The following is a 288,358-nucleotide window of genomic DNA, read 5'->3' on the forward strand; positions in this document are numbered from 1 at the left end:
GTAATTTCCTCCTCTAGGGTACCCTCTTCCCAACTTGATGCATTGGCATACTTTTCAATCTCAGGTTGTCTCTTGTGTGCATAGCTACCCAATTTATATTTTATCCTCCTGAGGGAGACAAAATGATTGGGGTCATAGGGTATCCATTCAAAGCTGGTTTGCAGTTTGAGGCCCTCCAGGATACTGTCTGCCTCTTTCCACCCCTCCTCTTTTCTGTTATATAGGAAAGGACCCAGCTGGCTTCTTACCTTTAACTGTGACTTCTTGTTCTTGCTCTGAAAATGGAGGTAGTCTGAGTTCCCAAACTGTCTGAAATATTCCAAGGCAAAAAGCCTCATGGGGACATACCTTGGCAACCTAAAAGGGTTCAACTCACAGCCATATATCCTGATGACTGTGTGGTTTTGGTAGAAGTACCAATTACCAATGCTGTAGGACTTATTCAAATGGAGAATTCTCCTCATGTCATCAGTTAGTCTAGGAGGTGGAGTACCATGCAATACTGTCATGGCTGGATAAATGAATAAATCAATGAACTCATTGTATGTGTAAGGTGACACAGATGAACAGTGAAAAACAGAGGTCCAGAACACAACTGACCTTGGACTTCCCTGGGCATTGAGTGGCTTCAAAGGAAAAGAGAAGGTGGCTGGCTGATAGAACAAGAATAGGTGGTATATATATGAGGTATACCTGAATAGTCTTTCCCTCTTCAAGTTCATAAACTGCTCATGGATTTTATCTGCAATGTATGTAGCATAGTCATAATGTACAGCTGGGGGTTTACCAGGAGAGAATATAGACAGCATTGCCATTAGGCTATCATCCACATCCTCCATCCCCCTGAATCCTAGGACATAACTGATTAAATCCACTAACATCCTGCCCAATTCATTCAAATATTGATATCCAATAGGAGGAGTTCTGATGGTGTCAGAGCCTGGTCTTACAAACAGCTGATTAATCTTAATGATTTGGTCACCTGACAGCTTGCTCCCTTTGTTTATCAAATTCTGCATATAGAGGGGGGTCAATTGCTTGGCAGTATGGAAGTGCAGCATTCCATTTATACTCTCTGGGGTAATCTGGAACAGGACTGAGCCTGTGGGGCTGATGACAGCTCTTTGGTTTGGGTCATAGCATTCCTGGCAGCTGTAGACCAACTCTGGCATAGGATTTACTTGGGGGAGGTTGTAGATGGGCAAGTTTGAGTCCCAAATTCCCAGGATGTCTGCCCCACTCAGGTGCTGGGCTTTCAACTCATTCATCATCTGGATATTGTATTTGGAGCCCATAAGGAACCAGTCCAGCATTTGATAATCCATGTCTCCCAGGGCTTTCCATGCTAATTCCTGGTGAGGAGCATTGAGGGGCTTGATATTCAGAGCAATAGGAGTCTCCATGGCCTTCTTCAAAGTTCAACAATTGTAGGAGGAGGGTCTAATGGAAGCAACACAGAATAGAAGTGATTTTCTGTAAAAACAGTTTGTATCTCAGATACTAGAGGAGGAATTTACACAACAGCAGTTGAAATACTGTTTGTTTCAGGAGCAGGGCTTCTCTATGGTCTCACTATGTCCTCTTTCAGCGGGTGAATTGAGTTTAATAAGAAATTCGCCGGGAATACGCAGTGAATGTTGTTTTTGAGCGAAATTACAGGTATTAAGGCTCGGCTGGTGTTTCTGGACTTCACAGTTGCAAATGTGGACGTGCAGAGGGAAATGGCCGGTGAAAATATAATTTTTAAGGTCTCCTTAGCCCTCTGAGTAACTTTAATTTCAATAACAGGCGTATGGAGGGCAGCAAACGGTAAATACCTGTTAATTGACGAACAGAGGTCGCATAGGCATGCACGGTTGATGCTGTGGAGGTCGCCTTGGTCAATTGAGCAGGTTGGCAGAGTTTATAGGACGTAAATGCTCATGCAGAGAAAACAGTAGAGAAATGCGCAAACAATGGAAAAATAGACGTTTTTTGGCTTAATATGGGCTTTTTTATGATTTTGGCGCTTTTTAGTGATGACGTCAGCATGACGTCATTGGTGGGTCAAGGTCAAGTGACGTCAGCTGACGTCATCGGGTGACGTGTCAGTACACTGTTGGTCCATGGGGGCGATGAGGTGGCAGCCATGTCATCAGAGAGGTGGGCCAATCAACGGCAAAAGGATGAGCAGAAATGACGTGGCGACACGACATAGGAGGGCAGCTGGCGGTCTGGACCGTAGCGGTTATGGTTGAGGCTAACCGCTACGGTCTCTCGGGGCGGTTTGGGTACGGCGCTGAAGGTGTCAGGCCTGGCTCCGAGAGGCCTTATCATTTGACGCGTGGCCTGCCCGTGACGTGACGCAACGTCACTTTCTCGGGCGGTAAAGGACCACCATGGGAGCCCCTCCGATATCATCGTGGATCGTCGGATCCTGGGTACTTGATCCGACGGTGGGCGGAGCAACAACATGCTCGGGTTATATGCGCGGGCGGAAACTTTGGGTTGTGGGTTTTTTAATGGTTTTTCAATGTTTTCCATTTGAAACAAACTGCGCGCTAACCTTTGGAAATGTGCCAGAGGCGGGCCTTTTAGACTTTGGGTAATTTTTGCAAAGGTTTTAAGGGTAAAAGAGGGTTTACAAGGGTTTTTTCAATGCAAATGGTGGTTTGAGGAGCAAGTTGGCTTGTAGCAAGGGGGAATGGGATGTGATAGGTTCACCAAGGTGACCAGAGGTCACTTTGGTTCCTTTTGAAGAACATATGGCTATAATGCCAAGGGGAGGAGTATTTATAAGATTTTGGGGCTTTATACACCATAGTGTTAGTATTATTAGGGGAAGGGTAAGATAAGGGAGCTATATAGTAGAATTAGAAGTTAATATGAATGAGGGGAGCAAATGAAGGGGATTTTACTGAGTTTATCTGAAATTGATTTAGTTTTGAGAGTAGATCAAAATGAAAAGATCTTAGACAAGAAATGTGGCTTCTGAATGAACAAGAACCACCATAAAACCATGATCTCTCTCCATAAATCTCAGCTAAAAGAAAGGGAGTGTTAGTAATGGAATGAAGGGGGAGAGGGAGGTTAGTCATGCTCCTTGCTGTAATTTGATGGAATTAACCACTTTGTGCATTGGTAGATTTTTGCCTTGGCAAAACACCTCTTGACATGTGTATAATGGTGAAAATACCCTTTCTGCAACCACAACTGCTTACCCAGCTATTTTCCTAGCATTTTTTGTTTCTCCTTAGAGGGTGCATTTGGACTTGCAAACCCTTACTTGCCTTTTCTTTTCTTTGGCTTTTTCTTTACTCTTTTCTATCTACTTCTAGCCTTATCTCTTCCAAGGTCCCAGATTAAACTGTTGGGAACCTTTACTTCTCTACCTAAACTACTTGTCTGCCAAGATTAAGCAGTTTGGACAGACTTCTTTCTCTATTCTATAACTCAAAATTGAAACATGGCATGATCCAGGTTAAACTGTTGAATCATCCATCCAAATTGGAATAAGGTCATCAACATTTGAAACACTTTACACACCTCTTGTTCTCTAGGAAATATGGGATCTTTGTGATACCAAAGTAGAGCATATTTGGACTTTCCTTGGCCAATCATGAAATATGAAACCTATTGGTATAGGTGTCCAACAGTTGGTTAGGCAGTATGAGATCTACGAGCTACAAGAATGGAGTCGTTGTCTCAGGAATCTCCAGATGATAGTGATTAGGCATAGGGACATGTGGGTTCATGTTTTTGTTTTATGATAACATTCTAGTGAGCATGTCGGATGTATTAGAGTAGTGGACTCAAAACATTGTATGACGATACATATTTATGATTATGCATCTTTTTTATGTGAAGATTGTGGTTCGCCATTTGTTTTATGGATGTCTTCTTACATGTGATAAATGTCAATTTAGAATGTTATTAGCAATGGTATCTACGTAGTGATTTTGGGCTCTAGGCACATGATTGAATATAATGGATTCGAATTCACGCACCAAAAGCTTCACTCGTAGATATGTTCTAAATAAGACAAGATTATGCACATGGTAAACACCATTCAATTGCATGACAAGTAGCAAGGAATATAGAAAAACATGAAGGTGAAGGATGTGATGGTCAAGGATATTTACCTTCAAACCTATCAAAGCATCATATTTAGCCTAGTTATTGGTGGCAGATCCAATGCAAACGCCATTGGAGTGGACTAACGAATGCAATGGGGTAAAAAAGGCCCATGCTGCCGAGGCAAGATTCTTAGTGAAGCGACTCATACCATCGACAAAATTGGTATAAGGTGTGGATGATGGATCCATTTGAAAGATGCAAGAAGACAATGTTTAAGAATGAGGGGTATGCAAACTACCAAAATGCAAGAAGAAAGAAATATATACATGCATTTCTATGGGAAATGCTACGGGTAAAATTTCTTGAGGTAGAGTGCATTTTGAGGATTGGGAAGGATTTCTCCTTCTGGATCCTCTAATAGGTATGCCCCCTTGCCTAAACACTTATGAATGATATAAGGCCCTAACCATAATGGTTCAAAATTTCCCCGCCCCAGGACATCATGAGCTTGGTCATGGGTTTGTTGTGGAAGGAAGTGTGCACGATGGTGCATATCATCCCAAGGATAATCATAGGTGTTCATAGTTTCCATAATGTCTTCATCAGAATGGAAGATGGGCGGACTAGAGGAAGAAGGACCACATGATGGCAAAGATCTATATGAATCCTCTTAATGAGAGACAAGGTTCACATACACATTGTCAAAAGTGGGAGACATATGACTAGTAGATGGAATATATACTGATGTTGAGACCGATGTGTTTGATGAATAAGGTTCAACAAAATCACGAAAGGAAATGTATGGGGTGTTTTCAGGTAACAATCTCATGAAGGACGACACGTAGATAATAGGAGCAGAACTATCCATCATCTCGACACCAGTGGGACGGATCAAAATGGGTGTTGTAGGTACCTCCTGTTTTGGTGTATAAGTGGGACCAGAATCCACAGGTAAAGGAGAAGTGGACTCATTATGAGCGGCCTCTAATTCATGAAGCACTTCAAGTGTATCACAAAAATCTTCGAGATGAGGATAGTGATGGGAATATTTGCCACATTTATCACACAAATCGCAAGGGTGTTGTTGGGTTGGGTTATATTCTTTCCACGACTAGCCCTAGTAGTTAAACTTGGGGGTGGAGCCCCCCTTTTGTTGCACTGGGTGCAGCAGGGGGGTCACAAGGGGGGAAATTCCCCCCTGTTGGGGGGTTTGAGGGGGGCAGTATCCCCCCTCTATAGGGTTCGGGGTAGTTCCCCGAGGAAATTTGTTTAGACCCTATATTAGGTGGGCGGACCTACCTATGGTTTTGTGCATGGATTTCGCACATGGTTTTGGCCGCGATGGTTTTTGGTCTATGGTATTTTGTAGATCCAGACAAGGGAACTACGATTATGTCCTAATCTAGGGTTAATGAATTGGGGTTTATGGATGCTTCGACATGTATATATATGTATTGTAACATTGAAAGGAACATAATGAAAGATCAATCTGGTAGTCCCGGTTTTGGGATCCAGGGGAAATATCTATGTATATTTGTTTTATGTGTTATGCTCTCGCCATTGTTTATTTTTGGTTTTTAGAATTAGAATTCATATGTAGGTAATTTATGTACAAGGTTAAAATCTACAAATGGTTTGTGCGTAACGATCGAAGATTCTTAGCTGACTTAGGTAAGGTAACATGGACCTAAGGAATGTTAGAATTAGGGAAGGTATTAGTGACCACATCCTTAACATGAGGGAGTTCAGGACAGTTATTGGTGGTTTGATCGACAACATCACACAAAGCATAAGGAGGAAGAGGCTTTGGTGGCTTAAGAGGTCCTAGAGTTGTAAGGGGAGCCTTGTCTCGAGTTCCCTTCTTTTAGGATTTTTCCCCATCGCTAGATGATTTCACAACGGGAGTAGGCTCTTGTTGAGGTTTTTGAGGAACTTAAGCAAGAGTAGGGGTAGGAAAAACCAATTGGATTGGGGTTAAAGTAGTGCAAGGTTTTATTTGATTAGGTGGAGTGTTTGTGGGGGGATCAATGTACTAGACTGGGATCCCTAAGGTAATGTTGGGTATACTGAATATAGCCATAACATGTGTAGAGTAGACTCTAGGAGGTTGGAATAAGAAGTGTATATGACCAAAAGGATAGTGTCCTGGAGGAACTACTCCATAATGGTTAAGACCTGGGGGAATGGTTCCGGGGGGGAATGGGTTAGGAGGGATACTAGGAGAAGGAAGTGATGCTTGAGGAATGTACCAGTAGTCAGGGTTGATTCAGACATAAGAGGTTGTGAAGGTGCAGACTATTGTGAAGACATAACAGATTGTTTGTGAGTGGTCTGCGATACTTGGAGCATGCAAAACTCGATGAGGTGGGATCAGAAGGAGTAGGCAGTGGGCCATAATAAGAACCAAGGAAAGAGGAATCTTTATAGACTCTAGAAGAGACAGATGAGACAATGTTACTGCCATCCATGGAAGAAATGTTGGACCAAGTTGAAGTCTAGGCTTTTGGATCATAGTACGTTAATTGATCTATTGTGAAGATCTTTCCATCATGGGGAAAGAACATCTTACGATGAATTGTAGATGTGAAAATTGACATGGTGTAAGTATAAATACAACCCAAAACGATGTTATTGTCTAAGGGAGCATCAATGACATCAATATCAATACAAATGGTCTTTCCATCAACTATGAATGGGAAGTTGCGATATAAGCTAAGGGGTTGTGAAGGATGATCGTCCCATGCACACAGAGTGATGGTGGACGGGGACAAGTTAGGGGATCCAAGTTGTTTCAAATACTGGTGGCCATCAAACAGGTGGATGCACCTTCATCAATGATACATCACTGAATAATGGCATTTTGAATGGAGACTAGAATTTGAAAAGCAATGGATGAAGGTAAGGGAGGATTTTCCGACATGTCAACATGAAAGACAATCATTTAATTACCTTGAGGATATAAGGCACCCAAAGAATATAGTATATATTTTCATTGTGACGGGCACGTATGGAGGACTTGCAACGTTGACATGGTGGCAGGGGACTGCACCAAGTCATCTACTATGTTATATGTGAGGGCGGCTTTGACGGAAGCAACATTTCGACGTAATGGACCTTTGGGGAGCTTAGGTATGACTTCAACATTAGGTTGAGGGATCTGTAAGGTACTTTTGGGTGGCAATAGAGGCTTAGTAGACACTTTGGGTTGGGACTCAGTCACAGACTTAGCAGGTGCCTTGTCATATTGGCGCGATCAACTCTGGAGATTGACTTTCTTGTTATTTACCTCACAAGAATTCATCATAAGAATCTGATAATCATGTTGGCTAGATGGTGGAGTTGGTTGAGCTATTTAACCTTGTGTAGGTTGGGAAACTATGTGTCCTTGTTGAGAAATAGGGTTAGTATGCATGAATGGTTGAGATGAAGTAGGAGGAGGAGGAGGAGTGGTGGGTTGCGATCCTCGAGAAGCTGCTTGAGCTTCCCATGCTTGTTGAGGACACTTATGGATATAAAGAACATAGGATTCATAAAAGGCACAAGGTTTATTTGTATGAAAATTCTTGTTATTCTTGGGTTGATTGCCCTGTTGCTCGGTTATGGGATTAGGTTTAGTACCCTGAGGGACATTGGGTGCAGGACTCTAACTGCCTTCATTACCTTGCATCTATTGGTTCCTATTACCCTTCCCCTTGTTCCTTTTCTTGTGGTTAGGTGGATTGGGTCCACTGTGCTAAGCATACACTTTTCCTTACGGAGGAGGTGGTTGCTGTAATGGGGGGAGAGCGAGCATGGGGGGCTGGGGCACTGGTGCCAAAGAGGCTAGAGTGTTAGGATATGCATACTAATAATAAGGATATGGGGAAACATTGGTATAAGAAGGAAGAGAAACAATTAGCCCTGGAATCTATTGATACAGATGGGGATATGCATATGGCATGGTAGGACCTGAATAAGGATTGCCCTCATGAGGATTGGGGGAGGGAAAATTGTTCATGGAACTAGTCCCTCCCTAAGGGTGGCCATAAATCATATGAGGTGGAGCATATCACTGAGGGTGAGATATCGTTCCAACTATTCCATCTGCAGAATGAGATTCCCCCAATGTGTTAGTAACACCAGGGCAAGGCAGATTGGGGATGATAATGTAAACATAACTTGATTAGGCATAAATCAAATCAAATTTGAGAGCAATTTAGAGTGCTTCTTCCTCATATTGAGGAAATTGTGATGCAACATATTTTGCAATTGGGGAAAACACCGATCTAAGTAACAAAGTCATATAGACTTGGTCTTTGAAGTCAGGAGCTCTGCAGATGCTCATCCTTCTATGCCATTCTTGAACATGGTTGGAAAGGTGGGTGACAAGATGGAAAGAGTCAACAGTTCAGTGACAGTATCATAATAGAGAGGTAACTGGGAATATGAAAGAAAGGTTGTTGCAAGAGTCACTAAAGTGGAATGGGTTGCTCTAGGTTGGTCGACATACCACTTAGCAGCAACTTTAGTGAGTGTGTGTTGGAACAACTGAAGATGAATGGAGTCTTTAGTGATAGAATTGCATGAACACCATATATGGAAGGAGTGAACATGATTAGTTGGATCTTCTCTAGGATTACCTTAAAACTTTGGGACATCTGAAGGGAGTTTAGTAGGAATTTTTGGCCATGTGGGATCGTGGAGAAGAGGATCATTGATAAGGTGGTTAAAATATGGGAGACTTAAACTAGCTACAAAAAGAAGTAAGGGAGTAGGAGTGACCACATTGTTTGTGGTTTCGCTAGTGGGGGCACCCTGGTTAGCACCTGGGTTCCTTCACCCACATTAGTGCCTAACTTGATGGCGATATGGGGTTGAGAAGACGTGGAATCAGAGGATGAAGGGGATGAATCAATAGAATCAAAATCAAAATCAGAATGATGACATTAAGGAGGACTGGGATGATGAACTTTAACTCGACGGGTAAGAGTTCTATGTCCTAGTGGGAATTGAGGGTGAAGCCCTCAAAATTCAATGCGAAAAATGCCTTAGAGGAGCTATGGTGTCTAGACTAAAGAGAAATGATAGGAATAAAAGAGAAACAAACAACAAGCGAACACCTAGTGCAATGGTGCCAAGTGTAAACTAACTATTTTAATGATGTTACTCTAATACAAGAAAATGTGTCCTATCAAAGAAAGAGACCTCTAGCCTATAGGTGATCTAAATCCTCAAACAATCTTACATATACTATTTCATATGGCCTTCCAACTTCTGGCATTTCTTAAAAGGTGCAGAGAGGATATTCTGCCCGATCTATTTATATTGCATAGCAAGATCTGCTCATTCAACTTGTCCTGACGATGAACCACACTGGTTGGTTCGAAACGCGTCGACAAAAATTATCTCTATGTGATTTTCGCTGAAGATTCTTCTCTAAACCTCTTACTTGACAAAATCTCATCCCCACAAGCAGAGTTGTCCAGAGAAAGGTCGGGTAGAGGACCAACTGCTTCCCACATCTATTCCTATAAGGTGTTTTCCTAATATTGGTGTTGGACCAATTTACTAGGTAAATTAACACAAGTATTTAATTATCAATTCAGGCTTGTAAGCTTGGAAGCATGTCCCAAATATATGGATTTCAGTTGTAGCCAATTTTAGAAGATGAAATATAAATATTGAAAGAAATGCATATTAAAAATATAAAGTTTAACTAAATAATTTCTAATTCAATATTTAATAAGCAAGAGAAGTGGCTCCTAACTTAGGAGAACCAGATTGACCTTCTTCTACAATACTACTTCATGAATATAGATCAAAATCACTAATGAAAAACAACTCAAGATGCATAAAAAATAATAGAAGAGGTTCCTAAATAAGGAGGTCCTTGTTGTTCTTCATTATAAATTCATTCATCATTAATGCCATTGTTAGAAAACTGGAAATTCAGAAAATCACTTAAAAGCAAGAAAGATGAATTCTAGTACTAATCTCTGATCAGATAGAAGGAGAGTTTAAATTAAACACTGGTTTGACCATTCATATGGAGATTAGAGTTAATATTAAGATTCATTATCAATCATAACATATCATCATACATCTAATTAATTGATTAAAAATGAAATAAAACCAGTTCAGGAAATTGCAACTTAAATTAACTAGAAAGTGCACTTAGCTCGGTATGGGGGTTGTCCACCCTTGCCTTGAACACTGAAAGTATTTCTCATCTACTGAAACTCAATCAAACATTCACCATATAGAACAACAGAAAAATAAGATGGAATTGGTCTCTTTGATTAACTCACAAAGTTCAAAAATCTCAAAATGAAGTTATACAAATTCTACATGTTCATGCCTTCAATATTCTTGGCTTAAATAGAGAAATATGAAACAAAATTAACTAAAATGTCTCTAATATCTATGTCTATCCTAATCCTATCTATTCAGGTTGATCTCATCCATCCAATCACTCAAAATTTAGAAAATCCCATAAAATCCTAAATTTGGCTTATTTCCTAGGGATTTCCTGAATGACTAGTCCTGTTTGAGCAGCTTTGACCGGGCATGTATAAGCTCAGTTTGACCAAACCAATAGGAACACGTCCATTCTTAGTTCCCAATATTTCTAGAAATTTTCTCAGTTCGTGCCTAGGTTTCCTGCAAGTATGACCTCAATGAAACCATTACAGGAATTTTTAGTCCTGTCCAAAAATACTTAAAACCCAATTTTTGCAAAAATGTCTAAAAATTGAAAAACATAGTTTATTTGCCTAAATATGAATAATAATGTCAAAATAGGTCATACTTGGATGGTATAAAGTGGAAAATGATGGAAGTTAGGTGGATTTTAATAAGAAATATTTGAACAAAATCGAGGGCCAACATCTCCCCCTTGTTGATTTTCAAGCATGTCCTCCTGTTTGCCTCTATCTCTTTGATCTTCTATCCCTATATGTTGACTGGCCTGCTGATGTACCTATGGCTCTGACCCTTGAAGATGAAGCTTCCTGTTGAGCTACCTGTAAAAGGATATCTATGCCTTCATGTATTTTTGTCTCCTTCCTTGTAGATGGAATTCTTTACTTTTTCTCCTTTCTTTTCTTTGTTTTTCTAAAAAGAACTTCCATCTTTTCTCTTTAAAGTGTTGCTCTTTGTAGTATTCTTCACCTATCAGTGGCAAATTTTTGGCCACTGAAAATAAGGAAAAATTCTTGAACTTGTAATGTCAAATTTCTGAGCTGAGACACTACCTCTGTTTTTGCTACTTGTGGAGAGAAGGCTTTGTTTTAATGCTTTGAAAACACCTTTTTGGAAAATACCCTGATTCTTCAGTACCTCAAATTTTTTTTTTTTTTTTTAAATAATCTTCCTCAGAAATCATTTTTTAAATAATCTTTTTCAGAAATCATTTTCTGGAAAAATACCTCAGAAAATAATCTTCTGGTCACTACCCTTCTCAAAAATCAAATTCTGGAAACATAAATCAACCTACAGATATTCTGTCCTTGGGCAATTCAATTTTTTTTTTTCCTCAAGCTTGAACTTTCTATTAGTAAGCAAAACCATATATCAATTTTAAATTATACAAAATACATAGCATCAAAGAAAAGAGAAGACCTCATAGTTTCTTCCCCCATGAAATAATTTCGATCTTCACAACTAGCCCAATAGTTGACTTAAATGAAATTACATTTTATCTTGATTTCCCCTTTTGTCACTGCTTGGTGAACTCGATTTCTCATTATTACTAGATGAGTCACCAAAGGGGCCTAGACTATCAATTCCTCTAGGAGCTTTACCTAGAAATTTTACTCCACTGAGAGCACAAAAAGAAAAACGTGACTGAAAACATAGGCAACAAATAAAAATCTTCACGTGTCACACCAGCTTTGTAGACAAACCACAAAATGACCAAAGGTCCAAAAGAACTAAAAGTGGCAGGCCCAAGAACACAAGTAATAGTTCTAGCAAGACATAAATAGCTTCCAATAATTAAACCCAGTTCAAAAGTTGTATTGTTTTTCCCTTTATCTTTTATGCTTGTCATAATGCCGTCTAGCAATGATTCCAAATCAGGTAGGCCAATTGGTTCATCCTTAGAAACAATAGCCTCCAACATGGAGAAGAGAGAACCTGGGTACAGAAACACCTTCACAATTGCATTATCGACTCCTTTAGAGATCATATGGATAGCAACAAGCTCCATGGGGTTTGAACATTCATGTTTTGGGTAAGGAGCACTGAACAAGGGGAAACCAAACAGAATGAGAAGCATATAAAATTGGGAAGCTCATTGTCTCCATCCCCTAAAAGGCTCGTGTTGTTGGTTGTTATTCTCAGGAATCTCGTCTTCTTTAGAGGATAATTGCCTCGCCTTCTTCACAGGATAATTTAAAACAACAATAATTATTTGGATCTATAACAAGAAATTGCTTAAATGTAAACATGAAATAACTCTCTGTTCTACTGTAAGATGAATGATTTATTTTGTGAAAACAAATTCTTCTTATACAAAGATCATAAAAATATTTTAACAAAATTTTTTATTGCTCTCCAATCCCTGTGTTTGATCTTTTTTTTTTTCAAAATCATTCTTTGTTTTGAAGAAAAACAAGTTCCCTATCTTAAAAAAAACAAGTTCTTTATCTCCTTTAAAAAAAAAACTCATTGTGTAAAATAATTCATGAATTCATACTCTGTTTTTTTCATAATTTCCTCCAATAGGTTCATTATGCATTTCTTAAAAAAATCACTCTGTAAAATAGTTCAACAATTCATGAATTCATACTCTGTCTCCTCCATAATGTACTCCAACAGGTCCATTATGCATTTCTTGCAAAACGTTTCCATCTTCAACCTTATCTAGACATCTATGCTACACATAATCATAATTTTTTCTGACAAGAATTCCATTAACAAGTAGGTATTGATTTTCTTTCAGCCTTAGCACTCTTTTTCAATTTGGATCTAATTCAGTAGGAGCATGACCATGATTCAAAAAATAAATTGAGTCTACATATTGTGAATCAAAGGTCATGGAACATACCTATTGTATGTATTCTTGTTCATCTAAGACTTTTTCTGATAAAGAGCCAATAGAACTAGTAACCAATTTACACAAACCGTGCCCTTGCACAATCTTTGCATAATTTATTTCTAAGTCATACTCTTGGAGACCAATGACCCAATTTTCTCTTTTCTCACCAATATCTCTTTATATTAATAAATTACTCATTGTTGAATATGGTACAATTACTGTGTATGTGATTTCAACATAAAGGGTCTGAAATGTCTGACTAACTTGAAGACTGCATAGGCCTACTTCTCGACTTTAGAATACTTCATCTCTTCCGATTGTAATTCTTCACTATTAAAAGCTATTGGTTTTTATGCTCCTTCATCATTCTTTTATGTTCCTTCATCATTCTTTTGCATTAAAACTGCAACATAAGACTTGTTAGAAGCAAAAGTATATAAGATGAATTATTTAGAATAATCATGAGAAGATAGGGACAAAGCTTGTATGATTTCTTGTTTAATAAAATCAAACGCATTTTTCTTGATTTTCCCCCATTTGAATATTGCATTCTTTTTTATCATGTTTTGTGAGGGTAAAATTATTCATGAAAAATATCGAATAAAATGTTTTATGAAATTGATTTGACCTAGAAAAGACTACATAGATCTCCTATTATGGGGAAGAGCTACTTCAGAAATTGCCTTTACCCTATTATGATCAATTGTTATTCCCCCCTTTGAAACATCATATCCTAATAGTTTTCCTTTAGTTAGAGCAAAGAAATATTTCTTCGAGTTCAAAGAGATACCATACTTTCTACATCATTCAAAGATATATTTTAGGTCATGCAAATGATTACCTCATTCCCTAGAATATAGAGTAATATCATCAAGGTAAATTACTATTAATTTATTAATGAGTCCTCTAAATGAAATGTCCATGGCTCTTTAGAATGTTTCACCTGCATTGATCAAACTAAATGTAATTTTTTGATATGCATAAGTTCTCCACTTGGTCCGAAAAGAGGTCTTCAATCTGTCACTAGGATGCACCAATATTTGATTATAACATGAAAAACAAATTCTAAGAAAGACATTAATTCTAATCCAATAACTGATTGTAAAATATAATCCATTGGTGGAAGAGGAAAGTTATCTTTCTCATAAACTTTATTCATATTTCTAAAATCGATACAAATTCTAATATCACTATTTTTCTTTCTTACATGAACTAGATTAGAAAACCATTTAGAATGTCAAACAGGAAAAATTATCTTGGCCCTTAACAATTTATTTAGTTCGGTTTTAATTTGTGGCTCAAGATTAGGGTGAATCTTTCTAAGCCTTTTATAAATTGGCTTCACATTTGGTAGCGTTGAAATTGTATGTTGTATAATTGAAGTGTCGTGTGTTTTGACATCATAATAACTCCAAGAAAACACATATTTGTGCCTTGTAAGTAGATGAAAGCCAAGTCTTTCATAACGAGAAAGATCAAGACCTAGATTGATATTCTGAGGTTTCTCTTCAGTTCCCATCTTAATGACTTCAAACCTTAATGATGAGCTTTGAATCTTTTAGTTGATTGGATGCTTGAATATATCTTTAAGGTCATAAATATATTCCAATTTAACCATCGATTTACACAATGTGTTTTCAGTCTTATTTTCCTCTAAGGATTTGTTCAACTCCTTTTCATGTTAGTCTTCATTAATAATTTGACCATCATAGGTCCGTTCTAAGCTAAGAAATCTAATGATGTCCACATCATCATTAAAAAATCACTAGTTGGTGATGTTATTAGGGATTGATGGACGAAAAATAAATTTAATAGAAAAAATTTCAAGACTAAAGTATTCAGGGGGAATTAATTTAGAAGTGACATTAGCACATAGGTCTACACTTTAATTCTGCAGTCTACGAATAGGGAAAATATTTAATGTAATAAAATGATATTTCAAGTCCTAAAATAATTGTTGATAGTACTTCAGATGATTAGAAACAAAGTGGATAGTGTTTCTTACCTATTTGATCACAATTTATGAATCTCCAAAGACCTTCAAATATTTAACATCTAAATTGATGGCTTTCTGCAAACCCTGCATACATGCCTCATATTTGGCCACATTATTTGTACAATCAAATTCCAACCTATTGGTAAGCATGGTATATTCATTTTCAAGGCTAACAAGGACACAACCTAAACCTACACCATCATTGGACTTTGATCCATCAAAGTAAAGAGTCCAAAACAAATTATCTATAGGATTATTTATAGGATCATTTATACGAAATTCTACAATATTTACACATCGAGATGTATCTATTTGTGAAATTTTTTGAATTTGTGATGAGAAAGAATAAAGAGGATAAGGAGATGATTGGGCAAGGAAATTTCTGAAGAAAGATTCAACAAAATAATTCCATAAAATTTTATTTGTGAAGGCAATTCGTTCATTTTTTTCCTCCAAATTAGTCGTCGTATACTTCATGTGTTTTTCCCTACTAATTCTAATTTGGTTAGGATTACCATTATAAGATAACCAAAGGTGTGACCAATTGGTAGTAAAGTATCCCTTCAATTTCTCCAAGCAATCTCTACGAAGTATCAGACCATAAAATTCAGGAATATCAGTAACTAAAATATCAATGATTTGGAAAACCGTAGCATTAGATAACAATCTAATTAAAACATCATTCATCTCACCCAAGACCTTAATTTTTTTTTCTAATTCAATTTTTTAAGTAGTTGATTTATGAGGCTTAAAATTTAATTTTAAACATACTAAATAAGGCATAATATTCGATGAAGCACCATAATCAACTAGGCAATTATGAACATTTTTATTAAAGACTTCAAAAGTTAAAAGGAAGGGTGGTGTATGCAAATTTGATCAGTCCCCAATGAGAATGGCATATATTGGACTGATTTTATCTGAAGAGGTTTCCACTTAGTTTTATTCTTACAAGTGTTAGTTGTGACAATAGTTGATGACAAAGGAGAATTTGAAAATGCATTTAAAGCTTTCAATAACAATTTTTGTTGTTGTTTCAACTTACGAACTTCATAGATAGATATATTTTCCTTTTTCTTCTACTTGTCTTCAACAATGTTATCTTCGATATTATCATATACTATCATGGTTTTAGATGAGGAAGGATCTGATGAAGCTTTAGGAAAATTAGATGAAGGACTAGAAGTCTGATTAGAAGCTTTCTTAAATGTACTTTTTTCTAGAGAGGAACCATTTCTAGCCTTTTGACTTGTGGAAGGTTTATTTGCAAAACTTTAACTTATAGTTGTGATAGGAAGAGCTTCTTCCTCTTCTTCATCATATTTGGGAAGAATATCATCCCAATGAGCAATAGCTTCAGATATTTCCTCCTCTTCTATTTCTTTGAATGATTGAACTTATTATTCTTCTTCATCATCTCATCATCATCATCATCAATAACTAATATTTGAGTTGGAGACTGTGTAGGAGGGGAAGCCTATTGTGTCCCAATAGGTCTAAAGGATCGTTTATAAGAGGAACTTTCAACTAACCGTTTCTTCAATTCAACCATTTCATTAGATAATCTGTTGAGAACCTTTTTTAGTCCTTCCATTTCGAATGGATCCTTATTGATTTTCTTCTTCGGTTCATCTTTGAATTTAATTACCTTGGAAGGTTTCTTTTTCTTAGCAAGAGTTTTCCTTTCGAGTGCAAACATCCTCTTTTCAACTGCCAAAGCTTCATTCATATTATCTATAAGTGTGTTATTTTGTGTTATATCTACAAACATATCTATTTAAGAAGAAAGAGCATTTATGTACCAATCAACACGTACCTCTTCACCTGGCCTAGTGGTACCAGAGATCTTATCAATTTTTTCTAAAATGGAGTTAAAATATTCGATCTTTTCATTAGGTACAATCTTAATATTAGACAAATCATTTAAAGAAGCACGGGATTTGTCATCTACAAATTTTTTAAGAAATAATTCTTGAAAAGTACCCCAGCCATTAATTAACTTAGGAGGAAAAGATAAGTATTATGATCTAGGTACACCTTCGAATTTATAAGGAAAGAGCCTACATACAACATCTTCTTCAGAAACATTGTTAAGATTGATTGATAACATGAAATTGTTAATGTACTATTTTGTTGGAAGGTTGTCATTAAGATTATACTTAGGTAAGGTCATCTCTCTAGATGTTGAGGAAGAGTATGTAAAGGAGGGGAAATAACTACAACTCTTGGGGTCTTCCCAGGTTTGTTTTCCCTTTTCGTAGGAACAGTGGAAGTAACTATAGTGATGTTATCATAAATAGTGAAGGAAGTAACAATAGATGATGATGGAACTAAATAACAAGTAGTTATTGGGTGAATAAGGTTAGAAGGAGTGGTTGAAGTATAATATGGAGGGGTTTGTGATTATTGAGTGAATGAGGGACAAGTAGGTGTGGGAGGAGGAGAAGTGGAAGGGATATTCTCAATCACATATGAACTAGTGGATGAAATATGTTTCTTCCTGCAGCGAGTATCTAAAGGTAATTCGAGTGGTTTAACTCATAGTTTTTCACTTTGAGCTCTTGTTAATATTTGTGAACCTTTGAATGAAGAGGTCACACTTCCTTCTAAAGCTTATGGTTCTTCTAACTGTTCACTAGAAATGGAAAATCAATCAATAATTTGTATGATACTTTGAATTTCTGGAGACTCAGGGGATTCGATAGGTAAATTTGTGGTTGTAGATGGTTCACTAAATGATCTTCTCATAAGGGTAGGAGATGTATGAAAGGGCTCAACAACTTTAGATCTAGAAGGTGGGGAATGAGAATGAGATCTATAAGTTGGAGGAAAGACTAACGGCAATGACTTACCCTTAGAATGACTAACAAATTTTCTTTGAGATATTTTTTTCCATTCACTATCAAATGACTGTCCTTTTAGCGCAAAAAGTGTTGATGGCCAAAAATGACATCATAAACATTTGGGATACCACCAGGTCATATTCCCAAGTTAGACTCTTTTCATTGCGAATGTTGGTTATGACTGGTTTAGATGAGACTAGTTACCTATAAGGTAAGGATTATGTGAAAGCGGAAAAGGAATAAATGAAAGTGGGTTTGTCTCTACAACAAAGGAAAAACCAATATAAACTAATATACCATCTAACTTATAATCTATTCTACCCAGGTATTATAATGCATATGTCAAAAAAAGATAATGATATAAGAATGAAAATAAGTATTCTCAAGGTACAAAGGATATTAATTTGATTAAATATTTAATCAACTTAATGTTGAACACAATCACATATGAGATAATGCTAAAACGTTCAATGTACTTAGAAACAAATAGATCCTCACACATCAATAGTGACTATGATTGAATCGATGAAAACAATGTAAAATTGAAAATATTTCACTTCATATCTATATATATATATATATATATCTATATATATATATATATATATATATATATATATATATATATATATATATATATATCGATTCCCTTAGGAATGAACAGAAAACAAAGGAGATAAAAGTACCAAATCTACTCTCTATCTTTGCATGCTGAAATCAAGGTGGTTTAGGTATGTTAGTAAAAGGAATTGATTAAAATAGTGCAACATATCCCCTTTTCCAAAATTCAGAACCCTTTGCATAAGTTCGAGAATGTTATATATAGTTTTTACAAAATGAAGGGAGAAACTAAGTCTCTGATAATCTCTCAACTAAACCAAAACAAAGTTTGCATAAAATAGTAAAATAATTACATATGGAAAAATATACATCAAATCAAATGAATTAAAGATAATGTCAATCCAATAGCTTTCTTTCCATTATTGATAGCTCTGTAGAATAGGTGCCAACTCTTGAGAACGAAGTCTTATATTTAATTGGCAGTTGAAAACATAAGCTTGAAGAAGTGGTAACATTTGAGTAGTCAAATAAGTTAGTCTTAATAACTCTCCAATGGTCATGAGGTTTAATTAAAATTGCCATCTCAACTCAATATTTACCTTTTATAATTGTTCAACCCTCTTAACAAAATTTGTTCTTTCATCTATCCAAGTTTTCAATAATTCCTTGACCTATGGTAGTGTATCCTCTTCAAAATTTGAAATTAAACTTTCCTCCAAAAGAGGTTAGGTGATTTATTGAGAAATAAATCATGGAAAATATAGAGATATATAAAGGGAACCAATAAAATATGCCAACAGGTAAATCGGCAGCACACTATAAACAATATTTTCTGACCGGAAATAAAGAATATGAATAGCCATGTTATCTGATAAAATTTGAGCCTAGTCAAAGACATAGCCCTGAGGAGCATCCTCAATAAGAGGGATCCAATCCTTTGGGAACTGTGAAGTATTTTATTTGGCATGTAAAGAAAAAAGCATAGAAGCAATGTAAAAAAAGGGGGACAGAAGGGAAGCAATTGAATATTTCCCTTAATATTATTCTTTAAACTTATTGGAGTTATGCATCTGAACTCTAATCATTCGGGGTAACTTTTCCTTACTTACCTCACATCATTTCTTAACAAATTGCTCCATAAACTTTGCATTATATTCAAATTGGGGTTTTGATAGATGAACAATACCACAAATGCTCTTGGGGCGGAAGGAGCCAACTATAATTCCTTTTCAAGTAACAAATAGTCACTTGTTAATATCGTCTTCTTCAACAACCCAATGTATCATATCCATGTACGGGAGTAACCTTGGTTGTGCTGCAATCTTATGAATTTGAGATCTCATGGTGTCACTTATTGTTGTTGTATAAGAATTCAAACCATCCTGGTCAATTGTTGTGACTGTTGGTGCATCTTCCATATTATATGGTAGTTCCTCTTTGAAAAGCTCATAGATGGTATACCAAGATTTAGAACCAAAATATGTTGTGTAAATTGTATCAGATAAGAGAAATGTGTCTAGAAAGTTATTTTTTATTTCCTCTCTGAAGGGACTAGCTAACTCCTGAGCAAAAGATTTCTTTTTGCCTTTCGCTATAGAATCATGTTGATAGGTGTTGTTTATTCAATTTAGTGTCCTAAATTGCTTGCATGAATTATCATTCGAGGTTCGTAGACTGATGAAGTGTGATGCAATATATGTTCTTAGTTAACTTTTCTCTTACTTCGTTGTTTTGTATTTTTGTGTTTGTTTTGGGGGTTTTTGTTCTTTGATGTCTAATAATATAAAATCTATGAGAAATTTACATGGATCTAATGAGTTTTTAAAGGAAGGATAGTTTCCTAAGTTAGTCTAATCTCCTAAAAATGGACCAAGAATCATTTTAACTAGTTAGGACCTAATAAGAGAAACATAGTATTTATCTTGTCTACCATTTAGTCCTAATCCATGGATATAATTCTTACAACCAAAAGTAATACTGATGCAGAAGGTAATTCAATAATTGCATTCATTTAGCCATTCAACCATTCAATTTTGGAACATGATAGAATCAATCTCCTTGAAATGATTTTTTGGAATGTCAAGTGATGCAACTAAATAATGACCTGAAAACAGAAAAGAAAAGATGACAGATTGTAAAAATGACAGTATGCTGAGTAAGCTCAATCATTGCATGAATTAGATATTCAACCAATTAAGTTAGAATTTTCATTATTTCGAAATGGTTTTGAGAACATCTATTAATACAGATAATTGACAGTTCTATGCTAAGAAAATGAGTAATCGAAATAGTAAGAAGTTAAGCAACTATGTATTCTCATTTCTTCATTTTTCATTCAGTCATTTCTCATACAATATCTCAGAAGAATAAGACTTGCACAGTTGTGATTTTTATCCTCACACTATTGGTTACAAACTGAAATGAAACAAAACTAGAGAAAATGGACTTGCAGAAAACATAGTAGAAATTAAAATGAAAACAACAAGTGAAAAACCTCCTTCAATGTTGGGGCCCTATGCAACTGATGTGGCTAGATGACAGCTAATTAAAGATGCACTTTTAAACCACCATTGACAAAACAAAGTTTGTATTATCAACAAAATGAAGTCTGAACAGAGTTTTTAACAAAAAGCCTGTAATCCCTTCTAGCTTCTAACTACTTCTCGGTCTCATTTAACCAATATTTATAGAAAAACAACATAACTATCTAAGATAAAATCTTGTTACAGGTGGCTTGATCCGAATCTATCATGATTGTTTATAGAAATACATGCTACAAATGGCTTAATTCGAATTGTAATGACACTGTCAAACTTCTTGAACAACTACAGGTGGCCTAATCTGCATTAACTGTTCAACTTCTGATCAGCTACAAGTGGCTTAATCCGCATTAAATCTTCAACATAACTATTAGACTCCTGATTAAATACGAAATATCTAGAGTCCTATTGCTACTAGATAACGTATTTGACTCCATCTTTGACCATGACTTTAGGCATGCTTTTCTGTTGATCTGGACCAAGTGAGTAGGATAGAATCCATGTTGAGATGATTCTGGAGATGCCCATGTGGCCTAGTTCTTCATTTGACATCTGTAACCTGCCAAACCATGAGAGTAGCTACGGAACCCATAGTTAGCTATAGAATAGGCTGTGTTATGTAGCTAATTTTCAAAAAATCTATTAAAATAGCAGGAACATGAAAATATAATATGGTGATCATTTTAATGCTTTCCTAAGACAAAATATAGCATTTATCATTGATTGGATATGTAGTCTTGTGAGAAATCAAGAGAAAAAGGTGAGAACAAATGTCAAGAGGAAGGTAATTCTGAGTTTCAACATACCCCCACTTCAAAATCATTACATTTCCTCATGCAATTTCCAAAAAATGTGAGTTCTTCTTTCCTAATGCATTTTCTCAAACACTTCTGCTAGTACATCTAATTTCCTTATTTTGCTCTTCTTTGAAGTGATTTTCATTCTTGGTTTCCTCATAAGAAGCCCGTGTTTGAGGCTGGTGACTGTTATGTTCAGACTTCTATTCTTTCTTTTCAACATCCTATTTTTCTTATACCACAGTCCTAAATGCAGAATGGTATTATCATGAATAGCCTTGTCCAATTTACTTTGTTACCTCAAGGTTTCATTCTCCTTTTTGATATGTTTGTTCAATATCTCTAATTCATAAATTTCCTATTTGAGAGAGTCAATTAGAGGTTCTTGTGGATTGACAGAGGGTTCTAGATTCATTGAGGCACTTTTCTTCTCCATTGATTCTATATAATCATATATTTGTTGTTGTATTGGGTCTATGCCTGGAGATCTTCTACTTGGGCTACCTTCAAAATGATGGTCAACAGAATTTTGAGGATTGTGTGCAGAAGAGATGTTTAAAAGAGAAGTTTATGGGGTTTCCTCTTCTAATTTTATGAACTTTGTCCCTTTTGACAGTGTTTTCTTTGCCAATCCTTGGAGTCTAGAGCTCATTCTAAGTTGTGGATGACTTACATTCTCTTTCTCTGTGATATTTTCCTCTTGCTATGATTTGTTTCCTAATTTCTATCAGTTCTTCAGATATTAATTTTTCATCATCTTTCTGTGATGAAGACTCAGGTTTGTCTTTAATGGTTATACCAATCTTCTTTCTTCTACTTTTTCTAACATTATCTTCTTTGGGTGACTCTGGTGCTTCTTGAAAATGATTTCTAATGAGGAAATCCTCCCAGGTATCTCCTATGCCTTTTAAATGAAACTCAATCAGTATATTTATCAACCCATGATGGTACATGGTTGTGTCTATCAACTCCATTTTCTTCTGCACATTTGATGCCATCCTTCTTAAACTATTTAGCAAGAATAAAGGAAGATTGATTTCTCCATTTTATAGGAAATTCATTAGTAAATGTATATGGTAGACATACATGCACCTGAATCTCCCCTCACAGGTGATAAATTTCTGTAATATCAAAAGCATGCTCCTCCATTTACTTTTAAGAGTTGAAATGGGAATTCCTTTTCTAAAAACAGAGACATCCATACCTGGGTTCCTGAGGATTACTTTCCATGATTCACTGTGGAATTCCTTCTTTTCGAACCATATTTCAACATGTCTTGGAAGTTCTGTAGCCTCTATTATGAACGATTCTATTACTACAAAATTAATATCTCCAATTTCTACCTCTGTACCATCAAAAGATCTAGCAAAAGATTTTGTGATCTCTTTATGAAAACCATCAATTTTTTCAATGAATTTGAGCCATCCAGCCTTCTGTAGCATTTCCTTGAGTTGTGGGTATCCTTCCATATATTTTTCTCCTCCCGGTTCTGACCTGACAATGAGTCCCATGTCTTCTGCTTCACAAAATTCCTTAACCTTTAGAATTACCCTTCCTGGTTTATGAAATGGATTGACTGCGAGTATGGTGAAAAGAACTGCGGGTTTGCATGAAATAAGTATATGGTAAGGGTTTTGGAGAGATGTCGACAAATATGTCATGTCGTAGTCATGACCGTTAAAAATAATGAGGAAGTTAATTATGGACCGTTATGTGACAGAAGACGGATGGTGTGGCGGATATGCAGTACGATAGAGATGGGAATCAAATCAAATGATGATTTGTCATGGAGACATATGAATGCCCATATTATACATATTCTATGTTCTAACCTTGCTATTTTAAAATAATTTTTTGCACTTTTACCTCTTGGAACTTAACCTTCTTGTTTGTTGGCTTTTCTTTGATGTTGATCTGCAGATACCCTTCTTACCATATCAGTCTTAAAAAAAAAAGATTCTTCAATTCCCTGCAATCAACATTTATTTGGAACAGAGCTACAGAATGGAATTATGGCTGCAGAATCAAACTGGCTCCAGAATGGAGTTAGTTGTAGAACATGACAAAGATGAAATATGGCTATGGAACAGGGATGTGAAATAAAATGAAAATGGAGTGTAATGAAAGGAAAATGGAATATGATAGTGAAAGGGAATGAAAGTGAAATGAGATGAAATGAAATGTAATGAATTTGCAGATTATGCGCTGCAAATGAATGTGGCTTTATGTCACTACTTATTACAAAAAGAAAATAGGAAATATAGGATGTCAGAAATATCTGATTTTCACCTTGTATTTCCTATATAAGTAAGCCAATGAACAATTGGTTTTCAGACTTATACATTTTATTTATATATCTTTTTTTATTTTTTTTTTTTTATATCTATATATATGTACAGGAAAACTAAGTTTGTGGAGAAGAATAATTCTTCTTCACCAACTTCATCTTAGTGTTATCTTGGAAAATTCTGGCAAAATCCTCCCTTGAAATTGGCTTATGATATATCTTTAACCGATGACCATTTACAAGAAGAGGTAACTTTTTCTCATCTATTGTCCTTATTCTCACTGCTCCATTATTAAATACTTCTTCAATCTCATATGGCCTAAGCCATGTGTCTGAAATTTCCCTTGAAAATATTTCAATTTTGAATTGAACAAAAGTGCCCAATATCCTGCTTGAAACTTCTTCTCCTTGATATAATTATCATGCCATTTAGCCCTTTGCTGTTGGACTAAACTGGTTCTTTGAACTGCATCTTGCCTGATTTCATCAAGCTCATTGAGTTGCTCCAATCTATGTTTCTGTGCTTCTGATAAATGCAGTCCCAATTGGATTGCCATCTTGAAGGTTCTAATTTGAAACTCTATAGGGAACAGGACTTGCTTCCCATAAACAAGCTCACAGGGAGTATGTCCTATTGTGTTAGGCCCCTATACTACTAGCATAACCCCTTATTGTTATTAGTAAAACCCCCTTATTATATTGATGTACTCATGTAGTGCTCATATTGTTACTATTGTTCCCCATAGAAGCCCATTATTGTTATTATTGTGCCCTTACATTATTATTGTTATGTCGGCTCTGATTATATTATGATCCCTTAGACTCCTATATATAGAAAGGAGGTCTTATCATTTGTATCATCAAAGAATCATTCATTTTTGTAATGTGAAGGAGGTTGCCCCCTCGAAGAGGCTGAGTTCTAAGGCATTGATCTATCTTTTCTATCTTTTTGTGAGCTAGTTCCATAACATTTGGTATCAGAGCTTTGGATTCTAGGGTTTCGCTGCTCCAAATACGTCATCGTGGCATTTTCGCTATAAATTTCTTCTTGCAATGTTTCAAAAGCGAAAAAAAACCCATTTGAGACGAAATCGTACCAAACCTTGGGTCCGAATTTCAAATCTTTTCGCGCTATATTTGCAGATATATGGTCTCAGGAAGTTGGTCTTTTTGTAGACTGCTGAATTACATTCCAAACAGGTGACCTGGGGAAACTTGTCATAACTTTCTCTGAGAATCGGATTGAAATTTCGTAAGAAGTTATAGAAAGAAGATGGATTGTAGTTTCTTGTATATATTTTTCAGAGCCAAAGGTCGAAATAGTGACACGTGGGATGTCGTACAAATTTGCTCTACTGAATTAGTCTATAATCAGGTCACTGTGGGAGATTTGGCATAACTCTTCCTTGGAGAATCCAATTTGGATCAGACTGGTGGCATTGGAAAGAGGACGCATAGGGCTACTGTAGGTCATAATTTCAGAACTGGAAGAACTGAAATTACAGAGTTATAGTCATTTCAAGATCGAGCTCCTAAAATCAAGAAAAGGCGATATGAGGAAGTTTGATGGCAAGGATCCAGTAAATTGGATACTTCAGATGGAGCAATATTTTGATCTACATGGTGTACCACTGTTACAAAAGGTATGTATTGCATCTTCATATTTAGAACCAAATCAATTTTTATGGTATAAAGAGCTTTGTTCTCATAAACAACTTGTTACATGGTCAATTCTCACAGAGGAAATGGTAGTACATTATGAGGATACAAAGAACAACACCTTCTTTAGAGCAACATCACAACAATTGGAAAGAGTAAAAAGGCTTTATGACATAGTGAAAAGTAAAATTATGGCAACAAGGAAGCCTACCCCTCACAACTATAAATATGGAAGTGTTGTTTCTCCTAGCCTTCCACAACCTACAAGGGTTACACCACAACAATTGGAAGAAAAAAGAGAAAAAGGGCTTTGTTACAATTGTGATAGCAAATGCACTAAAGGTCATAAGTGTGCTGAGAAGAAATTATTTTACATAGAGTATGAAGAGGAGGAAGAAAAGGATCAAGAAACATCAAAAGAAGAGGATATGCGCCAGGACCCAACCATAGAGAAAGAAGAAATGAATCAGACCAAATCTTGTAAAGCATTGGCAAGAATTACCATTCCTCAAACTCTCAAGATAGAAGGAAATATCAAGAAGAAAAAGGTGCAATAAGTGAAAGATCACATCGAGAAAGAAGAAATGAATCCAACCATATCTTGTAATTCATTGGCCAGAATTACCACTCCTCAAACTATCAAGATAGAAGGACATATCAAGAAGAAAAATGTTCAAGAAGTGAAAGATCACATCGAGCATCAAGAAATGAATCCGACCATATCTTGTAAAGGATTGGAAGAAATTACCACTCCTCAAACTCTAAAGATAGAAGGGAATATCAAGAAGAAAAAGGTTCAAGCAGTGAAATATCACATCAAGCATCAATAACAAGTTCTCCAACTTTTAAAGGATAATGCCACTTTGGTGCAAAATCGAATGAAACAATAGGTAGATCAACATTGTAGTGAAAAATGTTTTGATGTAGGTGATTGGGTATTTTTACTGCTACATCTCAAGCAAGCTATTTATGAGAAGGAAATGTTGGCAATACTATATGCACTTAAGAAATGGCGACCTTACCGAATGGGAAGACACCTCAAGGTAAAAATGGATCATGATAGTCTTAAATACTTTTTAGAACAAATATTATCTTTAGAAGAACAAAAAAAATGGGTCACAAATATGTTGGGTTATGACTTTGACATCATCTATAGAAAAGGGAAGCAAAATTTTGTTGCAGATGCACTCTCAAGAAAGGATGAGGATGTGGAAGCATTGTTTTGTGCTATTTATATTATCCATCCAGATTGGATAAACGAAGCAAGGGGTGAATGGAAGAAGGAGAAAGAAGTATGGCCACTCATTCAAAAGTTGCAAAAGATCCCTATTCAAACAATATTGCCAGAACTTGAAGAGGAAGGAAAAATCATATTGGAACCTGGAGCAGTCACGAAAACAAGAACCCGACAGCTACGAAATCGATCAATTTTAGAGTATCTCATCAAGTGGAAGAACTTACCCGCTGAAGATTCCACATGGGAGGACAATAATTTTATACGGCAGCATCAAGAACTACTCAAGCATTGAGGAAAACACTTTTTGAAGGAGAGGGGCATGTTAGGCCCCTATACTAATAGCGTAACGCCTTATTGTTATTAGTACAACCCCCTTATTATATTGATGTACCCGTGTAGTGCCCATATTGTTTCCATAAATGCTGTAGAAATTGTACTGGCTTTAAATGGATGCGATAATGCACAAAAGTGTGCATACTTGGTAAGTTTGTCAACTATCACCATGATGACACTCTTTCCCTCAGACTTGGGTAAACTTGTGATAAAATCCATTGAAACCTCCTCCCAAAGGGAAGACTTCATCTGATACATTATGATAAGAAGATGTGTTCGAGAAGATGAAATGCCTGAAATTCTTAAGGCATGCCATGATGAACCTTGTGGCAGACACTTTGCTGACAAAAGGATAGCCTATAAAATCCTTCATTTAGGATATTATTGGCCCTCCATGTTCACAGATTCTAAAGAGTATGTCAAAAGGTGTGACAATTGTCAAAATATAGGGAAACTTGCTCCCTCAAATGAAATGCCACTACAAACTCAGGTACTCATTGAACCTTTTGAAAAATGGGCCTTGGATTTTGTTGGACCAATTAATCCTCCATCTAAACAAAAGAAGTATATTTTGGTATGCACTGATTATGTCACTAAATGGGTAGAAGCTAAAGCATTACCTTTTTCTAATGAGAAATTTGTAGTTAATTTTCTTTTTGAGGACATCTTCACTTTTTTCAGTGTTCCAAGAGAAATAGTGACATATCAAGGATCTCAATTTACATCTAAAATGGTGGAAAGAATTGTAGAAGAATACAAGATAAAACATAGGAAGTCTACTACTTACCATCCACAAGCAAACAATCAAGCTGAATCTACCAATAAGGTGATTGAAGGAATTCTCACTATGATTGTACATCTACATAGAAGAGATTGGGCAGAAAGGATTCATGAAGCCTTATGGGCCTATAGAACTACATGGAGGAATTGATAATTTAGAGACGACTTCAACTTTAGATTTATCAACCTTAATTCCATCTCCTGTAATGTGATGTCCTAAAACAATACCTTCTGTAAACATCACAAAACATTTTTCATGGCTTAGTTAAATGTTTTCTTCCTTACATATTTTAAGAAAATTTTCCAAATTTTCTAATGCTTCCTCAAATGTATTCCCATAAACTGTAAAGTCATCCATATATACCTCTACACAATCATGTATCAGATCAGAAAAAATTCCTAGTACTGCTCTTTGAAATGTTGCAGGTGCATTGCATAATCCAAAAGGGAGTACTTGGTAGGCATAAGTTCCCCATGGGTAGGTGAATGTGGTTTTATCTTGATCTTCAGGTGCTACCTGAATCTGATTGTAACCACTAAAACCATCCAAGAATGAGAAGTACTTTTTACCTGCTAATGTATCTAACACTTGATCTATAAAGGGCAAAGGAAAATGATCTTTCAGGGTAGCTTTATTCAATTCTCGATAATCAATACATACCCTCCATTTACCATTCTTTTTAGGCACAATCACTAGAGGAGAAACCCATTGGCTATCTGAAATTGGGTAGATAAAATTTACATTCAGCAATTTTTGCAACTCTTCTTTCACAATTTCCCTAAGATTTGGATTCATCCTTCTTTGAGATTGTCTGATAGGTTTACAATTTTCCTCAATGTAGATGTGATGTATGCAAGTATTAGGACTAATTCCTTTCATTTCAGTGTATTCCCATGCATATGCAGATGAATGTTGTTGTAAAGTTTTGATTAACTGTTCCTGTTGTAATTTTTCCAAGTTATTGTACATGTTCAATGTTTTCCCTAGAAATATTTCAACTATAGAGCTACCAAATTCTTCCATTGAATAAAGAGACATCTTCCTAGACGAAAAATATTAAATATTATATTTTTCTTGAAACTAGTCATGTTCATATTCTGGAGATGATTCAAAATTTTCCATCGTATTAAAGATTTCACTATCTTCACTAATGGTTGAAATAGTAAAGAGAGGTTGAATATCATTTTCATCATCAATCCATTCTTTTTCATCTATCTCTATGATTTTTCTTGCTAGAGGATATAAAGTGAGTTTCTTAGTTGAATTACCATCAAAGATATACATATCACCAGATCTACAGTTAATGAAAGCATCAGCTGTAGCCAGCCAAGGTCTTCCTAATATAAGTGGATGTCCTCCTAGATTTCTCTTTGGGGTTAGGATCATAAAATCAACAGGGTACTCCCAAGAGTCTAAGGACATTGAAATATCTTCTAACACACCATCTAGTTTGATTATAGATCTATCTGCCAATTGCAGTAATGTAGGTGTATAAAGAAGATTGGGAAGTTGGAGTTGTTCCATGGTTTGTTTGCTCATGACTTTTATTGTTGCTCCTAATTCAATCAGTGTATTTGGGATTTCAACTCCATTGATATGTGTTTTTACAACTTGACTTCCTGGATCTACATATTTTTGTATGGCAATTTTTCCCATCATTATGTCTGTTATTTTTCCCGCTAGATGAATTTGTTTTACTTATTTTGTTTTGCTTCCTGGTTTCTTCATGCACAACTCTTTTATTGTTTTAACTAGAATTGGAATCTCCTTAATGGCTTGTAACAAAGGGATTTTGATACAAACATTTTCAATTCATCTAGAAAATCACAATTAGGCAACATAATATGCTTTTCTTATTGGAAATAATACTGAGAGGGGGGGTGAATCAGTATTTTTAAATCAATAATATTTCATTTCCATAAGCAGATTTGTATATGCTACTTTAGCTAAGTGAACCAGCGTGTACATGTGACTGTTCTTAAAGCAACCAGCGTATATGCAGATAAATTTTGATTTACCCAATTTATCATGCATTGAACTTTAACCAGTATGTCAGAGATTAATTAGACAGTGCAGTAAAAGAAGAATAAAGCATTACACGTAAGCATCACACATAAACACAAAGATATAAGGTGGAAACCCAATATGGGTAAAAACCACCTGCTACTGTCGTCTCTGTCTTCTTTTAATAATAAGAAAAATCTGTTTAAAATTTTGTACTGGTGCAGACTTATACCAGTACGCAGGCTTCTACCTGCAGAAGGCTGCAACCTTCTCTTGTTTTCCAGCTTCTACTGGAAGGGAGATACAACCCCCTAGCTCTTGTACTAGCCAATATGTTTACTAGTACGTAGGTGCCATCCTATAGGAAACTTCACTCTTCTACCAGGGACCACGTTAGACTGGATACTCCTGGAACACAACACCATAATCTGAAGGCCACGTTTCATCCAATTTTCATACTGGACCCATCAACAACATCATAGCTGCAATACAATCATCAAGTACATAAACCAATCACTAAAACTCCTGAATCTGATCATTCAGAATACTATCACCAGAATACAGTCACCAGAATAGAACCCAAAACTCTGTAACAACAAATAGAAACAACTAAAACATTCTTCATAAGGTATACACTACTTCCCTGTGTCGAACCAGCGTGTGTACTCGCTTTTGTCAAAGCCAACCAGTGTACACATCTGTAAATGTTAATTCTAATTTTATAGCTATTCTAGACGTCATATATACCCAGATCATAACATTTACATGCATCAGTATTCAAATCTAGAATATACATGAGAAAAACCACATAATGATAGTTCATTTTACGCCTTAGGATCTCGATCCGTCATTAGATCTAATCTTTCATCATCCAATAAGGTTCATCCTTGGTTCAGATCTAGCAATGCACCATAACCCAATAACCTGCATACTAGATCTCACACTTCATCAGATATTCAACACTTCCACCCTTTGGCCTAATGATCTTCTCCTCCTTTTATAGTTTTAGGCCTTTCTCAATACCATGGACCAAAACTACTTAGGACCAATACCTTGGACCAAATACCTAGGATCAATACCTCGGACCAAATTCCTTGGACCAATACCATGGCTCAAAATACCTTGGACTAAATACCATGGACCAAAATCTTAGTTTTCCAACATATACGTGCTTTTTCTTCTGTGAAAGTGTGTGTGTACGTATACACAACTTGTATACAGTGAACCTGCATGTATACACAACTTGGTTAAGGTGAACCTACATATACCTCTCTTTCTTCATTCTGTGTAGTTTGATCTACAATCCTTTGATGTTAATATGTTGTACTGTGATCTTTCATCTGAGTGAGTTGCCATCAAGGACAACACCTGTATCATAATGCCAATAATCTCCCCCTTTGGACTTGATGGCAACAACAACACCAAGTCACTCTCCCCCTTTGACATCAAGGGAAAAAGGTCACACTCCCCCTTTGACATACATTATGCTAGTCATGCTCCTGCTGAATACATGCTGAATTAAGAGAACCTGTCAGATTCGGGTTCTATTTCTCCTACTACACGTCCATGCGTGAACCCTGATCAGTCCATTGATGATCTGTATTCTTTGAAGACAGTTCCTTTGCCTGGGAACGCACTCGATTCCGATCAGATTGATGGTTTATCGTAGCTAGCTGTTAATAACCCAGGCTCCAGCGCTGGTCTTGGTAACTATACATTGGGATCTTCCTGTAGTTGTTCATCTCCTGAGGATTCGTTGAACCTAATGACTATTTCGACGGAGCCTATTGGTCCCTTGGTTCCTTTCGCCAGTATAACTAGACCCTTTTGTAGTAAAAATGAGGAGTCAAACCTCGTTCATTGCATTGGACTTTCAAATCTGAGTTCAATAGATGATGATGATAATAATAATAATAATAATATTAACTATTGATAATAAGATCAAAGATATAGCTAATCATAATAATGATAAAAATCATAATAATAAGAGTATCAATAATAACATAGCATTAATTACTGAAAACGAAATTATTAATGTAGCTAGCATTAATAATAACAATAGTAATGTTCTAGCCCCAAGGGTTAGTTGAATCGGTCAAGTCGGGGCCTCGTCAGATGGGAGGTCACAGGGTCAATTCCTGAAAGCTCTTGGCGTCAGGTCTTGCAGTAGACCGATGGGCGTCAGCCCAGATTTTTCCTGTGGACATAGCGCCACCTGATGACCAAGGTGTCCATGAACCAAAAAAAAAAAAAAAAACAATAGTAATGTTCTTAAGGATAATAATATGACCCATATTAAAAATTTACCTCTTAATTACAACAATGAGATTATGAAGAGTAACAAATTTGATAGGAATAATAATTTTATATCTAATAAATGTGATAATAATAATAATGTTAATCTACCCTCTTCCTCTCATAATAATAAAGTCATTAATTTATCTAGTTTCTCCTTTCCCCCTTCTGTTTTTAGGCTTCTCAGTAAAGGTTTAAATTTTGCCCTAGCCCCTAGGAAGATCCCGGTTGATGACATTATTTGTGACATAGAATTCGGGATCAGGGGTTTGCCTGATAATATTAAGGACACTATTAGACAAGATTGCGTTGTGATCCTTAGGAAAGCAAAGCCCCCTTCAGAGTAACCTTAGCAAGGATGAATTTATGGCCCTCAGATCCTTAAACCAGAACAAGGACATCGTTGTTCTGAAAGCTGATAAAGGAGGGGTTGTTGTCATTCTTAACAAGGAGGACTACCACAAGAAGATGTTAGATCATCTTCATAATAGTGGTAGTTATAAAAAGCTTCCCAAAACCCGCTTAAGAAGATTTCTAGGACGGTGGCTCTTGCCATCAAATCCAGTAGCTCTGTGAGTTCCCTTTGCCATAAACTCATTGAGAGCAATCCTATTACTCCTAGGATCTATGGGCTCCCTAAGATTCACAAAGAAGGGGCTCCCCTTAGACCCATTGTCAACACCATTGGTGGTCCGACCTACCTTCTAGCTAAGTTCCTTGCCTTTAAGCTTAAACCCTTAGTTGGTCATACAGAGTCTTTCGTCAAAGACTCTGCTTCCTTTGTTGATGAGCTCAAGGATTTTAAGCTTGACCCTGGGGACATTCTTGTTAGTTTTGATGTAGTCTCCCTCTATACTTTCATCCCTATAAATGAGGCTTTGGATGTTATCAAGCACCTAACAGATCCCGATACTGCTCGGTTAGTTGAGATCTGTCTCACTTCCACCTTTTTCAGTTTTGAAGGTGAGTTCTTCGAACAAACTTGTGGTGTTGCCATGGGCTCACCCCTATCCCCTGTCGTTGCTAATCTTTTTATGGAAGATTTTGAATCCAAAGCTCTGGCCTCGGCTCGCCTCTTACCTAAGCTTTGGAAAATATTCGTAGATGACACTAATGTCATCTAGCCGCATGGCCAAGAGGAGTTAGATCTCTTCTTCCATCATCTTAACAGTCAGTCCGCCACCATTAAATTCACCATGGAACATGAAGTTGATGGTTGCCTCCCTTTCCTTGATATTCTTATTTCTAAGAATATGGATGGTTCCCTATCCCACCAAGTGTTTTGGAAGAAAACACATACTGAGAAATATATCCATGCCAATTCCCATCACTTCCCTGCTCAAAAGTTGGGCGTTCTCGACACTCTCACTACTGGTGCCCTAAGGATCTCTGATGAAAAGATCTTCGAGAAAGAAAAATCCCATCTTCTCAAGGTCTTTGTCGAGAATGGTTATAGTAAGTACATGGGTCAGAAGGCTTTCCTCAAAGCTTCCAAGAATTTGTTGGTTAAAAAAGAACCTAAAGAACGTATCCCAGGGGTCCATCTACCTTTTGTTCAAGGGACCACTAATAGGATTGCGAGGGTTCTAAGGAAGCATAATGTACCCTCGACCTTTAGACCCCTTAACACCATTCGTAAGTCCCTCCGATCGGTGAAGGATCCTATCGACCCTAAGGACATGAAAGGGGTCTATATTATTCCTTGTTCCTGTGGGACCCCCTATATTGGTGAGATTGGGTGCTCCATTAATCAAAGAATCAATGAGCATGCAACTGATCTTAAGCATGGAAGAACTAAGTCCTCCACACTAGCTGAGTATGTGGAGAATACCAAACATCATGTTTGTATTGAGGAGGCCAATGTCATTGTTAGAATTTTGCAGTTCCACCACCGTAAATTTATGGAAGCCAATGAGATCGAAAGGAGGCCAAGAAATCCCAATAGAGATGATGGGTGGAAGATCAACAGATGCTAGATCTTGGCCCTCAACTCCTAGTCGTTTCCTCCCCCTCCCTCTTTTTATTACTGGTTCGATGTTTTTTTTCCCTTGATTCCTTCCTTCTTTAACCTTCTTCCTTGTTTGATTTATCCTTTTCTTTCCTTCAGGGTTAATTTCTAGATATTTAAATAACCAATTTATATTCTAATGATTTTATGTAAATTAGTCACCCTTCCCTTAAATTAATTCTAAAACTAGAATAGATGCATTTCATTGACTAATTCCATAAATCGAGTAACTGAGGTTCCTAGAAGATTACTTAGATATTAATACCCTATACAATTAATAGTGATAGCGTTAATATAATAATCTTAGTAGGGATCTAGTATAAAACCATATTAATAATATCCTTGAATTTATTTAAAATGAGGTAACACATTAACTTCATTAGATTAATAATATATTAGTTATCAAGTATGTCCCTTAATAGATTATTTCTAGCTTGTGAATTACATAAAATAAGTAATAGTACAACTAACTATTTATATAATAATTCAACTTAATTAATATAAGGAAAAATATTTTTCTTAGATCATGGTTTATTATAAAAGTATTTTTATTAAACAATTAAATTAAAATATTATTTAATTATTTTAATATTATTATAATCTAAGATGAGAAATTAATCCTTAGTAGTTATATGTATTGTATAAATTTACTTGTAATTTAATAAATTAACTAACTATTAATTTAATAAAAACCTCAAATTAAGTTACAAATTGGTCTTTCGCCCCCTTTTTCCTATGTCTGGTCAAACTAGTCGTTTCCTTGTCCAATATAGCCATTACTTAGTCAATTTAGCCATTACCTGGTCAATAATTATAGCTGTTGGAAGTTTTGCTCTGTCTATTTAACATGCATTCTAGATTTGATTCTTCAACTTGTCCTGATGATGAACCACATTGGTTGGTTCGAAACGCGTCGACAAATATTCTATCATGTGATTTTAGTAAAGAATTCTCTTAATCTTGACATGGATTACGTAAGCCTCAATTCAACTACATGTTGAATTCTTTGATATGCTGAAATGCACCAATTGAGCTCCCATGATGGAGTCCATGCTCCCCCTGAGCACAAGCAAAGTCTGCAAAAGGATTTTATAAAATAATAACATGACTCTTTACATACATTACCAATGACCTTCCTATCACCAATGACTCATACATACATCCATCTCCCAACCAAGTGGGGATATACCAAATTTGACTCATCCACCCAACCAAGTGGGGATATACCAATTGTTTATACATGACAAAAACAAGAAATATTACATCATCCATCCCATGCATAGTGGGGTTACACATTGGGTCTTTTCATGACCTTTACATGACATTTATAATAAGGACAATCGATCTAAACGAGACCATGATAGTCATCAACAACTATCATACACCATATATGATCTACACCATTAGCAACATTAGGATCAATAGCTAGTATGCTTCCATCATCAAAAGAGTCACTTGAATCAAAACATTTATGTGGATCTGTACCAAGATCTTCTAAGATAATTCCAATAATCAATTATTAGAAGCATATGCTCCCCCTGAACCCATGCCAGATGTTCACTGTTAGATATGATTATTACATATATTAGTAAGAAATATAAGGGCATCATCATCAATGAGATATACATCAAGTTATCAACAACTTATGAGGATCAACATATTTCCACATGTTATCAGTGGTTTGTAACCATCATCAAACAAAGCAGATAATTGATAGAACCATACTAGACCCATTTTTCTGAGTCTGGCCCACTGCTTTTCCTCAAACCAACATATACGCCACTGTGCCCACAGAAACCCACGTATGTACGCGACTACACTTCATAAAACTCGCATATAACAGCCTTTCTCTGAAAAATAGGATTTAATAGCAGGATGATGCAGCAACTACTCCTAGATTTTGTCTGAGATATTCAAATGTCTCTCTTGGTAGTGGTTTAGTGAATATATCAGTAACCTGTTCTTTGGAGGGAACATACTCCAATTTGACCTTTTGTTCAAGCACTTGTTCACGTAAAAAATGATATTTGATGGGTATGTGCTTGGTCTTGGAGTGCATGACTAGATTCTTTGAAATACTAATGGTACTTGTATTATCACATAGAATGGAAGTGGGTGGAGTAAATGTGATCTGAATGTCTTGCAAGGTTTGCATCATCCAAAATAGTTGTGTGTAGCAAGATGCAAAAACCACATATTTTGCTTCAGCTGTAGACAATGCAATTGAACTTTGTTTCTTGCTAAACCAAGACACTAACCTGGAACCCATATAGAATGCACCACCACTAGTGCTTTTTCTATCATCAACACTTCCTGCCCAATATGCATCTGTATATGCATGAAGAGTGAGATTTTTATCTCTAAGATACCAGAAACCAAAGTTTTGTGTTCCTTGAAGATATCTAAAAATCCTTTTGACTGCCTGAAGGTGTGATTCCTTTGGATTTGCTTGGAATATTCCAACTATTCCTACTGCATGCATGATGTCAGGTCGGGTACCTGTTAGATAAAGCAGTTTTCCAATCATGGATCTGTAAGTTGGTTGATGTATTGTTGCTGATTCATCATTTGAGCTGAGACTGCATCCTGTTACCATTGGGATACACACTGGTTTAGAATCTTCGATGTCGTACTTGTTCAAGTTCTGTTTGAGATATTTGGTTTGTGAAAAAAAATACCATCTTTATTTTGTTGAACTTGTAGACCAAGAAGATAGGTAAGCTCACCAAGCAAGGACATTTCAAATTCTTGTTGCATTACTGATGCAAAATTCTAACTCATGGATTCTTCATTGCTACCAAATATGATATCATCAACATAAACCACAATTATTAGCAATTTATCAGTGTCAATCTTTATATATAGATTGTTATCTATGGACCCCTTTGAAAAACCTTGTTGGTGGAGATATTTATCAAGATGGTAATACCAGACCCTTGGAGCCTGTTTTAGACCATAGAGAGCCTTTCTGAGTCTGCATACAAGTTTTGCATTATTTCCAAGAATAAATCCTTATGGTTGTTCAATATAGACTTCTTCTTCTATGTCTCCATTAAGAAAGCTAGATTTTACATCCATTTGGTATACCTTGAATTTCTGAAAACTAGAAAGAGAGAGAAACATCCTTATGGCTTCAAGTCTAGCAATAGGTGCAAAAGTTTCTTCAAAATCTATACCTTCTTTTTGAGCATATCCTTTACAAACAAGTCTGGCCTTGTTTCTAATGACTTCTCCATTTTCATTCAGCTTGTTTTTGAATATCCATTTAGTTCCTATAATATTTTTATCATGAGGTCTAAGAACTAATTCCCAAGTATTATTCTTTTCAATTTGCTCAAGTTCCTCATTCATGGCCTTGACCCGAAATTCATCTTTGCATGCTTCACTTATATTTTGAGGTTCGGTGGAGGATAGTAATGCTAGATAGCTTGAGGATTTTGTAATAGTTCTTCTTATCTGTACACCTACCTCTTTTTCCCCTAAAATTTGAGTTTCTGGATGATTTTTCTAAACATACCTGGATGGAGTCTTTTCTTCTACCGTTATCTCTTCTTCTAGAGCTTCATTGGTTTCTTCTTCAATATCATCATGATTTGATGTGGGAAAATACTCCCCATCTTCTTCATTGTCATATTCTTTTGTTTTTGTTTGTTTTGTATTTTTGCATGCTTCATCAATTACAACATCAATACTTTCAATAATTTTCCCAAGTATTTTATTATAACATTTATATCCTTTACTTCGGGAAGAGTAACCAAGAAGAATACCTTCATCTGCTCTGGGCTCAAACTTACCAAGTTTTTTATCAGTCCTTTTGATATAGCATTTGCTTCTAGAAACTTTAAATTAATTTACCGTAGGAGTCTTACCATACCAAAGTTCATGTGGAGTTTGAGTGTTGTTTACCCGAACATTTTCTTGGTTGAGAATAGTTACGGGGGTGAATGCAACTTCACCCCAGAAGGTTGCAGGAGTTCCAGATTCATCTAGCATAGCTCGAGCCATTTGTTGAATAGTTCTATTCATTCTTTCTATCACTCCATTTTGCTAAGGAGTCCTTGCAGTGGAGAACTACCTTTTTATTCCATGTTGTTCACAAAAGTCAAAGAATTCATCCAAGATAAATTCCCCTCCTCGATCAGATCTGAGGCAGTTGATTTTGTGATCTAATTCATTTTCAAACAAGGCTTTGAAGGATTTGAACTTTTCAAATGCTTCATCTTTATGCTTAAGAATACCTATCTAACACATTTTGAAAAAATCATCAATGGAAAATGTAAAGTATTCTTCTCTGCGAGGTGACTTTTTCCTTGATGATCCACATAGGTCTGTATGAACAAGTTCAAGAGGCTTACTAGCTGACCCTTATTTTTCAATGAAGTGAGATCTAGTTTCCTTATCGAATTGACATGGTTTGCATATTGTATTTTCAGGAATACTGATATCTAGAAGATTACGAACAACCTAGAATATGCATGCTTTTCTTATTTGAGAAAAGCTTAGATGTCCCAATCTTTTGTGCCATGGCCAGTTTTCATCATTTTTTGTTAGATAGCATTGTTGTTGTCCTCCCTTGAGTATGTATAAGTTGTTTGGAGTTCTTGTACCTTTGATAATAGTTTCTCTTGTATCAAGCTCATGAACCACACATCTGTTTGATCGAAATCCCACTTCATTTCCTTGATCACACATTTGACTGATGCTCAATAGGTTATGCTTAGACCATCTACATACATAACATTTCTAGCTTTAACCTTTTCTTTCAAGAAAACAGAGCCTTTACCTTTTATAACAGTATGAGTGTCGTTTCCAAATGAGACATTCTTTTCCTTTTCTAAGGCATTATATGAATGAAGTTTTTCTTTGTCACCAGTGATGTGTTTTTAGCATCCACTGTCGATGTAGCATTGATTTTCTTGTCCTTTTGCATACAAGGCTATACCACATCTTTCTACTTGAGGTTCTTTCTTTCTCCATATTTTGTGATTTAATGGAGTTTGCTCCTTTTGAGATATTGGCCGAAATTTACTCTTGCATTCAAATTCTTCATGACCAAATTTGTTACAGATTGAGCATTCTATTTCATTTTCAAGAAGAGAAAAGTTATTATAGGAACTTCTCTTGATCCCCGTCACATTCCTTTGATTTCATGATTCTCTAGTCATGATGGTTTTGTAAGCAACACATGATTGTAGTTTCTATTCATATTTGAAGAAAATTGAGTATGATTTACCTTAGGTGTGTTGTGACTTTTGTTCATCCTTGAAGCAAATTGAGCCTGATTTACTTGGTGATCTGCTTTATGCCTTTGCTGACGATTGTCATACTACTCATTATTCTTTGTTGCATCAAGATAATTTTTAGTGGAGGTTGATGGCTTCTGTGATTGAGATGCTTCTTCAGTATATCCGAGACATGTCTTTATCAGAGGAGAACGTTGCACTTTGATAATTTCATTTAAGGTTTCTGATCCTTTAGCAAATCTAAGATTGAGAGATTTTTTTTCTCAAGATCCTTTCTTAGACCCACAATTTCACATTCTTGTTTTTCATTGTGTTTTTTTCTTTCAACAAGTTGATATGTCAAGGTATCTATAATCATATTCTTTTCTTTTAAATGCATTTTGAGTTTAGAGATTTCTTCATGAAGGTCATCTTCTTCTAAAGCATCCCAAAAATTATCATCTTCATAAGCCATTAGAAGTCTATAGTCATTAATATTTTCATCTTCATCACTATAAACCATCGCTATCTTCATGAGTATAGTAACTCTTTTTACTTACACTTTTTTTTCTATTCCATTTTGTAGATTCCTTCCCTTTATCATATTTATCTTTATGAGGAACCCCGTTGAAGCTTCTTGACAAAGTTTACTTCATCTTCTTCTTCTGAAATATGTCCCGATTCATTGAGTTCTTCTTTTCCTTTTGTTAAAGCTTTAAATGCGGCTTCTCTCATATCTGACGGGCCTCCTTTTCTCATCTCAAAGGCAGTTAAGATTCTGTGAAGCTGTGTTATAGTAATAGTCTATAGATCTTGTTTTTGTTCTATGGCAGATACTTTTGATTCAAATTTAGTAGACAAGGATCTTAAAACTTTCTCAACTAAGGTAACTTCCTTTATCTCTTCACCCAGATTCTTCATGCAATTAACAACCTCATCTATACGTAAGAAGTAACTAGCTATACTTTCATCATTATGCATTTTAAGAGTTTCATATTGCATTCTGAGAGTTTGCAGTTTAACACGTTTTACCTGAGAGTCTCCTTCGTAGCTTAGAACGATTTTGTCCCATATTTCTTTGGCTGATTTGAGCTGCATAACTTTGACAAACTCTGATTGTGACAGACTTCCCAATAATGTATTGATAGCATTGGCATTGGTTTCATATTTCTTTTTACCTGCCGTATCTGCAGGAATTGCTGATGGAAATGTATATCCTCCTTCTACAATTTCCTAGACATCTGTTCCAAGTGATTGAATATAGCTTGTGGTTCTTATCTTCCAATAAACAAAGTTTCTCCCATCAAAGATTGGTGGTCTGATGTATCCCACGCTTTCTTGATTACTCATGATGATGGATCTCCCTTCAAGCAATCAAGCTTCTTCTGAAGGACCTGCTCTAATACCAATTGTTGGAAATAATACTGAGAGGGGGGGTGAATCAGTATTTGTAAATCAATAATATTTCATTTCCATAAGAATATTTGTATACGCTACTTTAGCTAAGTGAACCGGCATGTACACTTAACTGTTCTTAAAGCAACTGGCGTATATGCAGATAACTTTTGATTTACCCAATTTATCATGAATTGAACTTTAACCAGTATGTCAGAGATTAATTAGAAAGTGTAGTAAAAGAAAAATAAATCATTACACATAAGCATCACATATGAACATCGAGATATAAGGTGGAAACCCAATGTGGGTAAAAACCACCTGGTACTGTCATCTCTATCTTCTTTTAATAATAAGAAAAATCTATTTACAATTTTGTATTGGTGCAGACTTATACTAGTACGCAGGCTTCTACCTGCAGAAGGCTGCAACCTTCTCTCATTTTCTAGCTTCTATTGGAAGGGAAATACAACCCCCCTACCTCTTGTACTAGCCAATATGTTTACTAGTACGTAGGTGCCATCCTACAGGAAACTCCACTCTTCTACCACGGACCACGTTTCATAAATTTCTAGACTAGATACTCCTGGAACACAACACCATAATCTGAAGGCCACGTTTCATCTAGTTTTCATACTAGAACCATCAACAACATCATAGCTGCAATACAATCATCAAGTACATAAACTAATCACTGAAACTCCTGAATCTGATCATTCAGAATACACTCACCAGAATACAATCACAAGAACAGAACCCAGAACTATATAACATCAAATAGAAACAACTGAAACATTCTTCATAAGGTATACGCTACTTCCCTGTGTCAAACTAGTGTGTATACGCACTTTTGTCAAAGCCAACCAGCATATACATCTGTAAATGTTAATTCATAATTTTAAAACTATTCCAGACTTCAGATATACCCAGATCATAACATTTACATGCGTCAGTATTTAGATCTAGAATATACATGAGCAAAACCACATAATGATATTTCATTTTACACCTTAAGATCCCGCTCCATCATCAGATTTAATCCCTCATCATCCGCTAAGGTTCATTCTTGGTTTAGATCCAACAATGCACCATAACCCAATAACCTGAATACTAGATCTCACACTTCATTAGATATTCAATACTTCCACCCTTTGGCCTAATGATCTTCTCCTCCTTTTATAGTTTTAGGCCTTTCTCAATACCATGGACCAAAACCACTTAGGACCAATACCTTGGACGAAATACCTAGGGTCAATACCTCGGACCAAATACCTTGGACCAATACCATGGGTCAAAATACCTTGTACCAAAATTCCACGGACCAAAAGATTAGTTTTCCAACATATATGTGCTTTTGCTTCTGCAAAAGTGCGTGTGTACGTATATGCCACTTGTATACAGTGAAACTGCATGTATACGCAGCTTAGTCAAGGTGAACCTGAATATACCTATCTTTCTTCATTCTGTGTAGTCTGATATGCAATTCTTTGTTGTTAACCTGTTGTACTATGATATTTCATCTGAGTGAGTTTCCATAAAGGACAACACCTGTATCATAATGCACACATTTCTACCCGTCTATCAACTTGTAATCTTTCTGGAAAGGGAGGTGTAGAAGTAGATACTAGTTGTTACACTATGATAGGAGTTGAGTTTATTGGTTCTTTTTGTTTTTCATTTTCAGTGTTCTGGTTTTGACGAGATGTTCCTTCAAAACTTTTACTTTGTTGTAGAGAATCTTCTTTAGAATTGTCTTGTTCTTGAATAACAACAGAAGATTTTTTCTTTTCTAATATCCTACCAGATCTCAATTGGACATCATTGAGATATATGGAGTGATCATGTAAGTTGGAAATGTTGTCCTTCCACCATATACGTATTCTGAGGATTTTTATTGTGCAGGTTAGGTAATGGTTGGGCAGGTAACTAATTTGGTCTTTGTGGAAATGGTAGTGAAAGTTGAGGGTTTTGGTTTTGAAGTTGGGGTTGGGGTTGTTGATTTTGTTGAGAAATTTGTTGGGGAGGATAGTTTGGATATGATGGAGGATATTGATAGTATGGAGAGAATCTTCCATAAGGATTCTGCATTCCTTGAGCCCAAGGTTGAGTTTGAGATTGAGATTGAGGCTAAGGTTGTTGCCAAGAATTCCAATTTGGAGGGGGATGAATATACATTTGGTTGTTAAAACACTGATTTTTTTGCCCTTGCTAAGGTCTTCTAGAAACAAAGCAAAGAGACTCTGTTGGATTTGAAACAGTTTCTTCTTGAAAAATAGCCTAAAGACCAGGGATTGAAGGACAACTTTTGGTCTCATGGTTTTCTGAACAAATCACACAAGTCTCTATGACTTTTGCATCTAAAGGGCATTCTCTTAAAGCGTGCTTCTTTCTCCATTTGGGACAGAAAATAGCCAAAGCATCAATCTCGGTTTTCTGCTTGTTTTGTAACTTAAGGGTGTCTATCTATTCACTAAGGCTCCCTAGAATATATATTTTAAATTCATCAAGCATGTTTCCAATTTCTGCCCTACTCATTGATCCAGTTGCAGATTTATTCACCCTAACAAGAGAAGGATCTCTTGGACCTCTCCCAGTTTTGGATTTTCCTCTTGAGAGTTGAACACATAATTCTCCTATGTCACTTAATGGGAGTTGAGAGATATCTCCCTTCCCCATCATGTTAAGGATATCTATCCACTCATCTCTAATGGCTTTTAATAGAAGAGCTTTTAAAGTATCTTGATCTAAGTTATCCATTTTTTCTCTTTTTAAGTTATAGTTGAATCTCTCAATTAAATCCTCTAAATTTTCATCCTCTCTTTGCATCATTTTGAACACTTCATCCTTGTGATTGATAGGCATGAAATAATCCAAATACCTGTCCAAAAACACTTTCTTCATGTCATTCCATGTTCTAATGGACTAAGTGACCAACCCCATGAACCATTTTAAAGCAGCTCCTTTCAATGTTGAAGGGAACAATTTGAGTTTTTGAGAGTCTTGTAAATAATCATAAGTTCTGCACAAGACTTCAAATTCAAATAAGAAGGTTTCAGGGTCTTCACTTTTTAATCCATGAAATTTTGGGAGGAAAAAAGGTGAGATATTTTTCATTGTGGCATCTGTTTCTTCATCAACTATAGGGAATCCAAAAGAATTATCAACTTCCCTATTTCCTCTACCTCCTCCATTATTTCCTCTGCCTTCTCCATTATTTCCTCTACCTCTTCCTCTACCTCCTCCTCCTCCAAACAGTGAGAATTCTCCATCCTCTCCTTCTTCTGCCATTATAGTTTCTTCAGAGTCAATATAAGATTCAACCTGCAAGGTTAATTTCTCTTCCTCTGGTTCCTCTATTAATGGTATGTGGAAGAGAGGTTCTACTTCTTCTTCTCCACTAGGTATTCTTAATTCTTCAACTAAAATATGTTCCCCTGTGGAGGTGAAAAAGGCTACTCCTTCTGTTGGAGATCCAAGATTTTCCTCCTCTAGGACTACCTCAGTAGATGAAGTAGGAGATCCTCTAGATTGAATTTCTGACCTTAGAACTTCAGGAGGTCTATGGCTAGGAATATGAGCTTGATATGGAGGTGTATCTCTTCTTAGTCTTGGTGGAGTAGGTGGTGTTGTAGGAATTGAACTCCTACCTCTAGCTATAAATCTACCCCTAGAGTCTCTTTCTCTACACATATCAATTTTTATTTTATTTTTGAATGTAAGAGATAAGGTTACCTAATTACACTTCCCCAGAAACAACACCAAAATGTTTAGTCATTTAGTGTCCTGAATTGCTTGCATGAATTATCAACCGAGGTTTGTAGACTGATGAAGTGTGATGCACTATATGTGCTTAATTAACTTTTCTTTTACTTCGTTGTTTTATAATTTTGTATTTGTTTTGAGGATTTCTGTTCTTTGATGTCTAAGAATATACAATCTATGAGAAATTTACATGGATCTAATGAGTTTTTAAAGGAAGGATAGGTTCCCAAGTTAGTCTAATCTCCTAAAAATGGACCAAGAATCATTTTTAAATAGTTAGGACCTAATAAGAGAAACATAGTATCTATCTTGTCTACCATTTAGTACTAATCCATGGATCTAATTCTTACAACCAAAAGTAATACTGATGCAGAAGGTAATTTAATAATTGCATTCATTTAGCCATTTAATCATTCAATTTTGGAACATTATAGAATCAATCTCCTTGAAATGATTTTTTGGAATGTCAAGTGATGCAACTAAATAATGACCTGAAAACAGAAAATAAAAGATGACAGATTGTAAAACTGATAGTATGTTGAGTAAGCCCAATCACTGCATGAATTATATATTCAACCAACTAAGTTAGAATTGTCATTATTTCGAAATGGTTTTGAGAACATCTATTAAGACAGATAATTGATAGTCCTATGCTAAGAAAATGAGTAATCGAAATAGTAAGAAGTTAAGAAACTATGTATTCTCATTTCTTCATTTTTCATTCAATCATTTCTCATACAATATCTCAAAAGAATAAGACTTGCACAGTTGTGATTTTTATCCTCACACTATTGGTTACAAACTGAAATGAAACAGAGCTAGAGAAAATGGACTTGCAAAAAATAGAGTAGTAGAAATTGAAATGAAAACAACAAGTGAAAAACCTCCTTTAGTGCAGGGGCCCTCTGCAATTGATGTGGATGGATGACAGCTAATTAAAGATTCACTTTTAAACCACCATTGACAAAACAGAGTTTGTATTATCAACAAAATGAAGTCTGAACAGAGTTTTTAACAAAAATCTTGTAATCCCTTCTAGCTTCTAACTACTTCTCGGTCTCATTTAACTGATATTTATAGAAAAAAACATAACTGTCTAAGAGAAAATCTTGTTACAGGTGGCTTGATCCGAATCTATCATGACTATTTATAGAAAGACATGCTACAAATGGCTTAATTTGAATTGTAATGAGACTGTTAAACTTCTTGAATAGCTACAGGTGGCCTGATTTGCATTAACTCCTCAACTTCTGATCAGCTACAAGTGGCTTAATTCGCATTAACTCTTCAACAGAATTGTTAGACTCCTGATTAACTACGAAATATCAAGAGTCCTACTGCTACTAGATAACGTATTTGACTCCATCTTTGACCATGACTTTAGGCATGCTTTTCTGTCGATCTGGACCGAGTGAGTAGGATAGAATCCATGTAGAGATGATTCTAGAGATGCCCATGTGGCCTAGTTCTTCATTTGACACCTGTAACCTGCCAAACCATGAGAGTAGATATGGAACCCACAGTTAGTTGCAGAATATGCTGCGTTCTATAGCTAATTTGCAAAAAATCTATTAAAATAGCAAGAACATGAAAATATAATATGGTGATCATTTTAATGCTTTCCTAAGACAAAATCTAGCATTTATCATTGATTGGATATGTAGTCTTGTGAGAAATCAAGAGAAAAAGGTGAGAAAAAATGTCAAGGGGAAGGTAATCCTGAGGTTCAACAAGTGTCACATTTGGAATTCAGTTGTAACAAAAAATGAGAAGGGTGAAAGAAGTTACCATAAACAGGGAATAAAAAGGTCTAAAAATGGTTAAATCAATCTCAAAAGTGATTAATATGCATTAAATGCAGTTATTATTTTGATAATGTTGGAAAACATGCAAATTAAGCTTAGAGGGGCAACTTTAAAATTAATAATTCATAACAACAACGATCAACTGAGATAGATGGCACATATGTACTAGTATGTTTTATGACTTGAGAGATGACGTGTTATCATACGCCATGCCAAAACGTTGGGGTAGATAAGATAAAGCTAAGTGTTAGTGAGAACAAGAGGGTTGACTAGGAGTGGGTCTATATGGCATGTGTGTCAGTGCACACCAATAAGGGTTGATTATATTGCAAGGTTGGTCTGGTGAGTCAACCTAAAATCAAAATTCAGGTTGAAATGCCTATATTGCACATAAAATGGAGTGGGCTGATGTAATGAAAGGATGGCCTATCACAACTGGAATAGATGGGACCAATCACTGTTGAGTTGTCCTGCTAGCTTGAGCTTGAAAATTTGAAAAGTGACATAAAGGAAATGATTTTGGGTGTTAGCAATATGTTTTCATTGATGGAAAATGCAAAGTTAAAGGAAATGGAAAATATTTTGGCCAAGGAAAAGCATGAAACTTCAAAGCATTGATAATGGTGTTGTCATTGGTGGAAAAGGAAATTGATGGCAAAGGAAAACATTGTTGTAAAAGGTAAAGTCCATGGAAGATATTGTTGGCAAAGGCAAGCATAAAAATAATTGTTGGTAAAGTAAAAAGTAATAAACGTGGAAAAGGTAAGCATGGAAATTACAAAGCACTATAAATGGTGTTGTCATTATTGGCAAAGGAAAAGGCACAGGAAATGGAAAATAGTGGCAAGGGTAATTAAATGGTGCAAACTTTGGAAAAATTTCTTGTGTAGCAGATCATTTTAGATGTAGGTGAAACCCACTTAGAAGGATATAGCTTTGAAAGAGATTTCTAGTGGTATGTGGAAGTTTGAAAATGGCCTCGTGGTGTTGAAGATAGAGCCAATCAAAGTTACTTGACTCAAAGTCAAACTATTATAGAGTTAAAGGTGTTTGGTTGAGACTTTGGCATGTAGCCAAAGTTAGCTTGAGTACCAAACTTAGTGAAAAGGTTGGAGGAGCCTCTACATGAAGCTTCAGGCAAATGTGGTCAATAGCAAAGCAGAGTGAGGCATTCTATTGGACACAAGTGGAGCCCACCCTACAGGCTTACCTCGATAGAGTTACCCTGGTGGTATGTAAATAGCGAATAGAGTAAAGCACCTAGATGCAATAGAGTGAGTGTAGCCCACCTGACAGTGATAGCTCGATGGTATAACCCTATCATAACCCTTTAAGTGTACAAGAGGAACAGACCAAGAGATGGGCATCGGGACATGGTAGTAGATATCTGAACAATGAGATTTGAGCAGAGGAGCCCACTAAGACACCTTAGATCGCTGAGGGCTAGCTCGGAGGTTTAATAGAGTTGTAGTGTAGTAGAGTGCCAACCCGACATAAGAACAAGAGGGAAAAGCACCAGGCCATGTGGCGGCTTTCCAACAACAACTTAGATGAACCTTTAAACAGGCTTGGCGGTCACGGAAGGTGGTTTCCCACACCACTGATCATGTAGATCAATGACGGAGGTTCACCTTAGGACCTCTCCTCCAAAAACCAAAAACCACATAGGAGTGGCATCGAGACCGGTTTCTTGGACCTGGTGGTTTTTAATAAACAAAGGAAATTTCTCGTAGAAGAGGCCTCCAAGACCTTTTCTCTCTCCTCCAGCAAGACACATGCCAACATCTTATTGGATCTTAGAGACGGCATGGATGATGCCATCACCGTGATGTGGTCCACTAGTAGAGGATACGTGGCATCAAAATTCAACATTTTTCAGGCACCCAAAGGTCCCATATTTGATTGACACGTGGATCAATCTTTGGTCAACAAGTGGTGCATGTGACATCATCATGACATCATCCCAGTGGATATAGCCCAACATACTTTAAATTGTGTGCAAGTGGAAGAGTTGGGTAGTAGGCACCAGGACACATCGACACTAATGACAGAGCAATAACAAATGATGATTATGTTGGGCGGTCCCCGGATGACTAGTTGACTTGACGACATCACCTCGACAAGTGAATAAAGGGGCACACAAACAAAGCACTGGGATAGAGGGGGCTACGAGATCAGCACACACAAGGCCCATGCAACAAACGAGAACTGTGGGCACATAGGTTATAAAGAGTCGTGGAGACTCTTAGAGCATCTAAGCGCCATCTCTTGGTCTTTTCACATATAAATGAAACCAATTGCACAAAGACGTTAACAAAGGAGTTTGACCCGTGAAGGGCTTAAGAGGGCTTAGAGCCTAAAAGCCTAAGTCGAGGTCACAGAGACCTCGTAAGGGAGCCGAGAAAAGGTGCTAAAGGAAAAAAGTGGTGGAACTATCAGTTTGGAAGTGGATTTAGCATATTAGACAGAGATAATTGTGGATAAAAATAGTAGAAGCCTAGCTAAACCCTGTTAAAAAGCCAAAACTGCTAAAATCAACAGTTTAACTCAAAAATTGAGCCCATAACTACAGATCATACATTGAGAAGTTAAGAGAAGAATTAAAAGACTAAATGTAACAGGACAAAGGAAAAAAATAAAGAAATCCATGCAACAGATTAGAGAACAAGTTAACTAAATATCAATCCAAAAATATCAATTGGGAAATCTATATAAGCATAATTTGAGTCACAAAATTGTGTGAGGGTAGAGCAGAGTGTGTGGATTAGAAGTTGTCGGTGCAATATGATGCATAATAGTCTGTATATGCATATTTTATAGCATCATTCATCACTCATGTAGACTTGATTCTCTTTTCTGTCCATGGGTAGTTCCTTTTCCCATGCAGACTTGAATTTATACTAAAAACGAATATCTGAAAATCTATATGTGACATTGCCCATACTAAATCACATACATAAGCGGGTACCATAAAAACATACTCCCGTTTACCTTTTAAAATATGAAAACAAAAAATAATATGCTATTTTTCGAGTGGGGTTTATAGGTTTTATCGAGGACCCACCTGTTGGGCAATTTAATTGACTGTTAAATTACTTTTCATTAATTGTGAAACCCGAGGTTCGTGAACTTACGAAGTATACATGCACTATATGTGCTAGGATATATACTTTCAATTCAAATAAACTAATTTAATTGCAAATGAGGATTTAAACCTATTTATGACTAAGTTTTGATAAGCATATGCACATGTTCTTTCTTAAAAGACCAATGAATTCAAAATCAAAATTTTGAAATTTAAATGAACTTTTAAAGCAAACTATACTATGAAAACATCAAAATCTATTCTCCTAGACAAGAAATTAAAATCTATTCTACTGAACATAATTTAAAATATATTATATAAAACAATGAAAGGAAATCTAACTAGCTGACTTCAAAAAGGAAATTTATTCTATGAACTGTGAAACAATTCTACTCTAATTTTAATCTATGAGATTTGAAATAAATTTAATCTAAACTACTTAAATGAAATATAACTATTAAATTGAAAGAACAACTATTCTAAAAACTTGGAATTAAAAACTATTATAGAAAGCAGTAAAGAAAAATGATATGTTGACAAAATTTCAAGTGCAAGAGCCTCCAATGATTACTAATGCACGTATTCTATCGATAATCAACCATATCTATGAAAATGATGACTAGAACAAGCATGAAAAATGAAAGCAAATACTAAAAGGAAAGTGTTTTTGGATTTTAAATTTTATATTGAGCACTCAACCTGTAACAGACAAAAAGAAAGTAAGTAAACTATATTGAAAACATATAATTCAAACATCTAAAGAGATTGAAAACTAAATCAGAGAAAATACTGAAGAAAATGAAATTAAAATGACACCTATACTATCTCACAACTCCACAAGGGGCCCTCTTGGTGAGTGTGAGGAATTATAAACTCATATCACTTGATTTAAATCACCAATTTCATTTAGATCTACGCCATATCAGAGATTATATTGGCTAGAAAAAAATAGAGTTCTTTTTCTTCAATTAGCAGCTACAATTACAAGTTAACAGTCATCATTGACATTTGATCTCCCCTCTTATCAAAGAAACTACAATTTATAGAGTTTCGAGGCAATTAACAAACTCAAAATTTTATTGCTTGATTTTTGGTCATGAGATTAGATTTGAAAATAAAATCCAATCTTATTTGATGGATCCTTGGATCAAAGATCAGCCCAGATATGATAATAATCATCTCCTTGCTGCGAATTTTCTAAATAACAACTCATTTCAATCTTTTTGGTGACTAGGCGTTAACTATGAAATTACAAAACCGTTTTCTCATGCAATATACAAAATGGGGCTCCAAATAACCCCAAAAATATTTAAAATGGTAACGTATTTGAGGAAATTGATTAACACGAACCTAATTGAACTCGTTCAAAAAAAAACCCATGCTTTGTTTTCAAAAATTCATCTTCATTTTCTCCGAAAACACGTTTGAAGTTGACTGGTCAAAATTGTTGCATTTTTATTTTGATTTCTTGTTGGAGGTTCATACGTGTAAGCTGGGTAGACTTTGACCAACCCAAGTCCATATTGGATCTTCAAGGAACCAATTCCATGTGTTGTATTTCCTTCTAGAGTGGTGCTACTACCTTAACCATGGAGATAGCTATGGAAACTTTTCTGAGCTGCAAAAACTTCAATTAGCCAAATCTCATTAGTAAACCATGCATAATTATTCATAATCTATTAAAAATAAAGGAAAACTATGTTAATTAACCACTTAGAAATATATAGGCACATCATCAATAATTATGGTAAAAATGGTGCAAGTGAGTGAAATGGTGCAATAGATGGTTGGAAGTAATGTCTTAATGAATGACAAAGACAAGTGAGAATGATGACAAATTAGTTACCCGACACCACCTACAAGAACCAGTGGCCTAACTCAAATAACCAATTTGAGGTGGTATATATACACCCCTTTGGTAAGCCTAATGGATACTAAGAAGAAGGATATCGACATTATACTTGATTTCTTTGAGATCAAGTATGCTTTGACCGTGTGTCTTGCATTCCCAGTCTCTAGGAAACCCTAGTTTCCTTTGCGGAGATGCTCATCATCCTTATATAGCATCTACTTTCACTTATTAGAGAGGTTGTCTTTGTGGCTCAAGCTAGACAGATCTAGAGGAAGGCTTCATCAGTGCCTTTGGCTTGGATCAAGTTGTATCTTTCCTGCACTTATTGCTATTAATCAATAAAGAAGTTCATGTCTTGGTCCTGATACATGTTATTATATCATGAATTATAGTTTATATGTTTATGCATGATGATATAACATATTTTTATATATTCAAATTGAGTTATCTATTATGTATATGCTTATGTGGTTGATTTGCAAGTTTTCCTATCTTGGAGGAAGTAGAGAGTCTAGACCCTATGGGAACATCATCAAATGTAGGACCTTTGGTATGCCTCCAAATCCAACTTTGAAAATTTGTATGTTTGGCATGCTTGCTTGAGTGGTCTTTGTTGATTATATTATTCTTCTCTATTGAGGATTTCAACCCTTGCCTTAGGGAACTTCTCCTGCCAACAAAATTGGCAACTCCACTCGAGAATACCATCACGTATTTCCTAGAAGGGTTGTTTTTCTTTGATATAGGTTGAGTTTGTTGTTTCTCAATTTTTTCTAGCCTTCTTGAATCTTAAGTAATTTGGTCATTCAACTTGATCTTTTGGAGTTGGGCTTTCATTTTATTTTTCCCTAGTTTTCAATTCAGACATGCTTTTGCTTGTAAACACTCATGTATATACGTTGTTCTTGCAAAGAAACCCGCATATATGTGTGTTTTGTCTATTGATTTGTGTAGCTTGGGAGGTTCTCCAAGCCCTATGGTTCGAGGTTTGGAGGACAAAGAGCCAACTGAGTCAATAGTTGGCTTGGAACCCAAGGTAGGGGTTTTGCACCCATCAGGATTGGGGCCAAAATCGTGAGCACATTTCAACATGTGATGGATGAGGATGATAGAGCTCAGTGAGATGAATCTAACGCAATGATAATCATCTGATTCCGAGTTTTAGAAATGGAGATATGAATATTTTGAAGTCAAAGTGTGGGTTTTCACAAGAAGTGTCAAGGTCGGCCTAATGTTATTTAGGATTGTGACAACTTGTCAAGCCCTAGAATGATGTTGTAGGAGCCATTATATTGGTGTATAAATATAAGGTGACAGAGGAGTCATTTCCTCATCCATTGGTGCATCAAAACATAAGAATAAGAGCTCGTTGAGGAGGAGGCTCATATGATCTAGCCGCAACAAGGAGAAATAATGTTGTGTGGGAGGAGGAGGACTATTTTAGGGTCTATTTTAGGGTGAAAGAGAGTCAAGGCCCCTTGCTAGAAGAGCCACAACCATAGGATAGTTTTGAGGGCATTTTGGAGGGGTGCAAATCCATGGAAAGGAAACCGCAACCTTACACAATATTCTTGTAGGGTGCCACGGAAAATTATAGGTAGGACGTGGCGTAAACATGGTTGAGGGTAGCCCAAAAATGAAGCAACCACCCTCGGCTCCTCAAGGAATCATAAATGCACCTCTTGGGAGTGTTTGGGCATAAAAAGAAGGTTGGTTAAGGAATGTTGTGTGCCGTAACCAGGCCTAGTTTGTTGTAACCAAATAGGCCTCAAAATTGTGATCTAGTACATGCTTATTGGAGCAATGTTTGGTGTTTTTTAGATCAAGGAAGTGACCAATTTGGATCAGAGTTGTTGTAGCTTTTTGGTTTCATGTGGAGGACCTTCCATGGTGGTGAAGAGTCCATCCTAGGAGCATAACTGACAATGTAGTATTGGGTGCCATTGATCTGGTGGAGGGAAGTGTGTTGGCTACCCAGAGCAGCCTTAGACGAGCTATCTTGAAGTGATGAAGAGTAGTTAAAGGTTGGGTGAATATTGGTGCTGAAGTACAGAACCTTGATGGCCTAAGGTGACTACTAGCTTGGCAGTTTGAAGTTCAGGAATTGGCCAACCTAGAGAGCAGATTGGATCAACCCGTGTACATGCTACAGAAGTAACTTGCAACAGTGTTAGGTGGAAACCCTCCTGGAGTCTTGGTGTGTTGTCCTTTGAAGGACTAAGGGGCATCTAGTGAGAAGTATGAAGGCGAAGTACCGATAGGATAATATACAATCTCAAATTTGTGCAACATGTTTGTCATTATATCTTGTATACCATAGACTATTGTATTATTGATCTTTGGTTTAATATAACAAAGATTGGGGTTGTAAATTATTGTACAATTTGTTAAAAATTGTGTATACTTGTGTACATGTGATTTTCTGATTTATATTTTCCACTCTTCAAAGTAGTTCTTGTTGAGATTCTTGGTTTGATAGCATTAGAGATTTTAAGACTCTAACCTAGACCCAAGATCGTGGAAATTCAACATGGTATCAGAGTGTGTTTGATCTACTTTGGAAGTAAGTAAATCAGAGTTGTGGGCAGTGAAGTACAACATGAGAGGTAGTTGGTCACATTGTAAGTAAAGGGCTCACTACAATGTCGAAGTTGCAAGTAGGTCTCCGGTATGAGGATAGGTTGGAGGGATTTTCCAACTATAGTCCATGGAAGGAAAGGATTGAGTTGGTCTTGTAGGTCAACAGGATCTGTGAGTTCGATGAGAAATCCATCAAGAAGCCAATTGACCCAAAGGAGTTGGATGTGTACGAGGATTTGGATATGAGGGCGAAATTTATCATCCTAGATGGTGTGAAGGATGCCCTAATACCTCATTTGTCTGGAAAGAGCACGACACATGAGATGTGGATGGCTCTTCAGAATTTGTTATAGAATAAGAACGAGAACTAGGTATTGGTGTTGGAGGATAAGTTGAATTCCACCAAGATGATAAAGGGTGAAGGCGTGACTTTGTATCTGATGAGATTGTCTTAGGTCAAAGATGAGCTTACTGCCATCTGTGTGACTATTTTAGATGGAGATATGGTGAGGATTTCTTTGAAAGGGTTCACCAAGGAATGGAACCCCTTCATCAAAGGGATTATTTCTCTATAGAAGTTGCAAGACTGGAATAGGTTGTGGGATGACTTAATTCAGGAAGAGTTGTGAGATGAGGATCTTCATCGAAAGCAAAATACTTTTGATGATGATATGGCACTTGTAGCACGAATGAAGGGTAAGATCAAAAAGGATTTGATTAAGGTCAAGTGTTTCAACTGTGGTGAGATGGGTCACTGTTCATCGAGATGTCCAACGAATAATAAGGGAGATGGCGAAATAAGAAAGGAATGGTGGTTGTTGGTGTTGCCACTTCTATTAAGATATATGATCTTACCAAGGGATTGGAGGAGGAGGACTTTTCTATGATCTCTCATTTATTGTAGGGTACTATCAATAAGGATGGACAGTACGTGGATAGTGGTGCGATGAAACATATGTGAGGGTCATAGGAGATTTTTGAGACTCTAGTTGAATGGGACTCATGGTGTTTTGGAACAAGAGTCATTTGGAGATCCGCTGATCGGGTCTTGTTCCATTCAGGATGGAGACAGGACGTGTGATGCAAGTTTAGGATGTACTGTTTGTACCAGGACTCAGATATAACATGATTTCCATCTCGATGATTAAGAGGAAGGGGTTTGAAGTATTGTTCCAGGATGGGAAGGCAAGACTTAAGCTTAGAGGCTTTAAGCTAAATGGGATTGTACTCAACATTAGAGAGCATGGTCTCTACAGGTTGGCAGGCAAGCCTGTGAATCGTGGAAAGAAGTAGGTGGAGTAGGTACGGGTTCCAGAGAAGAAGGAGCAAGCGCAGGTGTAGGTGCATGCTTCATAGGAGCACGTACAAGTTCCCAAGAAGAAGGTACACTTCCAAAGAAGAAGGTCTAGGTTTTATATATTCAAAGGGATTCGAGTTCGAGAGGGAGCTTATAGGTTCAAAGGGAGTCTTTGTAGCCCAAGAAGAGCGCATGGTTAGTGGGGAGCAAGGGTACTCCTACAACTATCAAGAAAGAATCATGGAGAGGTTGGAAAGTGATACAGGAGAATAAGAATAAGCACTGTGCTTCCAGCAGTGATAGCGACACTTTCGAGAAGGGCCATAGTTCACCATACATAGATTACAGCGATTGTGAGCACCAGGAGTTGGGAAAGTGTTGTGAGCAGTGATGATGATGATGAGTTACCCTAGTCTTGGAGTTACCTCCCTTGCTAAGAGGGAGTGTTTATTTTCTTAGCTTGGGAGGTACTCAAAGCCATAGGGTTTTGGGTTTAGAAGACAAAGCACCATAAGATTCACTTGTGGGCTTGGAACCCAAGGTAGGGGTTTTGCACCCATTGGGATTTGGGCCAAAACCGTGAGCACATTTTGACGGATGATGGATGAGGATGATAGTTCTCGATGAGACGAATCTAATGCAATGAGAATCATCCGATTCTGATTTGTAGAAATGGAGATATGAATTTTTTGAAGTCAAAGTGTGGGTTTGCACAACAAGTGTCAAGGTTGGTGTTACATTATTTGGGTTTATGAAAGCTTTTCAAGCCCTAGAATGATGTTGGATAATCCCTTCTATTGGTGTATAAATAGAAGGTGATGGAGGAGTAATTTCCTCATCCATTAGTGAAACAAAACACAAGAAGAAAAGCTCGTTGAGGAGGAGGCTCATCTGATCTAGCTGCAGCAAGGAGAGATAGTCTTGTGTGGGAGGAGGACTATTTTAGGGCCTATTTCAGGGTAAAGGAGAGCCAAGTCCCCTTGCTGGAAGAGCCACATCCATAGGACCATTTTGAGGGCATTTTGGAGGGCTACATATCCATGGAAATGAAGCTAGATCCCTACAAAGTCTTGTTGTAGGGTGTCGTAGCAAATTATAGGCATATTGAAGGATAGATAATGGCTAGGGAAACCTAGAACTAAAGTAGCCACATCCATCCCCTGAAGGAAGAGTAGCCTCACTTCTTGGGAATGTTTTTGGGCACAAAAAGAAGTTTGTTTAAGGACTTTTGTGTGCCCTAACTAGGACTAGTTTTTTGCAACCAAACATACCTCAAAACTGTGATCTAGTACATGCTTATTAGAGTAGAATTTGGTGTTTGTTGGGTCAAGGAAGTGACCAATTTGGATCAAATTTGTTGCATCACTTTGGTACCATGTGGAGGACTTTTTGTGGTGGTGAAGAGTCCATCGTAAGAGTAGAACCAAAAGTTTAGTATTGGGTTCCATTGATCTGGTGGAGGGTAGTATGTTGGCTACCCAAAGTAGCCCTAGACAATCTATCTTGAAGTGACGAAGAGGAGTTGAAGGTTGGGTGAATATTGGTGCTGAAGTGTAGTACCTTGATGGAATAAGGTGACTGCTAGCCTGACAGTTTGGAGCTCAGGAATTGGACAACCTAGAGAGTAGATTCGATCATCTGGTGTACATGCTACAAAAGTGATTTGCAATAGTCTTAGGTGGCAACCCTTCTGGAGTTTCGATGTGTTGTCCTTTGAAGGACTAAGGGGTAGCTAGTGAGAAGTATAGAAGTGAAGGATCGATAGGACAAGATACGACATCGAGTCTGCGCAACATGTTTGTCATTGTATCTTGTATACCATAGACTATTGTATTATTCAGATTTGGTTTAATAGAACAAAGATTGGGGTTGTACATTATTGTACAATTTGTTAAAAATTGTGTATACATGTGTACATGTGATTTACTACTTTATATTTTCCATTGGGCAAAGTAGTTCTTGTTGAGATTCTTGGTTTGGTAGTGTCAGATATTTTAATATTATAACTTAGACCCAAGATCTTGGAAATTCAACATCTTCAAACATAGTCGCTTATACACGTGGGACTGTATTTAAACATTCATGTACATATCTAAAAAAATAAAATTTTTCATTTCTGGCTTTTGTTGAGGTCTTGACCAAGTTTCTTTATAATTTCTTGATGTTTATAAGGCCTAGAATCACCTTGATGTCTATTGTTGTTGGTGTCTTTCATCTTGTTTGATAAATTCCTATGTCAACCTAGGGTTTGTAGTATTTGAAGCTTTTTGTGTTTGAAGTTGGGTTCCATGTTTTCTTTGTGAAGTGTCTATTTGTTATGTGCTTTTGGAATAGTTCTTGTTGCTTGCTAATAACCCAGTCCTTGAGTTTCTTCTTTTGCAACCTACAAATTGGCTTCTTTTTTCTTTCTCTTCCCTTTTTTCGAAAAGGGATTGTGATTCTTGGATGAATGAGAGATTTCAGATCTTTGGAATCTTTCTGATTTTCAAAGTATTTGGTATCTTTCTTGCCAAATCATTTGAAGTGGTTAAGTCTCTTATTTTTCTCTTGTCTTTAATATTTGTGATCAATGGTAACTAATGGGATTTGAGTCTTTTTCATGTTTTTGGTTTTGATATTATTGCTTGTTTTCCCTTTCTGAACTTTTTGGTTCTTTAAAACTTTAAAAGAAAAAGAAAAACATTTGTTTATGTGTTTCTTTTCTTTCATTTTTGGCTTTGTAGTCTTTTGAGTTTTTGGCAAATGTGTGAATCCTTCCTTACAAGGTTAAGAGCCTTTTTTATCTAGTGTTTTTTCTTTTGGGATTTTCTTCTCATTGTTTTTTGAATTGTCCTTTCCTTTGTGATCACATTTTTTCATATTTGAGCCCTTCCTTGAGTCTTGCATTTTCATTCTAGTGTGCATTAGGGTAGATGCATTTTAGACATCATTTAGTCCTTTTTGTTAGGTGTTGAATGTGTGAGTGCTTAATTGAAAATAAAATAGTTTTTTTCTTTCTTGGGTTTCTCATAGAACTTTTTGAAGAAATCTCTTTCATTGAAGAAAAAAGTGTTGCATTCTCATGTAGCCTAGGTTTTCTATTGATTTATTTTGCATCAAAAATTCATGAGTTTCAATTTTGCTTCCCTTGTCTTAAATAACAACCAACTAAAATGAGCTCTTAAAATTAAAATGAGCTAGACTTTTTATTTTTTTAATCATAGTAACATAAGATAATATAGGGCATTTAGGGCCTTGGAATAGGTGTGTGGAGACTAAACTCTCCAAGGCCACTTAAAATGAAAGTATAAAATTTTATTAAAGAGTGGAAATCAAGTATTGTTAAGTTCTCTGGGAAAACTTCTCTAACACAGGAGTCAATCATGAGGACAGGTGAAAATAAAGAAAGAGAGATACCCTGTCTCCTACTTAATGGATTGTGTGCCCATAATTATTTTGCCTGACTTATGATCATGAGTTGGTGAACTTAGTTTCCTTTCCTAGGGACCACATAGGTGATTGTAGGTGGGAATGCCCATGGTACCTGAGGCAGACATTGTATCACTTTCATAGTACTTCTGGATGGTGCCCTTGTGAAGCTTGGGTACTTGCATCGACAAAGGCTATTGTCTGGAGGTCAATATAACTTCTTCTGATACCTTTGTTGGTAGGCTTGGGTCCTCATCATCTCGAACTACCTTCAAGGGGTCCTTATTTTCACTTTCTTGTACTTTGGTGTCCAGTCATAATCACTGGGAGCAGAAATACTTGGAAGTAGTTTTATTGGTTGTATCTTTAGGACCTTTTTAGAGAGTTCTCTATGCTCCTAAATTACCATTGGTCATTTGAGCCTTCAATTTTTCTCTATATATAAAGGTGGTTGATTGACCAGTTCTTTAATATAAAAGGATTCATAAAAGAGGACACTCATGGGTATAATGAACATATATGATGTAATAGGGATAAGGTTTGTTCATACAAAGACCCTTTTTTTGCTTGGGTTGACTACCCTGTCGTTGGGTTGCAAGAGTAGGTTGACCCTGAGAGGCATTGGGTGGAGGACCTTGGTTGCCTTGATTACCTTGAGACTGTTGGTTCTGATTACCCTTCCCCTTATTCATTTTCTTGGATTTGGGGGGATTGGGTCATTTGTGTTGAGCATACACTTGACCTTGTGGAGGAGATGGTTGTTGTGGTAGAGGGGAAGCAGGCATGGGGGGTTGGGATGTTGATACCAGAGGGGATGGAGCATTAGGCGGTGCATACTGATAATAAGGAGAAAGGGAAACATTGGGATAAATAGGTGGTGCAACAGCTGGCCCTAGCATCTGTTGATGCGGATGGGGATATGCATATGGCATGTTGGGACCTAGATAAGAGTTTCCATGTGGAGGATTGGGGGAGGGATAATTGTAGGAGGAACTAGTCCCTCCTGAGCCGAACCATAAATCATCAGAGGTGGACCATATGGTTGAGGGTGTGAAATGTTTCCACTATGCCATCTATGGCATGAGATGCCCCTGGTGCATTAGCAACATTAGGACGAGGTAGATCAGGGATGACAGTGTAGACATAACCTGACTGGGAGTAAATCAGATCAAACTTTAACGCTACTTGGAGCTCATCTTCCTTAGATTGGAGGAAGTGTGATGCGACATCTTTAAAATGGGGGCCAAAAGTGATCTAAGGAAACAATCCATATAGATGTGGTCATCAAATTTAGGAGCTCTACATATTCTCTTCCTTCTTCACCATTCTTGAACATGGTCAGATAGGCGAGTGGAAGAAGTTTGACGAAATATGTCAATAGTTCGGTACCAGTGTCATAATAGAGAGGTAGTTGGAAATATGAAACAAAATCTATGGTAAGAGTTGCAAAAGTGGAATTAGTATCTCTAGGTTGATCGACATACCACTTAGCAACAACTCTAGTGATCGTGCATTGGAATAGATGAAGACAAATGGAGTCTTCAGTAATGGAATTTGATGAACATCACATGCCGAATGAGTGAACATGGTTAGTTGGATATTCTCTAGGATTACCTTCAATATTTCAGATGTCTGAAGGGAGTTTAGTAGGCATAGATGGCCAAGTGGGATCATGGAGAAGAAGAACATTGATAAGATGGTTGAAATAGGGGAGACTCAAACCAGCCATAAAAGGAACCAAGAGAGTAAGAGTGACCACACCAGTGGGGTTTCTGCTAGTGGGGGTACCTTGGTTGGTACGTATGTTACCACACTAGTTTCCTACACCCATGTTGGTGCCTGATATGGTGGAAATATAGGGTTTATGATACATAGAATTGAAGGATGAACTAGATGAATCAATAGAACTAGAATCAAAATGATGACTTGATGAAGGACTGGGAGGATGTACTCTAACTCAACTGGGAGGAGTGATATATCCTAAAGGGAACTGAGGATGAAGACCTCAAATTCAACGCGATAAATTCCTAGGGGGCACAATGATGTGAAGAAAATAATGATCTAAGAACTAAAGGGTGATGATAGGTATAAAAGAGTAACAAACAACAAGTAAACACCTAGTGCAGTGGTGCCAAGTGTAAACTAACTATTTTAATGATGTGACTCTAATATGAGCAAACACATCTTATCAAAGAAAAATACCTCTAGCCTATAGGTGATCTAAATCCTCAAACAATCCTAGATCTACTATTTCAGATGGCCTTCCAAAGAACTTCTTACTTGAACCAACTGTTTAGAGAAAGGTGGGGTAGAGAACTAACTACTTACCACAACTGGTCTTATAGGGTGTTTTCTTAAGATTGGTCACTACGGTTACCTTCATCCCATGGGGTGGTCGAGTCTTGAGCTTCTTGGTAGTAAGCTAATGTATGAGATTCCCTGTCATGGGTTGGGTAGCCCCGAGGAGAACCGCCCGCACAATGACCTAGACTAACCCCCTCTAAATTGAGTTTCTGACGCACTCTGGCTTTGGATTGTGGGATGGTGGAGGATTTTAAGTTCTCTAATATGTCAAATTATATGTCTCAATGAAAGCAATCAATGGGTGTTATTGGAAGCTTATCAAGTTGATCCTACACCTACACTACAAAGATTGTTTGGCCATGGTGCCCAATTGGGCTTAATCTATGTGTGTTGGTTTATTAAGGTGTAGTGTTGCGAGTCTTGGCTTGGCGGTTTTAATCAAGCTCACGTTCACTCGGTGTGTGAGTGTGTGAAAATAATGTGTCAAGTGGATGAGTTAATTAAGCATGTTTCATGATGCCATGTGTTGTTGAAAGTAAAGTGATGAAATATTGTAAATAAATATGAAAATGACAGAAAATAAATAGCCAATTAGGCACACAAAACCCCACCCACAAGGGTTACTAAGAAGCTAATCAAGAGAGGAAAAAAAATCTTCTGAAAGACACATAAAAAGGCATAACTGATCTAATGTCAAGGGACTGATATCAAGAGGTGCTAATTTGTTGTAAATAATGTAGACAAATGACAAAAATCAGAGGTGAAAAATGTTGCAAAGGGTAAGAGTGAATCTCTAAAACCTAGGATGATCAAGGGGATCCTAAGGGGGAAAAGGAAAACCCAATCTATAAAGGGAGAGAAGGTAAAAGAAACATATCCAAAAGATCTGAAAAGTAATGGATGAGTCTTTGAAAATCAGTGGCTAAAAATGTTGAAATCCCTAGACTCCTTACTCAGCAAATATCTTCCTAACAATGTGGAGGTGTACTCTAAACCCTAGAGGGATTTTTCCTTCCTCAAAGAGACAAGTCAAGCGAATCTAGGCCTAAGGGAGACTTGAAAAAGAGGTGAAGTACCCAACCTAGTCTATAGATAACACTCTCAACAATTCTGGAAATTTTCTGAAAAAAATTCCAAAATGCAAATATTGACCTGGAAGAGGGGAAAACATAGTTTTTGGGCCAAATAGTGCAATCTGGAACATAAATTAGGGGCTAAAAAGTGTGTTTTTGTCCTAGGACTCTTGGTTGGAAGATATCACACTAATTTTTCCATCTCTTACTCGGCTGGTACTTGTGACTGGTGAAAAGAACCAAAAACCCACCAGAATCAGTAAATTTGAGAAAAAAATGAAATAATCCTATAAATAGAAATTGAGAGGCTAAAAATAGTTGTAGAAAACCCTAAACGAATTTGAAACTTATGTCACCCAAGGCATAGGAGTATTTTCTTTGGTTCTTTTTAACCAGTGTCAGCTAATACAACAGAGACATATCCTTCTCCGAGGGCTCTTATTTCATGGGATGAACATTTTATATTCTATAGTCTAGGTTGAAATGCTCCAGTGCTTGCTATATTACTCTTCTAATCAGAAGACAAAGTACAAATTGAAGATGTTTTCGAGTCCCCTATGACTCCTATGGAACCTATCCTTCTGATATTCCTTACACTATATCATATGTGGGTACTCTAAATCATAGGCTAGCTAGACCTATTCACTCTCCATCTTTCTTCTTAATGGCCAATGTTATTGGCACAAGTATGGTTGATGATATGGCTAGTGTACATACTCCTTCAGCTATAGGAGGAGGTACTATTGCTATATCTACTATTACACTTACTATGGTTGTTGTTAGCTTTACTTCCATCCTGGGTTCGAGTGGGGGCACCCAAACTTCTTCTCCTTTCACTAGTGCTTATCCTTTTTTAATGCCATCAAGGGGGATTCCCTTAGTCTCATCAACCTCACCTTCTTTTGCTTCCTTATCTATGACTTCGATGGCTAGTGGTTCAACATCTTTACAAGGTTTTCCATTTCGAGGTGGACATGTTCCTCCTTCCAATCCATCGTTAAATGTAGGATCAATGCCTTTCTCTAGCCATGCTTAAAACATTAATCATTTTTAAGGGATCCAAGGTTTGGTATATCCTTTTTTTGTGGTTTTGGGTCTAGGAATCTTTCTTATTTATTTGGTTAGCAGGGTAGTATGCCCTTCCCTAATGCTAATACTTCACAGGTTTTTCCTCCTTTGGTTAGTGCTTGGAATCATTATCAAGGGCTCTCCTCTTCATATAATATCCCACTGGGAGGAATTTTTCCTACAAATAGTAATCCTACAGTTGGGGGTGGATACCCTCCGTATACCTCTAGACTACAAGGTTTTCCTTATAGTTCAGTTTCTTCTATGAGTAATCCTTGGAATCTTGGTGCCTCCCAAAATCCAAGATACTATTTTTGAAATGTTAGGGATTCCACTCTTGGAGCTTGGAATTATCCAGTACCTCTACAATTACTATTCTTGGAAACTCTTAATTTGGAAGATCTTTCAAAATTGACTAATGATCTGATTTGTTACAACCTGTCTTTGCCTCTGGTCCCTACTAAAATTCCATCTCATATACCAAAATATGAAGGGAATTCTGGTGAGGATCCAACATGCCATATAACCACTTTCCACTTATGGTGCTCATCAAACTCCTTGATTGAAGATTCAATTACGTTGAGACTATTTTAATGCACCTTAACTGGAAATGTGGTGAAATGGTATATCGAGTTAAGAGAGGGGACTTTTTCTACATTTGGTGAGTTAGATACAATGTTTCTCAACTATTTTCAGTTTCCTATCAGTTATGATGTCGGGACTGAGCTTCTGGCCAATTTTGAGCAGGACAAAGCTACCCATATTTTTCACCACATTCAATAGTGGCACAGAAGGAAGAGATTGATCAAGGCTTATATCCTTGATTATTTTCTTCTAGAATGGTTTTTGAAATCATTACAAATGTAGATATATAAGGATGTGTCACTTTAAGGAGTATTCTTTGAAGAACATGACATATTTAGATTCCAATAATTAGAGCTTATTTATCCCTAGTCGGGAGTCCTCTATAATATTTTTCTTGATGCTCCTAGATCAAAAATTGATCTCACAAAAATGAAACCTATCCCCCATGCTGATGAAGTGTCTTAAATTAATTACAACAATTGTCATTGAAATATGCTTCTGCGACACATACTACGCGATCAATGTCTCCTCCTTATTAACCTTTTCTTGTTAATGTTGTTCAGTCCTGAAATCCCAAAGGAAATCAATAATCTGATGGGAAGAAGAAAAGGCATGGGAAGAAAAATGATGAGGGAGGGAAGGTGAATGTGAATAAACCTAGTAATGGCATTGGTGAGGGAAATAAGGAATCTAAAAAGAAGATTAAATTACCATGCAAGTTATGCAGTGGCGATAATATTACTTATATTTTCCCCAAGATTCAAGATGATCAATGCTTGTTAGCCCAACAAGGTTATTCTAGTTCCCAGGTTGTGCTTACTAACCCTTTTCCACAAGGAAATAATTACTTAATGACATGAATGCTAGTACTGGAACCCCTACATGGGGAAACCAAGAAGGGGAATCTACATAGAATGTATATGGGGTTAAGTCTCATGTTGATATTTCAACTAGAGCTCATTATTATAGAGAGATAAAACCTTTTAAGGCTAAAACTACTTATGATACTCAAGAACCTCTTCATATAGAGAGGCCAACGGTTAAGCCTATACTTCGGATGTTGAAAGTCTCCTTAAAGCAATCGACTTATAGTCCCAATGCTAGGCCTGCTCAAAACTATTCCATTGTTGAATATTTAGCTCAGAGCTCCTATTCTATGTCCGAGTTAGAGGTACTCCAATCGTATCCTGCATAAAGGAGGGAGTTTCTCACTACGATTGAATTAGTTGACTTGAAAAACTCTCTAGTAATTACATTTGACATGTAAAAAGTTAAAACTAGACTCCCTCATCATATGAAATTTCAGATTAAATCTTTGTATCATAAGAATACCATCTTTTGAACCGTAGTTAATGAAGGGGATTCCACATGTGTCATGTATATGTCATGCTGGAAAGCTATCGGGTCCCCTAAAGTTGTTCCCTCTCTTACTCTCTTAACCGTATTCAGTGGTCATTCTCATAGGCCTCATGGGATTCTGCCCACCTTCCCTATTTATGTAGGGGAAATGTTATTCACATGGAAGTAGAGATAGTCGATGCCAATCTCGATTATAATATTTTTTTTGGTCAGAATTAGGTTTATACAATGGATGCAATAGTCTCATATTTATTCCACATCCTATATTTTCCTCATGAAGGAATATTGTTACGATTGATTAGTTAGCCTATTCTCCCAATGACCCTAATGCATATACTAACTCCACTGTCCCCTTAGAAAAGAATACCAAGAAGCCTATTCAAAATTTAGGAGTTGGAATGTATTATTCTTTGATGGGTACTTTTTATCTTTCATCTCATGTTACTCATGCTAATTCCATTTCATCATCTAGGATTGTTCCTCAAAAATGTTATTTTAGAACTCATTATTTTTCAGATCCTTGGCCCTCGCCCCCTCCTACAACCACATTAGCATAAGAGAAATTGGGTGGAATGGCTTATTCTATATCTATAGCAGAAATTGCGTATCAATCTATTGTTAATTCTACAAATTCTGATCCTATACCTCTCCCATCAGATTCCACTTCAGCTATGGAATTCCTTGATATTGTTTTACCATCCAAGGAGGCAATTATAGATGCAATCCATGGTGTATAACGATTGTGGGAAAATTTTCATTATTGATCCTATTTCTCCTTCACTTGTGTAGAGTTTAATCAAATATATCAAGTCCTATTTATAATGGAAGCATTCATAGAATTTTAAACCCTTCGGCTCCATCATATATTTTTGCCGAAGATAACATGGATAATATTTTAGAAATTATTCTGGTGAAAATTTCCAAGAATCCCAACATTATCAAGAATATCTTCATTGGAGCTGAGTGTTCCCCTGAAGAAATCAAAATTTACACCGATCTCTTTAAAGATTTCAGAGATGTATTCGCTTGGTCTTATGAGGAAATGCCTGGGATTTATCCTATCATTGTTCAGCATGAGGTTAAGACTTATGAAAACATAAATCCTTTGCATCAAAAGCTTCAACCGGTCTATCCTAGGAAAGTTGCGGCTATCAAGGTTGAAGTAGAGAAGTTGCTTGAGGTAGGTTTCATCTACCCTGTTCCTTTAACTGAATGGATTTCAAATCTATCCCCCGTTGACAAAAAATAAGGAACAATCTGGGTATGCATCGATTTTAGGGATTTGAATAAATCCTATCTGAAAGAAAATTTCCCCACTTTGTTTATAGATCAAATTATTGATGACTATGTTGGGAGTTAAATATTTTCCTTCATGGATGGAATTTCTGGATACAATCAAAAAACAATTCATCCTGAAGATCAACATAAGACGATAATTATTTTCCCCCACAATATCTTTGCATATAGCAAAATTCCTTTTGTATTTAAAACTATCAAGGCTACCTTTCAGCAGTCTATTTCATATGCTTTCCATGACATTAAATATATAATTGAAACTTATTTGGATGATTTATCTACTCGCTCTCATAAGATAATGGATCATCCAAAACACCTTCGTTTAGTTTTTGAGAGATGTCTTTATTATTAGATTTGGTTGAACCCTAATAAGTGAATTTTCATGGTTACATCTAGTCGATTGCTAGGATTCATCATTTCTTACCAAGGTATTTTTGTATATCCTTTCAAGGTTAGGCAATACTTCAGATTCCTCCCTCGTCAAATATTCGCCAACTTCAATCTCTCCAAGGAAAAGCCAATTTTTTAAGGAGATTTATCGTAGACTAAGTTGAGATCACGAAAATATTTATGAATTTAATTAAGAAAGGAGTTCTATTTGTTTGGGATGATTTCACTCAACGTTCATTCAATGCTTTGAAAAAAGCGTTGACCTCTGCTCCTCTTATGAGTCCACCTGATTATAGCAGAGATGTCCTTTTGTACCTCGCGGAAACAGAATCAGGTATTCTAATGGTTATGGTTAAGGAAGATGATGCCCTTAGAGAGAATGTGATTTATTATATAAGTCATTTTTTAGCTAGTCTTGAACTCTAGTATTATCATATTGAGAAATTAGATTTAGCAATATTTCATGTTGTCCAATGACTCTGTCATTACATTTTTCTTAGAAAAACCTTTGTATTGGCTTATGTCAATAATTTCAATTTTTCCTCATTAGGTGATTGATTGGGGGAAAATAAAATAAATGGATTGTAATTTTGCAAGATTTTTATCTCGAGTTTATGTAAGCTAAATCAAAGAAATATTTGGTTTTCACAAAATTAATTTCAGAATTGTTTTGTGAAGGAGATGTTACTTATAAAGAATCATTTCCAGATGAATATATTTTTCTCATCTCCTCACAAGATCCTTTGTATGGAGACATCATTATATATCTCCATACTTCGAAAATTCTTTAGTATTTTTCTTAGGATGAACATAGAAAATTATGTCCCCTGGCTAAGAATTATGTAATCATTGGTGACACTTTATACATTCGCGAGGTTGATTCAATCCTTAGACATTTTTTGACCTTAGAAGAAGTTGAATCAATTTTAAATGACTCCCATCGTGGGGCTTGTGGAGGTCATTTATTTGGGATTACTACAGCCCAAAAAATCTTGCGTGAAGGTTATTTTTGGCCCTCAATTTTTAAAGATTGTGTTAAGGTGGTAAGAAATGTCATCCTTGTCAAGTTTATACTCAAAAAATGCATGTTCATCTAGTTCTTCTTTTTCCTGTCATCACTATCGATCCATTTGCTAAGTGGGGAATTGGTTTTAATACTTGTAACCTAGTTTTGGCTAAGGTACACAATTATATTATCATAGCGGTATTCTACTTGAAAAAGTGGGTCGAAGCTATGCCTACTTTTAATAATGATCGTGAGACAATATCCCTTTTCCTTTTCAATCAAATCCTTTCAAATTTTGGTATTCTTAAAGATATTTTCATTGATCATGGCAGTCACTTTCAGAATAATATGATGTTTGAGTTAGCTTTGAAACTAGGATTTCAATTGGAGCATTTGTCTCCTTATTATCCTCAAGATAATGGACAAGTTGAAGCCATCAATAAATCCCTTAAGACTATCATGCAAAGGAAAATTAATCCAGCTAATTCCAACTTCCTACACTTTCGGCAGATTGAATATTTGTAAAGACTGTTATGGGATTCACTCATTTTCAGTTGGTTTATTGTTTGGAATCGATATTTCCTATAGAATTTGAGATTCCATATCTTAAATTGGCAGTTCATCATCTTGCAGACACCTCAAGTCTCGAAGAGCGCCTTGTTAATTCAGAACATCTTGATGAGTAGCGCCGGGATGCTGCCACAATGAACGAGGCCCGTAAGAAAAGAGTCAAAGTTCAATATGACAAGTCTATACGACCTAGGGCTTTCTCTGAAGGTGATCTTTTGTTGGTCTATGACCAAGATAAAGACACCTTGGGGGTAGGAATATTCAAACCTATGTGGTACAGTCCTTTCATTGTTAAAAGGGTCTTGAAGAAGGGTGCTTATGAATTGATTGATTTTGAAGGAAATCTCTTATTGAAGGCTAGAAATGGGATCTATCTCAAGAAGTATTATGCCTAAGCTCTTGCTTGGAATTTGCTTTGTTTTTAAATATTTTATATAAATTTGGTTTTTGTCTGTAGTTTTTGTGGTGATGATTGTGTTTTTGATATGCTTTGGCAGGTTTTGATGGGTGATTCGGTGTACTTTGGATTCACAGATGGCTTTAGTAGACATACTCAAAATTTAGCTTCCACTGCTTAGGTAATACATTATCCATCTAGTTAGTTGTTGGTTGCAAGAGGCATATGTATCGGTCCTGCTTCTAATAATATGGTTGAGTACAATGTCGTTATTAATTTAACGTTTGAAGAAATATCTTATGGTATTGAATCATTAGTGGTTTACTTGGACTCGTAATTGGTTGTCTCTAAATTTAATAATGTTTATCATGTGATGGATCCTTTATTACATCGTCAATTTCTGAGAGTGATATTAGTCCAAACATCATTTAAATTTATTACTTTCATTCACATTCCATGATCAAATAATGCATTTGTTGATTCTATAGCTAACCAAGCATTGGATTGGCATATCAATCATTCATCACATTAAATCAAAACATCAAAAAACATTTGTATATATGATCAAATCATCACGAAATATTTGTATATAGATATATAAGTGTGTCAAAATATTACGAAATGTGGAAAAATGTCCTACAAAATTAAGTCTTAAGCCTAATCATGTCCATATTTAAAAAAAAAAAAGTCATTTTAAAACTAAGTTTGTGGGCCTTGCCCTGGATGAGAATCTCAATAGAAGACGATGTCATTTTCCACTCATCCAAAGAGTCACACCCATTCTCGTCGTACTCCAAGCACTCGTATTTGTACAGCCTCAGGAAGATCCTCTGCTACTGCCATTGGAACCTGGTGATTCAAGCTCTCCAAGTTCCTTTATACAATATGGAGGAATCTCTTAGACTGAGTTGTTACTCTCTTTGCATCTCTTCCATGATGCCTATGTCTCGGTAGATCCTCAGGGCTCACTGGTTCTACATCTATATCATGATCATTTAATCTTGTAAGAATTTTGTTTCATGGATTTTTTTTTTTAATTTCTTGATATTATATTCAAAAATCTAACAAATCAAATCTTTTAAAAATAAAAAAGCTTACCAATGTTTTCCCATGCATCTCCTTCAGGAATAATAACTCTGGGTCTGCTTGGAAGTGTGGTCTTGAATACGAGTAATTCTCTCTGGCCACAACTTGTTGATCCCACCAGTAGAAGAAATCGTCATCAAAGGATTCTTGTGTGACTTCACCTTTGCTACATATCTTGATCAGATCTACCCATATGGCTATCCTTGGATTTCTTGGACTACTATTGGAAGCTACTACTTCGGGTTGTAGCATAGGAATCCATTGAAATAAAAATGAGCAGAGGATGATGCCATAGCCGAAGTTCTTTGTCCTCCCCTATCTCACTGATGATAATTATGTTTTCATGTTGGATAAGAGAGTTGTGCACCAACCATATATTATTGGTTTTAGGCATTCTCCTTCCATAAACATATATGGCCGTGAGGCTTGATGCAACGAAACCGAACTTGATCTCTCGACAATAGTGAAAAGGATTATATTGATAAGTAGGCTTGTGATTTGTTTTATCGAGACTTGTGAACCGACTTTGTTAGTCTCTGGTGCACAATACAAAACAATTTAATCAACAACATTAAGAACTCCATGGGCCTTCCCTTTCAGGTCTATTGTTTCTCCCCGTAGGGAGAGTCCTATAATAAAGTAGATATCTTCTATTTCAATCTACAAAGGAATTTGATCAATGATGAATTGTTCTTTCTCTTGGTCCCACTAATGAATCGAAATCTCCAATAATCAAGTTTGAGCTCTCATATTAGGCATCATGAAGAACTTGAGCAATCCACAATTTGTTATCCCATCCAATGATTCTTGATCATCTAATACCTCATTATCCACATCATTGTGCTCTCTTTCCCTCTAAATGAACGACATTCTAAAAAATTGAGAGATTTCATCTGTTGGAATTTGTTTCTTCATCTTTACTCTGTGCATACGCAATTTATGTAATATAAAATTGGGTACATACATGATTTTCCCTTTATTAAATCATGTATAGGGATTTCTATACGTGACTTTAAAAGCCTGGACTTGTGTACACACATAGTGATTTTAGAAATTTTAAAAATTCTCTCAAAATTTTGATCTAATCTATAAATTTTTCGATCAAATGGACGAGTTTAAGGTCATGATTGACCTGGAGTTCATGTTTGCTAGATTTGTTGATGGAAGTGGCCAGATTGGCTTGCCCAGATTTGATCAAAAGCCCTATTCTCAACACTTGAATGGTGAAAATGAAATGAGGTGAGTTCAAAACTCATTTTTATAGTTAAATTTAAAGCCCACTTTTCTAAAGTTCAATTTTTAACTTTATTATTTTATTTTATGAACTTTTGACCTTCGCTTAAAGTGTTAGGAAAGGTCCCTTCCAGGGCGATGAAGACTTTTTATGATATTTTTTCTGTTGCTTCGACTCCACGATTGTTGACCTATCATGGAAAATATCATATTCTAAACTGGCATATAGGTTAAGACATATCACTTTTCCATTGCATTATACATCTTGACCTCATACTACAATATTTAGCCATAGAGTAGACCCCATTATGTTGTGATTTTTTAACCTCTCTCACTCGCTATCTTGTAAAATTGTAACATAGTGGTAGAGCCTTTTCATCCATGGGCTTCCTAGTTAGAATATTGCTAGCATATGTTTCCCATGCTGCAAGTATTGAGTAGGCTCGAGAGTGCTCTTTAGTGTAACAACCATGGTAAAAAATCCATGTAAAAATTAATAAATGTAAAATAAGACCTTGTTCATGGGACACGTATTCCAAGTTGAATATTGGGAAGAAACATAGCAATGGGGTTCACCTGTGATTAATAAATGGTTATGGAAATGAGAAAAGGTAATGGCTAAGGATTTGGAAAGGAAAAGAGCCATTATTTGGCATTTTATTTATGAAAATAATGGGAATTAGGAGAAAAGGAAGGTGAAAGGTCATAGGTTGCATGTGTGGAGGAAAATGAAGGCAAATAATGGAAAATTGAATGAAATAGAGGCATCATTAATAAAAATGATTTTGAGGATAGTTCATGGCTTTTGATCAATTAAATTTTGGAGCTCTCATTTCTCTCTCTCTCTCTCTCTCTCTCTCTCTCTCTCTCTCTCTCTCTCTCTCTCTCTCTCTCATACTCTTGGAAACTTAGAGTTTTCTTGGAGGTTTCTTGGAGGAGTGTGGAACACTTGGGATTTTTAGCAATAATGCAAAGGAAAAGAAGGAAAGCGCAAGAGGAAATCAGGATCAACAATTACAATGGATTTTTCTTGCAGGGATTGAGTTGCATGTATGATTTCCTTGCTATTTTTGGCATGCATGGCATATGCATGTGGTTATTTGGTTATGATATGTCATTGGCATGGTGGATTGCCTAGATTGATAATGGTTTTGTAGAGACAACTTTGGTAGAGGCCACTCTGGTGATGGTTAGTGATGTCCAACTGTGAGGTGGAATCATTGGTTGAGGGTTGAGGTGGTTTGGCCTCTGGAAGCCCTAGATGGTTTTGATTGAATTATTTTATGAGATCTCACATTGATGCTTGGAATATGGAACAGGGGTGACTGAAAAAAAAAAAAAAATATTTGGTTCAACTTAGTTTATGGTCGGGTGGTTCATGGAAGTCCCATACCTGGCCAACTTATGTAATCATCAATAAGAGCTCTCTTCCTCCTTGGTATTTTATGGGTAAATATACTTGTTTATATGTGGCTTATATGTTTGTTATATCCTTGATATTTCTATTGGTTATATGCTGGTTATGAGTGAGTTTTATGATAGTGAAAATTTACATCTCTCATCATGTTTTGGTTAATCACTGAATGTACGATGAATATATGGATTAATAGATGGTAATGCAGTTATTTTGGTGAGGCAAAAATGATTCTTAGTGATTCTCAGATAAGTGTGAGACCCCTATGCTCAAATATGTTGTTTAAACCTATAGAATGCATATTTGTGACATGTTTGGTGAAATGCTTGTCATGGCTAGTAGGGGTTCAGTCAAGTACTCATTTAATTATCTGCATTTGTATAATTTTTTTGATGTCACTTATCAATTTTGGAAGTTTCATGGATTTATGGGTAGTGGCCTGAGTCCCAACCCTAAAAAATTAGCCTAGAATGTGGAGTTACGAGCACAGAACTACCTGGAAAATTCTCTAGTTGCAGACATGCCTTTCTATGGGATATATTGGAGTTTGCTAGTCACATGCATGCCCATGTCTCAAAGGCTAGTCACATGGATGGGTTGGATGGCTCTTGGGGGTTTTGTTGCAAGTGTAGAAGGTCAGGTTGTCTATGTTTTATTGGCTCCACTTCCTTAAATGATACATAAGGAGTTGAATCATATCATAGTAACTCTTTATCACATGCTCACCCTCATTAGTCGATTACTTAGGAATATGTGGGAGGAGGGTTTTACAGAGTGGTATCAGGGCATAGTTCACCCCTTGGATTGGATGGGCAGTGTGTTGGTCATGAATCCATGTCAGTTTCATAAATGTGTTCCTTATGATCATGGACTATTTCTTGTTGCATATGCATGGTGTTGGTCATGGTTGCAGTGATGTCGCCATGTGGAAGTTGATGGTGTTGTTGTTGTATGTGGTCGTCATGAGTGTATGTTGGTTATGAATTGGTTATGCATGTCATTGCTTATATATCATTATGAATATATTGATGTGTTTATATTTGTGATGCATGAGGTCATGACATGTGGTTGGTGTGGTCATGCATTGATGACTGGATAATGATTTAAGAGATGAATAAATTTTTATATGATTATGTTTATATGTGTGTGTGTGTGTGTGTGTGTGTATGTTGCATTAATCTAGTTGGTCTTGTAGATGAGATATGCGTCCGTCAACTACACTGAAGTACATTGGTTTATTTATATTTTGGTTTTGCTGACATGATATACCTTGCAAGAAGAGAAACAACAAAAATGAATAGTAAGATGGTAGACTACAATTCATGATACTCTCCCTATGGATCAAATGAGCAATGTGGTGTTGGGTACTCTTTTGAATTAGTGTACACACTAAGGAGTTTGACGGAAGAGATAAGAAGTTGTAAAGCAGATAATGCGAGAATCATGCAGGAACAAGAGAAACAAGAAGATGTTAATGTTGTAATCCGTTAGAGTTTGTCAGAACTACCTAGACAAGGACCACTTCGGATCAATCATGGACAGGAGGATAGAACTAATGGGGCATATGGCAGTAGATATCATGGTGGTTATACGTCAAATAAAGATGACACAATCAGAGATGGAAAGTTCTTGGATACTCCAAATAGGAGGGGTGATAGACACATGTACTATTCTAGTTCTGGTTCTAATAGGTATCATGGTCATCATTGTTATCATCCTTACAGGAGGAGTGATAGGGGATATTTGTCAGATGAGTTCAAGAAAGGAAAGACTCCTACATTCGATGGGGAATGAAGAAAATATAGGATGAAGAAGCATGGTTTCTTGGAATGAATAATTTCTTCATATTGCATGATTATTTAGAGAACATGAAGGCCAGAATATCTACATTGAATATTAAAGGTAAAGAAGGTATCTGGTGGGAATATGTAAAGAATGTCAAAGATATTTATGAGGAGTTGACTTGGAGTGAATTTGAGAGACTATTCAGGAAGAAATATCTACTGTAGAGGTACTATGACGATAGGGAAAAAGAGTTTTATGAGCTAAAGATGGGCTCTATGACAAATGAGTACACTGGAATATTTCTAGAGTTTTTGAGATATGTGCCTTGCCTCAAGGAGGAGAAGGCCAAGATTTAGATATTCACTAGTGGATTTCTGATAGAATTCAAAGTCAGGATTGATTTTGATTAGCCTAGATCATTGGAGGAGGCCATCCAGAAGCTAAAGCATTATTATGAGAAATAAAAGCATATATCTGAGACTAAGCAGGACTGGAAACATAATGATAAGAATAAAGGGAAAAGGGATAATAAGTGAGTAAAGCCTTAGGACACAGGTAACAAAGAGAATTCAACGTTGCATAAGAAGTTCAATGCATCTCACAGAGGGAAGGGATTTCAGTTTGAGGAGAAAAATAAGGGTGCGGGTTGGAATCATATACAATGTTGAACTTGTGGGAAATATCATCATAAGAGAGTTTGTCCACATCATCAGGGTGGTAGACCACTAATCTATAGTGCTAGGGAAGCACAAAAAGTGGGTGATGTTGGACAGAGTGTTCCTCGTATATATGCGACATTTTATAATAGGTAGGCAGATCACCATACATCTATTATTGATATCGATAATAAGCTTTGTGATCATGTTGTTTCTATTTTTATTGAACCTAAATATAAGTATATTTATGTTAATCCTGACCTGGTGGATAAGTGTGGTTTGAATAAAGAAGTGCATGCATAATATTGGCTAGTACAATTAGATATAGGCAAAAATAAGTGAGTTCATCATTGGGTAAGAGCTTATGCAATTGAGTTGAATGGTATGTCTACATCTGCATATTTGAATGTATTTCCATTGGGTTCATATAGCATGATTTTGGGTATGGACTGGTTGTATCTTCATAGGACCAAGTGTTGAGCTATGGAAAAGGTATGAATTTGAATTTATTTCATTATCTTTTTCCTTAAATCATATCTCCTTTATATTCTAAGATGGTAATATATCAAAGAATTGTAGAAAAAACAAGGGAGTTATTGATTATTGTAATTTAGTTAATTATTGTCTTTTCTCATGCAGTAAAGAGAAGAAATGGAAAATTACCATTTTGAGGGAAAAGAAAAATGGGAGTAACTGTTGTTCCTTCGCCAGGAAGTGGTATCCAGACAGCAGGTCGACATTAGAGCACGCAGTTAAGGATAAGGACAGGGAGGATTACAGCATCAGCATATAAGACAAAGAGTTAAATGAAGTTAGAAGATTGAGCAGATCCCTTAGGATCTCTTGATCCTGAGGGATCACTGTGACTAGTCTATCTGTTATTCCTGTTTTATCTGCCTGGCCATTATAAAAGGGACAACGATTGTAAAGAATGGAGATTCATCATTATTCAGAAATTACTGTTGTATTTTTACTTTGATCATCGACTCTCGTTGTTAAAATAGAGTATGACTGGCTGTAACCATTTTTGCATATGATTAATACATAATCCAGTTGTTGTTCTTTCTTCTATATTGAAGTAGTATGGCGGTGCTTCCCTAGCAGCTAAGGGCCCGACCCTGGTGGATTCACTTGTTGTTCTGTACCATTCCTTTATGATCTCTGTTGTGTGATGGTTTGGTTTGATCTTTGTTTATTGGAATCGCATTGCTTTACTGTTTCTTGTTTCTAGATTTAATGAATTGCTCCATTATATATGTTGTAAGTGAATTGCATTGCCATCATAATAAGATTACTATTTTCTGCAACTATATTGTTATGTTGTTCATTTTAATTACAGAGCTTCGTTGTTCATTCCAGTAACTTAACTTTGTTGTTCATTACAGTTTCATAAGTTCTGCTGTTCATTTCTACTAAATAGCATTGTTGTTCATTTACTTTCTGCAATCATTTGGTTTTGCCTTTTCAACATTATTACAGTTAGCATAATTATCTCATTTCTATCAGCAGCATTATTGATTTAATTCATTGTCATTTCCAATTGGTTATTTAGTGTGGTGTGTGAGGTCAACAACTATAAAGGACATTGGCTATTACTATCAGAGTTCTCAGATTGAGGATCTTATTTATGTTTGATTTCATTTACATCAGTTAAAAGAGGAAAGAGTTATTGCTACTGTATCCTTGACTGATAATTGTTGTTAATTTCCTGAGTGAATGATTTAGTTTCAGAGCATTTAGTTTCCTTTAATTGCAAGCAATTTTTATTTGAAGCATTCATTTACTCTTGTATCTAAAAACACTGTACTGCAATTTAGAAACATTACTCTTGAGTAAATTGCTACCACATACTATGTACACTCTTGCAATAACAAAGCTTGCCTAGGTTGATAATTAATGTGGAAATAATTAGGAGTTAAAAAGACACCTTTTATACACCAACACCAAGGTGGACTATTATGAAAAATCTATTGAGTGCTTGGATGAAAATGGAGAACAAAGAGTATGGCAGAGTAAGAAGAAGGAAACATCAGTTAGAATGGTTATAGTTATGCAGGTGAAGTGTAGTCACAAGAAAGGGTGTGTGTTATTTGCAATGCATACTTCTAGTGATAAAGGTAAGGAAGTTGAGTGTTAGAAATGGCAACAAGAAATTCCAGTTAAATTTGTCCTTGAATTAAATTGAGAATTAAAATCTAATTCTATTCTCATATAAACTTGTAAATAGTTAATTAAGTTTAATTGACTTAATTATCTTAGGAATTTTGAGTTGGAAGTCTTTCTGTATTCATGTATATGTTCTCCCTAAATTTTAGGGGTCCAAAATGAGTTTATTTGAGTTACATAACTCAGTTTGAGTGAATTATGGTTAGTCAAACTAGTTCTAACTGTTTTTAGAACTCATAGTGGTCTAGTAGTGGATTAGTGCTCCGGTGCATCAACCAATGCTACTCCAGTTAGTTGAAGATTTGTTGATGAGAAACTCATGCATGTCAATTCAGAGAAAGACCTAGTTGAGACTAGAGTACAGGGACATTGTACTATAAGTTGTATGATTTTCTAAGTTGTACAGATCATGCATGCAATTAGAGAAGGACTTGAGTTTGGATTGTGTAGTTTTGGAAGCATGATTTCCCAATTAATATGGGTTGATCCTCCAAGTAATTTTGCAAGGAAATAGGGGCTTTGAAGGTAGCTGAATTGGCTAAGTGTTGGCTAGTGTGGGCTTGTGAGGTAGAGAATGATCATACTTGTGCTAAGATTGTTCCTGAGAGAAAAAGCTTTGTATTATCACTCAGATTTCTGGTTAATGCAATATAGATAGTCGAGGTTTTGAGTAGTAAGATTTCCCGAGATAAATATTGTGTTATGAGCCATTAATTATCTTCCTCTTGTTGATTATTGTTTTCGATCTATTGATTTCTGTTGTTGAGGAAGTAGAGTAGATTTTGTGTTATGTTTTAGTACATTACATGAGTTGAGAATATACAGGAAAATCTACATGGTATCAGAGTTGAAGAGAATATACTAGAGGAGATTTTGAAGTTTTGATTTTGGTTTACAGGTGAAATTCAAATTTGAAATACATACTTCAGGATTGGAAATGGCTTTCTATGGTTTGAGGCTCGAGTATGCCTTGGAAGAAAACTTGAATTATATAGCCTAGAAGGATAGGATGGAGGTAGTGTTGGAGGATAATGGCCTCAAGGAATTGATTGATTAAGACATTCCTAAGCCATGAGCATCGGATGCAAAATATCTTGCAAATGGAAGAAGTGTATGGAGAAGGCGAGGTAGATAATCCTTGAGGGAGTTTAGACCACATTTTCTTGAGTCTCCATGGAAAGGAAACACTGTATACTATGTGGAAAGCATTGAATGATATGTTATAGAACAACAGTGACCATATAAAATTGGCACTCAAAGACAAAATTTGAAAACTCAAAATGGGGAAAGGTGAGACCATTCCAAAATACTTGACTAAGTTCACTCACTTCTGTGGTGAACTTGGAAGTGTTGGAATAATTGTCGCCAAGGATGATATGGTTAGCATCGCTCTCCTAAGACTTCCCAAGAGTTGGAATAGCTATTAGGAGTCTGTCAATGGGAGGAGAAGTTTCCAGATTAGGAATGACTATGGTCAGATTTGATGCAAGAGGAGATTAGAAGGAACACCAGAGATGGTTCCTCATCAAAGACTGATGATGAGGAAAATTAGTCCTTAGAAAGTAAAGCAAGGAAAGGGAAAGGGAATTCATCCCATTCCAAATCAGATTCTTGAAATACATGTCGAAAGTTAAGTGATTTCATTGTCACGAGTTGGGCCATTTTGCTACAAATTGTCCACTCAAGAAGTCCAAGAAGAAGTCCTCAGGAGGAGAAAGAGGTGAGGCTTTGACCTCTCAATTTGAATCGGAATTTATCCTCAGTGCATGCATGGTGTCATGAATGATGTGTATTGTATGATACCTTGATAGTGGAGCTTCATTCCACATGATTGGTGACAAGTAGTTGTTCAGTGACTTGGAGGAGAAGGATCTCCAGATGCATATCGAAATGGGTGATGATGGGAGGTATAGTGCTATTGGATTGGGCATGGTTATTTTTTATAGGGAGCAGGGTGCTCTCACATTGAGAGATGTGATGTATGTGTGAGGGTTGAAGAAGAAATTAGTATCAGTCTCTATGTTGGAGGATAGAGGCTATGATGTGGTCATTAGCAAAGGAAAGGTGTTCATTCAACACATAGCTACGGGTCAAGTAAAGAATATTGGGAATTGAGTTAAGAATCCCTATAAGTTGGAGGTAGATTATTGTGCTTCTTTGAGCACAAAAGAAGAAAGGGTGCAGAGCCAAGATGTCGGCGAGTTGTGGCACGAGCGATTATGTCACTTGCATCATGGGTCTTTGAAAATCATGCAGCAGATCTCTATAGGTAAAGGTATGCTAGAGCAAGTTGATACATGAAAAGGGTGCACTTTCATGGCAGAGACAGTTGAGCAGAGGTGATTCTAAAGAAATTCCATTCAAATGTGTGTAGAAACTTCTCGATAGCATCCATGGCCAAACACAGGTAATATGTTATATTTGTTGACAACTTTTCTCGTAAATGTTGGATATTTTTCATGCAAAAGAAGGATCAAACTTTCACAAAGTTTTGTGAATTTAAAGCATTGATCAAGAAAGAGTATAGCAAGAAGGTTAAAGCTCTGAGGGGTGATAATGGTGGTCAGTATGTCTGGAAAGAAGAATAAAGCTCTGAGGATTGATAATGGTGTTGATTTTAAGAACTTTTGTGTAGCAGAAGGGATTAAAGGGGAGTTGACGACACCCCATAACCCACAGCAAAATGGGGTGGCCGAGAGGAAGAAAAAATGCATGTGTTGAGATACCTTAGGGGCACTACTCAGTATGGATTGTGGTATAAACATGCAGAAGGAGTGAAGATTCAAGGGTTCACCAATGTAGATTGGGTTGGGTGTCTATCCGATAGGAAGAGCACATCAGGATGGATCTTCAGTATTAGGTCAACAATTGTTTCTTGGTACAATAGGAAACGAGGATGAGTTGCACTCAGTTCGGCAGAGGTAGAGTACATGGAAACTAGTCAAGTGATCTGGATGAGGAAGATCCTAGTTGGCTTGTTTAGTTAGTAGATGGATCCAACTATGATTTACTGTAATAATCAGAGTTGTATCAAACTCTTTAAAATGCAATTTTTCATGATCAGTCCAAGCATATTGATATATGATATCATGATCTTGAAGATTGTGTATTGGGGTGGATTATGTTGTTGGAGTACATTCCCACAGAGGAGCAAGATGCTGACATTTTGACATAGGCATTGTCAAGATGTAAATTCAAGCTTCACAGAGATAGGATCAAGGTAGTTGATAATCCCTTTCTTGTTGAGAGGGAGTGTTGAGAAATGGAAACAAGAAATTCTAGTTAATTTGTCCTTGAATTAAACTGAGAATTAAAATCGAATTCTATTCTCATAGCAACTTGTAAATAGTTAATTAAGTTTAATTGACTTAATTAGCTTAGGAATTTCAAGTTGGAAGTATTTTTGTAGTCATGTATATGTTCTCCCTAAATTTTTGGGGTCCGAGATGAGTTTATTTGAGTTGTAATTAGATAACTCAGTTTGACTGAGTTATGGTCAGCTAAACTAGTTCTAATTGTTCTTAGAACTAATAGTGGTCTAGTAGTGGATTAGTGCACCAGTGCATCAACTAGTGCTACTCTAGTTAACTGAACATTCCTTATGAGAAACTCATGCATGTCAGTTCATAAAAAGACCCTGTTGAGATTAGAGTGTAGGGACAATGTACTATCAGTTTTATGATTTTCCGAGTTGTACAAATCATGCATGCAATCAAATAAGGACCTAAGTTTGGATTGCGCAGTTTTGGAAGCATGATTTCCCAATTAAGATGGGTTGATCCTCCAAGGAATTGGGTAAGAAAATAAGGGATTGGGAGGTAGCATAATTGGCTAAATGTTAGCTAGATCGGGCTTGTGAGATAGAGAGTTTATCATACTTGTGCTAGGATAGTTCTTGTGAGAACAAGCTTTGTATTTTCACTCAGATATTTTATTAACGCAATATAGATAGTCAAGTTTTTGAGCAGTAAGATTTCCCCAAAGAAATATTGTGTTATGATCCATTGATTAGCTTCCTCTTGTTGATTATTTTTTTCGAACTGTTGATTTCTGTTTTTTAATAAGTATATTAGATTTTGTATTTTGTTTAGTACATTACATGAGCTAAGAATCTACAGGAAAATCTACATTGAGGACGAAAATATTTTGAGTAGGTACCCGATTTTACAGCAGTTTCGGGATGTATTTCCCACAAATATTTTAGAGTTTCTGCCTCACAGGGAAGTGGACTTTTTTTATTGAGTTGGCACTAGGGGTAGAACCAACATTAAAAACACCATATAGGATGAGAACTCAAGAGTTGGTATAGCTGAAGTTGCAGTTGAAGGAAATTCTTAACAAGGGATATATTAAGCCAAGTGTATCACCTTGGGGTGCACCAGTGCTTTTTGTAAATAAGAAGGATGGTACTCTCATGTTATGAATTTATTACAGGTATTTGAACAAAGTTACCATCAAGAACATGTATCTATTTCCCGAGGATTAATGACTTGTTTGATCAACTTAAGGGAGCATCAATGTTATCAAAGATTGATCTAAGATGAGGATATCATCAGGTACACATTAAAGAAGAGGACATCTAAATGACTGCATTCAGGACCATGTATGGACATTATGAGTTTGTTTTAGTTCCATTTGGTTTGACTAATGCTCCAACTACTTTTATGTGATTGATGACTAGTGTGTTGCGTCCTAATCTGGACAAGTTTTGTTATTGTGTTCATTGATGACATCTTGATATATTCTAAAAATGAGGAAGAACATGTCGAACATTTAGCAACCATGTTGACATTGCTAATAGAGAATTAGTTGTATGTTAAGCTTATCAAATGTAGTTTATTTTAGACAGAGGTACATTATGTGGGACATGTTGTTTCCAAGGAAGGCATATCATTGGATCCAGGGAATATAAGGGCTATCATGGAGTGGGAAGCTCCTAGAAATGTGGATGAGGTAAGACCATTCATGGGACTATTAAGTTACTATATGAGGTTGATCAAGAACTTCTCTCGGATTTCATATCCTATCACATCATTCGAGAGGAAAGGTAAGAAATTTGAATGGACAAAGGAATGTATAGCACGTTTTGAATAGTTGAAGCAGCTGTTGATGAATTTTCTAGTGTTAAAGTTTGCATATCCGGACAAACAATTTGTGGTATGCACACATGCTTTCAAAATAGGACTTGGTGGAGTTCTTAAGCAGGAGGGGTAGGTAGTATGCTATGAATCAGGAAAACTGAATGAGCATGAGTAGAGTTATCTGACACATGATCTTAATGTGGAAACAATCATCCATGCATTGAAGATGTGGAGGCACTATCTTCTTGGCAGGAGGTCTATATTGATGAGAAATCATAGTGGATTGAGGTATCTATTTGACCAAGTGAATTTGAACACTAGGAAAGCTAGATGGTTGGCCAAAATCAGCGAGTTTGACTTTGAGGTTAAGTACATTAAAGGTAAAGAGAATAAGGTTGCAAATTCTCTTAGCATGTAGATAGAGGTGAACCACATAGTAGCTACAAGTTCTTATGGGACAAATTTATAGGCTTGGATCTTACATGAAGTTCAACAAAATAAAAGGTACATGGAGCTCAGGCACATGTTATAGCAGAGAACAGGTACATGCATAGGTACAGGTACAGGTGTAGGTTCAAGTGCATAAGATGTGACTATCATCTCACAGAAGATGGCTTAGTTAGATGAAAATGTGTTCAAGAATCTTATCTTAAGAGAGTTACATGTGAAACCATATTCAGGTCACTCGGGATACTAGAAGACATTGAAAGTGGTGAAGAAGTTCTACTACTAGCCAAAATTAAAGAAATAAGTGGTAGAGTTTGTGGCTAGATGTTTGGATTTTCAATAGGTAAAGGTAGAGTGTAAGAATCCATGTGGGTTACTACAACTGATATCGATTCCAAAGTGGAAATGGGATGTCATTTCCATGGACTTCATTACAAGTTTTTCGAGGATAGTTATAAAAAATGATTCTATCATGGTTGTTGTGGAAAGGTTGACTAAGGTAGAACACTTCCTTCCAGTGAAGTCTACTTATTCAACTAATGATGTTGCATAGGTATTCATCAAGGATGTAGTGAGGTTGCATGGTGTACCAAAGAAGATCATATCAGATAGGGATGCCATGTTCACTTCCAGGTTATAGAAAGGGTTATTTATAGGTTTTTGTACAAAGTTGGCCTTCAACATAACCTACCATCCACAGATAGATGGATAGACAGAGATGGTCAATAGGATATGTTGAGGATGTATGTGATTCATCAACAACGAAAGTGGGATGATTATCTTCTACTGATTGAGTTCGCTTACAATAATGGGTATCAAGAATATTTGAGGATGAGTCTGTTTGAGGTATTATATGGGCGGAGTAGTAATACTCCCATTAGTTGGAGTAATCCAGTGAATATGGTGTTGATCGAACCAGACATGTTGGTAGAAATGGAATAGGAAATGTAGGTAATCAATAAGAATCTAAAGATAGCACATGATAGAAAAAAGAGTTATGCAGATCATAACAGGTTATTTAAGGATTTTTAGGTTGGGGAACAAGTTTACTTGCGCATCAAGCCCAAGAAGAGCTCCTTTAGGATTGGATCATGTGCCAAATTAGTTCCTATGTTTTTTACCTTTCAGGATTATTGAAAGGATTGGACCAATAGCCTATTGACTTGCAATGCCTCTGATAGTGAAATTCCATGATGTTTTCCATGTGTCATTGCTTAAAATATATGTTAAATATGTTGATCATATAATTGATTGGTTTGTATTGTAGGTGGAGTCCAAAGGAGAATTCCATCTGAAGCCTCATTGCATTTTGCTGAGAAAGATGCTCATGCTCTCTAATTGAGCAATCAAGCAGGTTAAAGTGTAGTGGAAGCACTTTGGGCCTGATGAAACAACATGGGAGATGGAAGCTCAGATGTGGGCTATGTATCCTTGTCTATTCGTTGTTCGAGAGAACTTTTTGGTATATGTGTTTGATCGATGTTTTGGTTTATGTACATATGGATGTAAATACCACCAGAGTTGTGTTATAAATATCCAATAAGTGGTATGGGTGTCATGTCATTATGGTTGTCATGTTTTTATGTTGTCGTGGTGGTTTTCTTCTCAGCAAGTTGATCATTGTAAATACTGCAATGAGATAAGTTATAAAGATCCATGGGAAGTATGTTTTTCTTTCAGCGGTCTTGTTGGTTGTAGGTATCATTGAAAACCGAGGATGGTATTCCCCCGAGTGGGAGGATTCCATAACAGCCTTGGTAAAAAATCCATGTAAAAATTAATAAAGGTAAAATAAGACCTTGGTCATGGGACATGTATTCCAAGCTGAATGTTGGGAAGAAACATAGTGATGGGGATCACTTGTGATTAATTAATGGCTATGAAAATTGGCAAAGGCCATGGCTAAGGCTTTGGAAAGGCAAAGAGGCATTATTTGGCATTTTATTTATAAAAATAATGGAAATTAGGAGAAAATGGAGGTGAAATGTCACAAGTTTCATGTGAGGAGGAAAATGAAGGAAAATAATGGAAAATTGAAGAAAATAGAGGCCTCATTGATGAGCCCCAATTTTTGGTAACAATTTGGGCTCATTTGGCCTACTTACCTTTCTCAACTCTTCATCTTTTATCACTTATGCATTCATTTCTTAGTATATTCGTGTTATTTGTAGGAAGAAGGGCAGGCATTATATCTATGTGGCTAATACATGATGATTTCAGGTTTTTTGGCATTAATGGGAGCAAAGACCACGCAGAAGGAGACAAGGAGATAGCAAAGGTGGCATTGCAGGTTTATAGGGAGGTTTTCTACAGCCTTAAATGACCTCCCTCGTGATCTCCACCCTAACTCCGAGCTCCAACAGCTTTCCCCACCGAGCTTAGAGGCAGCCAACGGATTCTACAGGAACAGCAGTTTACAGCAGTCTACTTTTAGTTGGACAGCCGAGCTCCACTAATTGAGGAAACCAGCGTGGTCCTCATCATGTATAAATATGAAGGTCGTAGCCTTTGATAGAAGCTTTTTGAATCTTTGAACTACTGTTGCAATTTCTGAGTACGAGCTACAGCTCGGTGTTTTTGCTTTTTGTAAGCCAGTTTTGGCATGATGTTAGACTCATGATTATTATTTAATAAAGGCAGGCAGCTTTGGATCTAATTCTGAGTTATTAAGGGAGCTATAGCTCTCAGGTTAGGGCCCAACCTGAGAGCAATAGACCTCCCTTTCCTTGTATTGTTATTTCTTTTTCCTTTCAGCACTTCGTTTCTCTATTTTGTCATGCATTTGGAAATTACAGTCTTTTGATTCGATTTCTTTTATGTGATTGAGTAGGATTAGTTTATGGTTCAAGTGCTTTTAGCTGCTTAGATTAGAGTAAGAGGAGTAGTATTCATTAGAGCTCCAAGAAAAGGTTGACAGTGCACTCACTGCCATCTCTGTTTAGAGATTGGGGGTGTAGACCGTACCAACCACCAAAAAACGCAGTCTTATACTTTCTGCAACACAATCATTTCAATTGTAGATCCATCTATGCATTCTGATCTTGAAAAGTACTTCTTCATTCCAACTCCATGCATGATTTTTCTCTGAGGTTTACACTGTTGTTCGTTGATTTAATCACACAGTTAGAATAAGTTGATGGAATTCTCAGTTTTGTGCAGGACATAGAAGATTTGTTTCCTTTACACTGCATTGCATCACTCTGTTATCTTCTTCTACTTCTCAACCGCGCCTAAAGCCACCTGCTCAACCTCTGTTCAGCTCGTTTGCCTTCCAACACCTCTAACTGTTCACGTAGCTCCACCTCTTTGGCTTTTCATTGCTTCCACCCTTCTATCCACCAACCAACTCTACCCACTCTTTCCTCATCTCATATCTCTGTCCCTGAGCCATCATAAGCTCCCTTTCCATCCTACCTATCCACCCATACAACTCCTCCACTCCTCCATCACCCAAAACTCCAACCACAGACCATCCTGTAGAAGTTAGCAGACTTCCTGTAGAAATCCCGAGCTTCCTGTAGTATCCCCTGCAGACATCCTGTAGAAGCCTGCAAACTCGGTTCCTGAGCATCTGAACGTTGTGGACTTCTGTGGAATGATGCTAGAGGTCCCCTGGAACCTCTCCTAGCCTCCCTGACCTTTCCCAAGATTTCTTTCCCTTCACACTACCCCTGCACAGTCAAACCCTAATAAGAAACAAAGTCATAATAACTCCAACCACTTAAGAAAAAACATAAAAACAATGTTCTTTTCAATGGAAGTAGTTTAAATTCATGCATTTCATATCACTAGAAGTAATGGCATCATTTTTAGAGAGTTACATTCCCATCGTTGCATTGTAGGGATTAAGCTAGTCAGATTAGGGTTTACTAGGGTTTCCATGTTTGGTTGGCTTTCAGTTCATTCTTGCAACGTAGATTAATTTCCTTTCAGATAGTCTTCGTTCATCATTTAGAAAGCTTCTTCTGAGAACATATAGAAGTTGGCTTGAGCCCTAGCGGACTTGTGCCAGCTGACCAAGTGACAGCTGCGACAAGAGCTAGTACTTGTGCATACAGCACCGTCGCTTCCAAGTTTGTTACGAACTACCGGGTTGATAAAATTAGAGAAGGAAGCTCCAGGAGTTGTAGCATTATTGCTACAATACTGGAGCCCACCATATTTTTGGCGCCGTTGCCGGGGAAGCGTCAGAGTATTAGTAATTGTTGCTTTTCTTCTACTTTCCTACTCTTGCTTTCTGCTAAGTAGTTTATTTCATTTCCATTCTGCAAAAGTAGCATAGACATTTCCTGCTTTCATAGATTAGCCTTTCAATTCCGCAATTTCAATTTTGCAAGCGTAGATTAGTATTTCAATTCTGCAAGCGTAGATTAGTATTTCAATTCTGCAAGCGTAGATTAGTATTTCAATTTTGCAAGCGTAGACTAGCCTTTCCATTCCTGCAATTTCATTTGAGCAAAGTAGATTAGTTCTTTCCTGCTTTCAATTCAATTCTGCATCTTTATTTCAGTAAGATAGTTAGTTGTAGATCAATCTGTTTCAGTTTTGCAGGTACCAAAGAAAAAACAAAAGCAATCAAAAAATTCTTTCCATTTCATGCCTCGTAGGAATCGAGATAAAACAGGCAAATTCTTACCCAACACCCCCACCACATCACTAAGTCACCCTTCTCTCTTCTTCGGTGACAGTGATCCAGAAGAACCTATAGGTGAACCTCCTGAGATATACGAAGATCCTATAACAGAAGAAGAATTAGAGACCATCCCATCTGAAGCTATGGCTGACAATGGAGGAGAAGATGAGAGAATAGAAGGTGCCTTCCCCATCCGAGAGACCAATGGAGAGATGAAAATGAAGAACATTAGCCCCTCCGCTTTACCTCACTTCCATGGACTGACTACTGAAGATCCTGATACCTTCCTGTTTGAGATTGTTGTCCTTTGTACAACCTATGACTATACTGAAGATGAGCAGAAGCTGAAACTCTTCCCTTCAACTCTTAAGGATGCAGCATTACGCTGGTTCATGGGCTTACCTGGGAATAGTATCACTACTTGGGCTCAGATGCAGCAAGCTTTCAATACCAAGTACCGGGATTACTGTAGGTCCAAGGAAACCAAGGGAGAAATCTTTCAGATGACCATGGGAAATGATGAGTCCTTAGAGGATTACGAGGATAGGTTCCAACTTAGCTATAAGTGGGCCAGGTGCACACTTGACCCTGAATCCCTCAAGTTGGTCCTGCTCCGAGGAGTCCCTGAAGACCTCTTAGATACCCTTCACATGTTAGCTGGGGGGGGATATTTACCAACTACCTTATGAGGACATCAAGACTGTATTTAGAAACCACTCCAGGGCAGCTCGAAAACGAGGTAGAGGAAACCTCCTCTCAGCTGGTGTCCCTTTCTCCAAACATGAGTTTGCAAATCAATTAGAAGATCTTAAGAGTGAGGTGAGACAGACCATTGCCATGCAGCTGGACACATTCAGGATCCAACAGAAGAAGGAAGAAGCTAAGAGACCCTTAGCTATCTTCTGCCCTAGATGTACAAGGAGACACCCTAAGAACGAATGTCCATTGCATTCGGTTGAAGTGTGTTTCGTTTGTGAGGAGGACCATCCCACAAACCAATGTCCAACCTTACCTGGATTTAAAGCCATGTACCAAGGGACAGAAGCTCCCACTGAACCTCTCTATTTCCTCAACCAAAGAAGGCCACAAGGACCTAGACCTTACCAGCAGGGGATGCAAGGGGCACCCCAAGCTTATTACAGCCCCAACCAATCGACTCCTATGCCTTCCTAGGGTCCCCCTGCTCATCCTTCTTGGTCCATGCCTCCTCCATGGTCTTACCCACCTCAGTATCCTACTCAACCCACTACTCATTCATATCACTCTCATGCCCAGCCTTAGCCTCAGTGGAATGCACCTCAGTCGGGGTGGAGGCCCCAGTACAACACTCCTCCTGCCATTTTGCCTCCACCACCAGTTCAACCTCAACCATTACCTCCTGCTCCTCCAAGGCAACCTCAAATACCTGCTCAACCGAACCCGAACCCCAACAATAGACAGGCCCAGCAAGTATACACTGGGGAAACATCATGCCCTACTTATGCTATGGAGATCCAGGAGATCAATCTTCGATCTGGAAAGACTCTTCCGGATCGCCAACCTCCTCCCCCAGAGGACGAGGAAGATAAATAGGAAAGTGAACCAAAGGCTATTCCACCCTTTCCTGAGAGACTAACAGCCACCACACAACCCAACCCAGAGGAGGATGAGCTTCTGGGTGAGCTCAAGCAGTTGTGTGTGAAAATACCACTTCTCCAAGCCATCAAGGATGTGCCAATATACAACAAACTGGTTAATGAAAAGTGTTTCAAACACCCAGCCAGGCGAAAGAGAGATGCTTCAACCATCAATGTCTTAGGACAACTGTCTGACCTTATGTTAGGACAAGTCATCTGCCCAAAGTATCTAGATCCTGGGAGTCCTGTAATAGATGTCCACATCAATGGCACCATCATACCTCACACCTTGATTGATTTGGGGGCTGCCATTAATGTGATGACCAGGGATACCATGCTCAAACTCAATCTTCAAGGTTCCTTGAGGAAGACCTCGATAGTTCTGAAACTTGCAGATCGCTCCACTGTGACTCCCGCAAGGATTGTGGAGGATGTCTTGGTCTCTGTTGACTCTTGGGAATACCCTGCAGACTTCTTGGTTCTGCAACCCAAGGCAAAGCTTACTGGATATCCTCTTATTTTGGGAAGGCCTTGGTTAGCCACTGCAGATGCTTACATAAGTTGCCGTGCAGGAAACATGACCATCAAAAATGGTCCTATGTCCAAGCAGCTAGTCCTATACCCTCCTGCCCAACCTTCCTTAGAGCATGACTTACCACTTTGGTTGGAGGAAGGAGAAGAGGATGAAGTATACTCAGCACCTTTGTGCACCCTAGATACCACTAGAAGAGACCCCCCAACCGAGGATGACTTGATTGAGACCTTGATCCAGAATCCACCTCCCAGTGCACTATCCCTAGAGAAATTGGTGGAGGATGCCCAAGCCAGCACCTTAGTGGATCTTTGTACAGCCAACCCTGTCACTCCCAGAGTCAAAAATGTGGAGTTCGACCCTGAGAGAACGTTAAGGATCATCTCCTCCCTATCTCCTTCCCAGGAAAAGGAGCTGTGTAGCGTGTTGGCCAACCATCTAGATGCTTTTGCTTGGAGCTATAAGGAAATGAAAGGAGTCCATCCTTCGGTCTGTACTCATCACATATACATCAAAGAGGATTGTAAACCGGTTAGACAGCCTCAGAGGAGAATGAATCCAGCCCTTAAGGACATTGTCAAGGAAGAATTGCAAAAACTGTTGGATGCCGGATTCATTTACCCCATCTCAGATAGTGAATGGGTGTCCCCTCTGGTGTTGGTTCCCAAGAAAAATGGGAAATGGAGAATCTGTGTGGACTACCAAGAACTGAACAAAGCTACCAAGAAAGACCATTTCCCTCTACCTTTCATAGATCAAGTGTTGGATGGACTGGCAGGAAAGAAGTTCTTCTCTTTCCTGGATGGGTTTAGCGGGTACAACCAGATCCAAATCAGCCCAGAAGACCAAGATAAGACCACCTTCACTTGTCCTTGGGGTACCTTTGCTTACCGAGTTCTTCCCTTTGGGCTATGCAATGCTTCTGCTACCTTCCAGAGAACTGTCTTAAGCATCTTCTCGGAGCTGGTCCATGATGGAGTGGAAATCTACATGGATGACTTCACTCCTTATGGGGCCAACTTCCAGGAAGCATTGTCCAATCTGGGAAAAGTCCTCACCAAATGCATTGAGATGAACCTGTCCCTTAGTCCTAAAAAATGTGAGTTCCTGATGACTGAAGGGACCGTGCTAGGCCATACCATTTCTTGCCAAGGATTACAGGTGGATCCTAACAAAATTGCTCTCATCAAGAAGGTTCCACCTCCTCAAAAGGTAAGGGATGTTCGGAATTTCTTAGGATTAGCAGGGTATTACAGGAGATTCATTAAGGACTTCAGCAAGCTAGCCTCGCCATTGTTTGGCCTCTTGGCAAAAGATGTGGAGTTTAAATGGACTGACGATTGTCAGAGGGCTTTGAATGAATTAAAGGACAAGTTGGTGTCAGCCCCAATCTTGAGAGGTCCAAATTGGGCCCTACCTTTCCACATACACACTGATGCCTCGAACAAAGCCATAGGTGCAGCTTTAGGACAAGTTGAACAAAAACTTCCATATGCCATTTACTTTGTTAGTAAAAACTTGTCCAAAGCTGAACTGAATTACACTGTAACCGAGAAAGAGTTTTTGGCTGTGGTCCATGCACTGAACAAGTTCCGACATTATATCACTGGCTATCAAACATTTGTACATACAGACCATGTTGCAATTAGATATTTAATGAATAAACCAGATGTGAATGCTCGTATTATTAGATGGTTACTTTTGTTGCAGCAGTTTGATTTGACCATTGTTGACAAACCAGGTAAAGAAAATGGTGTTGCTGACTTTTTATCTAGATTGGATTTGTCTGCAGATGAGGATGGAACAGCGGATGACCAGATGCCCGATGAACATCTGTTTGCTATCTCAGCACTCTCTCCATGGTTTGCTGATATAGCAAACTACCTTGTTTCAGCATAGTTCCCTCCGCACCTATCTTCAAGAGAGAAGAGCAGAATCATCAGAAAAAGTGCCTCATTTACTTGGATCGGGGGCAATCTGTTCAAGCTTGGCCCCGATCAGATCTTAAGGCGTTGTGTAAGGGAGGAGGAAGTCTTTGATATCCTCCTCACCTGTCATGATGGGCCTTGTGGAGGACGTTTTGCAGCAAAGAGAACTGCCTTCAAAATCCTGCAGGCAGGCTACTATTGGCCCACACTTCATCAAGATGTCAGAAGATATATCAGCCAGTGTGACCAATGCCAAAGAATGGGGAAACCGACCCAAAGGGATGAGATGCCTCTCCAACCTCAAGTGACTCTTGAGCCATTTGAGAAGTGGGGTATGGACTTTGTGGGTCCAATCAACCCTCCTTCGAGGCAAAGGTCTTACATCATTGTGTGTACTGACTACCTGACAAAGTGGGCAGAGACTAAAGCAATCAAAGCAGCAACAGAAGAAAAGGTGGCCGAGTTCTTAAGAGAAAACATCTTCTACAAGTTTGGCTACCCAAGAGAGCTAGTCACTGATCAAGGGAGCCAGTTCACATCCAACCTAGTTGAAGATCTACTAGCTCATCACAAGATCAAGCATAGGACTTCCACCCCCTATCACCCTCAAGCAAATGGGCAGGTGGAAGTCACCAATAGAGCATTGGAAGGGATCTTGACTAAGGTGGTGAGCAGCAGCAGAAAGGACTGGGCAGATCGCCTGGTTGAGCCCACATGGGCTTACAACACCACCTGGAAGACCACCACCGGCTTCACACCTTATGAGCTAGTCTATGGGAAGAAAGCTTTGCTGTCCATTGAATTTGAATACAACACTTTGAGGATGGCAGCTCAGCTGGACCTAGATCTCAGCCATGCACAACAAGAAAGGCTATTGCAGCTGAATGGACTGGACGAGCACCGAATGCAGGCCCTCCTTCACTCGGAAGTGGTTCAACTTCAGAGAAAGGTGTGGCATGACCAACACCTCAATGACAAGCAATTCCAGCCAGGAGATTGGGCATTGTTGTATGATTCCAGATACAAAGATTTCAAGGGAAAGCTGAGAACCAGATGGCTGGGACCATATGCAGTAGAGAAATGTCATGACAATGGATCTGTTCTTATTCGGACCATTGATGAGGAAGCCATCCCCATGCTTGTCAATGGGCATCGATTGAATATCTATAGGAAACCTCTCTCCAGACAAGAGTTCATCAAAACTATGGAGAAATCAGTGTTGGTCATAGAGAAGGGTTCTGCCTCTCCTTTGGGCATACCCTGAAAGATCTAAAAAAAATAAAAATAATAATAATAATAAATAATAAAGATCCTTGGGTGAAAACCTTTCTGAGGCGCCCAAGGCAGGTGGTAGGGGTGAAAACCTCATTGAGGCGCCCCTATTGTCTTTCAAAAAAAAAAAGAGAAAAAAGAGATTTGAAAAAGATCCTTGAGTGAAAACCTCTCTGAGGCGCTTAAGGCAGATGGCAAAGGGTGAAAACCTCATTGAGGCGCCCCTGTTATCTTTCAAGAAAAAAGAAAAAAGAAAAAATACAATAAGAAAAACCAGGTTAGCAAGTTCATAGTGTGAAAATTGCATGCAGGTTGCAGGTGTTCTATGGAGGAGAGGAAGCCTCTCAACTCAAAGCCAAGGATCCCTATCATGCTATCTGGAGACCTCACCAGCACCTCCTCCAAGAATACTCCTTTTCTCCAAGGTATGTGCACAATTTCATCATGGTTGGAGATTTCTACAGGAAGATGCAGATTTTCTACAGGAAGATGCAGATTTCTACAGGAAGGCGCAGACCTTCTACAGGAAGCGCAACCTTTCTACAGGAAGCTCTGTATTTCTACAGGAAACTCCCTGTAGAAGTTCGGGATGGCCCAGAATCCATTTTAAGAGGATATCTAACGACTAAGGATCGGTTTGGACGCATGCAAGCTATTGTTATCTCCCTTGCACATTGTTGTCACCTCGTCCTACCATCCTTGTCGACATGCAACGAAGTTACCTGCACCAGCAACGCAGATCGATGAGTTATCAAGAAAAAGCAATTTTTAAATGAAAAAACGCTGAGATCTCATACCATATCCATCCCAGTCGTCCAGAAGCTCTGGGAGCGTGATCGTGAGGCCAGATCCTTCGTCGTGCAGCATGCACCCAAGGAGGAAGAACTGTTACAAGACATCCCGCGGGAGTCCTGTAACAGTTAAGCCCGCTAGAGTGTATACTATTCACAGCGCTGGCCATATGCAATGAGAACGCGGACGCATGCAGCCAAGCATCAACTCCATCATCGGCAGCCTGTAAACATGAATCTCCGGGCCTGTGCAAATCCACCAGCAGCAGACAGATCCATTCATCATCGTCCAAAACCCGAAAAATCGTGTTGCAGCCGCGCAGGTAAGTGTCTCGACCCTTCCTTCCATCAGATTGCATGAATTTTACTTTGAATTGTTTGCAAAGTGTGAGGTGAATGGGTTGAGCGGCTGTATGGCCAGTTGACTGGCCACGTCGACCGGTTAATGGTCCAGTCGGATGTTTGGGTGGCGGCCGTGACAAAAGGAATGGGCAGCACACACGTGAGAGCAATCCCCGTCGGGAAAAACGGATTTAGCAGGAGAAACGGCGGCGGATCTGCTGGGGGATGATGCGGCAGTAAGTGAACTCGCAGACAAATGATGGGACGACGTCATCCAACGGTCCGGCGGGGACAGCTCACCCCCGCGCCATGGATTCCGCTGATTCAAATCTAATCGGCTAGATTGCCCGCATGCATTTATCATCCACCGTTTGAAACTCAAGTGAACATCCGGATCCCTCTGCAGTTCGAAACTCCGAGCCTTCGGCCATCAGAACGCCTGTGAAGCCACACCGAGAGCGCAGACCAACTGCAGTCCTTCCCAGAAATCACGCGCTGCTCCTACAGGAAAGCTGTTTCTACAGGAAGGCGGGTTCCTCACGTCAAAAGGTGGCAGATTAAAAAGGTAACCCTGAACTCTCCATGCAATTGGTTTTTAAAGGTGGCAGAATCGTCGTCCACAGTCTGGTCGTAGAAAGTTGTTGCAAGTGTTGTCTGCTGTGCATAGACTGTCATTCTACAGGATGGCAATGTAATTAAACTGTGTTAAGGTCCTCAGGGATAAGTTTCATGGGTTATGTGCATAACAGAAGTGTAATTCTACGCTCTGTCTCAGTAGACCAAATTTCTTCCGCATTTTCCACCTCTAGTTAAAGCAACAATTTTTATCATGTCGGGTGGGTTTATTAGACGGGAACCCACTGATTCATCAAAGTTAAGGGAAAACCAGGAGGTGGTGGAGCTCTTTACACGGGCGCAATGGATATCCTTTTGTGACAAGTTGCAGGGTTATGACGACGAAGTGGCAGAAGAATTTTTACAAACTTTGAGGCCGAAATCCAAAACATTGGCCACCGTGAATTTCAGGGGCCTAAGCCTCAAGCTCACCCAGCAATATATCAGTCGAATTACTGAACTTCCAATGGGTTTGCCATGGGATAAGGAAGAAAGGAAGTTGAGCCAGCAGGCAAAGAAGGAATTCTTTCCACATGAGGAGGAATTCTCGGAGGACAAAAATGGGGTGCGTAGAACCAGTTTGCTGCCACCATGGAATGAAGTTAGCCTGCAAATCATGAAGTATATAACCTGTGAAGGCCGTTTTAGCATTGTGTATGGGTATCACTTTAGGCTGCTCACTGAATTAAGGCACCAGATTGATCTTCCTATAGAAAATAAACTGAGCATCCCTTATTTCCTGCTACAGTCTCTAATTGAGTGTGCCACAAAGTTAAAAGAAGGCATACCAGATCAGGTAGCCCACCATGGATTGATCAAACTTCTCGTGGAGGATGCGCTTCATTCATATAAGGTTCCCCTCTCATGGGAAGCATTCAGAAATTTGACAAGAGATGGAGACATAAGGATGTTGACTGAAGAAAGTGGCTCCTCCAGCAGTGAGGAAAAAGAATCAGTGGCCGCGGGAAAGAAAGAAACAGGCCAGAAGACCCCGACCATAGTGCAGAAGAAAAAGCAGGAGGAGAAACAAAAGAAAAAGGATGCTAAGGAGAAAGATGACACACCCATCTTGTCAGCAAGGGAGAAAAGGTTGCAGAGCAGAACGGAAAAAGCTGAGAAGGTCCACATCAGCCCAAGTACCTCATCAGCACCCGCAACCAAATCAAAAGGCAAAACCCATGCAGCAAAGAAAGCCAAGGTGGTGACACCTGTGGCTACAGGAAAGCAGAAACAGGCTTCTACAGGAAGCCCGAAAATAGAAAAAGGGTCTTCTACAGGAAGCCCCGCAAAAGTGAAACCCAAGGAGAAGAAGGCAGACATTCTAGCAAGGGAGGTAGCAGCTGAGCTGGCCGCCCTCAGCACGCCACCTAAGCCAAAAGAGAAGAGAAAGAGGGAGACCCCTCTATACTTTAAAGCCTGAAGAAGTGACAGAATAAAGACGGGCCAACCACAGCCTCCATCCAGCAGCCAAGTCACTACAGGGGATGCCCCTACTCCACCCAGTGAGAAGTCCCCCTCGAAGATATCGGTCACCTATGAGAGGGGGAGCCCAAAAACAACTACTGAGAAAGGAAGGTTAGACCAATCGACTTCAAAAGCCCAGCCCAAGGTCAAGAAAACAGAGAAGAAGGAAGGAACGGCACCCTCATCACCACCAAGGGCAGAACAGGCAGAGCCACCAAAAGTAGGAAAGAAAGAGCGTGTTCCGAAGCCTAGTTCTCTGCCAGCGATAAGGAGCTGGAGCAAAATTTTTCAAGGATGAGCAAATACTTTAGCTGGGGGGTGATGATGAGCCCCAATTTTTGGTAACAATTTGGGCTCATTTGGCCTACTTACCTTGCTCAACCCTTCATCTTTTATCACTTATGCATTCATTTCTTAGTATATTCGTGTTATTTGTAGGAAGAAGGGCAGGCATTATATCTATGTGGCTAATACATGATGATTTCAGGTTTTTTGGCATTAAAGGGAGCAAAGACCACGCAGAAGGAGACAAGGAGACAGCAAAGGTGGCATTGCAGGTTTATAGGGAGGTTGTCTACAGCCTTAAATAACCTCCCTCGTGATCTCCACCGTACCTCCGAGCTCCAACAGCTTTCCCCACCGAGCTTAGAGGCAACCAACGGATTCTACAGGAACAGCAGTTTACAGCAGTCTACTTTTAGTTGGACAGCCGAGCTCCACTAATTGAGGAAACCAACGTGGTCCTCATCATGTATAAATATGAAGGCCGTAGCCTTTGATAGAATCTTTTTGAATCTTTGAACTACGGTTGCAATTTCTGAGTACGAGCTACAGCTCGATGTTTTTGCTTTTTGTAAGCCAGTTTTGGCATGATGTTAGACTCATGATTATTATTTAATAAAGGTAGGAAGCTTTGGATCTAATTCTGAGTTATTAAGGGAGCTATAGCTCTCAGGTTAGGGCCCAACCTGAGAGCAATAGACCTCCTTTTCCTTGTATTGTTATTTCTTTTTCCTTTCAGCACTTCGTTTCTCTGTTTTGTCATGCATTTGGAAATTACAGTCTTCTGATTTGATTTCTTTTATGTGATTGAGTAGGATTAGTTTATGGTTCAAGTGCTTTTAGTTGCTTAGATTAGAGTAGGAGGATTAGTATTCATTAGAGCTCCAAGAAAAGGTTGACAGTGCACTCACTGCCATCTCTGTTTAGAGATTGGGGGTGTAGACCGTACCAACCACCAAAAAACGCAGTCTTATACTTTCTGCAACACAGTCATTTCAATTGTAGATCCATCTATGGATTCTGATCTTGAACAGTACTTCTTCATTCCAACTCCATGCACGATTTTTCTCTGAGGTTTACACTGTTGTTCGTTGATTTAATCACACAGTTAGAATAAGTTGATGGAATTCTCAGTTTTGTGCAGGACATAGCAGATTTGTTTCCTTTACACTGCATTGCATCACTCTGTTATCTTCTTCTACTTCTCCACCGCGCCTAAAGCCACCTGCTCAACCTCTGTTCAACTCGTTTGCATTCCAACACCTCTAACTGTTCACGTAGCTCCACCTCTTTGGCTTTTCATTGCTTCCACCCTTCTATCCACCAACCAACTGTACCCACTCTTTCCTCATCTCATATCTCTGTCCCTGAGCCATCATAAGCTCCCTTTCCATCCTACCTATCCACCCATACAACTCCTCCATTCCTCCAACACCCAAAACTCCAACCACAGACCATCCTGTAGAAGTTAGCAGACTTCCTGTAGAAATCCCGAGCTTCCTGTAGGATCCCCTGTAGACATCCTGTAGAAGCCTGCAAACTCGGTTGCTGAGCATCTGAACGTTGTGGACTTCTGTGGAATGATGTTAGAGGTCCCCTGGAACCTCTCCTAGCCTCCCTGACCTTTCCCAAGCTTTCTTTCCCTTCACACTACCCCTGCACAGTCAAACCCTAATAAGAAACAAAGTCATAATAACTCCAACCACTTAAGCAAAAACATAAAAACAATGTTCTTTTCAATGGAAGTAGTTTAAATTCATGCATTTCATATCACTAGAAGTAATGGCATCATTTTTAGAGAGTTACATTCCCATCGTTGCATTGTAGGGATTAAGCTAGTCAGATTAGGGTTTACTAGGGTTTCCATGTTTGGTTGGCTTTCAGTTCATTCTTGCCACGTAGATTAATTTCCTTTCAGATAGTCTTCATTCATCATTTAGAAAGCTTCTTCTGAGAACATATAGAAGTTGGCTTGAGCCCTAGCAGACTTGTGCCAGCTGACCAAGTGACAGCTGCGACAAGAGCTAGTACTTGTGCATACAGCACCGTCGCTTCCAAGTTTGTTACGAACTATCGGGTTGATAAAATTAGAGAAGGAAGCTCCAGGAGTTGTAGCATTATTGCTACAATACTGGAGCCCACCACGCATTAATAAAAAGGCTTCTGAGAATCAGTTCATGGGTTTTGATCATTTCAGTTTTGGATCTCTCATTTCTCTCTCTCCCTCTCATATTGTTCGACACTTCGATTTTTTTTTGGAGCACTCTTGAAGGAGTGTGGCATGCATGGGATTTGGAGCAAGAAGGCAAAGGAAAAGTAGAAAAGTGCAACATGACATCAGGATCAACATCTAAAAAGGATTTTTCTTTCCAGTACCAAGTTGCATGTATGATTTCCTTTCTAATTTTGGAATGCATGGAACATGCATGTGGTTATTTGGTTATGAAATTTCATTGGCATGGAGGATTTCCTGGATTAATAATGGTTTTTCCGAACCTTGCCATTTCCTAGATAGCCATGGTGTTGTGGGTTTTACTTTGTTTTCTGGTTGGTTTTCTTGCACCTTTGGCTATGGGTTGAGTTATTAGTTCCTAGAAACCTTGGTTGGACAAATTCTCTGGAAACCCTATAATAGCTTGGGTTGAGTTACTAGCCTTGGAAGCCTTGGTTGGACAAATTCTCTAGAAGCCCTTGGTGGGTTGAGTTACTAGTCCTAGAAGCCATGGTTGGAAAAACACTCTGGAAGCCCAACAAAAGCTGCGAATTGAGATACTAGTCCTAGAAGCTCTGGTTGGAACAAACGCTCTAGAGCCTAGTCAACTTGGGCAGAGAAAAATCTGGTAATGGTTACTGATGTCCAACTATGAGGTGGAGTCATTGGTTGAGGGTTGAGGTGGTTTAGCCTTTGGAAGCCACGGATGGTTTTGATTGATTTGTTTTATAATATCCCACATTCATGCTTGGAATATGGCACGAGGGTGCATGGATGAAATAAATATTTGGTTTAGCTTAGACTATGGTCAGGTGGTTCATGGAAGTCCCATACCTGGTCGGCTTATCCAATCATCAACAAAAGCTCTCTTCCTCTTTTTTATTTTATGGGTAAATATACTTGTTTATATGTGTCTTATATGGATGTTATATCCTTGATATTTATGTTGGTTATAAGTTGGTTATGAGCGAGTTTTATGTCAATGAAAATGTATGGTCCTCATCATGTTTTGGTTAATCACTGAATGTACAATGAATATATGGCTTAATAGATGGTAATGTAGTTATTGTGATGAGGCAACAATGCTTCTAAATGATTTTAAAGTAAGTGTGAGACCCCCATGCTCAGATCTATCGTTTAAACCTACAGAATTCATATTTGTGACATGTTTTACAAAATGCTTGTCATGGCTAGTAGGGTCCCAGTTAAGTCCTCATTATGATATTTGCATTATTATTATTGTTATGATGTTAATTATTGTTTATGGGAGTTTCATGGAGTTATGGTGAGTGCCCTGAGTCCCGGCCCTAAAAACGTGGCATAGAATCCGTATTCGTTGGCACAAAACTACTTGGAAAAATCCCCAGTCACAGGAATGCCTTGTTGTGGGAGCGAATGGAGGTTCCTAGTCGCATGCATGCCCATGTCAAGGGAGAAATTGAGGCTTTAATGTAGAAAATTTTCAGTTTGTCTCGGGGGTTGGTTACTTGGGTGGGTTGGATGGCTTCTGGGGGTTTTGTTGTAGGTGTAGAAGGTCAGGTTGTCTATGCTCCATCGGTTCCACTTCCTTAGCTGATACATAGGGAGTTCAATCATATCATAGTAACTCTTCATCACATTTTTACCCGAGTTGGACAATTACTTGGGTAGATGTGGGAGGAGGTTGTTACATTTAGTCCTAATTGTTCTTCTTCTTTGCTATAGCCCTGGCTTTATACCGTAGAGGCTCCCATGTGTTGAGTTATACTATTGCATTGTATATTGACAACTTTCACCCCTTTTTCACCTTAAGATGACTGCATTTGGACACCTGTATAAGCCACTTTTAACCATTACTTTTATGCAAGTTCAAACCATGCATTCATTAGCCTTTACAACTTGACACCCTTTTGTGAGGAGGGAACATCCCCCGAGTTTCGATGACTAGCATCTACCACCTTGCATTGAACATAGGAAGGTTTTTCCTAGGAACTACTACACTTTCCCTTGAAACTTGTTCTCTCCAATGTACTATAGGCATTCTTTTATTCCTTTTTTTCAAGATTTAAATATGAAAAAGACAAAAAAACTTAAATACTCCAAAAAGAATGGGAACAAGACAATTTCTTCAATCATTTGATGGAAACAAAAGTTAGTCATGTTTCACTTGAACAAAGCACTTAAAATGAGTCTTTCCTCCATCGTGATGGGACTTAGTTTGACTTTAGGGAAGCCATAACCTTGTTCTTGAGTCAATTCTCCACAGGTTGGTTATCTCTTCCAATCATATAGAGAGTTTATTAATTCCTGCTACATTACAAACTTATATAAAGTTATTTTATGCTGCCATGACTTCGCATCATGTGATATTTTTGTTCGAGGGAAGTAAACCTATTTTCAGCCATTCTATGGTGTCCACACAAAGCTACATTTCTTGCAAATTGATGGTCAAATCTGTGTCATAGGTGCAAAATCGAGCTTATCTTTATTCCTTGATCATGAATGAATTCTTAATTTCCTACTTGAGTCAGCCAACCATTGAAAACCTGTATAAAATAGCTAATTTCTCCATCACTGTGCTTTTCTCAATTCATTGTGCTTTCTCTTAATTGTTTCACTTCCACACAGTCATGTATCCTTTGCATCAGTCATGGCGAAGATAATTTTTTCCTCGGTAGATTTTCCCTTTGCAAGGTATGCGATATGTTTAAAATAAAACAAAGCCTCCCACCCTAAGTTTGTGTGCTTAATAAGTGTTTGAAAATCCATTTTCTCGTGTGTTGCACTTTTGGTGTTGCGCCTGCCCCTTGGAATTCTCTGCCACCAGTTTCAAACATTTGTAAGTTGTTTAAGGGTTTTCTGAAGAAAAATTGTGTTGATTAGTATTTTGTGTAAAGCTTTCTTCTTAAATCATTATCAGAGGTTTATCTTGAAGATTATTTCTTGTCATTAGCTTTACACTCTTGCAAAAAAAAAGTTTTCAATAAATGCTAGACTATTCAATGATGCAAACGAAATCATGTCAACTCCAGAGGAAAATAAGCACAAGGGAGGTGCTATTGTCCATTTTGAGCCACAAGATGTCACATTTATTAATGCAGACCCATCCATTAGAATGGATTTTGAGCAGGTGGTGTGTATGAGGTTTTGTGAGAAAATTCAAGGGTTCAATCTACAATTGACTAAATATTTAACTAGTACAAGTGCTCATAGATCATAATAGGAAAATATCTCTTATTAACACATGAAAATCTACCCAAGTCAGGGACTTCCACATACCACTCGACCATAGATTGGGTTGAACCAAATCTCCTTTTTATCCAATCACATCTTTGCCATATTCCAAGCATGAATGTGGGATCATAAGTGTTAAACAAAAACAAACCAGACAATATCCATCAGTTCATTATCAGGAGTAGTAACATATATAACATGCAACTTGATCTTCTTTGTTTGTATTTTAACAATGGCTTTGTGAGAAGGGCTATAGAATACATCTAAAGGAGGAATATCCTCAACCCTCAAAACAATTTCAGAGGTGGGAGTGATAGGAATGTGCTCTACCTCTTGAGTATTCATAGTTTTCTCTAATGTAATTTATTGATTTGTTTTGTGTTGTGGAGTCTGTACCTTTGGCGTTTGTTCGTATATATGGAGATTTCTATTAAAGTGCTCCCATTCTTCATCTAAATCAATCACTAGGGGTTTTATTGGCCAGGAGGAGGTGGATTGAATTTCATCCTGCTTTTTAGCTGAAGTTTTCTTAGCTGTCTTTTCTGTAGATTGGGTTGTATCTTTTCTTGACTCCTTACTTTTGTTTCTCCCATTCTGTGATTGTTGTTTTGAGTGCTCTGACTCCCTGGTAGACTTTTCTTGGGATTATGCTTTTGAATCATCTTTATAGTTTTCTTTGGAACTCCCTTCCAGACATACGCTGGGAGTTGGCTCCTTATTGGTTCAATCCATAGTTGGTCCACTGTCACCTTTAATAGTCTCCTTTCTCTGTATTCATGAAAAGCCTCAAGATCTCTTGGGTCAAAAGTAGTGATGCCATGTGCTTCACATCTGTGAATGTCTCTTTTTGTAAAAAGGTGTCATCAAATGCATCTTTCTCATGACTGAATACCCTCACTTTTACCATGGTAGTAAAGTCTTTGGAAATGCCAAATGGGTCATACTGCCTTCTTGAGAATTTAGGTAATTGTAGAGATAATATGATCTCTGCTTCTTTAAATGCATGCCCCACTTCGTGTAGTGCAAAAGCTCCACACTACAAAGGAAATGTAGGCCAAATGGCCTTTTTTGCTTCATTTGATCCTTTGCTCAACCCACCCTCACTAGCTATTCGATAGGCTATCTCTCTGGCCATAAATTTTCCTGGAACGTGGTATGGGAGGACATGCAACGAGGTAATGCTACCAAATACATTGATATATGTGAATGTTTCCTCTCCAAACCATCTGGCCACTAGGAGGATATCTACCTCCGCTTCCTTGTAAAACCTAGGAGCATTTCGATTATAAATCTGTTTATGGATAGGCAGCATAACTCCATGACAAATTTTGTAAAAATGTTGGTGAAACTAAGATTCCCACATGTCTTTATGGAATATATGAATGGGAAGTGGATCTTTGATGGTCCACTTCCATCCCATGATAGGAAATTTTGAACCAAAACAGATTGCGTCCATCACATATGCACTAATAAAAAATGGAGGGTAAACCCTCGAAGTGACACTTCTTTTCATCCTATACTGCATTATTGTTCTTGCTAAATTATCAGAGAAAATTTGGGCCTAATTCATTATAGTTGTTTTTATGGTTGCATCAATCAATGGAAGCCATTCTGGGGAAAATTTAGTACTACCAAGCTTGCCAAATATCCTACATAGCATGGCCGCTACAAAACTATGAGGGGGAGAGATAGAACTAGTAGAGTACATACCATTTTTGTCCTTTTTGATCTTTCCCTCATTATTTGACTAGGTTTGAGCACAATCTATTGGGTCCTCGTTCTCTTTGGAAAACTTCTCAATGAACTGTTTGTTGTAGATGACTTGTGGCTCTGGTAGGTGGTACATAAGCCATAGGTTGTCTGGCGAAAAATATCCCATAACCTCTTGGCTTCTAGTCCTGAATTCTTTGTCTGAGATATTGGCCTCATCAATAACCCATTTAATGATATCTGTATAAGGGATTATCTTTGGGTGCGCAGCTATGCGATGCAAAAATGAGCATGTTGTCTCAAAATTGGAGGCATTTGAGGAATCACTGCCATCAACTATGATCCTTGTTTCTAGAAGTCTTGGTTCCTCTTATTCTAAAATATTATACATGGTCTCCCACGTAGAGGCTCCTCCATCTTTGCTACATGTAGTATCCAAAAATAGAGGAGTCATTTATGATTTCAAAGACTCAACTTAGTTGCCTTTCTTCACCATTGCTCCCAAAGATTTGTTCTATGGATTGTTCCTAAAAGTGGAGAAAAACAACAGCTATAGGATATACAGAGATGATAATAACATGAAATGGAATAGTATAGACAACTTGTAAAGGTGATAAAAAGAAGTTTTATTTGAACGCAAGTAAGAAGATATCATATCACGTTGAATGGATTTTCACACATAAATGCCATTAACCTTCACTAAATGTCCACTAATGTTTCGTTATCTCTTAGCTTTAATGCTCATAAATGTTGACATCTTAAGTTGAGAAGAAAGCTTCTAGGGTGGCGAGCCATTGAATTGCGACAATGCTGATTTTACGATTTGCGAAGCAATATCGCAGATCGCATTATCGCATTATCGCATTATTTCTTTTCTTATGTTTCTTATGTTTCTATGTTCTGCGAGATGCGAGCCGCTCATTATTGTTTCTAATACATAGTTCATTTGTCAGGTTTTCTATGTAAAGACCTTTATACTAAGCTGTGGACCTAAATATTTTTTTATAATGTGTCTCGGGAGTGGGTCCGGGTTTTGATCGCATTTCGTAATTCCGACCGATGGTAAGTTTGTGGCGCCTTTTTTAATGCTCGAAATGCGATGCAGTAAGGGAAATGATGCGACACAATTTCACATTTCTCTTGTTTTTGAGGTAGCTTATTAAGGTGTTCCTTCTATGAATAGCGATATGTAATGCGAGACTTAGTTTTGATGAGAAATACCTACGGACTTAGTTATATAAGATACTTTAGTAGTTTCAAAGTGTTTTATCACAAAGTCCTTCTTTGATCTCTTTTCGCTAGATTTGGTGGGTCAGCAAGGCTTTCAATCATGCTTAATCGTACGATATATGGGAAAGGCAAGCATTTAATAGTTCTTTACAAAAGGGATTTGATTGATATCTTGTTTTATTCCAAAATTGAATAAGAAAAATGCCTAAATGCTAAGTTTATTTTTGGAAGGGTTTTTTTAAAGGGTCCCCATTTATTAATGTAATATTGACTACTACTATTAACAAATGGGGGGTTTTTGAATAGCACAACAATTGGTGATTCACTTGGAAGAACTAGTTATCTCTGAGAGTTTTTTGAAATTTATAAAAACTGCCAAAATAAAGATGGTTTTGAAAATAGAATTTACATGAAATATAAGGTAAAGTAATGGTGCTCTGTGAGTAATAAAACAGCATCTACTTAATTATAATTCTTTTGATTATGGTCTTCTCCTATGAAAGTAACTTTGTCTACATTAGTCATTACTTGGTTTTTGAAGATAAAAACAAGGAGGCTCTTCTCAAATCAGTTTTTTGGTATACTCAGTTGTCATAGGTAGAGCCTTTGGTGCCAACAGGTGTTCATAGCCTCGACAAGGTTACCTTTTAGCCAACAATTATTTAGTATCCCACCTTAGTCATAATGCAATTTTAAAGATAAGCTCGAGTTCATGTACTTACTGTCTTTATTTTTTTTGAAATAATTATTTTTCTTCAATTCTTTATCTTTTAACCCTTAAAGGACAATGTGTTGGTTTGGTGACCAAAATTGAAAATGCCATTCACTTGATTTATAACTTAACTGAACAAGCTGGATCTTGATGAGACCCCCTTTCTTTTGATTAATATAATATGAAGCTATTACCCTGTTTTGATATGCAATATTGGTAATGTCAGTCAGTTATAACCTTATGATCATGGTAAGCCGGATCTTGATGAGACCTCTTATCCTTTAAGTTTAAGTATATTTTAGAATTACACTCTAAAAATTAACGCTAATTAGGTGGGGAGAATCATTGGCTCCTTAAGAGCTTCTAGATGACAACTATAGAATTTAAAGACGCTTTTTTGTAGAGATACTTTTCTTTGTTATTGATAATTTTCTTGACTGATGTAGAGGAAATATTTCTTTCTAAAGTTAAGTTTCATCAAAGAACAAATAATTTTGGCAGAGAACAAGCAATTTTGGATAAATAGAACTTAACTCTATGTTTCATGTGTGAAGATCATTTTCATAATAGTCTTTACTTATACAAGTGAAAAAGTCAAAATTAAAAAGAGACTATTATTTGCAAAGCCGAAAGTAAATGTTCTTCAACTTGTATTATTTTCTAAAAGAAAAAATAAAAAGGAAGACAATAATATACAAGGAATAGAAGAGATCATCTTCTATGGGAAATATTTCTTTAAGATCTGCCCATTAACAGGTAGAGATTCTCTCTTACCTGATAAATTTTGTAATAGAAAGGTTGATGGGCCTATTTGTTCCACAATCTGAAACGGGCCAAGCCACATTTGTTGGAACTTGGTATGCTTACCTTTTTCTTCATGAGATTTATCCCATTTTAATACTAGGTCTCTGAGTTGAAAATATTTTGAACTTACAGAATTTGAATCAAAGGAAGCCTTGACTAACTATTGATGATGTGCGTGTGTGATTCTAGCCTTTTCCCTTTCCTCTTCAAGCTTAAGGATTTGTAACTATCTAACTTGCATAGAAGAGGAAGGAGTTTCTTCAATGAACTGAACTAAGGCTAAAGAGGGAATAGCTACATTTGTAGGTAAGACAACTTCTTTCCCATAGACCAAATTAAAAGGAGAAGTGCCAATGGAGGCTTTTTGAGTTATTCGATCTGCCCACAGAGCAAATATCAAAGACTTATGCCAGTTCTTCTAACTTTGGTCAACAGTTCATTTAATAATCCTTATGAGATTCTTGTTTGTAGATTCAACTAACCCATTTCCTTGTGGATAATAGTTAGCAGAGTATTTAAGCTTAAAACCTCTTTTAAGAGAAAATTTTGTCGTAGCATTGCCTGAAAAATAAGACACATTATCAAACATCAGGGCAGATGGCAGGCCAAATCTCGTAATGATAAATTTATTGATGAATTCAATAACACTTTCAGAATTGGATACCTTGAGCGGAATGGCTTCTACCCATTTTGTAAAGTAATCAGTTGTTGTAAGGATATATTTACGCTTCTTAGAAGAATGAGGAACAATCTCACCTATTATGTCCAATCCCAATTGTTCAAATGGTTGTTCAATATTGATTGGTTGCAATCGTAATGCAAGTTTCCTCTATATCCTAACAGTTGTTTGGAAAAATTTACATCTCCTTACATAAATGTGTGTATCTTTGAATAATGTTGGCCAATAATAGTCGGCATGCAGGATTTTATGTGTGGTTGTATCTCCTCTAAAATGTCCACCAGCTGGTCCATTATGAAGTTCTTGCAACGCCTTCTCTGCCTCGGATTTTTCAAGACATCTAAGTAAAACATAATCATAATTTATTCTAAATAGCACATCATTCACGATTTGATATTGTCTAGCTTTTAGCCTCAGGGCCCTTTTCTTCTTGTAATTTAATTGTGTTGGGGCATATCCATTTATTAAGTAAAATGTGATATCAACATATCTTGACTTAGTGTCGTTAAGTCTTACCTCATATACTTGTACATCATCACCTGAGTCTTGTAGTGATGATAGATTAGATGCTCCTGCTAACATCCTGCAAAAACCTTGGCCTTTTACAATTTTTGTTGGTCTGATTTTGATGTCATATTCTTGCAGAGTTGTTACCCAATTTTCTCTCTTCTCACCTACATCCCTTTGTATTAACAGATTTCTCACTGCTGAGAGTGGTAGTATTACTTTGGTGTGGGCTTTGAGGAGAAAAGGTATGAAGTGTTTTATTGATTTGAAAATAGCAAAAGCTTGTTTTTCAACATTTGAGTAATTCAATTCAGCCCCCTGAAAATTGGAGCTAAATAAAGAGATTGGGGCTTCAACTTTTTCTTCATTGACTTGTGTCAATATGGTTGCATATGATTTCTTGGAAGTGAAAGTATATAAAATCAAATGAATCGAAAAATTTAGAGTTGCTAAAGATGGAGCATTTATGATTTCTTGTTTAATCAAGTTAAAAGCTTCATGTTTTGAGTGTCCCCATTTAAATAGAGAATTTTTCTTTATCTTTTTTTTTGCTAAAGTAAGAGTGTTTATTATTTTCTCATTCAAAGGCTTAAAAAATTACAAAACTATGTTATGAGTCCCAGACAAAGTTAGCAGGAGCAACTGGGGACCTCCCAACCTTAAAAAATGGGCTTCAATACCCCAAAACCTACAAAAATACCAAAACTCTATATACGAGAGGAGAATAAACTCAAAGAAAGAAATTTTTCGAGTCCACCCAGGGGGTTAAAACCCATGCAACTAATAGATCCGCCATCCTGAAGCCTTTACGATGAACCCGAAAAGCATGAAGGATAACTTCTCGAACTAACTTGATGAACTAAAGCCATTGATCTTCCCTCCCCTAATCCGACAACTGAGGAGAATATTGCGCGGAGAAGAAACATGAGGATAACCTGCGCAATATGGGCAGTTTTCTCTCTTTGCCCGTGGCCACATGGTGATAGATGAATGGCATCGGAGGTTTACCATGAAAAACCGCTTGAGGGCTTGGATGCATGCGATAAACCACAAAACTGCTTGACCTCTCATCCCTTTGTGAACAAAAACCACTTGTGTTATGCCGCCTGCCATCCAAAAGAGAGTTGCCAACACGCCTCGATCGGGCGCAAAGCTAGATGAACCCTAGTCCACCATCCTCTTCATTGCCTGAATGCTGCTTCTCCCTCGGCTCGAGATAAAGATGATTGTCTGCGCGTGCCAGACTGTGGCATTCCTCTCGCAAATTCCCTGCAAGCTTGAGTTCCCATTTGTAAAAACTGTAGTTATTCTTAGAGATCACCCCTTCATTTTCCAATCGGTCCACTAATTTGTTGGTGTTTCTTTGCACATGGAAAAAACTTAGGGTTCTTAGGATTCTCAGATGTGATTGAATACGTTGATAAACCTATAAAAGTCTCCAGTGGTGTGAGATTTTCTCAGGATCTGAGCCATTAGCTATTTTTTTATAGAATTGATTGTTAAGTTAGAATCAGCTTCTATTATGGAGTTTTTCATGTTGAGAGTTCTCAGAATCTCTAAGCCCTACTCTATGGCCATTAGTTCTGCCATGTTGTTGGTAGCATTCCCTAAATTGTTGTGGAAGATGACTATTAAATTCCATTTTTCATCTTGAATGGAACCTCCGTACCCTGCCTCCCTTGGGTTACCTTTCGAGGCTCCATCAGTATTTACTTTCAAGTAACCGGGGGGGGGTTTCCAGTAGTCCTGTCTCATTGTAGCCCATGATGCAATCTAGATTAAACCCTGGGGGACCATCTTCTGAAGGCCCAAAAGAAGAAGAATTTCTCCTGATGAGAAGTAGGATTCTCAGGAGGTTGCTTATGAATGGTGTTAATCATTTCTTTGAGTTTCCTGAGGAGCTGATGTATTATGATTGGGGGTGCGCTAGAGTTTTCATTGAAAATCCTGTTATTGTGTTCTTTCCAAACATTCCAGATTAGAAAGCCCAGGATCAAAGTCCAAACTGTGTTGACAATCTCATTCTCTGAAAGTTTTTTCCTCCAATTCTTTAAGGTTTTGGAGATTTCGCTTTCATCTTTGTCAGTTTGTCTAAAGATAGAGGCTACCCAGTTCCATAGTGTAGAGGTGAAAGTGCAAAGGCTGAGAAGGTGATCCCTCATTTCTTCATGGATACCAAATAGGTGGCATCTGGAAGGTCTCGCAAAACCTTTCTTTCTAAGATTTTTCCCAAGTCAAAATCTTTTTATGATGAACCATCCACATGAAGAGCTTGATTTTCATCTAGTGAGGGTACTTCCATAGGTCCTTCCAAGTATTACCCAGGTTTGAAAAATTGTAACTAGTGACCACTTCTTTGGCCTCTTTGAGATTGGAATTGCCCTCAATACTTCTTCCCCATCTAAGTTGATCTGTGGACGTCGAGATCAAAATTTTCCCTTTTTCCAGGATTTTAGCCAGAGCTTCTGCCTGGGTCTTCAAAGGAGACTCTTCACTATTAATTGGTACTTTCCAAGTTCACCACTTGTCACTATTTCTTGTTTTATCCCAAAAGTCACTGACCTTTTTTAGTCCTTTGTTGACAGTTTCCTCTCTAAGAATGTCCAATACTTCTCTATTTAAGTTGGGTTCCTACTATCAATTATCCTCCCAAAACCAGGCAAAATTACCATTCCCAATCTCCCAGAAGTTGTGTTTCTAAACTAAAGCTCTATTCTCCCAAGCATTATTCCAAATGTGGGAGCCCTTGATATGCCCTGTCATTCTGATCAAGTCCCATTCCCTCCAATCCTTTGCATATTTCTACTTCCAGAGCTTGGCCCATGGGTTTCTAGATTCCTTCAACCATCTCCACCAATGTTTGCCCCCTAAAACTTTTTTAGGAGTTTCCAGGTCATGGAGACCAAGACCCCCATGAGGTTTGGGCATGCAAAGCTTTTCCCAAGCTACCAGTGCCCATTTCTTTTTTTCCTCACCTTTTCCCCAAAGAAAGTCTCTTTGCATGCTCCTGATTTGATGGGCAACTCCACCAGGCATAGGAAGTGTTGAAAACATATATATTGGAAGACATTGCAGGACCGCCTTTGTGAGAACGAGCCTACCAGCAAGATTTAAAGATCTACTTTTCCACTTGCAGATTTTGTCCTTTAGTTATTGATCAAAGTTTCCCAAACCTCCTTGCTCTGAGGTTTGTCAGTGAGAGGAATTCCCAAATATTTGGAGGGGAGACGGTCTCTCTGAAACCTGAGAATTCTAGAGAGGTTTCTCTGAATTGCAATATTTGTATTGAAAAAAAAATCTTATTTTGAGAGACTTACCTCTGTACCAACCGCCAAAGCAAAATCCTGTAGGATTTGTTTGTAGGGTTTGGCTTCTTTGACTGTTGGTATGCCTTGTAACATAGTGTAATCTACAAATTGTTGATGAGTTAACGAGTCCCCTTCCTGGGTGAGCTTGAGAACCTGTAATCTGATAATCACCCTATGAGTGACATCGATTGAAGATTTATTAAACAAAAGGTATTACAGACTCATATGCTGGTGTGTGTTCTCTGTTATTTAAGCAACAGATCGATCAGATTGCCAATACACAGACATTAAATGGAAAGATAGTAGAGAAATAAAGTAAGCAAACACAAAGACACAAGAATTTTAATAAGGAGTTCATCCTATTCTCGAGGGCTACATCTCCAGTCCAGCTCTCAGTGGTGGCCTTGTTTTATTGTGCCTTTAAGCAGAGAATTATAGTGCAAGGACTCAATATGAGTTATCCTGAAGCAGGTTTTCTTGGCAGGGTGGTTCTTGAATTCCCCAAGCCACTGGAATACACAGAATCTTCTTCTTCCTACCAGCTCTGTGACCTTCTGGTCTACAGTGGAAAGAGCCAAATGTGGTGCTCAGTTCGGACAGATTCCTCTATGGGATGGCTTGAATCTTCAAGCTCTCTGGTGCTCGATGCTGTCGTTGGTCAGCTCGGCCCTTTGTCTCTTTCTTCTTTGGCTTTACTGTTCTCTGTGTTCCGTCCTCCTCTCAGGATTCTGGTTCCTTTCTCTATCTCTTGATAATCCGACTTCTTCCTCTGTTCATGGCTTTTAGCCATTCACTCACATGCATGTTTGGTTCTTCTTCCACTTCTGTTGATTTACCTTCTGCAACTACGCTTGGAGTCCCTGGTTCAACGTCATCATGAACGCTCAGGAAGTGGCCACATGTCCTCCTTAAACAGTGCCAGCCTGCTTCATTGGTTCATTTCTTCAGTTATGTCGTGGATGTGTTCTTCCTCCATCATGGCGGTCAATGGATTCCAAATCCCTTCAAAAATGTGGTGTATTCCTTGTCGATTCTGCTTCCCACATCAGGCGCAATCTCCGCCATCCGATCTAGATTCCCCAGATCCAACGTCATATGCACGTCCCACGCAGTTAACTTGCTCGATCGATAGCACGCGATCAACGACGGTTTTCTCTCACCTCTGCCTGCCATGCATCGATCGGTGTATGGAATCGCTCTACTTCTGTCCAAAACCTCTTACCGTTCAAGGGCACCCCGATCAATACCACCGTTTTTCCAAAGTGCGGGTCCTGCCTTTGTACGTTAGCATTTTTCGCTTTTCCACCCACGGTTCTCTGCTTCTCCCACGCAACCGAGTGCTTGGGCTTTTCCTTAATGGCCCTGTTCACTCAGCGATGCACGATTAGTGCTGAGCGCTAATCGCGCATCACAAATCACCTCTTTTTCCCATTCCGGGGCTCCCAGGGGCTACTTTGACCTCCTGTGCAGTCTCCATGGGCCTCGGTTAGTGCGCTTTGACCGAGGTCCTCGTCATTCCACGTCGGCTTCCATTGCCATTGGTTCAAGGTGCTTTTGTTCACTGTTTTGGATTTCCTTAGAGATTTTTTCTCACCTGACTCAGCCATGGTTTCTTGACAGTATTTTATGGATCTGATTCGGATCACAGCCTTCCCATTGAAAAAGATTTTGGAACACCAAAAGTTGGTTTTATTTCAAGCATCGACTAAGTGAGGGTATTGCTTTCTCACTTGCCCAATCTCAATCCACTTTACACTGCTTGGCTTTGAACCTCTGAGACCAATCCTGAGGTACTCAACATCTCCTCTGCAATTTGTCCCCCCTTTCCTATCCAAGGCTGTGTCTTCCTGCAATTCATTCAAATATTCAAGTAGTAGGTCATCAATAGAAGGTAATTGACTTTGCTCTTCAGGGTCCTCGATCATTGAAGGTTCAAATAATCTCAAGCGATTTGCATTTATGACTGAGTAGATGTGCATGTAAGCTGGTAGATCAAGGTGAAAAGCATTTTCACCAATCCTATCAAGTATCCTAAAGGGTCCATACCTGATAGGTTTTAGCTTTTTACCTTCACCTTGCATCTTGTCCTTGCTCACATACAGCTAGACTTGGTCTCCAACTTGAAAACTATGCTCCATCTGATGCTTATCATGCCTAGCCTTGTACTTGGCCTGGCTCTTTTCTAGTTGTTCCTATACTTCCTGGTGGATCTCTTGGATCTGTTCAATGAACCTAGTTGCCTTTTCCACATCACTGTATCCATCAACCATGGTATCTTTACCAAAGACAAAATCCAAGGGAGACCTTTGTGTGAAACCAAAACAGGTCTCAAAAGGAGACCTCTGTGCAGAAGAGTGCTTGGCTCTGTTGTAAGCATGCTGCACATAACATAAGTGTTCATCCCAAAGCTTAGGATGTTTGCTGCAATATCCTCTCAGTAACTGGATCACTGTCCTGTTAACTACTTCTGTTTTGCCATCTGTTTGTGGATGAAAAGTTGTGCTTTTCTTTAATTTGGTGTCCATCAGTTCCCACAGACTTGACCAAAACTTCCCCACAAATCGGGTGTCTCAATCAAATACAATAGAAGTGGGTAATCCAAAATGAACCCATACATGTTCAAAGAACAATTTTGCAGTCTGTTCAGCTGTAATTTGCTTATTACAAGGTATCAAAATACACATTTTGCTGAACCTATACACAATAACATATAGATAATCATGACCTTTCCTATATTTAGGCAGTCCTCCAACAAAATCCATGGAAACACTTTCCCAAGGGTGAGAAGGAGTTGGTAAAGGCGTGTACAAGCCTAGTTTCCTATTGCTGGGCTTGCTTTTGGCACACATGGCACACCCTCTTACATATCTAGAAACTGTCTCATTCATTTTTGGCCAATAGCAGAATCTTTGCAACTGTTTTACTTACCCCAAAGTGACCCGATATCGGAGAAGTGTGTGCTTACCTAATTATCTTTACTCTCTCTGTTTGTGGAATGTAGAGTTTCCCACAATGATATAAGAGTCGGTCCTTCACATGATAGTCCAGTTCTTCTACTCTTTTGCCTTGACTCAAAGTTGCATATACATCTTTAAAGTCCATATCCTGAGCATATTGTTCTATGTAGCTTTCATGTAGCACAAAGTTATGCTTAAGGATGATAGATGCATTTATAATGGGTCTAGATAACATGTATGCAACCTTGTTATGTATGCCCTTTTTATATCTGACGACTAAATGAAACTATTGTAGAAAACCCATCCATCTGTAATGTCTTGATTCTTGCAACTTAGTTTGGGAGTGTAGGTATTGAAGTGGTTGATGATTAGTATGTATTACTGTCTCGTTTCCCATTAAGTAATGTTTCCACTTTTTCACACTCTGAACTAATGCATACAATTCTTTATCATATGTAGGATAGTTAACTACTGCAGGATTAAAAGTCTCATAATGATAACATATGGGTTTACCGTGCTGTGTCAACACTGCTCCCATGGCATAGTCATTGGCATCAGTTTGGATCTCAAATGGTCTTTGTAGATCTGGTAGTGCTAATACAAGTGTTGTACTAATTTTTTATTTCAAGGTGTCGAAGGCTTTCTGTTGTTTGCCTCCCCACTGAAACACCTTGTTCAATCCTGTGAAAGCATGTAAGGGAGCTGCAATTGAGGAAAAATTAGAAATGAACTTCCTCCAATATTGTGCTGCTCCTAAGAAGCTTCTCACTTCTGTAGCAGACCTGGGTTTAGGCTAGTTCGCAATGACTACCACTTTAGAGGGATCAAGCCAAAAGGCATAACCAGCCACTCATACAATCCCTACATTGTTTTGAAAGAAGTCTTCCATGCATCTTGATCTGCAACTCTGGCCTGATGGTATCCATTGTGCAAATCCAGCTTGGTGAAATAAACAGCTTCCTTTAATTGATCTAAAATATCATCTATGTGAGGAAGGGGATAACAATTTTTTATTTTTATCTTATTCAATGCTCGGTAATCAATGCAAATTCTCCACGAGCCATCTTTATTTCTCACCAAAACGATTGGTGACCCACATGGTGATGTGCTAGGTCTGATGAACCCTTTCTTGAGCAACTCCTGCGCCTGCTTCTTGATTTCAACATTCTATAAAGTAGATAACCTATACATCCCAATGTTAGGCAATGGAACATCTTGCTGCAAAATAATATCATGTACTATTTCCTTTTTGGGTGGCAGACCTTTAGGTACTTGAAATAGAACATCATACTCTGAAACAATCCTTTCTATATCAGCTTGTTGATCAGCATTACAACCCTCAAATGCAATGGTTTTATCAGGTTTCTTTTCCTTCACAACCATTAGTAAGAACTGTTTGCATGAATTTATCATTCTTTTCATCTTTCCTAAGTTTATGAGAGTATAATTATTCTTGAGCTTATGAGCTCTTACAAAGTATTCGATTCCATCTTTAACAAGAAGATACTTGTTCTCAGCTCTATAGAAAATAGCCTTTCTATCATACAAGTAAGGGCTTCCTAAAACAATTCCACATATATCCAAAGGAATTATGTCTAAATCAACCTCATCTACAAATGCTGACCTAAAAGAAAACTTGAGTTTGCACTGTCTAGTCACTTGTAGTTGTGCTTTATCATTCAACCATCCTAATGGGTATGGTTTCTTGTGAGGTGTAGTTGCTAATCCCAATTTCTTTACAATTTCTTCGGAAATTAGATTTACTTGTGAGCCACTATCAAACAAAGTATCAATCTTTTGATTTTTGGAAGTAACTCGAATATGGAAAAGCTCATGTCTTTTTCTCTCATGTTCTTAATCAATAACAGATTGAGCAGAATTACTAGTAGATGCTTCAAAATTCTTACCTTTTATACCTGTGGCTATAATGATTGTTTCATATCCCAAGTCTGACCCCAAATCTTTCTGAATAGCTGCAGCAGTCTTCTTCTTCTTTCCCTTGGACTTCTTAGGTCTCAGCTCTGGATGCAGAATCCAATAGTGCTCATCATCATGCCCCTCATTTTTACAATGAGTGCATGAAGCTTTGTCTTTTTGTGCAGTTGCTTTCCACTTCTGCTTTCTTTTCTCCTTGCTCTTGCTTACAGTGGGTTGGGAAAGTCCCCCAACTTCTGGATTTCCATTCTTTCCTCTAGCCTCTAGATGAGTAGCTTGTACAGATACCTCATCTATACTAGTGGGATTAAACATGAGGATGGTATGCCTCATGTAGTTGTGTAGACCACCAATGTACTTCAAAAGAGTCTTTGGTGAGTCTAATGAGATACCCAATATCAATGCTCTCTTTCTAAACTCTTGAGTATACCCTTGCACACTTTGCCCTTTCAGTTGCCGAAGATTTTGCTAGCTCATCATGGCTTGTTGCATGTAGGCCAATGGATAGAACTATTTTTTGATTGCAACAAAAAAATCACTCCAGACAGAGATGGTCTTGCCATGTTTCTTCATATCAGCTTGGGTTCTACTTCCCACCAAACCAGGGCATTACCTCCTAGGCGTAGGCTTTCCAGCTGAATCTTACTCTTGTCTGAGTCTATGTTCTGTACCCTGCAATACACATCAATTTGTCTAATCCAATTGTCCAACTTCTTAGCATTTAACTCTCCATCATATATAGGCAAATCAAATTTAACATCTAGCTTAATCAAAGATGCCTTCTTATTATGCACAGGGCTATTAGGAGGTGTGAGAAAGCTTTCCTCTTTCCCTTTTCCATTGGAGTGGTCATGGGAATGAGACTCATCTTCTTCTTTATCTCATTTAGAACCTAATGAATCTTCATCCTTGTGCTTTCTAAAGTCCCTATACATTTCTTCTACCATAGACTTTATGGCTAGGAAACTCTCTATGAATTGAGGGTTTGGCCCCACAGAACCTTCCTCTGACATTTTCTTCTGAGAATAGACTCTCCCAATTTCAGGATTAGTTTCCACAAACTCTCCTTCTCCTAATTTGAGCTTTGATCTAGTGAGCATTCACAACTAAGCCAACACAAGCTTGTCTAACCTTACAGCCTAGAGCTCTGATACCACTTGACCTGATAATCACCCTATGAGTGACACTGGTTCAAGATTTATTAAACAAAAGGTATTACAGACTCATGTGATGGTATGTGTTCTATGTTATTTAAGCAACGGATCGATCAGATTGCCAATACACAGACATTAAATGGAAAGACAGTAGAGAGATACAGTAAGAAAACACAAAGACACAAGAATTTTAATAAGGAGTTCACCCTATTCTCCAGGGCTACATCTCCGGTCCAGCTCTCAGTGGTGGCCTTGTTTTATTGTGCCTTTAAGCAGAGAATTACAGTGCAGGGACTCAATGTGAGTTCTCCTGAAGCAGGTTTTCTTGGCAAGGTGGTTCTTGGATTCCCCAAGCCACTGGAGTACACAGACTCTTCTTCTTCCTACCAGCTCTGTGACCTTCTGGTCTACAGTGGAAAGAGCCAAATGTGGTGCTCAGTCCGGACAGATTCCTTTATGGGATGGCTTGAATCTTCAAGCTCTCTGGTGCTCGATGCTGCCATTGGTCAGCTCGGCCCTCTGTCTCTTTCTACTTTGGCTTTACTGTTCTCTGTGTTCCGTCCTCCTCTCGGGATTCTTGTTCCTTTCTCTATCTCTTGATAATCTGACTTCTTCCTTTGTTCATGGCTTTTAGCCATTCGCTCACATGCCTGTTCGGTTCTTCTTCCTCTTCTGTCGATTTACCTTCTACAACTACGCTTGGAGTCCCTGGTTTGGTGTCATCATGGACGCTCAGGAAGTGGCCACATGTCCACCTTAAACAACGTCAGCTTGCTTCATCAGTTCATTTCTTCAGTTACATCGTGGATGCGTTCTTCTTCCACTGTGGCAGTCAATGGATTCCAAATCCCTTAAAATATGTGGCTTATTCCCTGTCAATTCCGCTTCCCACATCAAGTGCGATCTCAGCCATCCGATCTAGATTCCCCAGATCCAATGTCATACACACGTCCTGTGTAGTTAACTTGCTCGATCGATAGCGCGCGATCAATGGCTGTTTTCTCTCACCTCCGCCTGCCACGCATCGGTCGATGTATGGAATTGCTCCGCTTCTATCCAAAACCTCTTACCATTCAAGGGCGCCTCGATCAATACCTCCGGTTTTCCAGAGCACAGGTCCCACCTTTGTACGTTAGCGCTTTTCGCTTTTCTGCCCGCAGTTCTCTGGTTCCCCCACACGACCGAGTGCTCGGGCTTTTCCTTCACAACCCTGTTCGCCCAGCGATGCGCGATTAGTGCTCACCTCTTTTTCCCATTCCAGGGCTCCTAGGGGCTACTTTGACCTCCTGCGCAATCTCCATGGGCCTCGGTCAGCGCACTTTGACCGAGGTCCTCGTCGTTCCATGTTGGTTGCCATTGCCACTGGTTTAGGGTGTTTTTGATTGCTGTTTTGGATTTCCTTAGAGATTTTTTCTCACCTGACTCAGCCATGGTTTCTTGACAGTCTTTTATGGATCCGATTTGGATCACCCTGGATGGTGCCCTACCTTTTGGCAGAAGTGATCACTTTGCCTAATCCTTCCATCATAAGAATAAATAGAAATGGTGAAAGTGGATCTCCCTGCCTGAGGCGTCTCGAGGGTTGAAAGGATTTGGAGGGAGAGCCGTTGAGAAGGATGGAAAAGCTAGCTGAAGTTACTAAAGCCATAACCCATCTTATCCAATTATGGTCAAAGCCATAAGCTATTAGAACTTCTTTAATATATAACCAGCTCAGTTTGTCATAAGCTTTCTCTAGGTCTAGTAGGATGATCACCCCTGCTTGCTTATTATTCTTGAGAGAGTGTATTATTTCATGTGCTTGAATGATGTTGTTGAGTATTTGCCTTCCTTCCACATAACCAGTTTGCTCCTCTGAAACGAGAGTTGGTAGGAGGGGCTTGAGTCTGTTTGCAATGACCTTGGAGATGATTTTGTATATCACATTACATAGGGCTATGGGTCTAAACCAATCTACAGTCATTTCTTTATCCTGTTTAGGAATGAGGGCAATGAAAGAGGTGTTAAGCACTTTTAGGATTGTTTTTGAAATCCTTGAGTCCTCCACCACCTCCAGAATGTCCTTTTTGCTTATTTCCCGGCTTTCCTTGAAGTCGAAGTTAAAACCATCCAGTCCAGGCACTTTCCCATTTTTCATCTCATTTATTACTTCTTTTATCTCTTCTTCTATCACTAGTCTATTGAGATTGAAATTATCTTCCCTGGTCACCAGTTTCGGAATATGCTTCGTAAATTTTTTGATAGCTGGCGATCTGTTTAAGATAGGCTCCTTTGCTATTTTTTGAAAATGTTGTACCAAAATGGACTCCATATTCTTGTGAGTGTTGAGTTCTCTCCCCAACAGATCTATGAGCTTTGTGATCCAATTATGAGCTCGATGTTCCATGGTTGATTTGTGAAAAAACCTTGTGTTTCTTTCTCCTTCTTTCAACCATTGTACTCTTGATTTCTTCTTCCAAAAGATTTCCTCCTATGGACATCTGGTGTCCCATTCCTGTCGTAGAGTCTGCTTGCAATTTCCTATCCTCAATGAAGCCTTCCTTGATAAGAGTTTCGTTAATATTCTGAAGCTTTTGGTCCAATTCTCTTTTGGCTTTAAAAATATTTCCAAACTCACTTTTGTTCCACTCTTTGAGTTTGACCTTGATGTGCTTGAGTCTCTATTTCAAAATGAACATTTTCATGCCCTAAATCGGTAAATCTTCCTTCCACCACTTATCAATGTTGGATAAGAAATTCGGGTGAGTGAGCCAGACATTTTCAAACTTGAAGGGTTTGTTTCTTGGAGTGCTAATAAAATAATCTTCTAGCTGAATCGGCTAGTGGTCCGACCCTCCAAAAGGTAGGATGAAAGCATTCAAGCTAGGCCCAGAGAGGAAGAAGTTCTCCACGATGAGGAATCTATCTAGTTTTGAAGCAACTTTTGAAGCTCCTCCCCTCTTATTGTTCCAAGTGAAGGTACCATTTGGTGTTTCTAAGTCCACTAGCTTCAAATTGATGAGGAAGTTTTGGAAGGCAATAGAGTCCTTTCCTATTAGTTTAGTTCCTCCTTTTTTTTTCTGTAAGAGATTTGATCATGTTGAAATCTCCACCCAGAATCCAGGGTATTGCTAGGTATCTTTCTCTAAGCTCATCAAGTGAGGTGAGAAGCTTGAGTTTATCTCCAGGATTTTGAGGACCATAGACATTTAGTAACCATATAGATCTCCTTGTCACCCAAAGGTTGGATAACCATTGAAAGATACTTCCTGGATGCTTCCGCATCCAAAATGTCAAATTTCTGAGGATTCTAGTAAGAATCCCTCCTGCTGTATTATTGGCTTTGAATTCTAAGTAATCATACTTACTGAGCCATTTGCTATGTGTTTTCCAGACTTTGTCTATTAAACATTTTGTTTCCTGTATGAACACCATATCTGGGTTTTCTTCTTTTAATCTGTTGTTGAGATTCCTCTGTTTCCTTTTACGTCCTAGACCCATGATATTCCATGTTGTGAGATTCATGATGATGGGTTTTTGATTGAGTAACTGGTGAGATCTTTCATCTTACCTGACTTGATCAGGAGCTTTCCACACTCTATGAGCAGTTCATTTTGTCTCTTTCTGCCTCTTTTTCTGCCTGGGTTTTTGGCCGAGTGTCCTGATATTTCCTCCATTGATTTGACCCCTCCATGGTCTTGGCTTTCATGACTTCTTTTGTTTCCTGAGGTTTTTGTTTGATATCTCCAGAGGAAAAGTTGTTGTACTCTATCAAACTCCTCTTGTGGTAGGGAATCTATCCCTTTGCTGGTTCCCTGGTTTAAGAATCTCTCCAGATCTAGATTCTCCCTCTCCAGAATCTCATGTAGTTCTTGGTCCTCAATCCCAACTTCACTAGGGGTCATCTCTTGGTCCCTGCTTTGTTCCATGATGTTTGGTATGATTTCCTGTTTTTCATTGTTTTCTGGTATTATTTCCATGCTGTCCTCCTTTTCTGTCTCTCTGGGTTGATTGTTTAGAGTAACACCTTTTCCACCATTCCCGCATTCCTCTTCTAAAATTTCAAAACTATTGCGACTTGCTAGTTTGTTATCACTCTGTTTTTTCTGGTACCTTCTTCCTCCTCCTTTCCCTTTGCCTCCTATCTTGGTGAATCCTTCGGGATCTTTGTGTGTATTGGTCCTTGGATTATCCTCCCGCTTGTTTTGTGGGCAATATATGATAAGGTGTCCATGTTCATGACATTTTCCACATCTAAAAGGGACATGTTCTTATTCCACCACCTGTACCCATTCCTCATCATAAAATTCTAAGATCACTTCATCCGGTAGTGCTCCCTATAGATCCATTTCCACACATATTCTTGCGAATGAAGTATATTTCCCTCGCAAAGTTGCCTCTGAGATTTTTAGAAAATGTCCTAATTTATTTCCTATAGCTTTTAAGGATTCAGGCAGCCAATAATCTAGAGGTAGGGAGTAAATTATTATCCATACCGGGACCGATGTGAATGTTTCTCGCTCCGGAACAAAGTTCATTACCCACGGTCGCATATAGAATCATGTAGTAGCATAGAAATAAGGTCCTTCTTTGAATACTATGTCTTTGTCCTCAAGGCTGTTGAAAACCACTGTGAAGAATCCCTTGGACCCCAAATGCAGAGTTATATCACCCTTTGGTTTCCAATTGTTTCTAATCCAAGTATACAGATTCTTCTCTATGGGCCATATACCCATAAACTTGTAGATAATAGCATAAGCTGTCATGTGCTCTCTGTGCTCATGTAATGCAGGATCATTCAGAACCACCCAGGGTTTGGTAGCAGTCTTGGGCTTACAGGGTCCTTCTACCGAGTTATACACTTTTTTCTGACGACTGTCCTCTGGTATCTTCTCCCTTCTAACCATCCCGTGGGTTTCTTCCTAAACTTCATCTTTGCTACTTTCCAGTTCTTTTGGGTCTACATTCTTTTTTCCAGCCTCCCAGGGTCTCTTGAATCTATTCAAACTTGTTTCCCTACTTTTATTCAACACAACGTTGCTATAGGAGGGAGTAGAACTCCCTCCTCCTAGCCCCTCCATTGTTCTCAGCTCACTCCTCCTGTTGCTTCCTGCTCCAAACCCTAGTTCTCTCAACTTCCCTCACCAATAAGACAACTTTCATTTATATGTTTGAATGGCAGAGATTTTTTCTTTATCATAGATTGAAGAGGTAAAACAATTCGTGAGAAGTCAGGGACAAATATTTTTAACAAAATTTATCTGACCTATGAAAGATTACATTGACTTTCGTTATGAGGTAAAGGTATTTCAAAAATTTCTCTTATACTGTCAGGGTCTATGTGAATCCCTGCTTTGGACACAATGAATCCAAGGAACTTTCCTTCACTTAAAGTGAAGAAATATTTCTTAGGGTTAAGAGAAATTCCATACCTTTGACAATGCTCAAATATTTGTTTTAAATCTCTTAGATGATTACTATGCTTTCTAGAGTATACAGTTATATCATCTAAGTAGATCACTACTGATTTGTTTACCAAACCTTTGAAGGCTATGTCAATGGCTCTCTGGAAAGTAGCACCAACATTAATTAGTCCAAATGGAATCTTTTGATAAGCATAAGTGCCCCATTTTGTCCTGAATGTACTTTTAAGCTAGTCATCTGGATGTACTAAGATCTTCTTATAACCTGAGAATCCATCCAGGAAAGACATTAGTTCTGAGTTTGCAACTAATTGCAATATCTGTTCCATAGGAGGTAATGGGAAATTTTCCTTTTGACAAGCTTTGTTGTGGTTGTGGGAGTCTATACATATCTGAATATCGGTGGTCTTCTTTCTGACTGGGACAATATTGGAGCCCATCGGGAATGTCTAACAAGGAAAATAATTTTGGTTTTCAGCAATTTATTCAATTCATATTTAATCTGATTTTCTAAATTTGGATGGATCTTCCTTAATTTCTATTGAATAGGTTTTTCATCAGATGTCATGGGAATAGTATGTTGAATAATAAAGGTGTCATACGTCTTAAGATCTTCATAGTTCCATGCGAAGACATTCTTGTATCTCTTCAACAAACGTATAAAGGCTGATTTTTCATATGATGTAAGTCTGAGGCCTAGATTAATATTTTGAGGTTCCAGATCAGTTCCAAGGTTAATCAATTCAAACCTCAGAGTTGAACACTGAAGTTTTGAATTGGTGGGTTTTTTAAATATGTCTTTGAGGTCATATAAATCTTTCAACTTAACTACAAACTTTTGTATAGCATTATTGGTTGTTTCTTGTTTAATTTGGTTATTGTATTGGTATTCATCAACTATCTGGTCATGGTAAGAGCCTTTTGATGTCAAAAATCTTATGATATTCGGTCGTTATTAAAGACTTTCTAGTTGGTGATATTATCGGGAATAGAAGGTCTAAAAATTAATTCAATAAAAAAGTGATCAGGGCTATAATCTTCTGGTGGAATAAGCTTGGAAGAAACATTATCTAGGAGATCGACACTAGCATTTTGGAGTCTTGGAATAGGGGAAATATTAAACACTGTAAAGTGGGAAGTCAGGTCTTGGACTAATGACTGATAGTGTTTCAAATGTCCTCACAAATAGTGTATAGTATTTCTTACCTGCTTTATCACAATTTTTGAATCTCCGAATACTTGGAGGTGTTTGATATAAAGGCCAATAGCTTTATACAAACCTTGAACTAGTGCTTCATATTCACCAATGTTTTTTGTGCAATCAAATTCAAGTCTGCATGCTAACATAGTCTTTTCCCCTTCTGGGCTAACTAATATGGATCCTACTCCTGCTCCATCATTGGACTTAGATCCATCAAAAAATAAGTTCCAAAATAAAGAGCTAAGTACAAGTTTATCTACAAAATTTACGCATTTAGAAGTGTTTGTTTTGGAAACTTTTTCAACTTGAGATACAACAGAGTTTTCCAAGAAATTTGAAGTATAAGCATTAAACTTTCCTAGAAATGATTCTATTGAGTAGTTTCCGATGATATTGTTGCTATAAGCGACTGGTTCATTTTCTCCTTCTAACTCTATGACTATGTACTTTTGATGTTTTTCGCAATCAACCCTTATTTGATTTGGCTTGCCATTATAGGGAAGCCACATGTGAGACCAATCAATTGCAAAATAACCATGGATTTTCTCTAACTAGTCTCTACTAAGGATTAAGCCATAGAATTTAGGAATATCAGCCACAATAATGTCAATGACTTGACAAACTTTAGGGTTTGACGAAATTCTGATGGTTACTTGATTAAGTTCCCCAACCACTTTGACTTGAGACCGATCTAATTGTACTATGTGTACAATAGATTTTTGGGGCTCAACATTCAACTTTGCGCAAAGTATTCTAGGTAAAATATTAGATGAATCTCCTGAATAAACTAAACAATTGTGTAAGTTCCTATTAAAAAATTCAAAAGTAAGGAGAAATGGAGGAGTGTGAGATTTAGATCTTCCTCCAATAAGAGTAATGTCAGTTGGATCAATTTTGTCTAAAGAAGTGCTAGGGGGTCTTTCCATTTCTTGGGCAACTTGTGAGATCACGATAGGAGGAAGAGGTGATGTACGTACTACTTTGAGTTCTTTGAGGAGCAGCTTCTGTTGATGTTTCAATTTGCTAAGCTCATGAAAGGTGATGTTTGCCCTAGTCTTATTCATATCATCCACAATATTGTATTCCATTTCATTAGAAACTATCAAGGATTTAGCTGAATATGAAGAATCCAATTGAGAAGGAGTGGTTTGAGTGGATTTTGGTGAAGACTTATTACCTATTGTTTTGTCCCTGGGAGATGGCATTGAAGCCTTTTGCTTTGGATTTATTTGTGGCAAATCAACAAGGTTTTACTTCAGGTGGAAACATGCAATGCTTCTTGAGTTTCTTTGTTGGGAAGTATAAAATCCCACATTCCTTGTAACTCCGCCACTTCTTCATCTTTTGTTTGTTATTTATTTGTTGAAACTTCATCTTCCTCTCCATCTGATTCAACATTTGATATAGCATTTGGAGGTTTAGGATCAGCAGGGGAATTCCTCTTAAATGGTCTAAAAGATTTCTTAGAGGAAGTCTCTGCTACCTGTTTTTGATATCAACCATTTCGTTAGACATGGTTTTGAGGAATTTTTGTAAACCTTCAAGATCAAAAGGATCTTTAGGTGGTTTCTTCTTGGAGTCATCCCTAAAAGTCACTTTCTTAGATTTTCATTCTTCTAATGTGTTTTTCTTTTCTATAGCTAGAATGTGTTTTTCTACAGTTATTGCCTCTTTCATATTTTCTGCCAAATTTGGCTTGGAAGCTCTATCAACGAAAATAGTTGCATTTGAAGGGAGAGCAGAAATATACCACTCATTTTGGACCTCATCGCTGGTCTTAGACATCGTTGGTATCTTATTCAATAATTTATTGAAGTGAGAGTTGAAGTCTTTTATGGGTTCTTTAGGTTCGGATTTCAAATTTGAGAGATCACTGATTAGGGCAACCATGGATCTATCATCTCCAAATTTAGTAAAGAACTGTTCTTGAAAATCATCCCAACTATTAATAGAACCTTATGGTAATGAGAAGTACCATGATCCTACTGCTCCTTGTAAAGTATATGGAAATAATCTTACAACTGTGTCTTCTTCTAATACTTCATTCAAGTTAATGGACAACATGAAATTGTTTGTGTTCCTCAACAAGTAGGCCATTATCAGGATTGAATTTTGGTAATCATTTCTTTGGATGAACGAGTAATTTATGTAAAGGTCCAACCATCCTAACAGCTCCTGGGTTTGTCCATGGCCTCAAAGGATTCTGTGCCATTGTTGGTATCTGAGTAGGAGAAGGTGTAGCAGTGGTTGAAGGTGATTGGGTAGAGGAGGATATAATTCCTATACCTGTGTGAATCATGATCTGGAGTGGCAAGGTGGATGATTGATATTATGATGGTATGGATGGAATGAATGAAGATGAAGATTGTGTTGATGAATGGACCTTGCTGTGAGATTCAAATGGTGTTTTCTTAGCTTTCTTACGGCTTGGCAGAGGGAATTTGGATAGTGGGATTCCAAGTGTTTCACTCTATGCTCTAGTTAACTGTTGAGATGGGGTAAACTGAGAGGTAACACTATCTTGGGATAGCTCATATTCTTCTTGAGATAACGAAATCCCCTGTAACTTATGAATCAAAGTTTGGAATTCATGGGCTTCAGTAGAAGAAAAATGATCTGGCTTCTTTTTTAGTTTAGCAGTGGGTTATGTAGTTTTCTTTGAAACTTTTCGCTTTGGATTAGGAGATTTGGAATGCGATAAATAAGTTGGAGGTTATGGTGAGGGAGTTTTACTCTTAAAATGGCCCGTTAATTTGGATTTACTTGCCATTCACAGTCAATTCTTCCTTCTAGCGCCAAAATGTTTAAGCCTCGAAAATCGTTGCTTCAACATGGGGGAAAACCACTTGGTCCAGACCTTGGTTGGCAACTCCTTTTCCATTTGGTGTAGTGGCTCTGAATGGGTATAATGGGGCTAGTTTCCCAATCTAATTTATGATAGTGTTGATGGGGTGATATGTTATATTTTGGAGTAATGGTTAAACTAGAAGTAATATAATCTAAGCTAATAATCACATGCATATATCCTAATTTAAACACTATATAGATATGACTATACCCAGGAATAAATTTAAAGTATGCAATCTACAATAATGTCTTAAAGCAATTGGTAATAAAGATCATTCAACTGCAATAAGAAATGAAATCGTTTTGACAATAATCATTTCGTATAAATAGTATTGTGAAAGATATATCGCATAAAAAAATTATTCATGTATTCATCATAAAATTTAGGCTATCACCATACAAAAGTGCAATAATGTTAACCAAGATTCAAACTTTCATACATAAACAACTTGAAGAGAAATTATTGCTTAATACATACGTAAAACAGAATTACGAGATAAAAGTACCATTTGTAATAAGTTTTTCTCATGTGTTTCATCAATATTGATCTACTTCCAATCAATCCAACACCATTTAAGAGTAAAAAAGTGCAATTTTAGTAGACTATGCCAGATAAGATGAAAATAAATCTTGTTCCATTCATTTCACCAGAACTTCCTCAAAGGGACAAAAGTGCATGTTTTGAAGATTGTTTCTGATAAAATTTCTGGACCCCTCTCTAAATGCATGAGAGGGGTTTAAATACTAAACTATAAAACTAAAAATAGATTATTACAAAAATAGTTGAGGAGGTTTAAATGACCTTCCTCAAATTATGAAAAATAAAACAAAAATAGAAATGAACATGGTGACTAACTCCTTTGCATTTGATCTTTGAGATCGTAGATGTCCGTCATGAGCTTAAGATATGTCAGTCAACCAATTTCAGATTTCAACTGCCCAGTGAACACGACGTTGGTTAGTGTTGGCACCATTTTCTCTGTGGAAGTGGTTAGGCATCACAGGGTCATCCACTGGCTGTGGGGTTTCACTAAATGTTGCTAGTATACTTCGCAGTTTAATCTGGTTGTTTTCCTAATTGCTTCTCCTTTTTCCTCTGTTTCCTGCCTTCACTGTTGTTTATGTTGTTTAACATTTGGAAGAAAACTTGGAATGGACTCTGCCACCAGGTTAGAGCTATGTAAATTTTTTTGATGTTATGGATAACACTGTTTGTTGTTGTTGTTGCATTTGTTGTTGCCTTTTCTACCTGTCTAAGCTAAGAATCCCAGTCTGCAAATAAAATTTCCTTGTGTGATTCGTCCAGTTTAGGCAAGTCGGCCTTTCTCCCATCTTCTGAATTCGCCAAGTAATGAATTCGGAAAATATTTCCAAGATTTCATCATATTCAAGCCTCATCTCAATGACTTGACTTGTCAATTTGACACTTGTCTCACAATAGGAATTCCATTGTGAGATCTTCTGGCATAATAGTTCCTTTTGGTGCATGAGCTGGGAGTTAAGGCCAAGTGCTTAAGTAATAAATTGATCAATTTTTGGATCATCTTTATGGAGATCTATTATTCCTTGTATCTGCGATTCCTTTTCTGCTAAGTTGACTTGATGTTTTATTTGTATCTGTTCGAATTCTTGTTGGAGCTTAGCTAACTGCGATTTTGCTCGCTGGTTGGATCTTTCTTGCTGTAACTATTGTTCTAACAAAAAATTTTATTTTCCCTTTCCTTGAGAAAAAATAGCACCTCTATTTCATTATCGATAGTCGTTGTACCTTAGGCTCTTGCAAACTGTGATAGTCTAGTAAGGTTCTCAGATGGGTCAATGGGTGAGTCTTTCCAGACAATATCCATCGATTCATTATTAGGAGTAGTAGCAGATGTAGCATCAAACTTCCTCTTCTTCCTTTGTCTTTAACAAAAACTTTGTGGGCAAGGCTATAGAATACATCTAAAGGAGGAACCGCCTCAATCCTCAAAACAATTTCAGAGGTGGGAGTGACAGGAATGTGCTCTACCTCTTGAGTATTTACAGTTTTCTCTACTGTAATTTCTTGAGTTGTTTTGTGTTGTGGAGTCTATAGCTCTGGTGTTTGTTCCTCTATATGGAAATTTATATTAAATTTCTCCCATTCTTCATCTAAATCAATCACTAGGGGTTTTATTGGCTGGGTGGAGGTGGAATGAATTTCAACCTGTTTTTTAGCTGAATTTTGTTCAGCTGTCTTTTCTGTAGATTGGGCTATATCTTTTTCTGACTCCTTACTTTTGCTTCTCCCATTATGTGATTATTGTTCTGAGTGATTTGACCACTTGGTAGACTTTTCTTGGGATTCTTCATCAGAATCATCTTTAGAATTTTCTTTAGAAATCCCTTTCAAACTTACATTGGGAGTTGGCTCCCTTATTGGTTCAATCCGTAATTGGTCCAATGGGACCTTTAATAGTCTCCTTTCTCTATATTCATGAAAGGCCTCGAGATCTCTTGGGTCAAAAAGTAGTGATGCCATGTGCTTCACATCTATGAATGTCTCTTTCTGTAAAAAGATGTCATCAAATGCATCTTTCTCATGACTGAATACCTTCACTTTTACCATGGTAGTAAAGTCTTTGGCAGTGCCAAATGGGTCATACTGCCTTCCTAGGAATTTAGGTAATTGTAGAGATAACATGATCTCTTCTTCTTTAAATGCATGCCCCACATTGTGTAGTGAAAATGCTCCACACTGCAAAGGGAATGTAGGCCAAATGGTATTTTTTTTCTTCCTTTAATCCTTTGCTCAACCCACCCTCACTAGTTGTTTGATAGGCTATCTCTCTGGCCATCAATTTGTCTAGAACATAGTATGGGAGGACATGTGGTGAGGTAATGCTGCCAAATACCCTGATATATGTGAATGTTTCCTCTCCAAACCATCTGGCCACTGGGAGGATATCTACCTCGACTTCCTTGGAAAACCTAGGAGCATCTCGGTTGTAAATCTGTTTATGGATAGGCACCATAAATCCATGACAAATTTTGGAAAATGTGGGTGAAACTGAGATTCCCACATGTATTTATGGTATATATGAATGGGAAGTGGATCTTTGACAGTCTACTTCCATCCCATGACAGGAAATTTTGAACCAAAACAATTTGCATCCATCATATATAGCTGCATTTACGGCTGCATCTATCAAATGGAAGCCATTCTGAGGAAAATTTAGTACTATCGGGCTTGCCAAATATCCTACATAGCATGGTCGCTGCAAAACTATGAAGGGGAGAGATAGAACCAGTAGAGTACATACCATTTTTGTCCTTTTTGACCTTGCCCTCATTATTTGACCAGGTCTGGGCACAATCTACTGGGTCCTCATTCTCTTTGGAAAACTTCTCAACGAACTATTTGTTGTAGATGACTTGTGGCTTCGGTAGGTGGTGGATAAGCCATAGGATATGGCAAAAAATATCCCATAACCTCTTGGCTTTTGGTCATGAATTCTCTGTCTGATATATCGGCCTCATTAATAACCCATTTAACCATATCTAAATAAGTGATTATCTTTGGTCGCGCAGCTATGCGATGCAAAAATGAGCATGCCATCTCAAAAATGGAGGCATATGAGGAATCACGACTGGCAACTGTGATCTTTGTTTCCAAAAGTCGTGGTTCCTCTTCTTCTAAAATATTATACATGGTATCCCATGTATAGTTTCCTCCATCTCTGCTACATGTAGAATCCAAAAATAGAGGGGTCATTTCTGATTTCTCAGACGCGACTGCCTTGCCTTTCTTCACCATTTCTCCCAAAGATTTGTTCTATGGATTTTTCCTGAAAGTGGAGAAAAACAACAGCTATCGGATATACAAAGATGATAATGAACATGAATTGGAATAATACAGACAACTTGTAAAGGTGATAAAAAGGAGCTTTATTTGAACACAAGTAAGAAGATATCATATCACGTTGAATGGCTTTTCACACATAAATGCCATTAACCTTCACCAAATTCCCACTAATGTTTCGTTATCTCTTAGCTTTAATGCTCATAAATGTCTACATTGTAAGTCAGGAAGAAAGCTTCTAGGGTGGAAAGCCTTTGAATTGCGACAATGCTGATTTTGTGATTTGCAAAGCAATATCGCAGATTGCATTATCGCATTATCTCATTATTGCTTTTCTTATGTTTCTTATGTTTCTGCAAGATGTGAGATGCGAGCCGCTTGTTATTATTTCTAAGACATAGTTAATTTTTCAGGTTTTCTATGTAAAGACCTTTATACTAAGTTGCGGACCTAAACATTTGTTTGTAATGTGTCTTGGGAGTGGGTCCAAGTTTTGATCCCATTTCTCAATTCCGGATGATGGTAAGTTTGTGGTGCCTTTTTTAATGCTCGAAATGCAATGCGGTAAATGATGCGATTGCAATTTCGCATTTTGCTTGTTTTTGAGGTAGCTTACTAAGGTGTGCCTTCTATGAATAGCGATATGTGATGCGAGACTTAGTTTTGATGATAAATACCTAAGGACTTAGTTATATAAGAAACTTTAATAGTTTCAAAGTGTTTTAGCATGAAGTCCTTCTTTGATCGCTTTTCGATAGATTTGGTGGGTCAACAAGGATTTCAATCATGCTTAATCATGTGATATGCGGGAAAGGAAAGCATTTACAAGTTCTTTACAAAAGGGATTTGATTGATATCTTTTTTTATTCCAAAATTAAATAAGAAAAATGCCTAAATGCTAAGTTTTATTTTTGGAAGGATTTTTTAGAGGGTCCCCATTTATTAATGTAATATTGACTACTACTATTAACAAATGGGGGGTTATTGAATAGCACAACAGTCTGCAAGAGTGTATGTGAGAGAGAATGAACAAGAGCTCAAACCAAAAATTGTCTAAAAGCTAGCAGTTTTTATCTCAAGCCTTTTTAAAATTGAGGCCTCTATTTTCTTCATTTTCCTTCAGTTTTCCTCCAATTTCCCTTACATGCAAATTTATATCTCTTCATCTCCCTTTTCTCCTGTTTTTCTTTATTTTCATAATTAAATTCCAATTATTGTCACTTTTCCTTTGACAATTTCCATAGCCATTATCAATCCACTAGTGATGCCCACTACCCATCATTCATCTTGGAATATGTGTCCCATGACCTTGGTCTTATTTTGTTTACATAGAAAATCAACCAAGGGTTGTTACAATTAGTGTCCAAATTATTTTTCTAGAGTAGATCAATATTTGTTGGAGGTTTTCAAGTAACTCATTGCAATTTCTCAAGTTGTTGAATGATTAAAAAAACACTCATATGCTGCATTGGTTTTCCCTTCGAGGTTTTTCCGGGGACATTTGTCCAAAAATAACGGTGTCATATTTTTATGTATGTGCATATTTTCTAATATCTATATTTTATCTTCCGCAATATATTATAACTGTGAATACTTCAATATTGATTTAATATTTGTTTGTCAAATTAATAATTCCAAAGACAAATAATCTCCAATAGATAAAATATTAAATTCCAGTTTATTGAATTGTGGAAATTTTACAGGCTTCTTAAATAATTTTCAATTTGTTTGAGAGGTTGATTACCATAATCCAAAACTTAATCATCCAATAACCCAAGTTATATTCAATAATCATTATAAACACAAGTTGAATCTAATGGCCTAAATGCTCTTGAAAATGGTAGTATTCCTTCCCCTGACACCTCTATTGCAATGGACACATCTGAGGATTTCTAAGAAAACTATTCGTATGAACAATGTGATAATCAATATAGTAGACATAAAATAGCTTAGTTGAATGAACCTCCTATTTATCCTTTGACTATATTCGAAGAGCCTTGGCTACAGAAATGGGTGTGCATATATGAGTTAGAATATGAAAATAAAGAATTTTATGATTACTCATTAGGTATGCAAATCAAATATTAGAGTGAATTAGATTATAGTAATCATAGTTATGGAATTCATGTATATGAATGCTTTTAAGTAGGTTTCAAGATATTGGATACCATAATTGCACCTTGAGAATCATCTACATTTACTAAAAGCTAAATGAAATTTAGTTGGATGATAAGAATGAAACAACTATGAGATCATATGAACCAACTTTGTAAGTTCTCAAGTAAATAACCAGTAACTAAGAAAAAGAGGGCATAAAGGGGTGTAATGAATAATTGGATGACTGGTAAGAAGTGACTGACTGATGTCAAACTTAAGTAGAATGAGAGGAACTTATGGAGAAGTTCATAATCAAGGTATTGTGGAGGTGTACTGAATGAGAGTAGATATTATTGCAACATATATATTTTTAGTATGGTAAAATTTGTACTGGGAATTGTAAGTATTTGATTGCAGACACACTGAGTGGGTCAGAGGATAGTGGAACCAACTTTGTAAGTTGTCAAGTAAATATTAGTATCTAAGAATGAAATGTTGTAATATGGTGTAATAAATGATAATGATGTACAAGAAAAATTTATCTTGTGGTAAATTATAGTTAAAGGATTTTATAAGTAGTATGGATTAAAGGCTAGTGATCCACCTATCAGCACGAAAATCTAAAGAAATCCTCATATGCAGTGACATTGTGATAGGTGAAGAATTTTGTTGATCTGGATCTTGGGGGGAGGCCCCAAAAATCTAAAAAATTGGAATGACAGAAAAATATGAGAACATGTAGTAAACAAAACCACCAAAAAAACATTTTATTAAATAGAGAATAACTGTAAAATATACATTGTGGTGGACAATTTAAACTTTTACAAAATGTGACTTGTTACTTATAGCCTTTTTTAGTTACAATAGCACGGTTAAATTCCATGGGTGAGTAAATAGCATGGGCAAATGAATACCATGGGTGGATGTCACTTACAATACCACGGGTGGTTGCCACTTACAATACCATGGGTGGATGCCACTTACAATACCATGGGTAAATTCCATGGGTGGATGCCACTTATAATACCATGGGTAAATTCCATGGGTGGATAAATACCATGGGTGGATGAACATCATGTGTGGATGCCACTTTCCATTCGGATCATTCCTCTCTCCTTAAGATGAAATGGTCCCCATTGTGTGAAGTTCGCTCCTGCAAAACCTTTATTGAATATGAAGAGACGCTGAAGAGAATGGTTTTGAAGATTTTAGGATAGAGATACATTGTAATGCTTATGACCAACTATGATACTAACAGTGTGTGGCCTAGAAAATGGACTTCGGTGAAGCGTGGGTTTGTTGATGACCCATAACCATGAAAAATGAAGATTTGAGGATAGAGATACCTTGTAATTCTTGTGACTAATAGTGATACTGACAGTGTGTGGCATAGCAAATGGACTTCGATGACAAGGTTCTTGTATGGTTGACCCATAATCTTGGGTTTTTGGGTGACCCATAACCATGATGCTTGACAGTCTGTTTGGTAAAAGGATGGTGGATTTTATAGTAGATTCTCTTATCCAATGAGATTTTGTAAATGCTTCTTTCACTTTCATTTTTTTCTATACATAGACCTCTTACTAAAACTTTATTGGTAACTTCTTGTCAACTCAATTTATTATGTAAATTAAGACATGTATTTTACTATCAATCCAGGTTGGTAATCTTAGAAGAAAACCACAATTTATGGATTTTTGGATAAGGACTAATATAGAAAGAAGTTTTGAGAATGGAAATACATATTATAAATATAAATCACTCCTCACAACTCAAGAAAAAATATCTAAATCTATTCCATAAAAGCATGCATTATTGGTCAATGAAATTAGACTATTTTAGAAAAACAAGGAAGAGGCTCTTTACAAAGAGACCTGGTTTTCCTCCCTCAACAATTCTATAATGACATTGCCAATATCTAAGTAAACATAAGAGAATGTAATGAAAGTAGAATAATTTAATCTAAGAAAGCTTGAAAGAAGTGAATGTTGTTCAATCTTAGTCCTAGCTCATGGAGAAGAGGCTCTTTTCTAAGAGACCTGGTTGTCCTTCCACATTCAAGCTAATCACTAAAAGGAAGAAATATTCACTTAAAACATGCCATAAAATGAATTCTCATTAAATATATTTACTATTATTTACAGCAAATGAATATAATAAACATGGAGAATCAAACTAGCATATGCACAAATATGAGTATCATACAACAACGAGTACTTAGCTTGGTATGGGGGGCCTTCAACCTTGCTAGTACATTGCTAAAATACTTAGCTACAGAAACTCATTCACTCCAGAAAACACAAAGAAATCATGAAACAAAAGCTTTGTCTTCAATTATCTAAATAAACAAGTTTTTCTACATGTTCCAACTATGAATGCCTCTCCTTAAATAGGAAAAATAATAACCATGTAAGCTAAAAATACTAAAAAAACCATGATTAATTTTATCCCACTTCATCAGGTTGAATCCATCCATTAGTTTCAAGAAATCCGGAAGAATTCCAAAAAATCCTAAAACTGCCCCTTTTTAATAGGGATTTCTAGGTGACAGATCAAGTTTCACTAGCTTTGGTTAAGCCTGTATTTGCTCAATTTGACCGAACCAATAGATGTTCATCCATCTGTGGTTCCTAATATTTCCAAATATGCATTCATATCATGCCCAGGTGTCTTGCACATATCACTTTAATGGAGCTATTATGGGAATTTTCAATGCAATCTAAAATTAATTTTAAAACCCAATTTTTACAAAAAAATTCTAAAAATTGAAAAACTTAAGCTAATTACCTAAATATGAAAAATAATGGTAGAATGAAGCATATGTGAGTTGAATAGGGTGGAATATTATGGTAAGTAAGTGGGTTTATGATAAACAAAAATGACCAAAATTGAGGGCCAACACTTTGCTATAGGTGATGAAATCAAATTCTGTCAAAGTCCCATTTGAGGTTGAAGATATATTTCCATTAATATAGGACTCTTGAATTTTGATGTCCTATGGAGTGAGAAAAATATTCTTAAAACTCATGGTACGTGTGGTCGTGCAATGGTCAAGACATATGTAACTTCAATTGCTCATATATCTCAAACCAGGAAACGAAATCAAATTCCATAAAAAATCAAATTGAGGGCCAACACTTTGCTATAGGTGATGAAATCAAATTCTGTCAAAGTCCCATTTGAGGTTGAAGATATATTTCCATTAATATAGGACTCTTGAATTTTGATGTCCTATGGAGTGAGAAAAATATTCTTAAAACTCATGGTACGTGTGGTCGTGCAATGGTCAAGACATATGTAACTTCAATTGCTTATATATCTCAAACCAGGAAACGAAATCAAATTCCATAAAAAATCAAATTGAGGACCAACACTTTGCTATAGGTGATGAAATCAAATTCTGTCAAAGTCCCATTTGAGGTTGAAGATATATTTCCATTAATATAGGACTCTTGAATTTTGATGTCCTATGGAGTGAGAAAAATATTCTTAAAACTCATGGTACATGTGGTCATGCAATGGTCAAGACATATGTAACTTCAATTGCTCATATATCTCAAACCAGGAAATGAAATCAAATTCCATAAAAAGCCATTTCAGCTAATAGAAAATCCTTTCAAATGAGATATTTTGTACCTTTTGAAATGCTCTTTGGAGTTCGTGGCACTTGCACGAGGTTTGCTAAAGATTGTTTCTCTCTGTTTCATCCATCATTGTGCTTGAAAGCCTCATTCCCATGGAGTCATAACCTGGATCTGACACCACTGATCTAGATATTGGGAGGAGGCCCCCAAGATCTAAAAAATTGAAATGCCAAAAAAATATGAGAACACATAGTAAAAAAAACCACATTTTTTTATATTAAAATAGAGAATAATTGTAAAAGTTACATTGAGGTGGAAAATCTGACCTTTTACAAAATGTGACTTGTTACTTATGGTTTTTTTTAGTTACAATACCACAGGTAAATTCCATTGGTGGGTAACTACCATGGGCGAATAAATTCCATGGGTTCATGTCACTTACAATACCATGGGTAAATACCATGGGTGGATAAATACCATGGGTGGATGCCACTTTCCATTCGGATCATTTGTTGGACTCAATGTTGTAACTAATTAATGCAATTAAATATACTATGCAAAATTTTGTATGGTTGCATGCCTATTTTGTTATTTTATGTGTCATGCACCAGCCATAGAGTCACAATACTTTGTAAGCCAACATATGGGAGGTCTCCACTTCCTTTCTTTTAAGTATACAAGCATGATGAAGGTGTAATCAAAAAATAAAGTTCAATCCTCCTCATCCCTCTAGTAGTTGGTATTCTACCCATTTTTCCTTCATGAGGCCTCTACTTTACATTAGGAGTCACATGCCTTGTTTTATCTCTTGATAAACTTGGGATGATTGCAATATCAAGGTGAGTAGATTGGTCAAATCTAGAAGCAAGTGTCAAACCTACCATACAAAAACAATGAAAGGAGAAAGGGTTCCAATTATTCTAAGAGGATGAAAAAGGATTGCAATTGAACTGATAGGAGATACCATCCATATGATCATTGGACCTTGCCCCAATTATTGATTTAGTAAGGGGAGTAACCTCTTCACCTTATTATGGGAATCTAATGAAAATGTACCTTGGATTATCAACGAATGCTTAGCTCAAGTGGTAGGGATGGTGGTTTTCCATTCTATCCACCCAATTTCAAGTCCCAAGAGACATGGCCCATCATAGTAAGGCTAGAAGGATACACGTCCCATTAGGGTTTGGGATCTTGGCTCTAGTTCTGGTGGTCTCCAGATGTCTCGATCCTAGGCTGAACTATTAGTTTTTTATTTATGTGGCTTATGGGATGTTACATATATTTGGGGAGGTTGCTAGTCCCCCATCAAAGTTTTTGTTGAAAATGTGCTGCATATTCTTCTTATTCCATTCCATATTTAGGGTCCACCTAAAACCATAGCGTTGTTCCAAGTTTAGTTCTAATTTTATTTATTGATGGTAGCAATTATGAGATTAGGGATGCCCTGTAATAGGTTATTCATGCCGGAAAAAGTATTTGTAGAAGATTTTGATGCCTAGATTTGTCCCTGTAGGACTTTATATTCTCCAAGCCTCTTCATGTAGCTTGTTTTAAACACTAAAAGGCTATCTACATTACCAATATTTAGACCTTTTCCACTAATATACACAATGGCAACATGCACTTTTCTTTTAATTGGATTTTAGAACAACACTAATAGTGTATGATTTGGAAGGTAATTAACCAAACATGGAGTCACATGCAAAAGCATGTGCTTGTTATTGTGCACACAAAAAAGGAAAGTAGTCCTTAAATCTTGTGCTTGGAGTTTCACACAAAAATGCAAGAAAGGCTTATAATAAGCCTTAGAGCCTCCTCCAAAAATTATTCTATTGGAGGCATTTTTTAATAGTGCTCAAAGAAATAAAATTCCCCCAAAAGTACTATGGTATATTAAAGACTTCGCCAAAAATTACAAATATTTTCCCTTTTGCACAAGAAAATAACGATTACAACAAGGTTTCACAATCAAGGGTTTGCACCTTCTTGCTACCTTATTATAGGGCATTAGAAAAAATCACATTTTCTTTTCAAGCGATTAGAAATGAGTAATTACAAGAAATTTTGCTCTACCTTTCCATCAAAAAAGTGTAATAAAGACTAACATTTTCTGACTATTCGTAATGCAGACCAATAGAACAAACCAACTACAAAGCTAATCTTATAGATACCCTTTGCTTTCCTTATTACACATAAAAAATCATGATTTTTTTATAAAGGAAGAAGACTTAACCTCATGCATGTGGGATGAGAAAATTTTAAATTAATTAAAAAAAAGTTGTATTTCATGGTTGCCAGGACAAATGAATGGGAAATCCACAGTTATCTTTGTCCTAAAAAGTGACATTTCTAGAAATCTAGCATTTTGGGGACTTTAGTACTAGTAAACTTGTTGTGATGAGGATGTACTCCATTTGTAATGTTGGAATACCCATCCCTTTTCCTGCTAGATTTGGGTATTTTTTTTAGATGCTTTAGGGAATGACAAGATGCCCTTGTGCTAAACCCTTTACTGTTATGTTAAAAAATAGGAAAAATTACAATTACCTTCAATTATTATAATTTTTTCGGCACATATTGGCATATCAATGTTTGGATTTTTGTTTCTCTAATGGTTATTATTTAGAGATGTACTTATTGTGATGAATTTTGTTCATTGGATCCAAAGGATGGGAGATCATTTAAAGAATCATAGAATCTCTATTAAAAGAGAAAGGTCATCGAGATGGAAAGAGAAGATTTGGCCCATATCTATGAAAGTTTGATGTGATGTTAATGAAGTAGTCGTTCCCAAATATAATTTTGGGATTGAGTTCTAACAAGTTGAAAAATCATACTAAAACTGATGTTATCTCACCTTGGGTTACCAATTTTGTAAGGGACTGGAATTTCTAGTTGCTGCAAAGTAAATGTTTTTCCACTAGAAATATTTTAAGTAGAAATGATCATATAAATAATAAATATGGTAAGAATAAAGAAAATCGTGCCAACACAAATGGAAAATAAACCACTCTATTTAGTTCAGGACCTGCTTTCCCAACATTAGAAAATAGGATGTATAGTATTGATACAATTTGAGGTATTCATTTAGATTCTTAAGTTATTCATTTTAAGAAGTTAAGAATCAGTTGAGTCGTGAAAAACCATAATATGTTAGGTCTAGGAGATACTAACTATTATAAGTTGGCAAGACAAGGAGAGCATTTGTGCATAGCTCAATTTTCCCTAAAGTATTTGCTAAAGGGATTTTGATCTTGCAATTATTCCATCCAATTATGAATTACATATGTAACTACACATTAAGGGATAAAGGAAGTCAGATGCACACCCCTAGAATCAGGCTCTCCAGTAGCTCAGGTTCCTAAGTGTCGATTCCAACCAAGGTTTATTTTTTGCACAAGCCACTGAATAGATGGTGGTCTCGGTCGAGAGCCCTAAAATCCAACTCGATCACTACCATAGCCAACTGTAATTGGAATAGTCTACTCAACACATGCAAAATCCTTGTTGTTCATAATGAACTGGCCATTTTGATTTTAGCCTATACATCCTATCTATTGGCCCAAGATCATAATACTAAAAAAAAAGGAGAATTGTATGAGAAATAAGGATAGATCTCCTCTCCCAATTGCCCCCCATCAATGTATATTATGAATATACAATTGATCCTCTAATATAGTGACAAGATAGGAGTCAAAACAAGAATTGAAATGACAACGGGCTCTTAGATCAACCACAAAAAAAATTATGCACCTTAATTATTGTAACTCATAGGGAATGGTAGAAATTATAAGGAATGATCGACAAGGGTCTTATCACTGATAGTAGAAACCATGCAAACTTGGGAACACCCATATATCTTCTCAACTAACATAACCATTGAATTTCCATTTTCTTAACACCATTTTACAGTTTATATAAATCAAAAAATAAATATTAAAAACACCAACTATATTTCAAAAAACCCTGAAGAACACAGAAATCAAATAAAAGAAGATTTAAGATATTTGCTACTAGACCTACACACTGAGAATCAATTGCATTTACTGAAAGCTAAATGAAACTTAGTCGGATGATAAGAATGAAACAATTATTTACTATCAATGGACAATATTTATTACCATGTTGATTTTTTACTTTCTCGAGTGAATCGGCTTATTCATAAATGCCTTCATAGGAAGTCCTTAAAGCCTTATCGATCAAGCTATCCAAATTCCATATAGTATGAAACATCAAACCGTTCTCCAAAATCCCTTCGTTAGGGTAGTACTTAGTTACACATTGGAAACTTGAATCTCTCATTCAACCTCTTTTTCTTAATGAAATCATGTAGTCTACTTTCTATTTTTAATTGCAAAATAGAGAGTTCATAGACCCCCTCAGTTTCCATACATGCATTGCAAGAACCACAAGGAAATTTCTGATTATAGGCCTCAATTCATAATTCTATAGAAAAACAAAAAGATACAAGACAAGGGTGGAAACTTAAGAAAAATAAGCTCCATAAAGAAGCTCACAAAAGTTAATATAGAATTGGTGCACTTTTCCAAAAGGAAATTCTCAAAATCACTTTTTCAATTGAAAATGAATCCATTCTTCTAGATTTCTTAGAGACACAAGGGTTGATTCTACAAATATTGTCATTATAGTGCTAAAAAAACTATGTTGAAGAGAACCAAAAATTCTAGTATGCATTATGGCCTATGAAGCCAACATATATGTGGATAATTTTATCAGTTGTGTCCCGAGAGACTCCTCCATAACTAAAAAGTCTTGAATTTCCTTTTGAGGCCCCATCAAAATTGAGGTTGATGAAATCTGGAAGAGGAGGGGACCAAGTGGAGGGGATGGAAGTAAAAGACAGGGGACAAAGTGTGTAAGGAGATATAGGAAGAGATTCCAATGGAGGAAATGACTGGATGTTCAAATGGGTTGCATTCCCAATCTTTATCGATCCAAGAGAAAGAGAGAGAGAGAGAGAGAGAGAGAGAGTATGGACTCCCTCGGGTTGCTAAGAGTGAGATGCCATACATCACTTGAGGGGGAGGATATAATTCAAAATATTTGTTGATTTATTTCTTTCCAAGTATTCAAGAGGAGAAATTTATGTAGAAAATTCTAGGCTTTATTGATGATGGGGTTGGAAAAGCGAGAGGTTCGCCAAGACAAGAAAGTGGAGGTGATGTTGGTGGAGTTAAAATATGATTGGGATGAAAGAATTTCAAGAATATCCCATAGGGAGAAGATATAGATGCAATTGATGAAGATATGATTGATGGATTCTGAGTTAGAGAGGAAAAGGAGGTGGATGGAGGGTCTGCGAAATCCCTCACATTGAAGCTTGTCCCAAGTGAGAGTTTTGTTCTAGAATATGATCCATAAGAAGAGAGATATTTTGGGCCAATACCTAAGTTTCCATGGTTATTCCCAAATCCGATAATGTATAGCAATTTTGTGAGAGGAAAGGAGGCTACAAGTTTCTTTGAGATTGAAAGTTCCTCGTGGTCAATATCCCCAATGAAGGATTTTAGATCCTTCTTGAATTGGTATTTTCTGATCTGCAACTATTTTCTATAAAGAAATCCTTTCTGTGAAATTTTATTGGACTCCTCCTTATTCCAATCAATCTAAGAACACCATTGAGAAAGGTGGGGGCAGGAGGATCTCCAATACTGTGCAATGGAATTAAGGCCTTGAGCTTGAAGATAATTTTGAATGGAATTTAGTTTATTTTGTTGAGATATCTTGGGCCATTGATGCCATGAGTCTTCCCAAAATAGCACACTTTGTCCATTTTTTTTATCTCCCATAAGAAGTGGTATTTGATGCATTTCTTATGTTCCCCTATTAGACAAATGAGTTGAGATTATTGAATGTTGGGAGTATATTTGTTCCCCCACATTTCACACCAAAGGGCTTCAAGTTTTTAGAGCCAACTCCACCAAATTTTGGCGCACACATCCTTGCTAAGAGTTTCGAGATCCCTGAGTAATAAACCCCCCACTATTTTTGGTTGAAAGAGTTTGTCACAGGCTATTAAAGCCCATTTTTTCCCCTTTTGTTTGCTTCTCATAGGAAGATTCTTTGAATGGATTTGATGTTGTTGAGGATGGATTTAGGGGAAACAAAAGAAAAGATTAGATAAATGGGGAGAGATTGAAGGAAAACTTTAATATGACTAAAGAATCTTGTTAGATTAGGAGACGAAAGGTCCAATTGGAGAGACACGCTTTCAATTTTTGCACAAGATTTTCCAAGATAGTTTTCCTCAAGGTGTTGTTGGTTAGTGGGGCTCCTAAGTATTTGGCTGGAGGGAGCTATTTTTAAATCCAAGTAGTCTATAAATGTGAGTTTTGGTGGTTGGAGGGGTGTTGAAGGAAAATATTTGATATTTGACTAGGCTTATAGATGTGTAAGAGGAATCCAAGAATGTTTTGAGGGCATATTTGAAGGAAATGGCTTCCTTGGATGAGGCGATACCCAGAAGCAAAGTATCATCTACAAATTGATGGTTGGTAGATGAGTGATTAGCAAGTCCTAGAGGGAGGCCTTTCAAAATACCATGAAGTGAATTCAAGATTGTATTCCCAAGAACTTCAGCCATCAAAAGAAAGATATATGGGAAGATGGGATCTCCCTATGTAATGCTCCAAACATGTTGAAGGGGGAAGAAAGAGAACCATTAACAACAATGGAGAAGAAAGTTTTGGTGATAAGAACCATCATCCAAAGAACCCATATTTATTTAAACCTAGAAGCAGTCAGAGTGTGGAAAATGAACTACTCGATGAGTTTATTAAAGGCTTTAAACATATCTCTTTTGACTAGCATGCCTAGGGTTTTGTTGGATTTGAGGGAGTTTACGTGCTTGTGGGAAAAAATTATGTTGTATATGATTTTTCTACCTTCCATATAACCTATTTGTTATGGAGATATAAGTAAAGGAAGGATGAGTTTGAGTCTATTAATAATGACCTTGGAGATGATTTTGTAGATAAAGTTTCAAATAGCTACGGGGATATAATCGAAAGGAAAGTTGGTGCCTGAGTATTTTGTGATGAGAGCAATGTAGGTTGAATCAAAGGCGTGGATAATAGAGGAGGAATGCCTAGAGTCTTTTAATATTTTCCATATTTATCTCTTTGGGATCAGCTAACAAGCCTAATAGAAATTAATTGTAAACCCATCAAGGCTAAGGGGTTTTCCTTTGGGCATGTCCATTACAACTTCCTCTACCTATTGAATCATTATTTCTTTGAGTAATTGATCATTTTTCTCTCTAATGACGATTATGGATATGTTGTTGATAATTTTCTTGATGGTTGGTCTTTTTTCTAGGATATGATCAGCTAGGAGAGTTTGAAATTGATATAATAAGTCCTAAGTAATGTCTTCATGACTTTAAACTTTAATATTTGAAGAAATTTTGATTCTCGTGATCTTGTTGGTTTGCTGATGATTGAGCATAGATATGTAAAAAAAGAGTATTTTTCTCCCCTTCTTTTAACCATTATATTCTTGATTTTTGCTTCCATAATATTTCTTCTTTGTTAAGGCATTCTTCTAGTTTGAGAGAGGTAGCTATCTTCCTTTGGTTAAGTTCTTATGTTCTACCTTTTGTGATTATTGTTTGTTGTATATTAGTCATCTCTGTTTCAAAAGGGTTTTGGCTTTGTGTGTATTGTCAATCTTGTTTGTATTTCATTCACTGATTTTGTCTTAAGTAATTTGAGTCATTCTTGAAAGTATAACATGGTTATTCCTATAAATACACTCGAGTCCCTCCACCAAGTTTCCATTTTAGAGAGGAAGTATGGATGGTTGATCCAGAAGCTTTTGAATTTGAAGGGTTTTTTCCTTGGGCTATTCATCCAGTTCATTGATAGTCGAACTTGCCAATGGCTAGAATTATTGCTTGGTAATATCATAGTCTTAAAGTTGGTGTTCGAGATCAATAGAGACTTTGTAATTAGGAATTTGTCCACCTTGGATGTTATTTGAGCAATGCCTCCTCTTTTGTTGTTCCATATGTGATCCAGGTGGATATTGGTGGCCACCTACCAAATCCACTTGGACCCCCACCATTGTTTCTTTCAGCTTTTTAGTTTCCTTAATTGTAGCCCAATTTACTATTTTTAGCAGTTTTTTGGGTCCTGATCTTTCGGAGCTGTTTTAAGGCCCTAAATGACATTTTTTGGGAAAATTGGGACCATGGACCAATGTTTCTCTTCCCAAAGTTGTATTTCTCGGATAGATCTTTCTAACGAGATAATGTGCGCGTCAAATGGAGATCGTATGCCAAAGTTATGACCCTGGCAAGTTGATGTACCAATTTACCCAAATGGGGCCCATAGTTTGGCGTTTCATCTTCTAGGGTTAGGTTTTGGAATGTTAAGGGTTTTTCATTGTTTCTCAACAATAAATAGGCCTTCAAGCCTCATTGTAACATAGTTCAGAGGCATGTAGCTGCCACATCTCTTCTCAGAGATAAGCTACCATCGCCCTAGCTGGTTTATTTCCAACTCTGTTTCTAAGCATATTTCAGTATTTTACATTAATGAAATGAAGTATTATTTCCGCTGCATCTCTATGTTTATGGTTATCTCTATAATTTGTGGCATTCCTGTTTAAATCTAGATCAGTGGCATCAAAACAGTCTGCTTTTTCTCTATTTTTCTTTGCATGTCCCCAACGAGGTCGAGATATAAGGAGTTAGGGCTTGAACTGGTCGAACCTTTGCAAGACCAGCCTCGCAAATCTTGATGGCCTCCCATGGTGGATGAAAAGAAAGATGAGGGGGCAGGAGATCCTATCAAAATCTTGCTCGAAGAAGCCCTCGAGCGACAAAGGAACGCGATGATGGACAACTTCGCCCAGATCCTTCAGCGGCTACCCAGGGGCGACGCATCGACTTCCAGCAGCTACTCTGGAAATGCCACACCATTTAAGGTACAATTTAATTTTGAAATCCCCATATTCGAGGGTTAGATAGATGCAAATGTCATTGATAAATGGTTAAATATGCTAGAAGGTTATTTTTCTATTCATGATTTTTCCAGTCAAGAAAAGATTATTTTCGCACTTCTCAAAGCAGCCCCCCATGTCAAGGATTGGTGGGAAACCTACTGTGAGCTGAAGGATGAAATTAAAGGCTCAATTTTTTCAGCCGCACCCATTTGGGATTCCTTTCGAGAGGCCATTAAGGGGCATTACTACCCTGTAGGAAGCTATGAGGATCAATACATAAAGTGGACCATGCTGTGGTAGAGAAGGGACCAAGACATGCCAAAGTTTACCAATATTTTCCATACCCTTCGCACAAAGTTGGGTATCAAGGATTCAGAGCGGCATTTGATACTCAAATACCGTGGTTACTTGCACAAGGACATCCATAAAGAAATAGAATTCCTGAACATCCCCTCGCTCGGCACATCATACCGATATGCCGTCAAAGTCGAACAAAAGTTTAAACAGAAGAAGCGAGACTTTGGATCTACGAATCCGAAGCAAGGGAAAGGTGCCCCCAAACTGCAGAACAAAGGACAAAGCTAAGGCTGGGTGGCCCAAGAAAACCTGCCAAAGCTGCAAGCAAAGAACAACGCCGTGAAGCCGAAAAAGGACACAAGAAAGTGGTTTGAGTTCCATAATAGCTTCACTCTCAACACAAGTGAGTGTCGGGCCAAACAGTCACTGATGGCCGAGCTAAAGGTTTCAGAATCAGATGCATGTTCCGACTCTGAGTTAGAACCCGACAAGGGGAATGACAAAGGGAAGCAGATTATCGATGTGGAGCCCAACGCCATTGTTGCCACCACGAAGATCCAGAAGGAGGAACTCGAAGATCCAGAGGAGGAGGAGCGTCTCTTCCACTCCCAAATGTGGGTAAAGGGCTCCCCGCTATAGTTCATTATCGATAGTGGGAGCCAAAAGAACCTCATTTCGGCAGAGGTCGTGAAGCGGCTGGGCTTACCAACCACAGCACATTCACAAATTTACACCATCGGGTGGCTTCACCAAGGACGGGATCTTCGCGTGAGCCGGCACTGTTGCCTTCCATACAACATCAAGCCCTTCACGGATGAGGTATTGTGTGACATTGCTCCCCTTGAAGTTTCTGATGTATTATTAGGACAAATTTACTTGTGGAAGTGATATGTTGTGTATGAATCAAGGCCCCGTGATGTTATTGTTACTTTGGGAAATAAGTTGTACAGGATACCGGAGGTAGCACCGCCTATCGCCATCTCTTTGATTACTGCAAAACAATGTAGTAAGCTCATTTCCAAAACCAGGAAATTTGTTTTCTTGATGATACGCCCTCAAGGAACGAAGAAGATGGTGGCCACAACCTCTAGATAAGGCCCCTCCGCACAACAACTACAGATGGACAAGGTTGTGGAGGAGTATGAGGATATCTTCACCTCCCCCGTAAGGGTTCCTCTACACTGTCAAGTCAAGCACTCCATCGATCTGACCCCAGGTGCACCGCTGCCCAATGGACCAATATATCAGCACTCTATTTTGGAGAATGATGAAATAAAGAGGCAGATTCAAGAGCTGCTACAAAAAGGTCACGTCTATCCAAGTTCATCGCCCTGTGGGAGCTTGATCGTGTTGGTACAGAAGAAGGATGGGACTTGGAGACTACTATTGGGTGCTGAACAAGATCACTATCCATAATAGGTACCCGATCCCACAGATTGATGACCTCTTGGACCAACTGAAGGGGGAAAAATATTTCAGCAAGATCGATTTGAAGTCAGGATATCACCAGGTACCAATCGAGCCCTTCAATGTGTGTAAGACTACCTTCAAAGCCAAGGAGGGCCTTTTCGAATGGTTGGTTATGCCTTTCGGATTGACAAAAGCTCCTGCAACCTTCATGAGGATAATGGATGACATCTTGCAGCCATTCACCAACTCATTTGTAGTGGTAAGCTTGGATGACATCCCGATCTTCAGCCATAGTTGGGAAGAACACCTCCACCACATCCGACAAGTTCTCCAGACACTGCGGCAACACAAGTTATGTGCTAATTTGGAGAAATGCACTTTTGGCATGACCCAGGTTCAATATCTGGGATACATTATTAATGAAGAGGGGGTACATGTGGATCCATCCAAGATCCAAGTCATTCGAGATTGGCCATCTCCAACCACTCTGACAGAGCTTCGTAGCTTTCTAGGTCTTGCCAACTTCTACCGCAGGTTCGTGTTGCAATTTTCTCATATCACTTGGCCCTTGATTCAAGTCACCAAGGGAGGAGCGAAAGAAAAATTCTTTTGGTCTGAATCTCAACGGAAGGCATTCACGGAGTTGAAAGATCACCTTTGCACGGCACCAGTGCTCGCATTACCGGACTTGCAACAACCATTTAAGGTCGAGACAGATGCCTTTGACTATGCTGTTGGGGCAGTCCTCACTCAACACGGGCATCCAGTGGCATATCACAGTGAGACATTTTCAGACACAGTCCAGAAGTATCCCACTTATGACAAAGAGATGTATTCCATTGTGCAGACCTGCCAACAATGGAAGCATTACATTTTGGGGAAGGAAAAGGTCATCCACACAGATCATCGACCCCTACAGTTCATACAGACCCAAGGGAAATTGCAGAATGATTGCCATCAGAAGTGGTCCACATACCTGCAACAGTTCCATTTGAATACCAAGTATAAGAAGGGTAGCACCAATAATGTTGTAGATTGCCTCAGTCGACCACCGATCTTGGCATTAACCACTGTACTCAAATCTTGTGGGCACGAGACTTCTGATTGGCCACTTCTCTACAAAAGCGACCCAAAATTCGGCCACACATACCAGACACTCTTGGAGGGTCAGCATGTTCCAGATTTTCACCTCCAGGATGCCCTGTTATGCCACCTCGGTCACCTTTGTGTTCCTTCAAGCGAGCGTGCCAAGATGATTTCAGAAGCACACTACAGTCGGGTTGCTAGACATTTCAGGGTTGAGAAAACAATGGCAATACTGCAGAAGTATTTCTATTGGTCAAATCTTCGACAGGATGTCGGGAAGTACATCAGATCATGCACTGCCTACGCCATTGCCAAACTGACCATCAAGAAGCAAGGCCTCTATACCCCGTTGCCTACCCTTAGTCGACCTTGGGAATCCATCTCCATGGATTACATGTCAAGTCTTCCTTCCACTAAGCATGGAAACGACTGTGTTTTTATGGTCGCCGACAGGTTCTCGAAGATGGCCATTATGGCTGCCTGCAAGAAGAATATCACAGCATAAGCCACTGCTAAACTCTTCTTTGAACGAGTGTGGGTACACTTTGGGATCCCACTGTCTATCATCTCAAATCGGGATAGTAGGTTTCTCAGTACATTTTGGTCCAGTCTCTGGTCGATGCTCGACACAAAACTCACTAAGTCCATAGCCTTCCATCCTCAAACTGATGGCTAGATAGAGGTTGTCAACAGGATGATCGTACACATTCTGCGCATTTACAACTCAAAGTATCCACGCACATGGGACGAGAGCCTCCCCTATGTTTAGCATAGCTACAACCAGGCTCTCCACAGCTTGACTGGCCACAAGCCTTTCAGGTGGGCTTGGGATTCCAGCCACTATGTCCCATTTATGTGGCCATGCCATTTGTAGCTACTCACGCAGATTCGGCTCATGTCTAGTCTGAAACAGATAAGGCAAACAACTTCATTGAGCATATCCAACATATTCACCAGCAAGTCCATGACATTCTGGAGAAATCAAATGCTAAGTAAAAGTAGCGACATGATCAACATCGGGTGCCACACAAGTTTCAGGTGGGCGACAAAGTCTGGTTGCATTTGCAAAATGAACGCCTTACCGGAGCATATCGGAAACTCAGACCACTTCAATATGGTCCTTACACCATTACCAAGGCTGTGGGAGACAATGCATTTGAGCTAAGCATTCCCCCATTCCTTGGCCTACACCTAGTGTTCAATGTGGACCACCTTCAGCCATACTTTCTACCATTACTAGACACATCCGACATTGTAGAACAGCTCACACCCACAAAGTTAAATCCATATTGCATGGAACAAGCTGCAGCTGATCGGATCATGGACACACAGATCAAGCACACTCGCCAGCAAAATATGCAATTGTATTGAGTTGTCAAAGCAGGCAAACTCCTTCGCCAGGGCAAGTGGCTCACTAGGGACCAAATTCAACAGAATTTTCCTCATCTCATGGAGGAATGTTATCGGGAAATCTAGTGTCCACTTGGAGCTGCTAGTCCCACTAAGATGGGTAGCTATCTTAGAAACAAACAAACTAAAGTTATTCTCATTTTCCTTTATGAGAAGTAGATAGGAGAGAAGTAGAGTACCAACCTCAATCTTGTGCTTGGTTCCTTGCTTGTTTCCTCTCCCTTCCGACAGATCTTTGCCGCTCCTTCCTTGCTTACCCCACTTCAAAGAACACTTGTAAATTCAAAGTAGCATAACACTATCGAAGTACAAAGATCTACAATCATAAACAATATAGGACTAGATATATATTGACCACACAAATGCATATATTATCAAAAATACAAGAATGTGGAGGAAAACTTGAATAGCTTTATTAATAGAAAGAATAGCAAAGAGGATTACAACCCATTGATCTGACCCAACATCATCCTCCCAGCATGAAAGCCCTTCTTCACCTCATGAAAATATTAGATCACCCAACACTATGATATTCCACCAAGAAATCAACAACACTTCCTTACAAATACAAGATTCCAGCCTCTGGATCTCTGTGATGAGGGATCCATATATAGATGTTTTCAGGGGGGTGAGTCAGCTTCAGGGATTTTGATTAGTGTCCTCTCTCTTATAGTTCTTGGTTCCACTTGGAGATACATGATCTCTTACTCATCCCTGGGTGAATTCAGAGAGGCAAGTGTCACAGGAGAAGTTTCTGGAAGATTCCATGATCATCCACCTTGCAAACTGTCCCTGCCATTTGTCTACTCTCACCCATCGCACCCTACAAAAGGGCTTTCCAGTATGCATTGCATTCTTTACACTGAGCAGGTGAGATGCATCGCACCCTTAGCACTAAGCAGTCTGTATGGTCTAGTTTTGACTAGTTCTGAGCAGTTTTCCATGGAGAACTTCTGGGAGATGATGTAATCAGTTGACCTTGTTCCTTTAGGGTGTGAAAAAATACTTTTAGGGACTTAGAAGCCCTTGGTTTATGGACATATATGATCGGGGTTGCAGTGCCCAAAAATGTCTATAACAAGGAACTCAACGCAATGGGGACCATTGCTTCCTAAGGGGGGAGGAATGATCCAAGTGGATATTGGTGGCCACCTGCCAAATCCACTTGGACCCCCACCATTATCTCTTTCAGATTTTTAGTTTCCTTAATTGTAGCCCAATTTACTATTTTTAGCAGTTTTTTGGGTCCTGAACTTCCAGAGCCATCTTGAGGCCCTAAACGATGTTTTTTTGGGAAAATTGGGAGCGACATGGGTCCATGGACCGATGTTGCTCTTCCCAAAGTTGTAAGTCTCGGATAAATCTTTCTAACGAGATATTGTGCACGTCAAATGGAGATCGTATGCCAAAGTTACGACCTCGGGAAGTTGATGTACCAATTTACCCAAACGAGGCCCACAGTTTGGTGTTTCATCTTCTAGGGTTAGGTTTTGGAATGTTAAGGGTTTTTCATTGTTTCTCAACAATAAATCGGTCTTCGAGCCTCATTGTAACATAGTTCAGAGGCATGTAGCCACCACATCTCTTCTCAGAGATAAGCTACCATCGCCCTAGCTGGTTTATTTCCAACTCTGTTTGTAAGCATATTTCATTACTTTACATTAATGAAATGAAGTATTATTTCTGCTGCATCTCTGTGTTTATGGTTATCTCTGTAATTTTTTGAGTTCCTGTTTACATCCGGATCAATATGTGAGTACCATTTTAAGTGTTAAGATCCATTAAATGAGAATTGTTTATGAATTCATTGAAGAGTTGAATTTCTTCCTCTAGTATTCGTATTACTCCTTTTTCATCCTTGAGGTTTTTGATAATGTTGAATTGTCCTCCTATAATCCATGGTCAGTATTCAATAATTTGGTGAGCCTTCTGGAGATTTTGGAGAAATATTTTTTTTTTCTTGAGGGTTTGGGATATAGACATTAGAGATATAATAATGAGTCATTGAGAAAATAGGTTGGAAGTTTGCAGAAAGGACTCGAGGGATGGAGGAGTTTTTTAGGGTGACAATGGAGGGTTTCTAAATAAGGGTTAGGCCTCCTAAGGTGCCTACGGAATTTTGGGAAATATGATCAATGTTTCTCCATGTAGTCTTAAGATCGATTTGGAGATTTGAAGGTAAGCATTTTATTTCTTGAATCATGAGGATATTAGGTTTTTTGAGGTTGATTTTATGTTTTAGGAGTCTATGATTGGATTTACCATTCAGACCCCTTATGCTCTAGGTAATTAATTTCATTGGGAAAGATGGGAGGAAGGTTGGAAGATGGCAGACACACCCTGAATTAACTAGGAAGTCACCTAAGGCTTGAATAAGTTGATTCTTGTTTTTCCTTCCCTTTTTCTTTGGTTCTTTTGAATTATATCCTTGATCTTTTGGATCATTTTCCTCTGTACCTTGAGATGTAAAAGCGGAGGAAGGAAGGAGAGAATCACCTAGAATTGAGCTTGGCGAAAAAGGGATTCTTTCTTCGTGATGCAGGCTCTAGTTATAATTTGAACCTAATCCTTGGTTATGGTCATTGGATCTTTGTTGTGTCGTTCCTCTGATAATGTTTGAAGGTCAATGTCTGGAAGTTCCATGGAATTAGTCTCTTCAGGATCTGATTTGTCTGGAATATTTTCCCCCATTTACCATTCTTCTAGCTACTTTTGCTCAGTGGTATCGTGGTGTTGTTTTCCTATTGTTGAATGCAAAGGTTGGCTTGCTTGGCCTAGTTATTGTGATTATTGGTGCTCTGATTCTTGCGCTGAGCATTATTATAGGGTTGCAAATTGATATTGAATTGCACTTGTTTTAGCAGTTGATACATCATTCCTTTTTTGTTGGTTTTTTTCTTATGTACAACCTTGGTAAATCATTCTGTGTCTTGAGATGCAACCCATTGGGACATTGTTTTGAGTTTGGTTTGTTGGGCAGTCTCTAAACAAGATTCCATGTTTGTGACATTTACGGAAACATGAAAAGGGATCTATTTGTAGTTGATTGACTACTCCCAAACCTCGTACTCACTACTTAACATAATGTTGGTTGGAAGAGGTCGTGATAGGTTGACATAAGAAAAGAGACAAGTGTAGGAATTATATCTACCATGTGTTGTAGTGTCTGATATCATTACAAATTTCCCAGTCACATTCCCTATCCCTAGTAGTATGTCATGGACCCAATATTCCTGTGGCAAGGAATATGGTTGGATCCATTCTAGTGTTATGGAGAAATCCTTTTTTTTATGGGTTAAATTTTGGAGTGTAGTGTTTCATGAAGAGGCTCGCTGAGTTCAAAAAGTGTGACCCTCCCTGAAAGATTATGTCTCTGTCATTTATGTTGTTAAAGATAGCAATAAAAACCCTTTGGAGCCTAGTTTGAGTTCTAGGTCTCCCTTGAGAACCCAGTTTTTCTTTATCCAAGTGATGAGGGATTTTTCTGTTGGCCAAATGCCAATAATTTGCAAATGATAGTGTATTCCCTCATCTTCTCTACCTTTGCTCCTATTTTCTCTAGAGGAAACTCCAGGAGGGAAAATTTTGTTGTTTTCGGTAGACATGTATTTTCTCTATTGGTGGCAAGACATGATTGTTGTTCAGAGGCTACAATGGAGGACTCGAGGCATCTGGTGTCAGAAGATGCTTGTTGTTGGGCATCACTAACACTTGAATTTTTTGCAGTAGTCTTTGTTGGTAGAGGCGATTTAGTTTCTAGTATGTTGTGGAAGGAGGAGCCTCCTCCTTCCCCCATGGGGGCATCGTGAGTTAGGAAAAAAGATGAGGGCACAAATTGAAAAAATCCTAGAATGCATCCTTTTGCAAAGCCAAAAATATTGGTTCTATAAGCACATTTACTTCAAGTATGGACATTAACAAACACAAATCTCAAGTCTTTTTCTTTAAGACTCCAATTGTAGTTCAACAACATGTGCCTCAAATCTTAGGGTTCCAAATCGGTAAACTCCCTTCAAAGTATTTAGGAATGGCCTTGGCAGACAACTCCTTTAAATGGAACCTATGGGAGGAACTCTTATCCAAATTCCACAATAACTTAGCAAGTTAGACATTCCAAACTCTTAACATTGTAGGAAAATTGATTCTTCTTAAAGAAATGCTCCAAGCAATACCAATATATCTTTGTTTAACAATGATGGCTCCATCTTCCATCCTACAGGAATTACGCATGATTTAGAGAACTTTCCTCTTGGTGGTTCATGTTAGGAAAAGAAATGGTTTTTAGTGACATGGGACAAACTCTACTGACCAGAGCTCAAGGTTTCTCTTACCCCTTCTTCCCAAATTCATGAACAATGATCAATCATCTTTGAGTCATGGTAGTAACTCCCTCTCTTACCAAATTAACACAATATCCCGCTAAAAAAAACTAAAATATTGCAAAATAAAATATAATACTACAAAAGGTAAAAAATATTTTACAACAAATCCAATTAAGAAACAATACTTTACCTCTAATAAACCTCAATATATAAAACATTAAATACCTATATATAAATTTTATTAAAATTCAAAAGACTAAAATAAACCAATATTATTACACCACAAAATGAAAATACCTCCTCCTCTTAAAATCTTTTACCCCTATCTAACCTGAAACCCTATCCTCTTATTATGCTGCTAGTAGGATATAACATATTCAGTTTTTCATTTCATTGACTTGCTATTAGTTTTTCTTTGACTAAAAAAATTTAAAATCTTTCCAATGTTTAACATTATGAAATTAAATTTATTATTTTTAAATAAAATTTATTTCTATTTATCACAAATATGATTGGTTAAAATGTCTCCCCTCTTATTGTGTAATGATGGCAAGAATTGACTTTTGTGGACTCTATTATTAACTGCTATGTACTATATCACCAATTACTATGTACAATAAATATAAATAATCTGAAAAATAGCATTATATATTAATTACTATGTAACATAAACACAAATGGTTTGTAATTAAATTCAAAAATCTCATTTTTTCATTGGTGTAAATTAGTGAATAGACAATTTTTAAGGGTTTTATTTTTTAATTTGAAAAATATAAATTTGGAAAAAAAATACAAAAATAACATGTGTACAATTTTTACAACTCTCATTATATCAATCTATACTCTAATGACATGACGTGTACTATAATATGAACATTATATAAAAAAAAATTATCATTATTCAATATTAAATAAATAATTATTAACTAGTTATCATTCTCTTCAATGTCAATTATATATATAACCTTTATCTACCAAAAAAAATGTTTAATTATATTTAAAAAATTAATAAAAAAAAGCTAAAAAAATATTCATATAACTCGTTTTACAATTTTATTATTGTTTAGAGTACATACAACACATCATGATATTAAAATATTTTATTAAATTAAGTGACAGAAAACACTACTTATATTGTTTTGTTTATAACAAACAAACCAAATCAATAAACAAATAAAATTATAATTAAGTTAAACCTTCCTTCCATTTATCAAGTTTTCATTGTCTAAACCAAAAAATACAACTCTATATCATTATTATAACTATTTCTACTTAATAACACGGTAACAAATTATTATATAAAACTTACGTGTTTATTTCTATTTCATATCATTTATTAATAAATAATTAAATAAAAATGAAAAATCCTATAAAGAGACCAGACTAGAGAAGAAGAGTTGTCAATGGCCAATCAATATTGTGACATAGCCATCGCTTCATTCAATGTTTACAAAATACACGGTTGATCAGAAAAAGTTATTTAAAATTTACCAACCTAACAAATACATTACGAAACATCTTACTCTTACCAAGAGCATTTTTTTTAGAGTTTTATACTGTCATTTTCAAAATCCGGTGTCTGTTTGATAGGGTTAAAATGTTAAATTTATATTTAAAATTTGTAATTTAAAATAATTTTGATATTTATTAAAATTCAATTCATAATTATTAAAATTATAATTTCATATAAAATAAAATAAAAAAATTCAAATTTTCTCTTATATATAAGTAATTATATGAAAAGGTGCAAAGAGACGTGGATAGGATTGTTAAATGAAAATATCATTTATTTTTTTCGGCAAAAATTGTTGCCTTCTCAAGCTGCCGAGTCAGAAGAGCACTTTTATTCAATAAATTTGCAAAATTTGACTCGCTAAAGCCAAGGCTTCACATTGCAATGATTCCTTGTGAAATGTCACTATTCAAACTTTTGATTGCTACCATGCACTATCAAAATCTATGTCCTTTAACATCTCGTACATCCACAAATACCGGAATAAAAAAAATAGACTTAATTATGGGCAACATATTTAAAAATTGCCCAGTTGTAAAAAAAATGCAGGTTCGCTTTTACAACTTGTTAAGATACCTGCCGATCAAAACGTCCCAGGTGCAAAAAAGCAGCATCAAGTATATCAACCCTGTTGATTGTAACAATCACAATAATACCAATGTTCACTTCAAAGCCACTCATTTTGGTAAAAATCTAATTCATGGTTTTTCCTATGGCATAATTAACGGTATTTTTGTCAATTTATTCATAAGTATTTTAAATTGTATTTAAAATGGACTTTAGATAGCATACCACATGGGAGAAAAAAGAACTCCAAAGAACAAAACAAAACAGAGGGAACTCAACTCTGGACTGAGAGAGAGCAAATCAAAGAAAAGTAAATCTCTATAAAATTAAAATTGTTGGAATGAGGTATCCAAAAAATGGAAAATAATATCATGTATTTATAAAATTAAAATTTGAAATAAAATGGAGAATGAAGTTGAAATGGAATGTGATATGAAGCATTTAGAATCTAAACCTAAATAAGGATGTGAAATTTTTGATTCATTATTTTTAAGCAAAAAAACATGTCTCCCAATCTGAAATATCCAATCCTAGTTGCACATCATCTGGATTTTATATCATGATATTTACAAGCTATAAGAATCGCAGTGATAGCCACTAATTGTAATTTCCATCTTCTATCTCTTTGAATAGAAAGGTATCTATCCATGATGTTTACAATGACATACAATGTCTTTGGCATTAGCTCAAATTTCAGATGCACTTGCAAAATTTATGGATCCAAAGTAAAGCCTAAGATATTGTCATATATATATCTTCTCGATCTAAGATAAGCGACAAACAAAATTAGCATAGTAACGTTTGTAGCTATATCAACCAATTAATGAGGATTTCCTTCATCATTTTAGTGGTTTCCAACTTCCAATTGGGTTTCAGATCTCCATCATCAATGCTAGGGATAACCTTGTAGATGTCACGTGTGCATCTTGAAATACCCCTATCAAGATTATTTATCATTTTCATCCCATTTATATCATAGATAAACATAAAGCTATCTTACAGTTATAAAACTCTCTAGTAATTGGGCATGGATATGGGTACCTTTGGCTTCTGTGTATTTGGATTTGAGCCAATATTTAAAGCAAGGAAAAAAAATTATTGAATCAATAGACTTATTCAATAAGATTGTAACATCCTTGGTGAAAATTCCATTTAATAAAAGTTAAAAAAAAAAAAGGAAAAAACAATATCCACAGTTTATGGGACACTTATTCCAATTTGAATGTTGGGTAGGACATTCTAGGGGGTGTTCATTTGGTTGTTTATGGCTAAGGAAATTGGCAAAGGCAATGGCTAAGGCTTGGGAAAGACAAAATGTCATTTTTGGCATAATTGTTTATGAAAATAATGGAAGTTAGGAGAAAAAGGAGGTGAAAGGTCACAGGTTGCATGTGAGGAGGAAAATGAAGGAAAATAATGGAAAATGAAGAAAACAAAGGCCTCATTCATAAAAAGACTTCTGAGATCAGTTGGTAACCTTTTATTAGTTCACATTTAGAGTTCTCTCATTATTCTCTCTCTCTCTCATACTCTTGGACACTTAGAGTTTTCTTGGAGCATTTTGGCATTGGATCAAGAAAGGCCAAGAAGGCAAGAGGAAGCAAAGGTCAATGAGGGAAAGGCATGATCAAGAAACTACAACATGTTTCATTACAGGTATTGACTTGCATGTGTATTTTCCTTTCTATATTTGGCATGCATGGTATTGCATCTGGTTCATTTTTTGTTGTGGCATGGGTTTTACCAAGTGTAATAGTGTTTTCAGCCTAGCCTTGACATTTCCAGATAGTCATGGTGTGATGGGGTTCTCATGTTTTGGTTGAGTAGGATTTTCGGATGGATTTGAAGCTGAGTGGGGTGGATCTCCAAATGATAGAGCACATGGCCTAGTGGTCCCTGACTGGACTGTGGATCACAGTAAATCCATTGGCCTAGTGACCCCTGAGCCAGACTGTGGGTTGCGGTAAAGCCAGGATTGTGTTGCCTCGGTGGGCCTAGGAATCCTTGATAGCGAATGGAAGGATATAAGATAAATCCAAGAGGTGGGTTGCTCTCCATTGGGCTTAATAATCCTAGGTTTGGGATATGCGGTAAAGCCTGAAGAGTGGGTCTCCGTTTAGGGCCTAGTGATCCGGGTTTGGATTGCGGTAAAGCCTAAGATAATAGGAGACAAGAAAATTCGTCATGGTGTAGGTGGAGAAATATGGTGGCATCCATTCTTGTTTGGCCTAGTGATCGGGTAGAGATCATTGTAAAGCCTGTTATGATGTGTTCATTATGTTGGCCTAGTGATCTGGGATGGATTACCATAAAGCTTGGTTTCTATTGATTAGAGAGGTGGTTTAGCCTCGGTATGCCCTGGTTGAGTTCTTTTGGTTTGAGTCCCACATTTATGCTTGGAATATGGCACAAGGGTGAATGGTTGAAGAGAGATTTGGCTTATCCATTCTATGGTCGGGTGGAACGTGGAAATCCCATCCTGAGTTTGGATTTTGCATCATTAATGGAAGCTTATTTCTCCTTGTGTTTCTATGAGGCTTTTGATGGATTATATGTGGATCTTATGGATGATATGTTTATGATATTTCTATCCCTATTATGTTGGTTAAATGTATGTTTTATGCCAACGGCTCTCAACATGTTTTTTCTTGTAAACGAATGGATAATGTATCTATGGTCTGATAGATGATAATGCATCAAATGGCATGAGGGAACAATGGTTCTTAGCGATTCTCAGATAAGTAGGAGATCCCTACACTTAATTCTATTGTTTACATCTATAGGTTACATGTTGACAATATGTTCGACGAAATGTTTGCCATGGCTAGTAGGGGCATGGATAAGGTCTTGTTCAACTTATTACTTTTGCATCATTGTTTCCCCGTACTTTTACTGATTTTAAGTGATCACTCCATTTTGGGCAGTGACCTGGGCTCTGGGCCTAAAAAAGTGTCTTAAATCCCGGGGTTGCTGGCAGAACTAGCAATTTTAGTCTCTGGTCGCTGGTAGGCAAGCCTGTGAGGGCGACTTTGAGTTTATTGATGCTCCCTTGCCTATAGCATGGGAGCGACTAAGGCCTAAGATGTCCCGAACATCAGTGGGACCCAAGAACAAGTTGCATGAGTGTTTGACATGTCTCTTGAGGATTTCAAAGGTGAGATGACTATGTGTGATGTTCTCATTGATTCCACTTCCTTAAGGTCACATATGAGGTTGAATCCAATCATAGAAGCCTCTCGTCTCATGTTTACCCTGGTAGGCTAGTAATGTGGGTAGATGTGGGAGGAGAGAGTTACAAAGTGGTATCAGAGCATGGTTCACCCCTTAGACTATATAGGCAGTGTGTGTTGGTCATGCATGCATGTCAGTTGCATGTGTGTCTCTTACACTTGCATTTCATGAGCTTGTTGCATTTTCTTACTGATTGATTATGGTTGTAGTAAGGTTGTCATGAGGAACTTGATGATTGATCTTTGTGGAAAGCATCATCATGAGTATATGACTAGTTTCATATGGTTATATGTTGCTTACATGTTGATTATATGTCGCTTACTTGCATAATTGTATGTTAGGTTAAATTCTTGTATGCTTTGATCACATGTATCGGTCTTGTAGGTTGATTACAAGAATTGGTCGCTTATGTTTGACTACATGTGTTTATGTGTATGTGTAGTTGACTAGGCATTTATTATGCATGTGGCAACGTGTACAATTGAGTAATGGTTGTTTTCATGCATGAGGTCATAGCACGCATTGTCGATATGACCTTGCATTAATGACTAGACCCTAACTAGAGTGATGTTTATGTGTTGATACATTTATTTGCATATGTTTATATGATGTTATGATTATGTTATACATGTATCACGTTGATTTGGTGATGTTGTAGATAAGTTATCCTCCTCGATTTATACTAAGGTATGTTGATTTATTGTGATTTTGGTTTATTTGACATATTATGTATTGTAGGAAAGAGACAAAATGGCTAGCAAGGTGGTAGATTACATAGAATCTCCCTATGAATCAGATGGGAAATGTGGTGTGGGGAACTCTTCTGATCTAGCAGATACATTGAAAATATTAAAGGAAGAAATAAGGAGTTGTAAGGTAGATAATGATTGGATCATATAGGCACAAGAGAAACAAGCAAAGGTTAATGTTATACTTCTTCAGAGTTTTTCAGACTTGCAACGACAAGGACTGCTTCGGATCAGCCATGGACATGAGGATTTAACTAATGGGACATGTGGGAGTAGGTATCCTGGTAGACACAAGTCAAATTGATTTGATATAGTGAGAGATGGTTGGTTTTTGGAGACTCCAGATAGGAGGGGCGATGAGTACACGTATTATTCTAGTTCTAGTTTTGATAGACATCATGATCATCATCGCTATCATCGTTACAGGAGGAATGATATGGGATACTTAACGGATGAGTTTAAGAAAGAAAAACCGCCTACTTTTGATGGATATGTGAAGAAGACAGAAGATTCAGAGGCTCGAATACTTGGGATGAACAAAATCTTTGAGTTGCATGAGTACACAAATAACATGAAGGCCAAAGTAGTGATCTTCGGCTTGAAAGGCAAAGTAGACATTTGGTGGGAAGATGTTAATCGGGTTAGAGACATCAGGAAAGATAACTTGAGTTGGCGGGAGTTCAAGGGTCTTTTCAGGAAGAAGTACTTGTCAGAGAGGTACTATTATATTAAGGCTAAAGAATTATATGAGCTAAAGATGGGATCAATGATAGATGAAGAGTACACGACCAAGTTTCTAGATCTATTGAGGTATGTATCGTGTCTTACTGATAAGAAGGCTAAAGTTTAGAGATTTGTCTGTTGTTTTCCATTAGCATTTAGAGATCGGATTGAGTATGATGAGTCTTGGTCACTTGAGGAAGTTATTGGGAAATTGAAGCATTGCTATGAACAATCAAAGCGTAAGAATGAATCTCAGCAAGGATGGAAGGGAAAAGACAAAGGTAAAGGTAAATGGAAGCCTAAGAGGACAAGGCCTTCCCATGCATATGAGAAAGAGAACGTGGCACTGAAAAAGATATTTAACACAGCTAGATAGGGACATGGGTCACAGCAGTAGAAATTGCGTAGAGGTGAGGGCATTGGTCAGTTGGAGTGTTGTACATGTGGCAAGGAACCCCTTAAGAGAGATTGTCCATAAAATCAGGGTGGCAGGCCTCATATATACAGTGCATGGGAGGCACATACTGTTGGGGATGTTGGTCAGAGTATTCCATGTATCTATGCAGTAGTGGACAACAGGTAGGCATATCACCAGGTATCTATCATTAGGATGGACGGTAAGATTTGTGATCTAGTTATTTCTATTTTGATTGACCCTGGATCTAATTATAGCTATGTTAGTCCTGACTTGGTGCATAAGTGTGGTTTGAGTAAAGAGTTGCATGCAAAGTCTTGGTTAATCTAGTTGGCTATAGGTACAAAGAAGCAAGTTCATCATTGGGTAAGAGCTTGTGCACTTGACTTGAATGGTATGCCTACCGCAACACATCTGAATGTATTACCATTGGGATCATACAATATGGTGTTGGGCATGGATTGGTTGTATCTTCATAGAACCAAGGTAGACTACTATAAGAAAGCCATGGAGTGTGTTGATGATAATGGGGAACCAGGAATGTTGCAGGGTAAGATGAAAGCCACAACAATTAGGATGGTGATAGTTATGCAACCAAAGCATAGCCATGGGAAAGGGTGTATGTTATTTGCAGTACACATTTCTAGTGATAAGGCTAAGGAGGTTGAGGATGCATATGTGTTGAGAAAGTACCCAATTTTGCAATAGTTTTAGGATGTATTTCCTGAGGACGTCACAAAGTTGCCACCTCATAGGGAGGTAGAATTTTCTATTGAGTTAGTTTCGAGAGCAGATCCAACATCAAAAGCACCTTACAGAATGAGCACACTTAAGTTAGTTGAGTTAAAGCTACAGTTGAAGGAAATTTTGGACAAGGGATACATTAGGCCAAGTGTATCACCTTGGGGCGCACCGTACTTTTTGTGAGGAAGAAAGATTGTACTCTCAGATTATGCATTGACTATAGGAAGTTGAAAAAAGTGACTATCAAGAACAAGTATATGTTGTCGAGGATTAATGACTTGTTCAATCAGCTGAATGGAGAAGCAATGTTCTCAAAGATTGATCTGAGATCTAGATATCATCAGGTATGCATCAAAGAAGAGGACATTTACAAGACTATGTTCAGGAGTAGGTATGGGAATTATGAGTTTGTTGTTGTTCCATTTGGCTTAACTAATTCGCTTGTTGGGTCAGTTGGGCTTGACCTAGGTTCGGCTTGTACTTCGCACCAAAAAAACCCTCAGACACTGACCTTTTCGGAAATGACTTGCAATAAGATCGTAGTCTCATCCGAGGTGGCTATGGGTGGTTGCAGAACTAGGTTTCTACAGCTTTGAGGGACTATGCGAGGTGGATTTTACTTTTCTTTTATGTATTTTACGTAGTATTTTGGCATACATATCACTATTGTGTTGTATAAACTAACTACCTACTCCGTCACATTCAGTCTAACATAAGCATATCATAGAAAAATACAAACTGTGTTATTATAATGTTTACTTGCAATCATTACTTCGCATAAACATATAGAAAGAAAACATAACAATACATATGAATACAAGATATTGCCCAAAACTTATTCTTCTTTATTAAAATGAATCTCTTCAATGCATTCAACTTCTTGATATGTACATGTAGCTGCAGACCCTTCTAAGGTCTCTGCATACTCAGTTGTGGAGCCTTTCCTTAAGGCCCAAAACACAAACTAAAAATAGAAGATACAATTACTTGTGTTCCTCCACTCTATCCCCCTTCGACAAAGCATTACATCTCTTTATATACACTACATCGCTACAAAAGCATGGTCCACATACCATGGGCTCGACAAAACAATCACATAAAACCCCAATACTCACTACAAAATGAGGGGCTTTGACCTACCCCGAATGATATGAATGGAAAGTTAGTGTTTGGTTGTGCTAAATTCCAATTCATAATAGTAAATAAAATGTTTGAGGATTATGAGGTAAATTGCAAGTTTTACATGAGTTTTTATGTATTTATATGTAATTCATGAGCTTAAAATATGAATTAAAAAAACACTGAACAATGGCATAACAGTAATACACTTGGAAAGTGATAAAGGAGTTCACCCCTTCGGGCCTACATCTCCTTGGTCCAGCTTCCAATGGCTTGACCCATTCTCATTATGCTCAAAATACTTTAGTGATGAAGATTACATAAAATGTGCTGACCAAAAGAGTGGCTAGTTTCCCCTTCAAGGAAACATTCTCCTGCAAAGAACTCTCACTCTAAGAACATGACAACCTACATCCAGTCTTGAAACAATCAGCAAGAAAAGGGTTCTCAAATCAAGACCTCATACTCCATTTGACAATGAGTATAACAAGTACAACAATTCACTTGAAGTACTAAAAGAGAACTTTCCTCACAGACATAATGAGAAAAGAGAAACATGAGCTACACCACAGATGTCTTAACTACTGTAGAAAACATATGAAGGCTAGAAAACCCCTACAATATTCTCTCCATTCTCAAAAGCCTTCAAAAATTGAATCAATCCCACTGATTGATCCTAGCACCCATACACTCAAACCTTTAAAAATTCTCTTCAGAAGTGATCCAATAGCTCTGAAACTTGTTCCATTGGCTTCAGGAGACCTAAAAATGCCTGTCTAGCCTCTTCCTTATTCTGAAAAGACCAAAAACTGAAGAAGATATGAGCTTCCCCTAGCTCTTGCACTATTCACTCTACAAATTCTCCCAAATCTGGTCATGGTCCTACAAATCCGCCCCGAATTGTGATAACTGGCCGCCAAATTTGCGGGATTCCAAGTGAATTTGTAGGCACATTAGTTCTCTTAGTAAGCCCTTAACCCAAAAAATTTGGTTACATTGGGCCGCATCAAATCGGGGGTCAAGCTCTTAACTCCCGCCTATTATCACCCTAAAATTTTCTAAAACTTGGACAGTTTACATTTTTTCCTAAGTCATAATGTTAGATGGTGGTTAAGTCACTTTTATGGTTTTTAGAGTCTAAGTCATAGGGTTAGAGTCTCATTTCCATCATCAAATAAAGTTCAACAACCTTGTTTTACACTTTATGGGTCCCATATCATGTTTTGAAAGTCATATGTTTAGCCATTTTAAAAAAAAAAATGAAACTAGCTACAAATCCACATTTTTGTAGCGCAGATAGTGTAAAAAACCAGTTTTGCGCTACGAAATCAATGAAGCGGCCTTTTTTCAGCAGAAAAAACTGTTTTAGGTAGTCAACTTGCCAGAGGTTGTTTGAGCAGCTGAAAGAATATTTTGGAAAACTGAAAGAGGTTTTTATTCTTAACATACTTAGCTACAAAAACCTCTTTCAATTTCTTAAAATTCATTATGATATGGGAGAAATGGATGACCCAACTTGCGCTACGAAACTGTTGTAGGTGCAAGTTTTCACAAATCAGAATTTTCCAGTTTACACTTGATATTCAAAGATAGTTTCTGGTCACCGAAAAAGGTATTTTGGAATTATGAAGGAGGTTTGTCTTCATCAACTCTCCAGCTATAATAAAATATCTCACTTTCTTCATAAGTGTTATCAGTTGGGAGATATTAAGATTTCTTTGAAACCATAATTTCAGAGAACAGATTTTTCCTGTTTTATATGTGTTTTTCAAGGAAAGATTCGGGACAGCTGGAGAAGTGTTTTAAAAAACCAAGAGAGGTTTTTTTTAAAGATAACATGGAATACAAAAACCTCCTTCCGTTTCGTAAAATATGTAGTGGATGAGAAGATAAAGGCTCTGTCCCAAGTGGTAATTTTCAAAGATCCTAAACCTAAAAACAGGGAAACATGTTCCCTAATTCCTCGGGTTTATCATCATCAGTAAGGTGACAACGTGGGAGTCTTCATCAAATTCGACCTCATCAGGTTGCAGCTGTCAAAGAATGCATTCAATGTTTAGTTAAGGTGGTTTAGTCATAACAAGGAGTTGTACTCCTAATTGTATTAGGACTCTAGGACTGTTAGTTAGTTGTCAAATGCATTTAAAGGTTTGTTTTATGGTTAGAATAGGTGTCACTCATAGAAAATTTGAATTCTCTTGATGAGGGATGATGGAATCCTTATTGTAAAAGCTATATATGAAGCAAGAGATTAAATGAGAGGGGGTTGGACAAGGTTATAGGAAAATACTACTTTTGTAAATGTTGTGCAGGAACTGATATATACAGAAGCAGTTTGGCTTTTCTGAATTTGGGATTCTTATTGTACTTCAGTGAGCTTTATCTTTTATCTTTTATATGTTTTACTTCCATAGCCTTAATGCTTATTACACAAAATTCATGGAGGAACATGCTCTGACTTCCTTTAAGTGTTAAACTATGGTGAATTGAGTTCTTGGGTCCTATCTTTGGATGTTTTTCTTCAATGTTTTAATACTTATTACTCAGAATTCATGGTTACTCATGCTTTGACTTCCTTTAAGTATTAAACTCTGATGTATCACTCTAAATACTTTCCTTTTGAATACCTTGATGTATCATCAAAATTCATGTCCACATGCTTTGACTTCTATGAACTTCAAGTTATTAAGACTTTCCTGAATGTGTTACTCTTTCATTGAAGTATATACAAGCCTTTGTTTTATAAGAAGAGCTATTTGTTATCTTTATCTCTGTCACTGACTCCATAGCCCAATGGTAGCAAGTCTTCATCTTTCAACCTATAAACCTATAAAATCACAAAACCATAGAGTTAGCCATCTATCCATATCTTTAATCAATATCATTAACCCTTTGAGAGAGCCCTCTCAGGCTGAGGAGGCTAAGCCTCAGCCAAAAGATTGGTTTGAAATAGTTACACTGAGATAGTCTGATCAACAGCCTATCAAGGTCCTATTTTGGTGATAACATTTTGGTGCATCTGCCGGGAGTCTGAAGATTAATCATTCCCGAAATCAAGAAGCTGAACTTCTGAAGGTAGCAGGAGCTCAGAAATCTTTCGAGGCTACAAAACTACCTTGGCGACTCCATTGTTGAAGAATTCGAAATTCATAGATTCATGGTGATTCCACTGGAGTTATGAAGAACTCAGATGCTACCATTCTTATTTCAAGGTATGCATGCATAAATTTTTCAAGAATTCATGGTTTCCCAAATCATTTTCCCAAGGATACATATTTTCTAAGGAATGGTCCAAAATTCAATGGAGAAGATTTGAGTTTAACTTTGAAGCATATATTAGATTTATGTGATTTTACCGAGCTTCTTAGAGTCAAACATTAGGATGTTTGCATTATGTTGTTCAATGATTCATTTCAAGGGAAATGTAAATAGAGGATTGAAAGCTTTCCTGCCAAATCTATTAAGTCATTTGCAGATTTTTGGCTTATGCTTTTGGAGGAATGGATAGATAGAACAGAGTTGGTGGCAAACTCTCCTTCAATTCAAGGTTTCAAACAATGGAATGATGATCATATTAATGAAGAAATAGATGAAAATTTTTCTTTGTCCTTGTCTTCTTATCTAAAATCATTTGAGTGCAAGACAGAAGATAAGATGAAATTTTGGATGAAGTTGCTAAGAACATTGAGAAAGACATTGAAGGTTTACAGGGTCAAATTCAATCATATAGTCTTCATGATCATGATCATACTTTTCAAAAGCTTTCTATGGCAGAATACAAAGAGAGGGTGTTGCTTCCTTTCACTTTTGAGATTGAGGAAGAATACATTATTTTTGAAAATCAATTTGAGGAGCCGTTTGAGAGCACACAGTTGAAGCCTTATGCAGATGATCAAAGTATTGTTGATTTGTCCAAAGCTGCGGAATATCACAAGAAACATCAAACTCACCATGTGTTTTTTGACCCTATAGCTGACTACATGGAAAAGATTTACTGTTCAGGCTTCCAGTTATATTTTCATCTTGAAGAACAGTTACACCTCATGCTGTCTTGGTTATTTCAGTATCTGGTTTATTTTTGCTTCAAGAACAGTCAAGAGATTCAAGTTTCAGATCAGATCGATGACTGGCTTCATTGGAAGTTTCATGTTCCTTGAGCTACAAGTGGAGATTGCAGCTGATAGGGTAGGTAGGAATGTGCAAATAAGCTCAGGGTAGGTTGACTGAGCATCTGTTTCAGTAGGTGCAATTTGAATTCTTCTTACATAAATCATTAAAGGCTTGAGGAGAAGATTGGGCAGAAGTTCAGAGTTTTATTCTAGAGGATGGATAGCGGCACTGGAGCTACATGTTCTTAGTGTACCACAAGGGCACACTATCCCTAGTGGAGCCACTATTATCACCCAAAAATTTTCTAAAACTTGGACAATTTACATTTGTTCCTAATTCATAATGTTAGATGGTGGTTAAGTCACTTTTATGGTTTTTAGAGTCTAAGTCATAGGGTTAGAGTCTCATTTCCATCATCAAATAAAGTTCAACAACCTTGTTTTACACTTTATGGGTCCCATATCATGTTTTGAAATAAAATTGAAAAAAGAAAATTGAAACTAGCTATGAATCCACATTTTCGTAGCGCAGACAGTGTAAAAAACCAGTTTTGCGCTACGAAATCACTGAAGTAGCCTTTCTTCAGTAGAAAAAACTATTTTAGGTAGTCAACTTCCAAGAGGTTATTTGAGCATCTGAAAGCATATTTTGGAAAACTGAAAGAGGTTTTTATTTCAAACATACTGAAATACAAAAACCTCTTTCAGTTTTTTCAAATTCATTATGATCTGGGAGAAATGGATGACCCAACTTGCGCTACGAAACTGTTGTAGGTGCAAGTTTTCACAAATCAGAATTTTCCGGTTTACACTTGATATTCAAAGATAGTTTCCGGTCACAAGAAAAGGTATTTTGGAATTCTGAAGGAATTTTGTCTTCATAAACTCTCCAGCTACAATAACCTATCTCACTTTCTTCATAAGTGTTATCAGTTGGGAGATATTAAGATTTCTTTGAAACCCTAATTTCAAAGAACAGATTTTTCCTGTTTTACATGTATTTTTCAAGGATAGATTTTGGACAGCTGGAGAAGTTTTTTAAAAAACCAAGAGAGGTTGTTTTTATAGACAACATGGAATACAAAAACCTCCTTCATTTTCATAAAATATGTCATGGATGAGAAGATAAATGCTTTGTCCCACGTGGTAATTTTCAAAGATCCTAAACCTAAAAACAGGGAAACATGTTCCCTAATTCCTAGGGTTTATCATCAGCAGTAAGGTGACAACGTGGGAGGCTTCATCAAATTCAACCTCATGAGGTTGCAACTGTCAAAGAATGCATCCAATGTTTAGTTAAGGTGTTTTATTCATAACAAGGAGTTGTACTCCTAATTGTATTAGGACTCTAGGACTGTTAGTTAGCTGTCAAATGCATTTAAAGGTTTGTTTTATGGTTAGAATAGGTGTCACTCATAGCAAATTCGAGTTCTCTTGATGAGGGATTATGGAATCCTTATTGTAAAAGCTATATATGGAGCAAGAGATGAAATGAGAGGGGGTTGGAAAAGGTTATAGGAAAATACTACTTTTGTAAATGCTGTGCAGGGACTGATATATACAGAAGCAGTTTGGCTTTTCTGAATCTGGGATTATTAGTGTACTTCAGTGAGCTTTACCTTTTATCTTTGATATGTTTTACTTCCATAGTCTTAATTCTTATTACTCAGAATTCATGTTGGAACATGCTCTGACTTCCTTTAAGTATTAAACTCTGATATATCACTCTAAATACTTTCCTTTTGAATACCTTGATGTATCATCAAAATTCATGTCCACATGCTCTGACTCCTATGAACTTCAAGTTATTGAGACTTTCCTGAATGTGTTACTCTTTCATTGAAGTATATACAAGCCTCAGTTTTATAAGAAGAGCTATTTGTTATCTTTATCTTTGTCACTGACTCCATAGCCCAATGGTAGAAAGTCTTCATTTTTCAACCTATAAACCTATAAAATCACAAAACCATAGAGTAAGCCATCTATCCATATCCTTAATCAATATCATTAACCCTTTCAGAGAGCCCTCTCAGGCTAAGGAGGCTAAGCCTCAGCCAAAATATTGGCTTTAAATAGTTACACTGAGATAGTCTGATCAGTAGCCTATCAGGGTCCTATTTTGGTGATAACACCGCCCCTGCCCAATCCACTAAGCACCAACTAACCGAGTGGAATTGGAGTGGTCACATGCAGAAAGATTGGGTGGCATTAACTTGGTGGTCACATTTATCATCACCCCGCGGCGGTTAACTTTGGGTGGTCACATGGTGGTTCTCCGTGACATTAAACTAGAGGTTAGTGTCAACACCTCGCATGGTCTATACTTTGGTCACATGGTTGTCGTCTCCGTGGCAGGTATGTCGTGGTTAGTGGGGGTGCAGGGCTAGCCTCCTGCCCATGGTCCCACCCCCAGGCACGGTGACCAGGGCTGGGGCTAGACCCTGGCCCCCACCCCCAATGCGCATACAACTTCATAACAAAACCATTCGCGATTCATAGTATATTAAGTAACAATGTGATGGCGCGGTGGTTAGGAGTTGCGTTGATTTCCAAGAGGTCATGGGTTCGATCCTCAGAGCCTTTGTTCAGACCTCCCACAAAATTTTGGTGGCCCTCGGGCTACCATGTGGTGACCCTATCCATACAACATGGCAGCCTCTGATTAGCTATCACAAAACCAATGAACCAATGAAATTTTGCCACAACACACCAATGAAGAGGTGCCACTTGGAACCACCTGATTTGCCAGAGGAAAGCTAGTCAACTGTATAGCCACCTGCCATGTCAGCATCCCAGTCAGCCTACCACGTCAGTATTACGGAATTTTGACTGTGCAGTGTTTCTTTTTTTAATGACAATTCACCTGTTTGGGAAAACAAACAAAACACGTTTCTCGGAGCATACATTGTTCGTTTCGATCGAAACAAGTTGTGGCAGATTTAGAATGACGATAACTACGCGGTCATTCAGGTTCCACACTAATATGACAACTTTTAAGTTTGAGAAAATTTTTGAGCTCCAGATCACTCCTCCCCACTAGGAGCTTTTGGACCCCAAAAGATCACTTTCAGTTTTTCAGCAAATGAGGGTATAGTTCCCTCACCTTTCCAATTTCAATCCATTTGGCCTTGCTCGGATTGGTTCCTTTGAGCCCCACACGAAGGTAGTCCACACTCCCTCATTTTGAAGTCCTTGTTCTATTGTCAAGAATGGTGTCTTACTGTAGTTCTTCAAGGTACTTAGGAGAGAAATCCTCAATGGACTTCTTGGCTTTGTCTATGTCACTATGGCCATCAATAGAAACATCCTTCCCAAAAATGAAATCCAATGGCGATCTTCTGTAAAATCTTTACCAATGATCAAATCCAAAAAGACTTTAGCAAATAACCCAAACAAGCTTCACATGGAAATACTTGTATAAATGAGTGCTTGACACATTTGTAAAATATTGAATGTGTTGCAACTACTCATCCCAAAATTTAGGATTCTTACTAAATGTCCACAAATGGAAATTCATCTTACAATATGGAATAAATTTGACTCCCAAATTCCCATACAAATTGACTCATCATCAAGCCAAAATAGCATAACAATGCCAAAGAAATCATTGTTGCATATAAGTGATTTATTCACAAACCCCACTTTTACAAAATGCCTAATTGTGGGTACATGCAACAAGTGAAATACAAAATAAATTCAGTCTTTAAATAGACAAACATTCCAACCATTTATTACCCAACCAAGCTAGGGAATTTTCTTTTTGCACTTCACTTCCTTTTGGAAATGCTTCTGGAATGGTTATGGCATTCCTTGCATATTCCTCTACCTTCTCCTTCTCAGGTGATTCCATTACCTATTTGTCCTTCTTTGGATGAAGATGTGGATGCAACTTCCAACACTTTTCAATCCAATGCCCACTTATGTTGCAATGAGTGCAAAAGATTTTGTGAGCTTTTCTTGGCACAAATGTCTTTAAAATTGGATGAGAATTTCCCTTCTTGGTCTCAATTCCAATTGACATATTCATCTTCTTGACTAATGCTTTCATTTTGTGGCACTTAGCTACACAATGGTTAGGTGCATGAAAAAAATTGCAATGAAAAACATTCCACAACATGTTATTCAAATCATCATGTTGTTTGTAATAATCAAAAGCCTTTGAATAATTAGGACGCTTATACCTCTTATGGTTTTCCTTTAGCTTATGAGCCTAGGGAGGAGAACTTGAATGGCGAGAATAACTTGTCTTAGTCTCTTCTTCAACTTGCTCATCTCTCTTTGGAGAAGTCTTGCATTTCATGTCCTCCTTTTGCTTTAGAAACCAGGCTGGTACTAATTCTAGATGCAAATCCCACAATTTGCCTCCTCATGTCCTCTCTTATGACAAAAAGAACAAGTACCCAAGAGTTGTCGCTGGAAGACCATTCTTCCTTTTCAACATAGCCCAAACCTTCATACTGAGGTCTCTCCTTTGCCTCAATTGGATGGATAATGCGTTCATTGTTCACTCTAAGGCCTCTTCCCTTGTAACCCATCTTGGATAAGATCTTTGCTCCTATGCCTTTGATATGCTTCTCAAAGGCTGCAAAAGAGCTTAAATCAACATTTTCATGTAAAGAAACTGCATGTAAATGCTTACCATTTTCCTCATATTTTGACTGAGGGACAAAGATTCTCTTAATCTCTTTCCTAATTCTTAAGGTGTCTTCTTCTACTCTTGGTCTTTCTTCTTTCATCTCCTTGGACTTTGGCACTGAGAGAACCTCATCCTCATCATCATGCGGACAAAAGGTGAAGACTTGGCCATCTTCCTTCTCTGAGGGAATTTCTACACTAGCCTCTTGTATAAGATTTGTTGTGGAAAAGGATAATGATGAAGGTGATGGTTGAGATGGTGGAGGTTTACCTCCTTTTCCATTACCTCCTCCTCCTGGAGAAGCTTCGCCTTTTGGAGGCTTGGAGCTTTTACTCTACAGTCTGGTATTCCTCTCTTCATAGAGGACTTTGACCATTTCTGTCATGTCAAAGAAAGCCTTCCTAAAAGCCTTCTCATTCTTTGACATATTTTTAGGCTCTCCTTTATGTGACATGCTTGTTGAAGCTTAAATTTCAATTTGAGGTAGAACTGGCGGTGGAGATTGTGGTAATCTTGCTCTTGTTCGTCTTCGCACATGGTTTTGGGCGCGATGATTTTCGGTCCATGGTATTTTGTAGATCCGGTCAAGGGAACTATGGTTATGTTCTAATCTAGGGTTAATGGATTGGGGTTTATGGATGCTTTGGCATGTGTATGTATATATATTGTAACATTGAAAGGAACATACTGAAAAATCAATCTAGTAGTCCTGATTTTGGGATCCAGGGGAAAATATCTATGTATGTTTGTTTTATGTGTTATGCTCTTGCCATTGTTTATTTTTTGGTTTTAGAATTCGTATGTTGGTAATTTATGTACAGGGTTAAAACCTACATTTGGTATCAGAGCATTTTTGGCTTCAAGGGGACGCCTTTACTACTGAGGGGTTTTGCTCGGGCCTGTGGTAGACCCTATTTAGTGGGAGATATGCAGGATCAATTCTTATGGTGAAAGAAGATGGCGAGCAGTGGAAAGATAGAGATCGAGAAATTTAATGGTTAGAGTTTCGAGTTGTGGAAACTCAAGATGGAGGATCTGTTGGTGGGTAAAGATCAGTGGATCGCAGTAGATCCAGGTACTAAACCAATTACAATGTCCGATTAATACTGGAAGAAGTTGGATCGGAAGGAAAAAAGAATAATATGATTGTGTGTCTCAGATTCAGTATCGCTGAATGTATCAGGGGAAGCTACGGTGAAGGCTTTGTGGGACAAGTTATGGACTTTGTACCAGTCTAAGTCTCTAGTGGATAAACTGTTCCTACAGAAAAAGTTGTATAACCTGAGGATGAAAGATGGACATTCGGTGGAATAGCATCTGAACGCATTTAATACTTTGGTAAGCCAGCTATTATATGTTGATATTAAAATTTCGGATGAAGATAAGTGCATGAGTTTTTTGTGTTCTCTACCAGATTTGTGGGATAGTCTGGTTGTTGCAATAGGTAGCAGTGCAACTACCTTGAATTTTGATGAAATAGTCTTATCCTTGTTGATAGAGGAGATGAGACAGAAAAATATGGAGATCCAGATTGGTGAGGCCTTGTCTGTACAAGGACGGTCCCATAATAGAAACAAAAATAAGTCCTCGAAAGGGAGATCTAAATCTCCAGGAAAACCTGTAGAGGTGTGGTGGAAATACGGAAAGGAAGGGCAGTATAAAAGGGATTGTAAATCTAAAGCTCCTGAAAAAGGAAAGGGATCTGATGATGCTCCTTCTATAGAGGAAAAACCCACCTCAGATGAAGGTAGGGATGTGTACTTGGCTTCTTCTTCAAGTACACATGTAGATCATGAGGCATGTTTGAGTGACTCAGGTGCATCCTTTCACTTTACTCCCAATAGAGAGTGGTTCTGCAAGTATGAGAAATATGATGGTGGTGATGTCTTCTTGGGGGATGACAGGAAGGCTAGAATCATTGGTCGCAAAAAAATTCAAGTTGAAGTTGGAAGGTGGAAGGATTAGAACACTTCTGGGTGTTCTGCATATTCCTCCATTAACCAAAAATTTGGTTTCTGTAAGCAAGTTGGATGATGCAGGTGTAAAAATAGTGTTTGAGAAAGATACCTGCAAGATTGTTCAGGGAGCACTGGTATTGATGCAGGGAGTTTAGATTTGAACTCTGTACAAGCTGCAAGGTAGCATTGTTGTTGATGGGTGCAAAAGTTTTGTGGTTCCTGAAAGTAGAGCAGAAAATCTAGTGGTCACTGGAGAAAAGACCATGCTATGGCATCAAAGGCTTAGACATATTGGAGAGAAGGGCCTTTGAATTTTCATGGTAAAGGTATGGTAGAAGGTATGTCTAATATCTCTTTGGAATTTTATTTCTGTGAAAATTGTGTATATGGGAAGCCTAATCAGGTGAGCTTCCCCTCTAGTGGTAAGAGGGCGAAACAGATATTAGAGCTTTTGCATAGTGATGTGTTTGGACCTATGTCAGTTCCATCACTAGGTAAGTCTGTGTACTATGTATCATTTATAGATGACTTCTCAAGGAATACATGGATATATTTCCTTAGGAAGAAATTTGAAGTCTTTGATAGGTTTAAAGAATTTAAGGCTCTGGTGGAAAACCAGACAAAGAAGAAGATAAAGGTGTTGAGGACAGATAATAGTGGAGAGTTTTGCAAGAAGGAATTTGAAGAGTTCTGTAAGAAGTGTGGTATAGCACGACAGAATAATACTCCATACACACCTGAGAAAAATGGAGTTGTAGAAAGAATGAACAAGACGTTGATGGAAAGGGCAAGAAGCATGCTCATTGGTGTTGGGTTAGGAAAGAATTATGGGCAGAGGCAATGGAGACTGCATGTTACCTGGTCAACAGATCGCCTTCATCAGTGTTGGAGGATAAGACTTCACAAGAGGTATGGATTGGTAAGAAACTTTCTCTTTCACATCTGAGGGTATTTGGATGTGACACATATGTACATGTTCCAAAGAAGAAAAGAACAAAGATGGATAGTAAATCTGAAAAGTGCATCTTTATTGGATATAAGGATGGTTTAAAAGGTTATAAGCTTTGGAACCCAGTAACAAAGAAGGTTGTGTATAGCAAATATGTGATGTTTAGAGAGGTAAAAGATTTTATTAAACATGAAGTCCTACAAAAGGAACCTGAGAAGATAGAATTTGAGCTAAAGGAGGAAGAATCACACTCTACAACAGAAGAGGAATCAGAAGATGAAGAGCCACAAACTCTAGTTGTAAGAAGATCAGTTCGAGAAAGAAGACAACCATAAATGTATAGTCTATTAGGGCCTAAATCTACCTCAGGTTGAGAAAGGCAGGTCTAGGGTAACATCAAACCACGCTTAACCTGGTAGCTAGCCCTACCAGGTCGGGAGAGGGCTCTCTCCTTGTCAATCTCAATGAAAATATATCAAAGAAGGCTTGAGATGACTGATATGAAATACTAATTTTAGGCTAGGTATGTTTTCTCAGAGGAATTGATTGATTTTAATGATTGGTTGCTGGATCAGATGGGGAAGGCAGCTTTGGGTCCGGGAAATCAACACAGATTTGCAGAGGTTTCTGTGGGGCGAGGTAGGCAAGTGTTTTAGCACTTTGAAATGAGTGTAATGGTGAGTCTAAAGACTGGTGAGGAGCTGGAGAGGGCATGCAAGTGTCATGAGTCCTCTTCAAATAGTAGAAAACATTTAAAACTAAATAAACCCCAAGGTAGAGCACTGAAACACCAATGAATTCCACCTTTTACACTTGATTCATTTAGTTATGTAGAATAAGAGAGATGATGGCACATATAAACATAAGATCAACTGAAATAATAGAGGAAAAACAATGCTAATTCACATTACCACAAGAATCCCACAAAATGCTGCAAAACCCTGGTTTATTTCCTTGCCAAACTGCAGAAGTGATGTACAAAGTAGCTCAATGCATCGAAAAGAGTTCCAACCTCGACAAATGACTAAGAAAGTACAAGATATAGGCATAAAACCACATATGCTAGCCATCAGGGGTCAAATCCATGAGTCAAGGAGCTGTTTCAACAAGATCTAAACTAGGAACTGAAAAATAGGCAGTAGAACAGCTTGCCTCTAAAACTATGGAAATTGATTCATTTAGTTCAAAACCACCTAAAACTGTTGTATCTAACTCAAGTCATTTTTCATAATTTTTACATCATAGTACATCAATTTACTTCATATTACAACATGAATTTTTACCATGAGAGAAGAAAAAGTCAAACTCGTATAAAACTAGGCGAAAATCTAAGTTTTTGAGCAAAATTGGAAAAATTTTCCTTGATGCGCAGCACCATGAGCCTGATGTGCAGCGCCACTTCAAGGCTGAGTTTGAAGGCCTTCCCCTTCACCAAATTAGCTCCAAGATGGCTTGTTGGAAAGCTCTATTTGTTTACTTTCTAGGACAACTAGAATTTTTGGATTTGGAGTCGATTTGCGACTTCAAAAATCACTTCTTCCAAGACTGCTTCCTATGGGTCCAAAAAGTGGCAGAGAGGGCAGTTTTTGGGTGTTTTTTTCTCTTTAGGTGACCCAGATCTGCTCCAAACTTTATGAAACTTTCTTGGTTTTAGTATTTTTCCATGAGGAATCCAGTAATGCAATCCATTTTGCAAAATTCCCAACCAATTCAATGCGCAGCGCCAGTGGTGCTGACTGGCGTTGCGCATCAGATGAAATTTCTTGTGTTTTGCAATTAAAATTTATGAAATGACAAAAATTTCTCCAAATTGCTTCAAAATTGGCAAGAGGTAAGCTTATCAATTGCTTTGCTAAGACAAGGAAGCTTCATCCAAGATCTTAAGTTCATCTTTCTCCTTTTTGGCTTTTTGGCTTCTTATCCTTGTCTTGCAAATTTTGTTCCGGGCCAAGTAGTGATAAGCCATGTGGCGCAACATGTTCTTCTCCTTGTTAGCCTTGTCAAGCAGCTTCTCAAGGTGGATATTCACTCTTTCCAACCATGATTCCCGGTCAGCTTCTATTTCTTGCTCTAGTGATGTCATCTTGATTTTCCTTCTTTTTGCCACTTGCCGGTTTTCCCTTATGGTTTGCAGCTTCATGATTGTTTGTTTGTCCTCCAATTGCTTGTTTTGTTGCTCAAGGTAATAAATGATCCATTTATCCCTCTCAAGGTCAAGTGATAAGGTTTGGATCTTAGCTTCTTTCTCCTTGATGACTACATCCTTGAGTCTTGAGCTTTGGGAGCCCAAATCAGTGTCCTCTTCCTCAATCAAAACAAAATCCCTAGCTTGGCCTTCGGAAGGCCCTTCATCATGCAATGGTTGCTTTCCTTTGTCCTGTACCTATTCTGCTGAAGAAGAAGGCAAAGCCCCTTTCACCCCAGGTGAATATAGCATTTGCCTGTGATCCGGTGAAGGAAACGAGACCCCTTCCACCCCTGATGGAGATAATACTCGTTTGGCAGCTGAAAAAAGTATTCTTGTGCCTTTTTCAGAAGTTATAAACACAGGAATGTGCATAAGTTATAAACACAGGAATGTGAGCCTCATCAGTTTTGCTTTCATGCTCTCTTTGTTGCCCGGAAGGTCCACCTTCCTCCTGAAGATTTTCAAAAATTTGAGGCCCTTTGAAGATCTCATGGGCAATGAAGGTTTCCCATGGCACTCCCAATTGAGTGAGCTGATGCACAAAAATAATCTTGATGACAACAAAGTGATAAATGCTATTGAGCTACTATGGGTATTGTTTTCTCTTTGCAAGCACAGTCATCCTCTCTATGTTTTTGCAAATGAAATATGGAATACTCATCATTCTAACCCTAGTAAAATGCATAAGTAGTCTTATATGATAAGCATAGAGTCTGGAGAACCTTCCCTCACATGTGAATTATTTGATGATGAGTTTCATAAGTTGAACATACTGGTCCTCCAAGAACTTGAAAGGAAACACCCTGCCCAATTTACTATGATATTTGGCTTTAATGTATTGTTCATAGTGTTGCTTGCTGATATTCTATCTTTTGTTCCACTTTTCCCCTACATCTGGCATTCTAGTTGCTTCTGCAATAATGGCTAGTGAAAGAGTGAAATTGATGCGAGCAAGGTGTACCATATTGTCCTCCATGTTTATGACAAATTTCCTTGCTAATTCATGATGATACTTAACCCTCTCAACCATCTCACAAAACTCAAACCAAGATTGGTATCTAAATCAAGTGGTAGCAAGGGGGCAAGCAAGGAGTTCAACAATACTTATAGGCTCCTCTCTGATAACTTTCCCACCCTTGTGAGGTCTCCTAGGCTGTACATTCCTTTCTATTGAACTGTCACTTAAATTTTCTTCTTCATAACTTGAGTCATTGTTTCTTGCCATGGTGTTTGATACTTGCCTTAGGAAAATGATGAATATGGCGAAAAATGGTAATGAAGGAGGACAAAGGTGATGAGTATGAAGAGATTTTACTCTTGGGAAATGGAATTGGGGAATGAAGGGATTAGGTTTGGGAAGCTAAGGTTTAGTGAGGGGTTTAGGGTTTGGTGAAGGGATTTAGTTGTTTTAGGGGAGTGGGATGTGGAAAATGGGATAAATGGAATGATTTAGGGTAATGAAAGAGTAAAAAGGGTTTAATGATGCTTTTAGTGATGGTGGAGTGAAAATTGCACAATAGAATGGCAAACAGTGAAGACAAGCTAGGGTTTCATTTTCAACATGCAAGATTCATGAAGAACACAAGTATGACATCAAATTCAGCTTTTGGATGATGTTTACTTACTTGTAGAATGGAAATGAAACATTTTTTAGGGTTTTTGAACGATTTGGAGTGATTTAGCAAGTTCTGGGATGATGCGCAGTGCACTGGGCCCAATGCACAACGCCCTCCTGATGCGCAGCGCCTGTGAAAAATAACACTGCAAGAAAGCCACTGATGCGCAGCGCCAGCCTGATGCGCAGTGCACTGTCTCTAATGTGCATATTGTTTTAAAACTTGGTGCTCCAATAAGTTACTGCCACTGTCATTCTTAGAATTGTTGGTCACTTGAATAGTAAATAACTCACATCCCTTCTAACAACACCTCTTGACTTGCATCACTATCACCAAGTGAAATGATATAGCTTTTATTTTTCATTGGGGAATTATTCTTCCACCCCTCTCGTTAAGGAATTCGATTAAATTCTCAAAGTAATTGATCCTGATTCTACGTCAGGCCAACCAATCCATTCCAAGCAATGCATCATATTCCCCCAACGACAGTTAATTAAAATTGGATGTCCTCTTTGTGCCTTTTAGCATTAAAGGGCACGATCTAATGATATGTTCCAATCTTCTCTTGGTTTTTCTGGCTAAGTGAACCATCCATGACTTCTTGTGTGCATATTTATCTAGGTTTCACTTTTCCACAATTATCGAATCGATAAAACTAAAATTCAAACCAGGGTCAATCAAAATCGAAATACTTTGATCGTGAAGCATACCTTTCATTTCAATAATCACTCCCTAGTGATCAACTTGTCAATTGTCTACTACTATGTAAATTCTTGGAACTTTCTCGGCCACAACCCTGACTGTATCAACCTATTACATGGTATACATCCTTGGGCCATTGTTCTTGTGCAGTGGGAAATCCATCTTCTAATGATTTTCCTTACAAATCCAACATTTCAAGAGTTCCCCTCCGTAGCTCCTATTTTCCTCTCATGTGACTTGAGTAGATCGGCCTTTGTTGGCAATGTTAAGTCTCTACTAATTTTCTCAATTGGTTGGGACGATGTTCACTCCTTTGATTATTGGTGGTTTCTTCATAATCTTCTACCCTTTTCCTTTATATTTAATATTTCCCTTTGATTTCCAATTTTTCCTATACTCAGGGCTACGCTTAGCTTGCTCATAGGAATGTTTTAATTTCTTGAGTGCATCTTCAATGGTTTGTGGTTCATTAAGCTCATTTTTATCTTTAAATGGTTGTGATAATCTACTAATAAATATTTTAACTTTTTCCTTTTCCTCCTTGAGATAGAGAACATACTATAGTAGTTCCAAGAATTTGGTAATATACTCCTCATCAAAAATTTTCCACATTTTGAGTTTATAGAATTACTTGCCTTTGTTTTTAAATTGTCTTTCAAACAAGTAATTTTCTTTGAAATATCTTTCAAGCTCCTTCTAAGACATCTCTTCCTCTATTATATTCTTCACATTTTTAGAGTCTTCCCACTAGATATTAGATTTACCCTTCAAGATGAAAGTAGCCACTTTTGCCTTCAAGTTCTCAAAGTAGATGTGGAATCTGAAGAACTTCTTCATCCCAAGTAGCCATGCGTTTGTATCCTTTATTCTCTTCAATTCACCATCAAATGTAGGAGGCTTTTCCTTCTAAAACTCCATGGGCATGTAATCCATTTCTCTTCTTATTCTACAGTGATGGCACCTTCTAAAAGTGGCATCAAAATTCTTCCCATAATCAAATATCCCTCTTTCAGGAGTATTCAATAGGGAACCTCCCCTCACAGTGTCCTCCCTAGATGGCATGTGCTTCTTCCTAAATAGATTGATGTCAACATCATCAGTCCTCATTTCCTCTCTTCCATGCCTTGAATAATTTTGTTTGAGCTTAAAACCATCTCCAATATCATGTTTCCTTTTCATCTGCAAATCTAATAGACTTTACAATATCACTGCATTCATTTCGACCTTCCTCTCATGTGCCCTAAAAAACTTCTCATTAAAAGCCTTAAAACTCCTTATTTCAGCCCTTAGGATTCTCAAGGTGTCCATCCAATCAGGAGAGCCTTCAACTCTTCTTTTATTAATTGATTCATGTTCTTCATGTCCATGTTGTGACATGTCAATGCTCTACTGCACCACTATGTTGCTTGTTCATTTTAACCCTTTAGTGCCTTTTTATGTGTTCTCATACACATAAAATTAGCAACACCTCAATATATCCAATACACCTATTCATCATTACCTTGAAATTCCTTCCCTAAACACATGGTCATCGGTATCTAAAACATCAATTCTCATAAGTTAGTTCCCATGACGCTATAGATATCAATATACAATCCAAGTTTTTATGCCACAACAACATGTAGTAGAAATCATGTCTAATACCCTATCAATGCTTTACTCCCTGGTATACTATACCAAGACCTTAACCTTGCTTCCATAGGTATAATATTGGACCTACTTCGCATTAACTTTGATGTTCTTAATAACGAAGTTCTAATTTTATTTCTAAAGTCCTAGTGGTAAACCTTTAGCATTGATGCTCTGTAATAGAGCTCCAATCTTTATTCCCAAAAGTCCAAGTGTAGAAACCTTTAGCTCTAATACCACTCTATAATGATCCCTTCCATATCCTTGGACTCTCCAAGGAGAGGTGTTACTTATGTTTGACCCAACCTCTATAATCTTGTCATGGAAATGGGGTTACAAAATTTCCCTTTTTTGATATACTTTAAAATTAAAAACTGGTACCATCATCTTGTCACACTCATCAAGACGTTTCCAATGATGTAAAATTTACCCCAATCCGACTTACATATCAAAACTTATGGCCATTATAATTTTGGCCCATTAAACCCTAACACATCATCAATGTATTCCACATGGAACTCACGTAGCAACTCATGTGGTGCCCACGGAGTCACTCCACCACCCTTAGATTATTCCACATGGAAGTGCGGTAACACATGAAGGTATTAATGTAGTCGGGGTAGGTCTTTATCACCACAACCAATGATTAACCTTATCGAGACTCAGTTGCTGACCCCCAACCTAATCGACTCCTAACCTGAGCTCAAACCCGACTAAATCGGATTTAGAATTTGTTGAATTCCACTTCCAAGATGATTCCCAACCACTGACTTAGCTGAATCTTGACTCAAACATGGCCTTGTTTTCGTGAAGTTTTCAAACTTGGCATTTTTCATGAAATTTTTTCAAGCCACGTAGACCTACGTTTTCATTCTTTGATTGCAACTTCAAGACTTTTCCTCCCTTCTATGGGTTCATGGATTGTAGATCTAAACTCATCCATACCCCATCCAACCTGTCTTAGACACAAATACTTTAGTCTTCCGTGCTTATCCATCAGCCTTGTTGAAACACGCAAGGAATCCTCATTCCCCAATTTCACTAGACTATCATGAAAGTCTCATGCCATTTCATTTAACCATTTAAAATACATAATTATCATACACATGGACATAAATCCATGAACGTAAACCACAAGATTTTACTCATACATAGTTACACAGCTGAGTTCATTCATAGCAGTTCAATTTACACAACGAGCATAAAAATATAAAAACAACATTACATGCTCAAAACCATGTTCATACATTACAACTCAACATACAAATAGCATAGAACATAAATAGCAGCAATTATTTCCACAAGACCATATCCATTAATTTAGTGAATAACATCACAAGAATAGAAAACATAAGTAAACACTTATATGATAAGGTTGTCTGGAAATTGGGATTAGGACTTCGACTCTCCACCCAACCTTATATTGGCCTGTACCACAATATTTCTTGCAACCAATAATCCCTATGTCAAATTTCAAAGCCTGAGGAGGAGTGCTTTAGGGAAACAACTAGATCTCTTCACCACACCAGGGAATCTAGAGATATCACCATCTCCACCTTTGCAAAACGGAACCAGGAGATCCAAATATATCACTATCTCCAACCTTATAAAACCAAACCATGGGATCTAGAGATATCACTATCTCCACCCTTGTAACGAAATCAGTGAATCCAAAGGTGTCATTATATCCACCCTTGTAACCTAGGCAACCATTCTTCACTGAATCCACCCAAATAAAGAATCCAACATTCATTAAAATTAATTGTTGACCTAAAAACCAAGCATGGGAAGACACCATGAAATCTCTTTTACTAAGAATCCAAAGGAATAAGGCCTCCAACCAAACAATGAATCCAAATAGCATATGACCTTCACCCAAGAGAGATCCACTGCACCCTCTTCCCTCGCTTAGAACCAAAAGTTCTCCTCCAAAAACCTGCTAGAGAACCAACGTAGGTTATTATAGCCTCCTTTCCTCCACACAAATATCTTATATTTTCCCAGCTCCTTTCCTCCACACAAATATCTTATATTTTCCCAAATCCTTTCCTCCACACAAATATCTTATATTTTCCTAGTTCCTTTCCTTTTCGAGTTATCATCATCATTTCTCTATTGTGTGCTTCCTCCTTCCTGTGACCACCCCCCCCCCCCCCCTTTTTTCCTCCTTATTCCTCCCCCTTCATTCTGAAGTTTTTTTTCTTTGCACCTCAATCCACTATCATTGTTGCAATAGTATAATGGTTGAATGAATGTGCACATGACTAATGCAAACACCCTACCAGCATAGTTCATCACAAATTTAATTTCTATCCTCTTTCTGTTGCATATTTTTCTAAGAGAGGTATGGTTGTGATCTTTTCTTTCTCTAGACAGAGCCAAGGTATAGTCAGCTTATTTAAGGCACACCAAGTAACTTCCCATGGCTGACATTAATAACCAACTTCCTCTGACTTCTCAATCAATATCCTTAACTCAAAGCTCTGAAAGTCATGTATGTTTTCCTCAATTAGTTTACTCGTGATTACATTCACAATAATAATTACAAAAGAAATATTTACAATGTTTACAAGAGGGAATTTTCAAAATGGGTTGTCACAAATATCTCAACAACAACCACTTTGAGCTCTCGAGAATAATGAAAGAGGGCTTCATAAAACTCCAATCATGTTCCAAGGGCCTCCAAAATAGTATCTTAATGTACATCTAAGAATGGCACAAATCCTCCTCTAATTTGGCTTAAAAAAGAAACCTAATGCGATGTATCCGGAAGATAATCTACATAATCATGAGACTCGCAGAAACCTCAAAGACAAAAAAGGGTCAAGAATGTTTCAAATCCCCTTCAAAAGGGATTCTAAATTACTTCTAAAAGTTTGAAATTATACACAAGGACAACAATGAAAATAGATTAGTTTAGTAGAGTTTTTGTAACGAGTTTAAGCCGAGTTTGTTTTCCAATATTCAAAATCATAGCCATCATGCTTAGTTAGATGTCACCCTTTACAAACTTAGCAACACCACCACTACTTCGAGATTTATTATCACCACCAACCTTGTCATTAGAGTCGCAAATGACCCACCCTATAAGTGACCAATGGTTTCACTATCAAACATTGCATCACTAATGGGGTTTGCATAGTCTACCATAACTACACAATTCACTATGCACCCCCACACACACTTTATCACTTTGTCAATTAAAAGGCCTATGGAATTCTACAATTTCAGCTTGAAAAAGACAACAAAGCCTATAAAATTCCTCATAAGAAGCCGAGTGAGTTTCCTTTCCATTAGAAGGAGGTTATCAACATCAACCTTCTAAAATATTCCTCTTAGTTGCATGAAGTGATTGGTATCATATATGTAAAAGCTAAAGCAAATCAATGGCCATTTGATTAGAAATTGTGCTACACTAAATTTAGTCTAAAGATAACTACACCTATTACACACCCAAATAAATATTTGAAATAGATTAAATTTAAACTAGGTGATGAGGATTTATTTTGAATACAAATAATGAAGTTCCATAATAAAAAGCTAATCTTATAGCAAAAAAATCTTATTTTAACCACATTTAACATGAATTTAACAAAAAAAAATTACCGTGATTAAAATTTCACCATAATCTAAGTTTTATTCATAATTGAATAATATTTTTAACAACTTTTATAAATATCCTTAAAAACAAGCCATCAAAATTTCAAATATATTGAATAATATAACAAAATATAATATAAATAAATAACTCTACACAACATCCTTTCCATTAAACTTTAAATTATTATCATCTCAATTGTATACTATTAATCGACAACTAATTTTCACACGTGTACTGCATTGTGAGAAAATAGCACAATAATAATAAGTGATATTTTTGACTTTTGGAATCATCTACCAATAAGTTTGAGTTAGGTGACTGAAAACTCGTTAGGTGGCCACAAAGGGAACACACAATCATATCAAACTTCCTATGAAATTTGTGGGCCACCACTTTATGCCACAAAACGCGTGTAGAAAATCAATGTCACTGAGAAACTAGATAATGACACCAAAGATCAAAATGATAATTCTATTTCGCCATACCCTAAAGAGATAATTAAAATAAAAAATTAATTTACTATATACACGTTTTAATTTATATAAAATACATTTAAATTCTAATTTTTTTAATGTAAATTTCTTATTATTAATTTTGATAAAGAGTTAACAATTACTCACATAATATGAAGGTTGATATTAATTATTATTATAATTTTTGTATATTACACATTAAATTAAGTATCTTACAAAGTATATTTTAATCGTACGTTATAGCTAACTAATATGCAATTTTTTTTACGCTGGTATTGGATCTTTTTATTTCTTTTCAAAAGGTAGACTATACATGCAAGTTTAACAAAGAACCACATGTTCTCAACCTTCCTAGGGGGAAATCAAGTCTGTTAACCATCTTGTAGAGTCATATCCTGACCAAAATTTAAAGGTTCTGATCAAGTCTAATAATGTTAAAAACACTACAATGTCTTGCTGACCTATAACACTAACTAGACAATACCCGAAGGCTGCAAACTGAAAATAAAGAGTGATAATCATCAAATGATTCTACTGGGGGCTAGATCCTTTGTAGTGGATCCCTATTGGGCCAATGGAAGAATACATGGAATGTGAGTCTCAATTTTTTCTATGTTGGGTTGTGTTATATTATTTCCACAACTACCCCACACAAGGGTGGGTCACAGGGGGGTATGCAAGGGGGCGACACCCCAGGAAAAAAAAATGGACCCTATATTAGTTGGCGGACCTACCTATGGTTTTGTGCATGGATTCCGCACATGGTTTTGGGCATGATGGTTTTGTGTCCATGGTACTTTATAGATCCGGTCAAGGGAACTACAATTATATTCTAATCTAGGGTTAATGGATTGGAGTTTATGGATGCTTCTACATGTATATATATGCATTGTAACATTGAAAGGAACATAATGAAAAATCAATCTGGTAGTCCTGGTTTTGGGATCCAGGGGAAAATCTCTGTGTATATTTGTTTTATGTTTTATGCTCTCATCATTGTTTATTTTTTGTTTTTAAAATTTGTATGCAAGTAATTTATGCACAGGGTTAAAACCTATATTTGGTATCAAAGTTGTTTTGGCTTCAAGGGGACACCTTTGCTGCTGAGGGGTTTTTGCTCGGCCTATGGTGGACCCTATTCAGTGGGAGATCTGCGGGATCAATTCTTGTGGTGAAAGAAGATAGCGAGTAGTGGAAATATAGAGATCGAGAAATCTAATGGTCAAAGTTTTTAGTTGTGGAAACTCAAGATGGAGGATCTGTTGGTGGATAAAGATCAGTGGATCATGGTAGATCCGGGTACTAAACCAACAACAATGTCAGTTAAAGACTGGGAAAAGTTTGATCGAAAGGCAAAGAGCACAATATGATTGTGTGTCTCAAATTCAATATTGTTGAATGTATCAAGGGAAGCTCATGCGAAGGCTTTGTGGAACATGTTAGGGGCTTTGAACCAATCTAAGTCTCTGGTGAATAAAATTTTCCTACGGAAAAATTTGTATAACCTAAGGATGAAAGATGGAGACTCGGTGATAGAGCATCTGAATGCATTTAATACAGTGGTAAGCCAGTTATTATTTGTTGATATTAAAATTTCATATGAAGATAAGTGCATCAGTTTGTTGTGTTCTCTACTAGATTCGTGGGATAATCTGGTTGTTGCAATAGGTAGCAATGCAACTGCCTTGCAGTTTGATGAAATAGTCTCATCCTTGTTGTCGGAGGAGATGAGATAGAAAAATATGGAGGGTCAGGATAGTGATGCCTTATCTATACGAGGACGGTCCCAGAACAGAAACAAAAATAAATCTTCGAGTGGGAGATCTAAAGGTGTACTAGAAATGCGGAAAGGAAGGGCACTACAAAAGGGACTATAAATCTAAAGTTGCTGAGAAAGGAAAGGGATCTAATGATGCTCCTTCTACAGAGGCGAAAACCACCACATATGAAGGTGGGGATGTGTAGTTGGCTTCTTCTTCAAGTACACATGTATATCATGAGGCATGGTTGATTGACTCAAGTGCATCCTTTCACTTCACTCCCCATAGAGAGTGGTTCTGCGCGAATGAGAATTATGATGGTGGCGATGTCTTCTTAAGCTATGACAGGAACGATAGAATCGTTGGTCATGGAAAATTCAAGTTGAAGTTGCAAGGTGGAAGGATTAGAACACTTCTGGGTGTTCTGCATATTCCTACATTGGCTAGAAATATATTTTTGTAAGCAAGTTGGATGATGCAGGTGTAAAAACGGTGTTTGAGAAAGATACTTGCAACATGGTTCTGGGAGCATTGGCATTGATGTGGGGAGTTCGGATTGGAACTCTGTACAAGCTTCAAAGGTAGCACTGTTATTGATGGGTGCAACATATCTGTGGTTCCTCAAAGTGGAGCAGAAAATCTAGTAGTCTTTGGAGAAAAGACCATGCTATGGCATCAAAGGCTTGGACATATTGGAGAGAAGGGCCTTCGAATACTTCATGGTGATGGTATGATAGAATGTATGTCTAATAACTCTCTGGATTTTGATTTATGTGAAAATTGTGTATATGGGATGCAGAATCGGGTGAGTTTCCCCTCTGGTGCTAAGAAGGTGAAACAAATATTAGTTTTTGTGCATAGTGATGTGTTTGGACCTGTGTGGATTCCATCACTGGGAAATTTTGTGTACTATGTATCATTTATAGATGACTTCTCAAGGAATACATGGATATATTTCATCGGGAAGAAATCTGAAGTATTTGATAGGTTTAAAGAATTTAAGGCTCTGGTGGAAAACCAGACAAAAAAGAAGATAAAGGTGTTGAGGATAAATAACAGTGGATAGTTTTTCAAGAAAGAATTTGAAGAGTTCTATAAGAACTGTGGTATAGCACGACAGAAGACTACCCCATACACACCTGAACAAAATGGAGTTGCGAGAAGAATGAACTAGATGTTGATGGAAAGGGCAAGAAGCATGTTGATTGGTGTTAGGTTATGGCAGGAATTCTGGGCAGAGGTAGTAGGGACTACATGTTACCTGGTCAACAGATCACCTTAGTCAGCCTTGGAGGATAACACTTCACAAGAGGTATGGACTGGTAAGAGACCTTCTCTTTCACATCTAAGGGTATTTGGATGTGATGCATATGTACATCTTCCAAAGGAGAAAAGAACAAAGTTGGATAGTCAATTTGAAAAGTGCATCTTTATTGGGTATAAGGATGGTTGAAAAGGTTATAAGCTTTGGAACCCATAAATAACGAAGTTTGTGTACAACCAAGATGTGGTGATTAGAGAGGTAAAATATGTTATTAAACATGAAGTCCTACCAAAGGAACCTGAGAAGATAGATTTTGAGCCAAAGGAGGAAGAATCATACTCTACAACAGAAGAGGAATCAAAAGATGAAGAGCCACAAACTCCAGCTGTGAGAAGACCAGTTCGAGAAAGAAGGCAGTCAGAAGGTATAGTCCATCTGCTTTCTGTTCAAATTTTTCTTTATTTATTAATGATGATGATCTTATAACTGTGAGGGGAGCAATAGATTCAGAGGATGGAAAACTCTGGAAAGAGGCCATGGTTGATGAAATGATATCTTTGCACAAAAATGAGGCTTGTGATCTAGTGGAGTTGTTGGTTGGACAGAAACCCGTTGGCAGAAAATGGGTGTTCAAGAAGAAGATGAATGTAGAAGGAAAGGTGGAGAAATACAAAGCTCGGTTGGTAGAAAAAGGTTATTCCCAGGTGCCATGAATTGATTTTGGTGATATTTTTTCTCCTATTGCCAAGGTAGCTTCTATTAGATTACTTTTATCTGTTATTGTTGCTTTGATTTTGAGGTAGAGCAAATAGATGTGAAGACAACATTTATTCATGGGGATCTAGAAGAAGAGATCCACATGAAGCAACCTGAAGGCGTTGCGGTGAAGTGTAAGAAATAACTGGTATGCAAGTTAAAAAATTCTTTGTATGGGTTAAAATAGTCACCAAGGATGTGGTATCAGAAATTTGATACATTTGTTCTGGGACTTGTCTTCACCAGAAGCAAAGCATATCATTATGTGTATTTTAAATTAATTGGTGAACATATTATTTATCTGGTCTTGTATGTGGATGATATGTTGCTGGTTGGAAATGACAAAGAAATTATCCAGGTTTTGAGACCCAATTGTCCTCCAAATTTGACATGAAATATATTGCTGCTGCAAACTATATTTTGGGCATGGAAATTAAATGAGATTAGGAAAGGAGGAAGCTCTAGTTAAACCAAAGGAAGTATGTCGAGACAATACTACAGAGATTTAATATGCAGGATAGTAAACCGGTGAAGGTTCTTATTCCTATAGGTGTAAAGTTATCTGTTGAACAATGTCCCAAGACACAAGACGAGGAAGAGGACATGTCTTATGTTCCATATGCAAGTAGAGTCGGTAGCCTGATGTATGTAATGGTTTGTACTAGACTAGACATTACACATGCAGTGGGAGTATTGAGCAGGTTTATGTCAAAACAAGGGAAGGAGCATTGAACAACAGTGAAGCGGGTTTTCAAGTATTTGCATGGCACTAATGATTATAGTTTGTGCTACCAAGGAAGACCAGGATTTGACAGAGTTTTGGACATCCGTGGCTTTGTACATGCAAACTGGGATGGAGATTTGGATCAGAGAAGATCTACAAGTGGGTATGTGTTTAACCTATTTGGAAGTGTAGTCAGTTGGATGAGTAAGATACAGTCTATAGTGGCACTTTCAACTACAGAGGTAGAATACATGACAATCATTCATGCAAGAAAGGAAGCAGTTTGGTTGCAGAGATTGTGTTCAAGTATATGGTTAGTACAATGAGCTATAAGGATAGATTGTGACACCCAAAGTGCATTTTTTCTGGCAAAGAACCCTACTTCTCATTCAAAGACAAAACACATTGATGTTTAGTATCACTTTGTGAGGGATATGTTTGAGGACAAAAGGTGTTGCTGGTAAATGTGGATACTTTGAAGAATATTGCAAATGCATTGACAAAGTCTGTGAGCACTGAGAAGTTCTCTTGGTGTAGAGAAACAATGGGCATTGCAAGGCTGACTCAATGACTAAGCTCTCTTGTGGCCCCCTATGGAAAGAAAACAACAAGTGGGAGAATGTTGGGTTGAGTTATATTTTTTGGACCCTATATTAGGTGGGCGGACCTACCTATGGTTTTGTGCATGGATTTCGCACATGGTTTTGGGCATGATGGTTTTCTGTCCATGGTATTTTGTAGATCTAGTCAACGGAACTATGGTTATGTTCTAATCCAGGGTTAATGGATTGGGGTTATGGATGCTTCGGTATGTGTATATATATATATATATATATATCTTGTAACATTGAAATGAACATAATGAAAAGTCAATTTGGTAGTCTCGGTTTTGGGATCCAAGCGAAAATCTTTGTGTATATATGTTTTATGTTTTATGCTCTTGCCATTGTTTATTTTCTATTTTTGGAATTCGTATGCTGGTAACTTTTGTATCGGGTTAAAATCTACATTCTAGTCGCCCTACCACTTGATTCAGGCCAAATTTCATTTGTCAAATGTCCTTTCGAAGAAAAGCAATTTCTCCCTGAGACTGTCTAGGATCTTATAGTTTTGTTGTCATCACTTTTACCATCAAGGTCTTCATTCTCTAATATAGAAGCAAAGTCTATGTATAAATATTTCTTCACCCTCTAGTGTGTCCTAGGTCAATAACAATGTCTCTCTAGAGCGAAACTAGCTCTAACCTGCTCAGTTCTGGTCGTGAATTCATCATGTCCTCCCATACTTCCAATCTATCCCCTAATGTGGACAAGGATGAATCTTTGTATGTTTTTGTTGCCTCCACCTTAAGATGAGACCCACTACTACGACCCCTCCCTCTACCAGCTCAACATTGATCTCTATCTCCATTGCTTTTGTTTAGTTCTCTGCCTCGACCCCGACCTCAACTTGGCATAGTGGAGACCCAATGTCAAAGTTCCACGTTAGCCATCCATTTCTTTAATATGCAATTGCTATGAAACTCATGGTTCTATCTAGAGTAATGGTAGTTAGGTTCCTTGGAATATTCTTCGGCTAAATCTAGTCTTATAAACAACACATTAGCAGGACGACACACAACAGGTTGAGTTAGCATTGAACATCTATAATGTCATATCTTGTGTGCCACAAAATTCCTTCAAATTACTCCATGAACAATGGCTTTTCCAGCATGCATGTCAAAAACACCATAACTAACAAAACAATTGAAGGCAAGTTTCCCAATATCGTCCCTACAACCATTGTGAGGAATGCTAGGAAGGGTTTTCTCTCCTAGTGGTTCCTAGCCCCTGGCTGAGTGCCTTGAGCTAACCCTCTAGCCCAAAAGCCTACCTTTGCAAAATAATTCCCAGGATCATATGATAGGAGCCTCCAAACCTCCACTTTCCCTATTGTGTGTGTTCCAAGAACTACCCATCGGGTATGGTATATAGCCATAATTCCCATTTAAGGTATTTATCCAAACACAATCGTTCAACACAGATTGATTTAATAACAAGGTCATAGGATAGTGAAAACAATATCTATGAACCCAATTCCAGACACGCCATAAATACACTTGTTAGTGTATTATCCAAACAATTAACCATTCTTTTAACTCGCCATCCTCCTTGATACCCATGAGAATCAAAGGGAAGGGAAGAAGAAATATTACATACCCACTAGAACTCCTTCCCTAGTACCTGACTCTAGTCGTTCTGGAGCAAAATGGATTTCCACCTTGTGCTGATCCTGATAATCTCTTGGCTTCTATGCTCGTAGCGTGTTCAATAACCTCCTCTTACCACCTTACCATATTTCACCTCGCGGGAAATCTTCTTGGCTAACTAATATATATTCTTAAAAATATTAATTTTAATAATTTAATTGTAACTTATATACATAAAATAGAATACTAAAGTCAAGTAGGTGCTACCAGTAGAATGGTACAATCAAATATAATGGCTACATTGTTGAAAATGACGGTATCATTTTCTAATAGAAAATTAATAAAAGATTAATTAAATAAATGCTATATATATTTTAGGTTATAATTTAGTCATAGTATATGAGTAAGATTTGGTTATTTGTGATAAGGAAACCAACAATAATATCATTCTCATTTTCTTTTTCCTCAAGTATTTTTTAAATTATATATATAATTATAATTATAGATATTTTATATTAAAATTAAAATATTCGATATAAAATTAAAATATTATAAATATTTTTTTAATATAAGTAATACATTAATAAAATTTAGAATATATATATATATAATTTTATAGTTAACTAAGGTGTGAATGCATCATATATTATTTATTTCACATAATTTTATAAGCCTTGAAAACACCTTATTAAATACATGGTGTTGCATAATTAAAATACGTTTATACATTATATTTCCATATACAATTTGTATTTCATTAAGTAATTTACTTAATACAACGTTTTTTTTCACTATTATTTTAAAATAATTTTTTTTATTATAAATTATTAAATAATTTTTACATATAATTAATAGTATTCAAATAAAATTTATAATGATTGTTAATGTCTATTAAGACTAATATGGTCTATCGGACTTTAAGAAGAAAAAGAATCTAATTGTAATCGTTTAGAATCTTATTTTTATGCTTAAAAAAAAAGGAAAGAAGCGCACCAAGATCACTATAGTTGGGCTGACTTAACAAGTCAAGAAGATTGGAAGTGTGACAAATGTTAGGGAAATGAGAGCGGATGTGAGTAAGGGTTGGACAATCTAAAAGAAAGTGTTTTTCATCCTCCACCCTCTTAGTATCGCACAACTGACAGATTCTATCGTCCCAGTGAGTCTCGGGAGTAGACCACTGCATGGTTTCACTACAAAGCTCATGAGAATTAGTTATAATCTTAGCGATGTTCGTCTTTTTCTTCAAGTTGGTTAAAACAGAAAGATAATTATGGTTCTCAAGGGTGGAGTTGATCACCTCCTTATAATATCTTAGCTTCCTTTTACCCTCCAGCTCCTTATCATCCCATAGTTTATCCTTAAATTTGGAGGTGATAATATCTTTGACACTATCCTTGCTTCCCAAGATGATCTCCTCATTTATCCCCCAATGGTTGAGCCAAGACTGGGCATCCTTATGCCACCCACACTTGAGGTGAAGGTGGGGGTTTTGACTAAAGTTAGAAGAAATTTTAGGAAGCCTCTTGGATTCCATGTTGTAAATCTTCTTCTTATACATTAGATACTTAAACATAGCCCAAATTTCAATAGGGGAGAGACCAACTTCGATTAGGAGGATAGGATAAGGGGTATTTCCCTTGATATTGAGATTGTAGGTTATGAAATGCTTTTGAATCGTCTCAATCTTTCTCCACGACTCTCTGGATATACTGCAACCCCTAACATCATAACCGTATAGGACAACAAGGGTGACGAGGGTCTCAAAGAGGAACATTTTTTTACTCAAAATACAAATATAAGCAACCTTACAATTGTTTTCAAACTCATAATAAGCTTTCCAGCCTCCAATAATCATTTTTTCAATGCTACAATTCCAGTTGAAAATCTAAAAATCTAAAAATATTTTAAATTTATATCATAATAAATAAAAATAAATAATACCATACTTAATTTAATTATAATTTAGAGTTTTATTAGTTGAATGACATATTAATATACCTGAACATTGTTAGCTAAAATAGTTCAACTTAAAATAATTTTTTTATAAACTTTCAATTATATAAATTTGCATCATCACCTTATGTCATTTACCATATAAAATATAGCCATGAATCCTTACATATCATATAAATATGATATAGCTTGAGTGGGCCTAGCTAAAATAGTTTAACTTAATATAATTTTTTATAAACTTTCAATTATATAAATATGTATCATGACCTTATGTCATTTACCATATAAAATATAGTCGTATCCTTACCTATCACATAAATATGATATAGCTTGAGTGGGCCTAATGGTTAAGCGCATTCCTCCTAAAAGGTTACAGGTTCAAAACTAGAGAGGTAGAGTATAGAGTATGTATGCCTTCATAGAAAAAGACAAAAAAAAATTGATTTAATAATTTACTAATCCCTCAACCTCTTCCTAGATTAACTTTTTATTGTTTAAATTACATTTTTGAAGAGGTTGAGGGATTAGTAAATTATTAAATCAAATTATATTTCAATATTAATTAACTCTTCCTATTAAATTGAATTTTTTTTTCTAATTTATTTAAATTATGTATTTTCTGGTATTCAAAAAAAATATATATATTATTTTATTTCACTATAAAAATTATAATATTTCATTTAGAAATATGATCACAGCACTCCTAATAATGAGCTATAAAATAAGCCCCTCCCGTCAATAAAGAAATCACCACTAAAATTTATAATTTAAAAAAACTTTAACCAACCTTCAAAACGTCAAACAGTAGAGTATGCGCGTTAAACATATGTGTGTCGGAAGCGTCATGTGACAGTGAAATGCGCGTAAAACACGTGTTAAATGGATTAATGAGTTTTACGCGTTAAATGGATTAATGAGGAGGTCAACTTTGAAATTTCCAAATTTAAGTGTAAGAAAAATAATTTATCCGCTCGAGAATAAATAAGTGGTTCGAGCCTCTGACCGCTTCTGGAGTTTTGCATTACGGTACTTGTTAGGTTAACGGAATACACAGATACCTTTCACTTTTCATAAATCGATCTGCTCCATCTTCAGCAACTCATCTGTTGTGTCTCAATTAGAATTAATGGCAGATCATCAGATGTGCGCTTCATGTTCCTGCGCCTCCAGCTCCACTGCAGCATCTTCCAACATCAATTACAGTTATGACGTATTTCTTAATCATCGCGGCCCAGAGGTTAAGAAAACATTGGCCAGCCATCTCTACCGTCGGCTTCTTTCCTATGGATTCAGAGTCTTTCTGGACCAATCAGAAATGCAGGCGGGAGACGACTTAAGTTGTCAAATAAAAGGAGCTATTGCAACCGCCTCTGTTCATATAGCCATTTTATCTCCCAGGTACGCCGAATCAAAATGGTGTTTGGAAGAGCTCGTGCTGATGTTGGAATCGGGGACTAGCATTATTCCGGTGTTTTACCATGTAAAGCCATCTGATCTACGGGTCAGAATGGGCAAGGGCGAAGATGGAATGTATGGACGAGCCCTTCGCGATCTAGAAAAGAAGAAGAGATACGAGCCGAGCACTGTTGAAAAATGGGGAGATGCTCTTTGTCGTGTTGCAGACATAAGTGGCTTGGAGCTGGAAGCTTGTAATGGGTGAGAATTCTCACTCCTTTGTCAAATTTTACTTTAGTTTATGTTTTATAGAAAGATTAGTCTACCATATTTTTCCTGAATTTATCTCAATTGCAGATTTTTGGGATATTTCAGAATTTGATAGAAGTATTACTGTTAGCCAAATTCCAAAATATTCTTAAAATCTGTAAAAATACTCTGTTTTAAAATATGCTTCTCACAAATTGAGGGGATGTATTCATAAATAAGATACGCTTCTCACAGTTTTAGGGGATGTATTCATAAATAATCAGGGACGAGGGGGAGCTCGTGGATAGGGTCGTGCAATTGGTTCAGAAGAGGGCCAGAAAACCTCCCCTGGATGTGGCCGCATATCCAACTGGGTTGGATGAAAAACTACAAGATTTTGAAAGGACTGTGATACCGCACAATCTCGGCGGACACTGGGTTGCAGGGATAGTGGGCATTGGTGGAGTTGGTAAAACAACCCTGGCTAAACAATTCTTTAACAGTAAGAGATCAGATTATGATCGATCCTCTTTTTTGTTTGACGTGAGAGAAGCTGCAGCTAGGAGCTCTTTAGTATCCTTGCAAAGTAAACTTTATAAGGACTTGACTGGACAGGAGCAGGCAATGTATAGCGTTGATGAAGGCATATCAAGGTTAAGACATCATGTTCCCCGTTGTCAAGCTCTCATAATTGTAGATGATGTGGAGTCTGTTGAGCAGCTGCGGGTTTTATTTTCACCAGTAAAGGATGTTCTTAGTTCAGGTAGCTTAGTTTTAGTTACGTCTCGCGATAAGAATGTTCTTACAGTCTCAGGAATCAAAGAGCCGTCCATTTACAAGCTGACAGGTCTGAATTTAGAATATTCTCATGAGCTTTTTTGCTTGCATGCCTTCCACCGGCCTTATCCTGTTCTAGGATTTGAAGAAATTGTCAGAGAGTTTTTGGATGCGTGCCAAGGATTACCATTATCTCTCAAAGTGATTGGAGCGCTACTTTACTCGGAAAACCCCGACTTGCGGTATTGGAAAGCCATATTACTCAAAATATCCAAAATACTTCCCACGGATATACAAAGCAGGCTTAAAATCAGTTATGATAGCCTTGATGAACAGGAGAAAGACATATTCTTGGACATTGCCTGTTTCTTCATTGGGGAAGACAAAGATAAGGCTATAAGAATATGGGATGGATCTGATTGGGAAGGGTCCATCGGTTTTCAGAATCTCTTGAACAAGTATCTTGTCGAGGTCGATACCAATAACTGTATTAGAATGCATGATCACCTTAGAGATTTGGGCAGAGCTTCAGCGGAGAAAGAACCTCAGCGTCGCCTTTGGCGCCCAACTGATAACATCTTTTACAATCTCTTGCAACAATCATATGTAAGTTCTTAAATTTATTTTCAGAAAATTTGTGTTTTTATCACAATGCAAGTTCTTGGATTTTGGAAGGGTGTCAATTTTGTTTCTAACATTTTCCAGTGAACAATTTAGGTGCGGGGAATTAGCACACAAATATCAGCCCTGTCTTTGGACAACCCTGTGGCACTTGGCAATCGTTTTGTTGATGTCCGCGGCTTGCAGCTGCTGAGGGTCGAAGGTGCATGGTGTGAAAGCTTATCCAACCTGCTGAGACAGTCAAATCTTCTATGGCTTCGCTGGGATATGTCTTCCCATAATCGGATCGCGGAACATGTTTCTGAAATTGTTTCTTCCCCAGAGGATTGCTCGGAAATTGTTTCTTCCTCGGATGGGTGCTCGGAAATTTCTTCCCCCTTTCGTCATGGATGCTCGGAAATTGTTTCTTCCTCACATGGGTTCACGGAAATTGCTCCAGAAGTTGTCTCTTCTTCGCATGGGTTCTCCTTCAGTTATGGGAGCTCGGAAATTGATTCCTCTCATCTGCCGTGTCGGTACTCCCTGCCTACCTGGATTCCGATGAGTAATTTAAGAGTTTTAGAAATGGTGGGCTGCGAGATCCAATTGGAAACACTCTGGAATGACGAAAGCGAGGTAAAGTGGCTTTTTCTTTGTTTGTTAAAGATGTTTGTGTATATATTTTTCTCGGTTCCTGTAGGTGGAGGTTTTTATACGAGTCTGCATTGCAGGCACCTCTGGAGTTGAGGGAGTTGAATGTTATTGTTAATGACCTTCTACAGTTACCGAAGTCAATTGGGCAGTTGAAGCACCTGGAAAAGATTCAACTGACTTACCCTGTCAAAACATTGCCTGAAGAATTCTTTCGTCTCCGATCCCTGAAACATTTGAGAATGCGTGCAAGCATGAAGTTGCTGCCAAACGCCTTCGGGAATCTTACAAATCTCCAACATCTTAATTTCACTGGTAGCTACCATTTGCAAAGGCTGCCAGACTCTTTTGGGAATCTTACGAACCTACAGTATCTTAACTTGTATGGGTGCTCCCATTTGCAAGTCCTGCCACAATCCTTCGGGAATTTAATTCGACTTAAACACCTCTGTTTGAAGGGCTGCTCCCAGTTGACCTTCTCGAGCGAAACTTTTGGAAATATCAGATCGCTCGAAAGCTTAAACCTTTCTAGCTGTTCTAAAATGGAAGTGTTGCCTCCGCAGGTTACACATCAGAAGTCCCTGCAAAAGCTTTTGCTGTGGAATACAAACTTAATAGAATTGCCAACTGCTATTGGAAACCTAAGCAATTTGGAAATTCTGAGAGTATCCTCTGAAGAATCCTCTATAGAAATGCTACCGCTTTCGCTGGGTGGCTTGAAAAGCTTAAAAGAATTGACACTCTTCGGCGGGAAATGGAAATGCTTGTTCGACTCTGTTGGAAATCTGAAACAATTGACCAATCTCACCATAGATTGTGGAACAGTAGAGAATTTACCAGCAGCTGTAAGAGAGTTAAACAATCTTGAAATTTTAAAAGCAGTGAATTGCCCAGTACGTGAAGTGCCATTTGGCACCGTGGGAAATGCTGGAGAAAGAATAGACATATCAGCAGATCAGAGTGGGGGCAGATTCGCGATCTCTTCCATTGGTCACGAATGCATGCTTCCTCGCCTCAAACAGTTAGACCTGCACGGCACAAGAATAAGGGAATTATCATTTGCTGAAGGGGTTTGCCCCAACCTTAGACAACTGGACATAAGCGATTGTTTAGATCTGTCGGAGGTTGGAGCATTGCCGAAAACACTGATATTACTGGACTTGAATGGTTGTGATGCATTGAAGAAAGTAATAGGGCTCTGTGGTCTTGCAAAACTCCGAGAACTGGACATAAGAAAGTGTGAGTTGGTGGAGGACCTGCCCGGCCTTGAAACGTTGATATCTTTGGTGCATCTCCGGGTCTCTGGATGTGTCCAGCTGAAGAGCATAAGGGGCTTGGCGCAGGCGACACATCTTCATACCCTAGAATCTCATGACACTGACAGCGATTTGATAGAATGGAAATTGTTTAAAGATCTGAGGTTGTGGAAAGAGTGGTTGCAAGAACCGCAGTTGGAGGGTGAAGATTTCTGGTGGGGAAATGAATTACAGTCGGAGGGTGAAGATTTCAGCTTCAGGGAATGAATAACAAAATTTCAGGTTTGGGGAATGAATGGCTGTTGGAGCATGAATATGTTTCCAGGCAGAGAGATGACATGCAGTTGCAGGTCATGGACTTTTTTAAAATTGGAAACCTGAAGACTTGTATCTTACCTGGTTCCTGCTGGGTTGAGGATCCATCTTTAAATGATCTCCCTTCCAAATATATTTGACCCAAATTTCTTCCTCTTTTGAAATTTCTCATCCGCCTCTGTAAAATAAAGTTAAATATCCGTTCAGAACATACACTTCAATATTATTTATCACATCCAACTGAATGTATAGAATGAAAGTAACGCCCGGCTCTCGTTCATGGGGGCACTGCGCTGTCTTTGAATCTCAAATTAGCTTTCCTGCGTCGGTAACCGTTTACATGTTGACATTTTTACTCTCTTATCCATTTTCATCTTTTTCATCTTCTAATGTTTCCTGTGCAGCACTGCGAATGCTCAAATAGATGCTGGAACACGTAGTCCCTTAATTAAAGATCGTGCTAGTACTGAATTATAATGTTAATGTTAAAAGTGAGTTAATTTATTAGAAGAAAAATATGTTAATAGAAAATAAATAAAGGAAAATGGCAACATAGAACCTGAAAAGTAAAATGTTCATTCTCGGTTTATTTTTATTTTTTTAAAATTTGATTATAATTTAGTTGTTAAATTAGTAGTGGGATGGTAATGTATTGGTATTTACAACACATGAAATTATTTGTGAGTAGTCTTTATGGGAAGAGTTTCATTCTTGCCAGCTGTATCTTAATTTTGGATCATTAATAGATTTCCTTATAAAAGAAAAATAAACTATAAACCAAATAAAAACCAAATAAAAGTGGTCTTTAAATATATTCCAACTATACATAAGTAGTTTAACTTATTAAATAAGATATAAAAAATATTTATTTAAATCACTTAGAAATGAAAAATAAAAGTAGATTTAAAGTTTTCGCCATAGTAAGCTATGGAAAGTTTCAAAATACTATAAGTTAGTTTTCATAAAGTTATGGAAAGTTTCAAAATCATGTTCATAACCATATTAAAAGAGGGAAATGAGAATGAACATGTAAGCGATTTAAGAGAGAATTTTAAAATTTTAAATAGGCAAGAATTTAATATTAATATGTTTTTATAAATGTTTAGAATATCTCAATTTAACAAAAAAAAAAAGGTTTAGAGAAATATACATGTTATAGTTTCATCTTTGTTATATTGCTTATAAATAGTTTCTAGGCTTTCTTTAACTCTTGTCTCTCATCATTTATGTCTTCCTTTATTCTTACCAACTTCTTAGGTCTTAGGTCATTGAATTAAAAACATAAATGTTTCATTAATAAATTGAGTAAAGTTTAGTGTCGTCTTGGATGGCTCATGGGCTCTTGCTTTATGGTGTGAGTATGAGTTTTGTTTTGACTCAAAGTAGAGTTTTAAAGTGCTTCATCTTGGTTGTTTCTCTTATTCCCATTACGTGTTTATTGATTAGCTTCACTCCAACCACACTAACTTGGAAGAAGGGATGTTGTACGAAAAAATCATAATGTAAAATATTAGTAAATAAGAATATAAATCTATCATAAGGTTCAATTGAAAACATATCCATTAACAAAGCTTAATTATTTTGAAAGAAAATTGATGGAGTGCATAATCGTTTAGCAAGAAAGAAAACAAAAACTTACAAACAACTTGAAGACCAAAAGTGAAAGCCACTCCACTCTAAGCATTGAAAGGATTCCAAAGTTAATGCCCCAACATAGAAAACCTCTTATAACTGATCGCCTTCAAACATAGAATGCCCTTGTATTTTATGGAATTTTGTAGTGTGGTTAAGAATAATGCCCATCGGTATGTACCTTAGCTTGGGTTCCTCATGGTCATCCTCACAGGTGTCCCATACATCATGAATGCTCATCCTTCCCATATACATGTGCTAAAAAGGCATCAAATATCCCTATTTATGAAATAGAAATTACATATTCACACCCTACCCCACTCCCCCCCCCCGCACAATGAGCATAGAAATAATAGTAAAAAGGTTGTAATATTAACAACCACGAGCCTCCTTTCCCACTCCATTAAGAAGGTTTCTACATAAGGCTTAGAAGGTGCAATCTAGTGTACGAAGAAGATAAAAACTAAAGATAAAGTGTAAGAGGAGTGAAACCACCTCCAAAATTAGTTCAAAAGATCCCTCCAATTAAGCCAAACTAACCTCTAAGATGATGTTGAAGGGTAAATTCTCCAAATATAACATTATAACTAAAAACGTGCTTGATAAGTTGCCATGTTGGTTCATGCAAAAGGGCTTCCAAGTGCTTCTACATGCAATTTTGAGTGTGCACGGAAAGAAACCAAATAATATTTCATAATACTCTCAAGCATAGAAGTAAGAGGCCTTTCAAATATGACATTAAAAGTTGCTCAAAATAAACACCCTAGCCTCCATGATTGCCTCCCAAATGGGTGTGCAGGAAGAATGTGGGAAAGCACCCAAGACCGTGTCTTCCAAGCCCAATATCATGTACTCCAAGTGGTCTAAAGAATGAATCCTCCAAATGTGGAAGAAGGATTCCAAAAATGGGCAAAAGACATCTAAAATCTCTCAACAACAACCTCTTTGAGCTCTCAAGAAGTGTGAAAAAGGGATTCATAAACAGCTAATCATGTTCCAATGGGCTTCAAAATAGTCTATAAATGTACTAAGTATGCCCAAACCCTCATCCAATTTGGCTTCAAATAGGGTCAAAAGGGTTTCAAAATCCCCTCCAAAAGGGATTCTAAATTAATCCTAAAAAACTAAAACCGTACACAAGAATAATGGTGAAAATAGATTAGTTTAGTAGAACTTTTGTAGGGAGTTTAGGCCATGTGTGATTTCCAACATTCAAATGTTAGGTAAACTTGAATCAAGGAAAGAGTCAAAGTTGATCGAATCAAACAATGTTGGCTTTGGGCATATGTTTTAGTGTATCCATAGTTTTTTGCCTTGGATTTCATGTAATGGAGTCTTTGAAAGGCTGGGAGGAACTCTATTTTAATGAGCCAAGGAAGGTGAGTGGTGAATGTTCACTTGGTTGGCTTAGCCAAGTTTTGGCCAAGAATTAATGGAATTCTATTAGTTGGGTTTTCCTCAAAGTTGGGGTTTTCCCAAGGCAAAAATTGTAACGTCCTGCGGTTCCGCCCGAAGTGCGACCACATTCGAGTGATGTGCGACCGTGGGCGAGCGACCGGTTAGAGGGTGAGCTGCGGTTGTGCGACACTTATGCGACGGTCACCTTGATTATGCGACGAACATATGCGACGATAATAAGGAGAGCGTTGGCATATATACGCATGGGAGCGGTGAATGATATGTTTGGAGGCCGACTTACGATGGAAGGCAAGACGACATATGTTGTGGGCGTTTGGCGTTGGAGTAAGGGGTGTGCATAAGCGTTGGGCAAGTCGGCTGGGTGCCAGACTTAGCCCCCACACCTTGGTATATATTGTGATAGCGTTGAGCGTTTTATCATCATCGAACAATCACTGGACATCTTCGCACAAGGAGAAGGGAGTGCGCAGTTCTAAGTGCGCAATACAAGAAGGTGAAGGCGCAGATCTCATGCGCCCATTCTTGGGCTAGTCGCACGGTGGAAGGTTGCACTTGGTGTTGGGTGAAGGTGCGGGCGAAGGTGCGCCCGGTGGTTGGGTGAGGCGTGCACGGTGAACGTGTGGTGCCCGATTTGTGCGAAGGCTTGGCGTGGGTGTCTTGGCGACTCGGGTGAGCGCCCGCCCAGTGTGCAAGTGTGCACGGTGACTTGGTGAAGTGTTGAGATTGTGAACGGAGGTGTGTCTCGGGCAGAGGCGCCCGTGTGTGGCGACTTGGAGGTGCGCCCAAGTTGGGAAAACAACACGATTGTGCGATGAGGTGAACGAAGGGTTGGTGAGTCGTGCGGCAACTGTGCGGAAGTGCCGACGAGCTGGGCAACCGAGTTTGCCGAAGTTAAGAAAATTGACTAAGTGTAAATTTTGGGTTTCCCAAGATTTAACTTGTACATTGTAAAAGTGAAGATTGTATAATATATTGATATTCGGGCATACTCATATTGCAGGGAGTTGCCCCTCCCTTTATACTGTTGTGCATTTCTCTTGTATAATGTTGTTGATAATGAATGTGTATGGGTATTCATTGGTATAAAGGAACACATTAATAATACTTGGTTGTGAAACACAAACTAAGTAGGATAAGTGGAATGTTAGGCGTAGTCCACGAACATAAGTATTGGTGAAAAGAAAGTGTTCGGTGGTGCCACACCTCGCTATAAGCGGTTGAAAGACTACCGCAGGTGTAGGGGCGTGACAAAAATGGTGTTAATGTTTATGGTTTGTGTTTGTTGCCATTCATTTTAAATTTTCTTCCTAGAAAATTTGTTTCTCTTCGATAATTTTTTTAACATCAAAATCATAGTCATCATGCCTAGCTAGATGCCACTCATTGCAACCTTAGCAATAAACATTGCCACTAATTTGAGATTCATTATCACCACCAACCTTGCCACAAGAGTCCCAAATGACCCACCCCAAAAGTGACCCTACCACCCCACCTATCTGATCAAGGGTTTTACTATCATACATTGTGTCACTAATGGGGGTTGCATAGTCTACTATAACTATGCCATTACACTTTGCAACCCCACACACACTTTATCACTATATCAATTGAAGGGCCTATGAAATCTTGTAATATTAGCTCGGAAAACACAACAAAGCCTAAAAAAATCCATCATAAGAAACCAACTGAGTTGCCTTTCCATTGGAAGGAGGTTATCAACATCAACCTTCTAAAATATTCCTCTTGATTGCACTATGTGATTGGTACCATATATGCAAAAGCTAAGGCAGTCTAATGGCCATTTGATTAGAAATTGTGTTACATTAGGCTTAGTCCAAAGATACTACACCTACTACAAAATAAATTAGCATTTGAAATGGATCAAGATTTAATTTGGATGTGAATAAGGAAAGCTAATAACAATAAGATCTTGTTTTAACCACCTCCAACATTACATTTTTTTTTAAATGATTAGATTTATACCATGATTTAAGTTTTGTTTATTACTCTAAATAATTTTTAGCAAAATTCTCAATAAAATTTCAAAATTCCAAATATATTAAATAATAATAAAATATTATATAATTAAATGAGTCCGCACAATATCCTTTTCATCCACATTTAAATTGTTATCATCTCATTTCCATGTTATTAATGGGAAATTAATTTTCAAACTTTGGCCTTCACCGTGATACAAATTTGATGAGCAAATTGTCCATTATAAAGTGATTTTCTCGTCACATACTTTAAAAAATTACAAAATCTCATTTCCATGTTATTAATGGGAAACTAATTTTCAAACTTTGACCTTCACTGTGATACAAATATGATGAGCAAATTGTCCATTATAAAGTGATTTTCTCATCACATACTTTTAAAAAATTACAAAATCATCAAAAATTGTGACTTGAAATTATAAAAACAAAATTTCTTTTGAAATTCCAACCTTGCCCATCTAAGCATAAAGAAAAACAACACACTAATATACTCACAATTCTTTAAAACAAATAATATGCTCACCATAAAAATAAAAATTAAAAATAAAAATTAAAGTAAAATCAAAGTAGAACATTTAAAAAGCACATAGGTTCGTTAAAAGTAGTAAATGAGCACAAGTATTTTCTCCCATTAAGAGTTGGCGTGGTGCCTTTCCCATATGACTAATAAATGATAATTTTGACTTTTGATTTAGCCGTCCAGTGAACTTCCTGGACCCTTTCCCCATGTGAACCATACATGGTATTTTTGACTTTTGGAATAATCTACCAATGAGTTTGGTGACCACCCACTTTTATTCCTAAATTAAATAATTTTGGATTTTCTTTCATCGCCCATGACACTCAAGACTCATGATTGTATTGAACTTCTCGTCAAATTTGTGGTGCAGTTCTTTATACTGCAAAACACGTGTGGACAGTTAATATCAAGAAGAAGCTAGATGATGCCACTACATAAAAATAATAATTCTATTTAACTTTTTCCTAAAAAAAAAATTTAAAATAAAAAATTTAATACATATATTTTAATTTAAATAAGTGTAATATGCAGTGTTGTTATAATTTTCTTGAAAATAATTATAAGGTACTATAATATAGAGTTACTACATTAAAAAAATTTGGAATATAAATTAGTATTTTTTAGAGGATTAAAATATTTTGATTTTGAAATGAGTTATGATTTTTGAACAAGTAGTATTTAGAAGGAAAAACAAAATATTAAATAAATGGTTTGAATTATAAAATACAAATAAAAGGTGTTTAAAAAAAATTATGTATAAAAAATTTATTAAAAAATGTTAAAATATGAATTAATCTTTATCTAGAAAATATTAATAGATATAAAAAGATGAAAGTATACATATATTTGAATTCTAATATCTTAAATTGAGAAAAATAAAAAATAACACAACTAAAAACCAATTCATATAAAAAATAAAAAAATAAATAGAAAAAAAAAGTATTATAAACATATAAAATAAAAATATGCAAATAAAATATAATATTAAATAAGTGGAAATATGGAAATAAATATTTAACAATAATTACTTTGTATTATACAAATATAACATACTTGTATATGAAGAAAAGTTGAATATACAAATAAAATTGTAAATCAAAATTTAAAAGTTTTAAAATAAAATATGCACAATAAAATTAATTAAAAAAATAAAACAAAACAAATTACAAATCAATATTTTATAAAAATTTATTTAATATTATTTATATAATAAGAATAAAATTATAATATATGGAATAAAAAAATCAAAGTCAATCAAATAAATTAAACATTTAATTTTTTAAAAGCACTAAATATAATTATCATAAAATAGTCAATAATAAAAACATTTGTTTTTTTATATAGAATTAGTTTAATGTCTCAAGTACTATGTGTATTAAATAATGTACAACATTTGATTTTTAAATTTCTTTTGAAAATTGGTTTAATGTGTTAAGTATTATCTATGTGTTAAGTAATAGGTGGTATGTATTATTTATATTAAATAACATACAATATATGAATATGTGGCATTTTAATTTTTTTATTTATTTTTTAATTAGATATTTTAGATTGACAATTACAATTAAAAGTCTATAAAAAATTAAAAACAATTTTAGATCTATTAAAATTGTTTTTAAGACATTAAAAACAATTTTAAATCTATTAAAATTGTTTTTAAAACATTTTATAACATTTTTAAAACATTTTCAATTGTTGTTAAAAAATAGTTTACAATGCTTTAAACCACTTAAACTTATTTTCAAAACATTTTAAAATGTTTTTGAAACATTTTAAAATCATTTAAAATTGTTTTTAAATCAATTTTAAATCAATTTTAGATGATTTTAAAAATAGTTTACAATGCTTTAAACCACTTAAACTGCTTTAACAACAATTTAAAAAGCTTTAAAGTACTTTAAAATGTTTTTAAAATGCTTTCAAAACAATTTAAAATGCTTTAAAAACCATTTACAATGTTTAAAAAATATTTAAAATACTTCCTACATTGGTGTCTCATGCAGACACATCATGATTTCCAGAGCTTCTTCCTAGGTCCCAATCTTCTGTTGTGATAGTGCAACCCTTAGGTGGGGCAGGAGTGAGGCCACAAACCATTCGCGAAGCTGGCCATCAGTGAGGTTCATGTTGGCTTCACAGATCGTACACTTCAGTCTTTGATCCAAATCCCAGGGCGTCTCCCCCGGCTTCATCATGATCTCCTTGAATCCTACAATCGCCTGTGCTTGAGACATAGGTCTAGTGAATTCTCTATTTAGTGTGGCCTGGATATATGCCAATGCGGACATTGGGTTATCAATATTGTATTTAATGTACCACATTAGTGTGCGGTCCTACAGAGCACTAACCAGTGTGGCTTTCTTCCTTTGGTCATCCGTGATACCCTAGGCTTCCCATATAGCCTTCGCGGTGAACCAGAACTAGTCAGAATCTTCATTCCCTATGCCCTTGAATACAGGTAGTTTTACAAAGTTCACCATATTGAACAGTGGTGGAGGTGGTGGTGGTGTGGGTGATGGGGTGAGAGGTGGAGGCAAGGATGGAGGCAATGTAGATGGATGGGATGAGCGTGGAGGCAGTGTAGGTGGATGGGATGAGGGTGGAGGTGGTGTAGGTATTTGCGGGAACTCTTGTCTTATCAACTGACTAGCACTCAGGGGAGAAGTTTGCGGTGCTCCTTCGTCGTCACTTAAAGGAGGCCCGATCAGCGAGCTATACTCAAGACCTTTTCTTCCTCCGTCCCTGAAATAATTTTTGCTTCACGTAGCTCCAAACATCAAGGTAACCGCATAACCCGCTATTCACACAAGAGCATCTTAATCCAAGTATTTAACGATTTTAAATACTTACCTTGCGGTCCTTTAAAGAAGCGGCGCTCTGCTTCGCTGTAACTGACAGAGGTATCGACCGTGAACTCTGTCACAAATCCTCCTATGATGCGGTCAAGCCAATGGTCAACAGTGTGCACGATCTTATCTTCAAAATCTTCCAACCTCCTTACTAGCTCTGGTGTCCAAACAATCGGATTATCAAGCCTCCACCTTCCTTGGACGTCTGCCAACTTCACGATCCACTCATATAACTCAACCGGGAAGGAACAGAATAATATTTCATGTATTTCTATGTACAGGTATCTGTCCAACCACTGTTCTTTCGTCAATTGCGGATTCTTGTTTTCTTGCGCTGCAAATTCATGGATCCTTCTATCCAACTAGGTTTCGATCACCTTCTTAGCTGGATTCCAATGATATGACATCACACATCTCGTTATGCAGATCGTGGTCTCGAAAATAGAACCATTTGTTGGCTTGATGGGCGCTGACCCAGGTTCAGCATTAGGCAGCTAAGCAAATCCCTACACTACTGGCCCTTTCGGCATTAGTCCGTGGAGCGCAGACTGAAGTCTCACCCAAAGCAGTATGGGGGGATGCAGGAACCAAGTTTCCGCACCCTGAGATGGTTGTGATGTCAGTTTTCTACCTGAATCCCTGCCTTCACACATATCGATAAGCCTTTAGGGCTTATCAAAGTATTTCCTCTTCCATCTTTCAAAACCTCTGTGAAGGTATCCGATTGTCTTGCATGCAACCCTAAACAATGATTTAGGCACTTACGCACCTCTATAACTATGTTACTATCCCGTTTCCTGAATTATCTTAAGTATTAGTTACTTTACCATGCATTTAAGATTATCCTCGCGTAAACATATATTATCACTTGCAATCAAATAACAGATAGAAATAGATACATTCGCGCATTAAATCAACATTATAATGTAAACTCAGAACTTAACATATCATAATCAGATGCAATAATCAGAAATAGAAAACATAGTGATTCAGAACACTTCTCTTTATTTATGATTCAAGTTCCCAGTACAGACTTTATCCACCCTACGCACACAGCTGCAGGGGTCCGCACACTCAACTACAAACTTCCACCTTGGGCCTCTGCACACTTAGCTACAAAGCCTCTTCCTATGCTAAGACTCTCGCTCTTAGCTCTCCCCAAACCTTACCAATGACTCATGACTTCTTACTAACTCTTTTTTCTCCCTTTCTATACAATCCCATGGTCCGTGGACCATGGGTAGATCTCAAAATTGACACAACTTCTCTAAACCAAGGGTGGAAAACCCTTTTGAATTTAGATATCTTTCGTTCTCCGCGACCACAAAATGCGGAGACTTTACATTTCTTTACACAAAATTTGGGCCTTCTGCCCCAAAACTTGGGTGTTTAACCCAAAATTGACCCCCAGGGGACTTGTTCCCAACAATAGGAGTCAAAGGGGCTCTTAGAAGGTCAAATCCCCTTAGTTTGTTAAGAGTCAAGCTGTTTTGTGACCCACCCATGGTTCGCAGATCATGGTATTATAATGAAGAGTCATATAAAAAGGAGTCATAGAAGAAGTCACAAGATATCGAAGAAAGAGCATAGAAGGGCAAGTTTTGGATTTGTTTGTCTATTCTATACTTGGGCGAAGGGGAAGGCTCCTGCGGTTATGTGAGCGGAGACCTTGGTAAGTTGACAACTGAGTGCGCCGGCCCCTGCATCTGTGTATGCAAGGTTGGAAAGGACTGTAATTAAAGATCTAAGCATAATTAAGGCTTGTTTTGAAGAATTATCTGTGTATCTGTGTATTTATGCTTCTATTTGAATTCACTGTATTTTGGATCTGTTGAATGCAATTAATTGGGAAAAGTACTTAATAGATTCGCAAAGACTTCGATCTGTGTATTTATATGATGTTATGAATGTTTAGCGTAATTGGCGAAGGGCACAAATCTGCTAACTGTTAATTGTTGTAACTTTCAGGTTTTAAGGGTTAGGTTTCACAAAGGTCGAGATAAAGCCCTAAGTTTGACAGAAACACATCACATAGTCTTTTGGATGTATAAACCTAGTTCTAGAATCCCTTAATACTGCCTCAGGTGAGACTGCAGCCTGCGCTACACAGGTTTTTGCCGAAAGAGTCAGTGGTGTAGGGTTTTGTTAATTAGCGCAACTAACTCTGAACCTGGGTCCAAGCCCCCTCAAGCCAACAGTTCCCTATGTACCCCCATTCTCTAGCACATACCCTATCCTACACATTGTAAAAGATCCACACAATTAAAATTAATAATACTAATCTGAAATTTGTTCCCGCATATACCCCATCCTCTACATTGTCTCGACATTCACAAAAATCACAATCTGCTCTCCATGTTGCTATATTTTCCTATGTGAAGATTCATAGCTCTATAAAATCAAATCTCTACGTAAATTCTCTCCCGCACATTCCTTGTCACGCACATTCGAAATTTGTTCAAAGCACGATATACGATGTGGAAATTTGTAAAAGTAATAGTCATATATGCACAACAAAATATTAAGTGGAGATGTGTTTACGCACTCTCCCCCCCCCACCCGCCTATGCAAAGGACCTGCGACTGCATCAACTTTTTTCATCATTGGGAAGAACAGTGCCATAACAATGTCGGTGTTAGTGTCAATGTCAGAGCACTCCCTACATAATAGCTACTCCGAAAATTAGTTTTTTTTTAATCATTTGTCAGGAACTGAAAAACACAAAAAATAAAATGCTCTCCACCAAGGGAATTATGTCCCATTAGAAGTTGTTGGGCCAATCAAAATTAAAATAAGATTTCCAGAAAATTAAGAAATTATTTTTGAATTTATAAAAAATAAAGATATTTAACATTTTCCTAAAATTTTGGTTAAAATTACAAAAATACAAAATAATACACTTTAACTGTAAATATTATGGTATCTAATGAAGCGGCAACCATATATATAATCATTTCAATAAATTATGCCAATCACTATCATTTTAAAGTGATAAATATACGAAATGCTCAAGCTATAAAGATCTAGGAAGCAATGAAGACATAAATATCATAGTAAAGCGTTGAAGTGCACGGAGTAAGGCTAGAAAGAGCAATGATCAGGGCATGTTTTTTGGGTATCAAAACATGACAAGTGTATGATCATTAGGAAGGACAATCTTAAGAAATAATCTAATAACAAACGTGTAAATGAAAAATTAAACTATGGATATTATATATAAGAAATATAAAATAAATATGTCCTCCTTCTCCGATTATGCGAAATTAAAAAAAATAAAAATAAAAAATACACATGCTAAATATATTTATACATGTTTTTCCTTTCCTTTTAAGTGTACATTAGATTTTATTTAAAAAAAAAAAGTTATTATGTAAATTAATTTTTTTTCAAAAAATTATTCTAATTAAAAAAACATTAATTTAAAGGGATATACGACCTAAGATTTTATTAGAAAATAATTTATTATATTATAAATTAAATTATTTTTTTAATAAAAATATTTAATTAAAAATGCATTAATTTAAAGTGTTAGTTTAATTAAATAAAAATAAATTTATACATAATTTTAATAAAATAAAATAAAAAGATAAAAAGATAAAAATATTATAAATATAATGATGATAATTGTCAATTGGGATTATTTTAAGTGGTTGCAAAGAATGGTTGTTATCTCTTTCGCCTAGATTCAATTCCCGCGAGTGACATGATGCTGAGAAATATTGTTGTAATGACTACTCGTCTATGAATATTGTTGTATTGACCTTGACTATCACCCTTAAATTGAGAGAAAGGGTGATTTCCCTTGGAACAAAAAAAGCTGATGATGATAATAGAACAAAATCAAGTTGTAATTTAATAATTGGAAGAATATTTTTTTCCAGCTAAAAAAAATATTAATATTAGATCAAAATATAGTAGTATAATTTAATTTAGTGTGTGGGTGTATAAGCACAAATACATTTATCATGTTAGGAACCCCTTAATTCATATAGTTGACCTTGATGATTATGATGTGCTCAACTAAATCTTAGCCATGGTTCTAACTCTTATGATGGGTTCAAGCTTTGACGGATGTACTCCTCTGTCACATCCCCTTGCTCTTGATATCGCTACTTTCGTTGCTTTGGTTTCAGGCTGCTCACAAGTTCCTCAAGTTGTTCTCGTTAGTTTTGTTAAGAAACTCGAAAGAATCCCCAATATAGCGGTCCACATTTCTCAGTCTCAATCGATGGCCCTTAGACTAGAAATTCATAGTTTGATAGGCTAATTTACTAGTATTTGACCCTCCCCTAGATTGTTGACTATTTGGATTAATAAAAATTGGAGGCCTCTCATAGAGGACCAACTTCATGTTTCATTTAGCGGATGTGGGTTCTTTACCTTCCTGTTTGAAAATAAGGCAAATCAAGATTTGATCTTTTGTAGTTGACCATACTACATGGGAGATCGGGGTTTATAATTGAATCTCTAGAGCTCTAATTTTAATCCAGAGAGTGGCATTCGCTCAACCATTCTAGTTTGGAATAAGATGCCTTATTTCCTGCTCCATTGTGGAATGATCATTAGGGGAATTTTGAGGTCTAAAATGTGTAGAAAATCCTGTACATTCACAAGCTCATGCAATGTACTAAAGCACAAGACAAGAATCTACTTCTACTTTCAACCAGCGGAAGCCAATAGATTGATGAAAACAAAATGAACCAGAAGAAGATAAATCAATGGCGCATAAAACAAGATGTATCTGGGGAAAGCCATTGCTCAAAACCCCGCTACCTGTATTGCATTAATTAGAAATGTGAGTGAAGATTCAAAGCTTGTTCTCACTGGAACAATTCCGCACAAGTATATTCAACTCTCTTAGCTCACAAGCAAGCTCTTAGACAACACTTAGCCAATTTTGCTGCTCTCCAAGATAGTATTTACTTGCGCAATTCCTATGGCTGAATAGCCATATTAATTGGAATCTAGTGATTCCAAAACTACACAATCCAATCTAGGTTGACCTCCTTATTGCATGCATGATCTACAAAACTCAGTGAATCATACAACTGATAGTAAAATGTCCCTACACTCTAGTCTCAACTAGGTCTTTCCCATAATCGACATGCATGAGTTTCTGATGAGGGAATCTTCAGTTAACTAGAGTGATACTTGTGGATGCACTAGTGCACCAACTGACTATTAACTCTCTATTAGTTCCTCAAATTGTTTGGAACTAATTTAACTGAACATAACTCAGTAAACTGAGTTATCTAGTTACAACTCAAAATTAAACTCATCCTAGACCCCTAAAATTTAGGGAGAACATATACATGACTTTAGAAAGACTTCCAACTCAAAATTCCTAAGCTAATTCAGTTCATTAACTTAATTAACTGTTTACAAGCTGTTATGAGAACAGAATTCGATTTTAATTCACAGTTTAAATTCAATGAAAAATTTAAACTGGAATTTCTTGTTGCCATTTCTCAACACTCCCTCTCAACAAGAAAGAGATTATCAGCTACCCCGATCCTGTCTCTTTGAAAATCGAATTTACATATTGACAATGCCTTTGTCAAAATGTCAGCATCTTTTGGATCCGTGGGAATATACTCTAACAACATAATCTGCCTCAAAACACAATCTATGAGATGATGATATCAGATATCAATATGCTTGGACCAATCATGAAAAACTGGATTTTCAGAGATTTTGATGCAAATCTGATTATCACAACAAATCATAGTTGGATCCATTTGTTGACCAAACAAACCAACCGAGATGTTCCTCATCCAGATGGCCTCACATGTTTCCTAACTCGCAACCATGTACTTTGCCTCTGTCGAACTAACTGCCACCGATCTCTGTTTCCTGCTGTAACAAGAAACTGTCATTGACCCAATATTGAAGATCCCTCCTAATGTGCTCTTCCAGTCAGATGTACTCCCTTCCCAATCTGCATCGGTGAAGCCTTGAAGCTTCACTCCCTCTGTTTGTCTGTACCATAATCCATACCGAGAAGTTCCCAGGTATCTCAACACATGATTTGTCGCCTTCCAATACAACTTGGTAGGCCTAACCATTGCTTGAAAAAGTTGGTCAATTGCATAGCATATATCCAATCATGTGTTCACCAAGTACATGAGTGAACCCACAAGATGCATATAAACAATAACTTCCACTACTTCCCTTGAAGTAGCATCCTCCTTCCTCCAGTTACCTGCTAGAGGAGTCTCCATGGGTTTGCTGCTCCCCATGCAAAATATTCTAAGTATCTTGTTGGCATAATTTCCCTGCGACACAAAGAACTCCCCATCACCCTACCATACCTCCATGTCAAGAAAGTAATGGATGAGCCCCATGTCCTTCATCTCAAACTCTCTTGCACGGTCCTCCTTGCAAGACTTGATCAATTGATCATCACCTATAAGTATGATATCATCAACATAAAGTACAATGATCAACAATTTACCTTCCGCCACTATGTGGTATAGGTTCGCATCCACTTCACTCTTCGTGAAGCCCAACCCAATGAAGTAGCTATTTATCCTAGTGTACCAAGCACAAGGTGCTTTCTTCAGCCCATACAATGCTCTCTTGAGACAGCACACATGCGACTCATAGTTAAAGGTCTCAAAAAATTCAGGCTGCTCTATGTACACCTCTTCCTCAATCATGCCATTAAGGAAGGTTGTCTTTACATCCATATGATGTATCTTCAAACCCATTTGTGATGATAGTGCCAATATAGATCTGATCGATGAGTACCTTGCAACAGGAGAAAAGGTCTCATCATATTCAATCCCCTCAACTTGTGAAGTGTCGCAGACCACAAATCTAGCCTTATGATTCTCCACACTATTATTTGCAGCTTGCTTTACCTTGTAAAGCCAATGAGATCTCACCATTGACTTGTCCTCCACTCTCAGGACCACATCCCAAACACTATTACGAACTATGGAGTCATACTCCTCCACCATGGCATCAACCCAAACTGGATGTTTCACTTCTTCCTTAAAGGAAGATGGCTTTTCCACAACACATTTGCCCATAAGAGCCATGTATCCAGTGTGCCTCACCGGTGACCTTCTCTGCCTGCGCTAAGAAGTGGGTGCTCCCACATTCTCCTGTGCATCATCTAATAATATGTCAGCCTCTCTGGTGCACTTTCTTCCCTCTCTAGAAGAATCTTCCTAAGTGGATGTCTCCACTCCCGGATCCTCTGCATGTGGATGCTCCACATCAATCTGAGTCTCCTCAACCTTAGGAACCAAAATTTCCTCAACCGCATGTAGTTGTAGCTCCCTCTCAAGGGAAACTCGCATGGCCTTCTCCTCATCGAATCTGACATCCCTATGAAGCACTGTCATCCTATTGGTCGGAAATTACACCCGATAGTTGTGAGGTGTATTAGTATACCTGAAAAATATCCCCAACTCTATTGTTGGCTCAAGCTTCTTCCATGCATATTTGGTCACATGGAAATATACCAATGACCCAAAAATCCTGAAGTGACCAACATCTGGCCTCTTACTGGAATAAGCCTCCTCTGGTGCCTTCATCTCAAGTATCTGATGTGGGCTATAGTTCTAAACATAAACCATTGTGTTGCATGCCTCAGCCCACAAGTGTAGTGGTAGGCCCTGATCATGCAACATCACCCTCGCTACCCCTACTATGCTTTTGTTCTTCCTCTTGGCCACCCCATTCTGCTAAGGGTTATGGGGTGCTGTCAATTCTCGTTTAATCCCTTCTGCTGCACAGAAGTACTTAAAATCATTTGAGACATACTCACCACCATTATCACTTCATAGAACTTTAACCTTCTTGCCCGAATCTTTCTCCACCAATGCTTTAAACTCAAAAAAATTTGTGAAGGTTTAATCATTTTTCTGCATGAAAAATATCGAGAATTTTTAAGAAAATTCATCAACAAATATAACATATTACCTGTGTTTGGCCGTGGATGTTGTCGATAATGGCTCACACACATCTTAATGGACTCGCTCTAGAATAACCTCTTCTTGAATATCTCTGTCGTGAAAGGAAGATTTGGTGTATTTTCCCAAAGTACACCCCTTGCATGTATCAACTTGCTCAAGAGTACCTTTGGGAAGACTGGTAGATATCTACTACAATATATTCAAAGCTCCATGATACAAGTGGCCCAATCATCAGTGCCACAACTCGCCAACGTCTTAGCTCTTCACCCTTTCTTCTTTTCTGCTCAAAGTAACACACTCCTCTACCTCTAACTTATAGAGATTTTTCACCCAAATCCCTATCTTCTTTACTTGACCCGTGGCTATGTGTCAAAGGAACTCCTTTCCTTTTTAGAAGATCACATCATATCATCTATCCTCAAGCATGGAAACTGATACCAAGTTCTTCTTAATCCCGGGCACATACATAACATTCTTCAAGGTAATTGGATCCTCATGCTCCCTCTGAAAAGTAACCATGACCAATCCAGTAGAACTATACTTCCCATTGTCACCCATATCAATATACATCTGGAGATCTTTCTCCTCTAGGTCACTAAATAACTCTGTGTCGCCAGTCATATGGAATGAAGCTCCATTGTCTAAGTACCATACACTTCCCATCATTGATGACACCATGCATGCAATGAGAAAAAAGTCCAATTCAAATTGAGAGGTCAAAGCCTCACCCGCCACTCCTCCTGAGGGCTTCTTCTTGGACTTATTGAGTGGACAATTTTTAGAAAAAACGCCCAGCTCATGACAAGGAAACCACTTAACTTTTGTCATGCATTTCTTCTTACCTCCATGATAAGAATCTGATTTTGAATGGGAAGCTTTCCATTTCCCTTTCTTCGCCTTAATCACTAAGGCACAATTCTCTTCATCACCAATCTTTGATGAGGAGCCATCCCTAGTGTTCCTACTGATCTCCTCCTGCATCAAATCCAACCATAGTCGTTCCTAATCTAGCAGTTTCTCCCTATCATTGACAGAGTCCTGATAACTATGCCAACTCTTTGGGAGTCCTGGAAGAGAAAGACTCACCATATCATCCTCTACAACCGTGATTCTAACACTTCCAAGTTCATCACGACACTAAGTGAACTTGGTCAAGTATTTTGGAATCGCCTCGCCTTTCTCCATTTTGATTTTTCAAAGTTTTTCCTTCAATGCCAATTTCCTTTGGTCATTGTTTTTCTAATACAGGTATGTCAATGCTTTCCACATAGCATACAACATTTCCTTGCCATGGAGACTCGAGACAATGTGGTCTCGAACTCCCTCAAGGATTATCTGCCTCACCTTCGACACACACTTCTTCCATTTGACCAAATTCTATGCATCTGATGCTACTGGCTTAGGAATTTCTTGATCAACGAACTCCTTCAAGCCATTATCCTCTAGCACAACCTCCATTTTGTCCCTCTAGGCTATAAAATTTGACCTACCTTTCAAGGCATACTTGAGCCGCAAACTATAGAACAACATATGTTGATCTTGAAGTATGTGTTGCAAATTCGAATTTCACCTGTAACCCAAAACTCAAAACTTCAAAATCTCCTCTAGTATATTGTCTCCAACTCCGATACCATGTAGAAAATCTTGTAGATTCACAAGCTCATGCAATGTACTAAAGCACATGACAAGAATCTACTTCTACTTTCAACTAGTGGAAGCCAATAGATCGATGAAAGCAATATGAACAAGAAGAAGATAAATCAATGGCACATAACACAAGATGTATCCAGGGAAATCCACTGCTCAAAACCCTGCTACCTGTATTGCATTAATCAGAAATATGAGTGAATATACAAAGCTTGTTCTCACTGGAACAATTCCACACAAGTATATTCAACTCTCTCAGCTCACAAGCAAGCTCTTATCCAACACTTAGCCAATTATGTTTCTCTCCAAGACCCTATTTCCTTGTGCAATTCCTATGGATGAATAGCCCATATTAATGGGAATCTAGTCCTTCCAAAACTTCACAATTTAATCTAGGTTGACTTCCTAATTGCATGCATGATCTATAAAAGTCAATAAATCATACAAATGATAATACATTGTCCCTACACTCTAGTATCAACTGGGTCTTTCTTAGAATTTACATGCATGAGTTTTTGATGAGGGAATCTTCAGTTAACTAGAGTGACACTTGTGGATGCACTAGTGCACCAACTAACTATTAACACTCTATTAGTTCCTCAACTACTTTTGAACTAATTTAACTGAACATAACTCAGTAAAATGAGTTATCTAATTGCAACTCACAATTAAACTCATCCTGGACCCCTAAAACTTAGGGAGAACATATACATGACCTCATAAAGACTTCCAACTCGAAATTCCTAAGCTAATTAAGATAATTAAACTTAATCAACTATTTACAAGTTGCTATGAGACTAGAATTCGATTTTAATTCACAGTTTAAATTCAAGGACAAATTTAAACTGGAATTTCTTGTTACCATTTCTCAACAAAATGGGCCTCCTAAGAAAAATGTACAACCAAAATAAACTTTATAAGAACCAATAGGATTCAAGATGACGATGTCAACCATGGGGGGTGATTCACCATTTTTTGAGTAAAAAAGTAAAAAATAATAAAATAATAAAACTACTTTTTCAACTCATAATTTCAGCTTATCTCCTTAAGGTTTTACTCAAATTTCAAGAGGAAGTACTTGTTGGATACAAAATTTAATTCCTCATCCAAGGAGTACCCATGTTGCATACTGTCGATGGACCCTGGTACACGGAAAATGATAAATACATGAAAATACATGATTGCAATCACATTTTTCATGTATTTCTCATTTTTCATGTAGCAGGGTCCATCGGAAGTATGCAACATGGGTACTCCTTCGATGAGGAATCAAATTCTACATCCAACCAGTGTTTCCGCTCGAATTTTGAGTAAACCCATAGGTAGATAGGTTGAAAATATGAGTAAAAAAAAACAGTGTTTTTCATTTTTCCCTGAAAATTTTTATGATGTAATCTAATCTTATTTTATTATTTCCACTATTATTTTATAATTTCCTTAGGAGGGTCATTTTAGACCTCAAAATTCTGTTGATGGAAACCTTTAGATCTATTGGGAATGCACTAGGAAAATACATCAATCGAGCTAAACCCCATCAAGGAATGCTTGCTTGTTCCAAGATCTGCATTGAGGTGGTGATATGGATCTTGGGGAGGCCGAGATGCCCACCATGGAACTAAGCATAAGAATAGTGATAAAATATTGTGTGAATTGAATATATCCCCAATAAGACATTTAACAACATTGAAAAGAAAGAGAGAGAACAAGACAATAATAATAAATAATAATAAAAACTAATCCTTTATTAATTGAGAAGAAAATCGTTTTACAACTATATTGTGGTGGACCAAGCTATCTTTTTGTAAGGTTAGGCCCATTATTTATAGTATTTTTGGTGCATTCTTGAGTTACATTATTCAATACCATGGGTTGATACAATGAATAAATAACATGGTTGGATACCACTTTCCATTTGAATCAATCCTCCCCCCTAGGAAGCAATGCTCCCCATTGCATCAAGTTCCCTCCTTAGAAGCTTTTGTTTAATATGATCCAATGAATGGGAGGGTTTTGTGTGGTTAACCCATAACCATGGGTTTATAGATGACCCAAAACCAAGCATTTTGCAAGACAAGGGTTTTGTGGGGTTAACCCATAATTGTGGGTTTGTGAATGACCCATAAAAAAATGTGCCAAGTACCAATGAAGGCAAGGGTTTTGTGTGGTTGACCCATAATCTTGGGTTTGTGGATGACCCAAAGTTGAGTTGGAAATGGCAAGGGTTTTGTGTGGTTGACCTATAACTGTGTGTCTGTGGGTGACTCATAACCATGATTAACGAAGGCATGAGGATAGAGTTACCTTGTAATGCTTGTCGGGAAATTGTGATACTAACATCTAGGTGGATATCGATGGCCACCCACCTGTTCCACTTGGCTCACAACACAATTTCCTATTTTGGTAGTTTTCTATTTCTAGCAATTTTCAAGTCCTGAACTTCCAAAGCCATTTTTAGGCCCTAAACAATGTTTTTTTGGGAAATGGGCTGACAATAATTGCAACCTATTATTGACAGTTGGAAATTGAACTCCTTGGATAGAAATATCTAATGGGATATTGTTTGCACCAAATGGATATCATATGCCAAAGTTATGACCCTGGGAAGTTGACATTCCAACTTACCCCATTGGGGCCCATAAGTCTTTGGTGCTTCATCTCCTAGGGTTAGGTCTTTGGATGTTTAGGGTTTTCCTATTTATTATTCACGATAAAAATTCCTCAGAGCCTCATTTTAATACAGTTTAGGGAGGAACGTAGAAATCACATCTCTTAGCATATATAAGCTACCATTGTTCAAGCTAGTTTGCTTTCATTCTACTTGTACACAACTTTCAACATTTCCATTCTTTAATTGAATTGAAGTTTCATTGTATCTCTATGTTTTTGTTCAATAATATATATTCCATTTTGTTCCCTTAATAAACTTGAATCAATGGTATCATAGCGATTTTCTCTTTCTCTTTTTTTTTATGCATGTCCCTAATGAGGTCAGGGTATAAGGAGTTGGGACTTGAACTACTCGATCCCTTGCAAGATCATCCTCACCAACCTTGACAACCTCCCATGGTGGATGAAGAAGCCCTTGAGTGACATAGGAATGAGATGATGGACGATTTTTCCAATATCCTTCGAGGGATGCCAATAGGAAACACATCTTCATCAAGTGACCACTTTGGAGGAGCTACCCCCTTTAAGGTACAAGTTAATTTTGATATTATTATATTTTAAGGTAAGATATACATAAATTCTCTAGAAAAATGGTTAAATCTTCCAGAAGGTTATTTTTCGATCCACAATTTTTCCGACATAGAAAATATTACCTTTACACTCCTTAAGGCCACTTCCCATGTCAAGGATTGGTGGCAAACTTATTGTGAGAAAAATGCCATGGATGAATCCCAACTATTTGTATTCATACCCACTTGGGACTCTTCTAGAGATGTTGTTAAGGAACAATATTACCCTGTTGGAAGCTAATATGAAGACTAGTACATGAGATGGACCACACTATGCGAGGAAGGGGACCAAGCAGTCAATAGTTCACAAATATTTTTCATACTTTGTGCACCAAGCTAGGTATCAAAGTATCTAAGTGACATTAGGTGCTCAAGTATCGTGGTTGTTTGTACAAGTAAATCAAGGAAAAAATGGAGTTCTTGGGCATATCCTCGCTTGGCGCAACATAACAATATGTTAGAAAAATTGAACATAAATTTAAACAAAAAGGAATGACCTTGGATCTACAAACCCTTCATAGTAAAACCAAGGAAAGGGCATCCAAAAACCAAAGAAAAAAGGACATATCTAGGGTAGACCACCCCAATATATCTCATCAAAATCGCAAACAAAGAATGGTATTGGGAAGACAAAGAAAGATATAGGAAAATGGTGTGAGTTCCAAAAGATCCCCACTCATAACACCAATGAATGTTACACAAAGTAGTGACTGGTTGTCAAGCTAAAAGCTTCAAAATAATACACAAGATCCATCTTTGAACCAAACCTAGAAAAAGGAAAACAAATCATTGATGTGGAACCTAGTGCCATCATTTCCACAGTGAGGGTCTAGAAAAGTGAGCCTGAAGACCTGAAGGAAGGTGAACACCTCTTCCACTCACGAATATGGGCGAAGGGTGATCCACTGTGTTTCATTGTCGATATCGAGAGTCAAAATAACCTCATATCAAAAAAGGTTGTTAAGTAATTGGGAATGTCAAAAACATTGTATCCACATCCATAAACCATCAGGTGGCTCCACCAAGGGTGAGATCTCCGCATTAGCCAACAATGTTACCTTACCTACAACATCAAGCCTTTCACAGACAATGTATTTTTTTTATATTGTTTTCCTTGAAGTTTTCGATGTTTTTTTAGGCCAACGATATTTGTGGAAGTGACATGATGTGTATGAGTATATATCTCATAGTGTTATTATTACTTTGGGTAGACAAATATACAAAATACTAGAGGTTACCCCACCTACTGCCATATATTTGATCTTTTCTAAGAAATGCAGTAAGATAATCTCTCAGTCTGGGAAATTTGTATTCCTCCTTATTCATTGTCAAAGCAAGGGGAATATTGTGGCCACATCCATGACCTCCACATAGATCTCCTCCAAGCAGTAGTGGAAAATGAATAAGATCATGGAAGAGTTTAGAGACATCTTCTCCTTGCCCATGGGAGTACTCTTGCACTAGCAGGTCAACCATTCAATCAACCTGATCCTAGGAGCACAACTAGCCAATGGTCCTATCTACAGTTTCTCTCTCTTAGATAAAGATGAAATCAAGTGAAATATTCAAGAACTACTCCAAAAAGGGCACATTTGACCGAGTTCCTCAACTTGTGGAAGCCCAATTGTGCTTGTGCAAAAGAAATATGGGACTTGGTGACTCTACATTGAATATCAGGCCCTAAACAAAATCATAGTCATGAATCGATACCCGATTCCTTGGATTAACATCCTTCTTAACCGAATCAAGGGGGTAAATTATTTCAATAAGATCGATTTGGAAGTCGAGCTACCGTCAAATCCCATTAGAACCAAATGATGTGTGGAAGACTACTTTCAAGTCCAAAGGGGGTCTTTTTGAATGGTTGGTCACACCTTTTGGTTTGACCAAATCCCAACAACTTTAAGGAGGATGATGGATTATATCTTGCATCCTTTCACCACCTCATTCATGGTTGTATATATAGATGATATGCTCATATTCAACAAGATTTGGGAAGAATACTTACATCATATTCAGTAGGTCCTCCACACTCTGTAGCAGCACAAGCTATGTGGTAACTTAGAAAAATTCTCTTTTGGCATGGACAAGGTCCAATACTTGGGATACATTATTGATGAGAACCGAGAGCATGTGGATCCAACCAAGATCTAATTCATTGAGGATTGTTCGACCCCGATGAATCTAACAGAGCTTCGTAGATTCGTGGGCCTCACTAAATTTTGTTAAAGGTTCATATTGGGTTTCTCTTATATTGCTTGGCCCTTAATTCAAGTAACCATAGGTGGATAAAAATATTTTTGTCTCTATTTGAATCACAATAAAAGGCATTCAGTGAGCTGAAACATCGCCTTTTCTCTGCACCAGTCCTCAACCTCCTATACCTATATCAACCACTTGAGATTGAGATAGATGCCTCTGACTATGCTATTGGTGAAGTACTCATTCAGGAAGGACATATACTAGCTTATTATAGTTAAACACTCCCTGATATTTTCTGTATATACCCCAACTATCATAAGGAGATGTATTACATCATGTAGTCCTTCCAAAATTGAAAACATTATATTTTGGGGAAGGAGACGATCAACTGCACTGATCACAGGCCTCTTCAATTTATGTAGATATAAGGAAGATTACAAAATGACCATCATTAAAAATGTTCCATATACCTGTAACAATTTCATTTAAACATCAAATGCAAGAAGGGTAGCAGTAATCATGTTGTAGATTGCCTCAATCGACCCCCAATTATGGCACTAACCACAATCATCAACTCTTATGGGCACGAGACCTCTAGTTGGTCAAAACTATACAAAAGTGACTCAAAATTCGCTATCGCATACCATATTTTGATGGCAAGAAAGAAAGTTTCATACTTCCATCTCTACAATGCACTATTATGCTACCTGTGAAACCTTTGTGTTCCTTCAACCGAGTGTGCGAAGTTGATCTCGGAGGTACATTATAGTTGAGTAGTAGGGAACTTTGGTGTGCAGAAAATAGTGACAAATTTGTAGAAGTATTTTTATTGCCCAAATTTCGACAAGATGTTGGCAATTATATTAGGTCTTACACTTCTTGCACCATTTCCAAACCAAACATTAAGAAACAAGGTTTGTACACCCCTCTGCCTACTCCTAGTCGACCTTGGGAATCCATATCGATGGATTATATGTTTGGACTTCTTACAACCAAGCATGGTAATGACTATGTGTTTGTGGTTGTTGATATATTTTCCAAGGTGGCCATTATGACTACTTGCAAAAAGAGTATCACAACAAAATCCACTATCAAGATTTTATTTGAATGAGTATGGGTACATTTTGGGATCCAGAAAACCATCATATCAAATTGGGATGTCATATTCCTAAGCACATTTTGGTTGAGCCTTTGGGCATTGTTGGATACCCATCTCACCAAATCAACGACCTTCAAGCCCTAGACTGATGGCTAGACAAAAGTCATCACTAGGATGATCGTGTTCATTTTGCGCATGTACAACTCCAAGAATTCACGCACATGGGATGAGAGTCTCCCTTATATTTGACATATCTTCAATAGGGATATCCATAGTTGAATTGGTTATAGCCCCTTACAAGTGGGCATGGTATTTCAACCATTGTGTCCCATCAATGTCGCACTTTCGTTTCCAACTACACAGGTCGAATTTGCACATGTTCAATCTAAAGCTGACAAAGCTACCAAGTCTCTTGAAGGAATTCAATACATCTGCCAGCAAGTCCATGATATCTTGGAAAACACCAATGCTAAGTACAAACAATTCCCTACTCAACATTAAGTGTCACATAAGTTTTATGTGGGAGACAAGTATTGGTTACATTTATAGAAGGAACACCTTGTAGTGGCCCATCAAAAGCTTCGACCACTTCACTATGGACCCTTCACCATCACCAAGGTTGTGAGGGACAACACTTTCAAATTAAGTATTCCCCCCTTGCTTAGGCTACACCCAATTTTCAATATGGACCGCCTTCAACCATACTATCCACCATAGGTGGACATATTCTTTCGACAACTAGCCCCAGCCGTTGTTACGTTGCATTGGGCACAGCGGGGGGTGTGGCAACCCCCCCTGCCAGGGGGTTTGCAGTGGAAGGTATCCCCCCTCACAAGGTTCGAGGAAGTTCCCCAAGAAAAATAAATTATGCGGACACAATAATGCTTAGGTGGACCCAAGGATGGTGGGTAGACCTACCCATGGTTTTTGTGCATGGTTTTGGGCATGATGGTTTTTTCCTGTGGTATTTTGAAGATTCGGTCAACGGAACTATGGTTATGTTCTAATCTAGGGTTAATGGATTGGGGTTTACGAATGCTTATGCATTTATATAATGAATTGTAACATTCAAAGGAAAATAATGAAAAATCAATCTGGTTTTATCGGTTTGGGTTCTAGGAGAAAATACCTTTGTATATTTTATGTTCTCTCCATCGTGTATCTTTATGTTTTAAGAATCTATTTGTAGGTAATTTTTGTACATGGTTAAAACCTACAATGGAGCAATTAACACTAACATAGCTCAAACTAGATTGCATTAAATAGGCCATAGTTGATCAAATCATGAACACACAACTTAAGACCCCTCACCAACAAAGAAACCAATTCTATTAGGTTGTCAAATCATGTCAACTTCTACATCAAGGCAAGTGCCTCACCAGGGGCTAAGTTCAGTACAATTTTCTCCATCTAATGGAGGCACTCATGCAATGGAGACCATTACTTCCTAAGCAGGAAGGACTAATCTAGGTGGTTATCAGTGGCCACCCAGATATTCCACCTAGCTAAAAACATAGTTTCCTATTTTGGAAATTTTCTATTTTTTCTTATTTTTTTGTAGTTTTTAGGCATTTTTTGGGGAAATAGGCTAACGAAAATCACAAACTACCATCAATAGCAATAAATTTTACTCCTCGAATAGATCTTTCCAATGGGCTATCATGTGCACCAAATTGAGATCATATGCCAAATTTATAACCCTGAGAACTTGGTGTTCCAACTTACCCCATTGGGGCCCATAAGTCTTTGGCGCTTTATCTCCTAGGGTTAGGTTTTTGGATGTTTTGGGTTTCCTTATTGATTATTCATGATAAAAAGAAATCAGATCCACTTTTTGATATAGTTTAGGAAGGCATGTAGTTGTCACATCTCTTCACAAAGGTAAGCTACCATCATTTGAGCTAGTTTCCTTTCATTCTACTTTTATACAATTTTCAACATTTTCCATTATTTAATTGAAATCAAGTTTTATTGTATCTCTATGTTTTTTGTTAGTAATCTATATTTCATTTCGTTCCCTTCATAAACTCGTATCAGGATGGCCTAGCAAATGCACTTTGATGGAAATGTTTTTGTGTGGTTGACCCATAACCGTGGGTTTGTGGGTGACCCATAACCATGGTGAATGAAGGTTCAAGGATAGAGTTACCTAATAATTCTTGTGGGCCAATTGTGATATTTACAATGTATGGCCTAGAAAATGGACTTCGAGATAGTTACCTTGTCGGTATTTCAAGGTATGGTACAAATCTAGTGGCTTATCTCTGTAGAATATCACTATACAATTAGATGTTGTAAAGGCTTCCTCCCAGTATTCAAGTTTCACATTTTTGTTTCCCATTATTTTGATTTGATAATTCCAGCATGACATTACCTTAGCATTAGTAGGGTTATTTTTTTGCAGCCAAAAGTATGCTTCATGATAGCCATCAAAGATAACCTTGTCACGAAGGGTACCCTTAGTAGAAAAAACAATAGACGAAGACAAATATGCTTCTGATGTCACCCAGGTGCAGCAGGTGACATATCTTATAAGTAGAGTACACCTAAGACAATGATGTTTACATTAGGATTTATTGAACCAATGAATTTATTGTGTGATAAGTCAATGAAACTTAAATTTCCTTTGGGAAACTGGTTGTTGGTAAAGAATACAATAGTTATAGGACCTGTAAACTAGTTTGAATGGAGATCCATAGTTCTAAGATATTGCAGGTTATGTATCTTGTCTAGAATTATAAGATGTCAATGCGTTGTTTGACAAGTTGACGGAACCTAATTCCATCATGTTGCCCATCCATGATGGTATGGTGTATGTGATTATGTTGATTGACAAGTCAAGAAGAGAAAGATGCCTTGGCATTGTTGTCAACCACTTGAGAATTCTTCCATCTATGCCAGAACTAGCAAGGGAGAGGTCATACATTCCAGGACGTTTGATAACATTTTGGGTACACTCACAAACTTGAAATTATTGAATGAAATATCCAAGATTTGCAGATCGAAAATATATAATAATTCTTGTGGAAGGCTTCCCAAAATATTGTTGTGAGATATATATATATCTATATATATATATATATATATATCTATATATATATATATATATATCTATATATATATATATATATATATATATATCTATATATATATATATATATATATATATCTATATATATATATATATATATATATATATATATATATATATATATATATATATATATATATATATATATATATATATATATATATATAGATATAGGAATAGAAGCTTGGAAATATTTCCTACATATTTTGGAATTGAACCCAATAGCTTATTATCATCGATTCAAAGGTTAATCAACCTTATCATCTTCTTAAGTGATGAAGGATTGTATCCAGTGATTTGTTTGAGACCCCTTAGGTCCAGAATTTGGAGAAACTGGAGATCTCCCAAGGATTCTAACAACATGCCCTTCATTTGGGTATCTGATATGAGGTGATTCCCTAATAACATCCCCAACAGTAGAAACCCACAACACGTTTGGTTCGTCTATCGCAAGATACCCCTACCAGTGATAATAGTTGGAACCATTCCATGACTGCAAATGTATGGATCTGATAATATTGTCCTTGAAGCCCAACGATGCCCTTAAGTCTCCTCCTTGAAATTTCAGTTGAAGCAAAGTAAACAAGGAAGTGAGGATTGTACCATTGATAAAGCTATTGTAAGAACATGTTTTGACATTGCATCCACCTCTTGTAGGATGTGTGGTGGTTTTTCTAATCATGAGATTTCTCTTTTTGCATTGCATACAAGAAAGTGATAATCTAAGGAATAATTTGATGTTCTTGATGTATAAGTAGCCAAAGGTATCACAAGGATGTTTCCAACTTTGATAACTGGAGTCCCCATTGCATTGACAATCATTATATATACGACAATAGTCCCATACTTAACCCAAGGGCATCCATTATATCCCTATGTTGCACTACATATGACAATTAAATAGTCGAAAGCCTATTATCAGTCCCTTTGAAGCAACTGTAAGGCAGATGAATGGTAAGTGACTATCCAATGTCAATAATGTTAGTATCAGTTATGTTGTTTGCATCCTTCAATTGGTCTAAAGTCACAAGACACCCAGACACATTATTAGAAATGTTGGGCCATGTATACGTTGCCTTAAGCTTGTAGACCAGCGACATTGATTTCTTGATACCATTCACAAAACCACATGTTATATGCATGTTGATAAAATAATGTGTAAGAAAAATTTGGTTTTCAATGTCTATATATGATAAATCAATGCCATTAGATCCTAGAAGCGAAATTGAGTCCACTTGAAAAAGCGTTGAGACTTATGATATCTTCAGTTCTGTGGGAAGTATATAGACCACCATTGATTTGCAAGTGTATGAACCATCATAAGGACCTATGGTACACTTGGAAATAACTTGAACATGGTTGAATAAAATCATGACTACGAATGAGAGTCACAACATTGATCTATTGATCATCCCCATTTATCCCTTCTAAGAAGGAAATGGGTATTTCGGGGACAATAGTAACCTTGTTGTAGTAATTGTAATAGCACTGATGTGCATAACCCCTTTTGCCTCTAATCCATCTACATCCCTAATTAAAAACAAAATTGCAATGCTCACGACATAATAAACCCCAAGTTGATCTCGAAAATCCACAATGCCATCGAATGGGAAACAAAAACCCAAACACAATTTCCTAGGTGTAGCATGAGTTACCGGATCTATTAGAACTTCAACATACTTGGATTTTAGGACTCAATCATCATACAACATACCTATTTTGTGCAAACACAATTAGTAAAATAAAATCTAAAAAGGGAAATGAGTTACGATAAGGAACACCTACACGATGGAAGCTTAATTAGTGCTCATTCTTATCATTTTGTGGGTTAGGTGAGCATTTTCCAAAATGTTACATATCGAAATAATTTAAGGTAGGAATTCAATGGTTCCACCCAAGAAACCTTTATAAAAGATTGCGTGAATTGAATATATCCCTGAAAAAACACTAAACAACATTGAAAATATAGATAGAGGACAAGGCAATATCAAAAAAAGCAACCCAATTATTTATTAATTAAGAAGAAGACCCTTTTACAACTACATTGTGGTGGACCAATATATCCTTTTAGAAGGTGAGACCCATTATTTATAGTATATTTGGTGCTTTCTTGAGTTATATCATTCAATACCATGGGTAAATACCATCGTTGGATACCACTTTCCATTTGGATGAGGTGGACCTAGATAAGGCTCTTCCTTTAGCTATTCATCTAACTCTAAATAACTAGTCTTTTATCTAAGAGGTGGATTATTATAGGTTACCTTTAAAATGAAAACCACACCATGAATATGAGAAATTTGCAAGGAACTGGAAGAAATTGAGGAGAAATAGAATCAGGTAGGGGGGATTAGTGACAACATCTAAAACAAAGAAGCACAAGCTGTCAAAATGCCACTGCAAAAGGCCCAAAGAAAAATGGTGGGGGCGAGATGGCCACCCTATCTCCCAAAAATTCTCTTCCCCTAAAGAAGTCCAAGGCTCTTTGTCAAGTAGATAGAATGTCTCGATCCACCCAGGATATAAGTATGAAACTTTGGAACACTTGGAAGAAGGATAAATTCAATATGGCAACATCCAAGAGAACCCAACTAGAATTCCTCTTAAAATTCATGGACAATACAATGAGGACATATTACCTTTATAGGATGTTCCAACTATGTGACAAAATGCGGAATAATTGAACTCAGAAGAGGAGGAAAAAAATTTCTCCCCCAAAACTTAGTGAGCGGATCAAGACCCTTTTTCTATAAGCTTAGTGGATGAAAGATTTGAGGAAGATTGTGAAAGAGAGTAGATTCAAACTTGCATTCTTAAAAACGTTGGAAGGAAAGGAAATAAATATTTGATGAAGGAACAGGTGAATAAAAATAAGGAATTAGGAAGTCAATAAATAATTGATATCACCTTCACCAAAGGAATAAGGATAACTCAAAAAGGAGGTAACCTTTTCCCTGTTCAAAGGGGATCAAAATATCATAGCATATGATGAAGATAATCTCCTAGAATCATATGGGGTTAGGCTAAGAAAGATAAATCTTAAAAAAAAATTGATTAAGCAAGAAAATCCAATAATCCTCCTTCTCTAGGAGAAAAACACTGGGGAACCAAGAGGTTCTCCATAAATGTAGATCCATTTGGGGAGGATGTAGTGCTTAGGCTATCAGTTCAAGTAGTGCCTATGGGGTCTTTGCACCCTCTGGTTGGTAGTTTCTTTTCATCTTCTCTCACTGGAGAGTTCACCTCATTGGTTAGCAATTTGTATTTTGCACATTCCTAGTCAAAACGTATGCTCCTTTTTTAATGTATATATTCCTACGATATATCATGATTTTTTTTTGTCGGTCCTATCATCTGAATATTAAAAATTCATAATTTAATCAAATTGTCATTTTTGGGGGAGATTTCAACACCACTCTCTACCCATGGGAGGAAAAAGGAGGTTCTCTAGTGAGGGACCCCTTCTAGGAACATATTTGAGGATTTCATTTTTTCTCTTGAATGAGTGGATTTCAAGCCAACTTAAAAAATATATACATGAAGCAACCAAAGAGTTGGCCCTTGAAAAACCATTGGTTTACTAGATAGGTTCCTAGTTAGCAATTCCTTTCTTGATCAATGAATATCATTTTCTTATCATATTATTTCCTAGGGTGGTGTCGGTCAATTTAATTGTGGTTTAAATTATGTTACAATAAATTGCATATCCAGGTTCGTAAACTTGCCAATTGCATGTAAAAATATATGTAAGGATTCAATTTCTAATTCTACGAAATGTAAATTGATGTGAAAGGAAATTTAATCTAGGAAAGAAATGGAAATTTAATCTAGGAAAGCACTGGAAATTTAATCTAGGAAAACATTAAAAATTTAATCTATGAAAGAAAGTAAATCTAATATATGAAAGCATGAAAACTTAGTCTATGAAATCATGGAATCTTAATCTATGAAAACATGTAAATTTAATCTATGAAAGCATGGAAATTTTTAATCTAGAAAATAAAATAAATCTAGTCTATGAAAGCCATTGAAATCTAGTCTATGAACAAAGAAAGGAAAGAGTGAACATGCTTGGCAAAGGGGGCCCTCCAATGCTCAACAAGCACACTAGAAGTTGAAAATTAGAATATCATCATATATTAAGTGAAATAATCTTGGAGCAAGCTCCAAAATATTGAAGTCTAGCTACAAAGATATCTCTTCAAGTATTATGATTACAAATTCTAAATTTCTTCTCCCTTCCTCCCCTTGAAATGGAGAAAGCACTCATATTTATACATGAGTTTCTTTGAGAAGAGGATAAGCAACTAATAAATTTAGATCCACTTTTCTCTCAAGTAGGTACAACCAATTTGCTAAAATTAGGAGATCATTATCTCTACAAATCCTCTCACAACTCTCTAATAGCTTTGATAGGAGACACTTATCAAAACTTCCATGATTCTTCTCCATGAAATGTGTTTGAATAATGATCTCAAATCTTCCTCAAATCTTCAAGAGTTTGAAGAGGAAATTCGAATTTGAGGCTTAGTGGCCAAATATAACTTTGTTGGAATCTTCAAATATGCCTACAAACATCATAAAACTCATCCAACTTTTAGATATAAGTGAATACATGTTATTTTTCTAATATTTTAGTTCACTTAAAATAATAAAATAAATTATAAGGAAAATAATAAGTCTAAACCCATATATAATCATGAAAATGTTCTTTATGCAAGGTTATGGAGCTACGAAATATGGTAAAAATTGAAGGAAAGTGAAAGAAAAAAGAGTGAAAAATATGACATTTTGGAGAGCCAACAAGTGGTTCATATCATCATCCCATCTCTTTATACTTGTGTCTAGATGTGGATTATGGCCCCCTCCCTTTTCATTTTAACCTACTCTAGCTTCAATAACAAGGAATTATGGGAGTAATATTGTCAGCTTGGTGCTAATGGATTAATGGTTCCCCAACTTACATGTGGGAATGAAAAAATAAAGACTTGAAGCTTGTACTCAAGAAATGGGCCAAAGAACATCAGTCAAATTAGGAAATGGAATATACTTATGAGAAAATAGAGCATAATAACATCTCTATGGAACTCTTCCAAGAAGAGAGTAAGGAGTTTGATTTGTATCACAGACACTTGAATAAATAAGAGGATATGCTAAGACTAAAATCGAGGAGTCCATGGCTTTAGGTATGGGATATGAATACAATTTGCTTTCACAATTAGACTAAGATGATACAATGGAGGAGCAATCTAAACTCTATCTTTGTTAATGGGGAAGCTATCTCATATTCTACAAAAATTAAGGAAGCAACAAAGCAACATTTTAGTTTTATATACCAAGATCTAATGAATGATGACATATTATCGATTCAATATATGATAACTCACATATCACACCAGGTACCTCAAGAACACAATGAAGGGATTTTAAAACATACCTCTAGAGAAGAAACTTGGATGTTTTTGGCCACTTTTGTCCTATAAAAGCTTTGGGACCATATGGATTTTCTTCCCACTTTTACCAAAAATGTTGGGGGATAATTAATGGGGATAACAAAATGATTGATTATGTGTTAAAACATTTTTGTGTTGGAGGAGGTATCAAATCTTCCTTTTTAGCTCTGGTTTCAATGGAAGTCAACCCTTCCTCTTTTTCTCGTTGTGTCCCATTTCTCTATGCAATGTCTCCTATAAGATTATCTCTAAAATTGTAACTCACTGGATCAAACCTCTTCTTTCCAAGTTAATGGGGATTTGTTGGTGACAGGGAGATTATGGACAACAATATTTTGGTCCAAGAAGAAATGCATTCAAGAAAAACATTTTCCAAAAAATGGATGATTATCAAGTTGGATATGACCAATACTTTTGATTAGGTAAGTCATCGTTTCCTTTTTTATTTTTTATGGAATTATTTTTATGAAAAAATAATTAAATGGATTTCTACTTGTATTTCTAGTCCTTGGATTTCTCTTTGGTTAATGGGATACCCATCGGCTTCTTCAAATCTTCAAGAGGATTAAGATAATGTTTTCCTCTTTCTCCTATTTTATATATCCTCATGGTTGATTCTTTGAGTAGGTGTATAGATTATGAAAGAAGAATTGAAATGTTTTCTGGAATAAGATATGTAAAGAATAATTAAAATATCAACCATTCACAATTTGCAAATGACACTTTTTTATTGGGAGAAGAATCTGTTATTATAGCTTCCAAATTCAGGCATGTTCTAGATAATTTTGTCTCAACCCATAGAGGTCTCATAGATATAGAAATAAGCCAAAGATATACTTTTAATGTTTGAAAAAGAGTTCAAACATAGCTTCTCCATTCAATGGGATGAAAGGTTGTCGATGTGTTGTCAGAATTCAAATATTTAGGCATGCCTTTGTGCTTAAATCCCTTTCCTCACTCGTCATGGTCTCCTATTTTGTCTAAAAAGCCAAGAAATTTGAGCAATTGGGAGCCCTCTAGATGAAGATATTTGGTATCTTAATTATAATTAAATCGGTCATATCTACCCTCCCTATCTTTTGGTTGTTTTCCTTATTATCTGCTTTGGGATTTTTATTAAAAAACACTTAGGCAATTAGAAAATTTTGTTTCAAGGGGGTAAATCTAATTCCAAAAAATTCCACCTTGTGAAATGATCAGTTGTTCACATTCCCAAGTTGTATGGATGCCTAGGTATAAGGGATCCCTTGCTAATGAATATAAATATCATATATAAGTAGGTGTGGAAGTTAATTTCATCAAAATAAGAATGATGGAAATTAATGATATACCACAAGTATTTCTCTGGAGATAGGTTGAACTGTCTTTACTCGCCTTTATCTGTGAGAAGAGGATCATTAATTTGGAAACTCTATTTGTAGTCACTCCCCTTGTTAGGGTATTTTTTAAGGATTCAAATATTATGCTTATGTGTAGTATCATTGGCGACTATTCTAGTTTGAAAAATAATACATATTGAATCTAGTCGAATACTCAATAAAAAAAGATGTAATTTACTATTACAATTGGTAAAATTTTGGCAAATATCATCCATTTAATCATATTTATGTAAAAAAATAGGCAAATTTTTAAACAAATGAGCGAATGTTTTTTCCAAAAATGTCCAAAAAATGGTCAATTGGCGAAATTTTGCCCCTAAAATTTTCCCTACCCCTTATCAAAGATCACCTACATGGATTCTAAGAAATAGGAAGCTTATCAATATTTGGATTTGTAGCATTAAGGGTCGTCCTTTTCTTAGGGAAATTTCAACCCTCATTCCCCTTTGTGAATGATTGGATTATCAAAGGTGATTCTATTTAGTTGATATCTCTTGTTGGGTAGATGATGATAGATGGAAGAGGTGGGATTTCCAAGCAATTTGTAATCATTTAAAGAAATCTATTCATGCTCTTGAGGGGTTCCTCTCAAATTTCACAACTTATTGTTAAAATGAAGAAGATTCAAGGGGTTGGAAAAAGTAGGAGTACTTGGTCAAATGACGTTATATGTGTGTACTATTCCCTCAAGTTGATCCTCCAAAATCCCAAGTTTGGGGTACTATTTGGAATCGTAATGGTATTACCAAAAGAAATTGTTGGTCCTCAACTCCTCGAAAAATCCTCATTGCAAGTAATCTTAAAAAGTGGGGCATTCATGGTCCCTCCAAGTGCTTTCTTTGTCTTTCTTTTGAGGGATTTTTTTCTCATTTAATTTTTTATGTAAGTTTCCAAAAGAAGTTTTGAATTATCCTTTACGATCTCTAGTTGTGAGATTAAATTGGCTCCATTTTGTGAAAAAATTATTTGAATCCTGGCATAGAAATTATGAGGGGTATTTTCAAGGAAAAGCTTCATTTAAACAAGTTTGGGTTGCCCTTACTAAATTCCTTTGCTAAAATATATTGCTTGCCAAGAGTTGTGCCATTTTTTAGGATACATAATTTTAGACTCGTGCAGTTGCAATGTGGGCTATTTCTTTGATGGAATAACATTGTTAATCTATATCCACCCCCTCTATTTTCTTTCAAGGGTTGGATCCAATGGCTCCTTGACAACTTATTTTATTGCAAACAGAGTTGAATATGTGGATGTGCTCTAAGCCTTTCTACATTATCTATTTTGATGAGGCATCTAAGAATAATCCAAGGGTGGCATGATGCTGGCAAGGGACAGAGCGGGATTATTCTTTTCCCTGATGGATCAACTGGATTAACTTTTTCTTGGGGCCTAGGTTTATGTTCCAATAACCAATTTGAATTATATGCACTTCTTTAGGGATTAATGTTATCCAATGTTTGAAAAATACCAAGTCTATCAATCATTGGAGACTCAAGAATCAACCTTCAACACTTATTCATGGACCTCTAAAAGACATGCACTTGAAATATATTCATAGGAATGTTCGAGTGTTGTAATGGAAATTTCAGTTTTATGAATTTCATCATGCGTTGAGAGAACATAATTAGGTTGTTGACTATGTTTAATATTAGTTTTTCATTTGCCTTAGGAGTTTTAAGGATTAATGAATCAAAGTCATTTAGACCCATCCCATAATATTATGACTCAAATGATTGAACCATTGTTTCGTAAACGTTTTTGGTGTCATGTGGCACCATGGTGGAAAAGTGGCATGTAGTTGACATGATAAATAGATATGGTTCAAGCGATATGGTTGGGAGTTATCATTAGCCATCATGCTCTCGTAAGTGGCTATGATACATGTCTCTCCCTCTCGTGGTGTGTACACAGTTTAGCCAATTTGTTATGATGAGAGAATTCATGGCATGTCTTATCCCCCCTTTAAATTTTGAGGCCAGTCAGTAATTATTTGAGGTGGCTTTAATTTCTTGTAGAGCTTCTTGGTCTTCTCTCAATACTAGGTTCAGTACTTGTGGTTACAAAACAAATTTACACCACCATAGTGAAGTTGTCATGTGTGGTGTAATGAAAATGAGTACAATGCAGAGGTGTATGCTTAATAAGGAGATCATTTTTATGCTCCTCAATTATTGGATGGAAGGATATTGATATGTTGGGTGTTCTCTTTGGTTTAGAATTAGGCAACTTTGGTATTTGAGATCCTAGAATATGAATTTTTTCTAGGTTTGGTACTGGTAGACAACTTGTGTGTTGATAATACAATTGAAGGAGAAGGCTAAGGCTACCTTGTCTTAGCATCATTAGGAAATTAAAGCTCCTACATGGGTCTTCATTTATGTAATTTATTTTTCCTTTTAACGGGTTCAATCTATTTGGATGTATGTGGTTGTATGCAGTTCTCTCTATGTCAGCTTGATATTATTACTCTAATATTGATTTGGGTTGATTTTTGAGAAAGTGGAGGTTGCTCATACCCTATCATAGCATCTTTAGGTTTTTAGAGTGTTTGAATGGACCTCCCTTTCAACAATTAATTTCTCTTTGATTTAGTTTCTCTTTCTTGGTGTTTTTTTTGGTTCCCGGTGGATGCCCCTTCACATTTGGGGTAGAGCCTTGTAGGAAGTCCCTATTCAACTGCTAATTTTGGGTAATAGGGGAAAGTTAAGGTTTCATCATGTTTCCACGGAGGCTTCACTCGATGAACCTTTGACATAACATGTGAATTTGTGGCATATTAAATCATACCCTTAATTTGACTACATATTGGAAAATACATCTAAAATTCACTTTATTCAACCTCCTACAAATATGAACCCAATACACCTTCAGAATTTAAATAACCCCTACTTTCACTAGATATTTTAGTTATCGATTTTTTCATTAACATTTTTTATACCTCTTTATTATTTTATATTAATTTTGACCTTCATTTTTTACACACAACATATAAAAACCCTTTACTCCCTAATATATGCTCAATATATTATGTCATTTTTTCCTCAATATATATCCCCAGTATGAATGCGTGTGGCATGGTATTTATCCCTTTGAAGTCCTCGTGCATGTTGCATTAGGCAAGTGAGGTTTTCAAGAATATACCAAAGATTATCACTTGATTACATGATAAAATCCTTACTCTACAACTATGACACAATCAATTGGTTTCCAACGCGACATATACTATGGATATGTTAGTCAATCATCAATCCCTAAATCAAAAAACAAGGGATGAATTATCAAGCCTTATCCAACAATTCGAGGAATTGCAATTCTCACTCAACAAGTGCTTTATGGAACCATATTCCTCCAGTAATGATATCATCAATTATAAGCAAGGTCTACCTGATCTAAATGTTCTAGTCCCCCCTCATTTAAGGGGCTGGGACCAGTAATGATATCACCGATTCTAAACAACGTCTACCTGATCTAAGCGTTGTAGTCTTCCCTCATTTAAGGGGCTCAAGACTAGGAGATGTAATTCGACCTACAATTAGTTAGTATGTGTACTAAGTGTTGTTAAATTTTGCAATTCTTCTAGTCAATTTACCATTATATGCATAATAGTACCAATCTAATAGAAGTTTGGTTTGTTGCTTCCATGGGCGTCCCTAGGATTATATCATGTATTAGTCTAATAATTGAAAATTCCCATTTTTTGATGTAATTGTTGCATTCATAATGTATATTTTATTAATATAAGTTCTTGTTCCGATTAAAAATAAAAAAGTAAAAACATTAATCCATCAATTAATTATAATTTATTGTAAGAATTGAATTCATTATAAAATATTAAAACTTTATAATAATTTTAATAAATTAAAATCAGATATCATTTTGAGGATTAATTGAGTAGACTAAGTCATTAAATTATGACAAGATTAATGAGTATTAGTCTCAACTAACTAGATTTCTCATGATTTTGAATAGTCCACATAACACTCATTGTATAGGGTGGTGTCCAAGGGGGAGAAGAAGTGGGATTGACACTAGTGAAATAAATCACATAACATCAATCATCACCTATCACTTGATAACTAGGACTTCCCTAGAGGTCATCCATCCCAAGACTCCTCTGGCTTAAACATGTTTAACTGGGTGATTCTCATAGTGGATGAAGAAGTGAAATCAATCGTAGAGCATCAATCATCACCTCCAGGGCTTGCATCTGGTAACCAGGACTTCCTGGGAGGTCAACCATCCTAAGTTAACTTGGTGATGCTCACAAGGGTGAAGAAGTGGGATTGACACTAGTGAAATAAATTTCATAGCATTAATCATAACCTCCATGGATATATCATTTTACTTTCCTTCACATTTCTTTTAAAATGGAGATTTATTATATGTTGTATATTTTTTTATATATGCACAGTAAATTGTGATTGGTGAAAATGTAATTATTTTGACCCCAAAGGTGAACTAGCTTAACTTTTTAAAAGTAATTTACTAGTTGATGACAATTTTTTAGGAGTGTACTGTGTTGCACATACAAAACGTAATTTTCAAACTCTTTAATGGAAATTCAGATTTTTTCTTTTTGGAAAAAGAAAAATAGTTATATAAATTATAAATATATAAATATAAATATTGTGTAAATATATAGAAAATTTTATGTAGATTTGAAAATATATATATATATATATATATATATATTAAAAGGTAGGAATTTAATAATATTGATTTTAAATGAAATTATTTTTTAAATATATGGGTTGTTTTTTTTCGTGTAGCTTAGGTGGCAATTGTCATGATATGAAGTATTGTGTAAATTAAGAGATCCAAGGGTCAAATCACTTGGAAGTAACTAGGTCTACTAAAAAAAACATAGGTAATAGGCTCTAGAGCTATAGTATAATAAATAAAGAAATATATCGGTTGCTTTTTAAATAGGGTTGATTTTTATACAACTTGAGTGGGCCTAATGGTTAAGAGCATGTGTTTCTTCCTAAGAGGTGGGTTCCTTGTCCCACAAACAATAATAATAATTAATATCATTTATCAATAACTAGAATTTGCACCAGATGTTGCAAAGGAAACGCCGTAAGTCGGTAGTGCATATGGAAAAAGAGCATAAATGAAAAAGGATGTGATATTTTATATGATCTAACTATAGCCCAATTTGAGTGAAAAATAAATGTTAATGTTAAATGTAATACAATCAAACAATCTACTCAAAACAGAGGCATGTGCAACTTCCTTGCCAAGTGCTCAATCCAAGAGCTTATTTTCATTGACAATTGCATCCCAGACTGAACCTTTTTCTTTCATCGTCTCAGCCAGACTAAACCCTTCACCCTCATATGGTAATGGTTCCAGATCAAATTTCTCTGTGAGTATTCTACATAGGCGTTTCCATTTATACACACCTCCATTAGCTTAATTAAAGGCCTAGTTCTTTGGATAAGGATTTGTGGCAACCCCAATTTCCTGTTCTGCAACCAATTCTACATCAGATGCATCCAAAAAATGTTCCCACGAAATATTGTTCCCTGGGTACTTGAAAGCGAACCCCTCATGTTTGCAAATGGCAGTGTAAACACACAGTGTGCCTAAAACATTCATCAAGCTCCAAGGAGAGAAGTCAAATATGTGTGTCAGATGGTGAATGGACCAAGTTAATCCTTCTTTCTTCTTTGCAGCCTCAAATACAATATCCTCGAGAGTGTAGTAAAAATTGGGCACAGGTAGCCTAGGAAGCTCTTCATGAAAGGGTACCTCATGGGGTTGATATTTACGATTCTTTGCTACTACATGAAATGGACCAATGTAATATTTCCCCCAGTCTAAAGACATATATGTTGTAAATTCTCTACATTAGGTAGGAGGACATCTAACACATTACTCAACATTCTTCCATTGTCTGCACAGTTCTGCTCCTATGTCTCTCTGCTAACCTAAACAACCCAAAAGAGATGGGTGACATCCTCCAATGGTGAGATATTTTCTAAATTTTTCTCTCTATCTAAAACATCACATTGAACATATTTCACTTTACTATCTGGAGACCAATCTAGCTTAGCGCTCCTAGCAACTCCATAAAATCCAAGGTCCACTAAGAGTATTAGACAAAGGAAATAATTATGCCAAGCAATTTCAAACAATTCGTGTTACCCTTGTAACCAATGCCACTCCCTTAGGCTTCTCGGATTTATCTCTGGAGCTTCCACTAATGGTTTGGAATTTTCTCTGCATTGAAAGAGGTATGAGTTACCCAAATAAAAATAAACAATGCAATACAATGAATAAAAAAGAACAATTCCAAATGTAGCAAGATATTTATCACTTAATCCATCCAAATACAGGTTTGACAAACACATTGAGATTCTGAAGCCTAAGTATGCATAATCAAGTTTCATACATGAATCATTTCTATGTTGTTAAAATACATAGTCGAGATTCACAACCCAAAAATACATATCATACCAGGTTTAAATGGATCTATGTTAATATTCATATTCAGTGCAATGTATGTTCAATTCGCCTATACAAACAAAAAGTGTTTAAATCATTTAACGTCACCCAATAGAGCACCTCAATTTGTGTTCAAGTTTAGATAGATCTATGTTAATGTTGGTATTCAACGCATTCTACTTTCAATCCACCCACCCATAAATACAATGAGTGTTGATGAATCCTTCACCCTCACCTTATTGAGCACCTCAATTTGTGTGACCTCAACATTTGCAACCTACAATTGATATTGAACTTAGTTTACAGGGGTCTCTCCTAATTTCAATATTCAATTGACCCTAGATTCAATGAACCCAACCCCAACCATGTACAACACATGGCTCTCTCAATACAATAACCTAACCCTAAAATCATAAATAATTATAGGGGAAATGGAAGAGAGGATAATCCTTTCATTAGTGAACTTTGTAATGGTGATATAAACTTAAACCCAGAATCAAACTCTCATCAAAAAATTTGGTAGCTTCTACTATCTCTGCAAATGTGAAGTGTCGGCCTACATTTGAAGGTCTATAAGAAGCATGACTCCCAACAGATACCTTGCTTCCCTTGCTTCCTATAGTTTCAGAATGTCCTCCATGTAGTGGAAGAGGCAACCAAGTTATAATAGAGATCAGTGTTGCAAGATACGCCCCACCCCCCCACAAGGTTCCAAACCATGAATCACGTCTTGTACGGAAATGTGGGGGATCCGTCGTCGATCTGTGGTTCAAAATTTCGGAACGCCGGAATGGGTCGGCGAAGACATCAAACACCTATATAATCCCACATCAAAGTATGAATTTCCAATGATTAGAGTTTTCTTAAGATGCAAAATCCTTTGTGAAATTTCAAATTAGAAACAAAATCGCATAATTTTTTTACTCCTTTATTCTATGTTATTATTTCCTATGCGACTACCTTATGATGTTTTCTTTGCAAGCAGCTAGGCAATTGTGCTTGTACTAACACGAAGCTTGACTTTGAAAACCATAAGCCAAGGTTAAAAACCTAACTTAGTGCTCTCGAACAAAGTGAATAAGGCATTCCATAAATCTATTAAAATAAGTTCATCAGATATTGTTTTGCACAATATGTAAATAATAAGTTCCACAAGGTGAGGGAAAGGCTGACCAAGCTTTCTCTTCCCTTGGGCACCCTCAATCCCTTATTAACAAGAAACATACTTTCATATGGTTGTCCCTAAATCCTTCAGACAATAATTTTGTAAACATAAATAAATTTGTTGGGAAACTAGAGACGTTGCCCAAACTTGCAAGATCCATAGAAAGAAATGTTCAGAGAAACGTGTGTTCGCTCCATATTTTCTAGAGGATTATCGCAAAAAGTTTCTTTAGGTACGCAAAGTGTTTGGAAATGGTCATTCCATCAAATTACCACTGATATGTTCAACTACAAAGTGAGGAATATATGAAATACAAAACTAATGACAATGTTTTAGAAATGACTTATTACATAAAATATTTCTATTCCATCGTGAAACTTTGGTTGCACGCAGCGGCGGAAAGGTAAAAAATTAGTAAATAATGAATTATAAATAAATAGGGATGTTAAGAAAGGTATGCAATGGACAAGTGAGAATTTTAAACAAAAAGTATGTTAAGGAACGTGTTGCCACCATAACATATTTCCTGTGAATTTGTTTTGCATATGAACGTTGATGCTTGGAATCTAGAAGTGTCGTCCACATTTGCATGAGCTTTCTGAAAGATCAACAAAAGGAAATGTCCAGATAAATGTGTGCTAGCTCGTTGGGTTATTCCAAACAATTATTTTCAGATCTTTGCTGCGAATATGATCAAAGATGCAAATTATTTTAATCATCTAACACACACGTCAATGATGCATAATGAGGCACACATTTGCATGAGTTGCTTACAAGATCAACAAAAAGAAATGTCTAGATAAATATGTGCTAGCTCATTGGGTTGTTCCAAACAATTATTTTCGGATCTTCGCTGCCAATATTATCCAACGATGCAAATTCTTTTAATCGTCTAACACACACATCAACGATGCATAATGAGGCATAGTCGCATGGAGGGGGGTTCTTCCTAAAGGAATGCCTTAGGACGTAATAATTAGGTGATAGGGGTTATTCTATTAAAAGGTGGTAGATTATTATTATTATTTTCTTTGAATTTAAAATTTTATCTTGTAGTTATATATGAAAGATAATGATATATGTTTATCATCTTCTTTACCTCAAGAGATTGAATTTCAAATATTAACTAATTATCAAGAAACTAAAAGGCATCATGTGAATACATATTTACATTTTCACATTTATGTCACACAATTTTGCAATTACCATGCAAATTATCACATAACAAATAACATTATATATATATGTTTATCTTTTCAATTTTAACTAATACAATTATGATATTACTATTCTCAATTAACAAACATCATATATTCTCAACTAACCAAACATCATATATTCTCAACTAACCAACATCATATAGAAACATAAAATTATAAAATAAAAAATAAATAATTATAAGAAAAACTCTGAATATGAAAAAATATGCAAATTAATAAACATCAAGCTAAGAAACCTAAAAAACAAATGATGTAAAGGCCAAGAGAAGGAGAATAGAACTGTAATTTTTAAAGAGCATAGACATTCAAATGTTGTAAAAACAAGAAGCTTGGACCATTCCTAAAATCTCCGAAGGATACGAATACGTGTATCAAGAGGATTCATCATTTGCAAAATCCTATTTAAAAGATGGTGTGTCACATACCCCGTTAACCTCGCATGTAAAAGTAGGGAGTTAGAATTTTTCTTTACAAATTACCACAAGTAAATAACCAATTCATTACTCCACAATCATCATTACCATTAAACATAGTGTTCATTAACACATCAAATAATTGCCATCAAGACAGTAAGTTTCATAACCATGGCATGACTTTTAACCATCACTGTAATAACATAAACTGTGTAATGAATCCATGCATTCATTTCTTGATATCCTTAACCATGTTAGATAATCATGTATTAAGACATTATGGTTGTCACATCAATTAAAGAACCATCATCATTAAGGACCATCATCATCAACGGACACATAAGGCAATCACATCATTCACACCATAGAACACGGATATACCCTGGAAACCCCGTAGGGTGAAAACCAGCAAACGTTTAATCTTCTTATTAAACGCTCGTGAGGGATTTCACCCCTCACTCAATGGCTTATAAGGGATTCCATCCCTTAACCATTGTTATAAAATCATTACAATAAGTTATCATTAAGTTATCACATAACTAGCTACAAGCTAATACAATTTACATGTAAATCTTTCACTTACATACCGCCACATACAATAATCCTTGTGGCATGATTGTTCTACAATGTATGTTCCTGCAACTCGAACTTATCCGCATGGAGCAGTAATCCTTTTCCTGCCATAATGTTAAACAACACTTTCCTTTGGCACCATCTGCCATCGTTTCCTGTCAATGCAGTCATCAACAACCTTGGCAACAAGATTAGTTACAATATTATTCAAACAATAATCGACCTCTAAAGAGATCTTTTAATATCTACTCATGTGCATGAGCAAGCATAACATACTAGCTAACTAGTATTTCTATTCAAGTAAATTCATGTTCTATTTTCACAATGCTTATACACATTGGTACATATCTCTCTCTAGGAGATCTAACCATTATTTTTACAAGTCCATGTTTCTTTTTTTTTTTAAACATATCACACATTGGGTATGTTTACATACCAAGCAATAACTATTGTTCCGCGTCTTGCACATGCGACATAGTTTTGTTAACATATAAAGAACATATCTCTATGACACAACGACTGTTCTTTGAGCATCCATTAGCTTATCCTAATAGCTCTTCTTTAGTATATACAGTACACAAAATCTTATAATGAAACAAGTATGGGTTCTCAATATAGTAAAAGCACTATTTATTTATTCTCTTAAAAGAAAGAATCTCTAATTTGTTTCCAAGAAAACCCCTATTGGAATCCTTCATCATCATACTTGAAGTATGCGTTCTTTTCTAGAAAGAAACCATAATTAATATGTATATAAAACACGCTTTCTTCCAGAAAGAATCTCTAATTTGTTTCCAAGAAAACCCCTCTTGAAATCCTTCATCATCATACTTGAAGTATGCGTTCTTTTCTAGAAAGAAACCATATTTAATATGTATATAAAACACGCTTATGCATCTGGAAGCACAACATTAGAAATTTTCTACCATGCATGCAATGCATATCTATCTCAAGAACTTTCGAAGTCAGCTAACAACACAAAGAATTTAAGCTCATTAGCAATTTTCTATTATGCATGCATGCATATCTATATTTTCCAGAACTTTGAAATCAGCTAACACACAAGCATTTAAGCTTATATCTGTTTTTACGAAAAACAACAAGTGACTGGCATTTAGCACATGGTAATCTTTCAACCATACCCAGATAAAACATACTTATATTTTCCTTTCAAGGAAGCGAACAAGATACTTATCTTATTCAGGGCAGGTTCATCCAGTCTTGACGTTGAAGGTTCCAGAAACCGCATAACACCATTCAGTTTTGTCGCATAGGCTTCTGAAGATCATTCCGCTTAATGCGCAGTCCAGTCTTTTGCTTTCCAGGCGACGCAGCGATGTACAACCGTTGTCCGCCCACGGCTTTAATCTCTTTCTCTCCACATCAAACAACCAAACGAAGGCACGAAAGCCCTCACCAAACCAGTCGATTCTTCAGCCGTAGAACGAGAAAAGAGAGTTCATCGAAGCGGCTAATGATTGCTCCCTCGAGTCCTCACTTCCGGCTTTTCTAGAATGAAAAGATGCGACTGTGTTTTCGCTTTCTCCCCCTTTGCGCGCTCCTTTTCTGTACCGAATAAAATCTTCCGAATATTTTTCAGGCTCGTGGGATCCAAAAACAACAGCGGTGTATTTCCGCAGTTTTCAAGAGGAAGCCCCCTTCCCTTGTTTTGCTCCCAGCCACTCATATTTCCTCCACCGCCATATGGGCCCGTGGAACTATGGTATCGTTGCCTTCCGCATACTCCATCTCCAATGCGGTTAAACAGATTCCGTTAAGAACGGTTCCATCCCTTTCGTAATGGAGAATTCACCAGATCTCAAGTAATGCCTCCCATATTCGATCTCATCAAGAATCAGTTCCGGAGGTTAAGGATCAGTTCCGAAACTGAATAACCATTCACAACTGTTAATTATGATGAGTTACGTGAGGAATTGTAACTAACTCATAATTCATTTTATGTTGAGTTACGCGAGGGATATGACATACTCCCCCCCTTAACAAGAACACCGTCCTCGGTGTTCATCTTTCATCGGAACTTGATATTTTACTCGTGGTATTACCATCTAAACCACACAAAATGTGATCCTTTCTCTTTGAAATCAACGATTTCATTCCAAGAAAAGACGACAAACAAAATAGTAATGATATAGTCATAATAAATATCATTAGTTATAAGCATCAATAGTTGCAAAAATATGCAACTTCTAATCACCACCACTTGGCCCTTATTCATTCATGATAACAATTCTCTGTGTCAACTTACCATTACTTACCATCTGTTCTTGAAAATCATGAATACCTTCATGTAACATTTAAAAGTGGTTGGACAACTCTTCAACCTTCCATGGTAAGTAACTCCTGTAATATATGACTAACAATTCAATCACATTAGTCACTATACTTTGAGTCAAATGAAATACTTTTGACTAGCAATCAATTGTGCAATGCTAGATGATTTCTAAATCACAGTGTTTTTACAAGTACTTAAAGAGCACTAACACTAATCATCAAATGATGAATCACTGCTCTCGTGCACACTGAACGAATTCTCACTAAAGACATTCGCAAGTGCTTCTAGATGTACCAAAAGAGCACCTAGCTCTCTAATCATCAAAACAGTCAATCACTGCATCAAGCAAGAACTGTCTTAGCTCCCACTAAGATGTTCACAACATTAATAATACAATAAAGGAATTAAAATTTCCAATTACTCCTTATTGAGCACTAAGCTCATTTCTTGTTAAATGTGCATAACATATTTCACACAACTATATATAGAATTTATTTTCAACATATCATATAGTTGATTCATTCATTTCTTTAGCTATGAGCACCATAATAGGCTAAAGAATTCCCAACCCATGGGAACTGGTTTCCACAACCAAACCGAGTTATTTTCACATCCAAACAGTTTCTTTGATAGAGACCTTACTAGGTCCAACATGGAATTCCACTGGCCAACCAGCTCAAGAATTCCAGGGAGAGTAAATCTGGGCAGACAAGTACCATCAACCCCTCCGGGCAGGTAACTGCCATCAACCCAAGGCATTCAAGCCTTTCACAATCCGGGCAGACAAGTACCATCAACCCTCCAGGCAGGTAACTGTCATCAACCCAAGGCATTCAAGCCTTTCACAATCCAGGCAGACAAGTACCATCAACCCTCCAGGCAGGTAACTGTCATCAACCCAAGGCATTTTAGCCTTTCACAATCCGGGCAGACAAGTACCATCAACCCTCCAGGCAGGTAACTGTTATCAACCCAACTATCCGCAACTGTCTGGCATGTTAATTTTTTTTTTTTTTATTACTCTTTCTCAAAGTAATTTACACAATGAACCATATGAACATTATCATTAGCACAACAAACATGCATGTATACCATGAATTTACACTTAACCCCCAACATGGGTCCACAACATCAAGATTGATGGGAAACATATCCATCATACACATTGTGTGCATGCAAATTTTCCAAATAACATAATTCATGCATATCATATAACAACATTCTTTCTCATTTACGATTGTAATATCATACATGTTGTATGCATGCAAATTTCCCAAATAACATAATTCATGCATATCATATAACATCATTCTTTCTCATCTATGATTGCAATTCTCATTGCAACAATTTACGTGATGAGTTTTCTTGTTGCCATTAAGCTACCACTACTTAATCCCATCAGCAACGTTAGTTATAAATATGCATCAGTTATCACATATTCAATTTCCAAAAATTCTCATGCATACAATATTGTCATGTATAAAAGCATATGCAAATACTCATTAATGTATAAATGTCAACAACAGTTGAGTTAATACTCTCAGCATTCCCAATTTTGCCATAGTCTGTTGTTCCAATTCAAATCATCATTAATGAAGTATTATCTTACGTTTACTATGGCTAGCTTTAGTCATGCATTGTTAGTGTAATTAAACATAATTTCTCTAACATACAAGAACATAACTCTTATGTCACAATGATTAATCTTTGTGCATACTATTGCTTATCATATAAGCCCTTCTTTAATGTATGCAACACTTATTCCCTTCACTAGAAGACCACCATCATTTCATACGACAAACCACATACCTCTTTCTTAAAGGAAGTCATTTTAATCCTCATTTCTATATCTTCAGATGTGAGGGTTTCTCAAGATTCCCTTTCCAGAAATTATTAAAGATATCTATCTTTAGGCATAAAAATCAAGATACAAAAACAAGGATTAATTATCCTTTATGCATCAAAATCAAGCAATCAACACAGCTTATCCAACAAGACAATCTCTCCAAGAGATTATTATTTTCAAGGAAGCTAACATGACCACTTCCTCTAAGTACAACCAGACTCATAATTCCAAAGTCACAATAGCTACCAATATGCAACATGTGTTCTCCTAACCCAGTTACCTTACTTTAATGCATATGAAACAAGTAAGGATTTTGGTTCTTGTATGAACACTATTCTAATGTGTCTTTAAGGAAAGAACCTCTATTTCCATTTTCAAGAACTCTCATAAAATCCTTTATCTTCATGCATGAAGTATGCACACTCTTAGAATGAAACTATATTTATGCATATATATATATTATACTCTTCCTTCAAAAAGTTAGAAGTGAATATCTATGTGCCTAGAAGCACATCTTTAGCTATCTTTTTCATGCATGTAATGCATAATCATTTCACTAGAGCTTAGAACTAACTAGAATCATAATGCAATTAGCATATATATATATCTTCCAAGAAGCTTTTATCAATAAGGATACATATTTTAATTCAAGCAAACTTGGCCACCTTCCATGCTATGTCCTCAGGACATTTATATACCTCATCCTCTTTTCTCAAGAAGATACTTTAGCTATATTTAGCAAGGATTTTATAGACAAGAGACAAGCATTTCACACACAAGACTCACGTGGAGTCTTTCTAATAGGAACTACCTGTTTTCTTTACCATGAAAACATACAAAATAATCAATCTTTAACTGCATGCCTTAACACATTTTCTTTACCAAGAAAATCTATAAAAGAACCATTCTTTTATTGCATGCATTCAAATACTTTCTCTACTAAGAAATCATATAAAACATTCATACGTGTTCTTCAAGTAAGTGAACAAGACACTTATCTTATCCTTGGATCAACATGCATAACTAACAAGTTAACCACCCTTACCGGAAGCAATGGCTCTACTTATGCAATTAGAAGCATAATCTCCTAAGTGTCACATATGCGCCAGAGTTACCGCTTGATGCTAGATGCACAACTATCATAACCCCACTATGTGACATTTTCAGAATAATGACTTCAAGGAGACATTACGAAAATCATTAACATCAACACACTATAGTTATCATTTTCCAACTCCTTAAGCATGGTCAAGGAAATACTCACATGCTCATCGAGCACTATCTAGTCATCCCCAGACTTAGAGTCTTCTGCAAGATTCTGACACCCAAAGCTTGCGCTATCTGGTCATCACCAGACTTAGCGATTTATTTTCCCATCTCCGTCTGTCCCTACAGCACGGTCTTCTTCCTTCTCCTTGCTTCCTTTTCCTTTGGAAGCATCTATAGTTGGGGAAGGTAGTTAGAGTTTACTGACAACTGTATTAACACAGGTAGTCTATTTATGAATAATTATCACATGTAATTATACCATGAATGGGTCCTCGAAATGTTACCCACTGAACATGCCTCTCCAATTAAGTTCACACTGGAATGCAGCATGCATAAGAAATTCATCATTCCCATAGTGGAGATAAATTCAACCATCATTAAATCGAGGCTCCAATGATTTTTACCTCTCAACAAGTAATGATAAACACATACCATGCTAATGGATTTCACTTATTTAGAGGGTAATCATCATTAAAACTATTAGGACATAAGCATATACTATTCATCATGCATTCTCATGGTGAATAAAATTAAGAACTCCTCTCATAAACAACTAGAACTATAGCACAGAGAGAGTAAGAATCTTCACACACACATTCCATGCATGTGACATCAATCAACCTTCACTTGGTTACGAACTGTAACAATCTTAGTCCAATTGAATTAATGCATATAAGTTCTATGGGTTAGTCATACAACACTAACCAATCTCAACTACCAATCGTCTTCATGCATCCATGACAGGACTAAATCAAAAGTTAGTTATGATAATCAAGTCTCGCTGCTTGACTCATTGCATGTTTTCAATATCTAAGGGGTTCTTCTGATGTCCTTTTTAAAACAATTTTTTTTTTTCATCCTATTCAAGGATGTTCCCCTAATTTATATTCATGCATTGGCTCATTAAGTTTTGTTCATTGTAACTTCAATTTTGTTCATTAAATGCATCATTGTTATTGCCATATTTGCAAATCAAACTTGGTAGTTGATTGTCACTTTCCTCAATGAGTGTACAATATTGTTCTTAAGTGTAATGAGTGTTCAATTTTGTTTGTAAGTGCGACAAAAGTTTCATTGTCTTTTTCCTCATAAGGAATCCAATGTTATGAATGTAGTTATGCAACAACTTTATTTCTTACTACCCAAAGAGGTTATAGATATGAATCACACATATCATGCCAAAAGTAGTGTACTATGTAAATCAATATGTGAATGATTAAACTCATACCTGAGTTAATGCTCGTTGGTGGCGTACCTCAATTTATTTTCCGCTTACCAATTCCCAAAGGCGCCAGTGCTGCAACCTTTAGCTCTGATACCACTTGTCACATACCCCGGTAACCTCGCATGTAAAAGTAGGGAGTTAGAATTTTTCTTTACAAATTACCACAAGTAAATAACCAATTCATTACTCCACAATCATCATTACCATTAAACATAGTGTTCATTAACACATCAAATAATTGCCATCAAGACAGTAAGTTTCATAACCATGGCATGACTTTTAACCATCACTGTAATAACATAAACTGTGTAATGAATCCATGCATTCATTTCTTGATATCCTTAACCATGTTAGATAATCATGTACTAAGACATTATGGTTGTCACATCAATTAAAGAACCATCATCATTAAGGACCATCATCATCAACGGACACATAAGGCAATCACATCATTCACACCATAGAACACGGATATACCCTGGAAACCCCGTAGGGTGAAAACCAGCAAACGTTTAATCTTCTTATTAAACGCTCGTGAGGGATTTCACCCCTCACTCAATGGCTTATAAGGGATTCCATCCCTTAACCATTGTTATAAAATCATTACAATAAGTTATCATTAAGTTATCACATAACTAGCTACAAGCTAATACAATTTACATGTAAATCTTTCACTTACATACCGCCACATACAATAATCCTTGTGGCATGATTGTTCTACAATGTATGTTCCTGCAACTCGAACTTATCCGCATGGAGCAGTAATCCTTTTCCTGCCATAATGTTAAACAACACTTTCCTTTGGCACCATCTGCCATCGTTTCCTGTCAATGCAGTCATCAACAACCTTGGCAACAAGATTAGTTACAATATTATTCAAACAATAATCGACCTCTAAAGAGATCTTTTAATATCTACTCATGTGCATGAGCAAGCATAACATACTAGCTAACTAGTATTTCTATTCAAGTAAATTCATGTTCTATTTTCACAATGCTTATACACATTGGTACATATCTCTCTCTAGGAGATCTAACCATTAGTTTTACAAGTCCATGTTTCTTTTTTTTTTTAAAACATATAACACATTGGGTATGTTTACATACCAAGCAATAACTATTGTTCCGCGTCTTGCACACGCGACATAGTTTTGTTAACATATAAAGAACATATCTCTATGACACAACGACTGATCTTTGAGCATCCATTAGCTTATCCTAATAGCTCTTCTTTAGTTTATACAGTACACAAAATCTTATAATGAAACAAATATGGGTTCTCAATATAGTAAAAGCACTATTTATTTATTCTCTTAAAAGAAAGAATCTCTAATTTGTTTCCAAGAAAACCCCTATTGGAATCCTTCATCATCATACTTGAAGTATGCGTTCTTTTCTAGAAAGAAACCATAATTAATATGTATATAAAACACGCTTTCTTCCAGAAAGAATCTCTAATTTGTTTCCAAGAAAACCCCTCTTGAAATCCTTCATCATCATACTTGAAGTATGCGTTCTTTTCTAGAAAGAAACCATATTTAATATGTATATAAAACACGCTTATGCATCTAGAAGCACAGCATTAGAAATTTTCTACCATGCATGCAATGCATATCTATCTCAAGAACTTTCGAAGTCAGCTAACAACACAAAGAATTTAAGCTCATTAGCAATTTTCTATTATGCATGCATGCATATCTATATTTTCCAGAACTTTGAAATCAGCTAACACACAAGCATTTAAGCTTATATCTGTTTTTACGAAAAACAACAAGTGACTGGCATTTAGCACATGGTAATCTTTCAACCATACCCAGATAAAACATACTTATATTTTCCTTTCAAGGAAGCGAACAAGATACTTATCTTATTCAGGGCAGGTTCATCCAGTCTTGACGTTGAAGGTTCCAGAAACCGCATAACACCATTCAGTTTTGTCGCATAGGCTTCTGAAGATCATTCCGCTTAATGCGCAGTCCAGTCTTTTGCTTTCCAGGTGACACAGCGATATACAACCGTTGTCCGCCCACGGCTTTAATCTCTTTCTCTCCACATCAAACAACCAAACGAAGGCACGAAAGCCCTCACCAAACCAGTCGATTCTTCAGCCGTAGAACGAGAAAAGAGAGTTCATCGAAGCGGCTAATGATTGCTCCCTCGAGTCCTAACTTCCGGCTTTTCTAGAATGAAAAGATGCGACTGTGTTTTCGCTTTCTCCCCCTTTGCGCGCTCCTTTTCTGTACCGAATAAAATCTTCCGAATATTTTTCAGGCTCGTGGGATCCAAAAACAACAGCGGTGTATTTCCGCAGTTTTCAAGAGGAAGCCCCCTTCCCTTGTTTTGCTCCCAGCCACTCATATTTCCTCCACCGCCATATGGGCCCGTGGAACTATGGTATCGTTGCCTTCCGCATACTCCATCTCCAATGCGGTTAAACAGATTCCGTTAAGAACGGTTCCATCCCCCCTTTCGTAATGGAGAATTCACCCGATCTCAAGTAATGCCTCCCATATTCGATCTCATCAAGAATCAGTTCCGGAGGTTAAGGATCAGTTCCGAAACTGAATAACCATTCACAACTGTTAATTATGATGAGTTCCGTGAGGAATTGTAACTAACTCATAATTCATTTTATGTTGAGTTACGCGAGGGATATGACATGGTGGTTTTTCATCTGCGTTTGAAACACAATTTAAAAAAAAGAAGCAATATTGTAATACATTTATTTTTTATATGGATATATTAAATATTTATAAATATAATAAATTATTTAATATAGAAAATTTAATAGATATTAAAAATATATAAAATAAACTTATAAATATTTCTATATAAATGATTAAAAATTTTGGAAGTTGCTTCTATTGTTAAAATTTGTAACTGCGTCTCTCTTATATATTAAATAAATAATAACAATAAAAATTTGAAATTAAATAATAAATTATTAGAAAATTAACAATTCTATTGTTAAAATTTGTAATTACGTTTGTTTTATATATATTAAATAAATAATAGCAACAAGTACTTGAAATTAAAGAATAAATTATTCGAGAATTGCTAACAGCTCCATTTTTCTCTACATCTCAACATGCTCCCGGTATCTGAACTACTCCCCAAACTCACATTAATTGTATGAATAATAACACTCAGGAAGTCCAGAAAGTTATTTATTTAGAAACAATATCGAAATCATTGCTTGGAACACATTACCTTTCTTATAGTTGTTGCAGGCTGTTTTCAGCAACAACGATTTGCCAATGCCACCAATGCCAAGTACACCTATTATTGGGACTTGATTATCTTCCGCGTTAGGCCAGGTATGCAGTTGCTTCTTACCAGATCCAAAGTCGGAACCTACAAAGCTATGACTCTCTGTTAACGCATGCTCTTGGTAACATCTATGATGGCTTATCAAATATAAGAATACCAGAGCGGAGAACAAAAGCAGATTATGCAGAAGAAATTTGCAGGTAGATAAAAAATAAATCGAATGTGGCAGGCAGTTATGAATCTCGGATGTATTCAACTAGTCCCACGATGGTACACGATGGTACAGGTGACATGGAGGGACTCGGAAAAAGGAAAAGAAATCTTTACCGCGTAAATATAAAAAATAAAAATAAAATTTGATTTTTTTTTTAATATTTATTTTATAAAATTAAATTAAATATTTTTTTTAATTAAATTTATTTTAGATAATTAGAAAAAATGACATGAATCTTCTTTACCTCAATTTAAACCTATCAAATTATATGATAAATTTTAATGTGATAACTTGAAATCTTATTATTCAAAATGAATAATCCCTAAAGAAAAGAAACATATATATTTTTTATATAAAATATAAAAACAATTTCCAAATAGAAAAAAATAAAATTTATTTTCATAAAAATAAATGATTAAAACTGTTTTTTTTTAAATAAATAAATAAAATAACACTGTAAAACATATATTTATAGGTAAAGTGTATAATGTTTTTAATATACACATAAGGCTAAAGTATAATTTAGTTATATTTTATACAAAAGTATTTCTTAATTGAAAAATAAATTTAGAATTTATTTTATTTCTTATATTTAATTTTAAAATAATAAATTTATTAAATATTTAGAATAAATTAGTATAAATTTATTTTAATAATTATAAGTATATTAATATAAATTTATTTAATTATTAACGGTTACTCAAATTAAATTCAATAGGATTTTAAAAATAAATAAATAAAATATTTAATTTATGTTATAAATAAATAAATGATAATAATTTAAATGAGTAAAAAAATGTTTATATTTTTTATAAGTGGGAAAACGTATCATAATTCAGTGATCAAACCAAAAGTGCCGACAATTATCTCTAGTGCTATACGCGAATGCAAGCCATGGTTTGCCTTTTTCTCTTGTCCTCATTATAAACCACACTTGTTATTTCTAGGTGCTATCCGCGAATGCAAGCCATGGTTTGCCTTTTTCTCTTGTCCTCATTATAAACCACACTTGTTATTTCTAGGTGCTATCCGCAAATGCAAGCCATGGTTTGCCTTTTCCTCTGGTCTTGATGATGAACCACACTTGTTGGTTCGAACACGTAATTTCTCTTATGTGGTTTCTACCGAAAGACTTTGCTTAATTCATCACCGTTATTCAAGGAAAACCATGCCACTTGGAATAACTAGCAGGTAGTCCTTAAAGGAGTAGGTTTTCACGATGCAAGCCATGGTCTGCCTCTTCATCTGGTCCTGATGATGAACCAAAAGGAGTAGGTTTTCACAATGCAAGCCATGGTCTGCTCTTCATCTGGTCCTGATGATGAACCACACTTGTTGGTTCGAAACGTGTCTGAAGCCTAAGTATGCATATTCAAGTTTCATACATGAATCATTTCTATGTCGTTTAAAATACAAATTCGAGATTCACAACCCAAAAATACATATCATACCAGGTTTAAATGGATCTGTGTTAATATTCATATTCAGTGCAATGTACGTTTAATTCACCTATACAAACAAAAAGTGTTTAAATCATTTAATGTCACCCAATAGAGCACCTTAATTTGTGTTCAGGTTTAGATAGATCTAGGTTAATGTTGGTATTCAAAGCATTCTACTTTCAATCCACCCACCCATAAATACAACGAGTGTTGATGAATTTTTTCACCCTCACCTTATTGAGCACCTCAATTTGTGTGACCTCAACATATGCAACCTACAATTGATATTGAACTTAGTTTACATGGGTCTCTCCTAATTTCAATATTCAATTGACCCTAGATTCAATGAACCCAACCCCGCCATGTACAACACATGGCTCTCTCAATACAATAACCTAACCCTAAAATCATAAATAATTATGGGGGAAATGGAAGAGAGGATAATCCTTTCATTAGTGAACTTTGTAATGGTGATATAACCTTAAACAATCAAACTCTGATCAAAAAATTTGGTAGCTTCTACTATCTCTGCAAATGTGAAGTGTCGGCCTACATTTGAAGGTCTATAAGAAGCATGACTCCCAACATATACCTTGCTTCCTTTTCTTCTTATAGTTTAAGAATGTCCTCCATGTAGTGGAAGAGGCAACCAAGTTATAGTAGAGAGCAGTGTTGCAAGATATGCCCCACCCCGCCACAAGGTTCCAAATCATGAATCACGTCTTGTACGGAAATGTGGGGGATCCATCGTCAATCTGCGGTTCAAAATTTCGGAACGCCGAAACGGGTCGGTGAAGAAATCAAACACCTATATAAGCCTACATCAAAGTATGAATTTCCAATGATTAGAGTGAGTTTTCTTAAGATGCAAAATCCTTCGTGAAATTTCAAATTAGAAACAAAATCGCATAAAAATTTTACTCCTTTATTCTATGTTATTATTTCCTATGCTACTGCCTTACGATGTTTTCTTTGCAAGCAACTAGGCAATTGTGCTTGTACTAACACGAAGCTTGACTTTGAAAACCATAAGCCAAGGTTAAAAACCTAACTTTGTACTCTCGAACAAAGTGAATAAGGCATTCCATAAATCAATTCAAATAAGTTCATCAGATATTGTTTTGCATGATTTGTAAATAGTAAGTTCCACAAGATGAGGGAAAGGCTCACCGATCTTTTTCTGGGCACCCTCAATCCCTTATTAGCAAGAAACATACTTTCATATGGTTGTCCCTAAATCCTTCACACATGGTTGTCCCTAAATCCTTCACATAGTAATTTTGTAAACATAAATAAATTTGTTGGGAAGCTAGAGACGTCGCCCAAATTTGCAAGATCCATAGAAAGAAATGTTTAGAGAAACGTGTGTTCGCTCCATATTTTCTAGAGGATTATCCCAAAAAGTTTCTTTGGGTACGCAAAGTGTTTGGAAATGGTCATTCCATCAAATTACTACTTATATGTTCAACTGTAAAGTGAGGAATAGATGAAATACAAAACTAATAACAATGTTTTACAAATGACGTATTATGTAAAATATTTCTATTCCATCGTGAAACTTTGGTTGCACCCGGCGATGGAAAGGTAAAAAATTAGTAAATAATGAATTATAAATAAATAGGGATGTTAAGAAAGGTATGCAATGGACAAGTAAGAATTTTGAACAAAATGTATGTTAAGGAATGTGTTGCCACCATAACATATTCCTGTGAATTTGTTTTGCAAATGAACGTTGATGTTTGGAATCTAGAAGTGTCGTCCAGATTTGCATGAGCTTTTTGAAAGATCAACAAAAGGAAATGTCCATATAAATGTGTGCTAGCTCGTTGGGTTGTTCCAAACCATTATTTTGAGATCTTTGCTGCGAATATGATCAAAGATGTAAATTCTTTTAATCATCTAACACACACATCAACGATGCATAATGAGGCACACATTTGCATGAGTTGCTTACAAGATCAACCAAAAGAAATGTCTAGATAAATGTGTGCTAGCTCATTGGGCCATTCCAAACAATTATTTTCGGATCTTCGCTGCCAATATTATCCAACGATGCAAATTCTTTTAATCATCTAACACACACATCAACGATGCATAATGAGGCATAGTCGCATGGAGGGGGTTCTTCCTAAAGGAATGCCTTAGGACCTAATAATTAGGTGATAGGGGTTATTCTATTGAAAGGTGGTAGATTATTATTATTATTTTCTTTGAATTTAAAATTTTATCTTGTAGTTATATATGAAAGATGATGGTATATGTTTATCATCTTCTTTACATCAAGAGATTGAATTTCAAATATTAACTAATTATCAAGAAACTAAAAGGCATTATGTAAATACATATTTACATTTTCACATTTATGTCACACAATTTTGCAATTACCATACAAATTATCACATAACAAATAACAATATATATATATAGATATCTTTTCAATTTTAACTAATAATTATTAGTTACTATTCTCAACTAACAAACATCATAACATAAAATTTAAAATAAAAAATAAAATAATGAAAAACCCTGAATGTGAAAAAATATGCAAATTAATAAACATCAAGCTAATAAACCTCAAAGAAGACAAATGATGTAAAGGCCAGAAGGAGAATAGAACTGTAATTTTTAACGAGCATCGGCATTCAAATGTTGTAAAAACAAGAAGCTTGGACCATTCCTAAAATCTCCGAAGGATGCCAATACGTGTACCAAGAGGGATTCATCATTTGCAAAATCCTATTTAAAAGATGGTGGTTTTTCATCTGCATTTGAAACACAATTAAAAAAAAAAACAATATTGTAATACATTTATTTTTTATCCAGATATATTAAATATTTATAAATATAATGAATTATTTAATATATAAAATTTAATAAATATTAAAATATATATATATATATAATAATGGAGTTGTTTATAATGCGATTTTTTAGAGATTTGGGTGATGGAATTCGGCGGAAGAAATTGAGGTTAAATCTTGATTTGTTGCAGTTAAAATGGTTTTTTAACTGCATACTTGGTTTCAGCACCCTGAAAAACCCCTGGGACGCTTTGATTGTGCAGAAACTAGCTATCAAACTTGCGATTCCAATAACTTGCTGCCAGATTTTGACCGGAAAAACCCACTGGAAAGGCTTCCAAACAGTGTCGTTATAGACAACTGCTATAATAAACTTATTTATATAGAAATATAAATGATTAAAAATTTTGGAAGTTGCTTCTATTGTTAAAATTTGTAACTGCGTCTCTTTTATATATTTTTTAATAACAACAAACAGAATTTGAAATTAAATAATAAATTATTAGAAAATGTAACAATTCTATTGTTAAAATTTGTAATTACATTTGTTTTATATATTAAATAAATAATAGCAACAAGTATTTGAAATTAAATAATAAATTATTCGAGAATTGCTAACAGCTCCATTTTTCTCTACATCTTAACATGCTCCCGGTATCTGAACTACTCCCCAAACTTACATTAATTGTATCAATAATAACACTCTGGAAGTCCAGAAAGTTATTATTTAGGAACAACATCGAAATCATTGCTCGGAACACATTACCTTTCTTATGGTTGTTGCAGACTGTTTTCAGCCACGACGATTTGCCAATGCCACCAATGCCATGTTACCTATTATTGGGACTTGATTATCTTCCGCGTTAGGCCAGGTATGCAGTTGCTTCTTACCAGATCCAAAGTCGGAACCTACAAAGCTATGACTCTCTGTTAACGCATGCTCTTGGTAACATCTATGATGGCTTATCAAATATAAGAAAACCAGAGCAGAGAACAAAAGCAGATTATGCAGAAGAAATTTGTAGGTAGATAAAAAACAAATCGAATGTGGAGAAGAACTATTTTTCCTTAAAATAATGTCTATGACCGCGGCTTAGATGAACTGGATGTAGCTAGGGAATGAGTGGCAATCAATCCCGTGTGAAGAAGAGAAAAAGCTACTGCAAATAAAGAAAGGCAACATGATTTCATGCTAAAACTTGTAAAGAAAATATAATTATTCTATTCGTTACAGACATGTCGAAAATTGAAAGCAGGTAGCGTTCTAATTTAACAAAAAAAAGTATAGTGTTAGACAAGAATACCTCATCTGCCACGGCCGAAACAAAAAGCTTTATGAACTAGGCGGAGAATAGTGAATGACATATATAGTTGAAGTCTGGACCGGATCAAGACGCAGCAGTTGTGGAGGAGGGAAGTGATGTTTTGATCCCATGCCCTGCCCTCGGCTCGCCTCACCTTTGCTATGTTGCTTGTTGATTTTTGATATGGCAAGCAGTTGTGAATCTCGGATGTATTCAACTAGTCCCACGATGGTACAGGTGACATGGAGGGACTTTTTCCTAAAAGGAATTCTTTTTTGGCCAAGATGGCAAAAGCTATCAAACTCAGGTGTCAAACTAACAGTGAGGACAGCCATTTCTGGCTGCTATCCGCGAATGTCGGTTTGACTCATCACTGTTATCGAGGAAAACCAGGGACCTGTAATAACCTGTTGGTGGTCCGTAAGGGAGCAGGGTTTCACTCGGTATTGGGCCGTTAACCTGTTTTCTTACGTCCGAGGAAGACGAGCTCTTAGCCAAGCAGAAGCAGTTTTACGGCATACTCCAAGCCGCTAAAAAGGAAATCTTTACCCAGTAAATATAAAAAATAAAAATAAAATTTGATTTTTTTAAATTTATTTTATAAAATTAAATTAAATATTGTTTTTGTTAATTAAATTTGTTTTAGATAATTAGAAAAAATGACATGAATCTTCTTTACTTAAATTTAAACCTATCAAATTATATGATAAATTTTAATGTAATAACTTGAAATCTTATTATTCAAAATGAATAATCCCTAAAGAAGAGAAACATATATATTTTTTATATAAAATATAAAAACAATTTCCAAATAAAAAAAATAAAATTTATTTCAATAAAAATAAATAATAAAACTGTTTTTTAATAAATAAATAAAATAACACTGTAAAACATATATTTATAGGTAAAGTGTATAATGTTTTTAATATACACATAAGACTAAAGTATGATTTAGTTATATTTTATATAAAAGTATTTCTTAATTGAAAAATAAATTTAGAATTTATTTTATTTCTTATTTTTAATTTAAAAATAATAAATTTATTAAATATTTATAATAAATTAGTATAAATTTATTTTAATAATTATAAGTATATTAATATGAAATTATTTAATTATTTACGTTTACTCAAATTAAATTCAATAGGATTTTAAAAATAAATAAATAAAATATTTATTTTATTTTATAAATAAATAAATAAATAAATGATGATAATTTAAATGAGTAAAAAATAAATAAATAAATGATGATAATTTAAATGAGTAAAAAAATGTTTATATTTTTTATAAGTGGAAAAATGTATCATAATTTAGTGATGAAACCAAGAGTGTGGACAACTATCTCTAGGTGCTATCTGCGAATGCAAGCCATGGTTTGCCTTTTTCTCTTGTCCTAATGATAAACCACACTTGTTATCTCTAGGTTCTATCTGCGAATTCAAGCCATGGTTTTCCTTTTCCTTGCCATGGTTTGCATTTTCCTCTGGTCCTGATGATGAACCACACTTGTTGGTTCGAATGCATAATTTCTCTTACATGGTTTCTACCGAAAGACTTTGCTTAATTCATCACTGTTATTCAAGGAAAACCATGCCCCCTGGAATAACTAGCGGGTAGTCCTTAGAGGAACAGGTTTTCACGATGCAAGCCATGGTCTGCCTCTTCATCTGGTCCTCATCATCACTTTATCACATGCCACCACCATTTGAAGGATGTACCTTGGAAATATCATCCCCTTTAAAAGTAGAAATCACCTAATAGGGCACTTGGTTAACCCCCCTTGGAGCTTGGAGACATTAGCACATGCCAAAGCCCACTATGGAAGGTCATGCCATTATGAAGTGCCCACGTGTTTTCCATGGTTTCTAATCTCTTTAAGTGGACTTATTTAAATGACTTGTTGTACTAGAAGGCAAGGGGACGCATTGGATATGATGCAGGATTATAGATGGTCTCCATTTTGGGTTTGGTCTCCCTATACGGGGTCCTAACCCTTCAGAAGGCTACATTCTGACATGTAGGTCGTTTGTAGAGAGCCATGAGCCTCCACAACAGTAGATAACATTCATTGGATCCCTAGAGATGTTCAGAGATTTCTTGACATTCACCTATTGGATGAGGAAGATGCACCTGGTTCATTATGCCCAGTCGACCCCACAGTTGTACCATGCACTTTGTGGATGACCCATGACCTGTATGTTGAAGTGGTATCACTTACACCATCATATGAGCCCTTTCATATGGTCTACAAGCATCTTCGATCTATTTGGAGGACCACGAGGTTACTTGCGTTCCCCCGCATCCATAAGGAGCACCATAGGTTTATTATTTGAAGAACAAGACGCCAACCCCTTGTCCACTACTTTTGGGAGTCCTATTCATCATTATGGCACTTATCAACTTCATCGGGCTTCTTATAAGGCCCAATGACATGTATTATTGATCATTCAACCTTTTGAGAGGCTTATTATTTTTTGAGCTAATTTGGTGGGCTTATCACCAAAAAATAGTTATTTTGCACATTATTTTATCCTAGGGGCTAATGTAGGGCTAATTAGCTAAACCAAACTCATCAGAAATGTGTAAAGACAAGTGATGTGAATCCATTTTAGCCCCATCACTTGGATTGGACTTGTATCTCTCTTGAGATTTTCGCATCCTTCTTGGAGGATGAATATTGGAGCATGGAATGAATTTTGATCTTTGGATTATTTTCTCTTATCTTGGAGCTTCTTGATTGGAAAATTATTAAAGGTTGGATATACTCTTAATCCATGTATGTGCAATTTAATTCTATTCTCTTTTCTATTTTTTTTTACATATATTGTTGCTGGGATTTCGCTATACTAGGGCTAATTTACTACATCCATTTATGCGAAGTTGTGGAAATTTGGTTTCTAGATAGTGATCCTTCATGTATGGGAAAGGAATTATAAATGAATGTTCCTAGAGATGCTTCTTTATTGAAATTCATCTTGATAAGCCATCAATTTTGCAAAACGGAGTATAAAGTCCTTGAAATTGCTTTTGTTATTACCCTAATGCTATGTGAAGTTGTCTTTGAGGCCTCCTTGACATAGAAAATTCAATGTCCATAGTCTTAATTACTCTTGACTCCAAATCTCCCCAAAGGATTAGGCATTGGTCCACCATAAGGTGACCACCTTAAACCTAATTTTCTCCCCCCACCTCTTCTTTTATATGCCTAGCCCATTAAGTCTCCTAGGGCATCACTTATCTCACAATATATCCATCAAAATAATTCTATTTTTGGTCCACAACTACATTGGAACTTTCTCTAGAGGCCCTCCAAATTTCAATAAAATATGATGGTGGGATCTCAAGATATTGCAAGCTCTATCTTGGGGACCATTCATTTCCTTAGGTTTCCCTTGGCTAGAAACCTCACTGGGATCATTGCATTACCTTTCATTGAAAATTTCTTCCTTGATCCCCTTCTCCTCCCTGATCAGGTCAATCACATCAATGGTTTCTCAACCCCATTCCCTTAACCTAACCTCGGGTCCACTTGGTCCTATGTGGTCCCGCAACTTATTGAAGCCAATTTCACAAAGACCACTTGGAAGCCAAGTTTCCACAAGGATATTAGGAGCTAATAATCTTCTTGACAAGTCATATACTCAAACCCTAGCTCTTAGAATTCCCCTAAGCCTTTCCTAGAGAGCCTTTCATCTTTCTTTCAAAGCAAGCAAGCCATATATCTGAGCCTCTCTTTTGATTAGGCTTTTAGGATCAACTCTTGTCCTATCATTGATCCATTCAATTTCATGATCCTTATTATAATGGGTCTCCTCCCATTGGTGAAAGTTCGTGAAGAGTAGGGAGCCATAGCTGAGGTGACAGTGGGTTGTTGATCCATTTTTTCCCTTAATCTGGTAGTAGCCCTCCAAGGATCCCCTTTTAGGACCACTGCTAGTTTAAGCGGTAACATTTTTGGTGTTGTTGTCGGGAACACGAGACGTGTGTTTTGTTCCCAATACGACATATTGACATATCATTATTGGCAAATCCATTAGAAGAACGAAGCCCTATTTCTTCATTGAACTTTAAGGTCGACGCTTGTAGGGTAAAGCAAGCATTTTTGTCGGCATCTTTAAATTCACCCTAGCGACTCCTACATAATCTACATGTATAACTCAAATAGGTTGTCTTTCTTTGATGATTTTCCTGCTTTAGACATTGCTAGTGTCCCTTGCCACCCTAATCATGTCACGGGAATGATGGTACGTGGGGTGCCCATGTTTGATGGTGATCCACTCTCCACAATTGACCATGTAGAAATATTTAATGCACATGCTTGAAAAGAGAAAGTGGTTCACCAAGATGTCCTTATGTTATTGTTCATGAGATCTCTCAGTGGTCATAACTCATGGTTGCATGATCATGAACTTGAGATCATCTCATATATTGAGGAGTTCGTTGATGGCTTTCTTGGAAACTTTCAAGTATACCCTGTATTAAGCATCCAAGAGGAATCCTTCATCGAGCATCATCAAGACATTGAGAATCTAAGTAGCGAGCAGGAATATGAGTCATCGTTGGATCCACACAATGAAAAAGATGATTCTAACAACATGTGTGTAGGAAAGAATGAGTCTATGGAAATTGAAGTTGAGACTAATGTTACCTTTCTCAAGGATAACACTCCTGATGATTCTCCTTTTGAGAACCTTGAGGAAGACAATCCCATTAGCCCACTGGAAAATGACATTGGAAATTATTTCCATATTGAAAAGGAGAAATGGGAAATTGTTGGTCCTTAATTTAATTGTGCTCCCATTTATGACACCGACAAGGAAGATGAGGTTGAGAGTGGTCCTTCCTTTCTCCTAATCATTCTTTATGATTACATATCCATCGACACCATTGGTAAGGAGAACTACCATTTACCCTTGCATAAAGGAGAGAAATTGGAGACGACTGACTCTCCTTTTTGGGAAGACCCTATCTTCGATACCAACAATGATAGGATTGATAAGGCCCTTGCTCATACCTACCTTCCTTATGATTCTGAGAGTATATTCAAATCACTTGAGCATCAAGAGTTTATTTTCAAGAAAAGGATCTTGTTGAGACTTCACCTTCCCCTTTACCCTTTTCTATTCTTGAGTCTTCATCAAGTGATTCCCTCACTTTTTGTCATATGATCTCAAGTGACCATGAGCCCTTCCCCCTTCCAAGTATAGTGTCGAGGAAGAGCCCCTCATTGATTATACTTTACCTCCTTGGACACACCCTCAGGGTTTTGATCACTCCATGACCTCCCCTCTCCAATGTGACCATCACCTTGAGCAACCTATTTGTTGCACTCCTTCTTTCCTTCACCCTTCATTCCCCTCTCATCACAACCTTGGGGCAACTACAAAGCACAATATTATGAGTGATGATTGTGATAAGAAGTTCTTAAGGATAATCATTCATTCCACCATTGTGTACTTAGAGGGAAGGCTTTGCATTTCTAGATTGACTTGTGTTCCTTCTCTTAGGGATTCCTCTTACCTCACATGGAAACCATATTTTCCCACCTCCCACCCACAACATCCTCCATGTGTTTGGGCTTGCATTCGCTTTGGGATTTTCTACATGAATCATATAAGTGGGCATAGTTATATTGATTTGATGATATGGTGGTTGCAATGGCTTTATGATTACACTTATTATTAGTTTTGCACCATATGCATGTTAGAGTAGGATGCATTGCATGTTGATTTTTGCATTAGAACTAATGTCATATGATATTGCTCATAGTAGAGTAGTTTCATTTAGATTATAATTTTCACATCTTATAATATTTGTTGATTTTACGGCCTAACATTAAGCATGGGTGATCATAAGACACCATAAAAACATGTTAACCCATGGTTTTAGTCTTTTATATGTGCAAGTAACAGGTCTACGGTAACCAAGAGATTATTGGTGTTTTCGTGACCTCCCGTTTGGGTAGCTTCGCCCACTTTCCAAGAGATCACATCCCAGTTGGAGCCAGATGTTACCCACCGTTTTGTGGGTGATATCCCTAGGGATTTTTTTTCTAGAAGATGACCCTCGACTGGGATCCAACAGCCCCTTGCAAACACCAACTGGCTCGTTGTGCCACTTCTCTGCCACCTGAGCCAGCCATGTGGTCCCTCACCCATTTGTCATGATCGTATGTTTGAAGGCGGGCCTCCCAAACCTAAAGGTATGCCTTGTCATTTGGTAATTGAGTATTGTAGTTTACTTATCATGGAAACTTTTGGTCATGGATTAATGGGGTGATTCGACGGAAAGAGTGGGCTAGGTTTTTTCTCTTGTCCCTTATACCTCTTTTGGATGTTAACCTTGGACCCTAGTCTTGTGAGATATCTTTTACCGACCTTTGGGCTCTCGAGACAGAACTTCATGGGAAACGTTGATTTTGGTTATGTGGTCCCACTCCCTCATCCACATACATCACTCCCCCTCCACTCATTATAACCCCATTCATCATTTATCCCACCTGGGTCCACATTCCTCCATTGGATTCACATATGGTTAGCCTCCCCTTCCCCTAGACCATACCTTGGGTCGGGCCTGGAACGATGTCTCAGAGGTTGATGCAGCTGAAAAGAAAAGTCAAAGCATAATTGGCCACATTCAATAGGAAAATGTACCACAAAATGAAAAATATGGTCAGGACACACACATTTAGCACGTGGGAAAAATCCAATGCATGAGCTTTACCCCATTCTCATGGCATCACCTTGGTTCCTATAAGCTCTAGATGAGCCTCTTTTTATCATTCACGAATCTGTGATTGTCCCAACTCCTAGTGGGCAATGAACCACCCCACCTCAAAGGGGTTATCCACTACCATACTTTACATATCATTCTCTTACTCCTTGAGCCCCGAGCAACTAACCAAAAAAAAAAATCATAAAATGGAAAAGGAAAATGAATAAGGGTAGAAAAATCAAGGGCAGGGTGACTCATGTACCACAATTGCTCCCTCCTATACATTATATACCCAAGTATGGGCTTCACTTTATTAGTTACCCTTGTACCTTGGCATGTGACCCAAGATTTCCCTCGATCCCCACTCAGTTCCATCACTTTATCACATGCCACCAGCATTTGAAGCATGTACCTTGGACATCATCCCCTTTAAAAGTAGAACCCACCTAATAGGGCACTTGGTTAACCTCCGTTGAAGCTTGGAGCCATTAGCACATGCCAAAGCCCACTATGGAAGGGCATGCCATTATGCAGTGCCCACTTGTTGTCCATGTTTTGTAATCTCTTTAACTTGATTTCTTTAAATGACTTGTTGTATTGGAAGGCAAGGGGACACATTGGATCTTATGTGGGATTACAAATCGTCTCCATTTTGAGTTTGGTCTCCCTTTACGGGGTCCTAACCCTTCACAGGGATATATTGGGACATGTAGGGTGTGTGTAGAGATCCATGGGCCTCCACATCAGTAGAAAACAATCCATGGATCCCTAGAGATGTTCAGATATTGCTCGAGATTCACTTATTGGATGAGGAAGATGCACCTAGTTCACTATGCCCAGTCGGCCCCACAGCTTTACCATGCACTTTGCAGATGACCTAGGACCTGTATGCTAATGTGGTATCACTTACACCATCATCTAAGCACTTTTAGATGGTCTACAAACATCTCTGATATATTTGGAGACCTATGAGGTGACTTGTGTGCCCCCACACCCATTGGGAGCACCCTGATTTATTATTTGGAGAACAAGGGGCCAACCCCTTATCCACTACTTTTGGGAGTCCTATTCATCATCATGTCACTTATCTAATTCATCAGGATTCTTAGAAGGCCCAACAACATGTATTATTGATCATTCGACCTCTTGAGAGGCTTATTCTTTTGTTTATGAGCTAGTTTGGTGGGCTTGTCACCAAAAGTTAATTATTTTGTACATTATTTTATTCTAGGGGCTAATGTAGGCCTAATTAGCTAAATAAAACTCATCAGAAGTGTATAAATAGAAGTGATGTGAATTCGTTTTAGCGTCATCACCTGGATTGGACTTGTATCTCTCTTGAGAATTTCACAATCCTTCTTGGAGGACAAATTTTGGAGCATGGAATGAATTTTGATGTTTGGATTATTTTCTCTTGTCTTGGATCTTCTTGATTGGAAAATTCTTGATGGTTGGATATACTCTTAATACATGTAAGTGCAATTTAATGCTATTCTTGTTTCTATTTTTGTCACATACATTGGTGCTACGATTTCGTTGTATTAGGGCTAATTTACTACATCCATTTATGCGAAGTTGTGGAAATTTGGTTTCTAGATAGTGATGCTTCATGTATGGTCCATGTATTATGAATGAATATTCCTAGAGATGCTTCTTCCTTGAAATTCATCTTGATAAACCATCAATTTTGCAAAACGAAGTATAAAGTTTGTGAAGCTGCTTTTGTTGTTGCCCTAATGCTATGTGAAGTTGTCTTTGAGGCCTCCTTGACATAGAAAATTCAATGTCCATAGTCATAATTACTCTTGACTCCAAATCTCCCCAAATTATTAGGCATTGGTCCACCATAAGATGATCACATTAAACCTAATATTCTCTCCCCACCTCTTCTTTTTTATGCCTGGCCCATTAAGGGTTCTAGGGCATCACTTATCTCACAATCTATCCATCCAAATACTTTGATTTTTGGTCCACAACTGTGTTGGAGTTTTCTCTAGAGGCCCTCCAAATTTCAAGCAAATACAATGGTGGCATCTCAAGATATTTCAAGCCCTATCTTGGGGACCGTTCCTTGCCTTAGATTTTCCTTGGATAGAAACCTCACTAGGATCATTGCATTACCTTTCATTGAAAATTCATTCCTTGATCCCCTTCTCCTCCCTGATCAGGTCAAGCACATCATTGGTTTCTCAACCCAATTTCCTTGACCTAACCTCATGTCCACATGGTCCCGTGTGGTCCCACAACTTACTGAAGCCAATTTCACAAAGACCACTTGGAGGCCAAGTTTCCACAAGGATCTTAGGAGCTAAGAATCTTCTTGAAAAGTCATATACTCAAACCCTAGCTCTTATAATTTCCCTAACCCCTTCCTAGAGAGCCTTTCATCTTGCTTTCAAAGCAAGCAAGCCATATATTTGAGCCTCTCAGGATCACCTCTCATCCAATCATTCATCCATTCAATTTAGTGATCCTTATTATAACGGGTCTCCTGCTATCAGCGACAGTTCGTAAAGAGTAGAGCCATAGTCGAGGTGATAGTGGGTTATTGTTCCATTGTTTCCCTTAATATGGTAGTAGCCCTCCAAGGATCCCCTTTTAAGACCCCTGCTAGTTTGAGCGGTAACAATTCCCATAGGAAAATAACATGAGTACAAAAATATGGATTTTGGAAAGAGTGTAGGGAAACCTTAACATCTAAAAACATAAAACAGGGATCAAAATGAGGTCAAATAAAAATGATAATAAGATGCATATATTATAACATTATGATATATTAATAGCCTCTCTCTCTAAACAGGCCAAACTTAAAATTTGAGAGTAGTTCCCAAAGGAAAATTAGCATGAGTACAAAAAGATGGCTTTTCAAAAGAGTGCATGGAAACCTTAACATCTAAAAACATAAAGCAAGGATCAAAATGAGGTCAAATAACAATGCTAATAAGATGCAGATATTAAAAAATTATGTGATATTAATATGCTTTATATATTCAGGATTTCTTGGTGGAGTAGGCTAATAACCTCCATAAGCTTCATGCACTCACCCATATCCTAAAATTGTAACTTAAGTTCCTCCATGCAAAGGAGTAATCCATCCCAGGTGTCTTACTTTCAAATAAAACTTTTCCCAATAGGTTCTTAATGTGTCACTAAAGGTCAATAGTTTGTGTGTATTCATTTTTCCTGCCACGTGAGTTTCCTAGGTTTGGCACCCAACTTGAAACTGTAGCCATGACTTGTAAGTTTGAGTGGTTTCCTTCTCTTTGATAATTTCTATTTAAATAGTGAGCTATCGAATGAGCTTGAGTAATATTTTAGTCTCTGCAACCACTATTGTCCCTCTTGGAGTGAGCTTTTTGGCAAGGCATGTGACCTAGCTAAGAAGAATTGTAATATAAAAAAAGGGAGAAAATAATTTTGGACCGATTGGCCAAACTCTCGCTTACTGAGACATGAAGAATATAAAGAACACCATGGGGGAATAATAATCATGTTGCATACTATATCATGATCTTGGGCCAATGCAAGCCAAGAGGAGGAGAGCAATGGGTGAGAGGGCTACATAGAGAGCTAAAATTGAGTAGATGAAAAACTATCCCAATTTTGACTGAGGAAAGAAATAAGAGGAGAGATATGCATAGTACGAGGGGCCATGTGTAGCAAGCTCCTTCTAAAATGGACCAAACATTCCACTCTTGTGACTTGTAGATCAATCTTGTAGTGAGGAAGTATCTAGTAACCAAACTAGGGAGATACATGATCTCACTCCCAATGGCTAACGGTTCCTCTGCGTGATATGAGGAGGAAACCCATACATACTTGACCCATCTTGTCTGAGCCTATGTGTTGATTTCAATTTATCCAACTATGTCCTTCAAAACTAGTTAAGTTCAAGCGATTACAGGAAGCAAGAACCAGGCCAAGAGGGCCTAGTCATTTCTTTAGATAAGCATGAACAATAGGAAGGGAAACACCTTAATCCGTAGAGAGTTATAGGGCGAACTTTCCTTTGGAAAATATCAAATGTTCTCTGACTGATGTGATGGTAAAACGATATGTAATTCTCTCTGGTACACCATAATTCTATGTGAGTCCTTGAGGTGATTTCGGCCATCAATGACCACCTCCATTTTCCTTGTTGCATTCATGCTACATTAACTAAGCCAGTGGCATGCATCTGCAATGGATATCCTTTCACTTGCCATAGATTCATTAGGGAGATGAATTTTCCACATAGCCAACTGATCCACCTCAGGGGCTTTAACTTACCATAGATTCATTAGGGGGGTGAATTTTCCACGTAGCCAAATAATCCACCTTAGGGGTACAACAAGTTCCCCCCTTCCCTTTCCTCATTCACCTCTCATATCACCCCATCAAGGGATTTATAATTACTATAACACTTGATAATTATTGTTGTTATGTGAGATTATTTCAAGAGAATTTTTTTTTTGTAATATTATATCTTTTCCAACATGTGATACTTGAATAATATATTTTTTTGAATTTTATTTAAGTAATATATTAAAAATAGTAATAGTGTATGTTATTTAAAAATAAATATTGTTTATTGACTTCTAGATAAAACTATTAATTTGAAATAAATATCTAATTTATCAAATATTTTAGTGTATGGAAAATTACTTTATATCACAATTTTTTCGAAACAATTATTGTAATGTTGTTTTAGGTGAGAAGTTAGATAAAAAATTAGTATTAACAAGAAAATATAAATTAAATGGTTTAATTTATCAACCATTTTATTTTTATTTTATTTTAATTTATGTAAAGTTAAGAATTTCTAAAGTTGATAGAATGTAGACAACGAATACAATTTAAAAACTTTTGAGTAACACCCCTCCATGTCAATGTCATAAGAATTACATATATAAACATAAAAAAAAATGAATTTTGTTGTGGTAATTGTGTCAAAGTAAGTTTAGGGATACTCCCAAGATTCCAAGGTCGGAAACAGTGAATACAGTGTAACCATTTAATTACCATGTATACTTATCTCCTACATACCCTTTTGTTTGATTTGTTAAATTTGATTAATCTGTATAACTAACCTTCCACGATGACCACAACATTTGGATTTTTTTTATGACATAGTATATAACCCAACATCGACATCAATATGATTAATTAAATAGTGGTAAGAACCTTCTCAAACTTTGTCCTACAATTGACACCTAGGTCGCCTTTCGTTGTTGATTTCATTAAGGATCAATGACTCTGATTAGAAGGGGGGTAGTTAGGGTATTACCCTTCCCTGAACCCTCAACCTGTTTCTAAGTTTATGTCATCAGGATGGCAAAGTCACTCTACAACTAGTGGCCCGATTCGTTTGCCTAGTACGTACATCTGCATAATTTTAGTGTCACAGCTTCAGGCATGAGGTAGTTAAGGTTTTGTGCTAGTCTTTCTATCAACAATGTAAGGGTTTCCTTTATCCTAGCTTGCCCTTGAACTTGTCCTTTTTGTAACAGGTTTGGAGCTTCGCTGCGTGCTATAATGAGTTGTGCCCTTCCCTTTTGGAGGTAACTGGAGAATGTTTGTGTTTATTCAGCTTTCCCCTTATTTAGTGAAGGAACTAAATGGTAATGACTGTCGCAGGTTATGACTGGATACAAGTTGCTTCTTCCTACACAGGTGTGCCCAATTTCACGGGTTTGTAGGTTTGTCTTGTTCTCACTATTTACTTGATAGTTTTCATGCATTTAGTTCTAACTAGGTGACCCTCCTAATGGTTGTTGTAGGTACCTATTTTTAATTTGTTGTTGCTTGGCTTCCTTACAAACTCATGTGCAAAGCAGAGGAAATTAAGCAAATCGCTACATTTACAGGTACTTCTTGACACCGATGAGGGTTAAAGTTTCCTCTGGGGTTTTAACATGTTACGCTCTTTCATGTCCATGAGTCCAAAACCGACTAGACAATTAAATGGCACTTAAATTTAGTTATCTCAATTCATGGCTGGACCTAATGACATTGTTAGCCGGAGGCTTAACATTCGCTTATATATATGTATATATTTGAAGGGATGGCCACTGGTCAAGCCCTCTTAACTTAAAGTTTCATTTCCAGATTCTATGTTGGTCTTGTACATAATTTATTGTTTCTTCGAAATGATTAGAAAATACAATTTTTTGTTGAATCAAATGAGTTTCTGCCCATTTAGCCACAATGTTAATTAAGCTGAGGGTTTTCAGGAAAACTAGTTGTTCAGTTAATTATTCATGATCTACTCAGTTAATTTTACTAGACCTATTCATTTAATTATAAAGGACCTCTCAGTCCCAGTAGAACTATAGTTCTCTTTACAATTGGTTAATGAATTGTTTAAAGTCGTACATTTTTTTCCAAGTTCCCATGGATTCTGGAAATTATTGTTGAGAAAAAGAGGCTTCCTTCAAATTTCCAGTAATTTTTATATCTATGAATATACTTAAATTTTCCAAGTTCATGTGGATATATTATGGTTGTTTTCCAGATGTACTTACATTTTTTTTTCATTCCCTGTGCATATATTATGATTGTTTTCCAGTTGTAAAATTTATGTTTGTAACAACATTTATTCTTCATGATTTTGGTATCTAATACAATTTTCACTGTTTCTTCCTTTTTTGGTTTATTTATAACATGCTTTGTATAAGAAATAATGAGCTATTAAGAGGCCAACTCTTGATTTTGTTATTTACAATTCCTTAGGTGTTTCCTCCCGCTAAGGTTCTTAATCTATTTCATCAAGATACCAGATTGTTTGGCCTTTGGTCTCAACCTAAAGGCCAAACTAACTGGGGTCTCTGAAAACTGGGTCAAACTCGTGGGTCATGAGTTAAAAAAGAAAGAATAATATCTATACTTACTTCACAACCTACTTAGTTGTCAACTACAGTAACATGCTACTATTCTTCATCTTTACAAGATCACAATTTCTATATCTAACTCAAAATCAAACATGTTATACAACTTACATGCATTATTTTCTATATTCAAGAAGAGAAATAAACATTGTAACTTTTGTAGAATACTTATCTGTTGGTTATCAGTTCAGGAATAACTCAATAGGAATAGTACCCTCCACCCTTCCAATGGGATTGACAATGACGTTTGAATCTCCCCCCCCCCCAAGCTTTCCAACTACCAGAACAATTTTTCCCAACTTGGGATACTTTTCAAACCTCAAAACCTCTATCGATCTAGTCCAAAATAATTTTGTGTGAGGTATTCCACTGGATCCAACCTAGATCAGGAATTTTCCTCCACCTATTGTCTCCACTACTCTTCTTGGTTGAACCTTTATTTTCTTTTCCTCCCTCTTAGGAAGTTGGAAAAAAATTAGGACCCCCTTCCTTTCCACTGAGACCTCTTTATTTCTCAGGAAAGGAAGGCCAAGAATCACAACTGCTTAACTATTTGGTAGTTAATGAACCTAGTTTAGGGTCTCTTCTTTTGATTTTTCCCTCTTAGACTTTATGAATATCAACGAGTATATTTACATGCATATGTAAATTAGATTTATGAAAGAAAATTAAATAGTGTTTTTTTCCTGGTCTCGTAATTTTCTCTTAACCCAATTATTAAAATCCTCTAACAATAATTAACCATAGTTATAATACCAAAACAAATAGTTACCAATGTTCATGTAACGGGGCGTGACATTTCCCCCTCTTGTTTGAAACACCATCCTCAGTGTTTTTTTTAAAGTCTATCCTTGAAACAAGTCAAGGCATAATTGTCGTATTAATTCTTGATCCTCACAAGTAGCCTCTTCCAGGCTAAAGTGATTCCACTACACTTTAACTTAGGTGATAGCTCACCTTCGTAGAGTTGTTTCTCTCTGATCGAGGATACGTAGGGGCTCTACCAGAAACTCTCCGTCTGGATCGACTTGCATATCATATGAAGTGAATTTTTTTTTTTTTTAGTTTCATCAAGTCATTAATAACAAAAAAAAACATGTACCATATAATTTACTTAATACATGTACGTCTTGCCAATTTATGATATGTTTGGGGTCATATATATATATATATATATATATATTTCTTAAGTAGAGAAGCATGAAACACATTATGGACACAAATATAGCTTCGTAAAGAAAGCTTATATGCTACCGGTCCTATTCTCTCCAATATTTGGAAAGGTCCACAGTGTCAGGGTGCTAGCTTTGTACAACCAGGACATTTGAGAGTGCTTCTTCTGGGTTTAACCCTCACATATACATTGTCACCCACCTGATATTCCTTGTGAGTTATTTTCTTATATGCGTAAGATTTATGTTGGTCTTGCACAACTTTTAAATTTTTTCATACCCTTTTCACCGCTTACTCCATCTCAATTAGAAGATCAGGTCCTAAAATTAACTTATCTTCTAGGCCACTCCAATTGACAAGATTTCGACATATTTTTCCATAAAACACCTCAAAAGGACTCATCTTGGTCTACTCGCGATAACTATTGTTATACGCGAATTCCACCAAATGAAGATACTCCTCCCACTTTACGGGTTGGTGCATTACATACATGCATAGCATGTCTTCTAATACTTGACAACCCATTCGGTCTGCCCATCGATTTGTGGGTGGTATGTTGTACTGAATTGGATCTCGGTATCTAATCCAGTAAAGAGATCCTTCCAAAAGGAAGATATAAACTTTACATCCCTATCCGAAATTATTACTCTTGGTATTCAATGTAATCAAAATATCTCCAGCATAAATATGTCTACAGTCTGAACAGCTCGAAATGTGGATTTAACAGGAATAAAATGAGCCACCTTGCTCAAATTTTCCACCACTACCATAATAGAATCATTTTGTTTCTTGGATCTTGGCAACCTGTTATGAAGTCCAGTGTAACAGTGTCCCATTTCCATTAAGGTACGGGTAAAGGATTAAGTAATCTGGTTGGGTGTTGGCATTCCACCTTGACCTACTAACATTCTAAACCCTTAGCTAGATACTCCACTATATATTTCCTCATACCTAGCCAGAAACAATTATTTTTTATTGCAGAGATCAATTTCCGATATCCAGGTTATGCAGTGTAAGGGCTTCAATGATACTCATCTAGTAAGAACTGTTTAACTACCATCTGATTAGGAACATATACTCTTCCCTTAAAGGTTAATAAATTATAGTCATTGATGTCAAAATCAGATTGTTGTCCTGTAACCTTCATCTGCTTACTTTGATGCCATAAAAATTGGTATTCAGGGTCTTTGAGGGCGACTTCTTTGATGTGCTCAGAGCAATTAAATTCTATTCAACTGTAAGAAATTTTATAGAGATTATGTAATTTCCAGCTTAACGTGTCTACTACACGATTCTCTTTCCCTTTAGAAGTTTGATGTCGAAGTCAAATTTTCTTAGGAACACAGCCCACCTGGCCTGGCGAGAATTTAAACTAGGTTGCTTAAAATAATTGGTTAAACTACTATGGTCTGTCATTAACAAGAATCTCTTTCCTAGCAAATAATGTCGCCAAACCTTAAGGGCATGGATGACCAATGTTAATTCCAAGTCATAAGATTAGTATCTTTGCCCGTGTTCTTTCAACTTACGAGATGCATAAGTTATGACCCTTCTGTCTTGCATAAGCACTCCTTCGATGCCTTCCTAGCATGCATATGTACTATTATGAATTCTTTGTCCAGTTCTGCAATTTTTAACACAGGAGAAGTTTTTAACAAATTCTTCAACTTCTCAAAACTATATTGACATTCTTCTGTCCATTTAAATGATTTTCCCTTCTTTTTCAAAGAAGTGATAGGGTACGCAATCCTAGAAAATCCTTCAATGAAGCGACAGTAGTAAGCAACCAAACTCATAAAGGATCCAATATATGCAACATTTTTAGGATTAGACCAGCTCATTATAGTTCTGATCTTTTCAACATCCATAGCTAGGCCCTCAGAGGAAATCAAATGTCCTAAGTATTGGATTTCTTCTTTAAAGAAGTGGCAATTACTGAACTTAACATATCTTTGATTTTCTCTTAATGTCTGCAGCACTATCCGAAGATGTTTCTTATGTTCTTCCAAGTTTTTTGAATAAATCAGAATGTCATCTATGAAGATTAGGACAAACTTATCTAGATAAGGGTGAAAAATGCCATTCATCAAGTTCATAAATGTCGTTGGAGCATTGGTGAGACCAAAGGGAAAAACAACGAACTCATAATGACCATAACGAGTTCTAAACATTATGTTATGGATGTCCTCTTCTCTTATCCTAATTTGATGATAACTTGACCATAAATCAATTTTTGAAAATACAGAAGCACCTTTCACCTGATCAAACAGGTCGTCAATCCTTAGCAGTGGATACTTATTTTTGATGGTCAACTTGTTTAGTCGTCAATAATCAATGCATAAACGAAAGGTATCATCTTTCTTCTTTACAAATAACATTGATGCTACCCAAGGGGACACATTAGGTCGAATATACCCCTTTTCGAGTAATTCTCGCAGCTGCAATTTTAATTCTATTAACTCAGGAATACTCATGCGATAAGGATTTTTTGACACTCAGGCTTCTCCCGAAACCAGCTGATCTATTTTTGTATGATTAGTTTTTTTGTGCTAATAACAATTATAGATTTATAAATATGTTCTTCCTTATTTTTCCTTGTGCCGAGGTTTCATTAACTGTTTGTGAATACAATTAGTTAAATTTCCTTAAGTTTTAAAAGACATTCATGAGAAAAATAGCTTCAGAAACAAATAATGAACAGAAAACATGTACAGTGCAACAAACCATCAAAGAGACACATTAACATAGTGTTTTGATGAAGGAGTTCACCCCTCCTAGGCTACATCTCCTTGGTCTAGCTTCCATGGCTTGGGCCTCTATATTAGTTCAATGTGGAAAAATGGTGTTTACAAAGCTCTATGGATCTTGATACCTACACCAATGTGTTCAGAATGTCTAAATTAGCCAAAAATTACTATTAGATCTTTGAAAGCTGACTCTGGTTGATCTGGGCATGACCTCCTTCCCTAGTGGCCCTAGGCTTCCTTGAATTTCCCGGTTTAAAATCACCTGTAGAATTCTTCTATTGCCTATGCAACCTATACCAATGAGTTCAGAATGTCGAAATCATCTAGGAATGACTATTCATTTTCCAAAATTGGTCAAAAAATGATCAAGATATGCTTCTTTTAATTTTTCGCTAGGAAACCCTGCTAAATCTGGAGAAGACTCTAGTTAGCACTACCAAAATTAGCAGTCCTGTCGAATTTGGCGCTCCTCCGAAACTGCTGCAAACCTTAATCATGGATTAATTAAATTTAAATGGGATTAGTGGCACACTAATCATGTTTACCTGTTAGCTCTGGCTATGGGTTACATCGCTTAGTCTTATGGAGAGGGGGTTGGCTCCCTCCGCTCCTGCCATTGACAAACATGGTGAGTTTAAATGAGAGTTTGTGGCTAACTTTTAATAAGACTTGCGATGGTTCAATGGTAAAGCAGCCAAGTTTGGAGGGCGAGGTCATGGGTTCGACTTTCCCTTTTCCCATCCCTCATATATTTTTCCGCCCAAAATGAATATTGTACCATTCAAAATTTTCATTGACTTTGATATGGTTCGATGCTATTGATATAGTTTGGAAATTTACAAGGTTTATAATATATGTGGATTTGGAGTTTATATAAGGTTTAGATATATAATAATTAATAATTATATTATAATATATGAATTTAAAATCATATAAAATAATATATATATATATTTCTAAAAAGATATAATTTCCACATCGTATTAATCATAAACTCATAATTCCACTTTGGAGGACATTGGGCAATTTCACCTTCACACAACCAAATTGGCGAATCCTGAAGTGACACTTGTCATAGCCTCATTGGGCAGAAATTGAAGAAGATTCCTATCATGCTCATTGTACTGCCATGTCATCATTCTGTCATGTTCTGCAATTTTTTTGGCTGTTTAGGGAAACGAACAACATGCCTTTTCTCCTTCATTTGGATTCTGTTTTCAGTGAAACGAATTGCATTATGATGGTCTTGAAGAGACGGACACAGTTGTATAGGTTTTGAGCCAATATGAGAACTTTGAATTTTGAGCTAAATACTGAGCACCTGATCACCAACTCTATGGTAAAATCTATATTCCGCTTGGGCAGTAATCTTGGTATCTCCTCTGGAAACATGTCCACAAATTCATGTATTACTACTATATTTTCCAGTGTTGTAATCTTATCTTTAGAATAACTATATCCAACTTATACCGCATATATTTGACGACCTTTCCATAGAGACTTGCTTAATTGATTGGATGTAATGGGTCACAGTTTTATACTGCTCTGAATTCCTTGTATATTCTGTCTACTGTCTTCATCAATAAGGAAGCTAACAGTCTTTTCCTTACAATTTACCAGATTCTTTTTTGGCCAGTCCATCCCAACTAAGATATCATAAGATCCTAAGGGTAGTATGTTGAAAGTCACATTAATTTGTTGTCCTTCTATTTCAACAGGACAATTTTCTATCTTAGCATTCACTCTTCATTTCGCCCTAGTGGCCAATTGCACCAGCCAGGGGTTTTTTAATTTAATACTTTGTAAATGAATTAACTCAACTATGCTAGGATTATTGTAACTTAAATTGGCATCGGGGTCTATTAAGATAGAGACAAAGTGGTTGCCTAATTTAACTTCAAATTCCACCATCGTCGATTGGTACTCAGCTTCATGATCCTCTAGAGCAGCATTGATTCGCGAAATATTCCTTGCCACCTCCCCGACTGTAGAGGCTTCCTAGATATTAGCTGTTGGTTCTGCTCTGGCACAATGAGGACAATTTTTGTAACAATGGGGCTCTCCACAGCCCCAACATTGCAAAGGAGGTTTTGATTACTGGTTCAAGTCCGACTGCTTGATGCCTCCATCTGCCTATTTTCGTCCAACGCCCAATTTTTCTGTTGATACTTCCCAGGAGGTCCATTTAATTGTTTCCTGTGTACTCCTCTATTTCCAGAAAATTTACATTCTTAGAATTTTGGAAAATTTTCTGACCCTTCATATTTGGCCACCCCTTTCCAGATTCTCCTTTCTGCTTCATCTGCTGATAATAGATTTGATCCTTTCAGATGGCCTCATCCATAGTATTTGGATTGTATAATTCGAATTTCTCCTTCATGAACACCGACAAGCTGCTAGGAAAATGTTGCACTTTGGATTTTTCTACCCTGATATATGGGACATACCTTAATAATGAGGTAAATTTCGTAACAAATTCATCCATTATCTGTTGCCCCAACCTCAGATCAAGGTATTATTTTGCTTTCTCATCGTAAAAGTGTTCAGCTAAATATTTACCTTTAAAGTGTTTTTGGAAGTTGTCCCACGCCTCTTCCTGTTCGTCAATGCCTCACACTGTCTTAATTTCTTCCCACCATAATTGTTGAGTCTTGAAAATGTCATTCATTTCCATTACACTTTCACTATTATGTCCATTATATCACCTCCATTTCACTACTATGTCACCACATTCATCCCACTTTCATTATCATTGGGCCACCTTTATGTTTTTCCAATATTTATTATTTCTAAGCCTTTTAAGTGAATTTGTGGTTAAACATTAGAAAATAATGTGCATATGCTTATACCTAACAAATGGGTTGAGGTTGTTGACATGTGTAGGTTGAAAGGAGACTTCTAGAAGACCCTTATGTGGCACCCCAAGGCCAAATTCGAATTTGGTTGGAAAGAATCATGGGATCATGAGGATATGTGTCACATCTCCTAATTGTATTGTAACTCTAAAAAGACATGTGTCTTATCAGTTCCTATTTTGATTATGACTTTAGAGGTAGAGGGAGAGATTCATGGACTATCATTAATGAGATGACTCTCATCTTTTTGTATAAATAGGAGATCTCTCTCCTTCATTTGTTGGTCATTTTTAGTCCTTTTTAGTCTTTTTAGTTTCTAGTTCTCAAGTTTGTAGTTCTTCCTTGATGGCTTTTGAAAGCTTTGGAGGACTTTGTTGTACTTTGTACTTTTGAAGAAATTGAATAAAGCTTTGATGTTCTCAACATGGAAGGAGATGTGAAGTAGATGTCATGGAGCATATTAGGATGTAAGGTAGAGTAGATTTCATTTTGTAAATATTGCTTTGTAGAATGTAAGGTAGATTAGATTTTTCATTCATGCAATTTTACTTCATGCAAGTGTGTTTAATTTTGCTTTGATTTCATGACTAGTGGCATGTGTGATCATCTTGTCTATGTTGCTGACCTTTATTTTTCGGTAGTTTGATTTTCATTAGTATCATTTCTTTAACTTGCACTTTACTTTCTGCTCTTAGATATCAAGTTGTTCATCTATTGATGGTTCTTTTCCCATAATCAAATAACTTTATTGGAGCCAAAATATCACTTAGTACAGCTTGGTTTAGTTTGCTTTAAGACTCACATTGCTGACTTGTTCATCACTGTTCTCACATGATAAATCTAGCTGAAAGGCAAAAAGGTTAAGAAAAGGTTAAAGTAGTGTGATTTGTCTCCTTTATATAGTGTCACTTAGATTTCATTTTCATTTTAAATCAGCAGCAGAGATATTGGGCCGATGTCATTAGTCCTTTATTTGATGTCTTTATTTTCCTTTAAGCATTTGATTTCATAGGTGGTAGGGGCCCCCTGCCTTCTATAAATGTCATTTTATTTTTGCATTTTATTTCACCATGTATATTAGCTGTACATAAATTGCTTTCAAGTTGATTGAAGATTAGTGATGCACATAGCATTTTAATGAACTAATGACGTGATAGAATCATCTTGTCCTTTTGCTGAAGCAGCAAGGATACTGGGTCTCATAGTCATTCTCTCATTATTTGATTATTGCATTTTAGTTCGATTGAACTAGTTGCATTAAACACTTTAGAAAAGCAACAAGAACAAAACCCCAAAAACAACATAAACTATAAAACAACGAAGTAAGAGAAAGGTTAACTAAGCTAGCCCAAACTTTCCGCAGCTGTTTTGTTAAACTCTAAGTTGCAGGTGTCATCAAGCAAAACAGGTCACGTGGGTAGCTGGGGGAATGTTGGTACATGGATGGTGTCCTATTCATTCGATCAAATTTGATGAAAAAGACCCCGGTCAAAGGGAAGTCAAATTGTGTGTTATCACTAAGTCGCCACACTGAGTCGCTGCATGTCAAGAAAAAAATAATAATTTTGAATCAATGAAATGAACAAGTTATTTTCTCACTTTTCTGAAGGTATTGATTAATTTTGGATTGATGATGAAAAATGAATGGCTAACTTTGTATCCAAGATTTTTAGCTACAGAACTGTGCACATTCCGCAGCTAAAGTCCAATTCCGCAGCCAGAAAAACTTCATTGTTCAAATCAGCCTATCTTTCTCATACAAAATCAGATTTTGATGATTTAAGTATCGTTGGAAAGATCTCAACAAGATCTATACAATGAGAAATCTATCATTAGAGTTTGAAATGGCAATTAATGAAATAAATTGTTGGAAATAAGCAACATTCAACTTGGGCACCAATTCCAAAGCAGGTATAAATTCTTTTGATTTTTCCTTTGAGAACTTGTTTCATTAATACAAATTCTTAGTTTTGTGTGTAAATATCATAACTAGAGAGATTGATCACCTCTCTCCTTTGATAATCTTACATTCCATTGCATAAGAAGTATTAGTTTTTTTTGCAGGTTCCAGGAGGAAGGACAAATGACTAAAGAGAATGGTGTCTCTCCAAGAGACCAATTTGTTTCATAAGAGGATGATCAACAACAAAGAGGAAATATGCTGATGCAAAATCAGATCCAAACACTTGAAAAACTTTCAGATACTATTGTCTCTATCACATCCGTACTTCATAATAAACCATTCACCTTATTCCACTCCATACTTTCCATTTACATTCACATACACTTTCCATCTCTTTTTGTCCATTCATAACCCACAAATAAAAGCAAGAGGCTCATTCACATGCTTATTGCCATTGCCATTTCTATTCTCCATTGCCATTTTCCATTTTCATCTTCCATTCCTTGTCATTTTCATTCCGCAAATAAGTCGTGCTTCAATGCAAATTATTGAGTCCATAGTCCTTTGAGTCTAAGTTCTTTGTAAAAACAGCTTGAGGCTTGCATGCCTTAATGGCAAGTCCTCATGCTGACAAACAATGGGAATACATTAATGTCCCTTGTTCGTTAGATCTTCTAGGTGACTCCACATCAACAAATTCATTCGTACCTAGCAAGATGTGTTTGGGCATCTTGACTCTCATTGTCATCAATGGTGAGAGTTCTCGTGTTGACTAGTGGCATCCATTAATGGCCACTAAGCCAACAATTTCCTACTATGTTCGACATCAGAACATCTTTTCACATAGTAAGAATTGTGCCAATGAGTTTTGAAGACATGAAGACTATTATTTTCAGCATTTTGGAGCAGATTCAGCAAGTTTTAGTAGAAGCAATAAAAAGTCATCTTATCTCTCTATCCATGACTCCTCTTGTTCAGCCACTTGAAGAAGAATATGATCAGAAGTTTTCAACCACCACACATACAACTCATCCATTCCAAAGGGTAAGTGAAGGTACGCCATTTTCTAACTTTTGACCATAGAATTCCATAAAAAGCTAGAATGATAATTGTTGGAAAAACATTTCTCTTCCTCATTTCATAAAATTGCCAATACCATCAGTTGGGGGGGGAATACATTCATATTCATATCTTGCCATGTCCATATCATATTCAGGAGCTCACATACTTCCAACATATATTAATTATTACATTGCTATTATGAGCATACAATGGCTTTTGAAAAAGTGCTTAAAGGATAAATTGGATACAAACAAAATCATGGTTGTCACACAAGAACCAACCATCATGCAATCCAATAAAGATATACTTTGCAACAATAATCAAAATATCATTATGCAAAAGTTCAAAGATCAAAATAGAAGGCAACAAAAAAAAAAAAAAAATGGTTGTAACACAAGAACCAACCATGTTGCAATTCAAGTGAAACACTTTGCAGAAATATGAAGTTATCAAATGATATCATGCAAAGTTAAGCCAAGGTTCAAGGATCAAAAGAGTTAATGTAATATATATTGCATGAGAACATGCAATAGCTTCAGTTGGGGGGTATGTTGAGTCTTGAAAATGTCATTCATTTCCATTACACTTTCACTATTATGTCCATTATATCACCTCCATTTCACTACTATGTCACCACATTCATCCCACTTTCATTATCATTGGGCCACCTTTATGTTTTTCCAATATTTATTATTTCTAAGCCTTTTAAGTGAATTTGTGGTTAAACATTAGAAAATAATGTGCATATGCTTATACCTAACAAATGGGTTGAGGTTGTTGACATGTGTAGGTTGAAAGGAGACTTCTAGAAGACCCTTATGTGGCACCCCAAGGCCAAATTCGAATTTGGTTGGAAAGAATCACGGGATCATGAGGATATGTGTCACATCTCCTAATTGTATTGTAACTCTAAAAAGACATGTGTCTCATCAGTTCCTATTTTGATTAGGACTCTAGAAGTAGAGGGAGAGATTCATGGACTATCATTAATGAGATGGCTCTCATCTTTTTGTATAAATAGGAGATCTCTCTCCTTCATTTGTTGGTCCTTTTTAGTCCTTTTAGTTTCTAGTTCTCAAGTTTGTAGTTCTTCCTTGATGGCTTTTGAAAGCTTTGGAGGACTTTGTTGTACTTTGTACTTTTGAAAAAATTGAATAAAGCTTTGATGTTCTCAACATGGAAGGAGATGTGAAGTAGATGTCATGGAGCATATTGGGATGTAAGGTAGAGTAGATTTCATTTTGTAAATATTGCTTTGGAGAATGTAAGGTAGATTAGATTTTTCATTCATGCAATTTTACTTCATGCAAGTGTGTTTAATTTTGCTTTTATTTCATGACTAGTGGCATGTGTGATCATCTTGTCTATGTTGCTGACCTTTATTTTTCGGTAGTTTGATTTTCATTAGTATCATTTCTTTAACTTGCACTTTACTTTCTTCTCTTAGATATCAAGTTGTTCATCTATTGATGGTTCTTTTCCCATAATCAACTAACTTTATTGGAGCCAAAATATCACTTAGTACAGCTTGGTTTAGTTTGTTTTAAGACTCGCATTGCTGACTTGTTCATAACTATTCTCACATGATAAATCTAGCTGAAAGGCAAAAAGGTTAAGAAAAGGTTAAAGTAGTGTGATTTGTCTCCTTTATATAGTGTCACTTAGATTTCATTTTCATTTTAAATCAGTAGCAGAGATACTGGACCGATGTCATTAGTCCTTTATTTGATGTCTTTATTTTCCTTTAAGCATTTGATTTCATAGGTGGTAGGGGGCCCCTGCCTTGTATAAATGTCATTTTATTTTTGCATTTTATTTCACCATGTATATTAGTTGTACATAAATTGCTTTCAAGTTGATTGAAGATTAGTGATGCACATAGCATTTTAATGAACTAATGACGTGATAGAATCATCTTGTCCTTTTGCTGAAGCAGCAAGGATACTGGGTCTCATAGTCATTCTCTCATTATTTGATTATTGCATTTTATTTCGATTGAACTAGTTGCATTAAACACTTTAGAAAAGCAACAAGAACAAAACCCCAAAAACAACATAAACTATAAAACAACGAAGCAAGAGAAAGGTTAACTAAGCTAGCCCAAACTTTCCGCAGCTGTTTTGTTAAACTCTAGGTTGCAGATGTCATCAAGTAAAACAGGTCACGTGGGTAGCTGGGGGAATGTTGGTACATGGATGGTGTCCTATTCATTCGATCAAATTTGATGAAAAAGACCCCGGTCAAAGGGAAGTCAAATTGTGTGTTATCACTAAGTCGCCACACTGAGTCGCTGCATGTCAAGAAAAAAATAATAATTTTGAATCAATGAAATGAACAAGTTATTTTCTCACTTTTCTGAAGGTATTGATTAATTTTGGATTGATGATGAAAAATGAATGGCTAACTTTGTATCCAAGATTTTTAGCTACAGAAATGTGCACATTCCGCAGCTAAAGTCCAATTCCGCAGCCAGAAAAACCTCATTGTTCAAATCAGCCTATCTTTCTCATACAAAATCAGATTTTGATGATTTAAGTATCGTTGGAAAGATCTCAACAAGATCTATACAATGAGAAATATATCATTAGAGTTTGAAGTGGCAATTAATGAAATAAATTGCTGGAAATAAGAAACATTCAACTTGGGCACCAATTCCAAAGCAGGTATAAATTCTTTTGATTTTTCCTTTGAGAACTTGTTTCATTAATACAAATTCTTAGTTTTGTGTGTAAATATCATAACTAGAGAGATTGATTACCTCTCTCCTTTGATAATCTTACATTCCATTGCAGAAGAAGTATTAGTTTTTTTTGCAAGTTCCAGGAGGAAGGAAAAATGACTAAAGAGAATGGTGTCTCTCTAAGAAACCAATTTGTTTCATAAGAGGATGATCAAAAACAAAGAGGAAATATGCTGATGAAAAATCAGATCCAAACACTTGAAAAACTTTCAGATACTATTGTCTCCATCACATCCATCCATCACATCCATACTTCATAATAAACCATTCACCTTATTCCACTCCATACTTTCCATTTACATTCACATACACTTTCCATCTCTTTTTTTCCATTCATAACCCACAAATAAAAGCAAGAGGCTCATTCACATGCTTATTGCCATTGCCATTTCTGTTCTCCATTGCCATTTTCCATTTTCATCTTCCATTCCTTGTCATTTTCATTCCGCAAATAAGCCCTGCTTCAATGCAAATTATTGAGTCCATAGTCCTTTGAGTCTAAGTTCTTTGTAAAAACACCTTGAGGCTTGCATGCCTTAATGGCAAGTCCTCATGCTGATAAACAATGGGAATACATTAATGTCCCTTGTTCGTTAGATCTTCTAGGTGACTCCACATCAACAAATTCATTCGTACCTAGCAAGATGTGTTTGGGCATCTTGACTCTCATTGTCATCAATGGTGAGAGTTCTCGTGTTGACTAGTGGCATCCATTAATGGTCACTAAGCCAACAATTTTCTACAATGTTCGACATCAGAACATCTTTTCACATAGTAAGAATTGTGCCAATGAGTTTTGAAGACATGAAGACTATTATTTTCTGCATTTTGGAGCAGATTCAGCAAGTTTTAGTAGAAGCAATAAAAAGTCATCTTATATCTCTATCCAGGACTCCTCTTGTTCAGCCACTTGAAGAAGAATATGATCAGAAGTTTTCAACCACCACACATACAACTCATCCATTCCAAAGGGTAAGTGAAGGTACGCCATTTTCTAACTTTTGACCATAGAATTCCATAAAAAGCTAGAATGATAATTGTTGGAAAAACATTTATCTTCCTCATTTCATAAAATTGCCAATACCATCAGTTGGGGGGGGAATACATTCATATTCATATCTTGCCATGTCCATATCATATTCAGGAGCTCACATACTTCCAACATATATTAATTATTACATTTCTATTATGAGCATACAATGGCTTTTGAAAAAGTGCTTAAAGGATAATTTGGATACAAACAAAATCATGGTTGTCACACAAGAACCAACCATCATGCAATCCAATAAAGATATACTTTGCAACGATAATCAAAATATCATTATGCAAAAGTTCAAAGATCAAAATAGAAGGCAACAAAAAAAAAAAAAATGGTTGTAACACAAGAACCAACCATGTTGCAATTCAAGTGAAACACTTTGCAGAAATATGAAGTTATCAAATGAAATCATGCAAAGTTAAGCCAAGGCTGAAGGATCAAAAGAGTTAATGTAATATATATTGCATGAGGACATGCAATAGCTTCAGTTGGGGGTATGTTGAGTCTTGAAAATGTCATTCATTTCCATTACACTTTCACTATTATGTCCATTATATCACCTCCATTTCACTACTATGTCACCACATTCATCCCACTTTCATTATCATTGGGCCACCTTTATGTTTTTCCAATATTTATTATTTCTAAGCCTTTTAAGTGAATTTGTGGTTAAACATTAGAAAATAATGTGCATATGCTTATACCTAACAAATGGGTTGAGGTTGTTGACATGTGTAGGTTGAAAGGAGACTTCTAGAAGACCCTTATGTGGCACCCCAAGGCCAAATTCGAATTTGGTTGGAAAGAATCACGGGATCATGAGGATATGTGTCACATCTCCTAATTGTATTGTAACTCTAAAAAGACATGTGTCTTATCAGTTCCTATTTTGATTAGGACTCTAGAAGTAGAGGGAGAGATTCATGGACTATCATTACTGAGATGGCTCTCATCTTTTTGTATAAATAGGAGATCTTTCTCCTTCATTTGTTGGTCCTTTTGAGTCCTTTTAGTTTCTAGTTCTCAAGTTTGTAGTTCTTCCTTGATGGCTTTTGAAAGCTTTAGAGGACTTTGTTGTACTTTGTACTTTTGAAGAAATTGAATAAAGCTTTGATGTTCTCAACATGGAAGGAGATGTGAAGTAGATGTCATGGAGCATATTAGGATGTAAGGTAGAGTAGATTTCATTTTGTAAATATTGCTTTGTAGAATGTAAGGTAGATTAGATTTTTCATTCATGCAATTTTACTTCATGCAAGTGTGTTTAATTTTGCTTTGATTTCATGACTAGTGGCATGTGTGATCATCTTGTCTATGTTGCTGACCTTTATTTTTCGGTAGTTTGATTTTCATTAGTATCATTTCTTTAACTTGCACTTTACTTTCTTCTCTTAGATATGAAGTTGTTCATCTATTGATGGTTCTTTTCCCATAATCAAATAACTTTATTGGAGCCAAAATATCACTTAGTACAGCTTGGTTTAGTTTGCTTTAAGACTCACATTGCTGACTTGTTCATAACGGTTCTCACATGATAAATCTAGCTGAAAGGCAAAAAGGTTAAGAAAAGGTTAAAGTAGTGTGATTTGTCTCCTTTATATAGTGTCACTTAGATTTCATTTTCATTTTAAATCAGCATCAGAGATACTGGGCCGATGTCATTAGTCCTTTATTTGATGTCTTTATTTTCCTTTAAGCATTTGATTTCATAGGTGGTAGGGGGGCCCTGCCTTGTATAAATGTCATTTTATTTTTGCATTTTATTTCACCATGTATATTAGCTGTACATAAATTGCTTTCAAGTTGATTGAAGATTAGTGATGCACATAGCATTTTAATGAACTAATGACGTGATAGAATCATCTTGTCCTTTTGCTGAAGCAGCAAAGATACTGGGTCTCATAGTCATTCTCTCATTATTTGATTATTGCATTTTATTTCGATTGAACTAGTTGCATTAAACACTTTAGAAAAGCAACAAGAACAAAACCCCAAAAACAACATAAACTATAAAACAACGAAGTAAGAGAAAGGTTAACTAAGCCAGCCCAAACTTTCCGCAACTGTTTTGTTAAACTCTAGGTTGCAGGTGTCATCAAGCAAAACAGGTCACGTGGGTAGCTGGGGGAATGTTGGTACATGGATGGTGTCCTATTCATTCGATCAAATTTGATGAAAAAGACCCCGGTCAAAGGGAAGTCAAATTGTGTGTTATCACTAAGTCGCCACACTGAGTCGCTGCATGTCAAGAAAAAAATAATAATTTTGAATCAATGAAATGAACAAGTTATTTTCTCACTTTTCTGAAGGTATTGATTAATTTTGGATTGATAATGAAAAATGAATGGCTAACTTTGTATCCAAGATTTTTAGCTACAGAAATGTGCACATTCCGCAGCTAAAGTCCAATTCCGCAGCTAGAAAAACCTCATTGTTCAAATCAGCCTATCTTTCTCATACAAAATCAGATTTTGATGATTTAAGTATCGTTGGAAAGATCTCAACAAGATATATACAATGATAAATCTATCATTAGAGTTTGAAATGGAAATTAATGAAAAAAATTGCTGGAAATAAGCAACATTCAACTTGGGCACCAATTCCAAAGCAGGTATAAATTCTTTTGATTTTTCCTTTGAGAACTTGTTTCATTAATACAAATTTTTAGTTTTGTGTGTAAATATCATAACTAGAGAGATTGATCACCTCTCTCCTTTGATAATCTTACATTCCATTGCAGAAGAAGTATTAGTTTTTTTTGCAGGTTCCAGGAGGAAGGACAAATGACTAAAGAGAATGGTGTCTCTCTAAGAGACCAATTTGTTTCATAAGAGGATGATCAACAACAAAGAGGAAATATGCTGATGCAAAATCAGATCCAAACACTTGAAAAACTTTCAGATACTATTGTCTCCATCACATCCATCCATCACATCCATACTTCATAATAAACCATTCACCTTATTCCACTCCATACTTTCCATTTACATTCACATACACTTTCCATCTCTTTTTGTCCATTCATAACCCACAAATAAAAGCAAGAGGCTCATTCACATGCTTATTGCCATTGCCATTTCTGTTCTCCATTGCCATTTTCCATTTTCATCTTCCATTCCTTGTCATTTTCATTTCGCAAATAAGCCCTGCTTCAATGCAAGTTATTGAGTCCATAGTCCTTTGAGTCTAAGTTCTTTGTAAAAACACCTTGAGGCTTGCATGCCTTAATGGCAAGTCCTCATGCTGACAAAAAATGGGAATACATTAATGTCCCTTGTTCGTTAGATCTTCTAGGTGACTCCACATCAACAAATTCATTCGTACCTAGCAAGATGTGTTTGGGCATCTTGACTCTCATTGTCATCAATGGTGAGAGTTCTCGTGTTGACTAGTGGCATCCATTAATGGCCACTAAGCCAACAATTTCCTA

At 36.8% G+C, this 288,358-nt stretch overlaps 1 protein-coding gene and 1 pseudogene across 2 annotated transcripts; one reads left to right on the forward strand and one right to left on the reverse strand.

Annotated features, from left to right (window-relative positions):
• Window positions 1-11,724: 11,724 nt before the first annotated feature.
• Window positions 11,725-155,277, reverse strand: LOC149213967 (uncharacterized; annotated as a pseudogene).
• A 38,355-nt stretch (window positions 155,278-193,632) lies between these two features.
• Window positions 193,633-198,051, forward strand: LOC149213968 (uncharacterized). Of its 2 annotated transcripts, none has more exons than XM_089392171.1 (4): window positions 193,633-194,309; window positions 194,582-195,680; window positions 195,792-196,310; window positions 196,406-198,051. In XM_089392171.1, the coding sequence occupies exons 1-4, from the start codon at window positions 193,780-193,782 to the stop codon at window positions 197,846-197,848; spliced, it is 3,591 nt and encodes a 1,196-aa protein (XP_089248297.1). In that variant the 5' UTR covers window positions 193,633-193,779; the 3' UTR covers window positions 197,849-198,051. The 2 variants fall into 2 exon arrangements, with proteins under 2 accessions (XP_089248297.1, XP_089248298.1); XM_089392172.1 differs by having other exon boundaries at window positions 196,457-198,051.
• Window positions 198,052-288,358: the final 90,307 nt, after the last annotated feature.

The sequence above is a fragment of the Pinus tabuliformis genome, chromosome 1_1 (assembly GCF_031772625.1).
Source record: "Pinus tabuliformis cultivar Carrire ecotype Pingquan chromosome 1_1, CPIR1, whole genome shotgun sequence".
Taxonomy (NCBI): Eukaryota; Viridiplantae; Streptophyta; class Pinopsida; order Pinales; family Pinaceae; genus Pinus; species Pinus tabuliformis.

What these genes read in the sequence shown, in the direction of transcription:
- LOC149213968 (XM_089392171.1), top strand. Translation starts at nt 193,780, where the DNA reads ATGGCAGATCATCAGATGTGCGCTTCATGTTCCTGCGCCTCCAGCTCC. An exon ending in GAGCTGGAAGCTTGTAATGG is followed by an intron (nt 194,310 to 194,581) that starts GTGAGAATTCTC and finishes ATAAATAATCAG; the next exon opens with GGACGAGGGGGAGCTCGTGG. An exon ending in ATCTCTTGCAACAATCATAT is followed by an intron (nt 195,681 to 195,791) that starts GTAAGTTCTTAA and finishes TGAACAATTTAG; the next exon opens with GTGCGGGGAATTAGCACACA.